This window comes from Pleurodeles waltl, chromosome 7 (assembly GCF_031143425.1).
Source record: "Pleurodeles waltl isolate 20211129_DDA chromosome 7, aPleWal1.hap1.20221129, whole genome shotgun sequence".
Lineage (NCBI taxonomy): Eukaryota > Metazoa > Chordata > Amphibia > Caudata > Salamandridae > Pleurodeles > Pleurodeles waltl.
In genome coordinates, this window is record NC_090446.1 from 1,252,660,759 (window position 1) to 1,252,949,116 (window position 288,358).

General features: G+C 44.1%; 1 protein-coding gene across 1 annotated transcript; it reads right to left on the minus strand.

Annotated features, from left to right (window-relative positions):
- Positions 1-60,785: 60,785 nt before the first annotated feature.
- Positions 60,786-227,868, minus strand: LOC138246138 (myosin-4-like). The gene is made up of 40 exons (XM_069200409.1): positions 227,837-227,868; positions 218,063-218,278; positions 217,828-217,971; positions 212,471-212,627; positions 197,045-197,072; positions 184,613-184,733; positions 184,422-184,514; positions 184,266-184,329; positions 172,330-172,428; positions 169,676-169,779; positions 153,656-153,794; positions 151,705-151,823; positions 150,297-150,446; positions 150,014-150,184; positions 148,730-149,039; positions 145,705-145,772; positions 145,533-145,620; positions 145,329-145,446; positions 144,031-144,154; positions 125,168-125,304; positions 124,091-124,346; positions 122,252-122,494; positions 121,062-121,238; positions 120,349-120,494; positions 119,358-119,448; positions 117,040-117,429; positions 115,992-116,118; positions 111,162-111,280; positions 99,729-99,925; positions 94,157-94,340; positions 93,463-93,628; positions 89,793-89,917; positions 84,921-85,229; positions 83,306-83,509; positions 77,063-77,188; positions 76,776-76,946; positions 68,134-68,238; positions 67,624-67,719; positions 64,519-64,653; positions 60,786-60,904 (listed from the first exon to the last, which is right to left on the minus strand). Exons 2-40 carry the CDS (start codon positions 218,264-218,266, stop codon positions 60,884-60,886), a joined length of 5,826 nt encoding a protein of 1,941 aa, XP_069056510.1. The 5' UTR covers positions 218,267-218,278; positions 227,837-227,868; the 3' UTR covers positions 60,786-60,883.
- Between the last annotated feature and the right edge of the window lie 60,490 nt (positions 227,869-288,358).

Sequence of the window (288,358 nt, forward strand, 5' to 3'; positions counted from 1 at the left end):
CTTAGGCAATTTAAAATAGGCATGTTCTCCACAAGTAAAATAAACTCCAGGTATAACAGGATCATCTCCATCTACGAACAACCTCCAATTTCCTCCTACTTCAAATGTATGATCACATTCACTCCTTCCCACATACACAGTGTCAACTGTAGATTTATCTGTAAGTATACACCTTCCATTTATGCTTCAAATCTAAAGTCAAAGCAGCTAGATTACCTGCTACTTGATGATCAGTTTCCTACTTAGCCCACCTATGATGACTCTTAAGGTCTTTCTCTGTCTTCGACAGACTCCAATCCCTCCTTGTGTCTTCAACTAAATTCAAATATTTCTTATCAGCACATGTCAAGCTGTTAGTCAAATGTGCATAGACAGTGTCTAATGTTGTAGTGGTCTAAAAAAAATCTCACAATTATCCCTATTTCCTATGGAGCAGGACGATGATTCAAATGTTCCAATGTAAGAAACTCTGGAAGAACCAAACCATATTTTGAAAAAAAATATTGAAAATGTCCTGTCCCATAAAACAAGCTTAACAAAAGGCTACACATAACGCTATAAGTCAAGGGAATATGATGGTATGTGATACCTTCTGAGTTCATAGGTCAATATGCTCATAAAGCAATTTGAAATAAACATTTGAAGAAAGATCTCCTCTAGATGCATCCATGTGAAACTCCTTTTCACTAAGTGAATAAAACTGACTATTATCAGCGGGATGTGTAGGAGTGGGCTTAACTTCGGGTTTGTCCTCCACTGCACTAGATGTGGGTGAGTATATCCCTACAAGCAAAACAATTAGTATAACTACTATTAATGTGCCTACCAATCTGTATCTATGTTTATTTGTGTTACTAGTTGCCATGACTTCTCTCAGACCAGACTGTTGCATGGATTATTGTAGCAACAGAGTCTTCTCTGTCGAGTTCTACCTTTGCAAAAGGCAAAACAAAGTCCATGCGATGTGTAATGAGAATAGTTACAGAATCTCTGTGAGACTTCCTTAGCCCTACCCTGTGTTCTTCTAAATTATACCTTTATGCTCTTTCAGCTGCCTCAGGCCTCAGTACTCTTCTTAATTCCCTATCAGAGTTCATCTAAAGTCTCTAATATGTACACGGTTCAGAAATCACAGTAATTACAAATCCAGTCAGGCCATTCAGTGGCAGAGTAATTTCAAAACACATTACAGCCACAAAGTTCAACTCAAGGAGGCTCAATTGTATTTGCACTGTTATTTTCAAAGTTCAAAAATCCACTCTCTCCGGCATTAGTAGCCAAATATGTTTATTCGGGTGAGGAGTACCTGTGACAAAGTATCTTTTATCTTTTTGATCTCCTTAGTGCAGATCCTTCATCCTCACTGCTACTCAAGCCAGAATCCTCAGGAACGGTTTGAGGTACATGTCCCTCTGGCAGACTCAATCTTTCTCTCTCCTGCCTTCTTGGCCAGAGGTCTCCCACTCCCACTCACATTCTCACAACAGTAGGTCCTTCAACAGGGTCTGAATATGACTCCTCCACCAACAAATGACGAGGTTCTCTTGTCTTAGTTTCAGCTGTTGACTCACTCAGACCCCCTCAGACTGAACGTGTGATGTTTCAGGCTCTGCTTGGTCCCCGACAGCTTGACTAACCTGCTCCCTTTGTCTCTCCATCACCACTGGCACTTCTTGGAGAGGTGCTGTCACATCATCAAGGGGGCATTCAACTCTGCCACTATAGGAAGCATAAATCCAGCTGGGAACACCTTCGCATTTAACAGCTGTAGTTATCACCAGGGTAACTTGGAAAGGCTCACGCCAACAAGGTTCCAAGCAGGATTTCCCAACATGCTTTTTCACCAGGAGCCAGCATCTGGGACTGAAGTTGTGGCACTGCTCCTGATGTGGCAGGACTGTGGCTGCTCCGACATGGTGAGACACACAATGCACCACGTCAGCTAGTCCTTTGCAGTAATCAAGAATCATATAATCTGTGATGTTCACAAGCACATTCGCAGGTACAACTGGCAATCTCATGATCTGCTCCTGGAGGGACAGTGCTCATCAGCACAAGGGGCAAAGTATCAGGCCATTTCAAAGAAGTTGAAGCATACACTATAGTCAATCTGGATATCAGTGTGTCATTCACTTTTTCCACGATCCCTAAGCCTCAGGTCGATAGCTGCAATTTAATCTCTGCTCCACCTGCAATGCTGCGCACAACATTTTCAGGACCCCATTGTTGAAGTAGGTCCCTCAGTCTGACTCCAGAGAAATTGGAAAATCAAACCTAGGGATGGGTTTCCTCAACAACAATTTACCTACTGTGAGACTGTCATTTCTTCAGGTCGGTTAAGCTTCAACCCAATGCGAGAAGATGCACATAACTACCAGGAAATATTTTAGCCCAGGGCACACAGGCATTTCACTGAAGTTCAACTGCATCCTATTGAAGGGACCATCTGATCTTCCTATGTGGGTTAATGTCACTGCAGTTATTTTCCCTAAGTTCATCTGCCGAAGCACAACACATCTGTCACACAACACATCCGTCACACAACCCTTCAGCCATGAGTCCAAATCTAAGGTTAAACCAAATCTGCCAAAACAAACAAATCATGGTATCTCTCCCTACATGGGCAGGATCGTTAACATGTCTAGCCATAGCGGACAACAGACTATCTGGCAACACAGGTCTTCCGTCTGCTGAAACGCAAATGTCATGATCCCTTTTGATACATCTTGCTCTGACCAAACTCTGCTGTTCATCCTCTGGTATTTCCTCATGCATTCTCTTATTAGTCTCATCTTTTGTTAAGTTACAGTACTCACCATTGAACGTACAAGCTCTATGTGCACAGTATTTTGCAACTTTGTCTGAGCCTTTGTTACACTACCCAAAGACAGGAGGCCTCAACTACCACTGAGACTGTACAGTCTACATAGGCAGCTCTCAGTTTTCCTCCATGGTCTCTCAGACAAGACCCATCCACAAACAGTATGACATCAGACTCAGGTAGTGGCTCATCTCAAATGTCTGGTCTTGGTTTGGTGCATACTTCAGTGACATCTAGACAGTCATGCTCTGCATCTCCCTCTCCTCCTTCAGTGTCAGGAAGGGGTAACAGTGTAGCAGGATTCAAGGTAGTGCAACGCTTCAAACTCTCACTGTCAGAGACCAAAATAATTTGTTCATAACGTGTTAACCTGCTATTTTTCAAATGTGGGGTGCAGGTATGGGTAAACAACAGCTAAACTGAGAGGGGCACAAACACAGTGAGGGGGTGGTCCATCACCATATTCTCACATTTCTCAATGCTGAAACCTATAACTGCCACTGCTTTAAGGCAGCCTGGCAATGCTGCTGCTACGGGATCAAGAGTAACAAAAAAAAGGCCACATACCTCCATGAATTGTCAGGCAATTCTGTAAGCACAGAGAGAGTACAGCCCTCCCTCTCAAAGCAAAGGAAAGCTAATGACTTGTTACAATCAAGCATACCCAGTGCCGGGCCACAACAGAGACTCTCTCTCAGCTCTAGGAAGGCAAACAAGCAATTGTTACCCCAGGGTACCAGATTAGGTACATCCTTGTGTGTCAGCCTCTCTAAGGACTTGTCCACTAGGGAAAAGTTGAGTATTCGCTGTTGACACTGTTCACAAAAACATTCTGATTTCTCACTGAGTAGTTGGTGGATTCAAGATTGCTGAAACTCTTTCATGTGACACCTTCCTTGCACCTTTTTCAATGTTATGTCCAAGGTACTGGACCTCTTTTGGGCAGTACTGCAGTTTGCTCGGGACACTTTATGTCCATTCTCAGCTAGGTGGTTCAGCAGGGCAATAGTGTTTGCTTACAGGCTTTCTATGTATCTGACGCCCCCAACAGGTCATTGATATGCTGGACTAGAACTTAGTTGCAGGGCTTGATGAGGGATTCCAAATTCTTTTTGAGGATCTGATTAAAAATAGAGGGACTCTCGGTATACCCCTGTGGGACTCAGCACAATTTCAATACATGATTCTGAAACCAGAAGGCAAAGAGGAACTGACTGTCCTCGTGCAATGCTTTGGAAAAGAATGCCTGGCGCAAATCTATAACAGTGAGCTGCTCAGCCTCGCATTGAATCTGGAATGAAATCATAGCTGGATTTGGTACCACAGGACAACATGGGACAACAATAGTGTTTATTTTTACTCACATCTTGGATGTTTCTGTAGTTACCGTTAGGCTTCTGCAAGCCCATAATGGGTGAGTTACATGAGCTTTCAATTATCTTGTTCAAAACGCCTTGCTGTATCATGGGTTCAATCACTGGAGTAATCCCTGAAATCGATTTGGGAGTCAAATTTTACTTTAGTGTTCTTGAAAACTCAACATTAGGTTTTACATTAATGCGGACAGGCAAAACACCTTTGATGAGATCTATGTCCTTTCCTGAAAAGTCTCAAACATAAGACTGCGCCGTATTGCTAGGATCTGGTGCTAACTCATCAATTGTCATCCTGGGAAACAGTGCAACATAAAGACCAGCTTTTGTCATTTTAAAAGCAATGACCTCATCATGAGTCTGCAGTGCAATACCTCTTGTGGTACAATAGATGGCACGGTTCAACCTGCACAAAAGGTCTCTTTCCAAGAGACTCACTGGACTCACATACCACAAATTGGTGATTCTCTTCAAAGGGCCCTATTTTAAAAAGTAGTTCTTCTGTTACTGGGTTTGTCATTTATTTGTTTGTAACTCCTACAACTTGGATTATCTTTCCAGAGAGGGGTTGGTTTGGAACCTCCACTGTTCTAACAGTAGAGTTGGTAGCACCACCATCGACTGGAATAATACGGTGTGGGCACTCACCTCACCATCTACGAATGGACCACTCTGTTCTACCTCTAAGACTGGCCCAAACATGCAACCTTTCTTCCCTCTCAGGCATCGTCACAAGGACAGGTCAGAACCCTAGTCCTCAAACATAGGGAATTGTTGGAACGCACTCTGATTTTGGGTAAAATCTTGGATCAGAATCGGTACCTGATTTGAATTCAACCTGGGACCACGTTTTGTTTGCTATGACATCGGAGCTTGTGGAACTTGCATCACCGGAAACTTAGAGCACATTAAAATTTTGCATTCTCTGTCTTTGTATATTTTGTGACTGTACAGGGTTATTACTCTGGGGTTCTGCAATCCCTGAATTTTCAGGATTTAAACAACATTCCCTCTTCCAATGTCCCAATTTATTGTAATCATTACACAGATTTGTCTTTTTCAAAGTAATAATATCAGTTCCAGTACTCCGATCAATCAGACCACCATGTTCTCCATCTTGCTGTGGAACTCATTTCCACCTTGCATGGTCGGAGTCCCTCGCATAGAACCAACTTTAGCTACAAAGGGTTGACTCTGACTTCCTCTCTGTGCTGCTTTCATCTGTGCCACCATCAACTTTTCCTTCAATTGCTTCTGCTTCATTTCTAATTCATTACTGCAATATTTCGCATATCTCAAGATTTCATTGACTGACCTTTTCTGCCAGAAAATCAAATGATGCTGCATCATCAATCTAATCTCAGGTCTCAAACCCATCACAAACCTAGACACAAATTCCCCATGTCTTTAGGGTCAAGAGTTTCCAATCTAGTATTCTGTTTAAACACCTGCAACAATCTCTCATTACAAAGCATTCTTTGGGCTTGTGTCGTCCTTTCAATCATGATCCAATCCATGTCCGTTGCCGGTACCTTTCCTTTCAAAAAAGGTCATCACTTGTTGATACTTTTTCATCACCAACGGTGAAGGGGCATTGTTTTTCAGATTTCTCTCAGGTTCTTTCACTATAAATTCTGCCCACAAGTCACTTGGTACCCCACTGTCAAGAAAGGTGTACAAGTCCACCCACAAAACTTGTGAAATCTTGACAAATCGTCAGGCTGTTTATACATTCCATAGGTTTTTCTTTTTTCTCTCAATCTGGGGAAATCATTAGTGAATGACGCAAATGCACTTCTGCTCCAAGGTACATGAACATAACTTCCACCAGGCATTTCCCTCAATGGAAACACTGAGATGCCCTCGCCATCCCTTAAGAACTGAGGTGGTTCTCCCTTTGGTTTCTTTTGTTTTCTTCCATCTACTTTCCCATTTGTCCAGCTGACTTAATGTTCCTAATTAATTCTTTCATTTGCATTTTCATTCCTGTTGCTGTCATACTGAAAACGTAATTCTCATCAAAACATACACAATAGCTTTTCTGCAATGCCTCAGTTCGACTTAGATCTATCCTATACATTTGAGCCAATTCAGACAATTTATCATGAGCTTGACCTGCATGTTTAGTGACATCTTTACACATGAATACAAGCTTGTTCTCTCGATAGGTGTCTATTCAGGAAAGATCAAGGTTCCCTGATGTCATCTAATTCTAACTTTAATTTGACCACATACACTGCATTTTCCCCTCACTGGGGTCTGAATTATTCCTCTGCCTGATCCTGAATCATCACCTTCTCTCAGGAATCCATCACAGAACCTTATCAAATTGTCAAGTGCTCAAAGATCAATTTCATTTTGTACAAAGGGGGGTACTGGGAACAACTCTTTCTCCAGGATCACTGGTGGTAGCACCCTGAAGCAGGTTCCAATTAGACATGTAAATGCCTGCGATCTTGGAGTGGACACTCCTACAGGAACAAAGCCTGACTGATTTACAATTGATTTCAGTGATGCAATATGAGGAATTTTTATCTGTGTCGATACTAAAGAAGTTCCTCCCATATGTACTGTCAAAGTAAGTGTTTCAGCTCCCGATGAGTAGGTCTGAATAATGGGACTACAGGACCAATAGTGACTGGAACAGTAATCACATCTGGGGTATTTAGAACAAGAAAGTTTACAGGGGAATTAATCCCTGAACTCTCTATCATCAAATTCTAATGCACTTTCACTAGTGCAGTTGGTATTTCTGAATTTATGCTAATAGCTGCGCCTTCCATTCCTTGAGTTTGGGCCACATATGAAAGTGGACATGTTGATAGCAACGTATCAAATATGTCATCACTAGAATCACAATCATTTTTTCGTCTATGTTCTCTTCATCCTTTGTTTTTTCACCTTTCAATTTCCTTGACTTTCCTTTCTCCTTCTCTGTCAACTTGCACATTAGTGCTGGGCAAAATCTAGTTCCCTCTATCATGTCAGTCTACAACCTTTTTTGTTCTGCATCCCATGTAGCATCTGCACAAGTATGCATTGCCTTTTGGACCCTTCTCTGAAATGTCTCTCTCTGCTTGGCCTGCACTGCACGTTCCCGAGTATTAAGTGCTTTATACTGTGCAGGTCTAGCTTGTGGTTTCACCTCATACAATATTCTCCTCAGATGTTGAAGAATCCTCAAATTGAATGTGCCATAGTGTGGAAATCTCTCCGCACATTCCTTTTCTGTGATTTTATGCCACTGGTTCAGCCAAATATATGTGTGGAGACCCAGCAATATAATGACTTGGAGTATCTACAGGGGTGCCTCTTCCACTACCCGAACAGGTATTTCCATATCTCCGCTCAATAAATCTCATAAAGCCCTAAAACATTTCATTTCACAACAATATTTTTTCAGATGTTACACTTTAAAATCCATTTTGAATTAAAATTAGCTCTTCGCCCCAAGCTCTCACCCAACAGTAACAGCCAATGGCAGCACAACACTTTATGACAAAGACATGTCAACCTCACTCCTTGCAGCATCTCGCCCTCCTTTACAATTTTCATAAATGCACTCTTCACAATACTAAACATGCAGAACAAAATGCAAAGCAAATTCAACAAATAACTTTGTCTGCTCCCCTAAAGAACTTAAAGTAATCAATCACACAAGAAACTGTTTGGAGCGACAATTTTCTACCCACTCTGACTCATACTCGTATGAGACCTCAACCTGCAGGGAATCACCTGGATTGGTCTAGATTCTCCCTGTGCACTAAGAATTCACCACTTCACCCACACCTTATTCGTACGCAAAGATAAATGTCTCTATCTCAATTGTGCCGTCAAATGACATCTCATGAAAAGCACCACCAAACTTAGCAGACAATTGTAATATAGTGTTTTCTATACTTTTTAATATTATCGGGGGATCTTAGGCCACGTCGGACTCAATAACAACTTCTACTTCTCTGCATCAAGCGCCACAATCCCACAACAACTTAAACGCTACTGCATCTCACCACACACTCTCCAAAGACTAGATATGAGCAATTACAACATGTAAACCTAATAATATTAACTCCTCAACTGTTTCAACTCACTCCCGGACTGCTGTAACTCCGTCAGTCCTCTGAATCGAACTATGGGCTTTGCGGTTTGAACTGGGTTTAGTCAAATCTAGAATTGGGCACTCTGACACCCTGCTCCAATAACTAACCATCCAACAATGCTACCATCTGGGATGGTGCACGCGGAAGTGGTTTGTAATGTCCATTTGATTAACCTTGGAGTGTACTGGGAGGCAAGGGAGTTAGTAGCACTTCACATTTTTACATTTGTGAAGCCAATTTTAATCAATGTTGAGGTTAATGATTTTATTACAATTTAGAAATCACTCCACTATAAGTACATATCAAAATCAGATTATAAAAGTACAGAATCAGAACCAGCAGTCTGAAACGCAAGAGTAAGTACAATCTCAAAGGGATAAGGCATAAAAAAATTACAGTCACAGCAATACAGATACTAAGAAACAGAAATTGGCATCCATTATATGAATTCAGATTGCTGCTTTTCAACATAAACAAGTTAGAAGTCATCTAGCTTAGGTTCTAACTAAATAAGATATGATCTCAAGGGTTTGGAAGTAGAGTAAGTTAGGTGTCAGCATCACAAAGACTCTAGTAGAAGTCTTCAGAAATAAAGAATCCAGTGTTTGCATGAAGCTATGCACTGTAAGGGCAAAGCGACCTGAGAATTATGTACCTCTCAAAGTCTAAAAAGATCTGCAACAACTCTAGCAATTTGCTCACTGACATAAAGTGGAAAGTTCAAGGAGCATCTGTATCTTCTGAACACCTTACAGAAAGCCAATTATTTATCTTTTTCAAGGAGCACACTTGCAACATGGAGTGAATCCCCCACACCACAGAACTCTAACAACCAGGTTAGCCTTGAGTTTCTTCTCTTCAGATAAGCAATGGATAGGAGGCTTCTTCTACTCATTAAATGGTCAAGTCCATGCCAAGATCTCCTTTCTCAGTACTTTCCATCTGTAATACACATTGTTCATTTCTCTAACAAAAAAATCACAAATGCACACTTGCAACAGAAAAACATGCAGAGCACGGAAAATTCATTTCACATGTTAAAATGAAGGCCTACTTATGCTAAGTTAGTAAATCATTATCAATATGCACTTTTAACTCTGTTATTAATGCAAGCATAATATCAGAATAGATGCAAAACATGTACAATGAATTCATGATTACAGATGCAATGTGCTTTTAATAAATGCAACATTTCGAAATACAAGTGTGAACGTGAATGAGAACTACAATTTTCCATGTTAAGGCTAAACATTAGAACACACACACACGTACATATGGAAACTCTAGTGTTTACAGTGAATGCACCTTCAAAAATATGTTTTGAGGTTTCACTTTACATTAATAAGGTAAAGGCACATAAAGTATATTATGCTGGTTACACTGTCATGTTACTTCTGTAATGTGTAGGGGTGTAGCCAAAATGATGCTGTTCCAAATGCATGAGTGCAAAGATGAATGAGAGAGTGCATATATGATATCTTATTGAGTGTCTACACCCATCAGTGACTCAAATGCCATTTTCATTCTTAGACCAGACCTATTGGCATTGCCAATGCTTGTTAACTCCTAATGTTAAAAGTTTCAACTCAGGCAGAAAGCAGTCCATGGTCTGAGCTGAGCTGTTTTCACCACAGCTAAATATTGTTTGTTTACAGAAGATTAAAGTGCCCTACAGGGCACACGGGATCTCTTTAGCTTGGAATGTATACTTTTTACTCTTAATTTAAAGGAAGCATCATTCATTTGTGTAGCAATATTAACACAGTTACTTGTGTCTTGTCTTCTCATATTTTTCTGAGGGAACAATAGCTGTAAGCAAAAATCAGTTGCAATCCATTTGTGTTTAACGTGTACTCTGTTAATGTCTTATTGTGAGACTTGTCAGGGAGTTATGAAGACATTATCCTTAAATTAGAAGCTTATTGCTTACTAATTGTAATTACAACCAAAGGAGTAGCGAGAAAATATACCCCCACTTTGAACCAAAGCTCTGATGACATCAAGCAAGCAAAGCAAGTGAGACCAACTCTCCCTAGAAGAGCTCCCTGGTCTCTTCCATCAGAGCATCAATCAAGCCATCCTTTTACCTTTCCGTCCACCTGCTGATAGCAACCAACTGTTTAATTTGTGCTGGTGTTGGCTGGTGCTCTACACCAGCACATTGCTTACAGTCCAACACGTAGTGGTGCTGTCATTCTATTTGTAAGCACTGCAAAGCAGCAGAGCGTTTAAACTACAATCGTACATTAAAATAAAAGAAATAAATTAGACTTTTATGTATAACAGAATAGACCAAATTGACACACTTGTTAGAGTATTGGTTAGTAAACAAAAGTAGTACAGGTATTTGGCAGCACTGGCTGGGGCAGTGGGTGGGTCAGGTTGAAGTTGCGTCCCGTGAACACTTTGGGCTCTGGCACTCGTTGTTTTACAAATTAGGTAATGTATCTACCATTTCACTTTTATATTCTGTCATCCATCCATTATTTTATCCCTCATCCAATCATTCACCATTCCATCCATCATCTATGCACGCATCAGCCTAACATCAGTACATCCCTTAACTTACACATCCATCAATAATGCCTTTCATCCATTAATTGGTCCTTTTTGCAAACCATCCATGCACTATGATTCCCATTTACTGTGCCATCTTTTCACCGTCCATCTATCACCCTCTCGGGTATCCATTTACTCTGCCATCCTTTTACCCGTCCATCCACCTATCCATTCTCCCATCCATGCACCCACTCATTCATCCTATCAAACATCCTACCTGTCTGTCACCCTCCCTTAATTTCACCTTTGCTTCCTTTCAACCTTCCATTCTAATTGACCTTTTCTACCAACCTGTTTCTTTTTTCCTTCTAACATTAATTATGAGCTTTTGTCTGACATGTTGAAGATGAAGGAGGCTCATCAAGAACCCCAACATCGCTGCAGTTGGTAAAGTAAGGTGAGGCCCTGTTGTCAACCATAATTGGCTACAATTAATACACAATATAAGGCACAGATGTCAGTTGATGAGAACCATATTAATGTCAATGAACATTTTATGAATAGTTTACACGTATGGCCCAATTATGAGGTGAAAGGTTTAGAATTTTCGAATGGCCTTCCTCTCCACCCAATCATAAGTGGGCATGTGCTCCCATACTCATATTTCTTAGTTGTGGAAATACCTGACATGATTTTGCCGACCGGGAAATTGCTTGAGTTTTAGGCTTGAGACAGCAACAAAGCCGCTGTTCCTGTTCCTGCTTGTTTTTTTCAGCAAGGTGAGAGCATGTAATGTCCCTCTTGTGCCAGGGCATCTTTTGCCCCTCGCCTTCCTAACCCCATTTTCATCCCAATGACAGCTTTCACTGTTCGGAATTCCAACAGGAAACAAGCATTTGCAATGCTATGGGTCTCACATTTGTTCGAGTTTGAGCTATTAGTGGTGTAAACTGAAAAGCGGACTTTTCTTGCCACATAAACAGAATATGAAAAGTAAAATAGTTTCACCTAAGCGAGCCGACGGGCGCCATGAGCGTGAAGGTGACACACAAAAGAAAACAGAAGTTTGCTCGGAGTCAAACGTATCTGCAAAAGTGCAATGATCCATGTAACAGCGTTGATGTAATGCAAAGCGCTTGACTACTGCCCAGCAAGATTCCGCTGTGTAGGAAATAAAAATAAAAAGTAGTCCAGAAGCCATGTGGAAAACACAGAGCCTGGTATGTTTTCAGTAGCTTACAGGTACTTTCGAGGAGGGCTAAACACCGGAAAACGCATGACTTATGCGTGCCTTTCACTAATGAAATCAAGCAAATTTTAAAAGGCAAGCCCATGAACCAACCAAACTGATGGGCATGACAGGGGTGTGGTGAAAAGCTCAGAGAGATTACAACAGGGGCCACAGCATGCGTACTCGACCCTAAAAACACAGCTGGCTAGTTTCCCACGTTCATGCATGATGTACTTATTCCAGTCCAGACTTTTTCCTTTGAATTTTGGAACTTGTCCTCGTTTTTTTTAATAATTAAATAAAGAAGACTAAAATTCCCAGAAATCACAGAAAAACCCTGGACTGGTGCAGCATATCACAGATGGACCTGGGAAACTTGACAAGGCTGAAAAAACAGACGCGGACATTCATTCACCAATTGCATGGCACTGCAAGTGTTTCTTGGTTTTGTGTGGGGAGTTTGCACCCTGACAGTACTGTGCGACTCACAAACAGGGCCTCTGGTTCGCAAAAAAATATGTAGATTGAGCAGGCATCGACTTCCACCCCATTGGGTTATCTGATCACACTCTGATCACTTTATACTTTATTTCAACTGTAAAGCTACCGGCACCCAAACAACCGACTTTTAAAGGGCACTACTGCATACATACTAGCACTGGGAAAAAAGAAAGAGAGAGATTTTTTTTTTTTTATGATTGTGAAGATTTATTTTCCCCATTGTCTTGTATTAAAAAGGGGACAACCCTAGGCGAGAGACAGCTAAATTCAAGACCTTTTTGGTTTTAAAAATCAAAAGCATCCTGCCTGAATCGAGTCTTTCCGCATGTATTTATTGCGGCATGCATCACCTCTCTTTTTGGGTTTCACAAAGAGACAGCTTTAGCTGCCTGATGAGAGTTATTGCCACTGGCACTTATTTTTCCTTCCTCAAGCATTTACTGCGTGCAAAAGACACATATGGGAAGGACGAAGGAAAAGAAAAATGAAAATTCGTCACAAACGGAGAAAGCAGAAAGCTGCAAGAGAGCGCTGAAGGGGCAAGGAGTGGCTGTAAATGAATCAAAGAGGCCCGAGATGGCTTCGGGATTACGCTATCTCAGTAGCCTGTTCTTCTACATTTAATTGCAGCAGCCGCGTGTTTCGGAGGAGAGCTTTGGGCACCGGCTCGTCTTTATTTACAAATTAAGTACTGGTTATTGTTACTACGAAACACGCACAATATCATACCAAACACATAAGCATGTAAACATATAAGGAAAGGATTATTGTAAACAGCCCCTTGGCTATTGGCTAATATTTTTAGCTGTTTTTTAATGTTAACTCGCACGGCTGTTCAGCGGCGTTTGTGTCAAGCCACGGTAGTTTGAAAACGTAAACATCCAAAAATGTGACCATCTTTTGCCTTCTGTCTCGCACACCAGGTCGGCTACCTGCCGTGCAGTCCCAACGTCGCCAGTCGCAGACTTACTCTCCCGCATTCTTCTTTTTTATTATTATCTTACATTTTGCAACAATCTGGCAGCTGGAAAGTGCTACCCGCAGCCCCTTGCTTCGAGACTACTGAACCTTTTCGACAAATGCTGTTTATGTAGCTGATGCTTTGATACCGAATTTTAAATTTGCGAGACACTGTCCGGGTCATTTAATACCGCCAATATATCGGCCTCCGAAGAGCCTAAAGTGACAAATTCTGCGCCTCCTGAGAATCTGGTGAGTCCTTAGGCGGGGTGGTCTGGTCTTCTGAGAGTCATCAGGGCTTTTACTGCCTTCTCAGCCCTTCATGCCCCCCAAAAGTGCAGCTTTTACACTGCAAATACGCTGCCTCCTGCTACACATCTTTCAATCCACCCTAGGAGGTTGTGCGACCAGTCAGGAAACAAAAACAACAGGAACCAAGCAATGTGCATTGCAGAATCATTGTTTTAAGGCCCCGGCAAATGTTGCTCCTGATGGGGTGCACTTCCTTCCAAGTTTATTCAACTTCTTGAATAACAACAGTGTGCCAAGCGACTCAAGCAGCAGAACACATCAAAATTGCATTTAAATGGGGCGCTCTAACATTTCTGAAGATTGAAAGTAATACAATCCCGTTACCATTGGTTTAAACATGGCCAACACATCTCTTAATTGTAAACCGAGTCTGCCCATGTATGTCAGTTTCAACGCGAGGTGGACTCGTGAGCTGCTGGGATTTGTAGTCCGCATTTATTAACAAAACTAGAACTGTAGGCGTATATGCGAACGATGGGAAACAAGCATCAGCGAACAAATCTGAAAACGCAGTTTAAAAAGTACTGTTTTTAGGTCCACCGTCTGCATTGCCTGGTGGCTGTTTTGACTACTAAAAACTCAATGTCCCAGAAAGCCTTGCTGCTGGCATCCGGCACAGATCTGTTCAAGGTAAGTCTTGCAAGGTCTTCCGAAAACATTCTGACCTCTGTGAACGTTGTTTTATCTTTTCTTACATTTCTAAAGTTTCTAAAATAAAATGAAATCGTTCCGTCTTACAATTTTAAATGAGGTTACGATACCACGCCCGGTCTAACCAATGGTCGAAGTGGGCGGGGCCTGAGGGGCACGACGTGGCCATACTTTTTTTTAATTTAAGAAAGTTCCCCTACCTTTTTTTATGAAAAAGCAACTGACCCGAAATGAATAATATCGAGATCTGAAATGCTTCAACTGAAGTGTAAGGCAGTGAGTCTCCTGTGCTGTGTGAAAAGTGGCACGGAACCCCTCGCACCGCATAACAAAATGACTCGACCACTATGCAGCGCACGGGAACTGCCAGGTCAGCAGCCCCATCTTTGTTTGTCTACTCGGGCTAATGCCCGGTATAGTAGAGCCCGAGTGGCTCCCTACATCTCTCCAGGGCTTTAATTAAAACAACGAAAAGAAATAAGTAGCAACTATCCACCCCTAGGGAGAAGGTGAGAGAGAGAAAGAGAGGGAGAAAGAGAAATCAAAGATTTAACAGAAGAGCGCTCCTGGTCGTCAGACCATCACATCAGGGCATTTCCACATCACTCTCTGGTTATCCCGAGTCTGCTCATCCATGTATTCGGACGCTCTTTAGGCCGATGAATCTTTTAACTAAGTGGAACTCTCTGTACTCCTAATCAGTCAATTTAATCAGATCAATAATCAATATCGAACATAAGCAATACCCTGTTCAACATAACACTTAACAATTAATCCAGAATACATTTTCGGCGAACCCTGACCTTTCAGTCAGGAATAACCACACCAGTTTATTGCAAAGTTAGTAAATTTATTTCCCTATATTAACAAAGCTAGCACAATATAAATGTGTCTCAACACTAAATGATAAACATAAATGAACATTAATAGCTGTCCATAGCGGCGAAACAGGTGCAATCTATGTAGCATTTGAATCACAAGACATTCGATAATAGCAATGCAAATCACTAATACGGTAATCTGTAATGAACTAATTGCATACATTTAGTCAGCATAACAAGGTCTCAAATTGCATCGTGCGACATAAGGAATCCTCGTCTAACCTCAAATTAGCATCGGCATGTGGGACTTCATGCAAAAACAATTTAGCAACATTAATTTAGAAAACTCCTAACTAGGGCTCTTATCAAAATCAGCAGTTGGTTACCTAAAAGAAACACAATGCAATTGTACAATTTCCTTTCATATTTACCAATTACGATCAGCATACAAGGAAGTCTTCGTCTCACAGGTACCGTTTCTCGATCAGCATGGGTACCGTTTCGATCAGCATGGGACGGGGCAAAGGGGCAGGGGTGGACGGGGCAATTGCCTCACGGCGGCAAGGTAAAACTACTACTTCATGCAAAGGGACAAATCAAAGTTAAAGTCTCTAGGGCCAGAATCATTTAAAGTCTCTTTCTCTCGATTAGAGAAAGCATCAGAGTCTCTCAAAATGGCGTCGCAGCAAAGTGGGCCATAATAGCTACGAAGTCTGCAAAATGGCGGGTATCGAGCTGGTAATGGCTACTTTCTTCTCGTGCACCTGGTTTTTATAAACAACAGTTCAAATCCAGTAGGGTCTTCCATTGGAGGGTTCATAGGTTAGCTTCAAATTGTCCAATCAAAAACGACAGTTCTCAAGCTTTTACTTAAGCATACATTATCCTTGGAGATGGGTACGCAAGTTGCAACATTGTATACCAATTAGCTCACTTTCAGAGCCTCCATTGTCCGCACCTGCAAATCGACCTTGGAGTAAAGAGAAAATATGCCAGGCTGGCACGAAACTTTAAGATAAGCATGTGAACGGTCTCAGTGGAAAAGTACAGCTTCAAGCAAAAATACACGTTTAATAGCACATTGGAAAAATACGAGCATCTAAACCGTGAGACCAGGCAACTAGGCCGAAGCCTGCACTAAAGTAATGCTAAGCTAAAGCATTTCAAACAAGCAAATCATAGCACACGTTTATAATTATGTCGGATTAGTGCAATTCTAATACACCACGTTATATAAAGCACGCTTATAAATGTTGGCAAACTACTCTGAGGGCACGTTTTGTCCCCGTACAATCTTTATTAGTTCGGTTAAAGTCACACATGATTATTGCAGCACTACGTTTAAGCGTTAATAAATCAAAACCTTCATTTTCTGCTTCATCAATCCCTCCTCTGATGACTACTAGTCATCACACAAATCATGCCCACAAATTTTATTCCATTAAAATTCTGTCAGTTCTCTTTTCCTTTTGGTTCCCCTAGTTTGCGCTTTGTATTCTTCTGCCATTCTTTTCATAATTTTCTCTTCTTTTCTTCTTTTAATTCTTTCCATAATCACTATTATCCCCCTTTTTATTCCCCAAATTCCAAATACACAAATTATAACTATTAAAATTCCCTCTATTATTTTTAGCAATATTCCATTCCAAATTCCCCCAATCCAATGTCCCACTGAAGCAAGTCCCTTTCCAACCTTCTCCCACACTCCTGGTTCTTTCAATTCCTTCAAATCTGCACTCTCTTTTGTTAGATTAGCAAGCATAGTTTTAATTTTCACACTATTGTCTGGAATATAAGTACAACAGTGTCGTGCACCAAGCATTTTGCAAACGCCACCATCCTTTGCTAAAAGAATGTCTAAAGCAAGCCTATTTTGAAGAGTCATAGCTCTTTCCGCTGCAAGTTCAGCATCTATCAGGATTATAGCACCTGAAAACTTTGTCAACATGTTATCCACTATAGTAGACAACTTTCTTATTTTGATGGAATTCAACACAACTCCCAATGAAGGAATCATGGCTCCAAATATATCTCCTACCACAGCAGCTGTGGTCTCTCTTTTCTGGATACGATGGGATCCAGATGTCTTTTGAATCATCGATAGGTCATCCAGTTGATAAACCTTTGGGAACACTATACCCAAATAACATCTCCCCCACCATCCCTTTGGAAGACGATAATAGGCATTATACCCACAAATGTAATATACACCTGGAATGACAGGGTCAAGTCCGTTCATCATGAATGTCCATTTGGCCTTAAAGATAAACGTATGTTTACACTCACTCGCTCCTACAAAAATGTTGTCATAATAAGATTCACCTCGATATACACAAAATTTCCCTACATGCCAAGCATCTAAAGCTATTCTCCCTTGTGTCTTTATTGCAGCAAAATCATAATTATCTACTGAAGCCCTCTTATGTAGCTCCTTTTCTAATTTCGCATTCATTTGTGCCCTTCTATCATCTGTGCGATCTAAAAAGCTTATCTCTACTGCAGAGAGCGAGCAGGTAAGATTTTCCCTATGAGCGTGAGCCGTTTCAAAAGGTTGCATTGGCTCGAAAAATTCCCTCATTATCTTAGCATCCCAATCTTTAGCAATCTGGCTTAGCTGCGCTATTATAGGAACATAAGCAAAGGTAACATCATAATTTGAGTAAAAATACTGTATGTTAGTTTGACCATAAAACCTAGACATTACTATACTACATGTGATCCCGTATGTAAGAGGCATGTGGTGATATGTCACCCCTTCCTTTACTGATGTCGGTATCTGTGTACACACATAGCAATCTTTTGCATCCATTGTCTCAACATATTCCGTTAGCAAGCGATAGAAAACATTATACGAAAGCTCTTTCTTATCATGCAAGAGTCTCTCATCTATTTCTAGTCTTTTCAATGCGGTTAGTTCAGTGACAGTGACAGGAGCAAAAGTAGAAGCATCAATTTTCTCATTCTCACCCTTCCCATGCATTGCAAGCACTATTGCCATTATTATTAGTACACATGCAATTATCAAGCCTATACACACATATTTACAATATTTCTTTCTACTGTTTTGCGTCATGATCTGTATAGAATCAGAGAGCTAGAAGCACCTATAAAGAAACTATTTAGCACTTCAGTTACGAAGCTGAACGAGCACAATGTTCACACAGTTTTCTTCAAGAGGCCAGTCACTTATCGGTTAGCAGCATTTGTCTCAATTCGGCAATAACTCAGTCTTTATCGGTTTAGCAAGTCTCATCCGGTTTAGCAATGTCTCAGCTGGTTTTAGCACTTTAGATTGTAGCAGGCAATGTCATTTATCACCCTCTCAATCAACACTGTCCATAAAACTTTTCTTTTCTATTGGTATCTCTTCCTCTTCGTTCTCGATGCTTAGAGATACAAATTCATCAGTCCAATCGTCATTGACTACATACGCCCATTCAGGACCGGAATATCTCCTGTTCGGTATCCTTTTCCTTTTCAATTTTGCTTCTCTTTTCAATTCTGCTTCGCTGGTACTTTCCTCTTTTGTTAAGTCTTTTTCGTCACTTGAGGTTGGTACCACGACAGACACTTCCTTTCTTTTCTCTTTCACTTTTGGCCTTTCTCCGTCGTTCAAACCTTCTCCAGTCCTTTGTTTTACTGGTGATATACTTAGTCTCCTCTTTGCACCATGTCCATTTGACGGACCTGCGACCTTTTCTGTAGAAGTTTGAACTGTTTCGCTCTGTTCTGCCTTGTCCCCTCTTTCTGGGGAATCAATCACGTTCTCCTTTTCTTTTTCGGGATCGTCTGCTTCTGGGAAAGCCCTCCTCTGATCAGGCTCTCCTGCTTTTTCACCTTTTTCGAGCCCTTCGTCACCGTTACTTTCGTCAGGCTCTTTATCACTTTCAGCTGCTTCAGGTTCTTTGTCACCCTCAGCTGCTTCGGGCTTTTTGCTACCCTCAGCTGCTTCAGGCTCTTTGTCACCTTCAGCTTCTTCGTTGCTGTCTGAACTTTCTCCTTGGTCTTCCCCAAGTGAGTCGGACTCTTCGCCCTCCAATAATATCTCTCTCTCTCCTGCTTCTGCCTGTTCGCTTTCAGTTCGGTTTTGTTCTGTCTCAGCACTCAGCACTGTTTTGTCAGACACTGGCAGTTTCAGCGCTTCAACTTCCTCATCTGTGGGACACAACACCTTCTTTGTGTGACTGGCGTGAATCCAGTTGGGAACCCCCGCACACTTCACAGCGGTAGTTGTCGTCAGGATCACTTGGAAAGGGCCTTTCCAACGGGGTTCCAGACACGACTTCCTCACGTGCTTCTTTACCACGACCCAGTCACCTGCTTTCAGTGCGTGTCCTGGACCTTGGATCGGTGGCAAGGTGGTCGCTTCCACCTGGTGAGAGAAAGAGCGAACCACGTCAGCCAGACCCTTGCAGTAGTCTAACACCATATCATCTGTAATATTCAAAAGCGCGTTTGCGGGAACTGCAGGAAGTCTCATAGCCCTGCCCATGAGAATTTCGTGCGGAGACAATCCAGTCTTTCTATCAGGGGTGTTTCTCATTGACATTAGCACTAAGGGCAATGCGTCAGGCCATTTCAAATTTGTCGATGCACATATTTTCGCCATTCTTGATTTCAGGGTACCATTCATTTGCTCCACCAGTCCTGAGGCTTCAGGGCGATAGCTACAATGCAGCTTTTGCTCAATGTTCAGCGCTTCGCAGAGTAACTTTATCACCTCATTATTGAAGTGACTTCCCCTATCTGATTCTAAAGAGATCGGGAATCCGAAACGTGGTATCAACTCCCTCAACAATAGCTTTGCAACTGTAAGGCTGTCATTTCTACATGTGGGGTATGCCTCAATCCAGTGACTAAAAATGCACACAATCACCAATACATATTTCAGACCTCCATGCACAGGCATCTCAATGAAGTCCATCTGCATACGACTAAATGGCCCACTGGCCCTGCCAATGTGGCTCGCGTTCACAACTGTTCCCTTTCCTGGGTTCATCTGCTGGCAAATGACACATCGATGGCAAACTGCTTCTGCAGCTTGACGAAATCTGGGGTTAAACCAATCAGTTTTGAACAATCTTATCATGGCATCTCTCCCTAGGTGAGCTTGCCCATGATAGAACCGCGCAAGCTGTGATAAGAGACTGTTTGGCAAAACAAATTTTCCCTCATTTGAAACCCATAACTCATATGGTCTCTTTATACATTGTGATTTAATCCAGGAATCTCTCTCATCCTCCCTGACGTTATTCTGCAATGCTTTTAGTTCCTCTATTGTATCTACGACCTTTAAGGCAAATGCTTCAGCTGGTTCGAGTTCTGGTTCACTTATCAAATTCCATTCATCTCTGAGTAATATACAATTCAAGGCACAAAATCTTGCGACTTGATCCGCATATGCATTTCCCAGAGAAACATAGTCCTGTCCTTTCGTATGAGCACTACACTTTACCACTGCAACTTCGGCTGGCGCTTGAATGGCGTGTAACAATTCCCTTATCCTCTCCCCGTTTTTCACTGGGGATCCTGAAGAAGTCAGGAAACCTCTCTGTGACCATAGTTGTCCAAAATCATGCACAATCCCAAACCCGTATTGACTATCAGTGTAAATGGTGACTTTCATCAATGCAGACAGTTGACATGCTCTGGTAAGGGCTACAAGTTCTGCTACTTGTGCAGAATAGACTCCTTGAAGCCATCCCGCTTCCAAGACACCTGTTACAGTACATACAGCATATCCTGCTTTCAAAACCCCCATCCCGTCTCTTAGACATGAACCATCAACAAAAAGAATCTGGTCATTTTCATCAAGCTTAGTATCCTTAATGTCCGGTCGAGGTTTTGTGCAAAATTCAGTCACCTGAAGGCAGTCATGCTCGACGTCTTCAGCGTTCTCAATTTCAGCATTTTCTCCAGGGAGCAAGGTTGCTGGGTTCAACGTAGTGCACCTTTTCAGCTGCACATTCGGTGAGCCCAGAATTATCGTTTCATACCTTGTGAGTCTTGCTCCGGTCATGTGTTGCGTTCGGGAGCGGGTCAAAAGTATTTCAACTGAGTGAGGGACCATGACTGTTACTGGGTGTCCCATCACTATTCCTTCACTCTGAGTGAGGCTGATACCAACTGCTGCTACGGCGCGCAAACACCCTGGGAGTGCTGCTGCGACCGGATCCAAAGTAGCTGAAAAATACGCTACTGGTCTGTTTACGCCACCATGGGCTTGGGTCAAGACAGACAAAGAACATGCATCACGTTCATGACAAAACAATGTGAAAGGCTTTGTGTAATCAGGCATACCTAAAGCTGGAGCCCTACACATGCATTCTTTCAATTCAACAAAAGCATCCATCTCATCTCCTTTCAGCTCAATTTGATCCAAGGCATCCTTCTGGGTCAGTTTCAGTAAAGGCTTTGCTAGAGTCGAGAAGTTGGGAATCCACTGGCGACAGTAGCCCACCATTCCCAAAAACTTCCTCACCTCCCTCCTTGTCTTGGGTGGACTCATTTGAAGTACGCTTGTTATTCTTTCCTTCATTATTCTCCGTGACCCTTTCTCTATCTGGTGACCCAAGTATTTCACTTTCTTCTGACAGAACTGCAACTTGGAAGGAGACACTTTGTGTCCATTCCTTCCCAAATGGTTCAACAGAGCAATGGTATCGGCTGTGCAGCCACTTTCTGTCTTTGATGCAACCAGTAAGTCATCAATGTACTGTACTAGGGTTGACTCGAACGGCAATTCTAATGCTTCCAAATCTTTCTTTAGAATCTGATTGAAAATTGACGGTGACTCAGAAAACCCTTGAGGAATTCGACACCAACTGTACACTCTGTCTAAGAATTTGAAACAAAAGAGGAATTGGCTGTCCTCATGAAGAGGCACAGAAAAGAATGCTTGTGACAAGTCGATGACTGAGAACCATTCGGCATCGCAAGGGACTTGAAACATTATCACAGCTGGATTTGGTACGACAGGGCAACACTTGACTATGATGTCATTTATTTTCCTCAAGTCCTGCACGAGTCGGACCTTTCCACTTGGCTTTATTAGTCCCATTATTGGTGAATTACATGGACTGCTTAACACTTCTTTCAGTACTCCCTGTTTTACAAATTCGTCAATGAGTTGGGCAACTTTCATGAGGGTGTCTTGTGCCATGTGGTATTGTGGGGTCTGGGGAAAGATTGCATTGGGCTTTACAGTCACTTTCACTGGTTCCACTCCTTTCATCAATCCCACCTCTTTCCCTGTCATGTCCCACACTTCCTTTCCGACTGTCTCCCGTAATTCGGCTGGAATATCTTCTTCAGTTATCATCGGGAAAAGGCAAATCAGAGGATACTCTTCATCGACAGTTTCCATCTCATCCCCCTCTACACTGTCCTCTTCTTCCCCATCACTGCTCGTCTGGATGGTTATTCCCTCGTTCGAACACATGATCGAACAACCCAATTTGCACAATAGGTCTCTCCCTAATAGTGCTATCGGGCTTGAGTCACATACCACAAACTGATGTACCCCTTGATAGTTACCGATGCTGACTGGTACCGGATCTGTTATTGGGTTCGTCAGGTGCCTGTTTGCTACTCCCACCACTTGAACTGTCCTCCCTGAGAGTGGCAAATTTGGTACTTCACTGCTCTTAACAGTTGAACGTGTGGCTCCCGTGTCAACCAAGAATGAGACACGATGACCCATTACTCTTCCCTCTACGTACGGACCCTTTTGATCAACTTCCAAGGATGCTGCAAGCACACAATCTCCTTCTTCTTCTGAGCTCTCACTCTCCCATACATTGTTTATTCCACTCTCACTGTGTAATGGGAACTGTTGTACAGTGCCATTTGTACTCATTACCTGACTCGAGACCTGTGGAGGAACCATCACTTGCTGCTGACTCATTGGTGCCAAGGGTATTTGCATTTGCTGATTAGGTACCATGGGTAACTGCTGTTGCATTGGCTGCATTTGCGTCATCTGCATACGGGGCATCTGCATCTGCTGCGGCTGCATAGGTTGCAATCCCTGCAATTGATTTACGGTCTGAAAATTTGGGCTTGGACCTCTCATTTTCGGTCCCCTCATTGTCTGAAATGCATTGACATCATTGTTTTGCTGACCAACACCTGCACCTGCACCTGCACCTTCCTGCACCACCATCGGGCACTCGCGTTTCCAATGACCGACAATTCCGCACACGTGACACAGCATCACCTTTTTCATTGCCTGCACACCAGTCACAACAGTGTTCAAATCCGGACCATTATTCACAAAACCTCCTCTGCCTCTGCCTCTGGCCTGTGGCTGAAACGCCATGTTTCCCTGCAACTGCGGCTGCGGTTGCGGTACCTGCTGTTGGAACCCTTGCATCCCTTGCAAACCCTGCAGACCTGTCTGAGCTGCTTTAAGTTGCATCATCATCACTTTCTCCTTCAACTTTTTCTGTTTCACTTCAATTTCGTCGCTACAGTATTTCGCATAATTCAGCACCTCATCAATCGGTTTCGACTGCCAACAAATCAAATGCGACTTTATCATCTGACTTATCTCCGGTCTCAGCCCTTCCACAAATCTGAACACAAAATGAAGCATGTCCTTCGCCTCTATTGTCTCTGTGCCACTGTAGTTCTTAAACGCCTTTAACAACCTCTCATAGTAACTATGAATTGACTCTCTAGCCTCTTGGGTCGTTCGATCGATCTTCTGCCAGTCCACATTTTTCGCGGCAACCTTCGTCTTCAAATGCTCAATCACCTTGTAGTACAAGCTCATCACCATAGGTGATGGTGCACCCGTCTCCCTGTCTCTTTCTGGTTCACTTGTCGGCCAACCTACAGCTCTTTTGCAATCCTCCCACAAATCTGCTGGAACCACAATCTCAAACAGAGTGTTCAGATCTTCCCAGAGACATTTTGCAAGCTTCACAAACCTATCAGTCTGTTGATACCATTCAATCGGCTTCTCTCTCAGTTTGGGAAAATCGTCCGTAAAAGACTGAATATCGCTTCTGTGCCATGGTACATGTATTAATTTTCCCCCTGCTGTCTCCCTCATTGGTAACATGGTTACTGTCTCGCTGCTTTGTGGTCTTTTCTCATTATGCTCTGTAGCACTGTCCCTCCTCTTTTCCTTCCTCTTTACCCATCTGCTTTCCCATTTGTCTAAGCACCTCCACACTTGTGCACTCTGCAACAATTCTCTAAGGTGCGCCTTCATGCCTGCTGACCTCATGTGTTCAAAATCTGTGGTCCCAAAATCCAGCCTGTAGCTCCTGCTCAAGTGTTTAATCTTGTCTATATCAACCCCGTTTTTGTCAGCTACCTCCTGCAAGCTTTTGTGTACCTTGTTCACTTCTTTTGTTATCCTGGGACATAGATACCTCAGCTCTTCTTCCGAGTAGGACTCTAACCTATTCACACCCATAGTCCCTTCCACCAATTCTTGTGCTTCCATGTTCAGCCTCATCCTGTTCATATAATCTTCTCCCTTCCCACTATCTGAGCTTTGTGTGGAATTTAGACTGTTGAACCACTGTGTCAGCTGTTGCGCATTCAACCCCATCAGTGTAGCGTTCACATCGACTGCCATTGATGGTTGCGGCAACTTTTCAGTATTCGATGTTAGAGGTATTATCAGTGGGGCACTCGACCTCACCAGTGTCGACTGAGCACATACGGGACTAAACTCCATCAAGGTCCCAGATCCAGTTGGCTGAGCCGCTATCGGAGTTATCCCTGGAGTGTTTTCTATGCACCTCCTTTTTGTCCCATTCTGCAGCATTGATCCCTGACCGCTCATACCTATATTAGGCTGACTGTACAGAGGTACCGGTGGACCTACAGTAATGGGTAGGGATATCGCATCTGGGTTCTGTCCATTTCCCATGTTCTGAGGCATGTTCATTCCCACACCATGGGTCATCATTGCCGGCATGCCCATCTGACTCCCCGTCATTTGAGCATGTGCTGTTCCCCCCTGCATCTGCTTTTGAGGCATCAAAAACTGAGTCGATTCGGCTTGTGTCACTGTTGGGTTGTGACCATCCTGTACTCCCCTTACGGTTTGTTCTAGAATCATTCCTGCACTGTTGTCACTGCTGTAGTACCCTGGCATCTGCGGCTGATAATTTTCTACTGGTTTCAACATGGGCACATCTGGATATATTCTCCTAACCTGCGGTATCTGCGGGGTGAACAGTAAACTCGGGTCCTTAGATCCCGATGATGCTCCTGAACTCGGAGTTTCACTGTTCTGTACCGGTGCCGGAGGGGCAGAACTGGTACTTGGACCTTGTCCACTCTCTGCATAGGGTGGTGGACGGTCGTTCAGCAATTGCATTATTAACTCCTCATCCTCTAACTCCTCTTCTCTTCTCAACTTTTCCTCATCCTCTCTATCCTTGGAACACTTCCTGTCTGTCTTACAGGTAGCTTTCTTACCTGTCTCCTCTTCTTCCTTAGTAATTGCGGGGAACAATTTTATCCCCTGCAATACATCTGACCTCCACACCTTCTGTGCATTATCCCACCTAGCATCCGCTAGTGTCTTTTCTACCTTTCTCATCCTGGTCTCAAACTTCTTCTGCTGTTGATGTCTGGCCATCAGTTCCCAAATCGCTAGAGCCTCAAACTGTGCTGGCCTTGGAGGCACCTTCATGTCGTACATCGTGAATCTCAAATTCTCTAGGATCCTTATATTGAATGTCCCATGTATCGGGAACGCTACGCTCCCATGTTTCTCTGTCAGTTTGTGCCATTGCTTTAGCCAAAGACACGGAGCTACCCCCTTCTCTTCCATTACAATGTAAGCTGGAGTACCCTCGGGCGGCGTCTCCTCTCCTACGCTCGCTTTAATGTAAGACTCCCCCTTCATCGCACTCCTGAATGCTTTGAAGAATTTCATTTTCTCATCTTTTATTTCACAAAATTTGTAATCAATGGGTGACTTTAATTCCCGGAATACTCTTCGCTTGCCTTTCCCCTTCCAACCGAGCCCCACGGACTGCATCCAATCCGTGCGCGACCCTTCCCTACAACCAACCTATCCCAGCGCGGCTCCTAGTGACGTCACACTCACACACACTACGGCTGACAAAGCCTCGCGGCTAGTCCTCCTTCACTCACCTCCTCTCGTAGCAATTTCTTGCATGTATCGCGAGCTACCAAAAAATAAAACAGATCTGTCGGTTTACTACAGGAAGGGTAACACAATCGCTTCAGGACCTTAGGGACCTTTCACTAGCCTCGGCCGCTATTCCGTCTTTCTCGGTCCCCACGTTCGCAAGCAAATCTGACCCGCAGACCTACTCTCAACTTGTCAATGATCTATTCTAGTGCACTTAGAATCTTGTCAAAGCCCGAAGTCGAAGTTTCTTTCACTCCCTTAACACACGTACCGACTCGTTGACCACGCCCGATCAACCTACTAAACCGCCCAGACCACAACATAGATCAACATACTCCGGAGTCTCTTGACCTCGCAGGGCCCGTCTCAACAACAACAACCACGTGGACCTTTTTATGCACAAAGCGCCACACGCACATGAAGTTCGACGACTTCCCTACTCTCACACTCGGAGCTGCACCTCCGCTATTTCTATGAAGTTCGACGACTTCTCTACTTCTACACTCGGAGTCGCACCTCCGCTATCCTTTAAAAAGAAAAATCCTCGCAACCTTTTCCCACACCCTGCGGCAATAAGCTGTGCAAGCGCAAAACCCTAACTTCACTCATACCATCACTAGTACCGCCAACGCCGATTCCACACCTCCATTCTCTCCATTCGCAAGTTCTGAGATCCCGGGAAAGTCGCGGTGGACCTAGCCCATCATCATTCTGTCAATCTGTTTTATCCAAGAAAAATCTAATTCAACTTCTCGAGTGGGGTCTCAAAATGCGTAACCGTTAATTCAACACCATGTACTCTAGGAGTACAGGGTCCCAAAAGATGAAACCGTCCTCTGCTACCATCTACTGATAGAGCGGTCCGTACTAATAATTTGCCTGTATTCGGACGCTCTTTAGGCCGATGAATCTTTTAACTAAGTGGAACTCTCCGTACTCCTAATCAGTCAATTTAATCAGATCAATAATCAATATCGAACATAAGCAATACCCTGTTCAACATAACACTTAACAATTAATCCAGAATACATTTTCGGCGAACCCTGACCTTTCAGTCAGGAATAACCACACCAGTTTATTGCAAAGTTAGTAAATTTATTTCCCTATATTAACAAAGCTAGCACAATATAAATGTGTCTCAACACTAAATGATAAACATAAATGAACATTAATAGCTGTCCATAGCGGCGAAACAGGTGCAATCTATGTAGCATTTGAATCACAAGACATTCGATAATAGCAATGCAAATCACTAATACGGTAATCTGTAATGAACTAATTGCATACATTTAGTCAGCATAACAAGGTCTCAAATTGCATCGTGCGACATAAGGAATCCTCGTCTAACCTCAAATTAGCATCGGCATGTGGGACTTCATGCAAAAACAATTTAGCAACATTAATTTAGAAAACTCCTAACTAGGGCTCTTATCAAAATCAGCAGTTGGTTACCTAAAAGAAACACAATGCAATTGTACAATTTCCTTTCATATTTACCAATTACGATCAGCATACAAGGAAGTCTTCGTCTCACAGGTACCGTTTCTCGATCAGCATGGGTACCGTTTCGATCAGCATGGGACGGGGCAAAGGGGCAGGGGTGGACGGGGCAATTGCCTCACGGCGGCAAGGTAAAACTACTACTTCATGCAAAGGGACAAATCAAAGTTAAAGTCTCTAGGGCCAGAATCATTTAAAGTCTCTTTCTCTCGATTAGAGAAAGCATCAGAGTCTCTCAAAATGGCGTTGCAGCAAAGTGGGCCATAATAGCTACGAAGTCTGCAAAATGGCGGGTATCGAGCTGGTAATGGCTACTTTCTTCTCGTGCACCTGGTTTTTATAAACAACAGTTCAAATCCAGTAGGGTCTTCCATTGGAGGGTTCATAGGTTAGCTTCAAATTGTCCAATCAAAAACGACAGTTCTCAAGCTTTTACTTAAGCATACATTATCCTTGGAGATGGGTACGCAAGTTGCAACATTGTATACCAATTAGCTCACTTTCAGAGCCTCCATTGTCCGCACCTGCAAATCGACCTTGGAGTAAAGAGAAAATATGCCAGGCTGGCACGAAACTTTAAGATAAGCATGTGAACGGTCTCAGTGGAAAAGTACAGCTTCAAGCAAAAATACACGTTTAATAGCACATTGGAAAAATACGAGCATCTAAACCGTGAGACCAGGCAACTAGGCCGAAGCCTGCACTAAAGTAATGCTAAGCTAAAGCATTTCAAACAAGCAAATCATAGCACACGTTTATAATTATGTCGGATTAGTGCAATTCTAATACACCACGTTATATAAAGCACGCTTATAAATGTTGGCAAACTACTCTGAGGGCACGTTTTGTCCCCGTACAATCTTTATTAGTTCGGTTAAAGTCACACATGATTATTGCAGCACTACGTTTAAGCGTTAATAAATCAAAACCTTCATTTTCTGCTTCATCAGTCTCTGTATCTATGGCTGGGTTGGTCCTGAGGTGATACCTCTCACTCCGACCCCTTGACACCACATCACTGACTTCGTCTGCTTGTCGCTCAGGTGTAGGACGTGACACCTCTTGACTACTCAGTCTCTCCTCCGTCTCACACTCTTCTCCGACAGCACCCTCTTCTTTTCCTTCTTCATCTCCGGCCTCCACCGACACACCCGCTCGTTTGAAGTGCGTTGTGTGTCTTGTCACTTGCCTTTCTCTGCGGCAGGCTGTCACCATGGACCCTCTGATTCTCACAACCTTCCACACCTCCGGTTCAAATGGGGTCTGAAACTTCCCTTCGGGACGTCGGTTTCTCACATCTACCCGGTCGCCTACCTGAAGATCTAGACATCGGGTTCTCCTATTGGCAGTTGCCTTGTCATTGGTCCGCATCGGGCGTTGTTGTGTAGCTTCCACGTTTAATTCATGGGGCTCCCACTGAGAGACAGCTGGAATGCAGTCACGTGGAGCCACCTTGAACATCAGAGCAGCTGGTGCACACCCAGTGGTGTAGTGAGGCATTTGTCGATATGCTCTCAAGAACTGTTGCATATTCTCAAAGCTCATTTAAGAGTCTGCATGAATCTTTCTACATCACCATTGGCTGGTGGCCAGTATGGTGTGATTTTGTGGTGGCGTACTGCAAATCCGTCCAGGTAGGTCTTGAAGTCCTGTCCCTGAAATGGTGGACCATTATCTGTTCGGATTTAATCAGGAAGCCCAAATATCGCAAATGTCCTATCCAGCACCGGTCTAACGCTCTCAAAGGAGGTGGATGCTACTACTACCACCACAGGAATTTTTGTGTAGGAGCTAATCAGAACTTTCGTTAGCCTCCCGTCGGGGAAACTTCCAAAATCCATGCTTAATTTCGACAACGGCTTTTGACTGGGAGGTTCGGTGACTACTGGGTAAATGGGCTGTTCAATGGAGGTGATTATGCAGGAGTGGCAGTTTCCCACGAGGGTGTCTACCTTAGAGTCCATAGCTGGAAACCACACCTTTGCTGAGGCGTGCCTTTGTCTTGGCCGCTCCCTGATGGGCTAACTCCACCACACGGTCCCACAAGCCGCGTGGAATCACTATTTTTTGCCCTCTCAGAAGGAGACGTTGCACCCGACTGACAACTCATCTTTCACTTTCTACATGCCTTGCATGGCTGCCCTCTCTTCAGTGTCATAGGTCTTCACCCCCTCTAGGAAGTGTTTCCACTGGCTCCTGCTCAGAATGTCTTTAACACGATTGATGACAGGGTCCCTGTCCGATACATCTGCTATCTCTGACACTGTTAGGGCTACAGGGCAGGCAGACTGTAACACCATGTTGATGAAACTCTCAACTTTTTCCTCTTCATCGTCTTGAGATGTGCCCGGTGGTGTTGTTGGGGATGCCTTGACAGGTAGTCTGCTGGATTATTCGCACCAGTGCGGTAGATAACTTTAAAGTGGTATGGTTGGAGCAGGACAGCCCACCTTTCAATCGTCGGAGAAGCCAGCCGCATGGATCCGGTAAACAATGACACCAGAGGCTTGTGGTCTGTACCAACTTGAAATTAATGGCCCTAGAGGTACAGGTGGAAGTGTTTGAACGCCCACCGAATCGCCAGCGCCTCTCACTCTACCTGAGCGTACCAAGTCTCTACAGCCGATAGGGCCCTGCTGGCATATGCTACTGGGGCCCATTTTTGGTGAATCTGCTTCTGCAATAGAACTGCCCCAGCCCCACATGGCTAGCATCTACCACCACTTCTGTCCGCTTCTCGGGGAGGAAATACGCCATGGTCACCATGTCCTTTTACATCCTGGAAAGCTTTGTCTGCTTCAGGGCTCCATTCCCACTTGCGATTTACGTTTGTGAGCTGTCGAAGTGGTTCCACCATTGTGGCTAGCTGGAGAATGAACCGGCCGCAGTATGTTGCCATTCCCAGGAAACTCCTGACTTCCATCGCACTTCGAGGAGTCGGTGCCTGTTGAATGGCTTCTACCTTCTTTGGGTCTATTTGCAACCCGTCCCTCGAGAAGATGTACCCGAAGAAGTTGCGCGAGGTCTGATAGAATACACATTTTCTCCTGTGAAGGGTGAGGCCCGCGTCAGAGAGTCTCTGCAGCGTTGCTCTCAAACGGCGATGGTGTTCCTCACGAGTCTCTGAGAAGATCAGGATATCGTTGCTCAAGTTGATCACACCTGCCAGGCCTGAGAGCGTTTCTCTGATGGCGTTTTGGAATACTTCCGTAGCTGAAGACACCACAAAACTCAGCAGTCTGTAGCGTCTCAACCGTACATGGGTAGAGAACGTGGTGATATTCCGACTATCAGGGTTCAACTCCAGCTGATGAAAGCCAGAATTTAAGTCTAACTTTGAAAACCATTGGGCTCCATCCAGGTCCGCAATTATATCGCCCATTGTGGGCGTAATGTGCCGTTCTCTCTTAATTGCACGATTGGGTACACTCAAGTCCACACAGAAAGTGGCGAGATCCAGGGTGTAGGTCCATCAACCTTTTCAATCACCCTTTGGCTTTCCAGCATCTGTAGTTTTTTCTCAACTGCTGGCCTCAGATGAAAAGGCACTGTCGGGTGGCTCAGCACCACTGGTGTCACATTCAGATCAATATGCAGTTTAAATTGTTTGTCTTTGAGCTTTCCCAATCCTGTGAACTCACTGAGGAGGGACTCCATGTGCGGCTTGTGCACCTGATGTGCAAAAAACATAAGTTCAAGGTCTTCTGCAGTGTGGCACCCTAGCAGAGTGCCACGGTTTCCTTTGACCACATAGAATTTGGCTTTGGCGGTGTGTTCTTCATTGATACCAGACACTTCTATGGTGCCCTGCAGAGGAAGAGGATTGCGCCCTCCATATGTGTAGATTTTTGTGTGCTGGGTGACAGATGTGGGAGATAGTTGTTGGTACAGTGTGTTGTCCATCACATTGACCGAAGCGCCTGTGTCAATGAGTACAGTGTCAGGGGTGTTTATCATGACTATGCTCATGGAAGGTGGTCGCCGCTTGTGTTGTCTCCATCCTGTGAATGATATAACAAAAATTTCTTCTTCATCGTCCTCGTCGTATGTTGTCATTTTTGTGTCCATTTGCCTTCAGGGTGTACAGTCCTCTTTTTCTGTGTTCTTTACAGTGACCGCCTTCTCTTCTAACTCTCTTTGTTTTCCTCTTCCCCTTCCCATCCAGCACATCTTGGCGAAATGGTTCCCTTTTCCGCATTTGTTGCAGACTTTGCCTCTCGCAGGACATCCTCCCAGTGTCTTGTGTTCGTAGCCACAGCTGCCACATATCCCGTCTCCTTGTTTGGAGGTGCTCGGCTGCCACACAGGGATTTAGCGAGTGTGGATGGCGTCGACCTGCTCCGGTTTTACAGCAGGTTGTCATGGAGCCGTTGTCACTGATATGGCTTGTCCTCTCATGGCGGCCATGGCATCAGCGCGGACAGTGGAGAGTTCATGGGATCATGCCAGAATCAAGATTCCGTTGAGGGAGATACCAGGCTGCCGCATTATAAGTTTCGAAAGCATGTTTGAACGGCATCCTTGGATGATTGGTGCCTGTATTTCTTCGTGTTGGTTGAGGCCTACACACGTGCTGGCAAGTTTTCTCAGTCAGGCGTAGAACATGTCTACGGACTCTACCTCCGTCTGCTGGGCTTGTCGCAGTTTAAACCGTTCATAATCAGGATTTATCTGAGGGTCGAAGTGTTTATTTAGCGCCGCCACCACAGCATTGAAATCTGTTGCGTCACCTGTGTTGGGGAGTGAGTCAAATAGCTCATGAAGTTCCTCGCCACCCATGTGCAGCATCAGCGACCTGCGTACTGCGCCATCTGTTTCCCTGGTTGTGCAGAAATAGTTCTCTAGGCGGCCAAGCCAAAGGAACCACTGTGGTGCTGCTGTGGCAGGGTCTGCTAGTTGGCTTAATGGGGGCAGCACAGCCACTGACGAGTGAGCTCCTGCAGGGGCATGTGTGGGTTGCTGCTCCCGACTTTGCTGCGGTGCACTAATTTTCCCAGTGTCACTTAGTCAATTCCTTTCAAATGAGTATGTTTTATTCTATCTATGAGTCTCTTATGCTTATTTTCTCTTGCTTACTTTGACAATTTCAGGGTAGAGCCTTTCTGTCTTTTTTTTAAATTTGTCTGCCCAGCGCAGCAGTGGTAGTCCATGTTTAATGACTTCAATTTGTGTGGGGTTTATTTATTTATTTATTTTCCTTCTTACTTGGTGTGCGCCACGTGCTTCTGGTCCTGCAGTTCGCTCCACAGGGTTTACTGGGTAGGCACCATAATAGATGCCTTCTTGGGTCCTAGTGGCCGGCCGGCTTGGGTTAAACAGCAGTATCACACGTCTCCTTCCAACCACGGACTCCTGCACTTGACCTGCACCACTCTGCACACGTGCCTCGCCCGACTTAGCGAGCGTGGTTTTCCAGGAGCAGTGAGAGAGACACGCAGGTGGGCCCCTGCAGCCTTTGGCTTCCCGCTTCGGGGGCTGCGCAGCCCATGCACTTCTGGGGTGGCGGGTAGTCGATAGGGCCAGAGGTGGGGTAATGCGGTTAGAGCACTATCTGACTGCTTTTCAGAAATTTTCGACCCCAGCCTTGTCACCAATGTAAAGTGGCACAGAACCCCTCGTACCGCATAACAGAATGACACTACCATTATGTAGGTAGCACGGGAACTGTCGGGTCAGCAGCCCCAACTTTGTTTATCAACTCGGGCTAATGCCCGCCCTCGCACCCTCGTTGGGCAACAAAGTATAGTAGAGGCTGAGTGGCTCTCTACACTGTGAAACCAACGGTGAGGCAGACCGCTAAACCAGTCTTTCTGCCAGGGTATTTCCTTGCCTGAAAGAAATGTAAATGTGCCCAACTGCTTAATCTACAAATGTAAAGCTGGTATTGGCATTCATTGATGGACTCACCTGAGGCTCCTTGATAATAGATTTATTATTTTAAGTTGTTTTGCAAGGATGTTACTAGGTGAGCTGTGAGTGTGGGCTTTTAAAGAACAGTTATACAGATTTCACTGTGTACACTCATCTAGTATATATAGTGCAAGAATAAAATATTGACTTTCATATTCACAGTGCTTTATGTCACAGACTGAGACCTCGTAGCACCAAGAATACACAAATCACTAGTCTCAGCTGCACCAACCAGGCTTAAGTTCCGTGGCTGTTTGACTACAGAGACAGACCTCTGCAGTGCAATGACCAATAGAGGTTTCATACTGTAGTTAATTCATTTCCCACTGATTTACTTAACTTGTATTTATTTTTTATTTAATTTGTGCATCATTTTATATGTAGTTACCTGAAAGTGAATGACCAAAACAAAGTTTCAGAATATTTGTTTTTTTTAGCCACCTCTTTGACCTAGCCTGCAACACTCACTCACCCTGTCCCCATTTGTATGCAGCATCACAGTTCCCATACTTATTTGACTGCACTTCAACCACGGGCTCTAATGAAAGAATTGTGAGTTTTACAGACTTGAACTTTCTTAGTGTTGATTAAGACGTGCCTAATCAAGGACAACCCTCTTGTCCCGTACTGTTTTAAATCCTGTGTAACAACTGATTTCTCATGTAGGAGAACATTTGAATCGAATGTAATAGTATTATGAGAGAATTTGATAATAAAATGTTTCTTGTTGCCAGTTCCTCATAGGTGCATATCCTGGAAGACAAGCACTTGTGTAGTAATGTGTGAAATCCTTTGTCTAAAGTCCTATAAAAGAACCTGGTTTTCCTCTGGCTAACAAAACCCCATTTCCCCTTTTACAGGGCGAATCTATGCTGGAATTACTATTGAACTTCACAGAGTTCTCTGTACTTGTGATCTGTATGCTTTACTGCTAACTCTACAAGTGGTATATTTCATGTATTCTGCTTTGATAATTATTTATGTAAATCCTTAAAACTTTGGCCCATGTCTGTCATTCTTTTTTAGAATGTTACAGTCTTATTTCATTACTGAAACTTACAAATCTTGATGGATCAGTCCAATTTTGAAGCACCAAAGTCCATATAGGGACTACACTGCTCCCAGTCTGAACCATTAACGCCCTCTAGATAAGTTAAGGTATGAAAGATTTGCATGATGACAGATATGAATATACAGACACCTAGCCAGATTAAAACTACACATCATACATTAAGACATTTAGCTGATACATTGTTTCTCTGTAAATCATGTATTTTGTTAAATAAAAACTGCAGATTAAATGCAAATGAAGGGAACATCCTCAGAAAAGAAGCAGAGGAGAGCAGCACTGGATGTCCCCTGTGTCACTCTGTGATAATTGACTATTATCAATGAGGTGGTCATTGGGTGGATGACAAATCCCAGTAAAGAACTACAAGGGTTTCCCTTTATAAACTTAGTATGTTAGAGAGTACCCAGTGTAAGGCTTTTGTTTCTATTATGACTGAGATCTGGACTGGACATAGGCACTCCGCAAATAGCGGAGTTGCGCTATTAGAAGCTCCAACATGAAGAGATTTGTCTACCTAACTGTCATGGAAGTTTCCTTTGTATCCCTTCTGCCCTCGGAACTTCCTTATGGTGATTTTTCCATCGCACTCAGCAAGTTCAACATGACCCAGATGTGGTCATTAACAGGGGACAGGCACTGGCAATGTTAAGCTGTCCGCCCCCTCCCGGGACATCCTCTTTGTCTCATGATCCCCCAAGAATAGCGACACACTACGCTGATTAAAAGAAATCAGATCTGTAGGTCCACCACAAGGGAATTGGTTCTGGGACTTCTGGGGTAGCAAATTACTCCATCTGGAGCGTCTGTATGATTAACTCCAGGCAATTTTCTACATGCATTCATTAACATATGTCGTTCACTTAGGCGTATACCTTATAAAAACAATGAATTCAGCCTTTTACTTTAATCATAATCAAGCAGTCGATTTAAAAAGCATTGTAAAAAACTGGATTATTTTTCGGGGTGGGTGACTAACCACATTGATGAACAACCACAGACCCTTCTCAGCGTGTACCCTCAAAGTCACTAAATTAGCCTGAGCTCAAACCCCCCCTGGTAGCTATGGCACAGGACAGAGAAGCTTAACTTAAAGCAAGGTCTAAAGAATTAATGCAGTACTAAAACAGTAATAAAATCAAAATAGAACAACATAAATATCGCAAATCGAATTAGGAAAAAAGTAAAATTTAATAAACACAATGACACCAAATAACAAATATCCAATAAGGTGATCCCAAAATATGTTTTTTTAAAGTTTTAAGTAAAAATAACACCAAGAAGCACAAAGTGTCAATGATAGTCAATGGTTTCAGTAGCCTGGGACCTAGGTGGAAGTTGATATTGACTGCAATAGAGCGCAGGTCTGATATGCCAACTAGGTTCATCTTGGTCAAAGATTTGACCTTCTGAATTTAGTCCTTTATGCCCCAGTACACCACAGAAGTATACTTCTAAAGCTCCCCAAGACCTCAGGAGAGGTACTTAGGGACTCACAATGAGTCAGGCAGAGGTCAGACAGCAGGGTCCAGTCCAAGACAAATTGTGTAGCTACAGGAAATGCCTTCTTGTAGGTTGCTACATCCTTGAAGCTTTAATAAAAGATCAGCCTTATGACCCGTGGAGTACATTCTTTGTCCTGGGTACAAGATACAGCAGGTCCAGCCCTTTCAGGGCTCTTCTCAATTCTCAGACAGCCACTGTACCCCAATTAACACGGGGACAGAAGAAGGAAAAAACAGTGTTTTCCATCAGACAGACAGTGAATACATAAGAATTGTTTTGGCATCCTGTTCTCCCCTTTGAAGTGCACCCTAAGTGTTGTATGTGAAACCTCAGCAGACCTGTAAATTAATAATAATGATTGGAAAATGGCCATATCTAAAGGGACACCCTAAACTGTTTGACGTCCTCCTCCTCTTTTTCTGACTTTGTTTTTGTTGGCTTTAGGACTCTGGGCACGTTACCACTGATAACCAGTGCTGAAGTGCATATGCTCTATCCCTAAAACATGGCAACATTGGCCGATGCCCAATTGGCATATTTAATTTACTTGTAAGTCCCTAGTAAAACGCATGTGCTCAGGGCCTGTAAAGTAAATGCTACTAGTGGGCCTGCAGCACTGAATATGCCACCCACATAAGCCGCCCCTTAACCATGTCACAGGCCTGCCATTGCAGGGCATAGGTGTGCAGTTTTCTGCCACTTCAACTTGGCAATTTAAACTACTTGCGAAGCCTTAAACTCCCCTTTTCTTACATATGTCACCCCTACAATAGGCCATAGGCAGGCCATAGGGCAGAGTGCTATGTAAGTAAAAGGCAGGACATGTATTTGTAAGCTTTACATGACCTGGTAGTGAAATCTTCCCAGTCATTTTTCACTATTGTAGAGGCTCCTCCTCTCACAAGCTAGTATTGGGAATTTCCTTATATACTTTTAAGTGGTAACTTCTGATCTTAGAGGAGTGGCATTGTCATGTTTGGTATGTTTGGAACGGTATTGAGAAATCCTGCTTACTGGTGAAGTTGGATTTAACATTACTATTTTAGAAATGCCACATTTAGAAAGTAGGCATTTCTCTGCTCTTACTGCTCTCTGTGCCTTACAGCCTGTCTCCAATCCACGTCTGGTCTGTGCTGGTTGACAGTTCCCCTTGTGCATTCCACCCGGACAGCCAAAAACACAAGACACTCAGCTGCATCTGCATTCATCTGCATACTGATGGGTCTTCCTGGGCAGGAAGGGTGGAGGGGCTCTCACTTACACTTCAAAGGCTAGTGGCCTGACCTCACACAAAGGACTGATAACCCCCCAGAGATCTCTTGGCAGACAGGACTGGATTGAAAGGGGAACTGATGCACTTCAAAACCACTCTTTGAAGTTTTCCTCCACTTCAAAGGCACATTTGGGTATATATACAGGGCCTCTGACCTCCTCAAATCAGACACTTCTGGACCTACAACTGGACTTTGTCAGAGAGACAAAGCTTTTCTTGAAGGACTGCTCTCCTGCTTGTTACCCGTCTATCTGCTGCTGTGTGACTCTGCTGGAAGGACTCTGCCTTCCCCTACAAATGCTCTCTAAGGGCTTGGACTGAGCTTGCCTCCTGTTCTGAAGTCTCAGAGCATTGAAAAATCGACTCAGTGCCTGCACAAGTTGACACAGCACCAGCCTCATAGCTGAAAAATTACTGCTTTGCCTACCTGAGTGATGCAGCACCTGCTCCAACCTACCAGTGCATTCTGGATTTTCCACACATCATCCCTGGGCATCAAACTATCCTCTCACTGCAGTGAGGAACTAAGGCTGCACTTACAGAAATCGAAGCATTGCCTTGCCGTATGTAAATATGCATCCCAGGTACTATGTGTTAAAAGGCTACAACCACTGATTCTTGTGGATAAATACTCATTTAAACCTCTAAAAAACTATATCTTGACTTATTGATAAACTAGTGTGGTGTACGTTTTGTGGTGTTTTCACTGTGCTACTGTATGAATTATTGAATAAATACTTTACACATGGTCTAAGTTAAGCCTGCCTGCTCTGTGGCAAGCTACCAGAGGGTGAGCACAGGATAATTTAGGTTTTGTCGTTACTTACCCTGAGTAGGATTGTGGTCCCTACTTGGACAGGGTGCATACCTCTGCCAACTAGAGACCCAATTTCTAACAATAATTTTCTAATGTAACCCAGTGTTTTCCTATGGAACAACCTGCCTTGCTGCAGTGAAAATAGTGTTTGGGGCTTTTTCACTGTAAGGACATGTTTAACATTAAGTTCCTACCTGTACTACTTTTAAATACCATGCACCCTGCCTTATGGGCAATAAGGCCTCCAGAGAGGTGACTTATAAATATTTAAGAGGAAAATCTGCAGTAGCAATGGTAAACCTGCAGTCATGTTTGCACTGTCATTGGTTTGGGTGGTACAATGGATACTTCACTCGATTATTGACGTTTAATTTACAGGCCCTTTGTACACTCCATACCATCTGCTAGGGACGTACAGGTAAGTTAAGAATGCCAGTTAGGTGTACACCAATTTCTACACGTTGAAAGGAGGAGTACAGGCAGTTTATCAGTGGTTAGTAGGAGTAAAGTGCACAGAAGTCCTCAGCTGGCAAAAATATATTGTCCTACAAAATGTAAAATATCTGTTGTGACCCTACAGAAAGGGTTAATTTCTTACACAGCCCTCTGTCTAGCCAAGGGTGAGGGAATAATAATAAATACCTTGATGGACTTCCCTGCTCAGGTGATAAAACAAGGACAATTCACCTCTTCTGTTCTGTGCCCGTCTGAGCCTATCTATACCCCTCTTTCAATTTTCTCCTAGGCCACTGAACTGGCCCACTGGGGAGCCATTTTCTATATCTGCATACCCCATCTATGATGCTCCTAAGTTTTGCTTGCTCACAGATTGTTGGCCTGCCCTCTCTTCAGGGTCACTCCCAAATGTTTTGTCTTTAACCTCCAGTTTTTTGCTCAATTCATTTTTGCTGGCCTTAGGACTCTGTGCTCTTTCCTACTGCTAAGCGGTGCTAAAGTGCTTGTGAACTCTCCTTAAAACATGGTAAAATTGACTTACACCCAATCACTCTATTTAATTTACTTGTAAGTCCCTTCTAAGGTGGTACTGCATGTACCCAGGACCCATAAATGAAATACTACTAGTGGACTTACAACCCACTTAAGTAGCTCTTTAAACATGTCTTAGGTCTGCCATTGCAGAATCTGTGTGCAGTTGTAAACTTGTATTTAATTCTGGCAAAATAAACCTTTTTCTACACCTTTTTCTTCCTTTTTTAATACATATAATTTACTCCTATGGTAGGCCCTAAATAGCCCACAGGGCATGGTGCAATGTATTTGAAAAGTAGGACATATACCTTTACATTTTACATTTTCTGGTAGTGAAAAACTCTACAATTTGGCCTACCTCTCCCACAGGGCATAATCAGAGTTACCTTATTACATTAAGGAAGTGATATTATTCAAATGGGAGCAGGTCACCTGGTCATGTTTGGTATCTTTGGAGTTGTAATGAAAAACCCTCTCTTCTTTTGAAGTCAGACTTTAAGCTACAGTTTTGAAAATGCCACTTTTAGAAAGTTGTCATTTTCTTAGCCATTTAGTGCCTGTGCCCTGTCTCACTGTCACATGTCTTGGTATATCTGAGAGTTGGGCTTTGTTTATTCCTCCTAGACAGCCACACACATTAGAGAGCTTATGTGTGCCTGGATTGGATGTCACTGGCAGGATGGGAACGCGGAGAGGGCACAGAGCTGCTTACACTTGAATTGGCTGTGTCCTGTCTCCACACAAGGGGCTGCATACCCCCTGTAGTTAGTCTGAAGGCAGGGCACCTGTGCACTTTAAAGGCATGCCTCTAGAAGCTTTTCGTCACTTCAGAGGTACAACCAGGTGTAAATACTGGACCTCAGACACCAACTCTTCAGTACACTACTAGACATGTGGATACTCTGCCATGAAGAAGGACTGCTGTGCTGCTGAAATGAATGCCTTCTGCTAGAGTGCTGCCCTATTGGACTATTGCCTTGCTGTGCTGACCTGCTGCACTCTTGCCAGGGTGATAAGAAGTAGACCTGCACCTGTTGAACCCAGGACTCCAAAGTGTATCCAAGGTCTGTTTGGCCAGTCTCTTGACTTGAGCCTCAGGAACAGAAATCTCCAACAACCTTGACCCCAGGACCTGGACTCTGACTTCTGTGAGTCTGCCCTGTCAAGTGGTGCCACTCCAGTCCTGGACCCTTGGAAGTAGGCCTAAAGTGCTCTGTCACCCTCTTTGGATCCAGTGGCACGCATCACCTCTGCAGCGCAACCCCAATTGGAACCAATACATTGCCACAGCTGAATGGACATTCTCGACTGCTGTGACCCGGATCCCATCGCAGCCTGTTGCCTCATCAGAACCACAACTGCCTCACACATCCTCAGCGCTGCAGGTCCTCACATTCCCTCATCGATGGCAGCTTCAACAATGACCCTGGATTTCGCATCAAAGCCTCGCAACTCCTCATAACCAACACTTGGTCTAGACTGAGTGGCACATCGTTGATGCCAGATTTCATATTGCAAGCCCTCTTTGAAGGGATCCTGAATGATGCAAGTCCATGCACCGCAGTCTCACTAAACCTTGGAACTGACGCATCTCTTCGGCTGTGCAACATATCTTCGACGCAGAGCCATGCAATGCTCTGCAGACCAGGATTTAAGTTACTTTGTTCAGTGGACCTAACTGGGTCCCTGTAGCCAGCCATGTTCCATTGCGGTGGGCCTGAACTAGTGACTTTGTCCAAGTCCAGAGCGACAGGATATCCAGCTTTTTAGTGATATTTTCATTGAAAACTTAAAACCTTCTTATCTCTGGTTCTACCGATTTTCAATTTTGTTATTTTGGTGTTGTTTCATTTATTAAAAAATCCTCTATTTTTCTAATCTGCTGTGTCATCATTTCTGTGTGGTGTTTTCACTTTATTCCTTTTTGAAGTGTTGCACAAATACTTTACACATAGCCTCTATGTTAAGCGTAATTGCTCCATGCCAAGCTACTAGAGGGATGAGCACAAGGTAATTTAGGATTGACTTGTGCCTCACCCTGACAGAGATTGTGGTTGCCTCTTGGCCAGGGTTCACACTCCTGTCAACCAACAACCCAGTTTCTTACACAAATGATTCAAAGTATGCAGATAATACCTCCTTGGCCAACAAAGTGATGTGGCCCATTTTACCCCTTGGACCTGACTTCTGCCCTAGCCCTGGGAAAACTCTGACCACAATGCAAAAACAACAGAAACCAGTGACAGCTGTCCATGTCAGGAGCCCAGAATCTGCCCATCCATTGCCAAATGAAGGCTTCAGTCTGGTCCCGTAAACACTCCTCACTTCCACCAAGGAGTTGATAAGGAGTCTCCCATTTTCTCCCAAGATCTTGCTGGTCTTCCAGTTTTCTCAGAGTGGGAGGCTACACCCTCAGGTGATAGATGCCCTCCTTCCACTTCTTCTTCTGCCAGCTCAGGGGTGTTATCCTGCGACTCGCCTTTACATCCAGGGTTTATAACCATGGTCTGCACCCTGATACTGAACAGGTGACTGGCATTCCAGGACTTGTCATAGATATTCAATGGTCAGAGTAGACAGGGACATCAGTGCAATTTGAGGCTGACCTCGAAGGAATGTGGGATGGTCAAAAGTTATACCGTCTGACGTTAGTCCTTTAAGTCCAAATCCATCAGAGGAGTTCACTTCTACAGCTCCCCTCCACTTCCAGGAACTCAGACGAGGTACATAGATGCATTTGAGGCATAGGCCAACAGCAGGGTTCCGTCCTGGTCCAGATGCCACTGGTCATCTGGGCAGTTGCAGATATAGGCCTTTTGTAGCTTGTTGCTTCTCTGTAGCTTTAATAGGTGGTCAAACATATGACCTTTGGAGTTCACTTGTTACTCTTGGGTACAAGTGAGGACACATCCAGTCCTTTCAGGGCTCTTCTTGGATTGCAGATAACAAATTAATTCCTCTTCTGATCTTCCTGAGGTACAGGAGTGCTTTTAAATGGGTGCCTGGAGAGGCCACGTTTATGCATGGCATACGCTAATGGATAGCAATAACTACTAGCATATCCTAACCAATGGGGTGAAAGTTCCCAGGGCCAACTCTAGTCATTGTGGGATTTTCAAGGTGGTGGAAGTCTTCTGCCACACTAAACATGGACTTTAAGGGTTAGGGAAGTGTGTGGAAAGTATACTATGGTAATCCTAGTGTCTTTCCACATCTAACACTAAAATCTAGTTTGATGCATTTACTGTGCCCCCAATAAATTCAGAGACAGAAGTTTGCTAGAACTATGCAGTGGATACACAATAATTGTTTTGATACCCTTTGAAGTGTGCCCCATGCATTATGTGTAAACCCCTAGCAGACCTGTCAATCAGGTTTTGATAGTCCAGGAGGATTTGACACTGTAATGTCAGAAGGGACGCTAACAGCCCTACTCGGCTGGGTTCAGAGGGGTCATCTCTGCCTATTCAGGTCTGCTTATTGTTTGCTTCTGGAGGCATTTCAAACCCATTCACAACTGTTCAAATGCTAATTACATGCTTGCGGAAATAGGAGAGCAAATGCAAATGGGCCTCCAGAGGCTTTAGACAAGGACAAGTTAACTTTCTACAAGTAGCTTTTCTGCAATATTAATCAAAAATCTGACTTCACCACTGAATTGGATTTTTAATAACTATTAAAAATATTCATGTAATTATGTCTAGTTGTTTCCTAACTGAAATTAACATATTGAATGGAATAATGTAAACCAGTGTTTCCCTTTGGGACATTTAGACTTGCTGCAGTGAAAATACGTTTGGGGCTATTTCACTGTAAGGACATGTTTAACATTAAATTCCTCCATGTACTACTTTTAAATACCATGCACCCTGCGGGCCTGCAGCGCTGGTTGTGCCACCCACATAAGTAGCCCTGTGAGCATGTCTTAGACCCGCCACTGCAGAGTCTGTGTGTTCAGTTTTAAACTGCCAATTCGACCTGGCAAGTGTAACCACTTGCCAGGCCTAAACCTTCCCTTTTGCTACATGTAATGCACCCCTAAGGTAGGCCCTAGGTAGCCCCACGGGCAGGGTGCAGTGTATTTAAAAGATAAGGCATGTCCTAACAGTGAAATACTGCCAAATTCGTTTTTCACTGTTGCAGAGCCTTTCTCTCTCATAGGTTAACATGGGGGGGTGCCTTTAAATAACTTTAAAGCACAGATTCCCTTTGAGAGCAGATAGAAATATGGAGTTTGGGGTCTCTGAACTCACAATTTAAAAATACATCTTTTAGTGAAGTTGCTTTTTAGATTGTTAGTTTGAAAATGTCACTTTTAGAAAGCAGGCCTTTTCTTGCTTAATCCATTCTGTGACTCTGCCTGTTTGTGGATTCTCTGACTGGGTTAGTTTGACAGTTGGGCTGTTTACACCTCTCCTCTCCTCTAGATAGTGACACAAAGGGAGCTGGGGTGTAGCCTGCATATCCTGATGAACCATTGTAGGAAAGTACCATCTTGCCTGGCATGTTACCCCCATATTTCACTGTATATATGTTGTTTTAGCCCTTGTGTCTCTGGGATCCTGCCAGGCAGGACCCCAGTCCTCATAGTATGTGCCCTGTATGTGTTCCCTGTGTGGTGCCTAACTGTATCACTGAGGCTCTGCTAACCAGAACCTCAGTGTTTATGCTCTCTCTGCTTTCTAAATTTGTCACTGCAGGCTAGTGACTAAATTTACCTGCAATTGCAAAAACCCTCCTGGTATTTTCGCCAGGGTTGGGTTCCCTAAGAAGGTAGTATCAGACAGGATCAAACTTCACGTCTGCATACTTAAAAAACTTGTGGCAGGAATGTGGGGTGACCTAGAAGTTCACCACCCCATACCATCCACAAACCAATGGGTTGGTTGAAAGGTTTAATCAGACCCTAAAAGGCATGATTGGAGGATTCCCTGAAAAGCTCAGAAGGAGATAGGATGTCCTGCTTCCTTCCCTTATGTTTGCCTACAGGGAAGTGCCACAAAAGGGAGGAGGTTTTTCTCCAATTTAACTTTTGTTTGGACACCCTGTTAGGTGATCGCTAAGTCTTGTTAGGGACGGCTGGGAGAAACCTCTCAAAGAGCCCCAGCAAGATATTGTGGACTATGTGCTTGGCCTATGTTCCAGAATGGTTTAGTACATGGAGAAAGCCAGCAAAAATCTTCATGCCAGCCTGGAGCTTCAAAAGCTCTGGTATGACCAGAAAGCTGCTATGGTGGAGTTCCAACCAGGGCAAAAAGTTTGGGTCTTGGAGCCTGTTGCTTCAAGGTCCCTCCAAGACAAATGGTCTGGGCTCTATCCCATACTTGAGAGAAATGGGGAGGTCACTTATTTAGTTCAGCTAGGCAGATGCAAGAACCCAAAAAGAATATTCCATGTCTACCGCCTAAAACCCTTTTATGACAGAGCTGATGTGACCATGCTCATCCTTACAAATGAGAGGCAGGAGGATGAGAGTGAGCCTCTTTTTGATGTCCGCTCCAGCAATCCACAAAATGGTTCTGTGGATGGGGTGGTCTTATCAGACACCCTCACAGGACAACAGCAAACTGATTGCTGGCAAATCCTCAACCAGTATGCTGAACTGTTCTCTCTGACCCCTGGAAAGACAAAGTGGTGTACCCATGATGTGGACACTGGTGACAGCTTGCCTGTCAGGAACAAGATTTATAGGCAGTCAGACCATGTCAGAGACAGTATAGAAGCAGAAGTTAAAAAGATGCTGGATTTGGGTGTCGTTGAACCCTTTGTGAGTCCCTGGTCTAGCAAAATAGTTTTAGTCCCCAAGCCTCACTCTAAAGGAGAGAAAAAGGAAACAAGGTTATATGTGGACTACAGGGGCCTCAACTCTGACAAAAACAGATGCACACCCAATTCTAAGAGCTGATGAGCTCATAGACCGATTAGGGGCAGGCAGCCAAATATCTGAGCACCTTTGATTTAACATCTGGGTACTGGCAGATTGACCTGACCCCAGGAGCAAAAGAGAGGTCAGCACTTTCTACTCCTAGTGGGCATTATGAGTTCACTGTTATGCCCTTTGGACTAAAGAATGCACCTGCCACCTTCTAGAGGTTGGTGAACCAAGTCCTTGCTGGTCTGGAAACTTTTAGTGCAGCTTACATAGATGACCTAGTTGTCTAATGTTCCACCTGGCAGGATCATCTGATCCACCTAGGGAAGGTCCTTGAGGCTCTGCAAAAGGCAGGCTTCACTATCAAGGCCAGTAAGTGCCAGATAGGGCAGGGGGAAATTGTTTACTTGGGTCACCTGGTTGGTGGAGGCCAAGTGCAACCCCTCCAACCCAAGATTCAGACTATTCTGGCTTGGGAAGCTCCTACCACCCAGACACAAGTCAGGGCACTTCTTGGCCTGACTGGGTATTATAGGAGATTTGTGAAGGGATATGGCACTATAGATGCCCCCCTCACAGAGCTAACATCCAAGAAAATGCCCAAAAAGTTTAACTGGAGAATGAGTTGTCAAAAGGCCTTTGACACTCTGAAGGAAGCTATGTGCTGTGCTCCAGATCTGCAAGCTCCAGACTACTCCAGGGAATTCATAGATGTAGGAAGCTGGCTCTGTCTATACTATATCAAAATGAGATATAGGGCGTTAGTACAACTTTGGAGGAGGTGTAAATCCATCCCAAAAGTGACGGATATACCACCAGCCGTATTACGAGTTCCATAGGATATAATGGACTCATAATACGGCTGGTGGTATATCTGTCACTTTACCGTCACTTTTGGGACGGATTAACACCTCCTCAAAAGTTGTAATAACCCCCATAGTCCGCACAGTGTCAAGGAGTTCCCCAAGAGGCTTTACAGAGGCAATAATAGATAATACGAATGCTCTATTTGTGGTAGTGTGGTCGAGTAGTTAGGCTTATCAGAGGATAGTGTTAAGCATTTGTTGTACACACAAAAGTAGTAAGTGAAAACACACAGTCAATGACTTAGCTCCAGACCAATAGGTTTTTATATAGAAAAATATATTTTGTTAATTTATTTATAGAGCCACAAGGTTCATTTAGCAGATAAGTACATTAAATTAAAGGTACTTTGCATAATAATACTTAGAACTTTGAATGGAATCAACAATGTACACAGTTTTCAATAAAATGGCAAAAAGCTATTTTAAAAGTCGACATTGCAATTTTTAACAGCTCCTGGGGGAGGCAAGTAAAGTACAGTTTTTGAGGTAAGTAACAAACTTACGGGTTCAGTCTCCGGGGCATAGGTAGCCCACCGTTGGGGGTTCAAGATAACCCAAACACCCATCACCAGCAACACAGGACCGGTTAGGTGCAGATGTCAAACAGGAGCCAAAATAACATGGGCGCCTATGGAGACAGGAGGTACTCCGTTTCCGGTCTGCTTGCAGCTAAGTACCCGTGTTGTTGGAGGGCAGACCAGGGGGGTTTGAAGGATCACAGGGGGGACCCAAGTAGGCACAGGAACCACACCCTCAGCAGCACAGGGGCGGCCGGGTGGAGTGTGTGAACAGAGCATCGGGTTCTCAATAGAACTCTATGGAGGAACCCGGGGGTCACTTAGGTGCTGCAGGCAGGGCACAGGGGAGCTTCTCGGGCAAGCCACCAACTGGGCAAGGGTGAGGGCCGCTTGCTGGTCATTGATACACCAGTGGCCGGTGTCTCTCTGGCCTGGGGGCTGCGGTATAGTGCTTCTCCAGGCGACAGATATCTTCGTCCCGGGCAGTCGCGGTCAGGGGGGTCCTCGGGATTCCCTCTGCAGGCGTCGTGGTGTTCTGGAGAGGTCGGCCCCAGGTGGACACGAAGTCGGAATCGCTTGGGGGATCCTCTCTGGGTCGTTGGTTCCTCTGGACATGGGCCAGGGGCGTCGGGTGCAGAGTAATTTGGACTCACGCTTCTGGAGTGAGGTGAGAGTCCCTTTAAAGATGCTTTCTTTGTCTTCTTGTTGGACAGGTCCGCTGTTCACAGGAGTTTCTCGGTCCTTGGTGACGCAGGCAGTCCCCTGAAGGCTTTTCAGAGGTTGCTGGTCCTGCAGGATGCGTAGCTTCTTCTTTTGCAGCTTTTTGAACCAGGAGACAGGCCGGTAGGGCTGGGGCCAAGTCAGTTGTTGTCTCCTTCTCTTCTCTGCTGGGTTTTCAGCTCAGCAGTCATTCTTCTTTCTTGAGATCATCAGGAATCTGAAGAGCAGGGTTCAGGGTTGCCCCTAAATATTACGTTTAGGGGTGCGTTAGGGTCAGGAGGCAGTAGCCAATGGATACTGTCCCTGAGGGTGGCTACACCATCCTTGTGTCCATTCCCTGTTGGGAGGGGGACACATTCCTATCCCTTTTGGTCCTAATCCTCCCAGGCAAGATAGATGATTTCTCAAGGAGGGGGTCACTTCAGCTCTGGACACCTTAGGGGTGGTACTAGCTGAGGGGGTGCCTCCTCCTTGTTTTTCTCATTATCCCTCTGGACTTGCTGCTAAAATGTGGGGGCTCGTCTGGGGGATGGGTATCTTCACTGGTTAGAGTGCCCTGGGGCACTGTAACAGCAGGCCTGAGCCTTTGAGGCTCACCACCAGGTGTTACAGTTCCCCCTGCAGGGGGAGGTGTGAAGCACCTCTACCCAGGACAGGCTTTTCTTCTGACCATAGAGTACACAAAGGCACTTACCCCATGTGGTTAGAAACACATCTGGAAGTGGCAGGTGGGCACAGACTAGTCAGTCTTACACTATCAGTTAGGCTAACATACACGGGGCATCTCTAAGATGCCCTCTGTGTGTATTTTTCATTACCACAATTGTCCAATAACCAATTTATTGTGCTGAGAAGTTTGATACCAAATTTTCCAGTATTCAGTGTAGCCATTATGGAACTGTAGAGTTTGTTTTTGAAAAACTCCCAGACCATCTACTTAACATGGCCACACTGCACTTACAAGACACTGTAGGGGCATAGTGCTCATGCAGCTATGCCCTCACCTGTGGTATAGTGCACCCTACCTTATGGCTGTAAGGCCTGCTAGAGGGGTGACTTACATATGCCACAGGCAGTGGTTGGTGGGAATGGCACTCTGAGGGGAGTGACATGTTGATTTTATCTTTTCTTCCCACTAGCACACACAAACTGCAAGGCAGTGTGCATGTACTGAGTGAGGGGTCCCTGAGGGTGCATAATACATGCTGCAGCCCTTAGGGACCCTCCGTGGCCACAAGGCCCTTAGTACCATGGGTACCTTTTACAAGGGACTTAACTGTGTGCCAAGGCTGTGCCAATTGTGGAAACAAAGGCACAGTTTTAGGGAAAGAACACTGGTGCTGGGGCCTGGTTAGCAGGGTCCCACCACACTTTCAATCAAAGTTGGCATCAACACTGGACAAAAGGTGGGGGGTGACCATGCCAACAGTGGCATTTTCCTACAGTAGTACAAACAGATGCTTCTAAAATGGGGATGGGAGTGGTCCTTTCCCAGAAAAATCATGATGAACATGACCAACCAGTTGCTTTTGTAAGCAAGAAACTACTCACTAGGGAACAAAAATGGAGTGCCATAGAGAGGGAAGCCTTTGCTGTGGCTTGGGCCCTGAAGAAGCTGAGGCTATACCTGTTTGGTTCTCACTTTATAGTTCAGACTGACAACAGGTCTCTCAGATGGTTGCAACAGATGAAGGGTGAAAACCCCAAACTACTTAAGTGGTCCATTTCTCTACAGGGCATGGCCTTTCAAGTGGAACACAGACCTGGGACTGCCCATGCCAATGTAGATGGCCTCTCTAGGTTCTTCCACTTAGATGATGAATACTCACCAGAGAAAGGGTAGTCTCATCCTCTTTCATTTTGGGGGGGGGGAGAGGGGGGCATTGTGTGAGAAAAGGCCTCTTTCTGACATGGTTAGCCCCCACATGTTGCCTGATGTTTGATGTATCCTAGAAGTTGTACTGCCAAGGGCATCTGCTAACCTGGTTCCCTGGGCCAGAGCTCTTTCCCTAAAACTGTAGTGATGCATTGCCACAATTGGATACATTCTTAACTACCACTATAAGTCCCTAGTAAGTGGGTACCTATGTGCTCAGTGCATTGGGTACTAGGGGTAGGCTCCTGAGGGCAGCAGCACTAATTGTTCCACCCTCTAGGGCCATGCATCCAGGTGCACCCAGCACTGCCATTGCAGGCTGAGTGTCCTGGTGCAAACCAAAATCACAAACTCGACATGGCACACTGCCTGTGTGCCCTGTCGACCATAAACTGCATTTACTATGGGTAAGACACTCTCCTGGCTGGCCTTACAGGCCTAAGGCAGGATCCTCCATACTGTTTATGAGGGCATAACTGCATGAGCAATATGCCCCCACTGTGTCCTTGGCAAACCTGGGACATAGTGAGTGAACAGAGCAGCCATTTTAATACATGTGCTAGCTACTGCTCAAACACAACTTCTGCAGCTACATGATGGCCACTCAGATCCCTGGGTTGTTTGGTATCAAACAACTCAGAATGATAAATCCAAACCGGTACCAATATTGTATTTATCCCTAAATGTACCCAGGGGTCACCTTAGTGGTGCCCCTGCAAAAGCTTACTTTCCTGGCATGGTTGCCGACTGGTTCCATCCAGCATGCCACCCCCAGACAGCCAATATACAAACCTTGGGGAGAACTCTGTCTCTCTGATTTGTAAAACAATGCCCTTCCTGGGTGGAGGAGCTAACACCCACTCTGTCAGGATTGTGCACTACCCAGGCGGTGAGCTTCAGAGGGCTTACCACCCAAGAAACACGACCCCCCAGGCCTCCCCCTTTGCAAACCCCCACTTTTGGTGGGAGCATAGGCGGGAAACCACACAAAGGGTAGGAGGAGTGGCCCCACCTAGCATGCTCCACTCCTAAGGCGTTGCCTGCAAGGTAGACCCTACATTTAATTTTCTCCATCTAAGATGGAAGGAAAATAGCCAAGTAGGTTTAGGAAAGTGACCCTTCCCACAGGAAGCAGGCACTATAGTGGGTGTAGCCACCCAAAGGTAAGTGTCCCATCGGACACTACGAGGTTCCCCCTAAATCGGCCACAAAATTCAGTATTTAGTGGGCATCCCTAGACCAAGAAATCAGATTTGAAGGACATAAAGGAGAACAGCACCAAAAAGATCCGAGGCACGAGAACTGTGGACCTGCTGCACCAAGAAAAGGTGCTAAACTCTGGCTGCTTCACCCAGGATCCCACAATCACCGCTGAAAAGAAGATGGACACTGGACTGACCTCAAGAAACCAAGAGTACCTGCAGGCTTCAAAAATCACCCAAGAACTCCCTCCAGAGTCGAGGTACCACTCTGCAACAAACCAAGAACCAGCAACCCAGTGAGGGTCACTTCATTGACTGGCTGATATCTCCCGAATCGGACGTCACAGCCAGAGCAGATGACAAACCGACGACCACAAGGATAAACCCTGAAAGTGTGCCAAGTTTGGTGGCACTGCACCCTCTAGTGGCTGTACTGTACCAATACCCTGGGTACCTGTCATCTGACATCGAACAACAAGAAAATCAACTCACCCAGAGCTGAAAAAGGACCAGGAGGAAGCCCTGGTCAAGGGACTTTAGGAACCACCCGCCAGAGTGCCCCCGTTGTCCTGTAAGGGACCGACAAAGAGACCTAGTTTCAGCTCCAAAGGGCTCCTTTGCACACAGCCTCTGGCTCACCAACTTGTTCTGCACCCGGCCACCCTGTGTCCTGCAACGAAGAACCAGCTGTGCCCCAAAGGTTCCTCACCCCTTGCGACCTTGACACTCTAAGGCAGCCCCCAGGCACCACCTTTAAAACTGCGACAACAAACCTTTTCCAAGTGGTCCTCCTCAGTGTCCCTGCACTAGCTCCAAGAGACTTTCTATCATTGCTCCAGCCGGAACCGGACGGGGAGAATGGAGATGGAGGGTGGAAAAAGTAATTAAATAAATAAACTTACATTGCAGCCATCTCCCACCGTCTCCTGCCTCCTCAATCCTACTCCCTCCAAATGGTGTCCCAGCATTCACTGGGACACCAGCACAGGCTCCCCAGCAGTCCTGGCACTACTTTCATGCTAAACCTAGCATGAAAGAAGTGCCAGAATAACGCTGAGCTGCTCGGACTGGCGCTTAGACACAGCCCTGGAGGCTGTGCAGTTTCTCCAGCCCGGCTGTTAATCCCAGCTGGGCTGGAGAAACCTAAGTGTGTATGTGTGTCTGGCCGGCTTAAGGCGGCCAGCCAAACACACATGTGAACTTAGTGCACTCTCTCTTCCTCCCCCACCCCGCCTTTGATGGCTCAGCCCCACCCCTCCGGCACAGCAGCAGAAAAATAAAAACGACTATGGATTTGTTTTTCTGCTGCCGGCTCAACTGGGGGGGGGGTGAGGGGAGGGGCGGTTGAGCGGGCCCTGCCCATGTGCATGATCCATCTGTGCATGTGTGAATGTTCTGTGGTGGGATAGAGCACAGTGAGATGTCTTGTTTTGCATGCATCTGCCACTGCTGAAGAGTCCAGTGGTTAGATGGTTGACATCGCCGGCTCAGCAATGCGGAAACACACCGTTTTCATAGCTGTTTGTTTCGTGTGAGGCAAACAACATTTAGAGATTTAGGAAGTTCCATTTGGACCTGCGTTGGGATGTACAATGGAAATGGAAAATGTTTATTGGTCAATGTAATGGTACCGCCTGCTTCTGCACAATCAATGAATGAATTATATAAAAATGTTGTATGTATGTTTTTATAGTGAAAATGGAAAAGAGTGTTACTCCACAGGGCTGTTTTTGAAGGTAAATACATTTTTATTATGCTATGTTTGGAACAAGAAAGTAACCAATCAGTGAAGACACTTCTTTTTAATATTATTTTTCAAGATTTAAATGTGTGCCCTTTCCTGCAGATGCGGTAATGGTCCCTTGAATCATTATCCACTTTGGCTACAGAGTAGCGTGCTACTTGCTGAAAAGCATTTGAAAGCCTAATCCTGGGCAGTAAATGCTGCATAAACACAATTACAATTTACCTTTGAATTGACTCCCCATCATGAGGAAGGAGAACAGGTGCATCAGTACAGACAACAGATACATAGAACTTAATGGGATCAAATTTCTCATGGAAATTGACTGTTGATTTTAGTGCATTGTCAATGACAGTCATGCATAATATAGGAAGAATGATGCTGAGGCATTTCTCATAACTACATAGACTAGTGGTTTCCAAACTTTTTAGAACCATGAACCACTGTTTAGAAAGACAAACATTTATGGTTTGCCGGCCTTTACTAGATATGGGGAGGGACGATTTTTGGATATGACTAAATATAGTGTGGTAGCGCATTGTCATTTACAGACAGCGCTTTTTCAGTTGAAATATCCACTAACTTTGCACAGACCGTTTTACTGATAAAACTGTTATGGTACACATAATAATAATGTGTGGAAATCTGGGTTCTGTCAATATTTATCATTTGTGTATCATCAAATAAAGTGTCTTGATATGTTTTCATCATATTAAAATCTTTATTTACAGCACACTTCAGAATTACAAAAAAATGTGCTTGGAGTTTGATTTCCTAACTGCTGAATCTACTGTATACAGTTAGTCTACAGGTATTTACATTTTGCTGTGTGTTACACAAAAAAATCTGCCTTTTCTTTTACATTTCCTGTACTTAAGCAAGATTGTCATATAATTCACTTTCGAAACTCCTCTCACTTTACATTTAGAGAAAGAAAAGCAAACACCAGTTCCCACAGCAGCCTGTCAGAAGACACAGCGTGACATCTGACCTCTGTGTTTGAAGCAGCAGCAAATGTGAGAAGTTAAACACAGGATTTAAAGGAATATTTATTTATTGCGGAGCTTTCCCGACCCACCAAGAATCTGCTAGTGACCCACCGTTTGGGAAACACTGAAGTAGACAATTGTCAAAAAGCATTGGCTAGGCCCAAAGGTCTACACCATGGGTACTCGCAAACATTTTCAAGGGGGCTGCAGAATTTGGTCTTTGATGTGACCGAGGGCCGCACTTATGGCAGCAGGGTGGCAGTCGGGGGTTGGTAGTAAAGTGGGTGTAAGGGACGCAAAACTATACTTCTAGTGTCTGAATAGCACAACCTGAAACCATACACTTGGGAATAATCATGGCTTCTCCACTTAACCAAACTGTGTGATCCTAAGCAAATGTTTTATTTCACTTTCCCTCCTTTTTGTTCATTATCACATATGAGGACCTCGCATGACTTTAGGATGTGTGCTGCACAAAACCTTTTTGTGTTTGATTTAATAAACTATAATGTTTTTGTATAATTGAAATCTAGGCCACCGAAACAGTCCACATAGCTGACTTGCCTCTTAGCTCACCAAAGGCATTGTTGTCAGGTTGGAAGATGGGGGAATGAATGTTTCTAAATTCTGGTTAGAAAATTATCACTTTGAAAAAATATATTTTTTCAATACACTGATATAATCTGGTGAACTAAGGTGAAGTTTCTGCGTGTTAATGAAATACACTTTTTGAATTTTGAGCAGACTTCATCGTGCTTTTACATTTTTGCTTCAAATATGTCTTTAAAAATGAGTGTTTCTGATGTCACATTGTACAGAACCCCCCTCTTATCTCTTTTCTTAACCTTCAACTCACCTTAAATAAATGCTTGCCTGTTTATTTAAATGTTTTTAATGTTAGTGCCTAGTCTAGCTAAGAGCAGCCCAGTGCTGCTGGGCCACATGTAAAGGTCAGGAGGGCAGCATGCGTCCCCCTGGCCGTACTATGAGTATCACTGGTCTACACTGACACCCAAAAGGCGATACATATTCGTTTTGTCAATTCTTGCTCATGTAGGGAACACTCGGAATGTGTTGATTTCTTATGTTTGCCAAACTCTTTAGCCTAAAATAGACTGGAATCCACCACAAGGACAAGCAAATATATTGCACTGCAGCTACATACCCAAACTTCTCATCATCTTCACCTGCTTCACTGACGCAGACCTAGAGCACGCACAATTAAGTTTAACTAAGGAGCCCATACATTTCTAAGTGGTGATACAGAAGTGATCTCCATTTAATCACAAATTACATCCATCAAGAATTTGTATTTGCCAAAGTTCCTCCAGTTGGAGGAAAAGATAGTCTGAAGTCTGTGGTTATCACTAAAAATAATGCATCCCCCACTGCAAATACTTGCAATACAGTATTGTGATGGCAGCCTCCATCAGAATACTACTGAGAGTTTGACATTTTTGCATTTCTACAAATAGTCCTGGCTTAACTTGTCTGGTATAAGCAGGAACCGAGGTATTGCTATTGTTATACCAGCTCACGTCTTGCTCGATGGCTCAGTCCCAGACTTGAGTCTGCTCCTTTTACTACACTCAGGTAATTCGAGATATTGTGCTAGCTGTTCCCAACGGGAAAAATCCTGAAACAGTTTGTATTTCACCAAAACAATTTTATTAGAGAAGGAAAAACCACTACTCTATCAAGAACATGATAACATTTTAAAGGCTACAAGTCCATTGCTTTAATTAGGTTTATATTGAATAAGTGTGATCTATAAAAGGAATATTTTTCCAAAGGGCTCATCGACCAAGTTGAGTTTGGGACAAATTTAAATACTTTTTCTCATGTATAAGCTGAATGCCTGTTTAGTCCCTTAGCTCTTCATTTTTCTCCCTGGCACACATCTACCCACAACAAATATGCAGTTGGCCTCCTTGAATGGCTGAGGCATCCCACACATTTACTGGGGTCATACATCATGGTGTTGAGACAGTATTGGCCCTGGAGGTATGGCTGCTTTCATGGGCATTGATGGCCCAGGCTATGATCTTATTAAATGGGTATTCATCTGCCCCCTTTCATGTCACAAGGCAAGGGTACCCTTTGTCTCCACTACTTTAAGCCTTATACATTAAGCAGTACAATGCTTTCCTTCATTAATCCAATCAAATGCAAGCAGTGAACTGTGGTAGACGTACTCCCAAATTTTTTTCTTTTCCAAATGACGTATCAGCGTGTTCTTCACAAGCCACAACAGCATGGTCGAGTGATTCTCTCTTGCCCCTCAGTTCAATCATTACTCAGGCTATAAAGTAAATGCTAACCAAGCCCAGTTGTTTCAGATTTGGAGCTGACAACTGAAAGAGCTAAGAGGCATTTGCGAGATTCAATATCCTAGAACCACTTTTATGAAAAACTACGCTTATATAGGTTGAGGCAATTATATTACAGTTCTAAGGGGATGTGTTTTTATACTAAAGGGATAAGAGTACACATCCAGAATAATGTACTGTAAATTGATAACGTACCCACAGTTTCACATATCTCCTAAGCCCTTTCAGTGCATGACATTGAGGTTGATAAACATGACCTCTTACTATTTGGAACAAACCATTAAATCTAACCATAGCACAACTGTTGGACCTGGGCTTTTTTCACTCCGTGACCGGTGCCACCCTCAATCACGAGTGGTAATGATCTATTGGGAACGACTCAATCACAACGCCGTAATAGCATCAGTTGGAGCTATTGTGTTTTTAAGTACTTTTATTGGGATTTGATCTTTCAAAATTCATATATTTGCTTCTGTATGTTAGATTATTCTAGTTTTGGTCTTGTTTTACTTGGATAAATATTGGCTATGTTTCTAGACTGGTGTGGTGTCCATTTGTAGTGTTTTCACTGTGTTACTGTGTGTGGGTACAAATACTTAACACATTGCCCCTGAGATCAGCTTGACTGCTAGTGCTAAGCTACCAAGGTGTTGAGCTGGGGTTATCTTAGGTGTAAAGGTCCCTACTTGGACAGGGTGTAAACCGACTTCCAGCTAGAGACTCCATTCCTTACATTGTTGATCAGTAGTGAAGATAGGACTTGTGCTTGTACCTGACATACAGAGGTTGGTGTACACTACTGTCTTATGCCTGACCACCACTATGCAACCGCATGCTGTTTTTCCCTTTTATGTTCTCTGGTGCTGTCCTGGATGTATTGTTGATACCTGGGACTCTGGTTAGGGGTTACTCCTAGTGGGAGGGTGCAGAAGTCCATAGAAAAGGGTCAGGGGTTGCCAGCTCTGAGGACCGAGCACCCCAAGTCTGGTCCTGGTGAGGCCACTTCTGGCCTAGGGGGCCTTCATGCACTGTCAGATGGACGAGGGGCTTGAGACTTGCTCCAGGCAGACTCTTACCCAACACACGAGGAATGTGTTTCCCTTTGGTGGGTAGGGTTATTCCCCCAGAAATCATGGCTTTCCCGGCACAGGCCCATCCTCTGGGTACAGACCTTGGCTGGGGGACCAGTGTCAGGATGCCATCCCTGCATTGATGGGAGAATTGTACAGGACTGCTTCCACAATCATCCTAACACTTCTGGACTCTGGGGGTGCCGCTCCTGGGGGAAGGGTACAGGGCCTCAGAGGGGAGGACCAGTGTCAGGCTGCCATCCCTGACCTGGTGGGAGGGAGAGTGGGCAAAAGGTTCAAGGCCCCTGGGGTGGCCACCACCCACTCTCCGAAGTCACAGTGGTTAGAAAGCCCTAAAAGGCCTAGGGCCTGGCTTTTATCACTGACAACTGTCAGTGGTCACTGGTTTCCTGTCCTGGTGGACAGAGTTGTCCCTGGGGGGGCAGGATTCACAACCCAGGGGTGGAGTGGGCCACCCTATTGTGTTGGCCATGGTGGTACTGTCTTCCCAATGGGATAGATCTGTGAACAAAGTAAGGTTAGGTGCTGCACTGATGGTACCCGCAGGTGAGGAGAGGGGTCCCCCCGGCTTAGCTTAGTAGGCCCTGAGAGTATGGGCAGAGAGGTCCAGCTGGGTTCAGAAAGGTGTAGGGAACGTGCCCCTGCTGTTGCAGGCTAGGGTCTGTGTTCTATTGACAGGTATTGATTGGTCTCTCCTGGCTTTAGGCTGGGGGTGGGGGTGGTTATGCTGGACCTGGCCCTTTTTGCAGTGTCAATCCCCAAACGTTCTGCTCCTTCCTCCTATTTTGTCTGACCTGTTTTTGTTGACTTTAGGACTCTGGGCACTTTACTACTTCTAACCAGTGCTGAAGTGCAAGTGCTCTTAGTGTAAATGATATTGTTAATTGGTTTATCCATGACTGACTTTTTTGATTTACTAGAAAGTCCCTAGTAAAATGCACCAAAGGTGCCCAGGGCCTGTAAATCAAATGCTACTAGTGGGCCTACTGCACTGATTGTGCCACCCACATGAGTAGCCCTGTAAACATGTCTCAGAACTGCCTCTGCAGTGTCTGTGTAGGCAGTGTGGGCTGTTTGAAACCGCCAGTTCGACCTGGCATGTGAACCCACTTGCCAGGCCCAAACCTTCCCTTTTACTACATGTATGTCACCCCTAAGGTAGGCCGAGGCACCCCCTTAGGTAGGGTGCAGTGTATTTGAAAAGTAAGACATGTACTACTGTGTTTTACATGTCCTGATAGTGAAAACCGAATTTAGCAATATTTCACTGTCTCAACACCTATCTTTCCCATAGATTAACATGGGGATCACCTTGAAATATCTTTTAAAGACAGTTTCCCATTGGGAGCAGATATAGATGTGGAGTTTGGTGAAGGTGGGTTTTAGATTGTAAGTTTGAAAACACCACTTTTAGAAAGTGGGTGTTTTCTTGCTTAACCTTTCTGTGCCTCTGCCTGTCTGCTGGAATAATTGTCTGGGTCGGGACAGAAGTTGGGCTGTTTGTGAATTCACTCTAGACAGTCACACAAAGGGAGCTGAGGTGTGCCCTGCATATCCTGATGGGTCTTCCTAGGCTAGAGTGGTGGGAGGAGCTGACACTTGCACCTAAATAGTATTGCCCCTGTCCTTACACAAAGCAGTCTCTAACCCCTGCAGTGTGGCTGGGGTCAGGGCAGGAAAGGCAGGATCTTGTACACTACAAAGACTTTCCTTTAAAGTTTGCCTACTTCAGAGGCAGGAATGAGTACAAGTATTGGACCCAGAACCCCAAACGTTTAGAACACTTCTGGATCAAGAGGAGACTCTGCCAAGGAGGAGAGCTGAAGAGCTGTGAAAAGGAGTACTGCTGTGTATGCTTTGCTGTGTTGGCCTGCAGTTGCTGCTTTTGCTGTGGAGAGGACAAAAACTGGACTTTGCTGTGTTTCCTGCTTGTGAAGTTTCTTCCAAGGGTTTGGACTGAGCTTGCTTCCTGTTAAGAAGTCTCAGGGACATCAACAACTTCACCTGCCAGCCCTTGGGTTCTTTTGCCTAGGACCCTGACTTGCCAAGATGTGCCCACTCCAGTTCCTGGGCTCTTGGGAATGAAATCTGTCATAAAACAAGAAGAAACAAGCACATCGATTCTGGATGACTCCAGAACCGGCGCCCCTGCCCGAATCTGCACCTCTCCCTGCACCCAAAGCCGTGGTCCCTGCTGAAGTAGGATGATAGTGACCAACACCCCAGGCCCTCTAAAGTTCTGCAACAACATGAGTCCCGAGTGCCATGTCTCTGACGTCCGTGACACCCGACTCCACCATGGCGTCTGTGGCCCCCCGGTGTTACCGCAACACTACGAAGTCGCCTTATTGCGTCTTGACCCGCTGGACTCATCGACCCTGCTGGATCGTAAGGAACCGACACCTTGCCACTGACATCGCCTCACCTCAGCTGCCTCTATAAGGAACCGATGCCTCACCTCCTGTGCGTAGTAGTAAGGAACCAACGCTTCACCCCCTGCGTAGCAGTATGGAAGAGATTCTGCACCGGTTCCAGTGATGCCTCACCTCCCCAACTCCATGGCACGTCTTTGACTCTGCCTTGTTTCTTATGTACTGTACCTGGGGTCTGTGCAACACCGTGACCAGTGCTGCCCTCCCTCACAAGTGGCACCAGACTGTTGGGAACGACTCTGTCACAATGCTGTGATTGCACCAGTTAGAGCTATTGTGTTTCTAAGTGTTTTTATTGGGATTTAATCTTTCAAAATTCATATCTTGGCTTGTGTATGTTGGATTTTTGTTGTCTTGGACCACTTTTACTTAGATAAATATTGACTATTTTTTTTAAACTTGGTGTGGTGTCCATTTGTAGTGTTTTCACTGTGTTACTGTGTGTGAGTACAAATACTTAACACATTACCTCTGAGAACAGCCTGACTGCTGGTGCCAAGCTAGGTGGGTGGGCAGGGATTATTTCAGTAGTATGACTCCCTTATCCTGAATAGAGTGAGGGTCCCTACATGAACAGGGTGTAAACTGCCTGCCAACTAGAGACCCCATTTCTAAAACAACATAGTAACAATCTAATCTCTAGTTGTTTCCTCAGCTATTTTATGAAGAGGTGTTTATGTATTTTCCCAACTTGAGTAGATAATTAAACACATCTTCTTCTAATAGGCTATATAATGAAATCCAAACGACCGGTATGGTGAGAGAAACGTATTGCTTAGTACGGGCACACAAGGCCTCTTTTCCACATAAGATATCACTCATCCACGCACAGTTCATTCAAGGTCAGGTGGAGGGGCTGTCAGATCAGGCAGGAAAGTGGTGTAAATGGCTGCAGGCATTAATCCAGCCCGAGGATCTGTCTGACTCATTGTGAATTATCATCATACCACCCACAGTACTAGTAATATATTCCAGCATTATTGTATTCGGTTCATTATTTTTATTATCCCACCAATTGCAGGAAAACCGTGGTCGGAGGGACCTCTTCACAGTTGTCCTTGATGTTGAGAACCTGCCGCTGAAAGTGTTCAAATGCTGGCACTTTGTCCAGCCTGTCGAACTTTTTTAGAAATCCATCTTTGATGACGTATGCACAGTTCATGGTGTTTTTTTCCTATTATACTGTTCGAACAGGTGGATTATTAAGGATGATTTTATATTTTTGGAGATGCTAGTGGACCACTTGATGGTTGTGTGATGCCGGAAGGATGCTTGCCTCACTCTATTGTGATGTGGTCCCAGTAAATCTTGGAAATATATTATGTAGGCAAAGTATTGGCACACATTCAGTCTACATGGCACTTTCACGACGTATTGGAGCATTTCAATGTTGAAAAATGTGTATATGTGTTGATTAGGTCTATGATAGATTAGTCAATGCGCGGCAGGTACCATGACACATTTTTTACCTAACTCGCTCAAGAATTAACTCCTGGCACATTTAACTTAAAATATGTATTTGTTATGCAGCTTAATCGGCCCCACGATCGTGTTAAAGTGTGTAATGCTGACAGATAAAAAATAACATATAAAATGTGTTTCACTTAAAAATGTACTTTAACATAATCGTTTCAGTGAAATTTTGGTAATACAAGAATAATACTGACGACATACCAAACAATATTTCAAACAGTGCATATAAGTTTATTTTGAACAGTACATATTAAAATTAAAAACATGATACATATAATTATGGAGTTCCTCTGTTTATTGTTCTCTGATCAGTTGTCACATTCCTTGCCCTGTTGATAAAAAAAAATGTATTTCAGATGAGATAACGTGGATGATTTATGAGACAATTTATTCACGATCTCCTGCATTCACAAAACGCCGCCCATGATTTTTTTTTATGCAACATGAGCAAAATTCAGCATATTTTCATGAGCGCATCATCATGAGTTTCTATGCCTTCTTTATTATTTTCTGGCTTTCTGCAGTGTTTACTTACGCCCAAGTACTGCAGACACTGACAAAGATCACCACGTTTAGTTTTACCCTGTTAAGAAATCATAAGTAAGTCATCTGTGAACTCCACTCCAAGTCACTTTTGATTATGAGCCTCGTGAAACTGCCATGCCGATGCCATTGTAAAAAAATGAAAATAGGTTTATTTTTTCTTATTTTAATGTTTGTGCCATGCACGTGCCTCTTCTTACTGTGCCGTTTAATAAGCGGACCCCTAATAAACTCTGATTACAGGTCAATTATGAGACTTTCCGGTCCAAGTGCCCGGATTACAAATTCGCTGGTCATTGAATGTCCTCCAGTTTGTGGAGGAAATACTAAAAACGAAGTAGAATCCACTCAATGAATTTCCTCCACCGAACGGAAAGCATAATATAGGAAAATTAGCTGTTGGGTTTCCATATTTAGCATTTCCTCTAGTAATTGGAGGAATTTTAGTTACTACCAAATGTCATTGAGGTCGATAATGTCACCGATGGGTTTCGCCAACTACATGGAGACTATTGTCGTTTTTCTGCGTTACAACCCCCATATTGTCCATTCCATTATTGTGCTATGAGTTCGATTGATATATAGTGATGGCATTAAATATACATTTTATATAAATGGTATTGATTTTGCTATGAATAATATATTGTTCTTCATTTCATTGGCTTCATATGACAGAATGTGACTGTAATGTATTACGAGTGAGTTTCCACTGTCCTTGATACTCACTCAGCCGCATTCTGCTCCTGACTACAGATGGGTTTCTATAATGTTGCTTCGATGGGACGTTGCGCATAGTGCCAGTCAAACAAGCTGTGCCTGGTGCAGAGGTCGGGTTTGTGCTAATCTAGTTAATCTGTGCTGTGTTCGGGAGCAGATACAATAAGCCACATATTTATAATAAAGTTAGGCAGGGCAGAAAGTCACCTTGCTGCGTGACAATTAAAGGGCAGGAATTGACCGTATTTAAAAGAATGCAGCACATTCCTACCTTTATCCCAGCACTGGTGCTGTTCTGGCTGCCTAGCACCTAGTGCTTAGTTTGTAAATAAAAAGGTGCCGCTGCCCAAAGCCCTCCTCTTAAACACCTGGCTCTTGCAATTAAATGTGTGAACATTGAATACTGAGGCGGCGAAATCCTGAAGCCATCTCGGGCCTCTTCAATCCATATAAAGCCACTCCCTGCTCCTTCTGCTCACTCTTGTAGCTTTCTACTTTCTCCCTTTGTGGCGCTTTTTCATTTTTCCCTTCATCCGTCTTTCCCATACGTGTCTTTTGCTCGCAGCAAATGCTTGAGGCCGAAGAATAAGCCCCGACCCTCAAAAATAAGTGCTGGTGCGCAGCACCGGAAACAACAAGCACAAATTAAGCACTGCTAGCACCAATGCAGGCGCAAGGGTGCCTGCGTTGTAAGAAAGATTATTTTTGTGTAGGAAGGTGCACCTTCCAGCGTAAAAACAATCCCTGATGCATTTTCCTCTTACTATCTGTGCTGAAAGGTGCAGCGCACATCGAAAGAGGAAGTAACAAGGGGAAACAAATATATTTATCCTCGTTTTGCCTCACCTGGGAAGGCGTAGCATTTTGGAGCATTCCCAGGTCTACCACTTTTGGTAAATCTGGGAATGCGTCAAAATCCATGGATGTGCGTGGCGCAGAGTAACACAACTAAGCGATTTGTGCTGTGTTGCCTTACTCTGCATTTATCAAGCAGCTCAAGGCCATGCAACTCAGGGCCATGCAAGGCTTGATAAATCACATTTTGGGCTTCCGTGGTGCAAGAGGGACACAACCCCTCTCATAAACATGCCCCCTAAGTGTATAAGTGTGTGCATGTGTTTCCAAGGGCAGGCATGTTCTAACACTGTAGCAGTGTCATCCATCATTTTGATGAAGCCAGGTTCAAGGGTGTCCTGGTTGAATCTAGGCACTAATGTTCCACTAGGGGTTAAAAAAAAAAGTCTGGACGATCTGTTGCCTAGTTTCTTTTTTTTTTTTTTTTTCAACAATGGAAGCGACCCTGGGCATGACATAATGCCTCATTTACAGAAATCACAAATTTCTTTACAAGTTGATGGTAATTGGGCATCAACCAAAATGAGCAGGATACCCGGTCTGAGAGAACAACTCAGTACACCCATCTCACATAGTGGTAGGGGATGCACTGTTTTCAATGGTGGATTCAAACAAAGCCAGATTCACTATCAGAAAAACACTTCATGGAAAAGGCTGACGTGTCAAATGACCCAACCTATTTAGGCTATATCAGTGGAAGCATTGTGAGCTGTTTTAGCCTGTTTGGTACTGTCATACACAGATGGCTGTAATGGACTGGGAAAACACTGTCCCTCACATTGATACTGTACTCTCCAAAGTAAAACTCTTGCTTTGTGGTGACAGGCTGCCATGTCACTGTGATGAACTACTTACACTTTTAGCAACAAAGGCCCTTCCAATTAAGAGCCAACTCAAAATGTGGGAGGTGGGCCTCTGCCACTCCGCCCTCTGGGCTAACTTTAACGAAGGCTCCAAGGGCCAGATGTATCAAGAATTCATTTTGCGATTCTCAAGTAGCGATTTTAAAGAAATCGGTAATTCAGAGTCGCAAAATGGTATGTATCATATTTGCGATTCGGTAGTAGCGATTTCTTAAAAATGGCAAATGCTATTACCGAATCTCAAATAGCGATTCCGACCCCATTCGCACCTATGGGCCTGTAGGCCCATATTTCTGAACTTTTTGCATTTCCCAAATTGCGAATTCCTAACTGGAAACCCCAGGGTGCTGGGGGACTAAGGTCCCCTCTGCTGCACCCCCAAAAAATATTTTAGGAAATATAAGGCGCACACATGCCAAAGGGGCATGTGTGAGTTGCATGTCAATTTTAAAAATGCATTTTTATGCATTTTTTAAATTTGCTCATGGTTACCACCAAATTGTATTTGGTGGTAATTGCGATTCCTTAATGCCCAATTCGCATTAAGGAAAAGCTTGATACCTGTGCTTAAGAAATCGCAAATAAGGATTCCTTATTTGCGATTTCTTATTTAGTGAATCGCAATTTGCCATTCTCTAAATGGGGTCGCAATTTTAAGGAATCACTGTTCCCTTAAAATTGCATAGCGAATGCCTTTTGATACATACTGAAAGGCATTTTTGCATTCGCAAACGGCCGTTCGCACCGTTTGCGAATGTAAAAAGCTTTGATACATCTGGCCCCAAATCCCTTCTACAATGCCAAATTGCACTGGAGGCATCTGGCATCTGAATCAATATGTTTCACTACTTACTTATCAAGCTCAATTGGTGTAACGAGGCTCCACATTGCAACTACATTACTCACATTCTTTATTTGAGATTTTTTTTCGCTCAATCACAGTAACTGTTAGATGTTTTTGTTACCGTTATGCTAAAATCACGAGTCTTTGTTCTGAGTTTGTTAAGTTGCGAATCTACAATGTCAGCGCGTTCTTCAGCCTCATCCAAGTCGTGCTGCATCTTCCGAAGTCTAGAGAAGTGAATGTTTGCTTGTTGTTCCTAAAAGAGATTATTACATTGATGAGTTTTTGAACTTGACAAATAGTTAGTTTTAATTTAATGAATAACCTATCAAAAGAAGGTGAAGTATTTTGTTGCTAGGAAAAAAACAACAGATCAGTTAAAAAGGTAGAAGATTAGAATATTATCAGCTAATAACATCTTTAAGGGCAATCTTTATATTTCATATCAAAAACTGTGTTAAAAAATTAGGCTTGCATTACAAAGTCAGTTTAAGAGGTTCCTAAAGATTAGAACAGTAAGGGCCAGATGTACCAAAGGATTTTACCCATTCTTTGTGTATGGGAAAATGCTTTAGTACATATTGCCCTAAGTCTTTGGCATTAGAACTGTTTCAAATTTCAACGGATTGAAGAGCAGCTCTGGCATTTAGCTCAAGTGATGTTTCCCTTGAAAGTGCAATTTACACTCTTATTTGCATTATACGGTTTTATATAAAGTTTTACATTTCCTCCTCGTTTACAGCTGCTATTCAATATAGTTTATCCTTTCGATTTAAGATAAATGCAAGTACTGATGGAAAAAAGTTTGAGATAATTATGGGTATTCAGAAATTTGTCCTGTTAGAATTACACTCAATAATATCATTGGGAATCCTAGATGATTCCTTATTTACTTGAATGTTTTTTAGAGTGGCATTGTTTCTGCCTGTTTCTCTTCAAATTCTAGACCCAGCATGGTATGTGAAGAAAGTAAGTGTATGCCACAGAGGCATTTGTCCAGGTGCATAGTCCCTCAGCAAGAACTTAAAAGGCAAGTGAGAGATGTACCATTGGTAGAGCGAATGCATCCTCACCATTCAAGATCTAGCTTCGAAATGTCTCCACAGGGAGGTAAGGGAGAAGATATATTTTTATGCACACCACTCAGTCCTGATGAATACATTTGCTAAGATTCAGACTGAAATGTTCACATTGGACCGAAGAATGAGTGTACTCTCTTTTGTTTTTCTCATTTTGTGGGGTTGGAAGGCTATTCTCACATATCTTTAAAGTGCCATCATTTGTACACACCTAATATCTGATATGTATGCCCTCTGAAGAAAGAGAAGAGTATAACATTATTTAAGCAGCACACCAGCATGTTTACCTCTTAATAAGGTTGTTAGAAGCAGAGCAGCAAACAGATTTGAGTCAGCTTATTAATAGGTGGCTGTTCACTAGGTATTTTGATCTAAATGGAAAAATAAAACAGCAATCCATCGTCCCCTATTTTGCTATAGATTAATGGGATACAATGGGATCCAATAATACAATGCAAGCCCTAAGAATCATTAATTGCCTGCTGATGCTTTGACAACATATGGTTAATGATCCATTCCCATTAAATATTGTGTTAGAGATTAGTTTCTCATTCTTCTAGAGCTTCCAAATCAGTGTGTTGCCCACTCTGTGAACATCTAATCATGGAGAGGTTGTGATCCATGTAATGGAATTTTAATATTTTATGTATAATAATGATTAGAAATTGTGTAACTAGTTCTATAGCTCCCACTAACTTTATCTTGTATGACTAAAGATAAAGTATATGGCAGGTCAGATTGGATATTTTACACATAATAAATGGATTACACTTAACTTCAGTAATACCATCTCAACACAGACTTCCACTAAGCTATTAATTTGATGTTCTTAGTTTTACCAGGATACTTTATTTAACAATGATAACATTCTTGCCATTCATTTGTGACAAGCAATATTTGTTTGAACCATCTTTGTATACAAAGGCAGCATTCCCACAATTTGTCAGTTTTTAATTTGGGTATTTTTTATTGTTAATTTTGAATTGTACGTCCTTTGAAATGTTTAAACTTGTTCCTCCATATTTTGAAAAACAATTAATAGAAATGCCAATTTTGTTGAAAAGGGACTTTCTTTTTGTCCACTATCTATGGTACAATAAATAATCATACTCCAGTCACCATTTGATGACACTTTTTGCTAGTCTGTGTTGTCTTCATTGGCATTTTCCTTATCTAACAGCTGTAGATATTTGATAGTTGAAAAGTCATGTATTCTGTCCCATCAGGAAATTAGTACTTAAACATTCCAAACACCTTAGTGTTTTGCAATCCTCAATAATCCTTCGATGATAATTTATGTTTCTTTTACATGTGATGATTGTTGTGATAATTTTTAATAATGCTTTGAGTACTCAACTGTACCACTGGGGCATGGGTACTGTGGATGTGTGTTTCTAGGATTGTGCCCACAAAATAGGGGCATGAGTACTTGCTTCACCTCAAAATCAAAGGTATAATTTCTGTCCACGGGTAATGAATATATGTAAGCATATCCAACCTATAGTTAATTTATCAACATTGTACTAAATTTACCCTCTAAATTTTCTTGTAATTAAATTGAATAGACTTGACATACATCTAGGGCTAACATCTCACTCATAGTAAATGTGCTTCATTGTAGAATCTCAAAACCCTGAACAATAAAGACCATTCATATCTATGCATATTCCAGTATGATAGGAATTTACGCCAGGGTGAATGGGATTGCCATACTTCCAAAGGACACACCTTAATACAACTGAAGGAACACTCGCGGGGCCCTACTGAGGACTTCTTGTTCTGTGTGCATTGCATATTACAGAAGAGCCCTTATGTTTTCTTCTGTAACAGAAAAAATTATTGGAAAGGCTAGAAGCAGCATATTGTGTCATTTGGCTTTCAACACATTTTCTCTAGGTTGGTGCATTGTGGCTTAGTTGATTAAAACCTTTGTTAAATGTACTTAAATGGGGTATAAAGGTGAGCCTTGCAAGTCAGCATGCCTATTTGAATTGATATAGAAGTAGCTGAAAACTTTCCTTGGATTTCTTTTAGGCAGATGTTGCAGTGACCTGCGTTGTTGGCCCCTGTCTCTTGCAGAAATACCTTACATTGGGGTTGGATGTATTATGTATATATACTGGAAGATATGTATCTGATGTACTTACAGACTCTTCTGCCTGTCTCTTGTACGCTTTCACCTTTAGTTGTAGTTTATCAGCCAGATCTTGAAGCATCAAAATATGTTTTTTATCTTCTTCTGACTAAAGAAGGAAACAATACTCAATGTTATATTTGCAGATTACAATTTTACTAAAATATACGCAAATTATACTATTGTTTTAACATTGTTATATGAAGATTTCACTTACCAAATTCTATTACTAGACTTCTCCTTATAGGGTAGATACATATAAGTATGCACCTAAATGCATCTAATGTCACATTTTAAACTTCAAACATTCTGTATTTCGGGGCATTGAGAAATTATAGCTGTTCATTGCTCCTAAGCCCGTTCTGTAGTAAAATTATTTTTTGTACAATCAACATTTTTGTGATAATAATTGAACTATTTTCAAATCCTTTACATCCATGGAAGCTGATGTACTTTAATTTGACCAGAATAAATTAGTTATTGAACCACTTTTTAGGTGGATATCATTGAAATACTACTGTACCTGGTATGTGAGCTCTTTAACTCTTTTTTCAAATTTGCGGAATCCTTTCATGGCATCACTGCTTTGTTTTTGCTCAGCTTCCAGCTCATTTTGAAGTTCATGAATCTAAAAATAAAGAAAATTTAAGAACAGAGCATACCATACCTGAATCATTTGCTTCCATTCTATGATCAAATAATACATTATGTAGTATAGTTGCTAAAACCAACATATATGAATCCTAAACATGTAGTGATGGATCCCTACAGACTAATCATCCAGTCATTTATTTTATATCACAGAAAAGATAATTAATACCATTTTATGTAATTTGGCTTCTTTAATACTGGACTTAAAGAAAAGGACGTGAGTTTGCAAATAATAGCTCATCACTTTATTTGTGTATTGTTGTGTTTAATCAATTAGTTCCACTTTCTTATGTTTTGGTATGTTGGATATGTCTTATAAAGTGCTGTTTACTTTTTTGGGTCTCTTGGTGTTCCTAAAAACTAAACAACAGAAGCACTGTTGGGTAACGAGGGAGCCAGTACAGTGAAGGAATATCCACCTAACCTTATTATTTGACACCTAACAGAATTCCTGTACTTATATGTTAGCATTGCTCTGAGACGTATTAGCATTAAAGAAGTAGAAGTGTGGTTAAGATGAAACTGTGACCGCTCTGAAAAGGGCTTTTAGAACTCTTGGTGACTGAAGTAAGGAACTGTCATTATCACTATCACAGTATCCAAGAGTTTAGTGACCATCCAAAAATTAGGTTCACAACTGCAAGCTACCAGTCTGATATCTAAGTGTTTGGTGAATATGGGAAACCCAGGTCGGAGGTTCCCAGGGCAGTCAGATGTAAGTACTAGGCCCCACATACTGCAGTCCCCCAAATTAGGATCCAAGTGCCCCATTCCAGCACCTGCCTTTAAGGGTAGAAAGGTAGAGCAGCCCAAGGCTTTGTCAGGGGAGGCGCTGCGGGCTGCTCAATTAATGCGTTTTCTTATAGTTAGGAAAATCACTTTTTTGTTACACAAAAAACTAAATACTACACACTAATTAAAAAATATAGACAGAATTATGGGTATATCTAAAGGGTCTTACAACCTGCGGGGATGCGTACTCAAGAAAGATCACACAGGTAACCCCTTAAGTTTAACCCTGGACCCTATGCACAGGAAGCACTTTTAAAGGTCTGCCTACCAGCAAACTTTAACCACTAAAACATAATATCCCACCTCTGCATGTATCATAGGATATGGGGTGTGTTTACAAAAAGGCAGGCCTATTGGCTTTGCTAGGATACCACCATACTAATGACATGCAAAAGATGAACTCTTTAGACATTTTAAGATGATACTATGACATATGCCCTGCATTTGACTTTAGAAATATGGAGCAGTTTTAACTTTTACTGTTACATGTCAACAATAAAAAATGGAACAGTCCAGTGCCAGTCTTCTTTATACATTAATACAGTTGTCTGACAACCTCAGAGGGTCTAACAATAAAGGTCAATGCACCCCAGGCTCTTTGGATTAAACCTCTATCTCCAAGATGACTTAGAAATGGTAGAAACAGCTCCAAGGGCCACTCTTCCCTGATGTAAGAAATTGGGTTATTAGTTGAGAGGGGTGACAAACCCACTTAAGTAATAAACACAGTCCTTGTCAGTTTGAACTATAAAAGTCACAAAATAAACATATGCTTTACGCTCTGGTAGCTTGGCAAAGAAGGAGTTAGGCGTAACTTCGAGGCAGTGTGTAAAGTATTTATGCAACACTCAAACAGTAATAAAGCAAAAGCACCCCACCAAAAAAATTAAATTTAGAATAACAGACTATAAATGACACTAAAATGGCAACAATCTAATCAATAGAAGTGAAGTTAGGATTTTTTTTTAAAGTATCACTTAGTTCACTTTCATTCTAAGTTTAATTGCTAATGGCTTTGTGGAACAGAATGAAAAGGATCTATAATTCACTCAAATTACATGAGCATGGGCCAATGCTACCCTACCAGTGTATTATAAAGGGTTCCTTAAGCTTCCCTATGAGTTAGAGGGGATCTCACTCACCTTCCTTAGTAATAGTAACTAACAAGTTAGGTCGGACCGCCACACTTGCGATGGTGGTTGGGCCACTGCCAAAGTGGCGGTCTGACCTCCTGGAGAAAGTGGAGAAAGTGCCACGGTCAGACCGCCAGCACCCCGACTTTTAGGGCAGCCGATGGCGTGGCGGTGCTGGCAGTCTTAATCCGCCAGGGCAGTGCTGGTAGCAGCACTGCCCTGGGAATTACGACCCCAGTGTCTGCCAGCTTTTGCATGGTGGTTCCACCACCATGCAAAGGCTGGTGGAGATAGGGTGGCGGGGGCCCCATGGACAGCCCCGTTGTGCGTTTTCCACTGCCTGAATTACAGGCAGTGAAAAGCAGGCGAGGTGCTGTTGCACCCGACGCACCGCAACATTGCTGCTGGCTCGATTTCAAGCCGGTGTCAATGTTGTGGTGAGTCTCCTGCTGACCCAGCTGGAAACTCATAATAGGGCCAGTGGGCGGAAAACCGGAGTGGCAGTCTTCTGGCCCAAAGAGTTTGGTGGGCGGCCTCTGCCGCCCGCCAAACTCATAATGATGCCCCGAGTCTTTCAAAGCTACTCACTCCATGAGTCAAACCAATATTTGGGTTTCCCAGAAATCCCTCTGTAGAGACTGTGTATTCAAGCTTGTCAGCAGGAATGAGTTGACTCTGAAAAGATCAGAATGCAGAGGCAGATCCCAAACTGACCAATTACCACCAGTAAGGGTGAGTTATGGTCAGGATGACCCACTATACATTGTCCACTTATTCTATGGATAGAAGCCCAAGGAATGTGGATTTCTTCAGCTTTATACCATATCCAGAGGACTCCTGTATGCTGAAGAGATGGACCTTGGGTAACCTTTAGAATGTATCTGTCAGTGGTGACTTGAACCAGAATAGTGCTTGCCCATCCAGTCAGTGGATATATGAGAATTCTGACCCAACTCCATGGGTAGTCATCCCTCTGCAAGGTCTCCAGAGGAGGAAAAATCATCATACTACCTCCGAATGAGATATGCAGAGTCAGAGCATCACTTCATGAGACATGACTCCTCTGCAACTCCCAACAGACACATCTTTCAGAATATTCCCATACATACATGATCTCATACCAGCAGACTTTTATAGAATCATCGTCTGGCTTTGCATGATTCATTCTAGGCTCTACCTCACTTACCCTACAAATACACCCTCTTTCCTTCTTGCACTTTACTCTGACACCCATGAAAAGCTCACAGGGGCCAAGCATATACAAAAAGCCTGCTGTGGCAACTAGGGACCAGTCACCATGACAAACCTACCTATGTGGGGAAAGGTCCTTACACCTGCAGCATTGTGCAACACTGCAATTAAATGGCAGCCTAATTTCTAGTAAGACTAAATTATGCACAAAAAATAGTTGTTTTTCTGTTATGAATGCTCAATTGTGAGTCACAAAATCAAAGGCCCTCATTATGAAGCTGGTGGTCCATGGAAGGCAGCCCGGCGGTAGCAGCGTTTCAGAATCAACAGCGTTGCCCTGCAGATTATGAGTCCCATTCCGCCTGCCTTTTCCTGGTGGTTTACACAGCCAGTGAAAGGCTGGTGGAATGGGTGACTCAAGGCCCCCATGCACTGCCCCGTTATACATTTCACTGCCCGAATTACGGGCAGTAAAATGCACGATGGGTGCTTCTGCACATTGGCGCCAACTCTGTTTGGAGCCGGCATAAATGTAAAGGCCCTGTTTCCCACTGGGCCGGCGGGCGGAAACATTGTTTCTGCCCGCCGGCCCTGAAGAACATAATTATAAGGCCGGCGGGGGCTACGCTGCGCTGGCCGTCTTCCGTCGACCGTCAGCGCGGCTGTCCGCGGGGTAACCCGCCAAGTTCATATTGAACCCCAAAGTCTGCAGAATTTTCGTGTACAGGCAATTCACCAACTGTAAACCATTCACCAAGTGTCACAGATTTCCACAGATGTAAATGAAACCTATAGATATACTAAGGAAGTGTCTGTGAGCATATTCATAAACATTTACAAATTATTTCCCATGCGTTATCTGCTCTGTCAAACTTGGGTCTAACAAGAACAAACCTAAACTGTGCAGATAGTGTAGGGAAATGTAAGTAAAAGCCAAGTTTTTGCAGAGATGTAGCAGAAGGGGCACCTACATATTAATTCCCATGCGGCAAACAAAAAATAATTATGAAATGCCACAGTACAAATGACCTGTGGCCAAAGATGTTCCCCAATGTGGACAAGCCAGACATTACAATTAAGATTTGTTAATAAACATTGGCAAAGTCAACTCAGTAGAGCTGGCTTTGATGTGCTCACACATGGAAAGACAGGCATACTGTGTACATTCATTTTGCACTTTAAAGGCAGACATATTGGTTTGCCTGGACTGATTTACACCAATCAATCAGTGTTTGTAAAGTGCAGCTACTCACCGGTTAGGGTCTTAAGGCGCTAGGGGGGAGGTGGGAAAGGTAGAATGTAACAGTGCAATGGATTTACATGAAACACTGTATGCTTAGTCTTTTTTATATGCAGCATGCAATCAGTGGGGATGTAGAATTTTTGAATGGCTAAATTTAACTCCTCCTCCCCACAAGTAGACTGTTTCGAGTGCCAGCTATTCTGGCATATTGCAAGTAGCAGCTATATCTTATCACCCTATAGTACCGTTCCAGATCTAAATGCAGCTTGGGGTTGCACCCAAAAGCTCATACCGAGAAGACAACGGTGGTGGAGTATTTCTCCAGTACAGCCTATACAGCTCTCTGCTGCATCTTAGCTAGATTTGAACTACAGAAATACCATATAGCTACAGACAAGCAAACCAGAAACATAGCTTGTATAACATTGTCCCATGATTGAAAGGTAAATATCTATAGTTTAAGCAGTAACTGTCTTTGGAGCACCATCATTATCCATTGTGTAATGTCACTGCTGTGGCTCAGCAGCACACCAAGATAGGACTAAAAAGATATCTAGCTGCCATGAGACAATTGATGGTCATCCTAGACCTGGTACATTGTAAAGTTATGTGAAAGTGCTACCACACCCAGGGGCTGCCAGACTATTTTGCCACAAAAGAGGAGAGAGACTAGAAGAAGGGATAGGCTAATGACACTCTACCTACTCGGGCCTCTCATTAATAAAAGGATGGTGCCTCTAGTGGGCTGTAATAATTACAATGTTGCAAATGATTTCTTGTTATTCAGTGGCAGCAGATGACATCCAATGGCAGAGAGTGACAGAGTGACAACAAGAAAGATCTAAGCCATCTTAGAAAATTGTTTTTTTCTAGTGAAGCCAGTACAATTCATATGATAAAAGTACTTACCTGAAGTATGAGCTACAAATTTGTGTAAATTTAATAAATCCTTGCAAGTACTATTTAAAAAAAATATATATTTATTTTGCATTTTGGCTGTAGCATTGTTTTGCACACAAGCATAATTAAAAACAAACTGCAAAATGTTTACATATTTATTAACATTATAAAATAAATAAGAATTTGTTTATCATGAATAATGTGTTGCTTTTAGTGGGAGAAGCCATTTTCAGTCTTGGCTACACACAGCCTCAGCTATCTGCAGACAGGCCATTGTTTCTAGTTAGGGTGACCAGGCATCACGGATTTGCCGGGACAGTCCCGGTTTCTCACCAGCTGTCCCAGCAGATTTCTGGAAATTCAGCTCATGTCCCTATTTTTAAAAAGGATCGCCTGAAAATGGTGGGAGGTGTTTTTTTCATTTTCCATGAAAGAGATACTTAGCAGGTGTTATCAGAAAGCAAATGATTTAACAGGTATTATAATGTCTTTAAAAATTGCATTTTATTTATGCTGTTAATGCCTCTCAATTCTATGCTGATGAGCGCTGTCATCCTGTGTACTTGGTTGAAATAAAACTGTAGTCCTTCTTCTATTGTTGTGAAATGCCCCAGTTTTTGGCTTTAAAATTCTGGTCACTCTATGTCTAGTACATAATCTGTCCTTAGAGTAGGTTTTGGATCACACCCCCACTTGCTCATGAATGGATGGCCCTTTTGTTTTTCTGAGTTGTCTATACTTTATGCAGTGGCTTTGCTCCCTATGCTTGCATAGCTGTTCTGACTGATGAGTTGTATCCTTCCACTTTACATTTGAAGGAACTCTTTTTTATTTTGTTTTAGGCACTCCATGGAAATGCAAGTGTTTACTTGTTCTTTCCTTCCATTTTTCATCTTCTTTCTGATCTGTGCAGTCTCTTCACCCTCAGCTCCCCATGCTTCTCATCCTGCTGCTATGCCTCTTTTCACCCTGTTCTCCCTATGCAAATTTTTTAAACATGTTTTATGAAGGCTGCTTATCTTCCCCTGTGTATTCCTGTCATGAAGGTATTTTAATAAGCTTTTATGGGCCGTAGTCAAACAACTTGCGCCTTTAGCCAAGTGACAATTCATTTTTATTTTGTTTTATTTTTCTGAGCAGAAGCTTCGTTCTGTAGTGATGTTTTTTTTTCCTTTATCTTATCACTTTTAGGCCAGAAACTTTTTTCATTCTTTTTAGTCTGACATTCCTGCTCTGTGTTTTGCTCAAGACTGTACCCGATATTGTTGTCAGTACAAAGTGGAACACCTGTTTTATTATAAAGCATCTCTCTGCCCCCTATATGTTAGAAGAAGAGTTCCAGAAAGAAAAATTCCACTGCATACTATTGCTTCATTTCAGCTGTCTGCTGAGACTTGATGTTTTTTCTGCCTACCTCGGAGAGGTCTCTCAGTAAACTAGCAGCCCTCTTTGCTACTACCAAATCCAGGTATAGAGGATGGTGTCTTTGTAGGGATCCTGAAGGGCAGATTAGTGCTAACACTGTTGTGATCTAGTAGAATTTCAGTGGCGTAGGTAGGAATTCCAACACTTAGCATTCTGACACTATGGTGAGACTTTTGATATATTTCATTTTCTTTGTCACTGCATTGCTATTATTATGTTTTATTATCCTAATCATTGCAGTACATGCCATTGTATCTAAAACACAGTTGATTCAATAAAATATATTGAACCAATTCCCAATTCTGTTTGTCTTTGCATGTGTGAGACGACTGTAACTGAGAGAAAAGGATGAGATCTGTTGCGTCATGATTTCCCCTGAGAAATCAGCCATGGCTACCACAAATCACCACCACTTTCAGGCGCTGGTGAGGTACTGTTAACTGGCCGAAAGGGTTAGTCTGACAGTTGTCACACAGTGAGGAATTGGACTCAGTTCCCCACAACCCGGTGGTGCTGCTGCTTGCATCCAGCAGGCTCATTGGTACAATGAGAGCCAACACGGTACTCTCTGTTCATTCACCTATCCTGCTACCTGGTGCACCCCACCTCACTCATGTTACTACTTCTCACCCTGCTCCTTGTGTTTTTGTTTCTTTCTTATGTATTTTACATGGGGGCAGCTGCAAAGTGCTGCCAGCACACGTGTTTTCTTTATTTGTGCATCACATCCAAGTTTCCCTTTTTTAACAATTTGATTTCCAGTTCTAACTTGGCTGTCCACCATATTAGAATGGTAAATTAAAACAAAAAAAAGGTTACCTTGCACTTAAATACATGCACACACATGCCCACATTTGTGTGCCTCTTAACTAGGGCTTCCGACGTGGAGGCATTTATTTTTACATATCCATTTTTATTTATATATATTATTTTTTTTACTAACTTTATATGTATATATCTATATTTATTTTGAGTTTTGTAAAAAAATGAATCTGAAGCTAGTATATTTCCGCATTTATTCAACCAATAAATGGGCAGTCATACTCAAATGCCTGACAAGTTTCAATGATATGAACACCCACAAATGATGAATCAATGCGCTTACATGAAAATCTGCCAATTTTAGTATTACCCTTGTGCATAACTACTGCTGTTTAAACCTCTCGCTAAAATTCATTTAGTTATTTATCCCCCTACCTTTGAATCTGCACAGTTATTTTCCAGGCAGTCATGACTGACAGCACATAGAATCACTCAAACACAACCCCAATTCTATTTTTATCCCCATATTAAAAATAAATACAGATTAGAAAATAAATGGCTTTCTGTCTGTATTTATGGTAAAAATCATTGAAAACAGAATACAGAAAGCCTTACTCATAAAGCATGTGTGCACCTCACTGGGAAATAAAAAGCCATCATCAAGCTTGTTGGCCATGCATGTGCTTGCCTTTTGAGAATGCTTATGGTATAGCATTGTAAACAAACATTAATAAAGCAAATAGTTCAGTCTTTCAGAGCCAAGAGCTATTTGCTTTTCCCTTGTTTGTGTGAAGATGACTTCAACAATGAAACAAGTAGTCCCCGCTTCTGAGAACAATGCACGTAATGAAGAGAAATAAAATGCTCATTGTGAGCTGCAAGAGGCTGTTCCTAAAAACAGTGATTGAAAAGGGCAATAATAATTCTGGTTGGATAACTGTGCTCTTTAACACAGAACTAAAAAGTAACATAAACTTGTTGGTGGTGAAAATAGTTGTAATCTTTTTATTCAGTTACTCGGTTAAAGATATGTTGACAAATCTTTACCAATGTAGATTATTTTCTTACCCTGCTTTCCAGTTTCTGAAGCTGCTTCTTGCCACTCTTCATTGCAACCTGCTCAGCGTCCTCCAGTTGGTGCTGAAGGTCCTTTACTGTCTGTTCAAGGTTCTTCTTCATCCTTTCCAGGTGGGCACTTTGGTCTTGTTCCTTCTTAAGCTCCTCAGCCATCATGGCTGCCTAAGTATAGGAAGGAAAGGGGTATTCAATGGAAGAGAACACAGAGTAAGAAATAGAAAAATTTGATCTTTTAGTTACGGTAAATACAAGAATGTAAACATTTAGCTGAAACATACATCGGTGATGGCTTTTTTTGCTTTTTCTTCTGCATTTTTAACTTCATGGATACTTTCTTCCACTTCAGAATGTAGGTGGGTAATATCACTTTCCAACTTCTTTTTGGCATTAATCAGACCTGTATTCTAAAACACAGAACAGAATACATGAAAACATATTTTCTCATTAAAAGGCTTTTTATTAACAGTGCATTAGTTACTTTTAAAGTTTTAGTCTACAATGCAGAAAAGTAACTTTTCTGATTGTGAAAATCAATTAAAACAATGCACATTATCTATGGACATTCCAATTTTCCAAGGATAGTGAGGGTAGCAAAACTGTGATACTCCTCTCATTAGAGATAGTAGGATTGTACTGAAAATCTCTGAATAAAACCCATTGTTCAGATGCTATGTCATGTAATGCTATATTAAAAATAATGTGTAAGCCATGCAGTATTGCATCAGAGAGGCTACTTCACAGCGGAGGCTTTTCAACCCTACACTAGTCTACACTTTTGCAAAAGAAAATTTCATTAGAACATAAGGTGCCTTTGTAAATTTACTCTTGTGCCAATGTGCAGACTGCATTTTTTAAGCATTGCATTTTCTGTGTGAGTTATCATTTACTTGGCTGTTCTTGTGCATGTGTGTGTGAGATAGTATGTATATGTATATGTTTATATATGTGTGTACACAAATTATTGTTTTTATGATCAGAACTACTGAAGAAAATCATTTTCCTACTTTTTGGAAAACATTTTGTAGGCTTCACATCAATCATGCATCTTACCCTTATTTGAATAGTCTGTGTTTGGCTAATGCAATTTTGTATGTGCAGATTGTGTCACTTACTGTCTCTTACACTACTAACATTTGGGCAGAATTCCCATGACTGCCATGATTCATACTAACAGATTTCACATTACATTGCATATTATGGACTGGAGTTTTGAAAAAACAAAATGGAGAACTTCAGAGACCTACCATAAATAAAGTCGACTTTTTATGAAAATACCACAAATTTGTTCTATAAAATCCTACATACATATTGCACTTTTCATTTAAATAATGGGGATGTGGAATTACAGTTTAGATGGGATAGACCTTGAACAGGTCGTCTTCATTAGTGCAACAGCAAGGAGACATAAAAAGAATAGTTTTGGGTCAATCTATGATTTTTCAGAAAGAGCTGTAGCCTTGAATGAAAGGAATGGGCCATGAAGAGAAAACGCCACATCATTGGCAGACTGTTAAATAAATACCTACTAAGAGGTTGTAAGAGTAAAATGTTTGAATTACAACACATCACTGATATTGCGACATTTGGGGCCTGATTTATACTTTTTTAGCACCACATTTGTGTCATTTTTTGACACAAAAGCGGCGCAAACGTGCAAAATATATTAGAATTTTGTAAGTTTGCACGACTTTTGTGTCAAAAAATGACACAAATGCGGCACTAAAAAAGTATGAATCAGGTCCTTGATATAGTTTGCGTTACAGGAAGGTGATATGAAGAGATTAAGAGGATAGACATTTATAACAGATACAGGCAAGCATCAGCAATTCACTGTTTTGATGGTGATTCATGCTAGTAGAATCCATGGTCTCCAACTCTCCTTTTATTGTTTAACAATGTATTTACTATAGTGTCTCATCTTCATGAGTGTTGATGGATGGCAAAATGATCAAAGTGCCTCCAAATGGTTTGGCACCTTGATATTTGAAAAGTTTTAGAGTGGAATGCCACTCTTAAGCATTTCAAAGTACTTAGGTTTTAAGCCTCTGTTGTTGCTGAATCAGATCTATGAAGACTTGATGGAGAAGGCTTTGACATAGAAAGCAACTCCATTTTAAAATTATTAAGACTTTTGTCTGTATGATTGTGAGCAGACTGGGGTCCAGAGTTAAGACTTTTGTGGTCAGATGTACGAAGGGAGTTTGCGGTCTCAAAGGCTCTGATTCCCCAAATCGTAGCCTTTAATTCTGCAAAATGATCTTCTATGATGTAGAAAACTTAACATGTCACTGAACCGCAATTTGGGTTTGCAAGTACATACCAATCAGTATTTATAAGGAGTGTGTTTAGGGCATCCCTTCCAAATAGTGATTCTCAATGGGATATATTAATGTTGTTTTACGAGCAAAATATATTCTCAAAATATTATTATTTTATTGACATGACCAAAGCGGTAACACATTCACAAAAGGCAAAGGGTCCCCAAAGGACCCCATCCCCTTTGTGACTGTTGACAAAAATATTTTTTAGGAAGGGCCACTGCCTAGTCTCAAAAAAAGTTTGTAAAAGTGTTTTCATTTTTTTTAATTGCATTTGGTTTTCCTGGAAGGAAAATGGGGTTCAATTTAATAAAAAAAAGACTGCTTTATTGAAAGGCAGACACAGTCATCGGCAAGGCACCATCCTTGTGATGGCAGCAAATTATAGTGGGACATAGTTTGTGACCTACATTATTAATATACATTAGGTAGTTCAATTGCGACCTACTACAATTCTGTATTCTATGAATTGACCTATTATCACTAAAAGTCAGTGTGCAAATTATTGACCACTTTCAGCTAATACAATGTGCATACAACTGGCCCTTAGAGATTCAGCTACAGTAGTTGAAATGTTTTTATTTTCTTTTGGAAAAACTAGTGTAGACACTAGGTACATCACCATTGTCAATATAGCATATTAGTAGCACAATCATTGTATTCCACTATGGCTCGAGGTGGCAAATGCCATGTTCAGGCATAACTTACTCTCTGCCATTTGTTTAATTGATAGATTCATTGTTTTAAGAGGGCTTTGAAGTTCTGTTTTCCAGTGTGTGGTGGTGGTGCCTGTTTTTTTGTGTCTTATGTTCCATAATGAGATTTTTTCACTCTGTTTTTATTTTTGTATTTGTTTTTTGTTATATGGCTTGTACGCCTGCTTAAAGTTAGGAGGAATCTTGGTGTTTGCAGGCAGTTTAAATATTTATCTGCAGGGTGAAAATGGGGAGGCAGTCACCCACAAGTTTTATGGCGTGTTAGTGGAAGTGATTTTTACTCTAAGAATGCTATTTTCCAAATTGAAAAAAATCAGAAAATAGTACAGTGCAAATGCAGTTTTCCACCTAACTCAAACAGGCATATCTTCTGAAGTCTCAATTCCTCTTGACATAGGTTTCGAGTTTCTAAATGTACTCCCTGAAATCTGTGAGAGAAATGTATTTCCAGGATTTATGTCTGCAAACAAAAGTTACCATTCACATGAAATTCAAAATCAAATGTTAGGATAGACTTATTTCTACTCACTTAAATTTGCAACTTTTTTATGACTCGGACTTCATGTGTTTATGTGGTTGGTTGTTATAATGACTATATTTTTTGGGGTAAATAAGATTAAATAGAGCCACTGAGAAACAAAACTGGCATTCCATAGGCTTAGCCCCATTCCCCATTGCACTTTGGCAATGCCATTTGGTCTCATTTACCTTTACATACAAACAAGATCGATTGGCATTGCTAATGCTTTTATATAGTAGTCTTAACTGTCTGTCAAGATCTATGTCAGTGGTTCCCAACCTGTGGTCCGGGAAGCCTCCTCAGGGGGTCCGCAACTGCTTAGAAAATTAAATATAATTAACATATTAGGTCCCCAGCTTTCAGTAATGATTCAATGAGGGTCCCTGGGTTCAAGTAATCATAAAGTGGGGGTCCTCAGAAGTCAAAAGGTTGGGAACCACTGATCTCTGTTGTATCTTTCACACTTCTGCTGCAGTGTTTACAGTGACCACTAGATGGCACTGCAATGCAGCAAACTGGTGTTGTTTAAACCTGGCTCTGTATCAAAGATGCAGTGGTTTGTTCAGTGCAGATCAAATGACAAATCTATCATCTGTGAGCCAGTCAAACACAGACAGGGAGGACAGCAACAAATAAGAGTAAGGCATCTGAGAACATGAAAGTCATCCAATCTTGAGCAAGAAGTGGCTCTGTGGAGCAGTGGTGTTAAAAGGGCCTCACAGCCCCAGCGGTGCGGGGGGGGGCTGAGCTACGGATCCCCCCAGCACCGTACCTGGGCCCGAGAGCTCCCGAACAGGTCTAGAGGGGTGGGCCTCAACGTCTTTTGCATGGGGGCTCCCTCAAGTTCCGTTACGCCACTGCTGTGGAGTATTGCATGTGGTGCTGTCTCCCGACAGATAGCTTTGACAGTAGAGTTTTGCCATCACAAGGTACTTAAAGAAAAATGTGCTTGGTCTCCTATGTGTACTCCCCAGATATTGTTGCTTTTTTGAGTCTGGATTTACTAGTATATTTTCATTATGGGCAATGGGAGATTGCTACACATCTTCCAGTGCTTGTGCTGTGCCCCTTAAACTCTGTAACAAATGACTAATTTCATTAGTCATTTTTGAGTCTTTAAAAGGGCCAGAGTAATATGGTGCAGATTATGTACCTTTGGGACTATCACTTGTAATCTGCAGTTTGGCTTTACAGGACCCACAAGAGTGACTTCAAATAAATGGCACCAGGGTTGCCTCACCAAGCTTGATATAATGAAAGCTGCAGCCAGCACATGCCAAAGTAAATCATGTTTGACATGTTGAAAACTCTACCTTTTGTCATGAATTATGCAACTGCCTATGTAAATCATTGGAGGGTATTGGAGGGTATTGGTGCATGATGTATAAATGTGATCTATGCAAAATAAGGAATGGCCATGCCTCTGCAGTAATAAGATCCAAAGAGCTATTTCCTGTCTACAGCTGATTGCATCATTTCCATTTTACCAAGAACTGCTTTATCATTAAACATCATACTTTCGTAAATTGGCTTAGGAAAGGCCCATAAAAATTACATTTGTCGTATGGTAAATTAAGTTGGGATTATGAATGTTTAATAAATCTGCCCTAAAGATGTTTTTATAAGAGTTGTTCATCTCTGTCGGAAGTCTAGCCAGTTCTCAAAGTGGATCTGTAACTGCATCTGCAAGAGGATCAGCACTGCAATGGTGACAGTAATTACATTTCCACAGTTCAGCTGAAAGATGTGAAGAATGTGGACACAAAAGGTCTTTAAGCAGATGGCCTGTGGTCAGATCCCTGTCATAAAAAACTGTGGAAGGGTAATAATAGGAACATTCACCCCCAGTTATGTAATAAGTTAGGGAACTGAAAATAACTGATTACTTGCAAGCACTGGTCAGGAAACCAACAATATCTTTACACAAAAGGTGGCTGTGATCAGAGTTCACCTTGGGAGTTGGTATTCCCCTTTACCATGGTTCCTGTCTCTCCATGAAGTTTCCTACATCCAGAGCAAGAGTAAAAGAGCTTGCTGCTGCTGTTACATGAAAGCCTCTGAATTCAAATTGCCAGGGCCTTGAAGTTAAGGGAAGGGAAGAGTCTGGCATTTACAACACCACATGAATAGGTTTTCTGACACGGTTTTAAGGTGAAGTACAGGAACAAAGGCTGCATCGCCAATGACTACCAAGTAGCTACAATAAGAAAGATTCCCACCCCAAAGACTACACATCATATCAGGGACGAGAGATGAACAAAAGGGGGAGGACCTGCTGCTGTTTAGTTTGGAAGAGGATACACCTGGGCCTGTTCTCCCTTGTACTTTAAAAGTGTCCCTCAAAGTCAGATCAGCAGGCTCCTTAGTTCCAGGGCAATTAAGGACAAAGAAGGGCATTGTAATGGAAGAACCAGATCAGTGGGAACAAGGAAATGTGCTAGAGCCCTTGATAGTAAAGCAGCAGAAGCTGTCTCCCACTGAAAACTGTGCCCTTTATCCTGGAAACTGCCCCCTTAGGTTTTTGAAAGTTTGAGCGACCAGAAGGAAGATATTTAGCAACCTGGAAAGATGGAACCTTTTGATAGACACTGGTTCTTGAGAATGCGTGAGCTTGTTTTCCACTGTATCCAGGAAGCTGTCCCTTGAGTGTATTACTTTACGAGTGACAAGGAGAGACGAATTCAGTCTCCTGAAGAATTGGGACCAAACCTTCTGGCTGTGGCCAGGAAGCAGTATTAGAAACGTCTGTTTGCCCTTCACATTCAGGGAATGGGACTCCTCATGAGAGCTCCTTGAAGTCAGGAGAATGTCAGTGCACCAGCCTGTAAGGTAACTGCTAGCGCCCTGTCCATCCAGCCTTTGGAAAGAGCAGAGGTCACTTTCATTATGTTCTGGAAAGAAGTTGGTACTACACTCACAGCACTGCCATTTTAACAAGTGGAACTTTAATGTATTGCAGTCTTGTACCTGACTATGCAGCAGCTGCACACGTTCGCTGACTTCCATGAGTTCATGTTCAGTGAGCCTGTGGGATCTTTCTGTCTGTTCAAGACAAGTCCTCAGTTCTTCAATTTCCGACTGCTGCTGCTGGTTCCTGCGCTCTACATTTCCCAGGGTTTCCTTTAGATCTTCATTTGCTCTGAGAACCTCATCAAGTTGCAGTTGAGCATCCTTTGTTAAAAACAAAATGGGAACACTGTGTAGTTAAATGTCACAGTTCATCACAGAAGATGGCAAAGATTAGTTGGTGTTTTATACTGGAAAGTACAACAATGCGTGTTGTTAGTGCAAGACATGAACAGCGTGTCATGACTATAACTAATAGGAAAGTCAAAATAAAATCTCATGATCGGTCTGAGACACAGCATTGGAAGAATCGGGTTCAAGAAGAGAATTTACTAGTTTTTTCCATACTCTATAATGAGACGTTGAAGGACAGTTGGCCTGTGGGCTAAGAGACAGTTCCAAGAAGTGGTTGCAAATTGGGCATTGGCTTTTTGTGATCTCTTTCTGGGTTTTTGATGCAACCCATGTACTAAAAGGCTGAGTCACAAAATCTTTAGTCACAAGGGGTAAAATAATAACCTTTCAAATAGATATTGATTAAGCAGGTTGTTTTTTCACAACCCCTCCTGCTGCTTCTGTCACTTTTACCTGAGATTAACTGCAGCAGTCTTAGGGAGGATTCCAGTGGGGTAGAGAGGAGGAAGATAGAGAACGGTGATTAAAGAGGGAGAAGAAAGAGAGGATAGAAAGAGAGAGGGAGAACAAAAGGAATGGAAAAGAGAGGTAGTGTGAGGAGATGAAGGGAGCAGGGCTCGTGTGAACATCTTTGCCAGGGCTGCTTTTGGTTTACCTGTCAGGCACTGCTTGGTAAACGAAAGCATTCAGCATTAAAATAAATTAAGGTACCCCTCCACCCCCCAGAAATTTGTAGCACCTTTTAACTTTGTGAAGAGGATGGCGCCATACAAATGTACTGTTCTAAAACTCTTGCATTTTCTCTACCCGATGCTAAATTAAGCCCAAAGTACCACTCTTGCCTTTTTCTACGTACTACATTTGCAACATTCACGGGGCAGTGCTGCCATGCATTGAAAACTGTTTTTAACATGTAGCTGAATATCATCTTACTATGAGGTTGCCCCTGACACATTGGGAGTAACATGCTCGAATTGTTACCCCGCTGACTTCCCACGCCCTTCGCCGTTTGCAGGTAAGTTTCAACCTAGGCTGCTTTTAGCAGATTAATTATATTTGTAAAAACTTTAAAGATGTGGCATTGGTATGCTGAATAAATGTTCCCTAAGAGCTTTCACTGCTTGCTCAATTATTACAAGTCTGTATAAAAGCCTGAAAAAATATCCAGATACATAGAAATGGTTATTATAATAACAACAACAATAACACAACAGCCATAGTAATGTATTACGTTCCACAATTAACATTAAGCAAATCCATATTTATAAAGATGATACAATAACAAATAAAAGTGCAAATAGGGGAAAGGCTTAAATAATACTAACATGGTATTACAAAGCTCTAATAAGGTAATGTAGTACAATTTGTTAACTGCACATACCTTCATCTGTGCCTGAATGTTTCTAAGCTGCTTTTGACTCTCTAAGGCATGCCGGTTGGCGTGATTCAGTTGGACCTCTAACTCGTTTAAATCTCCTTCCATCTTCTTTTTAACTCTAAGGAGTTCATTCTTGCTCCTGATTTCAGCTTCCAGTGTGAGCTGCATAGCTTCCACAACCCGCTGGCTGTTTCTTTTAATAGACTCCAGCTCTTCTTCTTTTTCTCCTAGCTTTTTGTCCACCTCTGATTTTACTTGGTTTAGCTCCAGCTGGATCCGAACCACTTTAGTCTCTTCTTGTTCTAGGTTTCCCTGGAAGGCAGATTTAAACATTAAATGAAAATATTTTTTGGCAAATTACAATGAAAACTTTAGGTGAAATTAAAAGTTAAGAGTTTTGAAGCGCACAAGAACGTTCACCTTTTCTAAACTCTGATATTCACAAAGTAACAAATGGGTGATTTTAGCTGCCATGAGCGCCCTTAGTTCACGCTGACTCTCTGCAATTGAAACATTTATTCAACACTTATCGTGCACACAATCAAAAGCTAGGCCTGTAGTCATAAATGGGACCCACACATCTAATGGGAGCTGATAGGCCGAGCATGTGTGGTATCACCAGGCCACCTACTCAAAAGGACTTCTTGTTACATCTAGGGCAGTCCATCGTTTTTATTAAACAGAGGAAGTCAAGCATAGATGCCAATTTCTAATCTATCTTTAGTTTTAAAATCACTTTTCTCCAATTTTTTTGACAGATTCGTACAAATAAACCTTGATCATTTTGAATGTGAGTGCACAACCTTCTTTGCTTTTTCTCGCTCTCTAATTCACCAGCAATTTGCATGTGAGTACTTTCCTATCAAGTTTTTTCTTTCAAAGAGTCCAAATTCATGTCTGCAATAACTCACAAACATTTCGTATTTGCAAGTATAGCAATAGTGCAGAAATGAAAAGACAAGGAGAAATCCTTCTCCTGTTATGCACTAAAAATGTATAACTCTGTACCCATCCAAATTTGGCAAGTTCTGTCTCTCCTAAGCCCTCAAGAGGAACTAAGGGCCAGATGTAGCAAAGGGTTTTTCCCATTCTGTGTCAATGGGAAAATGTGTTCGTACATATGGCCCTAAGAGTCAAATCTTCAAGCAGCACGTCATTTATGAGCAACCATCATTTTCAGAATTCCCACTGAAGTAGCTCCCTCCAACACTTGTGAATCACTGCCCATCTATAGTCAACATAATCTCTTCCATCTTCTTCTTCATACCACGTTGCCTCTTACTCATTCTTCTCTTTAGTACCCCTTTCTCTCTGCCATCAGCTAAGGTCTACCCTCAATCAATCAATCAGTTTTTTTAAGTGTGGCTACTCAGCTGTGAGGGTCTCAAGGCGCTGGGGGTAAAGGGAGGCACCTCATCTGAAGAGCCACGTCTTGAGATTCTTCCTGAATTTAGTGAGCGATGGGCTTTGTCTGAGGTGCAGGGGGAGGTTGTACCAGCTCTTTGCTGCGATGTGGGTGAAGGATCGTCCTCCAGCAGTGGTTTTACGAGTGCGAGGGATGGTGGCCAGGGCCATCTGGGCAGAGATGAGGGATCTGGTGGGGGTGTGGAAGGAGACGCGGTGGTTCTGGTAGGCTGGTCCTGCGTTGTGTATTGCCTTGTACGTCTGGGTGAGTAGCTTGAAGATGATTTGTTTCTCGCCCGGGAGCCAGTGGAGGGTCCTCAGGTGTTGGGAGATGTGTTCCTGGCGTGGGAGGTCCAGAATGAGTCTGGCGGTGGCGTTCTGGATGAACTGTACTTTTTTGATGTTTCTAGTGGAGGTGCCGGCGTAGAAGGAGTTGACGTAGTCGAGCTTGCTTGTGGCTAAGGCGTGGGTGACTGTACTGCAACAGTCTGCTGGGATCCACCTGAAGATCCTCTGAAGTTTACGGAGTGTGTGCCTACAGGAGGAGGTGACTGAGTTTACCTTGCGGGTCATGGATAGAGAGGAGTCGAGGATGATGTCTAGTTTGCAGGAGTGCTCGTTTGGTGCAGGGGGGCTGAGGGAGTTGAACTTGAGGCAGCTTTCTCTCATCCAGATGGTGAAGGCTTCCATTCCTGAGTGGAAGTTCCTTTTGGCCGTGTCGGTGTCTTCAGTGAGGGAAATTATGAGTTGTGTGTCATCGGCATATGACACGATGTTCATACCGTGGCTTCTGACGATGGCTGCAAGAGGGGCCATGTATACGTTGAACAGTGTGGGACTCAGTGAGGATCATTGGGGGACTCCGTAGATGACTCCTGTGGGTCTGGATGTGTAGGGTGGGAGTTTGACCCTCTGGGTCCTCCTGGAGAGGAAGAAGTCTATCCATTCCAGGGCTCTTCTGGGGATTCCTATGTCGTGGATTCTGGTGCGTAAAGTGCTGTGAGAGACCGTGTTTAAGGCTGCTAAGAGGTTGAGGAGTATGAATGCTTCAGTGTGGCCACAGACTAGGAGTAATCAGATGTCGTTGGTGGGTAGGTTAGCAGCGAGGGCCAGTAATTCTTCAGTTCCGGTGGGTTGGCCAAAGGTTCCTATAGGAGAGGGCATATTACGGCATGTTTCCAGTCCTCGGGGAAGGTGCCAGTGTTGATGGAGCATTTCATTGTGTTTCGCAGCTCAGGGTGATGGATGTGCAGGCTCTGATATATATGTGGTGTGGGCAGGGGTCTGTTTGGGCTCCGGAGTGGGTGCTGTTCATGATGCTGACTGTTTCCTCCGTGGTGAACGTGGACCAGCTATGGATGGTCTGGGTGAGTTCTAGGGGATGGGTCCGTCATAGGTGCCGGTGCCAGGATTTTCGGGAGGAAGCTGTTGTAGATGTACTGGATCGTGCAGTGGAAAAAGGTGGCAAGTTTGTCGCAGAGGTCCTGTGATGGGGGGATGCTGGTGGCTTCGGAGGGGGGATTTGTGAATTCGTTGATGACTGAGAAAAGTTCCTTAGAGTTGTGAGTTGAGGAGTTGATGCGATCCCGGAGTGCGTCTATCCTTGCATTCTTGATGTTTCGGTGGTGGGCGCTAGTTGCGGCTCTGATTGACCCTAGGTCTTCGCTAGTTTGGGTGTTCTCCATTTTTTATCTAAACATCTACGGGTACTTGGAGTACGGTGGTGAACCAGCTGGCTTTCTTAGGTATGCGTTTGGCTGATGTCAGCCGGAGAGGGGCTAGAATGTCAGTGCATTCATTGATCCATGTGTTGAGATTGTGCACTGCTGTGTTGGCATCATCTGAGGGAGGAATTTGGTGAGAGATGAGGTAAGTTGCTCTTTGGTGATTTTGTTCCATTTCCTGTGGGGGTCCTGGGGATGCAGGTGCAGCTGCTGGGTGTGATGATTGTGAGGTGTATGCAGCGGTTTTCGGTCCAGTCTGGGGCGGAGATGGTCTCGATGGTGATCTGGTTGCTTGAGGTGAAGATGTGGTCCAGTGTGTGTCCTGTGCTGTGTGTGGGTGCAGGTACCAGCTGTGTGAGGCTGAGGGTGGCGAGGTTGTTGAGTAGAGCGGTGGTGTTTGGGTCAGCGCGGTCCTCAAAGTGGAAATACATGTCGCCGAGGAGGAGGTAGCCGTCTGGTGCCAGGGCCTGGGGGGTAGCACTGTCTGCAATGACATCTATGAATGCTGGGTGGGGGCCATGTGTCCAGTACACCAGGGTGCCACTGATGGAGAAGTTGTGGTTGGAGTGGACCAGAAAGTGAAGTTGTTATATGGTGGTGCATTGTTCTTCTGGGACGGCCTTGACACATATTGAGGACTTGAGTACTATGGCGAATGTTCCACCCAGGGGGGAGGGCCAGTCCCTCCTTAGGATGCTGTATCCATCAGGAATGGCAATGGCGATGTCTGGTGCCGAGGTGAGGTTGGTCCAGGTCTCAGTAAGGAAGGCGATATCCGGTCGAGCCGTGTCATTCAAATCCCAGAATATGGTGGTGTGTTTGTGGAGGGAGTGGATGTTCAGGGGCAGGCAGTTGATGGGGTTGTGGAGGTTGTTGGTATCTCTGTGTGTGGAGAGTACCTTTAGTTCCTGCAGGTGAAAGGTCCATTAGTGTCGTTGGGAGAGATGGTGCAGCAGTTGCTGAGACATCCAGTGCTGAGGCGGAGGAGGGTCTTGGTGCCATTACTTAGGCTAGCAAGTGGGAGGTTTAATGGAGATATTGTAAAATATACTGAGAGGTCTCAGTGACAACTTAAACCTCTGTTAGTTGGAGCTACTTTGAGAGGACAAGATTATGCTGTGTTTAGAAAGCCCCCCACTCGTACAATTTCTAGCAGGTTTCAAGCCACAGCAGAAGTAAAACACCCAGGGGAGCAATGGAAAAAACAAGTGGAAACCCACAAAACAATATGGAGTTTCTTACGTTTAGTTTTAGTGTAAGGTTACGAATTAAGATTAAGGATAGGTTAGTATTCAGGCTGGGGCCAGGGTTAGGTGTAGGGTTAGAGTGAGGTTTAGGGTACTAAAGGGGAGAGGCTAGGGTAGGGGTAACAGTTAGGGTGCGTTTGTGTGAAGGTTGTTGAAATGTATTTACTCCAAAAAGTAAATTCATTTGTTATTGCAGAATATCAAAGGCGATTTGAAAGTTACATTACTAGTCAACATTACATGCGTAAGGACGTGGTATTCTTTGATATTTCCATTTACTTTTACTAAGGTGTGTGCGTTTTTTTCGGAAACACACTTTATTTTATTACAAAATACAAATGCCAAAGTTATGGACATGCAATAATGTAATTAAGAAAAGAACCCATTTCCACTGGGCACACCAGCTGTTGTATTGGTAAATAGCAATGGCTGTTTAGAACTGTAGTTTTCTACCATTAATTGAGAAAAGTAATCTGTTTATTTAAGAATATATAAAATACCTCTGCTTCTTCCAAGGCGCTCAACAATTCTGACTTTTCCTGTTCGGTCTGTTTTCTTTGTTTTTCAAGCTCATTCATGCTCTTTCCATAAGATCCAAGCTGATCTGTGAGGTCTGATATTTCATCTAAACACACAAAAAAAAGCAAGACAAATATATTTAGAAAAGATTAAGTTAGGAAACATGCCATATTTACTTCAGATTTTACTTTTACCAACTAAAGTGGTAAATTCAGGTTGCACCTGAATTTACAATCTCTAGAGAGTATTTAAAACTTCATTTCATAAGTTCATTTTATTTTAGCCTTCAATAGAAATATGTGTCACTAGGACTTTGCATAAAATACTGAATTTGACATACTGATTGAAGTTCTAAAACCATTGGCAATATCTGTTGTAGTTGATCTCAATCCTAAGCAGGCACCTGATGCATAAGAGATAGCAGGCACGTTTCCATGCATATGCTGAGTGAAAATAGGGGAACTGGTGCTAATACCCTACTCCTCGTATGGTATTGACCATTCACAGCTGTTTGTGTTTCAATCAGCATTTTAAATCATTATCTTTGGTGTGAACTCTTGATAATGAGCAGAGAAATGAACATTTATAGACATAGGGGGTGATTCTAACTTTGGCGGGCGCAAAGTTCCCCCAACAGAATACCGCTACGCGGTCAGAAGACCGCCGCGGTTATTCTGTGTTTCCCGCTGGGCTGGCGGGCGACCGCCAGAAGGCCGCCCGCCAACCCAGCGGGAAACCCCTTCCCACGAGGAAGCGGCTCCGAATGGAGCCGGCGGAGTGGGAAGGGTGCGACGGGTGCAGTAGCACCCGTCGCGATTTTCAGTGTCTGCATGGCAGACACTGAAAATCTTTTAGGGGCCCTCTTACGGGGGCCCCTGCAGTGCCCATGCCATTGGCATGGGCACTGCAGGGGCCCCCAGGGGCCCCAGGACACCCCTCACCGCCATCCTGTTCCTGGCGGTCACGACCGCCAGGAACAGGATGGCGATGAGGGGGTCGGAATCCCCATGGCGACGCAGCAAGCTGCGCCGCCATGGAGGATTCCTCAGGGCAGCGGAAATCCGGCGGGAGACCGCCGGTTTTCCGTTTCTGACCGCGGCCATACCGCCGCGGTCAGAATGCCCTTGGGAGCACCGCCAGCCTGTTGGCGGTGCTCCCGCGGTCGTCAGAATGACCCCCATAATCTGTAGAAAGTATTGTCAATATCAAAGACCCAAACAGCCGGCAGTAAGGCTTAGGTTTCCAGTTCTAATATGATGCTAAAAGACAAATCAGTTTGTGATAAAAGCTGCACACATTGAACACCAATACTATAAACAATACATTCAATTTGTAAAGACGAAATAAAAGGATACATTTTCACTAAAAATATCAATTCAGCACCTCTGTAATATACATGCAACCAAAGTTGTTTGAAAATATGTTTTCAATTTGTTCAGATGACACGCTTTTGGGATTCTTGCAAAAGGTAACTTCATTTTTTGTTTTGTATGGGTCAGAATTAAGCCGGGTGTGGTGCTTCTTTGGTCTTCCTTGATGAACTGTATTTTATGCATATGTCAAGATTTACAGTTTTGGAATCACTGCTTGTATCTTTAAAAGTTAGGGGAGAATTTATGAAGGAGAAATCCAAATTTATGAGTCTTTTTATTCCGGACAAAACCCTAACTTTGTCCATTTCCTTTTTTTCAATGTATAAAGTGTTGTACAATTGTTTGAAACATCTCTAAGATTAGTTATTGAAAATGCGTACACAGGTTACACACCATACATCAATAAAACACCAATTAATTAATTTATAAAATATTTATGGACAAAGCAATAAAAAGTATCATGTTATACATGGCAGGTAGGTTGTCGAACAGAAATTTTACTATCAATGCCGCCATCTGTGACCACACTCGAGCCCAATGTACATCTCTAGTTGTTCTAAGAATGCATACTAACAATTGCATGTACCTAACACATGCTTATTCTATGCATGTGTGCATAGGATACACAATACACAACTAAACTAAACTTTATTGAAACTGCTTTGTATGGTACAAATGAGGCATACCAATGGGGGCTGTCTCTTGAAATGCATACACCCACTATTTAGGATAGGTGCTGGGTGTTATAGCCGTGTAATGGAGATAATTATCAGTATTAGTTCACTATTTGGAGTCCCTGGCAAATTCTTACATTTACAAACCAATTGCTAAATTTTTGGTAAATTGACTGATTCCTAAGTTACAAATGCAACTTGCATGAGTAAGTGTGGGCAACTGTGAAGGAATTACTGTCAAACCCGTTTTTACAGAGTGGGTGTTGGGGATAAAGGTATCTGTTGAAATATATTTTGGGTTCAGATGGCCATGTTTACTAGTCTGCGTTATTAATGGGATGCGTTAAACCACTGCTCATGTACTGTCAATTGCCTGGTTTCATGTATTGCAGGATGACGTATAACTTAAGAAATGATGAAGATGTTGCGCCAAATTTGTAAATCAGTTTATGTACATTTTTCAGACGAGGCAATCTTTAATTTGATGTCTTGCATGAATGTGATCTATCCGTAACTGCATATACATCTATACCAGGGTTCTGCAAAGTCGGTCCTGGAAAGCCGGGTCCATACCAGCTTTTTAGCATATCCACATTTAGAAAAATGTAGATTTCTGAAAAAAAAATTCTAAAAGTGGATATGCTAAAAACCTGGCATGGACCGGGCTCTCCAGGACCGACTTTGCAGAACCCTGATCTATACTATCTACTTCAATATTTGAGTAACAGTTCAGCAAAATATCTTCGGAGCTCCTGTCTATTTTATTATCAGGGACTGTTCCATAGTTTATGACTTTAGTTAGGTTCGGTCATTCATTTATTTGCAAATTAAAATGTTGTTTACACCTTTGCGACGTTTAGTACTGTCAACGCAGGGAAGAATAACAATGAAGTGTAATGTTGCGACTAGCACCTAAAACATTCCTTACTCCAGACTCCCCCAGTCAATAATGCAGCAGAAAACATCAGGACGGCTGCTTTTGGCCTGTAAAAATGAAGTGCTCTGTGCCCACTTCGAGAATGTTAGTGTTAATAGAATACAAAATGGCCATATTTAAGTCAGATAAATGTGACATTTTTCATTATTATATATGTATGGTGACAATTTTGTACTGTGTATCGACAGCAGCTAGTTAGGCTTTATTACTTTTTGCACATGATGTTGGCAGCTCTGCTGTTTCTGAAGAGAACAAGTTGAATGTTTATTCTCATTATTCTGAATCGCATTACTCCGATCAGATATCAAGCACAATGAACATTTGGAATGAAGTAAATTAAAAAAATGGTTCACTAAGTGGACAAAAATTGGTTCTAGGTGCTTTTGCTCTCCTGACAACTATGAGGTCAGACTCAGAGAGTATTGCGCTAATCTTAGACTACAAAATAAATCGATTTATGCATTAATTATGAAATGTGTGTGCTGATATGTCCTTGAAAATATAGCAATATATTGATAAGAAGAAATAATAAAGAAGTCTGTGGTTTCAACATTGTTACTGAAAAAGCATAATATGCAAATCAATACAGTCAGTCGAAGACATTTACTTGCATGACTTTTTCTCTTTTATCAATTATATGTGTCTAGTTATATAAAAAGTCCCTTACGCTGTAAATTTTTGTTTTCATGTTTAATGGTTTCCAAATGGTCCAGCGCCTCTTCGTAAGAATTTTTTAGCTTGAAAAGCTCTGTGCTCAAGGAGCGGGATTCTTTGTGAGAGGCCTCCAACTCTGCTTGACTCTCTTCATACTTCTGCTTCCATTCTGCCACGAGCTTCACGTGAGATTTGTAGAAGGAAAGACAAAAATGTATTTAAATATTGAAATATATATTCAGCATTGATTTCACACATTCTGCGTGCTTGCAGATAGATGATAAACATGGTAATCGGTTAGTAAGCAATTTCCTGATAGCCATTTGCAGTGCATGTTGTTACTTAACTAATGCCATCTTTCTGGACTTTTAAACTGGACATCATGAATATACATAATGCATGTCATTGGGATGTTCTTAGCCTTTTAGAAAGCATCAATCCTGTATCCAATTTTAAAAACGTGTTTTTTAAAATATCAAATCACAAAATGCTACTTTGCATGTAACCCTCTTTAGAAAATAATTTCAATCCCTATAGAGTTTTATCTGAGTTCTTCACATTTGCAGTAGAAGATCCAAGATTATCAGTCAAATAAGTGCACATCCATAGTATACTGGTAATTTATTCAAAGAAAACCCTTCATGTCCTATACGTTTCCCAACAAATAATAGCATGTTTAAGGAATCTTAAAAGTCTCTTTCCCATACCTTGTCGAATGTCCTCTGCTTCTTATCCAGAATGGCTGCAGCAGCATTGGCCCGTTCTAGATCCTGCATCAAGTCATCAACTTCGCCTTGTAATCGTTGTTTTGTTTTTTCAAGGGATGAACACTTCGAGTTTGCCGCTTCCACTTGTTCTTCAGCTTCTTGGAGGCGCTGAGCAATTTTTCTCCTGTGAGTTAGACGGCACTGTTTATAAATGTTGTTATTCTTGTTTATTGCATTACTTCCAAAAAGTGCATATGGTTAAATGGAACCTTTCATGATATGACAGCATAATGACTTGCTTAAAGTAGGTGTGGTTACTGTAGCTGTTGCCCATACATGAATCACCAAGCTTTTTCAGTTTTTATATGTTCCCTATTTTTAACCTCCAGTCAGGCCAAAAGCTTAGATTTCTCCCTCAGTCTTCATTTGCCTCTTCTTTTTTTTCATTTAACTCCTGCAAAATCACACAAGTAATATTCCTGCAGCGTCTTTAAACCAGGCCTGCTTGTTTGTCCATGGGATTACCATTATATTTAAAGCTGTATCTAAGAATGTTTTTTTGTCACCCTGCATATTCAGGACTTCTCCGTGGTATTGACAGCACACGTGAAGCACAACTGCTTTTAGGCCATGTGTTGGATAAAATAAAGATTCAACTATAATACGATTTTAAACTGTTTGTGCTGATGACAGCTTTCGTTTGAACCATGTTTTCTGCCACGGGATACAAATATCACCGTAAATCCGCTAGCCCAGTGCATTCTGTATGTCTTGGAGTGCCTTGGCTAGGCGTATCAAAAAAAACATAAGCTACGCAGCCGTGATATGGAATAACATTCAATCTCTGATCGTTATCACTCATTCAGTCAGGAAATAGCTGAAAGGCATTCTTCTACTTATCAGGGATCTTCCTGTTCCTTATATCCATTTGTCCATTCACTGATAGAACTCCCTTATTATCCACTCTAGCCTTGTCCCTTTATTTAGACATGTTTTCTTCCTTCCCACTTACTGCATACAGTTATAGGTTGTGCCCCACTTAGACTCATGCTTTCTTAGTTAATATTGATATATACATGTATTGTACTGTATGTATGTGCTCATGCATATAAATATTTATTCCAGGAGTGAGTTTTGTCCAACACAGCAAACATTCTCTTGGCATCACTATTCTGAAGTGTACTGCAATCACTGATGAGCGAGATGTATGAGTTATTTTGTCTTTACATCTCTATTACTCCTTGGACATTCAGGTCCTATAGATGATGCTGAGTAGTGGTTCTGATAGCATATAGTGGATATTGCATTAGTATTAAGCCTCGACACTCATGATAACCTTTGCTGAGCATTTCTCAGTGGAAATGAAACACAGATTTAAACCTATGGCCATCTTAATTGGCCATAGAGGGAGAATGTTTATTCAGTATTCTCCATGCCGCAATGACACTTTTCAGGTCAAGCGTAAGCGATCAACCTCATGTATACTTTTAGTATACTTCTTGTGGCTTAAAGCGATTTCATTTGTTGGTTGCAGTGTCCTTTAAAAATTATTTCGCGCTAGTGGTCAGTTCTGCCTTTTTCTTCCTCCTTTTTCCATTTCAGAGCAGTGACTAACTACTGTTTTATTCCACTTTGATTTCTTTATCTGTTTCTGTGACAGACTACTTTTGTTATTTATTTGTTGCTCCCTTTTTACTGTGGGTTTTTTAGGCTGGTAGCTGCATTTTATTGCAGTATTCCATTCCTCCCACCTCCTCCCATGTCGCTGACATTTGTTTTGGCTTTATTCCAGTGCTGTCCTTGTTTGCCTCTGGCTCCTGGAACATCTGCTCCACGATTAAATCTTTAATAAAAGGTAACTCCCAGGCTTCATTTTTTTAATGTTGTTTTACCACTGCCCAGCGTTTGTTGATTAATTTTCCTCTGTACAGCCTAGCGGACGTCCTTTTATTTAATCTTGAAGAAAACTTATTGTTTCAAGAGAAATTCTTTGGTGCTTAAGCATGTTAATTCCTTTGTAGGCGTTTGCATGTTTATCTAACATTAAAATAAGCTTATTTTACAAAAGAAACACCTGGTGCCTAAACGTTTAGCTCACTGCTCATGAAAGCCACAACATGCCCTTGTCGTAGAATGTAGCTTAAACTAAAAGCAATGATGTGAAAATTGCAGAGCCTCACATCTGGAGTTTCTCTCTCCAGGGACGCTCCCTGCCAGCCCTCATGATATCCTCACATAGGGCATTCCTTATCTCCTTTATTGAGGTCTAAAATCTACTAAAGCTGCTCTGCTATTGTTATCTTCATTAAACCTTTTTTGAAATGTGAGGCAAGAATGCGTGCAAGACTTTTCATTCTGGTAACGTAAAAAGAAAATAATTTTCCAGCCTTATTTTCCAATTTCTGTTGAGACGTTTACACAACTCGAGGTAGTGGAGCCATCTTCCCATCTCTCCTCAAGAGCTTGTTCTTTCTGTTGCTATATTGACACGTTCATCATTAAGGCCTGGGAATGCAAGTCTGCACCTTTCAAGTAGAGCACCTTTATCCTGGCGCAATGAAATATCCAACGAAGGAAGAACATTTTTCGCAGTTCTAAAGAAATACCATTTTTTCTGCATTTCTCATAGATATTTGTGGAGTTCCCTTTAAAATTTTAAAACAATGGTTTCGGGATGTAATTGAATATGCAAGTATTCCAGATTAGTAACATTTGTGAAAGCTTTATAGATTTGATAAAGTGAGCAATTTCTTTGTAACTGGATTTTAGATGTGAAACTAGAGTAAGTCAAAGCACAGACCTACATTAGAAAACATAAATTAAGGAGATTTTAATTTGACTCTACAGTGAAGCTTATGCATTGTCACGACATTTTTTCAGAAGTGTACTGGCAAGTAGTGCATTTTAAGATTTTAATAAGATCTAGGTAAGTTACTGTGCTTAAAAGCACAGGATCCAAAGACTACATCACTGAAGGGTGTGGAGGTTCTTCTCAAAGGAATATATTTTTGGGAAATGTAGTAGTAAAAATGTGTGGCAGGAAAGTATACTTCAAATCCGCTTTCTGTCGTTTGTATCATGCAAAGCAGGCAATTTAAAATGTTATGCTTTCTACCAAATGAAGAACATAGACTCTTTACGGACAGTGGGTACTTTGGTCCGGTCTAGAAACTCTGTGCAGCATGCTCTGCCTTAAATTAAAGCTTCATTCACATACTCACAATATATGTTCATTTATTGCCAAACACCCTCGATCAAATATTCTAACACTCCCTCATTTACTATGTTATTTATTCACACATCTGCTTACTGAGATCTATATTCCCTCCTCTAGTCACTTCGGTAGATGTTATTGATCCAGTGTTATGTGACACATTTATACAGTTTTTGTTTGTTAGCCAGGAGCCCCCCTTCATTTTTTAGCCCTATAGCTTACATTTCTCCACTGTACTTATGGGCCACCATCTGTTAGTGTCCCAAGGGATTTTGGCAAAAAGCAGTGCCAGGAGAGAGGTGTTCTACATCACTTGTACATAGGTTAGCTGCCAGCGCACTCCAATGTACATAGGCTAAACCCCAAATGTACACTCACACATCCACATGCTCACTCTTGTATGAACTCATCTACACAACCACTCTTACTTTCCTGACAGGACAGCTGCACAGGAGACATCAGTGGTAAAGCCTACGCATCAGACCATGATAAACTAAAGCTTAAGATAAGATTTACTGTAGAGGAGTCGTAGAATGGGAGCTATAGGTGTAGGGAGCAAGACTTTCATTCACACAGTCAGGATGAAAGCACTGTTTCCCACCAAGTTATGCTGCACACCTCTAGGGAGGTGTATCAACAAACACAAGGATTTCCATTCCTACCAAGGCATATTTTGCAGTCAGAGAATCCATCAAAGACCCTGGGCCAGATGTACGACCCTCAGTATTTGTGATTATATAGAAGCATATCCCAGCCTTTAGGACAGAGTTAGTAATGAGTTTTGCATATTTGATTGTAGAGGTAAAGGATCACATTCTGCATTTTGAGTGCAGGAAAGTGCTGCCTCTGCAAGTGGACTGTTTAATACTTGGGGGCAATTGTCATTCCACTTTATGCATTTCCAGTATCCATGTATTTTGAAGATGAGAAAATAGGGACATGGTTAGAAAGCCAGCCTAAAACTGGCAGATGGTAACATTTTTAAGATGGCAATGGTCCAATTTGTTCCATGACTCCTCATATAACCTGACACATTGTGAAAAACGTAAACCTGAAGGCACCTTATACATCAAATCAAATAACTTTCATAATTTCATAAATTTAATTTTAAATGGCAACATTTTCATTTTTTGCTGCAGATAGAGGCAGAAGGTAGATGAAAGTGCTTCAGTTATATGCAGGGGCACTGGAATTATATGGCAGAAAAAGACAAAATTATGTGCCAAGGAAAGTCCAGTTATGAGTTTACAATGCCAATAGCTCAACTCAACGGTTCCCAACCTATGTTCTGGGGACCCCTTGGGGTCCGTAAAGCCTCCCCAGGGGGTCTGTGACTGCTTAGAAAATGTAATAATATTAACAGATAAGTTCCTAGCTTTCAGTAATGACTCATTGGGAGGCCCCCGGATTCCAGTAATGATTAAGTGGGGGTCCCCAGTTTCCAGTACTGATCAAGTGGGGGTCCACAGCAGTCAAAAGGTTGGAAACCACTGTTCTAACTCAAGCAAATGTAAGAGCTATTGCATTAAAAATGCTTGTTTGTTTACTATCATGACACTTCAGTGACACATGCATATCCCACACCTATATGTTGGATGATTAATTTCTAAAACACATAACGCACCCTGGTCAGGACCATAGTTTAGCATGTAAGCCACTGTAAGTCAGACCAGTCTAACCACATTCAGTATACAGAGATTGAATAGTCCATGCAGGTAGCCGGAATGGAATGGATAAAAGGAAACTGAAGTTTACCTTCCAATTCGCATCACTGCGGGAGTGGATTACTCTGATACATATTTCCACAACCAACATGAAAAGTAACATTTTTTAGTATTAAACAGTGGCTATGTGGTGTAATTATGTGATATGCACAAAATATTCTGGCACGCCAGAAGCATCCAGGATCACTTAAAATATGTTACCAGGTAGATATTTTGTAACTGATTCCTAGGCTAATCAACAGTTATACACTGGAGACAAATGTATTCTTATGTAACTCCACACAACAATACAGTAAAATTGCAAACCACAGGTTATTAATTAAACAGTACTTTAGTGCCTTATAACATGATTTTAGCTGTCAAATTCACTAATTACTAATTAATAAACATTTATTGAAATATTCACATGTATTAAAATAAAATACAAACAAACCACATTTGTCAGCGTCACTTTAAGGATTTTGGGTGCCCAAAACAAAACGTACCTTAGGATGTGTCATGCTTCAGAAATGACTACCCGTAAATTAAAACGTGTACTTTCTGTGGTAGATGCAGTGTTTAGATATGTGCTCAAAGGACAGTCAGAAATGATGGATGAGCCTCAAACTTGTTTGTACTTAAATATGGCACTTACTTGGCTTCTTCAAGTTCGTCCATGCGCTGGATAGCATCAGTCTCATACTTGGATCTCCACTGACCAACTTCACAATTGGCTTTCGACATAGCTCGTTGGAGTTCAGACTTGGCTTCTAGCTCCTCTTCATACTGCTCACGTAGTAGTTCACATTCATGACGGGCACACTGCAGTGCATGTGCAAGAGCATTCTTAGCCTATGCAAATGAGAAAGAGGTCAAATTTAATTCAGAATGGCGAATGATGGAGTTACGGAGCAATGTGGTATGAATGTCAGATATTTTAATGAGTTATGTTAGACTTTTCATCCTTGGGACATCTCCCTTAACTTTTTGTCTCTGTTTCCCAGGTTGTTGATGTATGCTGGACTCTGATTTTGCTGTTTTTGCTACTCTGGGCACTTTACCACACAGTGCTAAAGTGCAAGTGCTCCTTTACAAAATGTTTATGTAATTGGCTTATCAATGATTGGCATATATGATTTATTAGTAAGACCCTAGTACAGTGCACTAGAGGTGCTAAGGGCCTGTAAATCAAATGCTACTAGTGGGCCTGCAGCACTGGTTGTGCCACCCACATAAGTAGCTCTGTAATCATGTCTCAGACCTGCCACTGCAGTGTCTGTGTATGCAGTTTTTAACTGTATATTCGACTTGGCAAGTGTACCCACTTGCCAGGCCTAAACCTTCCCATTTTCTTACAGGTAAGGCGGCCCTAGGTAGCCCCCAGGGCAGGGTGCAGTGTATGGTTAAGGTAGGACATATAGTAATGTGTTTTATATGTCCTAACAGTGAAATAGTGCTAGATTAGTTTTTCACTGTTGCAAGGCCTGTCCCTCTCATAGGTTAACATGGGGGCTACCTTTAAATCTGATTAAAGTGTAGATTCCCTTTGGGAGCGGATGGACATGTGGAGTCTGGGGTCTACGAACTCACAATTTAAAAACACATCTTTTAGTAAAGTTGATTTTAAGATTGTGTGTTTGAAAATGCCACTTTTAGAAAGTGAGCATTTTCTTGCTTATACCATTTCTGTGACTCTGCCTGTTTGTGGATTCCCTGTCTGGGTCAGTTTGACAGTTGGGCTGGTTGCTCCTCACACTAGACAGTGACACAAAGGGAGCTGGGGTGTAGTCTGCATTTCCTGATGAGCCATCTGTGCTAGGAGGGAGGGCAGGAGTGGTCACTCACACCTGAAAGAGCTGTGCCTGCCCTCACACAATGCAGTTTCCAACCCGCTGGTGAGTGTCTGGGGCCTAGCCTGGGCAAGGCAGGATTTCACATTCAAGAGAGACTTTGCTTTGAAATAGGCCTTCTTCAAAGGAGAAATTGGGCATTAGAAGGGCACCCAAAACCACAGACTTTAGAACACTTCTGGAAACCAAGAGGAACCTCTGCCTGGAGAAGAGCTGAAGTGCTGAGGAAGAAGAGCTGCCCTATCTGTGACTGTGCTCTTTGGAGCTATCTTGCAGTTGCTGCTTCTGACAGAGTAAGAGGGCAAAGACTGGACTTTGTGTGCCTTCCATCTGGTGAAGATCTCAAAGGGCTTGATTTAGAGCATCCCTCCTGTTGTTGGAAGTCTCAGGGACAGCAAAGACTTCTCTTTGCCAGCACCTGGAGTCTCTGGAGAGATTCCTACTCTGCCAAGTGGTGCCCATCCAGTTCCTGGGAACCTGAAAGGAGAAGCTGGCAGCCTAAGAGGAAGAAATCTACACACAGAATGCCGTGTGGGGAAAAGATCGACGCAACTCCGATCTGTGGCTGAAAAATTAACATGCCGCTGCCTTTGAGGCTGAAAATCGACGCTCGCCTGCAACGCGACCTGAAGATCGATGCAGGGAACTGCGGAAAAGACACGCAGCATCACTGATGGAGGCTGGGAGATCACAACCCGCGCTGTGTGGTTTTCGGATCACCGTGCGGCTGGATTTCTGACGCAAGTACCTCTGGGCGTGTAAAAACAACGCAAGGCCTGCCCGGACCCAAGAGTGCTGACCAGATTGAACCATTGCTCTTCTGCGGAGAGAAGAAACAGCGTGCCCGACCCGATGAAAGGAGAAACGACGCAAGGTCTCGTGAGTGAGTGAAATCAACGCATCGCAAGCCCTTTTTGATGCACACTTGCCTGTGCGGGGTTATTTTTGACGCACTCAAGGTACATTCTCACGCAAACAGTGTTAGTGTGTGTTTAAAACTACATGAAGACTCTTTTTGCTTTTTAATTGATAACTTCACTTGTGTATTGTGGATTTTTGTCGTTTTGGTCTTGTTTTGTTTAGATAAATATTCTCTATTTTTCTAAATCTGTGTTGTGGCATTTTGTAGTGTTTTCATTAAGTTACTTTGTGAGTTGGTACAAATACTTTACACCTAGCACTCTGAAGTTAAGCCTACTGCTCGTGCCAAGCTACCAAGGGGGTAAGCTGAGGGTGATTCTTTTTTACCCTGACTATAGTGAGGGTCCTTGCTTGGACAGGGGGTAACCTGACTGCCAACCAAAGACCCCATTTCTAGCATTGGTGATCAGCGGTTGGGATTGGACTTGTATTTGTACTTGACATACAGTGATTAAGTGTACACTACTGTTTTGAGTGCAGACCACTACATGACCACATACTACTTGTCTTGTGATTTTTGATTTTTCCCTACATCCATTTTTATGGTAATCTTTGATTGACTTCTGAACTTCATTTGGGAACTTGTTTTCTGCCTTTTGGAACTTTGCACTTTTGTTGACTTTTCATCATGTCGCAATCTGGAGATGCATCAGTTGGAGTTGCTTTTGACCTAGAGAAATTGGATAGATATACCAAGGCTCAGTTAAAGCAGTTCTGTAAAAGTTTTGACTGTCCCATTAAAAGCTCATCCAAGAAGGAGGAGCTGCAAAAGGCACTGGGGGATGGGTGACAGCCAAGAGCACTGAAGGGCACACAGAGAAGGAGGAGGAAGAGCATTCCTTACACAATGGTATTGTGGGTGGGCCTGTTATACCCAGGGAGAGAGTCTCCAGGGCAGGTAGCAGTGTCTCATGTAAGTGTCTGACCCCTGAGGAATTGCAGAGAGCAAAGGCAGAGAGAGAGCACCGGAGGGAGTTGGAGAAAATGAGGATGGCCATAGAAGAGAAAAAGATTTTGTTGGCTCATGAGCGTAGCTTGAGAGAGCTGGATTAGAGGAGCCAGTCTAGTAGGGGATGGTGGCAGCCACATCACAGTGCAGCCTGAAAGGAGTGTGCACATTCCTAAAGATCTTGTGAAGGATTATAAAAGGGAGGACAACCCATACATGTGGTTTAAGGGGTATGAGTCTGCTATCCATTTGAATCTGGTCCCTGAAGCTCATTGGGGGGGTGGGTCTGTGGAAGCACTTTGAGGCTGATGGGAGGGATACACTGACAGCCTTAGGGGATGCTCAGAATCTCACCTACACTATCATGAAGGATGCCCTACTCACCAGGTATGGTCTCACCCCTGAGCAGTATAAGGATAAGTTTAGGTCCTACATGAAGAAGGAATCCCAAACATGTTTGGAATGTGTTGATTCTTATTTCAGGTCACTTGATGGTTGGGTGAAGGGCAGTAAGGTAACTACCTATGAGGGGCTTTACAATCTGATTGCTTGGGAGCACTTGTACAGTTTGTTTTCCAGAGCTGCGCCAGCACCTGATTGACAGCAAGCTGACTCATCCCATGAAGCTTGCGCATGAAGCGGACCGCTGGGAGAGCACCAAGGTCCTAAAGAGGTATTGGGTAGACATGCCAAGGTTTCCAAAAGAAAGGGGGGTAGGGTAAACAGGGTGAGTTCTCGAAAGGGCCCCCAAACTGATTCCCAGGGTAAGGAGTCACAACCCCCCAGTGAGAAGAAGCCATGGTTCTCCAAAGGAAAGCCAGTGTCAGGTGGTCCTCCACGTAAGTGCTATGCATGTGACCAGGTGGGTTATGTGAGGTGGGACCCCAAATGCCCCAAAAGTACACCGGAACGCATTGGTGCACTGTCTCAGGGTTTGGCCAATGTAGTGCTTGGGGAGGAGTTGGTTCCAGGTGGGTGGGAGCCAGCTGAGATGACCCTTGTCTCACTAGGGGACAGTGAGATGGTCCAGAGAACCCTTGTTCCTGAGTACACTAAGAAATACAGGCAGTGGGTGACCATTAATGGACAGAGGGTGGAGGCTCTGAGAGAGATAGGAGCCAGTGTGACTACAGTGAGTAGTCACCTGGTGTCTGAAGAGCAGATTGATCCCTGGGTACTTCACCAAGTAGTTGCAGTGGACAACTCAGAGCACCTGTGCAGAGTGGCACCAGTTCCCTTTGATCGGGGGGAGGTCCCAGGTTCCTTGAAGGTAGCTGTGAGTCCAACCATGCCTGTTGATTGTTTGCTAGGCAGTGACCTGGAGGATTCTCCTTGGAAGGAGGTGGAACACAGGTCTCACTTGGAGATGTTGGGTCTGCCTGGGTGGGTATGCATATCTACCCGGGCAATGGCAGCCCATCAGAGTGGTCAAGAGCCCCTGGAGGCTAAAACAGTGGCCCAGGGGCCCGCCAAGAGGAGGAAGGGCAGGGGTGCGGGAAACAGGCCCCAGAAGTACCCACGGTCCGGGAGGAGGCAGAGCCTGAGAGTAACGCCCCGGAGCCTCCAGGGGAACAGGTGACTGAACTGGGGGAGGTCCCTGAGCTGTCACAGTGGCAGCAGGAAGGGGGACCGACCAGGGAAGCATTCTGAGAGGAACAGAAAAATTACCCTACTCTAGGGGGACTGCGGCAGCAGGCTGCAGCCCAGGCGGCTGTCGAGGAGCCCAGTATTCACTTGGTCTATTGGGAGGATGGCCTCCTGTACAGTGAGCCTAAGGTTCCTGAGCCTGGGTCAGCTTGTATGCTGGTGGTACCCCAGTGCTTCAGGGCCTTCCTACTGGGGTTGGCTCATGATGTGCCTATGGCAGGGCATCTGGGGCAGGACAAGAACTATAAGAGGCTTGTCTCCCACTTCTGTTGGCCCCAGATGCACAAGCATTCTGCTGCATACTGTAGGTCTTGCCCAACTTGTCAGGCAAGTAGCAAGAGTGGGGGGAAATATAAGGCTCCCCTCCAACTTTTATCTGTGGTTAGTACTCCCTTTGAGAGGGTAGGCATTGACATTGTGGAGTCTCTGGACCCCAAGACAACCTTGGGCAACAGGTTCATCCTGGTCTTGGTGGACCATGCCACCCGGTACCCAGAAGCCATTCCTCTGAGGTCAGTCATTTCCCCTGTGGTGGGTCGTGCACTGATGGGGGTTTTTACCCGCATGGGGTTCCCCAAGGAAGTGATATCTGATAGGCGTACCAACTTCATATCCACGTATATGAAATCTCTGTGGAAAGTGTGTGGGGTGACCTACAAGTTCACCACACCTTACCACCCACAAAGTAATGGTCTGGTTGAGCGATTCAACCACACCTTGAAAGGTGTGATTCAGGGCCTGTCAGAGCCCTCGAGGCGGAAGTGGGAAGTCCTCTTGACATGCCTTCTGTTCACTTACCGGGAGGTGCCTCAAAAGGTACTTGGGTTTGGTCCTTTTGAGCTCATCTATGGCCGCCTTGTGAGGGGACCTTTGAGACTGGTGAAGGAGGCTTTGGAGAAAGCTACTAGTAAACCCCCCCCAGGATGTATTTAGCTACATGCTGGCTTTGAGAAACCAGACTGCACGCTTCAGGAGTCTCGCACAGGAGGACCTGGAAGCAAGCCAGGAGGATATGAAACGGTGGTCCAACCGGAATGCCACTCTGGTCGAGTTTCAGCCTGGTCAGAAAGTGTGGGTGATGGTGCCAGTAGAGCCTAGGGCACTCCAGGATAAGTAGACTGGGTCATTTGAGGTGGTGGAGTGCAAGAGTGAAGTCACCTACCTGGTGGACTTGCAGTCTCCAAGGAACCCATTAAGGGTCCTGCATGTCAACTGCCTCAAACCTCACTTTGAGCGGACTGAACTGTCCATGCTCCTTGCAACAGATGATGGGGTGGAGGAGGGTGACCCTCTTCCTGACCTCCTGTCTGCAGGATAAAAAGATGGGTCTGTGGAGGGAGTGATCCTCTCCCCCTCCCTGACTGAGGAGCAGCAGGGTGACTGTCGCCATGTGTTGGGACAGTTTGCCTCACTGTTTTCCCTGATCCCAGGAGTCACACACTTGTGCAGACATGATGTGGACACTGGAGACAGTACACCTACTAAACAAAATGTTTACAAGGTGACTGACAGGGTCAGGGCATGCATTAAGGATGAAATATCCAAAATGCTTACCCTAAGGATTATTGGGCATTCCAGCAGTTCTTGGGCCAGCCCAGTGCTATTGGTCCCAAAGGCTGCTGCACCTGGTGCCACCCCAGAACTCAGGTTCTGTGTGGACTAACGGGGACTCAGTGCGGTCAGCAAGACTGACGCACACCCCATCCCCGAGCTGATGAGCTCATTGACCAGTTAGGAGCTGCCAAGTACCTCAGTACGTTTGACTTAACATCTGGGTACTGGCAGATTGCCTTAACTGAAGGGGGCAAGGAGAGGTCAGCATTCTCTACCCCAGATGGACACTTTCAATTTAAAGTGATGCCATTTGGGATGAAGAATGTCCCTGCCACCTTTCAGAGGTTGGTCAACCAGGTGTTGGCTGGGCCGGATGAGTTCAGTGCCGCCTACCAGGATGACATTGCTGTTTTCAGTTCCACGTGGGATGAACACCTGCAACACCTCTGGAGAGTGTTGGAGGCCCTGCAGAAGGCAGGCCTCACTATTAAGGTGAGCAAGTGCCAAATAGGGCAGGGTTCTGTGGTGTACTTGGGACACCAGGTAGGGAGTGGCCAGGTGGCACCCCTACAGCCAAAACTTGATACAATTCTGACTTGGGAGCCTCCCAAGACCCAGGCTGTGGTCTGGGCGCTGAAGAAGCTAAGACCCTACTTGTTTGTGACTCACTTCCGAGTTCAGACAGACCACAGGCCCCTCAGATGGTTAATGCAGATGAGGGGTGAGAATCCAAAACTGTTGAGGTGGTCCATTTCCTTACAGGGGATGGACTTTATGGTGGAAAGCCATCCTGGTACAGAGCAAGCCAATACTGATGGTCTGTCCAGGTTCTTCCGCATTAGTGGTGAGAACTCCCATGAGGTTGGGTAGTTGCTCCCCACTTTCAGCTGGGGGGGACACGTGTTAGACTTTTCATCCTTGGCGTGGTCTCCCTTAACCTTTTGCCTCTGTTTCCTAGGTTGTTGATGTATGCTGGACTCTGATTTCCTGTTTTTGTTACTCTGGGCACTTTACCACTCCTCACCAGTGGTAAAGTGCAAGTGCTCCTTTACTAAATGTGTATGTAATTGGCTTATCCATGATTGGCATATTTGATTTATTAGTAAGTTCCTAGTACAGTGCACTAGAGGTGCCCAGGCCTCTAAATCAAATGCCACTAGTGGGCCTGCAGCACTGGTTGTGCCACCCACATAAGTAGCTCTGTAATCATGTCTCAGACCTGCCACTGCAATGTCTGTGTATGCAGTTTTTAACTGTAAGTTCGACTTGGCAAGTGTACACACTTGCCAGGCCTAAACTTTCCCTTTTCTTACGTGTAAGGCACCCCTAAGGTAGGCCCTAGGTAGCCCCAAGGGCAGGGTGCAGTGTATGGTTAAGGTAGGACAGATAGTAATGTGTTTTATATGTCCTGACAGTGAAATATTGCTAAATTCGTTTTTCATTGTTGCAAGGCCTGTCCCTCTCATAGGTTAACATGGGGGCTACCTTTAAATATGATTAAAGTGTAGATTCCATTTGGGAGAGGATGGACATGTGGAGTTTGTGGTCTCTGAGCTCACAATTTAAAAATACATCTTTTAGTAAAGTTGATTTTAAGATTGTGTGTTTGAAAATGTCACTTTTAGAAAGTGAGCATTTTCTTGCTTATACCATTTCTGTGAGTCTGCCTGTTTGTGGATTCCCTATCCGGGTCAGTTTGACAGTTGGGCTGGTTGCACCTCACACTAGACAGTGACACAAAGTGAGCTGGGGTGTAGTCTGCATTTCCTGATGAGCCATATGTGCTAGGAGGGAGGGCAGGAGTGGTCACTTATACCTGAAAGGGCTGTGCCTGCCCTTACACAGTGCAGTCTCCAACCCCCTGGTGAGTGTCTTGGGGCTGGCCTGGGCAAGGCAGGATTTCACATTCAAAAGAGACTTTGCTTTGAAGTAGGCCTACTTCAGAGGAGAAATTTGGTTTAAGAAGGGCACCCAAAACCACAGACTTTAGAACACTTCTGGAAACCAAGAGGAACCTGTGCTTGGAGAAGAGCTGAAGAGCTGAGGAAGAAGAGCTGCCTTGCCTGTGACTGTGCTTTTTGGAGCTATCCTGCAGTTGCTGCTTCTGCCAGAGTAAGAGGGAAAAGACTGGACTTTGTGTGCCTTCCATCTTGTGAAGATCTCCAAGGGCTTGATTTAGAGCTTGCCTCCTGTTGTTTAAAGTCTCAGGGACAGCAAAGACTTCTCTCTGCCAGCACCTGGAGTCTCTGGAGATACTCCTACTCTGCCAAGTGGTGCCCATCTATTTCCTAGGACCCTGAAAGGAGAAGCTGTCAGCCTACGAGGAAGAAATCCATGCACAGAACGTTGTGCGGGGAAAAGATCAACGCGTCTCCGATCTGCAGCTGAAAAAATTACGCGCCACCGGCTTCGTGGCAGAAAATCGACACTCGCCTGCAACCCAACCGGAAGATCGACACACAGAGCTGGGGAAATGACGGGCAGCATCGCTGACGGAGGCTGGGAGATCACAACCCGCGCTGTGTGGTTTTCGGATCATCATGCGGGTGGATTTCCAACGCAAGTACCCCTGGGCATGTAAAAATAACGCAGGGCCTGCCGGGATCGAGAGTGCTGAATGGATCGACGCATCGCTCTCCTGTGGAGAGAAGAAACGACACGCCCCAACCCGACGAAAGGAGAAACGACGCAAGGTCTCACTCGTGAGTGAAATTGACGCATCGCAAGCCCTTTTTGACACACACTCACGAGTGCAGGGTTATTTTTGATGCACCCAAGGTACATTCTCACGCTAACAGTGTTAGTGTGTGTTTAAAACTACATGAAGACTCTTTTTGCTTTTTAATTGATAACTTTACTTATGTATTGTGGATTTTTGTCGTTTTGGTTTTGTTTTGTTTATAGAAATATTCTCTATTTTTCTAAACCTGTGTTGTGTCATTTTGTAGTGTTTTCATTACGTTACTTTTGTGTGTTGGTACAAATACTTTACAGCTAGCACTCTGAAGTTAAGCCTACTGCTCATGCCAAGCTACCAGGGGTTAGCTGAGGGTGATTCTTTTTTACCCTGACTAGAGTGAGGGTCCTTGTTTGGACAGGGGGTAACCTGATTGCCAACCAAAGACCCCATTTCTAACAAGTTACATGTGAGGTGAGGCATTTAGTCACTGGAGTTGTTTGTTCTATTTTGTTTTTGTGTTTATAGTGAAGTCGAGGAGGGTGTGTGTGGTACATATGTGGGGGAGGACACCTTCCAGATCTTAGCGGCGAGGTAGGAGAAGGAGCGCCCTCCACATCAGTGCAAAAATGGCTGGGTTCCACTAATAATCTGGACTCTGCTCTGACTATACTTGAGAGTGCCACATCACATGGGAGGTCATTCCGACTATGGCGGTAACTGAACTGCCATGCCAGCGGCGGTCTTTTGACTGCTGCCAGGGTGGCGTGCAGACCACCATATAACAAGTGTGGTAGTTTGGCCTATGCCAAACCACCATTTCCCCGTTCCTATTGCCAGGGCGGTTGGATCCAGTGGGCTGGAGTCGAGCATCTCTGACTCGGCGGGCCTCCCAATACCGCTGCCAGTATTCCGAGTCCCCTTCCTGCAAGGGATTCCGTGGCAGTAGTACCGCCACGAAATCCCTGGCGGAAAGGCTCCCGGCAACAGGAATTTGCATTCCTGTTGCTGGTAGATGACTCCCCCCCAACCTCCACTCCCAGTAGTAACCCTCCCTGATCCCTGTACTGAACCCCACCCCCTTGCATACAGGCACAGACAGACACGCACACCCTGACACACACTCGCTCATATTCACAACACCCACAAACACACGCATCACCGCAATTACACACAGACACACACGCACACGCACACACAAACACTCTCCTCCAACTCCACCATTCATGAAATGCATACACACAGTCACACACACCGATTCACACACCCACCCCTCTCCCCTTGCGGAGGGCACTTACCTCATCCAACGAGGTGCTCCTCCCTGAGGGGACAGGACCCAGCTCTCCCACCACCGGCCCCGCCACGCCATCAGGACACCACCAGGCCATATTACAGGTCATAATACGGCTGTCAGAGTCCTTTTGGTGAGGTGGGGTCGGCGGTGGAACCACCTCTGCTCCGCCAACCGCAGCACGACTACTGGAGGATTTCCGCCCAAACTGAGGTGGAAATCCTTCAGTACTCGGAATATGGCGGTCAGAGGAACGCCAGCACTGGTGTCCTCCAGTGCCTGCAACTTCGGAGGTCTAAGCAAAAGACCGCCGAAGTCGGATTGAGCCCCTTGGTGTTATTCTCGATAACAGAATCAATTTTACAGACACATCAGTACCAAATCAAATAATGCAAAGGTTAATCAAGAGAATCAAACCTTACCATACTCACCTAAAAGAAGCAACTCAAGTCTTGGTCCGATACAGATTAGATTACAGAAACTCTTTCCAATCTCTCATTCCTAAAATACAGCTTTCCCTACTCAAGGATCCCATGCATACATCTGCCCGATCCCAGAAGATGAACATTCTGAGCACATTGTCCTCCACTCATTGAGTTGACTTCCTGTTGAACATAGCTCCACCTGTTATGTAGCGGTTTAACAAGCTCATTCTTGCTCACCAATATAAATATTTGGTCAAGAAATTAAAGAAGTCTGTTGAATCCCAGCACCTCTGTAGTTCTGGTTTTCTACTTCTAGAAACAGTGCAAAATGTATTTGAAATGTCATGGAACTTCAAAAAAGCTAAATTGTGCCAAATCCCACGCAAACATTTAAGCTACATCCTTTGTCTTTGATCTGAAATCCAAATTACCCCCATCCAGAACACTTATTCACAAAGAATATGTAGCTATTGTGGATCATCTGCTATTACGAAAACAAGTGTCTGAAAGAAGATGTTCTCCTTAATTGTATTCCAATCCCTCCATGCATGTGGCTTAGTGAAACAACACACAAATGTATAAAAAAAGGATACATTTACACAAATGAATTTCCGCTTATTAGAAGACCTTTGAATTACATTGTCCTGTTTCCATTTATTTTATGTATTTCCCTTTGTAGCAGAACAAATGCAGTGCACTGCAAAATATTGAATACACAAATAAAATTTACAGTGAAGGTGATGTAGATCTTCAACATGATGATATTGGTATTACCTTACTTTCTTCGTCAAGCTGCCTCTTTAGATCCTCAGTCTGTTGAGCGTAGGCTAATTTTCCTCTGCTCAGAAGAGATACTAAAGTTTCTTTCTCTTCCAGAAAATGAGATATTTCCCCTAAAACACACACAAGAAGCAAACTGTAATTGTCTAAAAGCATGGACTAAACAATGTATTCCTCTGTGAAGCAAAAGCAGAAAATACAGAACTCGTCGTTAGGGATCATTGATAGAAAATGTGAAAGTTTCCATAATGTGAAAGAAAATGGAAAGGTGCACCACAATTAACAAGCACAGATTGAACATATATTGAGATGGAGTAATTTGATGTCTGGAGTTGGACGCCTGTTTGGTCTCTATCTTTTTTTGCTTTAGCCTTCATCTAAATTTGTTTAAATTGAAGACCATGGTCATGGAAACTGGTGTGGAAAGCAACTACTATATTTGTGGATATAGTCCATGAGTAAGACAAAAACAGCTAGATTCACAAAGTGTCTTTCCCCTTAAAACATTGATCTTCCACATTTGCAAATTAAAAAGGTCTATTTCAGAAGGAAAACCTATGCTCCCAATGAGCAATTTGTGTTCTCATGATGGACTTGATGGTGTGACAGCATAAGGACAAAAGTACATGGCAGATGTATTCAGCTCCTTATTAAAGTGTTTCCCTATATCCTTCAAACCACCCTGCATTTTTGCTGTTGGTATGCTTCTGGAAGCTGCTTCTTCAGGGAATCACCTAAGCATCGAGGCTCATCTATGAAATTCTTGATGCCCCTGGCGTAGAGGAGATAGAATACATTTCATCGAACATGTGCCTTCTGGGGGACCTACTCTACCCCTTATTGCTGGATCCTGACTGATGCAAGAGTTACAGATAGTTGTGACAAGAAAGGCAGCTGTACCCAAGGCTTCCCATTCAAAATAAGACAAGAGACCATCTCTTTTGTACTGGATACTCCTTGTCAAAACAGTGATGTCAAACACGAGTATGATTGCAAAGAGCAGTGTAATCACAAACAGCTGAAACATTGAATGTGTATGTTGCCAAACAGATGATGACTATTGCCAGCAGGGAAAAACAAGGTCAGCCTATCCCATACTTCTACATCTGTTCTCAGATCAGCACTTCTTTAGATCAATGATACCTACTAGTGTGCCCCTTGTACCAATGATGCTTTGCTCTCCTTAGTAGAACACAGGTTCTCACTAGCCTCTTGGATGGATGCTAGAAATGTTTTGCGCCGCACCTGAAGGTTTCCAGCCTCCCTGACTGTGCTGTAGACTTCAGCTTGTTTTTCATGAGCAATAGCTGGATTCTAAGATTGTGAGCTGCAGATTGTAAGCTGCCATTTAAACTGTAGCAGGCAACAGCTGAGCACTTCCCCTCCATTCTTGAGTGCCCACTGTATTTAAAGATCCTTCCAAGTCTGGTAAGGATACATGTGACTAAAGTACATCTGATGTTACTGCACATTTATCACTGCCAAGGACAAGAAGCCTATCATATTATTTTTCCTTTTTCCCGAAACAGACTGCCAAAGAGGTTTTTTTTTATGGAAAAGAAAAACATGATGGCCCTAAGACACAGGGAGTTTTCTCCCAGTGCATGGGGGCCATAGCAGGTTTTCTCTGCCAGGATCCACCATGCCTAACATAACCGATCCCTGCAGGAAATGTGAGCAATTATTCCACCACTCCCCACCCTGAAGAGGGTGAGAGACAATCACTCTAACTGTGCAGCCCAGTGACAAATGGGCTGTCAGTTCGGTGGTGGCCACCTTCATGGTTGGTGGAGCAGGCATCCACCATTCTTTGACAGATGCTCCATACATATCAACTTCTCAAAAATGCCAGACATCTCCTTATGCACACTTTATCACTTATTACCAACAAATATTCCAGTGCTCAGAGTACTCATGGCTAATTTCATACGCAGGTTAGCCTCCAGAGCTATTGTTACACTACATTCAATATTGCTATTCTAAACACATTGGAGGCCCTTACTATAAACTAAGACACAACTCTGCACTCCGTGAGCACTTCACTGTTGGGAATTCCAGACTATGATTAGGGGGTCAAGACATAAACCTGTTTTAAATTTTGGGCCACCAAACCCAGGCACTGATTAAACAGTGTGCAGCAAACTAGGGCTAGTAAGATTGCACCCGATTTTACCGTTACTGGTTAGTAAAATCATCTGTGGACCTGGAAAAATCAATACATTTCCACATCACTTTGGAACGATTTTACTATATGTGCTTTTTACCACCCAGTAAAATTGCACGAGGACTGCACATAAGCAAAACACCCTGTCTACAGGAAATGACATAAAAAAGAGGTAGATGCAATTTCCAGTGCAGAAGATGGAGTTTTCTTTGAGGTTTACTAACAGATCCATGTTCCTGATAGCCATCTTTCAACTTTAATCATCTGGCATCTAATTTGTGGACGATGAATCCATTTTAACACACAATTTAATCATCTACTTTTTTCAGATTCTATTAGTCATCATGGGTCCCGAGGCGATCAGAAAGTACAAATTCAGTGAGGCAGAACTGCAAGTGCTTGAGAAGCAGATGGTAAAAGAGGAGACATGCCTAATGTGGCATTTGGTGTCCAAAACTAGATTGAAATTGTGGCAACAAATCAATATTTGTATGCATTTTCCATATTTGTTTTTAATAGATGTAATCAAAAAACAGAATAGTGTGTTATGAAGTGCAAGGACATAACTATGATTTTGAGATTTAGAATCAGTGTAACTTAATTCTGAAGTGCAAATGTAATTCAAGAATGATTGGTGTGTTCATCAAGTATACACAACATAAATAAATGTACTGAGACAAAAGGCCTGTAGCAACTGCTTAAAGAAAAGGGGCTGTGGCAGCACCACAGCCTGCCCAACACCAATCATCAGATGCATTCCTGAGGAAGCCTATAGTGCTGTACTGTATACTCTAGCCACTGCCCTCACCTCATACCACAACCACATCCACTAAGTCTCCAGCCCCCACCACCCACAACGTATATCCAACATTTTGTGAAATAGCATACATACTGAGTTATTTTCATTAGATAACTTAGACTTCATGCAAAGAAATACATCTTTATTGCTGGTTCAAGACAGGTATATTAACTAACACAGACCAGTCATATAATATTGTTGTACTAACTGTGCTAAATTAAGCCACATTCATGGATTCAGAGTTGCTACTGCCCCTAACCCAAAATCATAGGCAATGATAATCATGTTGTAAAATGATATGTATTACTTTTTAAAGATTGTCTTATAGGATAAATTAAACAATGTGTTAACAATGTCCTAACAGAACACACAGAGGAATAGATACACAGGACAGTGCTCTACAGGTTGCAAACCACCCCCTACAAAGAGACCGAAAACAAAGTGTGCAAAAGCAACAAGGTGGGGTATTGCTACAACTGAATAAACATGATTTCAATTTAACAGACCACAGCCCAATCTGTACCTATAAGGATAATCACACCAAAACAGCTTGTTTCAGCAATATGACCTTTGCAAGAATTATATCACAGAGTAGTACGACAACTACAGTGCCCATAATTGTTGTTACCTCCTTTTCCCCAAAGTGTTGTGATTGGGCCTATGGCTGAGGGAGAAGAGGAAGGAAAGATGAGCCTATCACAGAAACACATGAAAGCGTTTACATAGAGTGGAGCCCATCAGGGGAGCAAAAGCTGCAGACATGCAACCACCTGTGACTTCAGTTGAAGACACGTTAGCCCATATATGACAGGGATTTTACATCACGGAGGAACCACATTCTGCTTTCAGCAGTTTTAGTAGGAATACAGAATTGATATTACTGCACTACGCAACAGGATGGAGGCTCTTTGTGATAAATGGTCAGATTGTAGCAACAACAGAATAGGCAACAACTTGCCATAGGTTATAGTTGCGACATGACATGAGGTCTGCTCAACAACAGACCTTTTTAGAACTTATTGACCAAAGGGGCAATCAATGTGTCATCTATCACAACACGTGCAGTTAGACAAATCACAAATGAAGGACATCACCTGCTTTATTTATGAGATACACATGCACATGCCCTTCAGGAGGGACATTGAGACAATTGCCAGGAAGGCAAATCTGTCCGCCCACTGTGTGTCCGAATAAGATTAAAAGTGTGAGGCTCTGCCAGCCTTCTTCTCCCCGACCTCTCCTCCAACTTTGATTTTGTGGATGATTCCATTTTAATACAACAGGAAGGCAATGGTTTGTCTGCAGGATGTATCTCTGTCCTGCTTTTTTTCATATCTCTTTGGGCAAGACAGTGTCTGGCTCCTTCAGCTTTCTTTTCCATGTGTGGAGCAGCAGAACACAGCTGACACTGGCAGCACCTCTTTCCTACATTCTCCCATCTTATTGTGGCCAATCCACATTAGCACAGAAAGAAGGGGCAGCAAGTAAATGCTAGGGCAGGAGTCATTCTTGCAGACTGACCTTCTAGTCGGCCAAAGATCCCACTTGTGAATTGGCTCCTCATGACAATTCTACCCCCTCCACCTCCAAATGCACAGGACATTGATTTACATTTTGGAATTGCTGAAGGTGATTAATAATGCACCAATTGTCTTCCAAATGAACTACAGCCTGAGTTCTTCATAATGATTTGGAGAGCTGATAGATGAATGACAGTGTGTTCATTTTAGAAGAATTGAGAAGCCATCTGCAATATTGGTACTTTCCACGGTGTTTGGGTAGGGTCAACAGAAGCAATACATTCATATATAATATTCAGAAACAATCAGCCTGCACAGCGCTTAACCGGGTTCATGCTCACCTGTTTTAGTCTCAAGCTGTGCCTTTTGCGTGGTTAAGTCAGAGACAAGACGTTGATTTTCATCATTTCGGATGTTTGCTTCAGCAAGCTGGTCCTCTAGTGTTCGAACCATTCTTTCTAGATTAATCTGCAAATAGAAAGTAATAGCAAAATTAAGGGACGTCACTTTAGTATGTGCACAGTACACCTTATCTCAGAGTCGTTTTCCCTCAAAGAATCCACAGTTTGACAAGTATTATTTCTACTCTTTAATAAAAGGAAAAGCAAGAATTCTAAAATAAAACATTGTTTCAGTGTCGTCAGCATGTGGGCACACAAAACTCTAGACTCCAGGTGCACAATGGCTTTACTCCACCTCTCTCCTAACTCCTATACAATGTCTGAATTCTGTTTATGTGTTGTCCAACACTTTGGCATGCTCTGCCCTCTCATTGAGCAATACACTACTTTCATGGTTCTGAGTGTTGGGCCGAATGGATTTACAGTATGCAACTACTCTTCAGTGGCGCTCGTGACAAGAGAGGTCCAGAGGCCCAGTTCTGTCCCATGTTATTGGAGTACCACTCGCGCTCCAAAGGAATGCATGTGGGATACATAATAGTGTGATTTTCACTTGTGTGTCACCTCAATACCAGGGCGGGCTCTTTCATTAGTAAAAACTGTAGTACACACACAACTCGAAAATATAGACTAGCAATGGGTAGTCCTCTGTTCGGTGTCAATCCACCTCTTAGCTAGGCTGGAAGAGCTAGTGGACATATCAAGCTCTCCCAAACAGTCACACAGATTCACATGGGACACAGACCCACACACGAGGAAAGAATGTATTAAAACGTGCATGCACCCATGAAATAATAGGGCACTGCTCTGCTGCTCAGTTGTTGACAAGGGCTTTAGAAATACTTTCGATTAAAGGAGATATGCTAGTTGTCTTGTATAGCTGTTGAGGACATTTTTTAGAGTGGATTCTTTATTGATATTTCCTTTTTTGAGCCACATTGAATCGCCATGCAACACAGATGTTAGTACTTGGCATCACATATCTTACCTTTGATTTGTTAGCTGACTCCATACTACTTGAGAGATCGTCAATTTCCATTTTATATTCACTCTTCTCTTTCTCCAGTTTCTGTTTGATGCGCTGGAGAGTGTCAACTTGCTGGCCAAGTTCTGCGATGCTGTCAGCATGCTTCTTACGAATGCTTGCTAATGATGCTTCATGTTGCAAAGTCAACTCTTCAAGATCTCGGCGCATTTTTTGGAATTCAGCCTCTCGCTTTTTGTTCATTTCGATCTGGGCTGCAGTTGCACCTCCAGCTTCATCTAACTTTCCACTAATATCTTCCAGCTCTCTGGAGAGATCTATTTTCTGTTTCTCTATTTTAGCACGGTTTGTGCGCTCAGCTTCAATTATTTCCTCCATTTCTTCAACATGAGCCTTGTACAAGTTGAGAAAGTGTTTAAAACACAAACATGGTCAAATGGCAGCCAAACAATTATGTGGGTTATAGAATAAGTCATTTTACATGAAGTTTGTCATTAACACTTTGTTTTTATCCCTTAACTTTATTTTTACCACATTATTATTATGTTGCATTACCTATTTTTTCTGTCCTTGGTGCCCTAATCCATCTACACACCTCTTTATTGACTCAGTCACATCAAAGACATACCCCTGTCTTGTAAATTCTCATGTGCTTTTCTCTCCTAATGAAAACTTCTCCCAACGATGCCCTTTCCATCTGACTGCAAATTACATCATCATCCAGTAACACGCTTTTGCAATTCCTTCAATTAATATCCTGTCTTTAGCTCGTATTTAAATCAGTACCACCATTACTGTCTCCGTTCTCTTGCAACAAAAACTAACTCACCACCCTCCATCCTCTAGTTCCCCCATCCTCTCGGATCCTCTGACCCATCTCCCTGGTGCCTACTTGAATGGCAGGTCAGCACCTAAATGTATATTGACTATAGACAAAGAATAGCCTAAAACGCCACCGAGTGTCTTCATCATTGTTTAAATATGTTTGTGCTTCTTAAATTATGCCAACCGTCCTAAACTTTCCCTGCCCTGCCAGCATATGGGATGTATTATTGGAACAATGTATTGCACAACCATGCTCTGCTAGAAAGGGGGCAACCCACATTTTCTTCCTTTTTTAGCTTAACTGGAAACAATATATTTCTACCCAGTTCGAATATGAACCTCAAGCAAGGAACATTCAACCTCTGGCTAAAAATATCCCTCCATTCCATTAATCACTGAGCTCTTCACCACTGTAGCAAAACCTAGGGGCATACGTACAAGCCCCTTGCACCACAATAAAATCATTTCTTTTACACTAATGTGGCTTTAAGGAGGCAATTTCACCAGGCCAAATTTACAAAGTGGTGCTAGGCATGCATGGCACCACTTTTTAAACCCTTGCGCCACATTATGCATGCGCCAGGCATAATGAATGGAAAGGGGGCGTTCCTACGCAGGGAGGACCAAAAATCTGCAGAAGTGAAATTTATTAGATTTCACTGGGCCATTTTTAGTGATGCACCCATAATCTCCTATGGGCCTCCATTTGCTTTGATGGACAAGCGTCAACATTTTTGGCACTTGTGCAGCAAAGTGCCACTATATCGCCAAAAATGTTGACGCTGTTGTGGCATTGTGCACCATGGTGCCCTGTATTATAAATACAGCGCTTCTATGGTGCTGTTAGTGGGGTGCAGGGGGGCACAAGAAAAGTGGCGCATTAATGCTGATGCGCCACTTAGTTTACAATTTGTCCCAGATGAGCTACACACAGATCACAACATTTGCTTTATGTTTGTTTTCACCGGATCCCGATTTGGCTCCAATGGCCAGTGCACTGTTGGTGCCACATTGTCATCTATTATAACTAATCTTGAAAAACGTACATCTTCCTAATAACACCAAATATTTAGAGCACCCAGTGTCCTCACTCATTTTCCAAGTTTGAAAAACCCATCTGCTAATCATTTCCTGGCACCTTCATTATTCTATCAGCACTACATCCCTACCTGCACCTGGCAAGCAATCATGTGCCATTCCACAGGAAATTAGCCCTGCATGGTATTTTGCGCTTTACCATCAAATGAATAAGGAAATAAAAAGTACACTCCAGCATTCACAAGTGAATGTTCATCAGTACAGAGAATGTGTTTCACACTCGCTATCCTACTGTTAAACATCAGTGTTTTCAAATGTTTCAAATAACCATTTTATAGATATGCATTATTAAGTTTGTAGACCGATTACAAAAAATGCACCCACATACTAAATTTGCTAGTATTTAATATTTTGAAGTAATGAAATCATATCGATATGAAAGCAAATGTGTTTCTAACCTGTAGCTCCTTAATCTTTTTCTGTAGTTGAGTACTCAGACATTGCTCCTCTTCAATTTTTCTTTGCACTTCAATCAACTGAAGATCCTTCCTATTAGATGCAATACAATAATTCTTAAAATCCCGATAGAATGAACATAAAGCTGTGCAAACTTTATAGTTAAATATATATTTGGTAAATCTTCTATTCAAAATCACTATTTTGTATTTACATAATAATATTAGTGAGCAACTAGTGAACAAAGTGCTTTGGACATATGTGACTTCACTTAGAGTTTGGAAGATGAGTTAGTCATATGGACATCCCATCTGCCTTATTACAAGTGCACTATATGCTACGGCACTTGTTATAAGGCGGACGCAATATGTGCCAAGTTTGTGAAAAAGTAACCCATTTGCCAAACTCTAAATCTGGCCCTCAGACTTTTAATAAAATAATATATTTAAAACATAACACACTATTTATAATAGTATTCAACATATAACAATATTTTGACACTTATGGTTTGACTAACATTTTTTGTCAGAAAATCAGCTCACCTTAGGTTGTACTGCAAGTGTTCTTAAAAAGACATACACCGATGTTTGAGTCCAAAGTATGTTTCAATGCATGCACCTAACGCGTATCTTCGTTATAAATCCATTAGTATGGAGAATTATAGAGAAGAGCATCAGTGATTGATTTGATTGGTAATGTGTCTGAGCTAGTTGCAGCACACATATTTTTGCATTTTTTAGTATACGTCTCTGAACATTGTGTGCATATCAGACATGCCAAAGACTCTCTCCATAATTCACATTGATGTTTGGGTAGATCTATAACAGATTTACTTAAGTAACCTATGTTTTATGCTGGCATACTATACCTTTGATTATTAAAGATCTCTGCGCATGACTGTAAAATTTAACAACACAATGTTGAACTTCTTTGATGAAGGGTGCATTTTAATCCACATTGGTTTTATTGTAATGCCTTTTGTAAGGCCCTTACTTTTTACATTTCTCCTCCATTAGTTGGTTGACATTTTCTAAATCTATGACAGATTCTGCAGTTATTTTAAGATCCCCTTCCAATTTTCTCTTTGTTCTTTCAAGGTCCATTCTTAGTTTCTTTTCCTGCTCAAGACTTCCTTCCAGCTACGAAAAGATGGCAGATAAACAAATGCTAATATGAAAGCTAAACCTGGCCATTATCATGAAGAATAAATAGAACAGTACATTTGATATTCATGCATGGCTGCAAAAAGCCTCATTACAAAGTAGATCTTATCTATACAATATTACAGCTACCATAAACAGCTGATGAACTGAGATTCTCAAGAACGTTTCTAGCACTTATCTGAAACACAACCTAATCAGGATAGCCAGCATTGTCATAACTGGGCCATTATTGGATTATGTCTATGCCCTAAATGATACAGTGTAAGGGGCAAGCAATCTCCCTTTTCCTAAAAGGGACTTTTAATTAACACAAACTATCGGAGTGGCTAGCAAAGAAGAGTGAATTATGTTTTTTACATAAAAAGTTCAATTGATTTCATGAAAATATCAAAGTTTCGCGATTGGGAATTGAATATGTTACAAAAACTTTGAGACATGCTAGGGTAAAACTTGCACTATTACTAAGCATTCAGTTTCCGTGTTTTTATAATATTGGTTCAGCTTTACACTACTCAGAATAGCTAATGTGAATAATAAACGTACATCATCCACTTGCTGTTCCAGTTTGAACTTCATCTTAGAGAGAGCATTAACTTTGTCTTCTTCAGCCTGTAGATCATCCAAAGCCTGTTGATGAGCCTCTTGATAGACCTTTTTCTCTCTGGTCAACTTTGAAATAATTTCATCCAGTGCAGCCATCTCCTCTGTTAGATTTTTGACCTAGGAAAAAGATGACAACAGTTATTGTAACAACTTTATAGGTGCTTAGCTAAACCACAAAGTTCTGTCAACTATTAGCAAGGTTTTGGCTTCAATCTGGATCAAATCTACCTCATGTCATGCATTATTCTCATTATATACATCTGCACTTCAATTAATATATAAAGTAGTCAATTATGTTACTATACAACAGTAACATTGCACTCGATTCCATTGTTGAGAATCCACCTCACTCCCAAAGTTTAAACTCTGAAGACCAACATTCTAAGTCTTGAAAACACAGTTAGCTCATCCTCCTATCCTTCCTCCTTCATGACCCTTAGATACCTACGCTGCTGATCGCCTAATATAAATATGTGCATCATGTAAATGTACTCAAAGTATACTTGGTTCATCATGTTTATGTCCCTCTATTCACAATATCATCATCTCCAACTTACAACACTGCTAATAATTTTGTTTTTGTATTTTTCTTCTCTCCTTCCTGCACTACATCCTTTTGTAGAGAAAGTGAAAATCGTGGAATGAAATTCTGTTAGACTGTTTTATTATGTCTTCTAAACAGTTGATATAATTAGTGTTGCAATGTTTTAAGGATTGTTTTTTAAAAGTTATGTGTAAACAGAATATAGCTGCATTATATAAAGAACTACACAATGTGCTACAGTTTGGAAGTCAGTTTATTGTAGACAGTCCGTTATGTACACTGTCTCCATCTAATGAAAGAAAATACATGGTGAAGAGTCAGGATTTGACCATCATATAAACAAACAAGGATTTTGTTGTATCTTTTCTTTAGTCATCCTCTACCTACATGCATTTTCCTTTAATTATCACCTAAATTAACCACTCCCCAACTATTATAAATGTATTTCACTCTATCTGTCACTGACGCCATTCTAATTATTGATCCAATACACAGTCATGTTATTTTCCAGTTGCTAATGTCAATCCACCGGATTTCAAAATAGAGGCCATTTATATTTTTAATGCCCTAACTGAATTATGCTTACCTTGTTTTCAGTTGCATGTTTTTCCTTCTCAACTTTACTAAGAGTAAGTTCCAAGTCATCAATGTCCTTCTTCAGTTCGGCACAGGCATCCTCAAACTTCCTCTTTTTTGAAGTTAGTTCTGCATTTATTTCTTCTTCATCTTCCAGGCGTTCAGCCAGCTCCTTCATCTTCGATTCCATCATAATCTTACTTTTGATGAGCACTTCACACCTCTCTTCAGCATCCGATAAGTTCTGTCTTTCCTGAAGTTGGGACCAAAAGATATTTAGAATTACGTATTGTAAGAGGTTGTGATTGGGACATATTACACACAGAAATGCAGCATTTTGTTGATTCTACCCATGGCAGAATTGATCAGTTTATTTGGTTATGAATTCTGCCATCTTTATATGGTTAGTGTGGCTTCAAAGTTAAAAATCCCAAAATAATAGCCAATTTGGTTAATGATCTTATTATTGGCACACTGACGAGTATACCATAATAATTTGTAGTTGTGTCTTCACTGACAAAACAAAAACTTTTTACTGATAACATATTAATTGATAGTCCCTCAATGGTGGTTGTTTTATATCCCTCAAAAAGATGAAGGTTAAGATGACCTCATAGAATTCAAACCTATGACCGCACGGTTGAAGACAGATCCTCGCACTGGATGGATTAACTGACTGAGCCACCAATCAGTCACATAAAATATTTCTCATTGAGGGCCTGACTTAGAGTTTGGCAGACAGAGTTTACTTCACTGGGATGACAGAGGACATTAACTTAACCATCCCAAGGGGCCTATGCTTATCAAATTTAGAGCTGCCAGCTAGTCCTATGGACACCTCTCTACATGGCAGAACCCGCCATTATGGCAGCTGCAGTCAATATAGAAAATGTTTGATTGCTGATACCATCTGATGTGATAGCCAGATATAAAACTTTTCAAAAATGTTCTGATTTTCAAAAACAAGTTTCTAATGTAGGAGTTTTGTTTTTTGAAAAACAAAAAGAAAAAACTAATGGCACCCAAAACTCCCAGGATCTTGCAATTGCTTTAGGTTGTTGCTTATCCCTCGCTGCCAGGTGTAACTCCCTTCCTCTCATAGCCCCTACTCTGTTAGGCTTAAGGTCCACCCATTTCTAAATGAGGTGCGAGGACTGAGGGTTTGGCAGGCAGGGTATTCAGTCATATTTGTGATGGAGTGCCCAATCTGCCAAAATCCAAATTGGGCCCTGTATACCATTATGAAGTCTGCAGCAAGGTTTTAAAGCAGCACAAAATAAGTTATTTGTTGGTATTTTTCTACAACCTTGGATCAAAAATATTAGTAATGTCCCAGGTGCATAACAATGAGGTAGGTAGGAGACTGTTACGAAAAAATGTATCCCGTAGCTTTACCTTTATGGAGACAGATGCACTCATAGACATTCTAGAATGGGCTCAAGATAGTCATTGTTTTCCAGTGACTGATGTTATAATACATCTACCCCAGTCAATGCGTGTTACAATATAACAATGATTAGTGAAATACTCCAGTATCTATTAAAATTATAATTATATACTGGATGCTGAATGGCCCCAAAGATTGACACACAGCAGATAACATATTGCATACAAAAAACTAATAAAGATTCTAGTTTTTCCCAACACTATTCACATTTCATATGTAAATAATTTTGAAAATACATTTTCTCACCCCAAAATATTTCTGTTCTCCTTTCCGTTTTAGCAGTGTTCACCACATACACTTTATGATTTGTTAAACATACTCTATTGGATGATTGTTGATGTGTAAACATGACAGAATCTGCTGGTAATAATTAATGATTAGATTGTTAAGTATGTCACTTACAGAGTTTACTTGAAGGAGAAGGTCATTCTTTTCTTTCATCAGAGACACCATGGTTTCTTCTATTTCCTTACGTCTCACTTCTGATTTGGCTAGTTGTTTCTGCACTTTCTCCAACTCTTCTTTGAGGTTCTGCAGTTCCTTCTCTGTTTCTGCACTTTTCAACAGAGGCTTGATCTTGAAGAACAGTTTCATCCATGGCCAGTGTTTAACATTCATGAACGAGCGCAAATTGTACTTAATGGTGACAATCGCATCTCTGTGAGAAAGGTTTGTATTCATTTAGTATGTTGCGAAATTTGTAAAGCATTTGGTATGACAAATAGTTTTCTTAATTGAAAGAGTTTAACTTTCAATCAAAACTAGACTCAGTACTGTCAGGCAAACTGTGAGAAATGTGCCCTAATTTTAAAATTTAGAATATCTTCATACTAACATATCAATTTCCATGATTACATGTTGTCACAAAAGCAGTGCCTCGCATATCTTGAGCATTGCAGCTTGGAGATGAGTGACACATGTAGCCTTACACCTTAATGAAGTTAATACAAGCATCGATTTTACCGAAGTACCTCCTGTTAATTTATATCATGCAAAGGAAAAACAAAGAGACTGCCACTGATATTTTATCTTGCCAGTCCCACAAGACTTAATGTGGGTCGATATCATGAAGGGTCACCAAAGGTATATGTAATGTACTTGGGCACTCTGAGCAACACTACCTGACAACACAATTATTAGAGCTAATATAGGTCTGATGTCAGGGAATGGCGAATAGATAATGGGTTAGCAGAAAGACTGCAATGCATCTCTTAAAGATGTTTTACACATCTGCATAACTGTATTGATCCCAGTCAAATTTAAAATGGATTAAAGGGGCAAAAACAAATGGGAAAGGTATGTGATGGGGCAAGAGGCTTTTATCACGGAGCAAAACTCTTGGGTTATAATACATATTTCTAATGTTGATGTAAACTACTGAAGCACAACCTTATAGTTTTAACTTCAGTGTCATACAGATTTGTTGAACAAGTCATTCTCATATTTTTACTCATCACTATGTCACAGTTTTAGACTTACCTTCTTTGGACCATCTTTTTGAATTCTTCTCTCGCAAGGAAGCCTCGGCCAAATGCCTGAGTATGAGATATTAGTTGAGACACCCGATCATCTCTCATTTCTTCAAGGAGGCCAAGAAGACCAGCTTTAAAGAACACCTGAAAATAAATCAGCCACTTTGAGCATTGAACCTACTGATTATAAAATACACGAATGTTTATTTATTTGTATACCTCTACTGCACAATGATCGCAGTCTATTTGTCCTACTCTCAAAAACGTTGAGTCCCCTCTGATAGAAATAGTCTCTCCTGCACGAGTTAGTGAAAAGCCGTCTAGCCATATGAATGAATATGGAGTTTTTGAAGTCTGTTTACACAGCAAAATATGTCAAGCAAAATCGTATTTGCTGAAATACACCACAAAACCAATAAATATTGCTGAAGTATTATGCAATTAATGTATTCCAACAAGTAGTCCGTGAAATCTTCTAAGGGTGAAATAACTGCTTGCATTTACTTTATAAAACATCTAGCAATGAACCTAATCCAAATAGATCCATCTTGCGATTACTTTCCGACTCTTTTTTCACTCAATGATGATGATTTTAACGGGATAGAGTCGCACAAATAATATAATAATCTCACCAATTAATTTGCACAATACAGAAAGCCTAGTAGAAAATTCTGCTGGGCTAACATTCTTCATCGATGATGATAAAAAACAAAATCAGAAGTGCAAAGAAACTCGAAACCTCACCTGCGCAACTATTTTTGAGAATCATGAAAGCCGTGTGTAGAACCCTCAGCATCATTGCCGGAGCATTAACACCGCATTCAATAAAATTAGGCGACCAAACGTGATGGCAGAATGGTTGCAAAGGAAAAGCTATGAAAGACACCTATCCTAAAAAACGGAGGTACTCAAAGTGATAAATTCTATCTGAATGGATGGTAAGATGAAACTCGTTAAAGGCGCTCTTGAATGTCCATCACAAGAGCAGGGTAATGCACACTGCAACTCAGGTGAAAAAGCAATGATGTGTGTCACAACACCTAGGGCCAGATGTACAATCTCCAAATTTTGTGACTTCGCCATGTGACTTTTTGTGACTCGCAATTAGGAAATCATGAACTGCGATGTACTGATATGCCTCAGACACATATAGCGATTCTCAGTGGGTCGCAAATGGACCTGCCTCATCAATATTCCTGAGGCAGGTCGCAATCTGTGACCCATTGTGCATGGACAAAATCACATGGATGGTGGCCTACTGGGGTGAGCAGACCACCATGCCTGTGATTGTTTTTTCAATACAGCATTTTTTTGTATTGCAGCCCGTTTTCCTTATAGGAAAATGGGATGCATTTCAAAAACAAAAATGAATAGTTTTATTTTTATTTTTTCGGTTGAGCCTAGGCAGTGCGCAGCCCTGTTTGCAAGACATGCTGTATTCAGTCTCTGGGCTTTAACCACACCCGCTCTTGCTATGCATCCTTTCTTGTGCTTGTCTTAAATGTTTCTTTTTTATTGGTGCATGTTTCTCAATGTCCCTCCTTTGTGTTCCTAGTTTCCTCCCAGGAGATTTCACTGAGAGAACATTTTTGCTGACCATCACACTTTCTCCTGTTACAGGGTGTGATGGCCCTGTCTCCCTCCTTTTGTCTTTAATCCCAGCCGTGAACATTTTTGTTTGCCATCACACTACATCACCTTCCTCCTGTTACAGCGTGTGATGGCCCCTCCTAGCTCCTTCTGTCAGGTTTGATGTGGCAATCTTATTTTTTTATTTATTGCATATGTCTAATACGTTTTGCGGAACCTGATCACAAGGGTGTGTTGGGAGAAATAGAGTTCTTTTGGCAGTGGGATATGTCTTTAAAGGTAAGCAATTTAAAAAGCTCCTACCCAGCCAGTTCTTAAAGTGACCAGCATGCTCCCATCTGTAGTATGTTCAAAATGTGCTAAGACTGTTACTACTTGTGCTGTTTTGCAATTACATTTACATAGCGATTCATACCCCCGCTGAGATGCTTTTGGTTGTCAGGTTACTACTTAGTTATTCAGTACCTTTTGGGCAATGAATGAAAACTCACTGATATAAATATGGACTTTCATCATCTGCCCCGGTCTGGAAAAAAATGGCACGATGGGCACCCACTTAACCCACCCAGTTTGAGCACCTCATCTAAGGAGAAATTTGATGTAATAGTTTTTGGTGCACTTGTAAAGCTTCCAATCAGCTTTTCAAGCATAATGCAAAAGGTGTGTTAGGCAGGCCCTAGCCATTCATTTGTCTTTCTTTAATCGTTCTTTTCTGAAAAACTAATCATCTCGCTTTAGTTCTGGCTACTGCTTACATTAGATAGACGACTATAGTGCTGGCATGGGGCTGGGGTCTGCATGCTATGTGCTATCCACACATAATGCACTTTCCCCAAGTATCCTAGGGATGGAGTTTGAATAGCAACTTTACCTTCTCAGATCCCTCAAACCTTGCCTTAAGGGTGCAGGGGAAGGCCCCCAGGACAGATACAGCTAGTGAGCCAGGCAACACCAATATCGACATGAGCAGACACCTACATACACAGCACTGGCTGATCAGCGTGTTCACATCTATTTGCACAGCTAAGCCTAACAGAATCCTATTTTCCAAACTCTCATACAGGCTGCAAAATTTGCTTGCTTTTGGAGAATCTTGACTTCTTTCCAAAGCATTAAAAAATACAGTAGAGTTTTGCTAGAAACCTCAACATAATTGATAATTTTCTGTTACAGAATAACCAGTCAATTTAAAGTGCTTCACAGGCATGTGTATATGGAACATTTGCGAGTCTATGTAGCATTAAGCAGTGCACACGTCACTCAAATGTTAGCTGGCCCAACCCGTAGGAATGCAGATTGCAATAAACCCATGTGGACACAGTTCTCTGGAGACTCCTGAGGCAGTTATTCACCACCGTTCTTAGTTTTTACTGATAGTTGAAAGTTGAACTCAGGACATGTACTATCTGGTTTTATGACAATATCTGCTTTTATAGGTTGAAGATGAAATTAAAGAGCTTTAGGGTTAGGGATCAGCGCCCTCTTGTTACTGTGCTGCATGGTTAAACACTCAACCATGCGCCCAATGTGCTGCATGGTCCAACACTTATAAGACGCCAAAGGTAAGACCTGTTGGTTATGCCAATGCTTGTTTAAGAGTACGCAGTGGTCCCTGGGACCGCTGCCTGCTCTTAAAAAATGTTTACGCCCGCATTAAAAAAGGGGAAGGGGGTCTTGGGGACCACTTCCCATTTGCGAAACTTGAAGTTGGTGGTATAATGCAGATGTTTTGTGACCACATTCCTGTCGCAAAACCTTCATACATCCCCCATACCTTGCTATTAGGAAGAGACACTCTTATCATGCCCCTTCCTGATACTGACTCGCAAACCTGTTTTACGATTTAGTAACAGGTTACTGAATCGCAAAATAGAGTTAGTACATGTTAAAAGGCTATTTAGAGGTCACAAGTGGACTGATTCTCCATTTGCGACTGCTAAAACCTTTTGTACATGTGGCCCCTAGTACAGTGCTTAATGTATGCTTGTTGCTTCTGGCACGGAGCACTGGCTCTTATTTTTGAGGGCCGGTGCTTATTTTTCTGCCTCAAGCATTTACCTCGAGAAAAAGACACATATAGAAAAGACGGAGGAAGAGAAAAACAAAAAAAGCGTCACAATGGGAAAAAACAGCAGAAATCCGCAAGAGTGAGGAAAAGGGGCAGGGAGAGGGTGTTAAAGGATTAATGAAGCCCAGCATTACTTCAGGATTATGCTGCCTTGGTATTCTGTGTTTGCATATTTAATTGCAGCAGCCGCATGTTTAGGAGTGGGGCTTTGGGTGCCAGCACGTTTTTTTTTTACAAATTAAGCTCTGCCCTAGTACCAAAACAACAAGGTGGCCATGTGCGCTATCACCAAGAAGTCAAACCTGCCTGCCCGTAAAAGCTATCGGCTTTTACCTACAGTAAAATTAACATCTTAAAAAGACCACCCACGAAAGGGCTGAGTTGACAAAAGTAAATGAGGAAGACATTGAACCGGAAGCGCATAAGTTTGAAGGGCCTATTCCGATGCCGACATCACAAAAACTAAATGAAACTAACTCAACAGTGCCTTGACTTATCAGAGTCAGCTATAAATACGAACCTGAAAGTCTTGCTGTTAGAAATGGGGTTTCCGGTTGGCTAGGGTATGCACCTAAGCCAGGCAGAACCCACCCACTCGAGTCAGGGCAAGGGAGTTACATGTCCAAGATAACCCCTGCTCACCCCCTTGGTAGCTTGGCACGAGCAGTCAGGCATAATCCAGAGGCAATGTGTAAAGCGTTTGTACAACACACACAACACACGTGATGCAAAATGTACACCACAAAGTAAACACAACACTGAGCTATGTAAAAATAAACTGTATTGCACAAAACATAATTAGACCAATATTACACATTAGTAATACCCTGCTACCTTAGCAGTTGTCAGAACATTACACAAGTTACTAATACTCTGCAAGAATACACAGTTGTCACATTAGAACACGTAGGTACTCAGGATTCTGCAACATAAGCAGTAGTCAGGAATTACAGTAAGAATTCTATGCACTTGTTATGAATACCCAGTAAATACCCATAAAAGGAACATTAGAGAATACATCACAAGTCATAAAAAATACACATCAGCATGCCTTGCCCATAAAAGGAACATCAGCACATATATGTAATGTCACAAAAGCAGGTAGGAAACATATAAACCCCCCAAGGTCCATACTAGGCTCATTGAGCCAATATCTCCTAAAAAGTACCTGTTTTCATGAAGAAGAGGCACTCCTCATGCCTAGAAGAGGAGCATGGATGGCTCCAAGTGCTCCTATGCGCAAAACGGGGGCCACGCGGCTCTCCTGGGGGAGAGGGGCAGTTGGCACCCCCTCCATCTGGTAAATGGGCCCCTCCTGGGGCCTGGGATCGTGGTGGGGGCCTCCCTCAGTCTCCACACACCCTGTAGGCAGGGTGGGGGCCAGGCAAGGCCCAACAAGCAGTTATGGGCCGAGAGGAAGGGGGCCTCCATCGAGGTCTCCCTTTCCCGTTTCTAAAGAAAATGTGCCCAGTTTAAAAAGAAAGGAGCGTCCTGCTCCTACGGCAGAGACTGGGGGAAGGTGATGTTCCCCTCGCCTTCCCCCGAGTCCTGCTGTTCCGATTTGGAGATCGGACCACTCCTGGGGCCCATGAAGACACTCACCTGCACCCGATACTGTGCGCAAGAGTTTTTAACTGGTTCCCGGGCTGCCACATTGATCCAGTGAAAGTAGAGGGCGGCTGGTGCCCCGGGAGCACACCAAGGAGCGGACCGTGCCCCATTGGCGCCAATAGGAGCACGCTTGCTCTGCTTTCCTTTTTCTCATGCCCCGAGGGCACTAGGAGATGCGCGATCCTCGCACTTTGTGTGTAGAGGATGCCCGGGATGCGGCGGTGATTTGGGGGCATCCAAAGAGTGCTTTTCAAAGCGATGCAACCAGATCTGCAGCCCGGGTGACAGCGGTGATTTTCCTTGGCATAAAGAGCGCTCCAAACAGTGCTTCTTCAGCACAGCAGCACTCCTTGGGCCGCGATACGTTTTTACAGAGGTCAGGGGCCACAGCACCCTGCCTCTGGAGACAAACAAAATATGAGGCACAGGGCTGGTGAACCCAGCTAGAGGCCAGCACACTAGGGGATGTCAGCAGTGGCAGTTTCTCCTAGTGCCCAAGCAGGTCACAGGTCAGCACAGCAGCAGCAGTCCAAGGTGGTCCTGGTGCATCCTCTCAACAGCGTCCTGTCCAGCTCCAGGTATGGTTCCTGGAGTCCCAGGAATGTCCAAAATGATGTCTAAATTGTGGGGAAAACTCCCCTGTACTTATACTAAGTTTACAGTGTGTTTTGCAATGGGGAGGAGAGGGGGTTCCAACCAGTTACAACTGGTTCTGGGAGTGCCTTTTCTCTCCTCCAGCACAGGCTCCAAACATCAGTGGGGGGTAAATGACCCTATTGTGTGAGGTCAGGGCACAGCCTTTACAGATGCAGGTGTGCCCCGCCTCTCCCTTCTCTCAGCCCAGGAAGGCTATACAATATGTAGATGCACATCTGTGACACCTCCACCCTGTGTGTGTTCAGGCTGTCTGAAAAGTGTGCCCAAAGCCCCAACTGTCAGTCTGCCCAGACGTGGATTGGAGGCAAGCTGCAAAAACACCAGAGTCATAAGCACAGATAAATGCACACTTTCTAGAAGTGGCATTTCTGTGATAATAATAAAAAATACACCCACACCAGTAAGCAGCATTTCTTATCACTATCACAACCATACCAAACATGCCTACGCTACCCCTCATAAATCAGACAATACCCCTCACACATAAGGCAGGGCATTTCTAATGCAATCCTATGAGAAGGCAGCACTCACAGCAGTGAGAAACCAAGTTAGGCAGTTTGTCACTACCAGGACAGGCCACGCAACCTGGCACATGTCCTGCCTTCTACATACACGGCACCCTGCCCATAGGGCTATCTAGGGCGTACCTTAGGGGTGACTTACATGTAGTAAAAGGGGAGTTCTGGGCCTGGCAAGTAAATTTAGATGCCAGGTACGTGTGACAGAAAACTGCGCACACAGGCCCTGCACTAGCAGGCCTGAGATAGGTTTGACAGGCTACTTCAGTGGGTGGCACAAGCAACGCTGCAGGCCCACTAGTAGCATTTAATTTACATGCCCTGGGTATAGGGATACCACTTCACAAGGGACTTATAGGTAAATTAAATATGCCAATTAGGTATAAGCCAATCATACCAATTTTACAAGGAAGAGAACATGCACTTTTAGCACTGGTTACCAGTGAAAAAGTGCTCAGAGTCATAACGTCAGCCAACAAAGGTCAGAAAAAAATAAGAAAGTAAAAGGCAAAAAGTCTGGGGAATGACCCTGTAAAAGGGCCAACACTGGCCATGCCAGTCCGGTTACCAGCTGAACCGCACATTCCATTTATCAATACCAACTTAGGCCTTTTGTACATTTAGCTGTGCACAATCCGTACACATTAAATGTGGGCCAATGGTTTATAGGGTGCCTTGGCCAGGTGAAACTGTAGCCTGGGCCGGGGAGAGGGGAGGGCAGAGCAATCAACTGTGACTGACAATGAAATTGTTAGTAGCCCGCAAGTACCCTCAGCATTGCAGCGCTGCCTTTTCACCCTATTGGTGGTGCTATCATACCATCAAATAAAGAGGATGCCTTCAATAGTTGGGATAGGATCGACTCTGAGACCATCCGGAGCTCGGCCTTGAGACAGCTGCCACCACCAAAAAGAATATAGGGAATGAAAAAACTTAAGAGAGACCCAGAGTGTTCTCCCTCCAGAATCCAAGTACATGGATGCCAGATGTTACTACAGGGGTCATTGTCCCCTGTAACAGAATCAACAGGGTCAACGTGACACAGAATGACAACTTAGAAACTCCCTTTATTCTGCTCAACAAAAACCTTCACTAGACAACCACACTGCACCAAAAACTTATGGGCCCCTTAGGACTACGGAATCTTGACTTCACTGCAGAAAGGCGTTTCCATGAATCTCATGTCTTGTGACAATATAGTGCTTTTAAAGCGCAGCCCAGGTACAGCAGTATAGTGCATCCCGGTGTCATCTTGCCTGCAACCTGTGTGGGTGGTGTAAATGCACACTGCAGCACAAATACTGCTTTACCTTCCATGCCAAGGAGGCATTTACTGGGGCATCTAGAATAGCATTCATGGAACGTTAAATGAACCAAATAAGAGTCCATAAAATTGCAAACAATCAAAGGTGACCACACAAAGCCGAATTTCCTCCAGTTTCACTTTATAAAATAGTGTAGCGGGTTGTCTTACTATGGAAAATATTCATTTCTAGCGTTCTCAGTCAGGCACATGCCATCAAAAAACTCACCCCATACCAAAACAAGTAATTTATTTCCTAATTAACACTTTGGTAAAAATCCACTTGGCCACTGTAAGATCTGCGTTCTATATTACCTTTAAGCGTCTAAAATTGTCCACGCAGCAAATATAAATGCTTGTACGATTTACTTAATTATTAAAATATAGATGTCAACATTTACCTAGCTAGGTACTGGGCCTATTAGAGAGACCTCAGTATTTGGTTGTCTGAAGAACGTGGAGTATTAAGAAATTAAACATTTTTTTACTACTATTCAACTGAAACATTTTGAAGCTTACAATCACTATTTCTGTTTCTTTATTGTTTATTTATTGTGTATTTATTGTTTCTTTATTGTTTATGAGAAATAATAGTGTCTTTTAAATTAGACACTATTGAGTCATGAGTCTTTTAAATTCAAGCGTAACCGGGTTTTTAAACTCAAGACCGGAATTCGTAAGAACCAGAGAATGGCTAACGGATGGATGGTACCCACAATAGGGAATGGCAAGGAAGAACAGGAGAGAAGAGTACCGAACAGGGTGTAAAGATGGGGCAGAGTAGGAGGGGGTGGGAGAAGAGGGCAGTCATTATAGGGTAAGAAAATAATGGAAGAGCAGGCAGGATTGACATGACAAAAGTGGACCAATAGCCAATGGCACCCTGCAAGAAGTGATGCTAGAGTAGTGGAATGAGAGAAATGGCTAGGAAAGTTTTGAAGTGCAGTGAAAACAAGAGGGAAGCAGATGAGTAGATGAGAAAAGAGATGAGTAGCAGTGGGAAGAGAGATGCGATCTAAATAGTAAAAGGAACAGCGGGAGCGTCAACATTTGGAGAGATTATGCAGGAGCAGGAACAAAAGTGGAAACAGAACGAGGCTAATGGAGCTATCTGGGATGTTTGTAGTTGTAAAATAGTTATCTACGTTAATGCAAGAAGACGAATGAAAGCAGAAGGATGCAGCAAAACAGCAAATAGCATAATGTGAGAGGGCAATACTGCACTGGGCTGTGCTAAGATGTGATTGACAAAGTTTCTGGTCGAAGGCTGAATGTGACTACTGAAAAAAGTAGTTTAAAGGGGTGGACTCAAAGCCCACTGTGAGAAATTGGGTTATCGGTTGACTGGGAAATGATCCCTGGTCAAGCAGCAGCCATAATCCTAGTCAGAGTTAGGCACAAGCCAACCCCTTAAACAAACCTGTGCTCAACTCCCTAACTTAGAAAAAATGAGTGAAGTATTTGAGCAGCACATCAAACAGTAAAATATTGAAAACACCACACAAAAGGATCCCATACCAGGTTAGAAAAATAGAGCACAATTTAATAAATAAAACAAGACCAAACTGACAAAAATCTAATCAGTAGAAATGGGGTTATGAGTTTGTGAAGAATAAATTAAAAAATAGTGCCTAAAAACATAAAGCGCCAACGGGGGATATGTGGTCATGCTGGGCGAGGTTAAAGTCAAAAGTTCAGGCCAACTGCAATGGAGCGCAAGTTGGATACAGTCCCAAATGAATCCCGCTTTAGTTTTACCTCCTCATGTTTTGTGCCAAGATTCCCATTTGTGTTGGAAAGGGCTGCAGAAAGCAAGAAGGGCATCATAGGCAGTGGTCAGCATGGCGCGAAGAGCAGGCCAGGCGTCGTGGACGGTGGGCTGGAGCTTTGGGTTGGCAGTCCTCAGCAGGCGATAGGTGCTTGGTGTGTGAACAAGTGGGCTGGTAGTGGCTCTTGCTGAACTTCGGTATGAGTGGCACGATCTTGATGTGAACAGGCCCATTTGCCGTTCTGAAGAGCTCATAAACTCGATTTAAAGAGCCTGTCAGACACAGCAAGGGTCCGGGACCTGAGAGGCACCACGTGGGGTCAGGAACTTGCTGCAGCTGGGTCCAGGAACTGTGCAGGGAAGTCTTTTATCTCCATGATGCTCAGATCAGGAGGCCAGACTAGACTTTGGAGTCTCTCTGGGGTCCTGGGTCCAAGATGAAGTTGAGGTCCAGTTCTTCTTCCCCAAGCAAGAGGGCAGCAGGAAACAGGACAGCACAGCAGGGAACCAGTTACTTTAGGGCAGTAGTCCAGCAGAGTAGAAGTCTCTGTAGAAGCGCAGTGGTCCTTCTTTCTTGTAGAGCATCCACATGTCCAGAAGTTTACTGATGGGTTGGTGGCTGAGGTCCTACATTTATACACTGGTGCCCTGGTTCTGGAAGGTGGGAGAAGCTTCTAGACAGTACTTTTGAAGTGCAATGAATTTCTTGCCTCCCCTGTCCTAGCTCCAAGCCGGCTGAAGTATATACAGAATATAGAGTAAACCACAGCACATTACAATACGCACAACTATAAAGCAAAACTGTTAAAATCACACAAAAATATATCATAGGGCAAAAAGAAGGTTTATATTGTAGAGTTGAAAAAAGAAAAAGGCAATCAGCTGTAAAAGTACCTGGATCTGGTGCTGTGTTCGAAAGTGCATTAAGACATATATGGAAGATTAAGACTTGCAAATATAGACTGTAAACAATTTGCCAGCCATATTTCTTAACCTGCCCGAGGCCAAAATATATTTATGAACCACTCAATAAACTGTTTCAGTTTGTAAAAGTTGTAAGTACAGCAGCGCCTATCTACATTGATGAGTATAAAGAGTCTCCAGTAAGAGTAATATTTTATTTTTCCTTGGGACTGTATAAAGTTTGCAGAAATTCACAAAATGAAACAATGACTGTGGCATAACAGACTCGCGAGGACAGAGTATCAGATCTGATTCTCTAAACACTGCTTTAGGGGAAGAAACTAAAAAATGAGCTAGATTAAAATAAAATCTGACCAGGAAAAAGTGGAAATGAAAAGTAGTAGGGAGAGAAGTGAGATAGGGTTCCATATGATCTGTGGTTGATAGAAGCTGATCCTCTGTTTACTGCATTCTGCCACCTCTCTGCTACTTTTTAGCAAAGCAAGATATCTGAATATGACAGTCACTTTTCAAGAAGAGTTGATACTCTGTAGATTGTCAAAAGGTTTTATGCTCCCTATTAGAGCAAGCTGACCGTTGATGTGCATCAGCCATGGAGAATTGTTGACTTTTTCATGACATAGAAAATCTAGAATTACAGAACGACTAAGCAATATTTCAGGCTTAGCCTATACAAAGAGCAACAGAGGACTAACTATGGCCCAGTTTAGCAGCAAACCTAAATATTACTGCTATAGAATGTTCCAACTGAGCTTTCCTAAATCTCATTATGTGAGACCAGGTGCCTTTGTCATCAAAAGTGATTCTTAAGTATGCGAAGGTGAATAAATGTAACAATCCAAAGGCATTAACATGGAGAAATTAAATTTTAAGAGACTGACAACCGCATATCATGATTTGGAGGCCTTAATTGACAAGTCCAGGGTATTCATAAAAGTACAAAGTTATTGAAAAACCTCTGTAGGCCTACCACAGTTCTTGCCATTCAATTAAAACACAGTTGTCTGAATACATCAGAACATGGAGATGTATGGTCCCACCTTGGGAACATCAGCCACAATGTTCTGCAAGGCGGATAGAGGCTCATAATTATAAATAAAAAAAAGGAGCAATGACACATACTTGCCTGACACCAGTTCTATATCAAACGGGTATGCGAACTCTCTGCTGAACATGTTTACTAGAAGAAGGGCCCAGAGCTTGATATTGTCCTTAAATACACAACAGGAATCCATCCGGGCCTTAAGCTTTATACCTCGGACTTTGATTAATGGCATTAATTACCTCAGTCAGGGTGAACATGGAAAATCAGGAAACTTTAGACCAATATCCCATGGGACACCGTATTTCATAGTATATGCATCAGGTTTAAAATAAAGCTTTGAGAAATAATCTAACCACTGGTGGAGGCAATGACGTTATCCACAATAGTGCTGTGACCATCTAAAACATAAAGGACATTAATGTTTCCCAGATGAGGGGTGTATCCTTCCTGCTGACCTTGCTTAGGTGTGCCCAGACAGCCTGCCTAACTGTTTCTTTTCTAGATTTAATTGCCTGTTTACCCTAGCTCTGCATAGTTTTACTTTAGTTGCCACCGGAGGAATATCCTTAAGAGCCTAGAGTCAGTCACAGTGAGCATGTGAACACTCACCATCAAAGCACTTTTTGCCTTGAAATGGATAATAGATTATAAACTGTTCCACAGATGAAATCATAAGAGCACAATAAGTCAGCTGGATCAGGCTCGGTCCCTAGGAAGATTTGAAGGTTAGGCCACTTTTTTTGTCACCAGATTATATAATAAAGATTTTGAGTTAATACTGATCCATTTTCTTATAACACTACTTTTAGTGTGTATCTCCAGTGCAGGTAAAATCTGAAAATGTTGTAAAAACACATCATCCACTGTTAAAATAAGGGGCAAAGGACTGTGATCACTGAAAGCATTAAACAAAAGGGAAAAATATTTAACCAAATCTACCGAAGATCTTGAAATGATGATAACAGGATCTTATTAAAAACATCACAGCGGAATAAAGTGCAAATAATCTATTCTATCAGTGCCCCCAAAAGTGCCACATACTGTTTCATGCGAAATGGCACATGGCCTAGTATTAAAATCTCCACCTAAATTACAAAAGCGTCCCCGTCTAGATTATAAAGTGCATTGCTAAGAGCATTATCTAAAAACCTTGGAAATTCATTATTCAACTGATTACAATTATTGTGGTAGAAATTAACCACAAAATCAATTGCTGGGGAGAAATGTTAATGATTAGAATCTGGAAGTGAGGAGAATCATTTTCGATTTTAGTAATCTTATCAGTTAGAGAGACAGATATAAAGGTTAACTGTCCTCCCTTGGGGATGGCAAGGATGCCAAAAGAGACCTACCCATTTATATACGTGGTTGCAAGGGCCTGGGTCTCCCGGAAACACATGATTTTACATTCATTTATCATATTGAGCCATGAAGAGTCAGATAGTTCCCTATTAACTCCACCTACGTTCCAAGACATTAGTTTGCAATCGTGGGAGGTGGGATTCAGGGAAGTAACAAAGGAAAAGTTATTAGAATCAAGGGAAATAGAATCTGTCTCGGTAATCAGGCAAGGTGAGTTAGAAATCACTGAGCTGCACAGGGGCCGCCATTTGTAATCCCCTTGTAAGCTGGAGCAGCCAGGTAAAGACAATAGTCAGGAGTGTTAGGGCAGATGCCATCTGCAGATTCTATGGTTAGAAGACCATCTAGCTTCTCCAGAAACTCCAGGGGAATGAACCTGTTGTGAGTTTTAACAAAAGGTAACCATGTGTTTGGACCATAATGAGATGGTGTCCAGGGTTACATGATTAGAAGATTTGTAAGAATATCCTAGAGGGGTCGCTGTTAGAGAGCTACTCACAAAGGCAGCATAATTCAATCTATGTAACCAAAAACCAACCACTTTGGGATCCTTAAAATTAACAACAGTGCAGTCCCCATTCTTCTTTTTTTGTGTTATTCCCCACCCAGGAGACCCTTCTCACAATAATGATATCATTATAGAATCTTCTGGTATGACTAAGTCTGGGAGCTTTTCCTATCCAATGTGTAACTTTATTTTTAAGCTGCATGTCGTCATCAGTCAGGTAAGGTTACAAGGGGGGGCAGATTTTTAAATACAATCACCAGTGATGCAGCCTCCGGTGGTAAGTGCAGGGTTTTTTAGTCTACCCATTGTATGGGATTAGGGTTAATGCAAGGTGTAATAACGTTAACAGATGGTTAATGGTACCCCAAATAAGGCCTGCCTAGAGCACCCCTAGGGACAAAAGAGCAAGAGGCTGCTGAAATATCTATGACAGAGTGTCCAGGAGAAGTAGAGCTGTTATGTTCTCACCCCAACCATGGTTCAGTGGAGTTGTTATTGAGTACCTTCCTTTGAGAAGCAGAAAGAACAGTATTCTGCAATTCCTTATTGACCAAATTGACAAGGGAGGCTTCAGAGGACTTGAGGGAGAGTTGAATGGGTTCTCGTAAAGATTAAATGACCCCCCCTCAAGAGACTTAGCAAGATTATTTACTAAGTAGTCATTATCAAGCACTTTTACAGTGTGAGGGCCCAAAGACATCCCTAATCGAGAATAAGATCTTTGGAGCAGAACTTAAAATTTTGTCATGATTATTACAGCTCTAGTGTGTTCCTCTTTTCTTTTTGGGAAAAGAGGCCTGCTGGGTAGAGAACTAGGTGAAGTAGTTTCAGCAGTAATTGGTAAGGATTGGATTATTTTACCGCTAGGTCGCTGTGTGATACTTACAGCAGTGAAGGAGTGCTCAAGGGTAAAGTCAAAGTTTTCTGAACGGCCGCCAGTCTTTCCTCCACACATTCTATTTCAGAATTTATTGCTCGCATGGTGCTGCTAAAAAATATGGCAATTAGTGAAGTGGAGGAACGGTCCTTACCCAGCTTGGACGAGGGCATCACTTTCCTCTTCCCCATAGGTTTTATAGCTCAGATGCTTCGATGAGCAGCCAGAAAAACAAGGACCCAAGGAAGTGGGGGTCAAGAGGGGTGGCCCAGCCCAGCTTTGGCCAGCTGTGGACTGGTTAAAACAGGCCTGCTCTTGGACTTGTCTTCACCTAGGCACGTGTCCGAGCACATCTTGTGCTGCAGGGAGCAGTAATTACATCAATAGCGCTCACCAGTGCTGACAAAGTCCTTCCACCCTCAGGTGACTCTGGGTGCGTAGTCCAAGTCTTTGAGCCCCTCTCTCCTGGAAGGAAGCACTATGTCTAACTATCAGTTACACCCAGTCATGTGACAGACCAGGCTATAGGCACAAAAGGGCTAAGAGCAGTAAAATGCCAAGTTTCTGAAAGTGGCAATTTTATAATTGTGATCAAAAACTCAGTCACCATTAAATAGGGCTCTTCCCCACAGTTGCAAATACACCACACAAGACATTACAATTGGAAATTACAGCTTATTGAATGCAATAAGAAATCCCCAGTATTATCCTATGGGAGGGGAAGACCTCACAGTAGTGAAAAACTAATTTAGGACTAGGATACAAAAAAACATAGAAGTACATTTCTAACCTTTGATTACACAGCACCCTGCACTATGGGCTACCCAGGGTCTATCTTAAGGGTGCCTTATATGTAATAAAAGGGGAGTTTAAGTCATGGCAAGTGGGTTTTAATTTCAAGTCGACATGGCAGTTTAAAACTGCATTCAGGCTGCAATGACAGGCCTGGGACCTGTTTTAAGGTGCTACTTAAGTGGATGGCACAATCAGTGCTGCAGGCCCACTAGTAGCATTTATTCTACAGGCGATTGGTACATGTAGTAACACTCTACAAGGGGCTTATAAGTAAATTCAATATGCCAATTAGGTATGAGCCAAATTAACCATGTTTTAGGGGAGTGAGCACAATTACTTTAGCAATAGTTAGCAGTCCTAAGGCCAACAAAAATAAAGTCATCAAAAATGGAGGAGGTGAGGCAATAAGCTTGGGTGAAAACCGCTCTAAGGCTGACAGGTCGAACACCCATGCTAAGTCATTTTTTTTCTTTTTTAGAGACAAATAGTCTGTCAAAATCCAGACCTAAAAATGTTAGAGTCACAAATTTCCACCAATGCCACAAATGACTTTCACACCATGCGGTAGAACTGCACCTATGAAAGGAGATGAGCCCCTAGATTAGGAGAAGCGAAGTGAAAAGTAACCCTAATCAAAGATGAGCAGGTCCACTGAGTTTTGTAATGAGGCTTCCTGTACCCAACGTCAGGACGCATTGTGTCCTGCGAGACCTGAGGTAAGTCACCACACATATGGGCCTCTATAATCAAGTTTGTGAATGAAATTTTCCTTTATGTGAGGCCCTTATTTTTAGTAAATTACTCAACCTCTCTCGAGGGTGCTCTGTATGACTTCTCCCTTGGGTGGCTGAATGAGGTGCCACCAGAAGAGTGGAGGCCCCCTTCACCGCATGTGTTTCAGGGCTCTGTGCTACACCCCTCCTGTAGGCATAATTTCTGTAGACCCTAACTCAGCAGTGAAGTTACCTCCTTGCTAAAGTACGTCTCCTAGAAAAGAGGGTCCCCTGCAGCCTCTCATCAGTGAGACCTCCTTTCTACTTGACATATGTCAAATGCTCCTGATGTTTGTTTCACAGCAATGAACCCCACAATAACCGCTCCTATCAGTGAGACCCACTGTACTCGCTGTAGCCTTTATAGCAGCAGTGTAAGTGGCTATACAGTCCATCAGTCCTTTTTAAATGGGTGAGGATCCTCACAGCATCTCCTAGCACTGAGCCGTTTTTAATTCCTTTGATCCAGTTCCGTTTTAGCATCATGTCCTCTATACTCCCATCGGTGAAGCTCCTCTATCACCATTGAATACCCTGCAGTTCTCCTTGCTGCAGTAGCACTTTCATCAATGAGCTCCTGCTCTCTGCAATTCTCCCCCAACTATTTGTGGCCTCTGCTGCCAAGCCCTTTGCCGGTGCAAATGTACTACAGCCTCTCTCACGCCTGTGTGGGAGTCTTGTAAGCCTTTCTCTTACTGTCATCGATTCACACCCACTTACTTCTGTGAAGAGTGCCCTGCAGTTGCTCTTCTATGGGAAGAGAAACACCAATCCATATTTTAGGAAACAGAAATCATGCGCTGATTCTTCATGTGTTGTACCTGTTCCTCAGTGTGGCAAATACTGGTATTGCTGCATGCTAGACCTGACAGCTTTAGAGTGGTCATCCCCCAACGTTTTGCCTGCCTCCCTCCACTATTCTTACACTGTTTTTGCTGGTCTTAGGACTCTGCACACTTTACCACTGCTAATCAATGCTAAAGTGAATTTGCTCTCTCCCCAAAACATGGCAACATTGGCTCATACCCAATTGGCATATTTAATTTACTTGTAAGTCCCTAGTAAAGTGCACTACATGTGCCAAGGGCCTGTAAATTGAATGCTACTAGTGGGCCTGGAGCACTGGTTGTGCCACCCACATAGGTAGCGCCTTAGCCACGTCTCAGGCCTGCCATTGCAAGGCCCGTGTGTGCAGTTCTATTGCCACTTCGACTTGGCATTCAAACGTACTTGTCAAGCCTTAAACCCTCTTTTTCTACACATAAGTCAACCCTAAGGTAGGCCCTAGGTTACCCAGAGAGCAGGGTGCTATGTAGGTAGAAAGCAGGACATATACAGGTGTGTTTTATATGTCCTGGTAGTGGAAAACCCCTAAATTCGTTCTCCACTACTGCGAGGCCTGCTCCTTTAATAGAATGGCATTAGGGCTACCCTCATATATTGTTTGAGTGGTGGATTCAGATCAGAAAGGGGTAACAAAGTCATATTTAGTATGGCCAGAATGGTAATACAAAATCCTGCTTATTAGTGAAGTTGGATTTTATACTACTATTTTAGAAATGCCACTTTTAGAAAGTGAGCTTTTCTCTGCACTTAAAATCCATCTGTGCCTTACAGCCTGTCTCTAATCCACGTCTGGCTGGGCTGGTTGACAGGTCCCTTGTGCATTTCACCCAGACAACCACAAACACAGGCTACTCAGTCACACATGCACTCATCTGCATACTGAATGAGTCTTCCTGGGCTGGGAGCGTGGAGGGCCTGACACTTACATACCGACTGGTACCCTGGCAGACAGACCTGTACTGAAAGGGGAACTTGTGCATTTCAAAACTACTCTTTGAAGTCTCCCACATTTCAAAGGCATTTTGGGGTATATAAACTGGGTCTCTGACCCCACCAAATCAGACACTTCTGGACCAGATCCTGCAACCAGTCATAAAGGAACTACCTGGCTGCCCAAAGGACTCGCTTGGACTGCTTTGTTGTGAAGGACTGCTGCTTTGCTGTTGCCCTGTTGCCTTGCTGGCCTCTGACTTTGCTGAGAAGTGCTCTCAAATGTCTTGGATTGAGATTGCATCCTGTTTTCTCAAGTCTCAGGGCCAGAAAAACTTCATCTCTTCAATGAAACTCCTTTTGTGCCAAAAGTCAACACACAGCCTGTCGGAAACGATGCACAGCCTGCCCTGTGATGAGAAAATCACCACACAGCCAAACCGGAATGATGCAGCCCAACTTCCCGAGCGCAGATTGACGCCGTGCCTACGTAGCGACCGGAAATTCAACACACTGCCCTTACCGGATCTACGCACAGCCGAACCAGAACGTCGCCGTCTGACTTCCTTAGTGAACAATCAACACAGCGCCTGCCGTGCGACAGAAAATTTTACTCATTGCCTACTGGATCAACGCAGCACCTGTGACTTCTTCCTGCACACCCAGGATTTTTCCCTGCACCGTCCCTGGGCGTCAAAAGAACCCTGCATCGCAGTGAGGACCTTCTTAGTTAAGCCTGAGTGCTCAGGGCCAAGCTACCAGAGGGTGGGCAGAGGATAATTTGGATTGTGTGTGACTTACCCTGACTAGGATTGTGGTTCCTTTTTGGACAGAGGTGAATACCTCTGCCAACTAGAGACTCCATTTCTAACGCTGCATTTATACTGTTCTTGTTGCGTATGCTCGTTAAATCGCTGCTGGGAGCACAGCTTCTCTATCGGCTGTGCCAGCTCTGTGTGTTAGTAGGTTGCTTGGGCTCACGGCTTCATTTAATAAACATTCTCACTGCATATTGAGGCTGCATATAGTGCAACTTAACAGAAAAATCTGCAATGCTTGCCTTATGATTGACCACGCAGTCCGTGCGTGTTGGGGGTGACAGAGAAAACTGTCAAATCAGGTTCACTACACAAAAGTAAAAATGTTGTTAAATGGGTTTTTAAATAATGCAATTTATCTTGGTCGCGCGCTAGAAAATGATTAAATAAATAAACTTTATGGTTTTAAACTATGAAATCAAAAGCCATGCAAAGTAAACTGCTGACCAGAAAATCGGCATCATAGGTAACACTTGCCTTTGTATGGCCAAATTTATACTGAGTGTGGTCGATGTCAATGGATCTCAGGAGCTTTTCACACGCCTTCCTGCTGTCAATAAACTTTCCATCAGGGATGGCAGTTGCGTTTAACACTTTGTACCTGTTATATTCAAGTTTAAGATGCAGAAGTGTTATTGTTCAGTGAAATCAATTACAATCCATTTAAAAACTAGATATTTACAATCAGTGCATCAGTAAATAAAATGCATGTATTATATTTTTTATATTAACGTTTTGCCTTTTCGGATTATGATTAAAAGAGAATCCTTTTTCCGTCTGACCATTTGGGGTAGTAATTTCATATCTTTACCATTATTTTGATATGTGCTGTATAGCAATTGTTCAAATAATTGTGACTTTCATTGCCAGTTTAGCTACCCCTGTGAATGGTTACGCTGCCAAGAGGACATCAAAACTGAGGAAGAATGGGGCAGTGTAAGCAACACTTTACACAAGTGTACAGTCAAGCAAAATGACACAAACCAAAGCAAAGTCTTGATAAGGTATATACTTTCCAATGCAAAGCTCCTAAGTGAAAGTGTTTTGCACTACTTTGCATCAAGAGGGTGTCCCATGGGCGTACCTGGGTTTTCCCATGTTACCACGCATGGTATTTGACGCAAAGCCCTACCTACTAAAAAAATTTAACAACACTTTGCACTAAGATAATGCTTACTTGAGAAAGATGAATAGGAGAAATAATTTATTTTCTCTTAACTTTTCATGCATCGCAAGTGTGTTGCACGGTCCGACACATATCTAATGTGTGAAAAGTTTTACATTTAATTTAAGCATGTTTCATATAGGGTATGCTTCCAGTACAAAGCATTACTAGCTATCACACACACTTTTGCACTATGTGCAAAGATGTTTGAGTGGCACTAGGAAGTCTGTTTGTGCACCAGCACTGGGGGAAAAAAGTCCCTATCTTAGTGTAAATGGATCTGTGCTGCTCTCTCCCCAATACAAAGCAGCTCAGTTACTTTGGCTATGTTAATGTGCTGCGTTGCTGTTTTTTAAGTAAATCTGCCCCATGGTCTCAAGGTGGACAAATTATACAAATGGTAAGCACAACAGGTCCCAAGTTTAGAACATGGAATAAAAAGATAGACTGGTGCATGGCTTTTGAGAAAATGATCTGTGAGGGTGTTGGTTGCATTTGTAATTAATAGCCTACTTTGTTTGTTGCAGGGAGCTCTTTTGTTCGTAATGCACTATCTATTTCTTATTAAAAACAGAAGAAAAAAAATTACACAGCCCACAAGAACTTGTACCTTTGTTTGAAATCTCCATAGAGGATTCTGCTAGGGAATCCCTTTCGGCATATTCTGATGCCTTCCAAAACGCCATTGCACCGTAATTGGTGCATCACAAGATGGTTGTCCATGGCTCCTAAAAATGTCATATGTTACATGAATTAAATGCTAAATATAAGAATTCTAAAAACACAAAATTCAAGCACTTCTAGATTGTTTTACCTGGGGTTTTGGTCTCGTTGGGAATCAGGCAGCGAACAAAATGGGGATGAGTTATTCTCAAATTGCTCATCAACTTGTTCAGGTTTTCCTAAAATTATGAAGGTATAAGTACATGGCAAAACAATACAACTATAGACCAAAAGTGAAGCAAATATTTAGCATGGATAGTTACCCTAAAAAGTGCAGACACTGTCTGGAATGAAGATCCTTTCTTCTTCCCATTTAGTCTACCCGCATTTCCTGTGTTTAAGTGGAAAAGGGAAGTTTTTTGAGAATGCTGGCAAATTATACTAACTTCTACATTAACTAAATATTTAGGCAGGATACATCAATGCATGAATCTCGAATATAATATGCTTCTAAGTACCACTGTGATCACATGAAAACTTAACAGATGTGGTCTTATTGATTTGTAGTGAGCCTGGCCTTGTAATTAGGTAGCCTTCAAGGGGTTTCTTAGGAGAAGTGTTAATGGGGTTTTGCTGTCAGGAGACATCCATTGGTGTTCAAGAAACTCCTACAGCCCTGGTATATGGACCTGAGCCAAAATGTATGATGTGTGATTCCTGCTGTTCTGCTTATCTCCCTTGAGAACACAGGTCCAGGGCGAGCTTTTCCTTGGAATTTCAGGCCCCTCCTGTGTCAGAATGTGACATGCTCTTTCTCGGAAGACTGATGAGTTCCCAGGAGACCACTTAAAAAACTACTCTTTATGACAATATTGTGAATGTAACTAGAATGAGAATATAGACATGTACACTCTGTCCCTTGTCTTAATTATTTGATTCTTATGCTCACTTTCAATGTATGTACAAGCGTTTGATGCATTCAAGTAGTAGGTCAACTTTTCTAGCAAAGTTGAAAGTAAGAAGAAAACAATTATTTTTTTCCATTGTATTATTGTTTCTGTGTTTTAGTTTTTGAAGGGAAAAATAACCTTTCATTAGGCCACAATTATACTAGTCGTGCCCATCCCATCAGTGATCTAAAGTTAGAAATCTAACTCAAGGCAAGCCAATAGATAGATTAAAATAAAACAAATAGTTTTACCATAGCTGACTGTGGAGCTAAGAGAAATATTTTTTAAGACATTATTTTGATAATCAGTGTATATACCGGGACTGACTTTCTCAGGAGGAGAACAATTGAGACGCTGACTGGAGTATAAGCTGCAACAATATTGTTACCTGATGAGCTGGATGATGAGGACATTGCAAGAGAAGCCAATCAGCGACATGTGAACGGAGTAGTGGTAGAATTCATAGGTGTGAAGTTTTTTATTGAACAAAGTGTGAACATGTGATCCCTTGACCAATAGGGACTTGGGAAGTAGTTTCAGGGAATATAACTTAACAGGACTGCACTGAGAAGAAGCCAGAATTGCGCGTTTTGCCATTGTGCATAAGCATTCTCTCTACTATTCTTGAGGGTTTACCTCTACTCTTTCAAGTTCCTTAAAGACTTTGGGCCTGATTACAACTTTGGAGGAGGTGTTAATCCGTCCCAAATGTGACGGATATACCACCAGCCGTATTACGAGTTCCATAGGATATAATGGACTTGTAACACGGCTGGTGGTATATCTGTCACATTTGGGACGTTTTAACACCTTCCTCCAAAGTTGTAATCAGGCCCTTTGTGTTTTCTGAACGTTGATGCTGAATCCTGATGTCTTGCTGACCGAACTGATGTCCTACTGACGAAGACTTTCTTAGCTTGCCGATCCAGAATGAGGAGAGGTATATGACTTCTAAATGTGACTTGCAATGTATGTTTGCTTTTTCTTTCCACAGTTTTGATAGTGCCATAGCTAGATGTTTTCCAAATTTGTGTTTACTAAATTGTTTTGCATGAAGCCCAACATGCTGATGCTAATCTGGTGTTAGTTAAGGATGGATTCTCACTAATGAAAGTCTGCGATAGGGAATAAAGTTTGATGCTTTTCTTTGCTGAATCTAAATGTATGTGATATAGTTTGCGCAATTGTTCCTGTTATTGATTTGGACTGTAACCTTATAGTGTATAATAGTACAAGCTTTGATTAGATTGCGTTTCTTTCGGCGCTTTGGACAGCCAGTGTTGTTTCTGTACATGTATCATTTGATTTTGAGATTAATTTACGTGACATTAGCATTGTTAATATAGGGAAATAAACATTCTAACTTTTACCAAATGTGTGGTTATTCATGACTGAAAAGTCATGGTGTGTGACTGTTACTGACTCCATTGATTATTAATGCTATTATGATTGATTATTGATGATATTGATTAATTATTGATTATTAATCTGCATGTACTGGAGTTATGGTGGGAACATTTTAATTTGAAGTCAAAAGGTTCATCAACCTATTTGCGTCCCCTTGTAAGTTTACTTATCACGGTCAGACGCGCTAACAAGTATTCAGTCAGATTTCACCTAGGATTTTTACATGTACACAATGACTAAATCACACACAGTCTCTCTCTCCTCTGTGTTTTGAAGGCCTTAGACAAAATGTTGATTAGTTTGAAAAATATTGTGTTTTAAATGTAACCCCTATCAGTCCATACTCCGTCTTTCTGCTGCTCCTTAAGTCCCGTTCATGTCCAGCTTATCATAATGTGTTTTGACAAGATGTCCCAGCATGATTGTTGGGAAATGTGAAGCTCACGCCTCCCAAATCATACTGACCATGCTACACCCCTGGATGTATGATTTCATAGCCTCAAAGCCTTAACTTTTATAACTAGTGCAGTTACTGAGGATATAAACACTTTTGGAACTAGTAGCTCACTACAGGACTGTAAGCAGGGAATTAGCAGCAATATTTTCTGGCAATCTACTTTACTACATATAGCAGTCTTGACTATGGTGTTTATAAAGAAGGGAACAACCGTGAATCAGGAATTCTGAAAAGTATACACCTATGTTTGGTTCCATAATTGTTAATTTTAGTGTGCCTTGTGTGTCTCAGCAGAACCAGTTCCTTGACTTCCATCATTAGTAGCCATGTGAAAATTCATTTTAGATGTGGTGGCCTAGGTTGAAATAGGTGCGCTATTACTCAGAGATTAAAAACTCAGTCATGCCAATGTGTATGGGGAGATAGCATAAACAAAAATCACCAACTGGATAATATACAGTGTGCATATGTTTTTTCAATGTTTAATTGAAATATAGCTTTTAGAAATTAACTGATTTGCTATTTTACTCTTACCTGCATCTGTTGCAGGGAATGTGGAGAACAGAGAGGCCAAAAGTTTCATTGATGATTTCTGGTACAACCCCACCACAGTCTCATTTAGTGGGTCCTTGTTCTTTTCCAGCCAACCTGTGACATTATAATCTACAGTTCCCGCATAGTGAAGGAGTGAAAAATGAGATTCAGCCTTTCCTTTTCCAGCTTTTGGTTTCTGGAAATTGGGTGATTTGCCAAGATGCTGGTCAAATAGCTTGTTCTTGAAGGTTGTATCTGATGCTTTTGGGAACATACATTCTTCTTCAAGAATTGAGAATATCCCCAGTGGCTGAAAATATAAGGTCAAATAAATACAGTTTTAGAAAGTGTTTTCAGTGCTACTCAAGATGTAGAAATCAAATGTTATTTCTTACTCTGGATCACAGAGCTGTAATGATTATTTAGAAGGATTGTAACTATTGAACAGTAAGAAGGTTTTGGCATCTTCTTAACTTTTGATTATTTGGTAGGATTGTATTAAGGAAATTAACATATTGGTTCAAAATAAATAAAAGCTGATTGTATATAAAATACAATAGGAATTTCATGGAATTGCAGTATTTTCAAAATAGGTAATCCTGCAAAGGTATTCTACAAAGTCATTCATCAGTAAATTATTATTTATACAGCCACCATGTAAGAGCTTGTTCTGCAATAAAAATGTTCCTTATAGACAAAGCAGCAAACAAATAGCAGATGCACCAGCAACCAATCCTGCTGTTCTCCATCACATTTGGAGGTCGGGGAAACCCTGGATTTTTACTGGAGAAGCCTCAGCCAGCTCCACCAGTGAAAACCCTTCACCTTGCAGCCAGTTAGTAACTTGCAAGCTAGGCCACGTTGATTGTTGCCTCACCCTTTTTAGGGCAGTTGAATGTCACTGAATTTGCTTTTGAGGCTTGCATTTCTGGCAAGGAAATCAATCAATGGCCCTGATTTGGGAATTTGTTTTACAAAACAGAAGACCATTGTTGATCTCCTTACTTGATTTTGATGTATAAACTTGTGCAAAGCCTCTTGATCTCATAATAACACACACATTTCTTTGAAGTACAGCTAAGAATGGCTACCCATGCATTCTTTTAATATTTTCTATACGTTTAGAGTCTGGTAGGCTTGTTTTAGTTAAATTATCTTACTAACCATTCACATAAGTCATAATACACATCTATAATTTGATGTAACGGTATCTATATTATACTGTTAAATAAATTGAAATTAATCCAAAAACTATGTCAACATAGATTTTGACAAACAGTTTACCTTTTCTATAAGCTGAATGCAGGCTGCCAGGTCCATCCCAAAGTCTATGAACTCCCACTCGATCCCTTCCTTCTTGTACTCCTCTTGCTCCAGGACGAACATGTGGTGGTTGAAGAACTGTTGCAGTTTTTCATTTGTGAAGTTGATGCACAGCTGTTCAAACGTGTTGAACTGAATATAAATTAAATTAAATAAGAAAAAGTTTTAGTCAAGGACTGGGTAAACCACCCATAGATCTGCGCTCATATGTAACATTGCAACTCAGCATGCTAGCAACCCTTACATCAAAGATTTCAAATCCAGCAATGTCCAGCACTCCAATGAAGTATTGCCTTGACTGCCTTGTATCCAGTTGCTGATTTATACGGGTCACCAGCCATGAAAATAATTTTTCATATACCGTTCTTCCTAATGCACCAACAGCATTTTGAACCTGAAAAAATGAAATACAGCAGTGTTCTATTGACTGTGCTCAGATGTATGTATGTTTATGCCATACCAGCGAAAGAATTGTTGTACAATAGCACATTATTTTTGTCCATTGCACTAACAAATAAATATTCACACACATATTATCATTGTGAAATGGTCAAATGACATGGTTATTACCACAGTACAGATTAAATAACTTGAGAAAACACTTCTAATAAAGTCTTAGAGCCCACCGTAGCGGGCTATACTGGCCATTAAAGGCCTGCCCAGTGTTGAAGGCCGAAGCCGAAGCAGAATGTTCTAATAAATAAAACAAAGTTCTCACAGAACCAGAGGGGATTAAAAACACCTCGGGCTCTGTGAGGCCTTTGTTCATAGCTGATGCTGTGAACAAAGAACATTGGAATGTAGATACTCAGGCTTTTACCAGCCAGTAAAAGCCGAGAGCACTCCTTTGCCTCCAATGGAGCTCCAACCATTCCAATGTTCTAATATAGGCTTGGAACAACAAGGGAGTGGGCCTTTAATAGCCGGTAGAGCCCGCTACAGCGGGTTCTAAGGCTATTAGAACATTCTGCCACTCAGGGCAGAATGTTCTATTAAATAAAACAAATTCCTCACGGAGCCCGTGGGGATTAAAATACCCTCGGGCTCCGTGAGGCTTTGTTCACAACTCTTGCTGTGAACAAAGAGAACATTGGAATGTTGGCGCTGCGGGCATTTAGCGGCCAGTAATAGCCCGGAGCACTCCATTGTTTTCAATGGAGCTGCCAACGTTCCAATGTTCTAATTGAGCCATAGACGGAATTCCAGAACCCCTTTACAAAAGAAAACAACCTTTAGTTGCTTTGATTTTATCTCACTGCACTGAGCCCCTTTGTGCTCTGCCTAGAGTTAAATATCTTTGTTTCCATTTGCTCAACTTAAGCACAGCATGGCATACATAATGCATGAGGATTCAATAAGTGTGATGTGGTATTCATTACTATTCTTGAGGGTGGTGATGGGCATCATGATCTAATCAAGGTTTTACATCTCATGAGTCATGGTTGCTCCATATTGTTCAGTGTGGAAGAGACCACGACTCACAAAAAAAGATGGATGAATCGATGCACAGATGGATGGACAGAATATAGGTAGATAAACGCTTGGAAACTACGACAGTGAGACAGCGAATAAATACATTTTGTTAACAGAGTGGGAAAAGCTTCCCAAAGGCAATTCATAATTAAAAGCAACAGATTCTGGCAGTATATTACCTGCTGAACACTTTGACTTCTTGTTACATATTCATTCCCAACTTTCACTCTGGGGTAACACAAGGACTTTACTAGGTCAGCTGAATTCAGGCCCATCAAATAGGCTACTTTGTCTGCATCTGTGAATATTAAATCATATTTGTGTTCAGTAAGGTTACTTTCACACATATCTGGCCCCACTGTAGTACTGGAGTCTGCAACGTTGTGAAGTTTTGTCTCTGTAATTCACCATTATTATCACATTGAAAACGTTTGTATAATTAAACAAAAAAGCGCGAGAAGGGCATATAAATACTACCACCTCTACTATCCCAAAATAAGTCAAAGCATAGAGCTCAAATACACTTCTTGCCAGTCTGACTGAGCGACTGCAGCACAGCTCCGAACCCATTAGCAACATAAGCAAAGATTTGACAGTGAGTGTCTTTCTGGCCATTTTCCTTGAAAAATCAAAAGATCTATCACCTCGTGATATTAAAAATAGTTCTAGAACACTAACCTCTGCGCATGACAGTGGAACAAGTCGCATTAAAAGCAAAGAAGGTGCAAGAGAACTATTAAAATGGAGCACCTTTATTTATACGCTTGAAAATAAGCCATTTTGTTCTTTTTTGGTGGAGAACAGAGTTATATCGGAGCACAGTTGTAATGTGCACAGGAGGAAAGTGTTCGGGCTCCACGAAGGAAACTAGAAGTTCAGTTTAAACAGGAAAATACGTCCCATTTGTGTGCAGTCTACATTGTATATGTGCACATCAGGGTCCTACTGGCTTAATTTAAGCCGGATATTGACCTCGAACAAAACAGAGAAAAGCAAAAAAAAGGGGGAAGAGAAAGACAGTAAAACGGGCATAAATAGACACAGCAAGAACGTGCAAGATTGAAATAAAAGGGCAAGAGTGTGTGGTAGCCGAGTAATGAGACCTGTGGTGAATTCAAGATTATGTAGCCAGGGTATGCGGGACAGCTTTGGGCCCCGGCACTCGTTCCTTTATAAATTAAGCACTGGGCTTGCAGATAGGGATATCTGGAAGTGCCCAAAAAGCTAGACTGACAGGCCAGTGCATACGCTGTTTTTGGCAGATTTTGGGCCTGGTTTATGGTTTGCTGTACCGGTTTTTATTGCTGATTTTCCGATTTAATTACAAGCATTGCCTGCGGCAAACACAAATTCATGCAGTCATGTATAACAGTTACACAGTCTGTCTTTACGAGCTTAAAACTGCCCTAACTTTCAAATGTGGTTCCCTTTTGTAACTATTTAATTCTAATAATGGGGGGCACTTTTCATTTAGTAACAATGCATCTTTTCTGTCCCAGTCTAACCCTGGTGCCTATTACCTAACTGTAAATTACAAATAGGTGAACAAATTGGGAATACCACGAGTAGGTCTGGAGGAAGTGACAGAGTATACAATACAAGCACATGGTGTGCACTCCCACAGACCGCAGCAGATTTACGGAATCATACATCTGTAGAAACTTTGCTCCTCCATTCTTTATCAGTAAAGCAAGAATTTCACCTCGGTAATTCCGAGCAATATAAAGTGACTTCATCAGCATTTTTATTACCTCAAAGAGGAGTACGCCCAGCATATAAAATATGCTCTTTTGAAAGTGCATGGAAAATATTCCCAATTTTGTTTGGGCCATATGTAAGCATTTTGCTCACGTATTGCGTACACTATTTGCAATTTTCAGACTATTTGTGAATCACACCCATAAATTGAAGAGCATTGGCCAAAATGTTCTTCTGAAAAGGGTGGTATTAATATATTTGCAGGATTCACACAGACAAAATAATGGGAAATTAAAACTGACAGTAAGGCACGAGAGGAAAGTAAAACATAACTAGAATAATTAGTGAATTAAGTCAAATACGGTTACATTGCCCCAAGGCAAATTTACTCTTATATTCTTAAAACACTATTGCCTTCTGGAAGAATACTACCTTCAGTGCCATCTGGCTCAGCCTGCTCTTCTCTTGGTTTCTGCTTGAACCTCATGTTTCCCTGGTGCATCACAGCCCCTGTAAGTTTGTAGATCCCTACTTTTTCCTCGTGGTTGAACCCCAATATATCAATTGCTTCCTGTGAAGGAAAATCAATTTTCATGAAAGTATCCACAGGACAAAAGAGTTGTATGGCCGTTGTAGATGCTATACAACTTTAAAACACATGAAATAATGTTTTAATAACGTACCTATAAACTTTGTAAAGTGTTATGTGTTTATTAGCAGTGTTGGTAGCAGTTTCTGTATCGGAAACAATACCCACCTCCGAGTGCTTTCCAAAAAGGGAACAAGAGGAGCATTGCTTTTGTCACTGTCAGATTTGTTTACTTATATTATCAAAGAAGTAGGTGTTCATTAGTACTAGGTTCGAAATGTGTACCCATATCACAAGCACTGACAGAAAGCTGAAAAAGGTATCATTATTTGTCAAATTAGCATCATGTTTATAGAGTACCATTTGATCAAGCACAGATTGATGCTGGGCTTCGTTTTATTACTTTTAAAATGAACATTATAATGGGTGTGTAAATTAATAATTAGAGGTGTTAGTTAACATTAACAAAATAGTATATTTTAATTCAATTGCATTTATTTGAAGACGTTTAAATAATGTATTTCTGTAAATCAACACAATCATATTGTATTTGACTAAACAAATATAGTGTGAAATAAAACAATCATATTCTATTTGACTAAACAAATATAGTGTGAAATAATACTGTGTTTCATCTGCAGACTGTCACATTATTTACATAAGTGCTTGTCGTTTTGTTTACACAGTGGCACATTAATGGAAGAGTTCGAGGTCACAGCAAGCAGAAATATATCCATTCTTTTCCATTTGGTTTGCAACAGCTAATAACTTCAGCATTTGTTGAGAGGGTATTTTTGTTTCGTGACAGCTTGCACTAACGTAGGTTCTATTAAGGATGCACAAATAAAAGATGAACAAATTAATCTTATGTCTTTAAGATAGTGTTGGAAAATGGGTTATTGATAGGGCAGGTAGGTACCTACACCTAGCAACAAGCCACAAACCTCCACAAAAGTACAGTTAGGTCTCAGTAAATTAATCCCAGCTCTACCCTTGGTAGCTTAGCATCGAGCGTCAAGGCTTAACTTAGGAGACAAAGTGTAAAGCATTCAAATATCACAAAACAGTAATTAAATAAAACACAGGAAACAGTTTAAAAATCCAAAACCAATTTATAAAAATAGCTTATATTTTTATCTTTAAAATGACACAAAAACGATTAAAATCGGTTCAGGGGAACCGGAGATATGAATTTTTAAAGTATTATTATTTTCTAGCGCTCAGAAACGAAAAGCGCCAATCGGGTCATCTGGTTGCACCAGGACCGGGGCAAAGTCAAACTTTCAGGCCGACCGCGATGGAGCCCTGCTCGGCTACAAGTCGCGGGAGGCCTCGGTCAAAAAGTTACCTTCTGACTTAGTCTCTTTTTCGATGTTTTTCTTCCCCGGGACGAACCTGCCAGTTGGATCAGACCTCCTGGAGCCCTTGTCCGGATACGCGAAGTCGGTTTCCTCGGTGGTGATTTTTACCTTCGGACTTAGTCGTTTTTTCGAGATGAAAATCCTTCGACCGGGGTAAACCTGGATCTTGATCCGACGTCCGTGGAGCCCTTCTCGGATACGATGGCTGGAAGGTCCCGGTCAACTTTTTACGTTCGGACTTAGTCTTTTTTTCGGATGGTTTTCTTGACCGGGACGAACCACGAAGTCAGGCCGGGTCGCGGTTGAGGCAAGCCGGCTAGAATTTCCGCGTCGAGTCGGTCACTTTATGGAGCTTTTTTCTAAAATTTCTCCAATCTTTTCCAAACTTCTGGGGCTTCACCCAGATGTTCTTTTAAGGTTCTTTTGGGGTCCACAGCTCACCCCAAGGGTCCAGAAGTTCTGTGATGGTCCTTGGGAAGTGCGGACTTCAACTCCCAGAGTGCACCTGGCGCAAACTCCTTTTTGGCCACTGGACAGTGGTCAGCTGGTCACTTTTTCAGGAGTTGGTGCAGGGGACTCTGGTTAGCAATTTTTCACCTGTAGCAAACAGGGAGTCCCTCCTTGAACCAGTGGAAGCCAGGCAAAGTCCTTCTTGTGGTGAAGCCCAAGTGTGCAGCTGGTGCAGTCTTTCTGAGTGCAGGGTCCAGGTGCAGGCCAGGGGTCCAGCAGGGCAGTCCTTCTTCTCCTTGTAGTTCTTTCTTCTTGAAATTTGGTGGGGATCTGAGGCGTGGGTGCAGGTCTGCCAGTTTTATCCTTGCTCCTGGGTGAAAAGCAGGGGGGCCCTGGTCCTCCAATCAGGGACAGGGTCGTCCCCCTGTGATGACCACTTCCTGGGAAGTGTGGCAAAAATCCATCCCAGAAGGCAATAGTCTCTAAAAATCCAAAATGGATGAATCTGATTTTTAGAGGAGAGATCTGGCTGAGCCCACCCACTGGTGTGGCTAAAAATCATAAACACACCCCTCTCCTGCCCTCTCCTAATCTAATCAAGGGGGCACCTAGCTGTCTGGGGTTGCAGGATGTGGGGGTGTTGCTGGGTGCTCCAGATGTCCTTCTCTGCCTTTGAAGACCAGTTTGGCAGCCCTCCCCCTTCCTGCTTCCCCATCTGCTGAGGGGAGATTCTCTCCCCCAAGCACATTCCTTTGTGTAAAGCCAGGCCACTTCACACCTCATAAAAGTGGCCTGGCAGAAGCTGCTGCAGGCTGGCCAATCAGAGCACAGCAGCAAAAACAATGCAGAGCTGAAATTGGCAACTTTTTAGGTAAAGTCTAAACTTTTTACCTGCACTAGTTATATTAAATCCAACAACTGGAAGTTGTGGGATTTATTATAACAATCAATTTGATACCAAATTCTTGGTATGTAACATTTAAGGAGACTTTAAAATTTAAAATAAAGTCTGCCCATTCTAGCCTATGAAGGCCATTTACTTCAATGAGGGAAAAACGAATTTGGCTGTTTTTACCTCACCAGGGCTTATAAATCTATTTTTATAAAGTCCCTGCTTATAGTTACATGGCACCCAGCCCTAGGGGCACATAGGGCACACCTTAGGGGTGACTTATATGTAAAAATAAGGTAGTTTAAGACTTTGGAAGTACCTTTAATTCCAAAGTCGAATTTGCATATAACTTTAATTTAAAAGCAGCCAGCAAGGCAGGCTTGCTTTTAAAATGACACTGGGCACCTCAGCAATGCACCTAGGTGTGCACCACCTATGCTGTGGTCCCTAAACCTACATGCCCTACCATATACTAAGGACTTATAGGTAGGTTTACTTAGCCAATTATAATTAGCCTAATTTGCATATCCATTTTACACAGAGCACAGGCCCTGGGACTGGTTAGCAGTACCCAGGGCACCATCAGAGTCAGGAAAACACCAGCATAAAGTGGAAAATGGGGGCAAAAAGTTATGGGGCCTCTGCAATCAGCCCCAGTTTCTCACACAACCCCCCCCCAGCCCACACGCCCAGGAGACTCAGCCCAACCCTGGGAGAGTCTTCCTGGCTTGTTAGGCGAGGAAGACAGTGAAGAAAACTGGCTGTCCCTTTGCAGGGCCTACTCTGCCTTACATCCCCCTGTCAGGGTCACTCCCTCTGGGTAGTGAAGCCATCCCATCAGTAAAAGGACCCAACTCAAACTGAAACTTCCCTCTAGGGGGGTCTTCCTCCTCTCTCTCTGCTAACTTGGGTAGTGAGGTGCCCACCTCCCCTACTCCAAACTTTGCTAGGGCAACACCTAGCTTACCCAAAGAGGTCACCCAACACTTGAGCAACCCCACCATGACCAATAGGGTCAGGGGGCCTACTTTGCTATTGGCTCTGGGGTCTGCCTCCCAGGCCAAGTACAGTGCTGCCAGGAAGGCTAGCACCCAGCAGAGGCTACTGACAGCTGTCAGTACCCAGAACCACACCCTAAGCTCTCCACTGACAGGTGGCTGAGCTGCTTTAGGGGCATCTTTGGGGTCCTGGCACCCCTCTTGTTGTCTAGAGTGGGGGGCTACCACCTCCTGTGGCAGACACCCTCCTTCCACTCTCCCTTCTGTCAGCGCAGGGGCACCACCTTGCATCTGGACAGCTGCCTGACTACTCAGGACTTCCTTGGGGTCAGGTGAGGCCTCACCAGTGCCAACTCTGGGCTCCCCCCCTACTGGGGCAGAAGGCCTTTGGCTCCCTGGAACTCTCTTTAAGAGTGGCCTACCCTTCCTTTTCTTCTTTCCTTTTCTTGGGGACCCCTGTCTCCTAACTGTAGGGACTGACTCCCCAGGACTTTGGGTTGGGGGGGCGCCCTGGGCGACCACCCCATCTGTGACCAGACTCACCTCTGGGAGGTCATTGCCCAGGATACAATCTAGGGGAAGGTCCGCACTGACTACCACCCTAATCCAGTCAAGGATACCCTCCCTCTCTAAGGGCACTATGGCTATAGGTTTGGAGGTGACCTCCCCTGTGGCTATCCTGACTTTCTTTGTCTTTCCTGGGACATACATGTCTGGGGTCACTAACCGGTCACTCACTACAGTGTGACTGGCACAGGTGTCTCTCAGGCCAGTGGTAGGGATCCCATTCACTTGAATGTGGTGGAAGTGCCTACTCCCACCCTCAGGGATCACCAGCTTACCATCTGGTCCTGTCTCCCAGCACAATGCTAGGAGGACTTCATCATCTAAGGAATCCTCCTCTATGGCTACACTGGACAGCCCAGTGCTAACCACCTTCTTTGGACAGGCTGCATCTCCTCTGAAGTGACCTGTCTGCTGACAGTCAAAGCAAGCCCTACTGTCCAAGAGCTTTTTTAACCCTGGGTCTCCCTGTCTCTGCATGTCAGAGTGGGAGTGGGATTTACTCTCCTCCTTCTTAGGGTTCTGGGGTACAGAGGGAGTCTCTGTGGTGGGCTTACCACCTCCCTCCTTAGGTTTTTGGGGACCTGTCCCCCCCTTCTTGGAGTCTCCCCCCTGGGATTTGACAACCACCCTGGTTCTCAACCACTCATCAGCTGCCTCCCCTAGCTCTCTAGGGTTGGTCAGCTTAGAGTCCACTAGATGCTGGCGTAACCTTTCTTGGATACAATTGGTCAAGATGTGCTCTCTCATGATCAGATTGTATAACCCCTCATAAGTATTTACTTTGTTGCCAATAATCCAGCCCTCTAGTGCCTTTAGTGAGGTGTCCACAAAGTCAACCCAAGACTGGGTACTGACCTTCTGGGTGTCCCTGAACTTCATTCTATATTGCTCTGGGGTCAGACCAAACTTCTTGACTAAGCACCTCTTCATACTAGGGTATGAATCTGCCTCCTCCCCCGTTAAGGTCAGAAGCCTATCCCTCCCTGAGTTGGGGACCAACTCCCACAAAAGGGAACCCCAGTATTGAGGCCTAACCCTTCTCATTTGGAGTGCCCTCTCAAAGGCCCCTAGCCACTTATCTATGTCATCCCCCTCTACATAAGCAGGAACCACCCCCTTGGGTAATCTGGGGCAAACTCCCCCACCCATGGACACCTCAGCTTCTTTATCGCTGCTTCCATCTCTTTTCTCTTTGTATGCCCACTTTTTCTTTTCTAGGGCCAGCTTCTCTGCTTCCAAAGCTATGTAGGCTAGCTGGGCTTCCAGCTCTCTTTCCCTGATGGATGGGTTCTCTCCTCCTGAAAGGACCCTCTTCCTACCACTAGCTTTGGGTCTGCCCCTAGTGACTGTATCCATTGAGGACCGTTCCTCCTCTTCCTCACTTGGGGTCTGATGCCTTCCCTCCCCTGAGTGGTTAGAGTTAGCATCTTCCTCTTTTTCTTCCTCCTCTGGAGCTTCCTCTGTCTCTACCTCTTGTGCCTCAGCCCATGCTGTCAGGGATTTAATCAGGATTTGCTTCCTGAGATCAGGGGTTGCAGGCAACCCCCTCTCAATACACAACCCCCTAAGCTGGACTACTGTCAGTGTGGGTAGGCTAGCCAGATCAAGCTCCATGGTTCCCTAGTTTTGTGTCAACAAAAACTTTTTGCAAAAATTGGAAACAAGAATTTAGAAAAAATTACAAAAATTCAATAATTGAAATTAATCCAAATTAAAAATTAAAAACAATTTTTGCACTAGGACAATTTAAAGGATTTTTAATTTGTTTTACCTAAAACTGTAACGTGATATTGAACACAAGTACAGGATCCCGTCGCTGCTTCCAATTATGTTGGAAAATGGGTTATTGATAGGGCAGGTAGGTACCTACACCTAGCAACAAGCCACAAACCTCCACAAAAGTACAGTTAGGTCTCAGTAAATTAATCCCAGCTCTACCCTTGGTAGCTTAGCATCGAGCGTCAAGGCTTAACTTAGGAGACAAAGTGTAAAGCATTCAAATATCACAAAACAGTAATTAAATAAAACACAGGAAACAGTTTAAAAATCCAAAACCAATTTATAAAAATAGCTTATATTTTTATCTTTAAAATGACACAAAAACGATTAAAATCGGTTCAGGGGAACCGGAGATATGAATTTTTAAAGTATTATTATTTTCTAGCGCTCAGAAACGAAAAGCGCCAATCGGGTCATCTGGTTGCACCAGGACCGGGGCAAAGTCAAACTTTCAGGCCGACCGCGATGGAGCCCTGCTCGGCTACAAGTCGCGGGAGGCCTCGGTCAAAAAGTTACCTTCTGACTTAGTCTCTTTTTCGATGTTTTTCTTCCCCGGGACGAACCTGCCAGTTGGATCCGACCTCCTGGAGCCCTTGTCCGGATACGCGAAGTCGGTTTCCTCGGTGGTGATTTTTACCTTCGGACTTAGTCGTTTTTTCGAGATGAAAATCCTTCGACCGGGGTAAACCTGGATCTTGATCCGACGTCCGTGGAGCCCTTCTCGGATACGATGGCTGGAAGGTCCCGGTCAACTTTTTACGTTCGGACTTAGTCTTTTTTTCGGATGTTTTTCTTGACCGGGACGAACCACGAAGTCAGGCCGGGTCGCGGTTGAGGCAAGCCGGCTAGAATTTCCGCGTCGAGTCGGTCACTTTATGGAGCTTTTTTCTAAAATTTCTCCAATCTTTTCCAAACTTCTGGGGCTTCACCCAGATGTTCTTTTAAGGTTCTTTTGGGGTCCACAGCTCACCCCAAGGGTCCAGAAGTTCTGTGATGGTCCTTGGGAAGTGCGGACTTCAACTCCCAGAGTGCACCTGGCGCAAACTCCTTTTTGGCCACTGGACAGTGGTCAGCTGGTCACTTTTTCAGGAGTTGGTGCAGGGGACTCTGGTTAGCAATTTTTCACCTGTAGCAAACAGGGAGTCCCTCCTTGAACCAGTGGAAGCCAGGCAAAGTCCTTCTTGTGGTGAAGCCCAAGTGTGCAGCTGGTGCAGTCTTTCTGAGTGCAGGGTCCAGGTGCAGGCCAGGGGTCCAGCAGGGCAGTCCTTCTTCTCCTTGTAGTTCTTTCTTCTTGAAATTTGGTGGGGATCTGAGGCGTGGGTGCAGGTCTGCCAGTTTTATCCTTGCTCCTGGGTGAAAAGCAGGGGGGCCCTGGTCCTCCAATCAGGGACAGGGTCGTCCCCCTGTGATGACCACTTCCTGGGAAGTGTGGCAAAAATCCATCCCAGAAGGCAATAGTCTCTAAAAATCCAAAATGGATGAATCTGATTTTTAGAGGAGAGATCTGGCTGAGCCCACCCACTGGTGTGGCTAAAAATCATAAACACACCCCTCTCCTGCCCTCTCCTAATCTAATCAAGGGGGCACCTAGCTGTCTGGGGTTGCAGGATGTGGGGGTGTTGCTGGGTGCTCCAGATGTCCTTCTCTGCCTTTGAAGACCAGTTTGGCAGCCCTCCCCCTTCCTGCTTCCCCATCTGCTGAGGGGAGATTCTCTCCCCCAAGCACATTCCTTTGTGTAAAGCCAGGCCACTTCACACCTCATAAAAGTGGCCTGGCAGAAGCTGCTGCAGGCTGGCCAATCAGAGCACAGCAGCAAAAACAATGCAGAGCTGAAATTGGCAACTTTTTAGGTAAAGTCTAAACTTTTTACCTGCACTAGTTATATTAAATCCAACAACTGGAAGTTGTGGGATTTATTATAACAATCAATTTGATACCAAATTCTTGGTATGTAACATTTAAGGAGACTTTAAAATTTAAAATAAAGTCTGCCCATTCTAGCCTATGAAGGCCATTTACTTCAATGAGGGAAAAACGAATTTGGCTGTTTTTACCTCACCAGGGCTTATAAATCTATTTTTATAAAGTCCCTGCTTATAGTTACATGGCACCCAGCCCTAGGGGCACATAGGGCACACCTTAGGGGTGACTTATATGTAAAAATAAGGTAGTTTAAGACTTTGGAAGTACCTTTAATTCCAAAGTCGAATTTGCATATAACTTTAATTTAAAAGCAGCCAGCAAGGCAGGCTTGCTTTTAAAATGACACTGGGCACCTCAGCAATGCACCTAGGTGTGCACCACCTATGCTGTGGTCCCTAAACCTACATGCCCTACCATATACTAAGGACTTATAGGTAGGTTTACTTAGCCAATTATAATTAGCCTAATTTGCATATCCATTTTACACAGAGCACAGGCCCTGGGACTGGTTAGCAGTACCCAGGGCACCATCAGAGTCAGGAAAACACCAGCATAAAGTGGAAAATGGGGGCAAAAAGTTATGGGGCCTCTGCAATCAGCCCCAGTTTCTCACAGATAGCATTTTAAATTAGGAAGCTATCATTACATAAATAAATTTTAGGGGTCATTACGACTTCGGGGGACGGTTTCACCAGTGGGGCAGCCTTCCCAGCGGTCCCATTAAGAGTTCCCCTCTGGGTCAGTGGGCAGATATCGGGGAACGGCCTACAGCATTGACACTAGCTCATAATAGAGCCAGCAGCAATGCTGTAGTTCTTAGGGTGTGCCAGCAAAGCAGACAGTGAATATCGCCATGGGGCTAGCCGGGGGGGCCCTGCACTTCCCATGCCAAGTGCATGGGCAGTGCAGGGCCCTCTCTGGGGCACCCTGCACCCCTTCTCCGCCAGCCTTTACATGGCGGTGCGACCGCCATGTAAAAGCTGGTGGAGAGGGGGGCCGTAATCTCCAGGGTGGCGCTGCTTGCAGCGCTGCCCTGGCAGATTTGGACGGCCAGGCCCTCCTGTGGAGGGAAACTGGCGGGGCCTGTGGTCTGACCGCAGCACGACCACTGGAGTCATAATGTGGCAGTCAGACCACCGCCAAAGCGATTGGACCACCGCTCTGGCAGTGGTTGGACTGCCACAGTGACGCTGGCGGTCTGAAGACCGCCAGGGTTTTAATCAGGCCCTTTATGTCATGTTATGTGTTTTTACTGTGTTTAGCAGGTATCTTCTAGACACTTCATATGGAGAGACCTATGTTTGCAAATTGGGACCTTTCCAAATGTAGGGCCTTTTCAGGATGTGATTGGGAAGGGTCTACGGGTCTTACCTACCAAGGGTCTTCGGTTCAAACCTAGCAAGGGTGATTGTGAGTGATGGGGGTTTGAAGGGTGAGAATTTTTGCTGTGGGAGTGTTCTTTGGGGAAGTGAAATAGATTGTGGCAAACACGTGAAGGAAACGTATGTAGTAGTTTGTCTTTGTGAGGTGTTTTACAGTACAAGTTTCGGTCTTAATGCCCTACAACCAACACTAATCATTTACTGTTAGAAATGGGATCTTTGGTTGGCAGTCAGTTTGCCCCCTTTCCAAGCAAGGACCCTCACTCTACTCAGGGCAAAGGAGAACACACCTTGTTATTCCACGCTCACCCCCTTGGTAGCTTGGCACAAGCAGAAAGGCTTCACCCAGAAGCAATATGTACAATATCTGTACCAACACACACAGTAATACAGTGAAACACTACAAAATGGACACCACACAGGTTTGAAAAAAAACAAGACCAAATACAATAAAAATCCACAATCCACAGTAAAAAATATGATTTTAGTGATTGAAAACACAAAAATAGTACCTGGAAGCACCAATGCTGCAATTTGATGTTAAGCGGCATCAGGACAGTCTCATTTACCACAATGCCATGCCACTGGCTCCATTTATGGAGCCACACAGACCACCAGGTACAGTACCTTAGCAAAAGTGTGGAAAACAGCCGGTGCATGGAGTTGGGGATCGTGGCGTTGCTGGATTTGATGCGGTGTTGGTTCCAATGCTACGGAGCGGAGGCGTCACAAGAAGATGTCGGGTCCTTGCTGCAGAGCGGTGGAGGTGAGGCGGCGGTGGCATGAAGCGCTAGATCCAGGCAGTTCGGCAGGGTCAATATCCGGCAGTAGCAGCGTGTGTGGTGAAGTCAGATGTCACGGAATTCGGTGACACTGCACTTCAGGGCTGCTGCGGCATCAGACCTCTAGGGTCATCGCACTCCAACGAGGACCACGGTTTCAGGTGAAGCTGGCGTCACGGAATCTGGAAGCAGCTTCAGTCTGGGGTTGCCTGAAGTCGGTACACTTGGGCCCTTATTTATGCTTTTTTAGCGCTGCGTTTGCGCCGCTTTTTGACGCAAAAACGGCGCAAACTTACAAAATACAATTGTATTTTGTAAGTTTGCGCCGTTTTTGTGTCAAAAAGCGGCGCAAATGCGGCGCTAAAGAAGTATAAATATGGGCCTTGGTTTTTCTTGATTTTTCCACCAGCTTCTCCTTTCAAGGTCCCAGGAACTGGATCAGGCACCACTTGGCAGGCCAGAAGTCTCAGCAGAGAGTCCAGGTGCTGGCAGAAGAAGTCTTTGATGGCCCTGAGGCTTCAGAAGTGGAGGCAAGCTCAGTCCAGGCCTTTGGAGATTCTTCTCAAGCAGGAATATACCACAAAGTCCAGTCTTTGTCCCCTTTCACAGGCAGAAGCAGCAACCACAGGATAGCCCAACAAAGCACAGTCACAGGCAGGGGCAGCACTTCTCCTCATATATTCAGCACTTCTCCTTGGCAGAGGTTCCTCTTGAATCCAGAAGTGATCTAGAGTCTGGGGTTTTGGGTCCAATACTTCTTATACCCCTTTCTGCCTTTGAAGTTACCCAACCTCAAAGAAAAGTCTCTGTTGTTTGCAGTATATTGCCTTCCCCAGGCCAGGCCCCAGACAAATACCAGGGGGTTGGAGAGTGCATTGTGTGAGGGCAGGCATAGCCCATTCAGGTGTAAGTGACTGCTTCCCCCCTCCACTCTAGCCCAGATATGCTGAGGATATGAAGGCTACTCCCCAGCTCCCTTTGTGCCACTGTCTAAAGGAGATTCACAAACAGCCCAATTGTCAGTCTGACCCAGACAGGGAATCCACAAACAGGCAGAGTCACAGAATGGTTTAAGTAAGAAAATGCCTGCTTTCTAAAAGTGGCATTTTCAAACTAACAATCTAAAAATCAACTTCACTAAAATATGTATTTTTAAATTGTGAGTTCAGAGACCTCGACTCCACATTTCTATCTGCTCTCAAATGGAACCTGCACTTTAAGGATATTTAAAGGCAGCCCCCAAGTTAACCTATGAGAGAGATAGGCCTTGCAACAGTGAAACCAGAATTTGGCAGTATTTCACTGTTAGGACATGTAAAAACACACAATTACATGTCCTACCTTTAACATACACTGCACCCTGCGCATGTGCCTACCTAGGGCCTACCTTAGGGGTGCCTTACATTTACAAAAAGGGGAAGATTTGGGCCAGGCAAGTGGGTACACTTACCAAGTCAAATTGGCAGTGCAAGACTACACACACAGACACTGCAGTGGCAGGTCTGAGCCATGCTTACAGGGCTAATCATGTAGGTGGCACAACCAGTGCTGAGGCCAACTAGTAGCATTTGATTTACAGGCCCTGGGCACCTCTAGTGCACTTTACTAGGGACTTACTAGTAAATCAAATATGCCAATCAGGGAAAAAACAATTTTCACATACAATTAGGGAACACTTACACTTTAGCTCTGGTCAGCAGTGGTAAAGTACCCAGAGTAACAAAAAGATCAAAAACAGAGTCCAGCACACAGCAGCAACCTGGGAAGTAGAGGCAAAAGGTTAGGGGAGACCACACCAAGGATTCCCGGTCTAATATTTACAATGATGATATCTGCTATTTGTGAGGCCTCTATAGTGGACTCAGGACTGGTGTTCTTTCATATGGTTCCTGTGGGTGCACATCAATGAGTTTAAACATGGTTTTTAGAGCTATGCTGTATTTGTGCTAGGTGTCTCATTCCCGACCTATGATATGAAGGGCCACAACTGTTCTAACTGCCTGCTCATGTCACACTTAACTCAGTTTTTCAAAATGAATGGGTTTTCCTGTCCCCATATGCCTTAGTCTCTGTGGCCTAATGTTTTTCCATTCCCAGCTACTAGACTTTAACTCTTCCATTCACAATGCTCAGCCTCCTATTTATTCAAGTTGCTGTCTTCTGAAAATCTCTGTCCTCTTGGTTCTCGCTCTGTGGTTTAAGCCTCAGCAAATTGTTTGCTGTGGACCCTGGCATTTGAATTTGTTTTGGAGCAGTGCAGCCCTGCAAGCCTTCTTGCTGCGTTGCCCTGTATCAAAAGAAAAGGACGGGAATGTGCTGTATCTACAAGACATGGTACATTCCTATCCTTTTCCCATTTTCTGGCCCACAAAATGCTGCCATGTGCCAACTGGCAGCGGGGATAATTGTTTTTGTGGCGGAAGGGACATCTTTCTGCACAAAAACTATAACGAGAGGTGTTTTCCTCTTTATACTTGTGCTGCAAAATGGAACACACATGGGAAGAGTTAAAAATGGGGAAAAATAAAGATATTTCTCCCCGTTGTGCCACTCTTACGTCACCCCTGTGGTGACGTAGGCTTTTGACATATTTCCAGGTTTACAAAACCTTGTAAATCTGAGAATGCATCAAAATCCATGGGTGTTGCGTGGGATCACCGACTGCAACAACCATGGAGCGCCTCTTTGATGCAAAGTAAGGCAACACAGCAACTTACACTGCGTTGCCTTACTCCATATCTACAAGGCCATGAAAAGCCATGCAAAATGGCTTTGCGTTGCCTTGTAGATATAGCTCCACAGCCTGCGCCATTGGGTAGTCACAAAAGTGACACACTTGTGGAACAAACCACTTGTAAATAAGCCCCCCAATGTTTAGATGCTACTATCTTTTGAAATAATCACAAATGTTGCCCACTTGCAGATCAGCTAAGGCAGAGTCAGGACAATGCCAGCTCTCCATATTGAACAAGATAGAGAATTGTCAATCTACCTCTGACTATCGGCAACTACTACAGCCAGTATTGGGTACCTGTGAGCTCTGCGACCAGACACATTGTAGGCCGAGCATTTCCATTGTCAGATTATTTCTTCCAACCCGTCCACCTCTGGACACTCTAACGCTAGAACTACTTTATCCCTAAGATGATCTCTGCCAATGAATTTCCTTCTGGCAGTACAAACAGTTTTAAGTAGTTGAATGTCAATAGGTGTTGTAAAATAAAATAATCATAATGGTAAATAGGGCTACTGATGAAGGGACAAGAATAGAGTGCCAGTAAATGGCAGACAGAGAAGCATGTCATCGAGGATAGAGGCTGGGACAAAAATAGGTGTGGTAGGCCCACGTGGTTTAATATGATGCAGAGCTGGGTGGTGTGTGGTATAGTGTGGTTCACTTCAAATAGTGTTGTGGGTGGTGCATTGTGAAAGATTTCTTATTGTGATATGAGTTAGTTGTTGCTCCCAGTATTGCAATTGTGTAGGATTATAGTGTGCTATGGTGGCATTTGCTGTTTAGGGGGCTTGTCACGGTGAGAAGGTGTGGAGACGTTTATGTGATGCATTCTTGTGTTAGATGGATGAGGCTTTGTGATTTATTTGTGTTGTGGTGTGTGGTGCATTATAATCATACAATGTGTGGTGCAGGATTTGACATTTGTTGTCCTGTGGAAGATATTATTTAGTTTGGTGTGTGGTGCAAAATGATAATATTGATAATATTGGCATTAGGAATATTGGAAGAAAATTGGTCAGTGGTGCTGTGATTTATAGGTGATTGCAGCATGTGTAGTGGTGGAGACACTGAGTTGGACAATGTGTTGCAAGGTAATTCTTGGTCTTATTTGTAGTTATATGTTTAATGTGTTATGGTTGGAGATGCAGGTATTTACTGGTTACCCCGTTTAATGTGGTGTTTTGTGCATTGCAATTTGTGGAATGGTTTTGCACAGTTGGTGTGTTATGGTTGGGTAGGATGCCACCAAGCAACTTGTGGTTGATGGTGCTATGGCTTGTTGGTGGCATGGTGACATTTGAGGATGTATGAGATATTGTATGCAACAGTTTATCACATCATGACATTTAATCATAGCTCTGGGTTGGTATATAATTTGTCAAGGTCTGAGCAGTTTTAATGCTAGTGTCAATATTATAAGGTTTTTAAGAAGGATCATGCTCTCTTGTTAAGGCACCGTTGGCAATATTTGGTGTTTAGCAATTTTTACATTTTGTAGGGTACTTATTTTGAGAAGAGATGTTTTCATCCGGTGCTCTGTTGAAAAGGTTAAAATCTGTGCAGTGCTTTAGTACAGGGTGTTGTCATGTGGTATAAACCGTTACAACAAAGTGGAGTGGAATGTTAAGGGTAGTTTCCTTTTAAAAGGTGCTGCTCCGTTTGGTGTGGTGGGTAAAGATAGTAAAGAGGAATCTGTAGTAGAAATTTACATTGTCTGTGGTGCTGAAGTTGATGGATTGCAAAACAAGGCTTTGTGGCTAATGAAACAGTAGAATAGTGTGTTTAGTCATGTTTTTTGAACATATAAGTGTTCATTTAAGTGGTGATGCAAGTTTGCACTGATGATTATTAATAATGTATCTGGACCCTTCTTACTGTTAATCTCTGGGCTTCCCTTTGATGAAAATGTTGCTTGATAATGGTAAGGGCTTTATTACGAGTATGGTGGCCCATGGACCATCGTACCCACGGTGGCAGTCGGAATGCTGCAACCTTGGCAGTCCGTCCTCCACATTACGATGCTGGTGGTTGGACCAGCAGCACACTGGTGCCACTGCCAGGATTAGAGATCTGATGGGTTGGCGGTGGTGCAAGTCATGGTCAGCCATGATGGTGCCGAGTTTAGCACTGCCATGCTGATTACGACTTGCCTTTCCGCCGGCCTTTCCATGGCGGGGACCCCGTCATGGAGAGCCCGTGGGAAAGGCAGACACAGGGCCACGGGGGGCCTGCACTGCCCAGGCCCATTGCATGGGCAGTGCAGGGCCCCCCTTATCAGCACCCATCGGAATTCGCACAGTCTGCCATGGCCGGCAGTGTGCATTCCGAAAGTGTCAGAATGTGCACTGTCTGCCATGGCTGGCAGTGCGCATTCCGAAAGTGTTGGGGGCACCGTCTGTGCAATGGCATTGGCCTCGGCTCTCCCTGGGATTAGCAGAAACCATAAAGGCATGATGGTACGGTGTGATAAGGAGATGGATAGTGTGTGAATAGGACATGTGTGAAATATGTGTTGTGTTATTCAGTATGTTATGATTACGTGTACTATTTTGTGACATAACGTGGCATGGCATTGTTTTATAGTGATGTAGGAAATCATGCATGAGAGGTGAACTGTGGTGGAAAATTGTGAGGGCGGTGTGCTGTTGATTTTTATGATATGGAGTTGTACAATCTGTATTTGGTGCTATAATGTAGGATTCTTTTGTGGGCATGTGATACATGTGGTTTAGTGAGGGAGGGGCTGCCATGTGGTTGGGGAATAATGCCTTGTGTGTGTGATATTGTATGGTGTGGTGCAGAATCAAATGAAATGGTGCGGGATTGGGTAGTATGCTGTAGCGTGTTATAATATGCTTTGGTATGTGGAATGGGGGGGCGTATGATGGAGACAGGCATAGTGAAGTGTTGATCAGTATGATGAAATATGATGCATTTTATTGGTTGATGGTGTGCTATGTATAGTCTGATCTACAGTGCTGAAAATACTTACATCTGTTGCCATTAACTCTTCTGCATCATCAATGCTTTTCACGGATATTTCCCCCTGACTAGTAAATTGGTAGTCATACGGACTGGTGGTTATGAGAAGCATTTCTGAAAAGAAATTCAGATAACAACTTGTATGAATCAATATTGCCAAACAATAAGATTGCAATACATTAAGGCTGTTAATTGTATGTGTACTGACTTGCACTATTGTTCCCCCAAGAAACAAAACACAAATCCTGATGTTCAGTACCTCTTCCTACTTTCTTTATAAATTACACGTAAGTTTCACACTATATATATTTGTTGCAATAGGGGTATTACCATGCTGCCCATAAAAATATACTATACCATACAGTCACCCTTGCTTCGTCCTTGTGATCCTTTATTAATCATTGATTGTTTCCTATTGTTTCTATACATATCCTTGTCTTCGTACATGCTCCAGGGATTGGTTTCATTATGTGCCATTACCTGATAGATTTCCCATGCATTTTTTCTTTAATTAAAAACAAACATTAAGAAATTCAGAGCCTGACTTAGAATTCAGCTGGCGGGTTACTCTGTCACAAATGTGATGGATATCACGCCCCCCATATTACAAGTGTATTATATCCAACAGCACTTGTAATGGATGGGATATCCATCACATTTGTGATAAAGTAACCCGTCTGCCGATCTTTACATCAGGCCCTAATCTGTGTGAATTCATTATAAAATGATTGGTGTTTTCATAGCCTAAACTTGAGGATTTGGGTGTACTGTATGATAATGCTGTGGGGCCTTATCGTGCAGTACACTCACAAATACTGTCTTGGGTCTAGTCAGGCTTGTTTATTTAACCTCAAGCTCAACCCTGGGTAGCTGTGGATGGGATAAGTAAAACTTAGCAAAGGAACTATGTTCAAAGCTTTTAACAGCACCAATCAGCAAAAAAGAAAGCAACAACGCACAAAAGAAAGACACCAATTTATAAAAATAGATTATATTTTATTAATTTTTAGAGACTTTGATGAACAACATCCACCTGAGGGTTCCAGAAATACAGATTTCAGAAGATATTATCACTTTTAAATACAACCGCAAACAAGCACTGGTCAACAAAAACTTTGAAAACTTATAAAAAGGTTAAAGCAGTTAGGGCCTGATTTATACTTTTTTAGCACCGCATTTGCGTCATTTTTTGACTATATACTACACTGTGCATTTGAACATATATAACATATGGTTATTACCCACTCCCTTTTAAGAGGGCTTCATGCTTACGGGCAGACTTAGAGCAACAGAGAAGTAGTACCCTCTCTGCCAAACAAGGCCCCGTCACCTCATTTAGAGTCGGGTGGAGCTTCATTATTTTGAAGGCGATTACACACCTCCACCTTTGACATAAACCTCCAAAGGGCCATTGGAAGTTTGGTCATGTGTCCGCCCACCGGATTTAAAGTGTGCAAACACATGGACAGTTTTCACTGTCAGTCACTGACAGGTAAAATCTGGCATTAAGGCATTAAGGGGCAGTTAAAACTGTAAAATCCCCCCTCTCATCATTGGGTAAAACTCCCATGACGAAGGGGTCTTTTTTTTATTTATTTTTAAACAAAATCCCACTTTGAGCTATTGTTTTGTAAAACAAAATAGAATTGTAAGTCTGTAATGCGGCTCCGTCATGTTGACTGGACCGTCCATCAAACTTCCGGTGTAGTGATAGGAACCAAAGTGATAATGGTTCATGTCAGTGCTACATATATATTCTGTGCCTCTGGATAGCTCTAATTTAGCACTAGGAGACTCTGTCAGGGTGGTAAATCCATGTATGCCAAACTCTAAATCTTTTTAGTCAACTGAAAAAGTAACCGTCATCCACTTGTTAAAGAAGCCTAACCTAGCGCACGACGCTGTTCAGCCAAACGTTTTGCCTATCTCCATCTTGTTAATTTAATGAGAGATGAATTACAAAAGACACCTTACTTTAAGGGAGCTTCGGTAGATCATCCTCGTTAGATCTGCTCTTTTGCTAATCAGCTGGTGGGAGCCCAACAGACAGAAGGCCATTTGCAGACCTCCATTTCTGATGTCTCTTCCCCTTGTGTCGTATAGATCCACTTTTGAGGCTTCCGTTGGTGTCAACAGGCAGGCAGACCTCCTGCAGAGCAGAGCCCTCTAATTACAATAATGCATTTGCTTCCACATTTGTCTGTGATACATCCTTTGGGTATTTTCACTGTGTGAAAGTGTGGCCAGTAGGAAGCCCAGCTGTATAACTCAGGTGCAGAGGCCACTGTGAATGGGCACTTTATTTGCAAGAGAAGGATGGTGATCCTGAGATTCATGGAGAGCTGGTAAATTGTGACTATATGTAGGACTAATGTGTTGTGACAGCACAAAAAAGTCACTTTGTTTTTCACTGTTGTGATTATCTGGTTTTCTAAATGTGTTTGCATGAATGGCAGTAAATGGTAATTATATATAAGTGGTTTGTCTCAGTGAGAATTGCGAAACCATTACATACCTTAGCAGTACAACACACAGTAGCACTGACATTCAGTTGAGAGATGACGAAGGTGAATAGAAAAAGTAAAATACATGTAAAATACACAAAATTTGAACTTTCTAATGTGACTACTTTTACCACCTGCAGTGTAAGAAAGGTTTACTTACCAACAATGTCAGGTTTCTTATTTGATTGAATTTGATAAAAGATATGATAGTTTCTTTCAGTTGGGAGCTGAAAGGTTACTCTGGACTTTTCTAATAGGTCTGCAGTAGAAAAGGAAAAAAAAACTTAGACATGTCTGGACATATGCTTTCTGTTTTTTAAGAATTATGCATAGTTGAATATAATTTATCTGCTTGTGGTCCAAGCTACTTGTGGTAAATCATTGTGTGATACAAAATTCTATTTTCTCACAAATTGTGTTGTTTGCCAGAGCTGATGCTTTGTCCACTAACGTAATATGTGCACTGTTGTCAACTGGAAGAAGCATTTGGTAGCCAACTGCATAGACATCTAGTATCAAACGTTAATGTGCTGTCCCCTCTCCCTGAGAAAGGTCAGAAATAATTTTAGGAAACATAAAGGAAATCTCTTGGGGAGACCATCCAAAACTCAATGCAGTCTATATTTTAGAACACCAGAAAGCTGATTTTTGAGCTAAGGGGATTAGCATAAATACAGTGGACACTCTAAAATGTACTGATAAACACATAGGCCCATATTTATAGTTTTTTAGTGCCGGATCTGCATCATTTTTTAATGGAAAAGCAGTGCAAACGTACAAAATATAATTGTATTTTGCGCGTTTGCACCGCTTTTGTGTCAGAAAATGGCGCAAATGCGGTGCTAAAAAAGTATAAATATGGGCCTATGTGTTTATCAGTACATTTTAGAGTGTCCACTGTATTTATGCCATAGAGTTCAGCAGCATGGGAAAAATATACCCTGATGAAGGTCTGATGGCAACACAAAACATGTTCACTAAGCTATAGAAGTTACTTGTGATGTACTCCTTCAATAATACATCAACAGAACAGAAGAAACGTTGTCCTAATTGTTATTCCAAAACAGGGTACAGAACCCAAATGTTGAAGAGAATTATTTTAACATAGACTATTCTCATGTGAGAATGTAACTACAGGTGTGCTTATTCCTGTAAGAAAGTGTTTACTCGTTGAGAGGGTTGAAACACTACTCAAGCAGCAACCACAATTCTCTGTTAGTTGAAGTCACAAGCAAACCCTAAGTTAACCTGTCCTCAACCCTCTGATAGCTTGACACAGAGCAGTCAGATTTAACTAGGAGTCAATGTGTTAAGTACGTATGCAGCACTCAGACAGTAATAAAGTGAAAACACAGCACAAAAGATCCCAAACCAGTTTAGAATAATAGAGACAATTTTAATAGATAAAATGACACCAAAAATGACATAAATCCAATAAGTAGAACCATCATATGAATATTTACATTTTTCAGTATAAATAGCACCTAAAAGCACAAAGTAACAATTGAACCAAAGATACACAATTTTAAAGATGTATGATAAAATAGAAGCAAAAAGCACAAAGTGCCAACTGTGGTTATCTGGTAGTGCTAGACTTGGAAAAAGTCACAAGTTCAAGCAGATCACAATGGAGTGTGGGGAGGCTAAAGGGACCTAGTTAGGCCTGCTGAACAGGAGTACCTTAAATCCTGGTTGTGGAGCAATGCAAGATCGTATGTCGAGCTAATGTGAGGTTCTGGTGGGGAGATGAGTCGTGCAGCAGGAGATATGAGGAGTTGTAAGGCCACAATGCAAGGTCCTACATCGTCGTTGAGGATGCAGTGGAGGAGGGGCCTGTGATGCAAAGACCAGTGTGGAGGATGTGTTGGATAGCAGAGGTTCCTCTGAGGCTGTGGGCTACGGTGTATGAGTCGGGTTGCATCTCACAGCAGACAGGGTGCATAGTTCAGGGGATCCGATGTGGAGTTTATTTGGGGGGGCTTCACACTGCATCAGTCCTGCTGGGACTTCAGCTGGACTGGCAGAGCACCTTCAGACCCACTTACAAGGGTCCAGGACTGGGGTGGCACGACTTGGGAGGGCAGGACTCACAGCTGGCAGAATCCAGCTGCTGGGTTCAAGATGAAGGAAGCCTATTCTGTCCCAGAGGCTGCTGATCAGGAGGCCAGCCGGTTAGCCCTTAGAGCTACTGTGGTGGTCCTTGGCTAAAGATGCAGGTCCAGTCCTTCCCTAGGGCAGCAGCAGAGCAGCAGCTTGGCAGTACTTCTTGCAGCAATGCAGTACAGCAGCCCTTCTACTGAGTCTTCCACAGGTTCAGATGTGTACTGATGAGCTAGGACTGATGGTCCATTATTTATACCTGCTGCCCACCTCGAGATAGGAGAAGGTTCTGGAGATTTTCACCCCGAGGTGTCAGGCATCCCCTTCCTCCCTGTCTGGGCTAGCTTTTCTAGGGACACAAAAACTAATGACAGACGCTTTGTGAGTGTGTTCTGGCAGGGCCGTTATGAAATGCAATTATGGTAGGTGACAGCCCTGCCTCTTCATTAAGTCATAGTGGCCATCCTTCCAACACCTATCTTCGCTTTGTCTCACTGTCTGGGAGCAATACAGAAGGATCAACTGCTAGCTAGTCATGTGACCCAGGGACAGACTGGAAGCACTAAGGCCCGTATTTATACTTTTTGACGCTAAACTGCACTAACGCAGTTTAGCGTCAAAACGTTTTGCGCCGGCTAACGCCATTCTGAAGCACCATGCGGGCGCCGTATTTATTGAATGGCCTTAGCCGGCGCAAGCAGACCGGCGCTGCCTGGTGTGCGTGGAAAAAAACCACGTACACCAGGCAGCGCCGGCGTTGGGAAAAATGGCGCTAGGGCGTCTTAAAAATGGTGCAAGTCAGGTTGACGCAAAAAATCGCCTCCACCCGATTTGCGCCATTTTTAACGACGCCCAGATGCCATTTACATGACTCCTGTCTTAGTAAAGACAGGAGTCATGCCCCCTTGCCCAATGGCCATGCCCAGGGGACTTATGTCCCCTGGGCATGGTCATTGGGCATTGATGCATGTAGGGGGGCACAAATCAGGCCCCCCTATGCCAAAAAAAAATATTAAAAAAAAAAAAAATTATACTTACCTGAACTTACCTGAATGTCCCTGGGGTGGGTCCCTCCAGCCTTGGGTGTCCTCCTGGGGTGGGCAAGGGTGGCAGGGGGGGTCCCTGGGGGCATGGGAGGGCAGCTGTGGGCTCATTTTGAGCCCACAGGTCCCTTAACGCCTGCCCTGACCCAGGCGCTAAAATCCGGCGCAAATGAGGGGTTTTTTGCCCCGCCCACTCCCGGGCGTCATTTTTGCCCGGGAGTATAAATACGACGCATTTGCGGCGCAGTAATTTTTTTAGACGGGAACGCCTACCTTGCATCTCATTAACGCAAGGAAGGCGTTCACGCAAAAAAATGACGCTCTTTCCTCATACTTTGGCGCTAGACGCGTCTAACGCCAAAGTATAAATATGGCGTTAGTTTTGCGCCGAATTTGCGTCGAAAAAAACGACGCTAATTCGGCGCAAACGGAGTATAAATATGCCCCTAAATGTTTAGGACAATATATTACCAACTTTCTGAAATTGTCATTTTCAGAATTGTAATCGAAAGTCCTATTTTACCATTAAAGAGGGCTTCTAATTACAATTTGTTAAAAGCCAAAATCGATCCGTCTACCTGCTCCCACTTGAAAGTTATCAGTTATTGTAGGGAAGTTTTCCCCTGATCACCCTTATTTTTGGACTGCTGCTGGTGGTTACTGACTCAGAAAGTGCCTCGGGCTCTGCTAACCATGTCAGGGCCAGTGTTCTGTCCTATAAAGTTCTAAGGTAATTGATGTAATTCTAATTGGCAAAGACAACTTATCTGTAAGTCCCTAGTATATGGTAGGGCATGTAGGTCTATAGACCCCATTGGACTGAATGCAATTAAATAAGCACTGCCATGGCGTCTGGTGTCATTTTCAAAGACACAAAAGACCCCAACTGGCTATGAATCAATTCTTATCTAAAGTTGTACAAAATATGCACATGAGTCCTGTGTTGAGATCAATTCTGTATTATTTGATATTTATTTGTTCATTTATATCACTACCTCATACAAAAATCCTCATCTTATAGGAAAATAAAGGTTTCAAAAACAAATATTTAACTGAAAAAACTTTCAAACCTAACCCCCCTAAACAGTATGAATGCATGGGACAGTAAATTATTGCTTAAAATTTTAAAAACAGGAATTTCAACACTGATCCCCTTAGACAATATAACACAACATTTGTATTGTCAGATAATGAACATATAAATTACAACAATAATTAATTAAAGAGAAATGTTCCACATGCAGTCCAGGCAAACAGGGGTAATTCCTTAAATAGATCCAAGGATGAACTCATATTCCAATGTTTTCGGATTACTCTCTTAACATCAGATGTGTATGAATTAAAAGCTGTGACACACACCAATAGGTTCAATTATTTTTTATATGTAGGATCCAAAATAATTTCCCTTGGAGTATACCATATCTTCTTCATTGCTCTTTTCAGCAGTTTTGTATAGATAATTGTGATCTTTGAGCTTCATATATTTATTTTCTTCTGGTTTTATAAATCCTGTTTCCTTTTTACTCTAGTGTCTAGACCAGAGGTCTTCAAACTGGGGGGCGGGCCCCCATTGGGTGGCCTCAAGTGATCCTTGGGGGGCGCCAACCTCTGGCCAAAATAAATATTATACAGATAACATGCCTTTGTTTTAAGCAGAAGCATGTTACTGCAGTTTTAAAAAGATAACAGTACTTTTCTGCAATGTTTAAATAGGTTTAGACATATTTAAACATTGCCATCTTTCTAAAATAATTGTGAAAAATTCTGAGGGGGGCCCAATGATTTTTATTTTTCAACTGGGGGGGCGCGGAATTAAAAAGTTTGAAGACCACTGGTCTAGACTAACAAGTAGTTAGTGATATGCCCTGATGATGACCTCCCATAAGGTGTTAGCCCCTCATTATTATTGAGGTCAAAACACATCTGCAATTTATAAGAAATGTGGAGGAGACAGTTCTGTACCTACAAATAAAACCAAATAACAATCTGTTGGATAAATTCAATGAATAACTGGAGGATTGATACTCATAGTGGAAATGGGACTGTGTATATATAATTCTCTCTCCTCATTTTAGAGTATTGGACTTCAATGAGTGCTTAAGCATGCGCAAAAAAGCTTTTTCATGTTTTTTTTTTTTTTTGTATTTCATGGTTCTGGATCACGTATGAAACTTTTGTCTAATGTACATTTTATGTTAAATATTGTTGTAATTAAGTTGTTCATGACCTGACAAAACAAATATTGTGTTGTATTGTCTAAGGGGATTAGTATAAAACTCTTGTTTATTAAAACAACAAACTACTGTGTCATGCATTCATATTGTTTAAGGGGATTAGGTTTGAACATTATTTTGAATTACATATTTTTGTTTTTGAAACCTTTATTTGTCTATAACATGAGGCTGTCTGTGTGAGGAACCGATATCAATGAGAAATAAATATCAAATAATACAGTATTTATGCCAACACACAAGATTCATGTGCGTGTTGTGTAAGATTTTGAATAAGAATTGATTCATAGCCAGTGGTGTTCTTTTGTGTCTCTTGCATATGTATTGATCCCACCCCCATTAAAGCTTTATAAGCTCAACCCCTATTATAATAATTATGTCATTTTAAAGCAAGCCTGCCTTCCATGCTGTTTTTATACAAATATGCCCAAATTGAACTTTGGAATTCAAAGTACTTCCAAAGTCCAAAACTACTATTTTATTGCTAATCACTAGGGTCTGACCTAGGTGACCCAAGTTTAGAGTGCATTGTTATAAAAAGAAGGGACACTATAGAAAATATTTTACATGGACTGGTAAGGAAAAAACAGCCAAAGTTGTTTTCGCTATAATAGTGCTGTGAGCCCCATAGGCTAACATTGGAAGGCTTTATTAAACTTAATAAAGTTAACAAAGTCTAACTTTTTATTGGAACTATCTAGACATACCATTCAAGGTATCAAACTAATGGTCACAGTATATCCAGCAACTTGCCAAAATTAGATTTATTTTAACCATTACATGAATGTTGTTTTAGAACTTAGGCCCATATTTATACTTTCTTAGCACCGCATTTGCGTCATTTTGTTATGCAAAAGCGGCACAAACTTACAAAATACCATTATATTTTGTACGTTTGCGCTGCTTTTGTGTCACAAAATGACGCAAATGCGGCGCCAAAAAAGTATAAATATGGGCCTTACTCTCCTAAAGTTACATAAAGGAGCCCTGAAGCAGCCTCTTCAGAGTGGTCAGCCTTTGATAGCTTGAGCCTAGCTGGTCCCCGAGTAGATGTTAGGAGGCCTGGGCCTGTAAAAATATAGTGCTTTCTGGGTCAAAAATAAACCACACTTCGCAGGAAGTGGTCATAGCAGGGGAGGAAGCTTTATTCCCAATGGACTGGACTAGGGTGTTCCTGCTCCTGCAAGCCCAGAATGGAGGTTAAATATGGCAGTGCTGCAGGAGCTCATCAAAACACTGCCTGGAACATCAGAAGAAGAAGGACTGCCCTGCTCAACCCACGGACTGCACCACAGAAGGCCTAAACTCTGAAAGACTGCACCTGCTGCACTCACACAGCTCCACGAAGAAAGGGCTGTTCCTGACTCAAAGGAGAAGGAGTAGACTCCCTGATCAGCAACAGGTACAAAAGTGGTGGAAGAAATCACCTGCAAAAGTCAAATAGAGGACTACCCCAGTTGACTAGTTGCAACTGGATTTTTCTTGACTGCACAGGTGCAATGTGGGAAATTTAGTCTGAGCCCCAAGAGGCAGTCCAGGGTCTCTGAACCCTTGGCCAGAGCTAGGGGACCCTTGAGTTTCCCCAAGGAACCCTCCACAAGGAAGATCGGTGGAAAAATAAACTTTCTGCAAAGTTTTGCAGAAAAGCTCCAAGAAGAGACCAGCTCGACATTGAAAGTCACACCGCAGTCATTGACTCGCGAATTGTCCCGCCCGTGCTGGTTTGTTCCTCTAAAAGCTCCTTGTTGTCAACTTCCAGAGTCTTACCAAGTCATTGCCCTGCGGTGGGTCGCCGTTGTCAAATCAAACTCAAGATCTGAGGAACATGAGGACTTGTCGTTGAGAGAAAAGCTAAAAAAAAAAAAGACTAAGTCCAAAGGTAAACTTTTGGTCGAGACCTAGGCATCAGTCTGTCCAGCCTGAGCTCCATCACGGTTGGCCTAAAACTTTGATTTTGTCCTGGTATGGCTTTCTGGTGCTAAAATGCACAATTTTTGACTTAATTTAAGAATTAATTTCTCTGGTTCCTTACATTAGATTTTTGATGTTTTGGTGTCATTTTAAAGATACAATTATTCTCTATTGTTATCTATCAGTGTAGGATTTATATTTTGTTGTGTCTTTCACTTATTTACTATTTTGGTGATATCTCCTAAGTTAAGCTTGACTGCTTGTTTGCCAGGCTACCAAGGGTTGAGCAAAGGTTAACTTATTCAGACTTGACTGGACCTATTTAGTGATTGTGGTATTATTACTAGTTGAGGGTAAATACCCCCACCTATTAAAAACCAACTTACCTACATTTATTAAATGTAACAAGGAACCCCAATGTTATCCTATGAGAGAGGTATCTTTTGCAGTAGTGAAAAACAAATGTAAGCATTTTTCACTATCAGGACATGTACAACTTAAACATATATATTCATCTTTTTCAATACATTGCACCCTACCCTCTCGCCTGTTCAGGGTCTGCCCTAGGGGTGACTTATGCATATTAACAATGAAGGTTTGGGCCTAGCAAAAGGTTACGTTTGTAAAGTTGAACTGACAAATTAAAATTGTGCACGTAGGCTGCAATGGCAGGCTTCAGATGCTTTAAGGGCTACCTAAGTGGATGGCACAATAAGTGCTGCAGGCCCACTAGTAGCATTTAATTTACAGGCCATGGGTATATGCTAATCTACTCCACAAAAGACATATAAGTGAGTGAAATGTGTGAATAATGTGTATGCCTACTTTACCATTTTTAAAGGAGAAAGCACAGGCACTTTAGCTCTGGTTAGTAGTAGTAAAGTACTAAAGCCAACAAAAAATGTTTTTTGGGCAAAAAGTTGAGGGTAAAGTCAAAACGTTTTGGGGTGACCCTGCAGAAAGGGCAACATTCAACACAAACCCCCTCCAGTCTTAATCTAGGCTTGACTAATCAATATCTTGATGGGCTTCCCTGCTCAGGCAATAGAATATGAACAATGGTCCTCTACTGTAGAGGCACTTGCAATTTCTATGCCCTTCTGAATTCAGTCGGATCTCCCTGTTTATACTTTCCTGGCCCACTGAATTGACCCATGGGAAACCCTTCTTCTTACCTGTGGACTTAATCTGTGCAGCACATAACCTTAATTTGCTCACAGATGCATCCCCGTAGGCAGACAGTCCCACCATGACCAACAAAGCTCTTCCATCATTGGGGGCAACTCATTCTCCAGAGTACAGTCAATGGGCATTTGGGGACTAACTATGACCTTTCTCTGGGTCACCTCCCCACCCCATTCCAGGGATACCAGGGCCATGCTTTGGGGAAACCAACCTTTCCACTATCAGGGTCTGGATGACCCCCGGTGTACCTCAGAGAAGTGACAGAGACCCCATTCACCTTGACCTGGCGGAATGGGGATGACTCCTAACCTCTGGGATCACAATTCTACCCTTTGACTTCAACTTCCAACTATGGGAGATTAGAGCATGGTGTACCTCCTGCCCCTAGGGACTACTTGCCTTTAAGGCCATATTGCCCACACCTGTATAGGTCACACCCGTGGGTGGTCTCTTAGGACAGAGAGAGTCCTCCCACTAGTGTCCTAGCTGAGAGCAAAGCAGCAGGGTTGGACATGGGGTGCCCTGGACCACCGCTCACCAGAGCCTCCCTCTTTTCTCTTAGAAGCAGCGTAGGAACCCTTCAACCCCCCCCCCCACACACACACCTTGTTCTGAGACCTAACTGTGTCTTCCGTGACCTCCCCCTCACTCTGCTGAGGAAAACCTGAACCAGTCTTTTTGGGGTCACCCCAGAGTTTGACACACTAGTAGTGATCCAGAGGTCCACCTCCTCAACAAACTTCCTAAATTAGTCAGCTTGCTATTCCCTAGATGCTGGTGTAGCTCTGTAAAACACATGTTGAGTATTTGCTCCCTCAAAATCAAGTTATTCAGCCCAACATAATCATTACCCTTGTTGTCCCTCAACCAACCATTCAGTGCCTTGCTGGAGTCATGAAGAAATCCCGCCAAGACTGGTTTTGGAGTTTATAGCTGTCCCTGAACCTCTAACTGTACTTCTCAAGTTTAAGGCTAAAATTGACAACAAGTATAGCCTTCATGGGGGCATACTTCGTCTAGTCACCCACCTCAAGTGTGAGAAGTGTGTTCCTTTCCACTGTAGGCATGTGCTTACATAAGCTACCCCCCACACCCACCCCAGGTACTCCTCTGGAATCCTATGTACCCTCCAAGCTATCTCATAGGTAGATAACAAAATATAAATTCTGCACCAGATCTTTAAGGATGAAGATTTTCTTGTCTCTGTCAAACATTGCAAGTATGCATCCACTATTGACACTGGACTCTGAGGCATGTCTAGCTTTGAACTCCAGCTCCTTTGGTATTCTCTCATGCTCCAGCAGCATTTTCTTTTCTTCAAAGGCCCTCTCAATGTTATTTTTTTCTGCCTCCAGTTTCATTTCATGAGCTCCTTTTTTAATTTTGTGTCTTCAGCTCCACTGGGAAGAGGCCCTTTGAAGACATAATACTTTCTACCCTTACTCTGGGCTCTCTTTCAGCAGGCTGATGGTCTCCCTCTTCTGTAAGTTCCCAATCAGGGCCCACATCCATGGCCTCCTGCACTTCTAAATCAATTTGGGCATCATCGGGATCTCCCTTATTAAGATCCTCTTGATCAGACTGCCAAGGATTAGGTTGCATCCTTGAGGCCTTCTCATAGGCACAGAAGGCTATCAGAAGGCCCAAATTTGTGTGATTCTTTCCTGCATGCAGTCCCTTCTCATTGTAGAGTTTTTGCAGCTTGGCCCTGCTACGACTGTCGACATTGAGCATCTTCATGGTACAAGACAAAAAGGTAGGGATCTTAGATTTAGAAAAAAGGAAAAACAGCCAATCAGAAAACTAGGGAAAATTTAAAAAGGATTTAATTGGTTCCAGATTACTCATCTGGGATTGTCAGTGTAACACAAAATCACTGTATAGCACTGCAGAAACACAAGTTCTAATCCTCACCACTGAACACCAGTGTATGAAATTGGGTTACTGGTTGGAGTGGGTGAAACCTTACTCAAGCAGCAACCACAATTCTCTGTTAGGATGAAGTCACAAGCAAACGCTAAATTGATCTGTGCTCAACCCGCTGGTAGCTTGGCACAGAGGCATTAGGTTTAACTTAGTAGCAATGTGTAAAGTATTTATGCAGCACTCAAACAGTAATAAAGTGAAAACAACACAAAAAAATCCCAAACCAATTAAGCATAATAGAGACAATTTTAATGAATAAAATGCCACCTAACTGACAACAATCCACCAAGTAGAACTAGCATATACATTTTTACATTTTTCAGTAGAAATAGCACCTAAAAGCACTAAGCACCAATTGCAGTTATCTGGTCGCGCAGAGCCTGGTCAAAGTCAAAAGTTAATTCCAACCACTATGGAACCCTGGCAGATACAGGGACCAGGTCTGTCTCAGTGGAAAGTCTGCCTTTTAACTCAGACCCGTTTCAAACAAGAAGTTCTTGATGAGGTTGCTGGTGGTCAGGCCGCCGACTGGATCTGGAGATGGGCTCATTGACCGTGGGTTGATGAATTTATATTCCTTGGTCGAAACTTTACAGTGGCAGGAGGCACCGTACGGTTCTTTGTTTCAAACTAATAGTACCATATTTGTAATTCCATTTGTTTGAAAATAATTTGAAACGAAAATTCCAGTGTTTTATTTGTTAAAAAACGTAGGTGGCAGGGCGCTCATTATGAGGCATCAGCAGCTTGTTCCACCCATTGCCCCATGCCAGCATGGCCAATGATAGTACCAACACAAAGCAAACGCACATATAAACCTGTGCTTCTTGACACATATGAATGCATTTCCAGCAATTATGCAATGCATTTTCCATCATTTTCTATGGGCATACATGTACTGAGCTGAATACGCACATGCAAGTGATGCATGTGTGCGAAAGCATAGCGACTCGTGATAGGTATTCGTATTTTATCATTCTAAAATGGCAGGTTGCCAATTTAGAACGGAAAAATTATTTTTTTTGTTTAAAAATTATAAGACATAGTACGCATGAGTGCTTTGGCAGAAAGGGAGCAGCCCAGTAGCACTTGACAGGAAGTTCAATGGGGAGCATCAGGGACCTGAGCAGGGGAGTTAAAAGAGAGAGGGCAGGGAAAAGGGTCGGCACAGGAACAGCAAAACGAATTAAATAAAAATGGGATGCTGGATTGGAAGTGGCGGAGGTGAAGGAGCAGAAAAGGAAAGGGGCTTGCATGGGGCACAGGAACAAGCAGGGAAGAGAGCAAGCAAACACAAACATACACACACTACCATGGAGGGCTGAATGCAAAATTAAAAAAGATAACTATCAGTCAGCAGTGGAATTTACAACTTATCCAGTCATAAAACTGAGACTGACATGCTTCTGAGTTGGACCAATAGAGGAATATAGCAAGCAAACCATTGAATCAAGGTCAGACCTATGAGATAGACAACAAAGCCATCCAATCACGAGTAAGGGGCAGACCCAAGACCTACTCTAAGTATATGTTATACGCTATAAACAGTAGATCTTCCAATGCTAAAGAATAGGGGCCTTCACACCCAATACGGAAGTAGGTCTTGGCTAGTAACAATGCGTGTTCTGCATTAACATTCTGCTTTAAAAGAGGCATCGTACAAAAGAAGCAAACTATTTCCATAAAATCAACATACTTACAGGTTTCAATATCCGCCGAGGCCAGCTTCCCCGTGGTGCCAAAATGAATTCTAATAAACTTCCCCTATTTACACAAAAGAAATGTCACCCACCAATGTCAGCAATGCGTGCATTCAAAGGCAATTTAAGAATTGAGGTTCCAAAATTTTGACTTACAAAGCGTGACGAGTTGTCATTTCGGACGGTCTTGGCATTGCCGAAGGCTTCCAGCAATGGATTGGCCTGAATTATTTGGTCTTCTAGGGTGCCCTGAAGTGGTTAAATAGAACGATTTAGAGGACATAAGTGACTAAGGCATTTAAATAGCATCTAAAAACGTCCATTAGTTGTTAAACACCATTTCTAACCTGCATTTTACTTCCTGAAGATCCTTCCTTGATTTTGCCCATATCACCAGCAGCAGCGATGGTTGCAAAGTATTGGATGACACGTTTTGTATTCACAGTCTTTCCAGCACCAGATTCTCCCCTATAAGTAAAACACGTAAATCTTCAGAAGACTTGTCTAAAGGCAATGAGTTGCAGCCAACATTATTAAAAGCACAATTTCTGTGCATGGTTTTCAAATAGGGCGTGCTTTAGACTAACCACAATGAAGTAGACTTTTCATTAGTAAGCTAAGCTTTCTTTTTCGCTGCATCTACCAACCCACTGCCATCTTGCAGAACATGAAACTGAATAGAAATTAGCTGAACATCATTGCATCTCATACGTTGTCATTTATAAACCACTTTGTTTTTTTCCTCTGTGCTCTGCTACATTTGCATTACTGTACAAAAAATATCAAAATAGAGTATCTTGTGGGAACAGTGCAAGTTATCACCAGGAATATACAAATATATTTTCTACTAGTTGACCTTCGAAAATAGAGTGTCAATTCTATTTGCCTGTGAAAGAGACACTTACACGCATAAATAGCCTTATTTCGCATTCATTTCTAATTCGGAAAATTGTGATCTTTGTGTGAGTACACCTATGAGCTGAGGAGTAGACTGGCGGAGAACGCCCTGTAAATTTGTGGAACTCACAAACACAAGATTGTCGGTGTTCACAAACGTGTCTGTTACTCTTTCCTACACTGGAAAAGGTTTGATATTTACTTGTGTTAAGGGCAGGAGTAAATCCTTTTTTTAGGGTCAAGCCTGCGGTAGCATGTGCTTACGCATGCGTATCGCTTGCGAGACGCTGTAGTAGTTAGAAAAGGGCTCGGAGCTCCGTCCATGTTACGTTAGTGTCTTTCATTGGTTCGTGGGCTTGCCTTTTAAAATCTGCTTGCTTTCATTAGTGGAAGGCATGCATACATCATGCCTTTTCCGGTGGTTAGCCCTCCTCGAGCGCAGCGACCAAATACTGAAAACATACGAGCTCGTTGTTTTCCATCTGGTTTCTGGACTACATTTTCTCTTTTTTCGCAGCGCGATCTCGCTTGGCAGAAGTCGAGCGCTTTGTATGACATCAACCCTGTTACACAGTTAATTGCACTTTTGCCGGTTACGTAGATAATTGCACTTTTGCTGATAGGTTTCACTACAAGTGAACTGTAGCAGCGTGATCACGCTAGTTTTTTCCATTTAATGAGGAAAGAAAAGTCCGGTTGAGAGTTTACAACTACTAATAGCTCTAACTCGGGGAAACGGGAGACCTGTTGCTTTGCAAATGCCTGTTCAGTGTGGGAACAAGAATGGATAATCCACAGACCTGTTTGGAATTCATGTTAAGGATTTTACGTAGAAAAAAATGTTTTCCCTCAGGGAAAAAAATGTCATCAGGTACATATACAATGGCACTGTTATTTTACTTGCGTGTATATTTTTGCATGAGAAATTACAATTCAAATAGTTGAAGTGAAAAAAAGAAAAGTGTAGAGTAGAGATAGCTTGACAAGAATCAGTAGACATCTTGAAGCCGAGTGACAGCAGGATGGCTGACCTGGGCTTCTCCAAACTAAATCACTGACTATTTGCATATGTCACAATGGAATGACAATCATGCCTTACTGGCTAAAAAAATGATTGTATTTAAAAATGATGTGAAATGACTGGAAATGAAGTTGGTTTATGGATGTGAAAATCCTGTTGATTACTTTTGTGGCTCTTGTTTTGTTCTGCTGTGTCTCGAAGACCCCAAAATGAGTTAGATCACTGCAATACACCTTGCAAATGTGGTTCGAAGCACCAAAAGGAGTCTAGCTTACTCTAGTACACTTTGCGAATAGTTTCTGAGCTGCAAATTCCAGTGCCCAATTTTTTAATATGTCTGTAGACAGCTGGAGTAAGGAACTCCCAGCAACATGTGCAGCATGTGTAAACGCATGTACGGGTGACAGCTGAGCCAGAAAGTCTGTTCTCAGACTCACTCTGCTATCTGCTCACTTCTGTATGGCTTAATGCACAGTGATGCAAATACCTTATATTTCATTTGAGTACCCGTTGGATTAATTGTATGATCTCTGGCATTTCACAATTTTGCACTTTATGTTTAAAGATATTATAAGCTGCCTTCAATTGCCAGGTGGTGCAAGGGCCCCAATAATCCCTTGTGTATATGTTGCTGGGTCAGAAATTCACCCCTTAAATCTGTTTTACCCCAGATGTATTCTTTCCTTAACCTGTAGGCATTTGTTAGTACCCCACTAATTAAATTCACGCTTGGCTTGCATGTCTGAGTGGGGCTTATTGTTATGGTCACTAGCTGGCAGATCAAAGGTCAGATCGAACTACAGACCCATTCCAGGGAACATTATATTTTCCTACTAGGAAAAGTATAGAGGTTGTGGATTTCATTAGCTGTAGCTGTGTAATAAGTATAAAAGGGGAAATTCCCAAATTGAACAAAAGGTTAAAGGGCACACTTATTTATTCAGTGTTCATCAAGTTGCTCTTTGACGTTTAGAGAGGAAAGGGGAAGACATGCAAAGGGGGAGACAGAGAGCTGATGTCTGACTTTTTGATGATTGAGCACCTTGCATCTTTCCCAATATGCTGTGCAAATGTGGGATATGCAGTTAACCGGTTCCTGTTAGTGTCAATTAACGTTGGATGATTCACATGGCAGCTCTAGATTGTGTGGGTGTTCCACAAATGGTAGCATTTGCCACCTCCCTTTAGAAGCCCCTTCATGGACAGAATGAGCTGAGAAGTAGTTTCGAAAAGATCAACCTTCCTATTCAAATGTGAATTTTAACTTCCTGGATGACAAACTAGGATGTCACCTTCAACACCAAACCTAATCTACACGGACAGTCTCTGATATGGCTAATGGCTATGATACCAACTTAGGTTGCCTTGGGGGTTCAAAGTTTGTTCTTGCAGTTTGGCAAGTGGCTTACTCTGTCATAACTTGATGGATATCTCATCCGTCTTATTACAAGTGAATTAAGTTCTAATTCACTTGTAATAAGACAGACAGGATATCCATCATATTTGTGATTGAGGACCTATCTGCCAAACTCTACCGCAGGCCCAAGGCTTAAAGACATTACCATAGACACTTGTGCTTTCTAGTCGCTTGTTCTTTCTAGATGGGATTATGGGAATTAATTTCTCACTCTTACCAAAAGTTCACAAAGCCCCCCTCTTTACCTCTGTGCTACACTTGGCCACTTGTTTATTTCTGTTTGCAAGAGATTTGATCACATATCCCTATGCTTTTAACACTACAATGTTTCCCATTGAAGCAAGATCACAACTAAATATGGCACCATCACTCATCAAGTCCTTCTCACATGTTCTGCATCCTTTTTGAATACGAAACTGCAAATATCTGGTTGTCAATGTGGTTTAAGAAATAAAGAACCCCCTTCTTTGAGCCTCTCCCTTTAAAAAGAGTGATATATGAGAAAATCCCTTTCTGGCAGTGCCACAAGAATTTGGAATTCACCTCATCCACTCTATGTACCAATATCTGTTGTGCATATTCCTAAGGTAATTTGATTGAGTCTGAACATATCTACTCTTCTAATATCTTACGTCTATTGTCTATTCCACAGATTGGCCATATCTGATACCACTCCATCACATTGCTGGTCGAATCATCTGACTGTTCTCTGTTTCCATCTTTCTCTGTATTGTTTCCGAGTGGTTCTATTTTTTCACTCTTCCTGGTTCTTTCTATTGTCTTACTGTCACTTTAATGATAGTGGTAACCTTTTCTGCCTTTCTTCAATTTTTGTGGTTATTTTTTACCCTGTGTGTGTTGGAACATGTCAATTTTGTTCATAATTTTCCATAACTTATTTTCCTCTGTAAAGTGCTTTAATGCCCTTAGACCATGTTTGTGCTATAGGAAAAGGCCTGTATAAATAACATATGTATACTGTTACCAAATAGGTAACCGTGTATATACATGTAGGCCTGGTCTATTACCAGTGTGAGTGATACATAAAGGAAGAGTTAGCTATTGAACTGATATGCCTGAGAGCTGAGAGAGATGTGTACACATATTAATAAGTCACTCCTATATAGGCCTGGTCACTCACATGGAGAGGAGCATGATATTTAAAAGTAGGAGATGTAGAAATGCAATGTTTACATTTCCTTACAGTGACTAGCACCAAAAGCTATTTTTCACTGTGGCAGGCCTAGCAGTCCTATGTAGACAACCAGAGTTGAGATTAAAATCTTCATACTGTCTTTCAGGAGTGGGACTATAGAAATGAAATTAAACAAACATATTTAATAGTAATTAAAAAGGAGTAATAGTTATTGAAATCATATTCAATGATGAAGTCAGATATTTTAAATATTAGGTAAAATTAACTTTTAGAAGGTTAATTTTTCCCTGCCTAACATTACTGGAAGATCATTTGCATCATCTTTCAACATTTCCCAACCACTGATTAGCATTTAAATAGATGTGAAAAGGGTGTGCAATGCCTCCTGGGAGCAAACAATTAGCTGGCCTGAATGGGCAGATTTGATCTTTCTGAACTTCCCAGACTACACAATGTGGGTGCTATGAACATCTTTTTTTACATTTGTTAGACCTGGCATCTTTTGGCATGTTTCCCCTGTCTTTTTGCCTTCTGACCTCCTGTTTTTATGGTGTGCTTGCCTCTGTTTTTGCTGGTTTATTGTCTCTGCTCACCGTACCACTGCTGATCAGTGCTAAAGTGCAAGTGTTCCCTGTGTAAATGGTATTGGTGATTGGTTTTCCATGAATGACATATTTGATTTACTATTAAGTCCCTATTAAAGTACACCATGTGTGCCCAGAGCCTGCAAATAAAGTGCTACTAGTGGGCCTGCAGCACTGGTTGTGTCACCCACATGAGTAGCCCTGTAAACATGTCTTAGACCTGCCACTGTAGTGTCTGTGTTTGCAGTCTTGTGCTGCCAAATCGACCTGGCAAGTGTACCCACATGCCAGGCTCAAACCTTCCTTTTACTACATGTGTGTCACCCCTAAGGTAGGCCATAGATACTCCCATGGGCAGAGTGCAGTGTATTTAAAAGGTGGGAAATGTACAGGTGGGTTTTACATGTACTGATAGTGAAATACTGCCAAATTCGGTTTTCATTATAGTAAGGGCTATCTCTCCCATAGTTTAATGTGGAGACTGCCTTTAAATATCTTTTAGGCGTGGTTTCCCATTGTGAGTAGATAGCAAAATGGAGTTTGGGGTCTCTGAACTCACAATTTAAAAATACATCTTTTAGTAGAATTGTTTTTTAGATCGTCTGTTTGAAAATGCCACTTTTAGAAAATGGGCATTTTCTTGCTTAACCATTCTGTGCCTCTGCCTGCCTGTGGAATCAACGTCTGGGTCAGACTGACAGTTGGGCTGTTTGTGAATTCCCTCTAGACAGTGACACAAAGGGAGCTGGGGTGTAGCCTGCATATCCTGATGAGTCTCCTGGGCCAGAGTGGGGAGGGAGGAGCTGACACCTGCTCCTGAAAGGGCTGTGCCTGTCCTCACACAATGCAGTCTCCAACCCCCTGGTGTGTGTCTGGGACCAGGCCTGGGCAAGGCAGGATTTTGGCAACAACAGAGACTTTTCTTTGAAGTTTGCCTACTTCAAAGGCAGAAATGGGTGTAAGTAGTGGACCCAAAACCCCAGACTTTTAGAACACTTCTGGATCAAGATGAATGTCTGCCAAGGAGAAGAGCTGAAGAGCTGGAGGAGAAATACTGCCCCTTTTATGTGTGTGCTTTGTTGGGCTGGCCTGCAGTTTCTCCAAGGGCTTGGAGTTGAGATTGGCTTCCGTTGGAAGTCTCATGGATATCAAAGACTTTAGCTTTGTCTGCTTATAGCACTGGGAACTGTGTGTTTTGTGGTGCAACAGAAGAAAAACCACTGTGACGCTGTCAATGACACCGTTGCCTGCACAATGACCTGATGACGGTGCACAGTGTCTTGCCCCACTTTGCGCCGGAACCCTGGTCTCACCACCGACGCCACCCGAGGCCGTCATGGAGCTGCTATTTGCACCATGACCTGTGGGCTCCACGCTCCGCATCACCTTGCTCACACCGCAGCTTTGGCATCCCCGATGACACCACTCCACGCTGACACCAATGTCGTGGCCTGCACCATGGCCTGAGGACACCGCTCGTGAGGTACACAAAGCACTGTCCCGTCCCGCACCGCAGCCCCGGTTCACCAACGCCAGCGCCATTGACTCCAGCATCGTCAACAGGCGCCCCTGTCTGCACCACGATCTGTGGATGCTGCAAGGAGCCTGCCCCATGTTGTACCGTAACCTTGGCCTACCAACGGCAGGGCTTCAGCAACAACACCACCACTATCTGCACTGTGACCTGGAAAAACCTCAAGTCGCACTGCCCCACTTCACACCGCAACCATGGTCTCACTGACACCGCAGGACACCGTTACTGAGCCGCTGCCTGCACCGTGACCTGTGGACACCACACGTCGCATTATCCCACTTCGCACCACAGCCCCGACGCCATCAACGCTAGCGCTCCTGACTTCATCATGAGCCCGGAGTTAGATCTGCAACGCGTGTGACTTCAAGGATCCAACGACCCTTGCACGCCCGCTGATGCCCACAATGCCAGTAACGCTGCACTCCGGATCTCACTGCGAGGAGCATGATGTCCTGCATTTCCAAGGTACTGTTTGCAGGTCTTCCTGACCCTGTAGCTGGCCTGTGACACCACTGCCGGCCTGAACTGTTGGATTTGTTGTTCATGACGCATCGATAGCCCCAGACAGAGCTATCAACTTCAAGGAACTGTATTTTTAAGTTAATTCTTGCAAACTTCATATCTTTATTACTGTATGTTGGATTTTTCTCATTTTTGTCTTGTTTCACATAGATAAATATTGCCTTTCTGTCTAAAAAAACTGGTGTGGTGTTCTTTTGGGGTGGTTTTACTGTATTTCTGTGTGTTGTGTGCAAATGCTTTACACATTGCTTCTGAGATAAGCCTAACTGCTCGTACCAAGCTAATAAGGGGGTGAGCAGGGGTTATCTGAGCTGGGTATCTCCCTTATCCTGACTGCAGTGAGGGTCCCTACTTGTACAGGTTGCAAACCGACTGCCAACTAAAGACTGCATTTCTAACTTCATTACAGTGTCAACTCCTGCTTGAATGTCAAAGCCTACTTGACCGGTCTGCTTGGTTTACATATTAGGCTTTGGGGCACACTTAAAAGACAGAGAATTTGATGCAAAGATAATTCTTGTGTACCCACTGTTTAGTTACTGAAGGACCTGCTGTGCCACAACAGAGGTCTATTTCTGGGTTTAACATATACCACTTGAGCTGCACTTGAAAGGAAGGGAAACAGGATGCCAAAACAATTCTTGTGTATCCACTGTCTGATTGCAGGAAAACCCTACTTTTGTTCAACGAACATCTCTCTATGGGTTTATTGTACATCCAGTGGCTCTACAGTGTCTGCCTTAAACTGAATTTTAGTGTTAGATGCAGGAAGAAAGTAGGATTACCATAGTACCCTCCCCACACCCCCACGTTTAGTGTGACTGAAGACCTTCACCATCTTGAAAATGCCCAAAGTGTGTAGGGGTGGATCCAGGAACTTTAACCTTATTAGTTACAGCAACCCCAGGAGTCATTCCCATCCACTAGCTCATGCCAGAAATAAATGTGGCATCTCCAGCTACCCACTTCAGAACACTCATGGACCAGAGTAAGATGATAAGAGAACGTAACCTGCCATCTGCGACTTAGGAAGACCCTTGAAGGACTAGAACTGCTCTCTCCCTTGTACCCAGCATAGAGAAGTGCACTCTAAAGGGTCATAAGGCAGACCTCTTGTTCAAGTTACAGTAACACAACAAGCTACAAGAGGCCTTTCCTGCAACCATCCAGCTACCCAGTGTCAACTGGACCTGGATTAGACCCTGCTGCGGACTTCTGCGTGACACCCCATGAGTTTGTAAGTACCTCTCCTGAGGCTCGGGATGGGGGAGGCATTAGAATTGCGGTCCTGTGGTGTGGTCCTTTGGGACTTAAAGCACTAAAGTAAGAAGGTAAAACATTTGACCACGACAAACCTGATTGGTGTGTCTAACCTGTGCTCTATCACAGTCAGCATCAAACTGCGCCTAGGTCCCAGCTTTCCTTGACAATTTACTTTCATTAGCACTTTATGGTTCTAGGTAGTACTCCTATTTAAAACATCTCTGGTTACCCCTTGTTGGATTTTTTTCATTTGGTGTAATGGTTGTTAATTAAATGTTACTCTATTTTCAAATCCAGTTTGGGATTTTAATTGTTTTTAATTTTAGTTGTATTACTGGTTTGGTACTACATAAATATTTTACACATAGCCTGTCGGCTCTATGCCAGAGCTACCAGGGGGCTGAGTTCATGTTAATTTAATAAGCTTGAGGGTTCAACCTGACAAAGTTTCTGATCGTTCCTTGAGATGGGTAGCCCTCCTCCGGAAAATAAATAATCCAATTTCCTACAGTACTGATTCCTAGTCAATCTAAGGGAAAAACTGTACGAGAGGGAGGCTGACATGAATCTCCAGTACATGGGAACTCAGTGCAGCATCTGAATAAAACATGTTGGCCCAAATGTAAGACGAACTTGTGCCACATTAGTGTAATTTTTATTGCGCTAATGTGGTTCAACGAGGCCAAATTTGCCATGCCAGATTTACAAGGGGGCGCAATCCATGCATTTTGTCACTTTGTAACCCCTTGTGCAACATTACGCCTGCACCAGACATAGGCCCTCATTCTGACCCTGGCGGTTCTCTACCGCCAGGGCCAACGGGGGCGGGAGCACCGCCGACAGGCCGGCGGTGCTCCCTTGGTCATTCTGACCGCGGCGCTTTGGCCGCGGTCAGAACGGGAAAACCGGCGGTCTCCCGCCGGTTTTCCACTGACCTTAGAATCCTCCAAGGCGGCGCAGCTCGCTGCGCCGCCGAGGGGATTCTGACCCCCCCTACCGCCATCCTGTTCATGGAGGGAAAGCCGCCATGAACAGGATGGCGGTAGGGGGGGTCGCGGGGCCCCTGGGGGCCCCTGCCGTGCCCATGCCAATGGCATGGGCACGGCAGGGGCCCCCGTAAGAGGGCCCCGCAAAGTATTTCAGTGTCTGCCTTGCAGACACTGAAATACGCGACGGGTGCCACTGCACCCGTCGCACCTTCCCACTCCGCCGGCTCGATTACGAGCCGGCATCCTCGTGGGAAGGGAGTTTTTCCCTGGGCTGGCGGGCCGTCTTTTGGAGACCGCCCGCCAGCCCAGGGAAAAACTCATAATACCCTCCGCGGTCTTCAGACCGCGGAGCGGTATAATGGAGGGCGGGATCCTGGCGGGCGGCCTCCGCCGCCCGCCAGGGTCATAATGAGGCCCATAATGTGCGCAAGAGGGCATGCCCCTGTTAGGGGAACCACAAAAAATGGTGCAGTGCAAACTCTGAGATTCCACTGTGCCATTTTTTGCTGCATTTTTTAATGCCCGCACAGAGCAGACGTTAAAAGGAGAGACACCATTATTTATAATGGGCCTCCATATACTTTGCATGAGTAGCGCCAAACTTTTTGGCACTAATCCTGCAAAGTACAACAGTAGTGTAAAAAATGTTGACACTATAGTCCCTAACCTGCTTCATGGTGCACCGTATGCTTAATACAGCGCACACATCGTTGTACTAGGGGGGCGCTAAGGGGCACAAGAAAAATGGCGCTGCATATTATGCAGCACCACTTTTCTTAAATTGGGCCCATTGTTCAGTAACTGTGGAAACATATTTAAAGTGTATTTCCTCATTTCTATGCAATACATTAAAAGGGAAATGTGAGTGACACTGTACCCGATGTGATACCTATGACATTCTATACACTGAGGCCATAAACAATGAGGCTACTAGTACCTAGATCACAGAACAAATTACTACAGTTTACCCCCCTACAACCACTGAATTAGAAAATGTTTTCTCTAAAAGTATGTCCGGCTCCCCTGGATCCCCTGCCCTCCTAGATCATGAGACTGGTAGGGAGCAGCCTAACCCCTACCTACCAGGAGCTCTTTGCAACTTCCCTGCATTTTGGGATAGTACCCCCTGCCTGGAAAAAGGCTAATGTCAGACCCTTGTTAAAAAATTTAATGAGGACCCAAAAATACTCTCTTACTACAGACCTACATCTTTGCTCTCTGGGGTCTCAGAAATTATCGAATATATTGTTAACACCCAGTTTACGTATTTTCTGGAAACCTCTAAACTCCTCCACCCATTTCAGTCCGGTTTTAGGGCCCAATGCAGTATGGAAACAGCACTTATAGAGATTACAGACTCCATTAACTTTGCACTGCATGATGGTCAAAACAATAATCTTGTTAGACCTCTCTGTGGCTTTTGACATGATCTCGCATGAGAGCCTGCTAAATATCGTCTTGCACATATCAGGGTGGAGGGGAAGGTGTTGGCTTGGTTAGGTTCTTTTTTATAACATAGTGAACAAGCTGTTTGGCTTAAGTCTTTTTTTCTGCAGCTAAATTTATTATGTATAGAATGCCTTGGAGCCCAGCCACCGAGCCCCACACTTTTTAACATACATTTAACCCCATTGGCGTATCTCATTGAATACTTTGTCATCCAGGTGGTCTCCTAAGCAGACAACGTGCAACTACTGCTGACCTATAACAACAAAGAGCCTGAGGCCAAAAATAAATTTACAGCTTGTCTGACAGCAGTTGTGGGATGGGTCAAAACTAACTCCCTGCAATGCAATCCAGGAACAACAGAGATCCTGCCATTTGGGGTCTATCTGGGTGGTTAGGGGCATGGCCAGCCAGAGGTACTACACCCCCCTTCTCTACTGAGTTGGCCAGGAATTTAGGGGTTCTTATGGACACTCGCCTATTGCTTCAATTTCAGATTGCAACTGTGATTAAGTCTGCGTGGTGAATCTTAAGAATGCTGTGGAACTTAATCAAACTCCTGCCGTGGTAGGCTCAGAAAACGGTGGTACAGGCACTAATCCTGTCAAGACTGGACTATGCAAAAGCCCTATATACAGGACTTCCAGAGCACATTATCCATAGATTGCAATAGATTCCTAATATGGCAGTCCATCTTCTATTCAATCTTCAAAATATGCCTCAATCGCTCTGTACCGCAACCAGCTACACTTGTTACCAGTAAAGAAAAGGATCCTCTTTAAGGCTCTAACTAGCACATTTGCCGTTCTACAAAACTGGCCCCTCATATTTGCATAAATTAGAAACCATGCATTGCCCACAAAGATCCCTACGCTCCCAGTCCGTCCGTTTTCTATCCATCCCTATGACCAAAATGAAGAAATGGAGTGGCTCAGTCTGCTCGTTACTAGCAGCCAAATACTGGAATAACCCTCTTCCCCTCAGATGCATTCCAGAATAAAAGACAGTTTCACAACAATTGAAAACCGACTTGTTTAAGAAGTAATCCAATGCCGTTCCTCCTTTTGGCCTTCATCCGCCCAGCGCCAGAACACACTAGCAGTAGGTGTGCACTTCACAAGACACTTAATTCAATCATATGACTATGCAGGGCATCCCACTACACTAGTATAACAATGGTTCGTTCACCAGAACACGCGGCCAGATACAGTTTATTTTTGTTTAATTATCGTGCAGTGTTATGTAGCGCAAACTCGACCCCAAGGTATTGGAGCGCTTTCCATGAACCCCAGTTACATTACACAAGGTCACATGTATTTGTATTTTTTTTTTTGCAGGCATATGGAGATTACCAATTTGCCCGGAATCACAGGATGTTAAACCCACGCTGAAACTCGAACCAAGTTCCCCAGTTCCATAATAGGCACTCTGGCTGTAGATCCAAGTCCTCTCCCATTGAGGTTCCTGGAACAGCAAGGTTTTCCTCCACAAAAGTGAGTTAAATATAATGAGCCAGGGGTCCGTTTGTACAAGCACCGCGGAGGGTAACACCAAATATTCCGGGGGTTCTACTAGATTAGAGTATAAATATCTCTTGCCTGGGGTGTGGACAGCAACATTTTTAGCCACGTCCACTTTCATGTCGGTATGGCCCAAAGCCATACAATGCATTATAAACAGCTGCTGTCCTCTGTAGTTACGTGCCATGGAAGACGGCAATTGACTGAAGCATCGGCATCCGGCATTGCTGCCATTGCTCTGGCTTTTCACTACTCTGGATTGCGTTTTGTTGGCTAGGCCAAAGCTGAATGGCATACTTTGGAATAATGAAAACAGTTGGCAACAAAATAGACCTCTCAATTGTTTTTTTTTTCGTTTACTGCTGACCACTGCAATCACTCAACACCATTAGATGATAGTGGCATTACAAATTAGAGTTTATTTTCTTACGTAATTAGGATGGACTGGTTTTCACGACCTGAAAGAAGAAAAAAAAAGAGAGATCAGCTTCCTGTGTCCGTAAATAACAAATACAAGACTTTACGCATTATTTTCTCCAGAATAAACAAAGACTTGCAATCTACCCACGACCACCACTGTCTGCACATTACAATAGTGTGCGCGTGACTCACTGGAAGCCTTTTCTATGGGTTTTTTTGACATGGAAAGACCAGGCAGCGAGCACAGAAACTATAGCTGCGACAACTATAGAGCAAATTTTAGACCAATTTTTGGTGTCTTTTTGTGCTATGGCAAATCAACTGTATTTGCTGTAAATACTTTCGCTACAGAGATGCGGTTTTCGTTCGGTTGTCATCTGTTCACTGAATCAGAGCCTTCTGAATGATGCGTTTGGACCGTGTGTGTGTCCACTTCACAGTGCACAGAGAAGTCCCCGACAAAGCTGCGTGTGTTGCCTCTGCAGTCACATACTGAATTCGTACACACACGCAAAAACTGCGCATGAAAAAAGTGAACTGAACTGAAAGACACTGGCACCCTGTCCTGGAAATCACCACTCGACAGCACGTGAACTTGGGCACTAAGTGGCTCTGCTGCCTCTCTTCACCCCTCCGTGGACCCCCTGGGGACGCGGCTCCTGCTAATGACCTCTGTTCGGGGCTCGTGGAGCGAGGAAATGGTGTTTGGCCCAGAGCTCCGTGAATCAAGGAAATGGATTTGGGTCTGTGGCTGGTGCAGTGTCTAGCACTGTGAAACTGATGCGGCTGAAGACTGAAGAGCTGGGAAGAGTGAGTTATTCTATAGCCCTTCCTGCCTTTCAGAGACAATGACATTTCCGAGGTAAAAAAGAAACATTTGATGTAATCACAAAACACGTTGCTCCATTGCGCCGGTAAATGCATTTAATTGTTGTGCTTTAATGTACACAGAAAGTGCTCAGAGAGTAATTAAGCTAGAAACATGGATAATGAAGCACACTCAAAAAGTATTAATAATAAAAAACGAAACTGTTAGAAATGGGGTTTCTGGTTGGCCAGCAGATGCACCTAAGCCAGGCAGAACCCTCCATTCTAGTCAGGACAAGTAAGTTACACACCAAAGATAACCTGTGCTCACCCTCTGGTAGCTTGGCGCCGGGCAGTCAAGATTATCATCAGAGGCAATGTGTAAAGTTTTTACGCAACACCCTCATCCAGCAACACAATAAGTACACCAAAAAATAAAATCCATGCCAGGCTTATATTAAAAATGTGTATTATATTATACCTAAACTCTGCCCACAACTTGAATCATAAATACTGTGTAAATAATGCAATATGTTAGAGGCACTCATCTGTAAGGCAATTACTTTGCAAACACCAACATACATTATATGAGTAGCGTAGGAACTGCCAAGTTTGCGACGATCTCATACTTTGTACGACAATCGCAATGATTGTATTAGGGAGAAGTCATAGGGCACAGGAGTGCCTCTAAATGTAGGCCACAGCGAGGAGTTAGAAGTCTCCTTGTCTCTCAGCACTACGTTCACTAAAGCACATGGAACACCTCGCATCCACAGAGATTGGGTAAAGTCACCAAGCTAGTGCCTGCACCGGGATCCCTATCGGGGTCACCACGATTAGGTCTGGAAAAAAGGGAAGAAGGCAAAATACACCACAGGGCCTCCCAACGGGAAATCAGGATGGCTCCAGGGAGATCCTGGAGGTCCAATGTCTGGTTGCCAGAGTGGCAGTGAAGCAGGTGGGCCATGCTGGGCTGTCCTAACGTGGTTAAGACAGCCTGGACAGCCCACAGGCAGGCACTAGGCTCATCTTCCCACACCTTGGATGCCGACACAGCGGCGGCTATCCCTCTCCCAGCCGACTCCTCCTTCGGGTGAAAACCTTCCTTGGCCCGGCAGCATGTGAGCCCTGCTCTCTGCATCTCTTGTGGCAGAGGGTCCTCACTAGGGGGGATTTCAATCACCAGCAATAAGGTGGTGTGCAGAGAGATGGTGCTTGGATTTATCTTGCTTGTGGGGGGGGCACAATTGCATGGCTCACCTTGGTGCTGCAGCAACACACACAGCTTACAGGGAATTCGAAGCGCTTAATATGCCATGGGGTAAAACAAAGGAGGGCTTCAGCAAGCATTGAATTTTCGGGGGGCCAAGTGCTCCCCATACCCATCCCCGCATCCACTTGTTACTTGGAAATATTTGGATGGCCGGACTTGTGAGTCCCACAGTCACTTGTGATGAGTTCCAATGAAATCCTTCTGAATTCTTGAAAAGCCCCACCAGAGCAGGGAGGGGGAAAGCCCACCCTTCCCTGAAGAGCACTGGCAGGGTGCTAGAGCAGAGGGCAGGCCACAGGCCAGCATATAAGGGCAGTTTGCAAAGCGGCAGTCCCTCCTGCAGCCCAGCAAAGCAAGGGGTCCAAATGGTAGTTTCTCCTGGCAGCACAGCAGTCCACTGGCAATATGCAGTGTCTAAAATCATGGGGTCAGAGCCCCTGTACATGTACTCAAAATGTCTTTGATCTAGGGGATGACTTCAAAGGAACCCTTTCAAGTGCACTCAAACCCTTTCAACCCAGCTCTGGCTCCAGACATTCAGTGGGGGGTAAATCAGCCCTTTGTGTGAGGACTGGACACAACCTATAAAGAAATCGCCTTGGGTGGGGCAGGGCCAGGTGTGGTTGGCATACTCATTTTTTTTAAATATGGGGAGGTGGCTGTGCCTATATCTCTGAGCCACTTATTGGCATGGCGACACTATCCTCTTGGGCCTGTCACCATTTTTTTAAAATAATTTGGGGAGGGGAGCCTGTGTATGGCACCCCTTCCTGAGCCACATATTGATCCTGGAGGCCTCATCCTCTGGGGCCATCAACCAATATTTCTTCCACATCTTGGGGGGAGTGAAAAGGCATCTGCCGGGTAGGAGCAGAGAACAACATCCTTGCTCACGAGAGTGCGGGCATAGAACAGGGAATATTCTCCTGAAGCAGGAGCAGAAATTAAGCTTCTGCTGGGTGGATTCAGATCTGCTGTTGTCTGCTTCCACCTGCACCCGGGATGGGTGCTGGCTGGTGAGCCGGTGGGTCTGCGTGGGCCTTGAGTCTTCACCACGACCTCCAACATCGTGTAAAGTTGTGGGTGCCCCAGGTGAGATCAGAGCACCAACCAAACAAAGAAAAATGGGAATCAATGACACAACACTGTGGGAATGGGCTCCATGCACTGCCATTAAAAGAACATTAGGCTGTGGGTGGCCTTTGTGGGATCGGGGCACCGAGAATGTAAAAGAAAAAATTGTTGCAGCTTCGTTCACTCCTGACAGTCCACCATAATGCCCTGCATAGGCTTTATTTTTAAATACTGTTATTTACATGGTGCCCAAAGGATCGACAGGGGCACCTCCAAAAAATGTATAAAAGTGTTGTGAGGGACTGCAAGGACAGTGTTGTGAGGGACTGCAAGGACCACGCCAAACCCCAGGAAAGTTTTTAAAAAATTGTACATCAACCGGGTTATTGTACACTTATCCGCAAGAGAGCTTACCATCAGTTTTTAAGTTCTAAGCACCCTGTGCTGGAGCTGTATACTCTTCAAATGGAGGGTCAGAACTCCTTGTGATTGGATCTATGGATGCATTTTATGGACTCAAGAATGTTTAAAATAAAAATGCTTTATTTAAAATGTTTTTGTGATTATTATTATGAATTGCTTCTGCTTGTGTTTATAAGGAATACTTTGGAATATAGTTATTTCTAAATTACTGTGGCAACTTTTGGACAAACCAGCAGGTCTGCCTATATAGGTTAATGTGCTGAGCCCCTGTGAAAGCCAACAGTCCAGCCTTTCAGTGGTAGTGGTTTCATGAGTCTGCAAGTGGGTGTGTGAATGTGTGAGTGGTTGAATGGGTAGCTGTGTGGGTCTGTGAGTGGGTGTGTGGGTGTGTGAGTGGTTTGTGGGTCTGTGAGTGGGTGTGTGTGAGTGGCTGTATGGGTGTGGGTGGGTGGGTGTGTGAGTAGTTGTGTATGTGTGTAAGTACTTGAGCGACTGTATGAGTGGGTGTTCTATTGGCTGTGTGGAACTGTGACTGGGTCTGGTAGTGGTTTTCTGGGTTTGTGAGTGGGTATATGAGTGTGCGAGTGGCTGAGTGAGTGTGTGTATGAGTGGCTATGTGGGTCTGTGAGTAGGTGTGCCAGTGTTCTTGTGGCCCGTGAGTGGCTGTGTTGGTGTGAGTCTGTGAGTGGTTGTGTGAGTAGTTTTAGGAGTCTGTGAGTGGGTGTGTGAGTGACTTTATGGGTGTGAGTGGGTGAGTGAGTGGTTGTGAGGATGTGTAAGTGGATATGTGAGTGGGTGTGTGAGTGGTTGTGTGAGTCTGTGACTGGGTGTCGTATTGGTTTTGTGGGTATGTGAATGGATCTGTGAGTGACTTTCTGGATGTGTAATTGGGTGTGCGAGTGGCTGTGTGGGTCTGTGAGTGATGTGTGAGTTGTTTTGTGGGTTTGTGAGTGGGTTTGTGAGTGGTTGTGTGAGTGTGTAAGTATGAGTGGCCATGTGGGTCTGTGACTGGGTGTGGGAGTGGTTTTGTGGGTCTGTGAGTGAATGTGTGAGTATGTAAGTGGGTGTGTGACAGGGTTTATGAGTGGCTGAATGGGTCTATTTATGGATTTATGAGTGGTTTTGTGGGTCTCTGACTGGCTATGTGAGTGGCTGTATGGTGTGTGAGTGGTTGTGTGAGTGTGTGAATAGTTGTGTGAGTGACTGTGTAGGTCTGTGAGCGGGTTATTTTTTAAATTGGGGTCTGGATCACCGGATCTGTAGCGAATTCTCACAGGGGGTGTGCTGAGCACTGTAGACAATCCTCAGATCCTTGGGCACCCCCAAAAAACATTTTAGGCAATTTCCTGCCCTTGAGGGATCCCTCAGAGATCCCTCTATCAGTCCCATGGGGTCAAGATACCTCTATCCTGACCCTTGGTGCGTAGATCTGCAAACCCACTATGGTGGATCCACACCCCTAAATATACATAACTCTTTGTTCTTTAATAACTCAAAACTACTGAACACATTTACACCAAATTACAAAGAGATCTCTCTCGACCAAGATCTAGCTTTCTGCCAAATTTGGTGTAATTCCCTCCAGTGGTTCAGGGTGTAGTCATCTCAAAACTCCCTATAGGAAATTGCATTGGGAAAATGTGTTTTGGGACTCATCCTTTTTCTTGGCCCCTGGTTGACAAATCACCCCAAAACATCCCAGACAGCAGCTTAAGTGAGTGGCAAACTAGGTTGAAAATTTTGGGAAGAATTGTCAATCGGCACCAAAGTTATCAGCAAAACAAAAAATGCTTTTTTCAATGGAAACTAGGTCCTAACTATAACTACCTCCTGACCTGTCATTGACAAGAATTCTGGATACTCTCACGGGTGATTAGCTGCACTATATAAATCCAGATTGATTGATTGATTACGTTAAAAACGTAACAATTCATAAAATTGTTACTTTTCACAGGTATAGGAATTTCTCATTATTTTTGTTGCTTATAATTTTGGCCTCATTTGCCGAACCTCCACTAAACTTTCCAGACTTATGCCTTTTTCTACATTGGTGGAGGATGGAAAGTTTTGCAGTAATTGATCAAGGAGGTGCAAAGATGAAAGGTGGTCCCAATACATTGTTTTCCACCAATGCAGAATTACACATCATGGTGCACATATGATCGTTTTGGGTAGTAAAGTTAAGTAGGGTTAAGGTTACCTTAGTGATATCTATTGTTGCAGTACTTTAGGAAAATGTCATAGTATTTCGCAGTATTTTTATGGAAGAACAGCGGTACATAATGACAATCCTAGTCAGAGTAAGTCAGATAAACACTTTAAATGAACCTCTGGTAGCTTGACATAGAGCACGCAACACATACACACAGTAACACAATGTGTGGTTGCTTCAGAACTGGCAGATGTCTGATAGGTGTATTTAAAAAGACTGGAAGGCCTGTATCTGACCCCTTACTACCTCAGACTGATATCTGCAAAACACTGTTGGGCAGCGTCACATTCACATGTTAAGCCTATGTCAATGAAAGCATATTTTAGTTGATGTTTAGAGCAAGATAAAAATGACACCTTGATTCTAAAATAGCTAACCAGTTTTTGCTGAGTACATAAATTTCAGCTATGGTGCGTAAATAGACACATAAAGCTCTTTAGATGTGCTTGTTACATGTATCAGCACATGGAGATGAAAGAGCTTATGGGCAACAAGAATACATAGAGCATCAGTTATAGTTTGGCAGACAGGGTAATCTGTCAAAACACAACAGATATCCTGTCTACTGTATCTATAGTGATATTGACTATAATGGACTTGTAATATACTAAATGGAACATTAACAGCATCTTGATTGCGTACCCTATCCGCTAAACTCTAAATAAGGAATTGTTAGACCTGTCAGCTTTAGGGTGGTTTTACTCCAAACGTTTTGCCTTCCTCCTCCATTTTTACTGAACTCATTTTTGCTAGCCTTAGGACTCTGAGCACTTTACAACTGCTAACCAGTGCTAAAGTGCATGTGCTCTCTCCACTAAACATGGTAATATTGGTTTAGTCCCATTTGGCCCATTTAATTTACTTATAAGTTTCTAGTAAAGTGGTAGTATGTGTACCCAGGGCCTGCAATTTAAATGCTACTGGTGGGCATGCAGCATTGATAGTGCCACCCACTAAACTAACCCTTTAAGCATGTCTCACGCTTGCCATTGTGGAGCCTGTGTGTGCAGTTCAGACTGCCATGTTAACCTGGCTAAATAAACCATTTGCCAGGCCTAAACTGTCCTTTTTTCATACATATAAATCATCCCTAGACCAGGCCCTGGACAGCCCGGAGGGCAGGGTGCAATGTTTTTCAAAATTAGGAAATGTACCTTTTTGTTTTATATGTCCTGGTAGTGAAAAACCCTTACATTTGCTTTTCACTACATGTCTCTCCCATAGGATGACATTGGAGTTACCTTTTTATGTTTTCTAAGAGTTATTTCTTCAGGGGAAGAGATAACCAGTTCATGTTTGGTATCTTTAGAATTGTGGTGAAGAGCCCTATTTTATGGTAGAATTGGGTTTTTGATCACAATTATAGAACTTCCACTTTTAGAAAGTTGGCATTTTACTGCCCTTAGCCCTTTTTGTGCCTGTAGCCTAGCCAGACGTGGGTCACATGTACACTGTGTCAATGGAACCAAGCTGTACCTGGCTGATGAGTCCATAACTAGGGTGAAACCGGTCCTAAGTTGCTTGTGTTGCTTTTCAGGGTGGACCTGGCTTTGCAATTCAGGCTGGACTGTTCCTATTGGAGCAGAGTCAAGACTGACGTACATATAGCTGAGTCCAAACAGAAGTGGCATGGTGTGCAAAATAAAGATGGATTGAGATGCAGCCCGAGTGATTACCAGTGGCTGAGATTAATTCAATAATTCCATCTATCAGTGTTTTGTGTATTTACTGTGTCACCCTAAGTGGGACCGGTATGCCCAGACATTGGTCCTGGGCACACTTTGCCAATGGAACCAAGTTGTTCCTGGCTGATGGGACCATAATTAAGGCAAACACAGTCCTAGGTTGCTTGTGCTATGATTCAGGGAGGACCTGGCTTGGGAATTCTTGCTGGTAGTACCTATTGGAGCAGGGACAAGGCTGATTAGCATATAGCTTGGTCCAAACTCATTTGGCATGGTGAGCACGATAATAATGGATTGGCATGCAGCCGAGTGATTTTCAGTGGCTGAGATTAATTCAAGTGTTCCATCCATCACTATTTTGTGTATTTATTGTTCTGCTGTAAATGGGCTGGGCATGCCCTGACGTGGGTCCCATATACACTGTGTCAGTGGAACCAATTGTACCCGACTGGTGAGCCCATAACTAGGGTGAAACCAACTCTGAGTTTCTTGTGTTCTGGTGCAGGGAGGACTTGGCTTGACAGTTCAGCCTGGAATGTTCCTTTTGAGGCTGGGTCAAGACTGATTTTCATATTCCTGGGTCCAAACTGAGGTGGCCTGGTGTGCAAAATAACAATGAATTGGGATGCTGCCCCAATTAATTACCAGTGGCTGAGATTAATTCAAGCATTCCATCTGTCACTGTTCACTTTAGGTGGGATGGGTAGGTGCAGGCATGGGTCCCGTGCACTCTGTGTCACTGGAACCAAGCTATATCTGGCTGATGAGCCTATAACTAGGACAAAGCCAGTCCTGGGTTGCTTGTGTTCTAGTTCCGGCAGCACCTGGCTTGGCAGTTTGGGCTGGACTGTCCCTATTGGAGCAGGGTCAAGACTTCTTTGCATAAATCTGGGTCAAAAAGTGAGGTGATATGTGTGCAAAATCATGATGGATTGGGATGTGGCCTTGAGGGATTACCAGTGACTGAGATTAATTCAAGCATTCCATCTGTCACTGTTTTGTGTACTTATTATATAGCCAGGCCTGGGCCACGTGATTGGGCGTAACTGACAGTTCCTGAATTCCTCCCCGACAGTCACAGAGTAGATGGTTAGGTATGCCTGGATGAGCCATCTTCTGGCTGGATGGGGGCAGAGCTGAGCACAGCCCTACTTACTCCTGAGTAGACTGTGTCTTGTCTCCACATTAAGGGCCTAACGACCTTGCATTGTCACTCCAGCCAGCTTGGCGCCAGGGCAGGGGAGGCAGGAAATGTCATGCACTTCTCCCACCTTCCAGAACCAGGGCACCAGAGTATAAAAGATGGACCTCATAGACCACCACTTCAGTGCTCCTCTGGACCTGTGGATACTCTGTCAGGAAGAAGGACTGCTGTGCTGCTGAAGGACTACCAGTCTGCTGGACTGCAGTCTACTAGACTCCTGCTTTGTTGTGCTGACCTGCTGACCTCCTGTCAGGGTGAGATGGACTAGACCTGTGTCTCTTGAACCCAGACCCAGAGTGACTCTAAAAGCTAGTTGGCTGGTCTGCTGATCTGAAGCCTCAGGAACATAACAGGCTTCCAACAACCTTGCTTCTGTACCTGGACTCTGTCATCTGTAAGGCTACCCTGCCATGTGGTGCTACTCCAGCCCTGGAGCCTTGGGAGTAGGCCTAAAGTGCTCTTCCAGCTTGTGAATCCAGCAGAACCGATGCATCTTTTCTGCTGTGCAGCACAAACCCAAGCAGAACCAATGCATTGCCGCAGCTGCATGGACTGGACCTGCTGCAAAGACCCACATCACATTTCAGACTTTCACTGTATTGGAACCTTCAATGTCTGATGCATCCTCAGTGCAGCCCCTTGCATCCCTAGTCAATGGCAGCCTCAACGATGATGCTGAACTCCACATCACCTTGGCTGAGTGACACATCTTTGACACAGATCCACAAAATGTTCCCCAAACCAGGATTGAAGGTACAGTGTGCAGCAGGCCTAACTGGGCTCCTGTGGACAGCCCACACTCAAGCATGGCTGGCTTGAATTTATGACTTTGTCCATGTCTGGTGCAACCAGAGTTTCACAGTTGATGTGTTAAACCTTTTGGTGCTATTTTTACTAAAAACGTTAAATTTGAATATTTCTAGTTATACTGATTGACTATTTGTCATTTTGGTCATGCTTTATTTATTACAATCAGCTTTATTTTTCTAACCTGGTGTGGGACCTTTTTAATGTGGTGTTTTTACTGTTTTACTGTTTGAAGTGTTACAGAAGTACTTTATAAATTGCCTCATGTTAGACTTGACATCCTTGGCGTGGTCTCCCCTAACTTTTTGCCTCTGTTTCCCAGATTGTTGATGTATGTTGGACGTTGTTTTTGCTGTTTTTGTCATTCTGGTCACTTTACCATCCAGTGCTAAAGTGCAAGTGCTCCTGTGTAAAATGTATGTGCAATTGGTTTTCTATGATTGGCATATTTGATTTACTAGTAAGTCCCTAGTACAGTGCACTAGAGGTGCCCAGGGCCTGTAAATCAAATGCTACTAATGGGCGTGCAGCACTGGTTGTGCCACCCACATTAGTAGCCCAGTAAACATGGCTCAGACCTGCCACTGCAGTGTCTGTGAGTGTAGTTTTAAACTGCCAATTCAACGTGGCAAGTGTACCCACTTGCCAGGCCTAAACCTTCCCTTTTCTTTACATGTAAGGGACCCCTAAGATAGGCCCTAGATAGCCCCATGGGCAGGGTACAGTGTATGTAAAAGGTGTGACATGTATTTATGTGTTTTAAATGTCCTAACAGTGAAATACTGCCAAAGTAGGATTTTCACTGTTGCAAGGCCTATCTCTCTCAGAGGTTACCATGGTGGCTGCCTTTAAATTAAATATTACTAAAGTGGAAATTCCCTTAGGGAGCAGATTGAAATATGGAGTTTAGGGTCTCTGAACTCACAATTGAAAAATACATATTTTAGTGAAGTTGGTTTTTAGATTGTGTGTTTGAAAATACCACTTTTAGAAAGTAGGCATTTTCTTGCTTAAACCATTCTGTGGCTCTGCCGGTTGTTGGATTCCCTGTCTGGGTCAGTTTTACAGTTGGGTTGTTTTTCACCTCTCTCTAGGAAGTGACACAAAGGGAGCTGGGGTGTAGCCTGTGTATCCTGATGACCCATCTGTGCTGGGGGGGAGGGAGTGGTCACTTACACCTGAAAAGGCTGTGTCTTCCCTCACTCAATGCAGTTTCAGGCCACCTTGTGTGTACCTAGGGCTGGCCTGGGCAAGGCACGATCTTACAAACAAGAGAGACCTCTGGAATCAAGAGGAATCTCTGCCAAGGAGAAGAGCTGAAGAGCTGAGGAGAAGAGCTGCCCTGCCTGTGCTTTGTGGAGCTATCCTGCAGTTGCTGCTTCTGACTGTGAAAGGGGACAAAGACTGGACTTTGTGGTATATTCCTGCTTGAGAAGAATCTCCAAGGGCTTGGACTGAGCTTGCCTCCTGATCTGAAGTCTCAGGGCCATCAAAGACTTCCGCCACCAGCACCTGGACTCTCTGCTGAGACTCCTGCCCTGACAAATTGTGTCCTATTCAGTCCCTGGGCCGTTGAAAGGAGAAACTGGTAAAAACTCAAGAAAACCAACTTCAGACGACTCCGGGCCAACGCCGCTGCCAAATCTCGGGACACTGCCTGCACCCGACTCGTGGTCCTCGCTGGAGTGCGACGACCCTCGCAGGCCCACTCCCGCTGCAGCCCGCCAAAGTCCGTGACTCCGTGGAAGTTGCCGCAGTACATTGTGACTGCCAGATTTCGACTCCGCCCAAAGTCCGCAGATTCACGCTTTGCACCGACACCGCCTCACTTCCACTGCTCCACAGAAGGAACCCGACGTCTTTTTGTGACGCCTCAGCTCCGTCGCCCCTGCAGCACCGGAACCTATGCCAATTTGGATCCAGCGATGCTGCGATCCCCGACTTCGCACACCGGCTTGTTTTCACACTTTACTAAGGTACTGTACCTGGAGGTCTGCGTGACTCCAAGCCCGGCGCCGTGGATTGTTGGTAATGACTCCATCACGATGCTGTGTTAACACCTCATCAAAGCAGTTTGTGTTTCTAAGCTCTTTTTTTAAGTTTAATTTTTAAAAATTCATACCTTGACTTGTGTATGTCCGATTTTTGTCATTTTATTCTTGTTTGTTTAGATAAATAGTGGCTATTTTTCTAAACCTGTGTTGAGTCATTTTGTGGTGTTTTTACTATATTACTGTGTGTGTTGGTACAAATACTTTACACCTTGTCTCTGAAGTTAAGCCTACCTGCTCGTGCCAAGCTACCAAGGGAGTGAGCGGGGGTTAACTGAGTGTCATTCTCCTTTACTCTGACTAGAGTGAGGGTCGTTGCTTGGACAGGGGGTAACCTGACTGCAAACCAAAAACTCAATTTCTAACACCTTAGAGTTAAGCCTGACTGGCCTTGTGCATATCCTAGGTTTTTAGTTTGCCTAGTGTTGGGCCAAGGTGGTTTTTAAGCCCAGTCACTGGGTATGTCTTCTTGGTTGTTTCTAGGGCTGCATCTGTGGCTCACCTTTGGCTGGGCAAGGTGGTCCTTTGGCTGCCCATGGGCCTTGCTTCAGGTCAGTTTTACTTAGGGACCTCAACATTGTATCCTACATCATTATTGTCCATCTCCAATGTGTTACTTCTTTTTGGTTTCTCTCCCTTGACTGGCCAGCACTTTTGTGCTGCTAATGAGGAATTTTTCCTCGTCGTTGTTTACTGACACAGTGGATATCCATGGATGTGGGTTGGTGTCTACTTTTTCACACTGTGCTTGATGTGCATGGGAGTCCAGTTCCTTCAGTCTAGCCTTCTGGTATGGTGCTCTTATGTTTCTTTTTTCACTACCTGTTGTGGTCTCAACAGTCCGTATGTGCTGTGCTAAAGCTCCTCCTTTCTTGTTGGCTGCTGAGTGTGTGTGGGGTTGCATTTTAGGGATGTTTGTAGGGACCTGTTGTTTATTGCTACCTTGCCCTGTGCTGGCTTGTGGCAGTGTCCCTCATTATGTTCTGCAGCCATCTCTTGGGATTTTGCTTATCCTTTAGGAGTCCTTACTTGACTTTTCCTCCTGGCTCTCCCATGCCAAGGACTTTGCGATGTATTAAGCATTTCTCTGTATGCTATTGATGTTAACCTGCTGCATGGTTTCTCCTTGCTTTGCTGGGGTATGAGAGGCATGCACTGCCTGTAGCATTACTTCCCTTTACTGAGATAGTCTGCTCCATCGCTGTATTTACTGGGGGTGGACTAGGCCTCAGCTTGCAACAATCTGGGCTCATGTGCTGTCCAGTTCCTTTTCTTAGGTCCTAGTCTGTACCATTGAATCCTTTCTTGCTTGGCATGGGGCTGTGTGGTGCCCATGATCTCACTTGTCCTAATTGTCCTGGGCTCCCTGCTAGGCTTGTGGTTGTTCTTTGACTGTTGTCATCTGGCTGGGTGTGGCAACTTTGGCCGTGGTTCACGGTCCCATTTACTAAGTGCATTGGACGCCCCTTGCTTGTTGTTGGGGGCAGCCATGCCCTTCCCTCTGTGCTCTTGTTTGGCCTTAGAACTTCTAGGACTGTTGCCTTGTCTTCCTTGATTGTTGCTCTTGCTGCTTTTCGCAGTGAATTGTCTGGCCTGCTCTCTTCCTCGTAGTGGCATGGATGGGGTTTCTGTGAGTGGTTGCCCAATGTTCCTGCCATTCTTCACTTGCTCTGGCCTCCCAGTGCTCAGTCTGGTGGGCAGGTTTTGCTCCCTTGCTAGTATTGTGGTACACATGGGTTTTGATATTCTGTACTCCGAAAGTGCCTAATGATGAGATAAGCCTGCTCCATTGGGTTTTCTCCTGGCCTTTGGTGTCTTGATCTTTTCTTTTGTTAGTTTGTCTTCACCATTGGGTTTTTTCTTGCTGGGTTATGGTGTGCTTCCCTTTGTTGGTCAGACTCTTCTTCTACTCTAGCAAGGGGGGTCTCCATTGCACCTCAGGGGCTTTAATGTTTCCTTCAATACACTTTTGTGTTTTGTTCCATTGGGCTCATTTGGCCTCCATGGTGCTGTCTCTGCTTTTCCTGGCCTCCAGGCTGGACTCTGGATCATTATGTAGAGGTGTATTGACATCTGTGTTGCAGTCTTCTTGGCTCTTAGGAATTTTCAATGGACCTACATTTCCTGGCAGTGCTGCTCTGGTCAGTTATCTCTCCACCCTGGTTCTCTCCCTATAGGTTTCCAGGAACCTGTTCTATGGGGATACGTGATATGGCTCTTTGTTATTTGGGAGTTTGTCTCCTTCTAGAATGTGGATGTTATCACCTATTCTGACCATGATTTCTCTTTCACTTTTGTTTATATGTGTCTGGCTAGGCAGCTAGGTATATGGAGGGAATGGTGCAGGTACCTGGTGCTTTAGGCATTTGGACTATAGTTGTGCCTATTATGGACCAGAACGTTTTGCAATGGAAGGCACAGACAGAATTCTCTAGCAAATGGCAGGTCACAACAAGTCCTTGTCTTCTGTCCTTAACTCTGTGCCTACCACAATGGACTTTTTTCAGAGGAGTTTATATTCATAGTAGGGAGGCATTGCATGTCGTCCTGGAAGCTACCATTGTGTCATTTCACAACAGTAACACTAGGTATGTCACTTCAGCAGCTTCCAAGCTTGCAGTTTAATTGTACCTTAGCATAGAGAGTATTATCATTTCCAGGGGCAGCTCCTCCACTTTGGCGGAGGAGCGTCATCCCCCTGCCAGCAGCTGCAAACCTTTTACAATAGAGCCATAATAAAGCATGTTTATTATGTTTTTTTATGGCTTTATTGTAAAAAGGGCAGGGCCACTGGCGATCGCAGGGACGTGTATGTTTGGCTGGCACTGTGTTGCCGGTTTGGAGAGAGCAGGTAGAGGCTACCACTCTGCCTCTGCTAGCAGCAGGAAAGCAGTCAGGATTGGCCGCAGGGCAGGCTGGGAGCCAATGCCTGCAAGCACTGGAGCCAGAGGAGCGGCGTCGAGGCGCGAGGCAAGGAAGGTACATTTAAAAAAAAAAAAAAATTGTCCCCCCTCCACACGCTGGTCCGCCCCTTCCCCCCATGAGCCGCACTGATCGTGCCGCCCTAATGAAAACCGACTCTTAACAAGAAAAACTAATATCTTACTAAGCAATAAAGAGCTTTATTCCTCAGAAAACGGACATGGTATAGTGAAACAAATTATATGATTTTTTAATGAAATTTCAAAACCTGAAAAGAATTGATGAATATTGTGAAAAACGTGGATTTCATGATTTATAGATTTTTGGGAGAAATGTGTAAATATTATGACCTTATAAACGACAATCCTAATGCTACTGTAGCGAAACTCGATTTGGCATTTTACGATTTGATCATTAATAAAAATAAACTATTTTCGTTAACTCGATGGATCTTTAAGTCTCAAATATGTATGCCATATATACGTAAATACCCAATACCTACGATAGTGTTGTGAGTCAAGGTTAGGCAGCGAGAAAGCAGAAGTAGACCCCAGCGAGAGTAGGGGAAGAATAGGTCTGTAACTACTCACGTGGCGTTTCATGGGGAAGTGCAATGACATGGTACCAGCACTGATAGACAGGCGTCTTTGCCAATGGATAAAGCCAGCTGAACCGCGGTAGCCAATGGTTGAATGTAAAAAAGTCCCTGATGTTGTATATGTCTGAATATATATGTGTTTTGTGTAACGCCAATAGCTCTCACGTTACAGCTAGAGCTGGTTTTAGGCGAGACCATAAAAGTTTGGCATGTACTCTAACAGATGTTTTTTCAGATCACATTAGCTGTGTACCGTGTGTTCGCTAATGTAAGATTTGCTCTTTAGCTTTGTATATGGATTAGGTCAGATGTGCCATTCAGTGGTCAGATATGTTGTGTGAATTCCGCACAGTTTTAACAAGATAAAGATGTATTCTTACCGTTTAGCATAGATTGATAGGCATTATCAGAAATGGAGAAGATGTGTGGTGGGGCCTCTTGGCGCTTCTTCCCTCGGTAAGCAGTCACCACCTCCGGGTTGTAGACTGGCAGCCACTTGTAGGGGTTGACGGTTACACAGAAAAGGCCTGAGTAGGTCTGTGAAATAAGCAGGACAAATCACTGCTGCATTCTGCATCTTCAAAAGCATTAGAGTACATCTATGTATTAATTATTGGTGCAAAAAACATTGCTGTATAGGAAAATATTAGTTTTAGTGGCACACGATAATGAATTAACATATTGGAATGTTATGGCAAAGACAATTTTTCATTAAGAAGGAATACATGCAAGTTTTCATGTAATGCTTGAAGTAACAACAAGGCAGCAGGCTGTTGATTACAAATCTTTAAATTATATAAAATGAATAAGGCACATGAGCTGCATTAGCATTGACGTACACAGCTATAAAAAATAGAAAGGGATGTTCCAACAGGGCAGTTTCATTAGATTTTTAGAAGCTTTTATGGTGTGGGGACAGACTGGGACATGTGTGGGTGAATGAGGAACAGGAGCAGTGCATGCTTTGAGTCACAGCTCCTTGTAGTGCATTCTGTGGGTCACAGCTTAGCCTTCTTCAGTATGACTTGCTATTGGACTTGGTCCTCTCTGCAGGCTTACCCCCAAACTGTTTGATTTCAGCAGTCCTATTTTCTGAACTTGTTGTTTTGACTTTTAGACTTTGTTCACTTTATCACTGATTGTTCTGCAGGCTCATCCCCAAACTGTTTGCCTTCGGCTTTCTTATTTTCGAAACTTGTTTTTTTTTTTTTGCTTTTAGGACTCTGTTCACTTTATCACTGCTAAGGTGCTTGTGCCCTCTTCTCTAAGCACGGTAGAATTAGCACATCTAACTGCCTTATAAGTCCCTAGTAAAGTGGTACTACATGTACCTGTAGCCTGGAAATTAAATGCTAGTAGTGGGCTTGCAGTACTTATAGTGCCACCCACATAAGCAGCCACTTTAAATATGTCTCAGGCCTGCCTTTGAAGCCTGTGTGCTGTTTTAGGCATCCATTTTGACCTGGTATAAAAACGCCTTTTGCCAGGCCTAAACCTTCCTTTTTAAAGTCACCTATTGTAGGTCATATAAATCACTCCTTGGGTAGCCCATAAACAGCCTGTGGGGCAGGGTGCAGTGTATGTAAAACGTTGGGCATGTACTGCTAGTGAAAAACTTTAAAATTAATTTTTCACTACTGCAAGGCATACCTCTCTAATGAGATAAATTGGGTTGTCAAATTATATTTAATAAGTGATGACTTTTGCTTGGGAACAGGTAGAAATATCATGTTTACACTCAAATGAATTGTGATTTAAACCACTCTTTATTGGCCAAGTTAGCTTTTAAGTCACAATTCTGAAAATGCCACTTTTGGAACATTGTAATTTCTTGTGCTAACCATTTGGTACCTGCAGCCTGTGTCCTAGGTCCCATGACTCACTGTAGTTGCAGTTGGCCTTTGTGTAATCCTCCCACTTAGTGTTACAAAGGGGGGCTGTGTGTTGGCAGGATGGGCCATCCTGACCTGATGGGAGGGGTGAAACTGTCACCTATCAAATTTGAAGTTCAAAGGGGCTGCCTCAGCACACTCATAAAGGAATTTACCCAGTCTATTGTCACTCCAGACCTGTTGAAGCCAGGGCAGGGGAAAGGAGGAAATTCCAGAACCGGATGTAGGGGAAGTCTAGACGTTTCTCCCACTTCAAAGCTGGCATCAGGTACAAATATTGGACCTTCAAACCAGGTCCTGTGGAAGACTCAGAGAAAGGACTGCTGTGCTGCCCTACAGCTTGAAGGAGTGCCTTTCTATCTTTCTGCAAGGAGGACTGACCTGCTGCCTGAGGAAGAGAGACTGGGCCTGCTCCTTGAACCCAGAATCTGCAGTGACTCCATAGGCTAGCTGACTGGTCTCTTGTTCTGAGACCTGCCTTGCATCTGCCTAATTGCCACGACTCAGCCGGACCTGCCTGTGCTTGGCTGCTGGCCTCTATCTGAGTCAGTTCTGATCCCCAAGAGGTGTCCCCCTGGTCCTAGACCCTTGGCTGGCATCGGAGTTTACCATTTCTGCCCCAAAGGTGAGTTCTCTCAGAACTGACGCAGGTTCATACAACCTGACGTAATGTGATTCAGGACATCACATCACAGCACCTCCCAGCGCCTCATCGGAACCAATGCAGCAGGACGAATCTCAGCGCAGCACCTCACAGCTCCTTACACAACTCAACGCAGAGAGACATAGGACCTCGCATCTCAGTCCAAGTGCATGCAGGTACATTACCAGCGGGCCGAACTCAGCCCTGCACCGGTCTTTTCTCCATTGTGGTCGACTTGAACTTGTAACTTTGTCTCAGTCCATGTGACCTGATAAGCCCATTTGACGCTTTGTGCTTTTTGGTGCTACTTTTACCTAAGACTTTGAAATTGCACATCTCCAGTTCTAATAATTGTATTTTTGTAATTCTCATATAATTTTATTTAGTCAATTTTAATCTATTTTTCTAAATTGGTGTGGGATATTTCTTGCGTTGTGTTTTTACTTCATTGCTGTTTGTATGCTCCATAACTACTTTACACATTGCCTCTAATTTCAAACTGACTGCTTTTTGCCAAGCTACCAGAGAGTTAGGACAGGTTAATTTAGTGAGTTTTCTTGGTTCACCCTGACAAGGGTTGTGGTTGTTGTTCACCCCTTCAACCAATAACCCAATTTCTCACAAGAACTTTACCATCTGTGTGTTTTTTAGCTCTCCCAGCATAGTTTGATTATGGTTATCTCACTAACACCACGGTGTTAGTGCTATGCTATCTTGTTCAGCTGTCCTGCTCGCTCCTCTGCTCAGTGCTTACTCCATCCATTGCCCTAGCCTGGATATAGAACTGAGATACCCACATTATGGCCCAAGCCCCAACACAACACAAATGAGGCACCAACAGAACTGAACAGAGATTGCAAAATTGGTAGGACAGTTTTATTACAAGCAACTACAGTATACTTCAGTTGGATAACTATGACATATTGTGAAGAATTAGGTACCCATGAGAAGAAAAAACATCACACTATATAAATTACTAAATCATGATTGATGAACACAGGAACACCAACAACCCCAGAGACCTTCCGCAATTCCAAACGCCATTGGACCACACAGGTGTAACCACGTGCATCAGTGAGGGGCAGGCCCTGTCTCACTGGACCCATGTCCTCATTCCAGGACACTGCCTCCTAAAAACCAAGCAGCCTGAGGGGTTGTGATTAGGGTGCAAGAAATGCAGTCTTGTGCCCACCCAAGGTCATCTGTGTGCCCTAGCCCCCAAACTGGTGTATACATCCTCTGGTTGGCTAAGGATGGCTGAACCTTACCCTTGGTGCTGTTCTGGAGAGTCTGCATTGGAGGACCCCTCTGCTGACTAGGGTTAAATTTAGGATTAGAGGTCCCATGCCAAAACATAGGGTTGGGTGGGTGGCGAGGTTCGCTGTTGGTGCACCCACTGCGATGCTCTGCTTCAGATAGGCAGAGGCCAGGGTTAAAGTAAACCAATACACCCCTGCCATTGCTGCGGCAGTTGGCTGGAGTGATGGCTACCTACCGTGACCTTTACACTTCCTGTCACCACCACCCCGCATCTCACGAGGTGTGGCAACAGAGCGTCATCACATGCCCAGGCCAAGTGGTCACTGGCCCTAAATGCCACACTCCAACTATGGGCAGGGCACTCTGTCCAATCTGAAAAGCTCCTTTCAGACAGAGTCCCCTACCATAAATTGTTTGTGAAGGTTGAGACCCATGAGCCTTTACAACAGGGTACCTATGGCCTTAATCCTATATTAGATATTGTAGGCTCTTGTGGCTTGTAAAACATTTAGTTGAATATATTTGATTGCAGGAAAATTACATTTCCATATAGAATTTAGCATCATGTTGGGTTATCTTGCATGATAAACCATTAAAAACAATTGTTTTTGTTTAAGTGACTCCCATGACAAAAGGCCCACCTGATGTCTTAAGAGGGGACCTTTAATAAATACACTCAAATATAATTATTTTATGTCTCCTTTATGTATTTGATTGACATTTTAATTAGCAGATTGATTATTTCATGTGCTGGCATATACTATACTACTTGAAGGGAGAGCAGTAGCGTTGTGCTAGAACAGGGAGATATTTAGACCCATATTTATACTTCAATTGCGCCGAATGTTCGTATTTTTTGTGCAAATTCGGCACAAACCTAACTCCATATTCATATTTTGACGTTAGACACGTCTAATGTCAAAATATAGGAGTTTGCACCATTTTTTGGATGTGTGCACCTAACTTGCGTCAATGAAATGCAAGGTATATATTCTCATCTAAAAATGGTGCTATCCCCATAGCCCCATATTTATCCCCCCCATGCTAAAATGACGCACGGGTGGGAGGAGGGGCTAAATAATGGAGCAAAGCCTGCTTTGCACCATTATTTAACACCTGGATCAGACCAGGTGTTAGGGGAGCTGTGGACCCATTTCCATGGTTAAACACCATGGAATGGGTCCACAGGTGCCCTCCCCAAGCCACAGGAACACCCCCACCGCCACCAGAGGTACACCGGAGGATGGGGACCCCATCCCAGGTAAGTCTGGGTAAGTATTTTTTTATTTTATTTTTTTGCTATTGGGGGCCCTAACTTGGGGCCTCCTGCATGGCACAGGGCGCAAAGGCCATGCCCAGGGGACACTTGTCCCTTGTTCTGGCCATTGGGGTGGTGCGCATGACTCTTGTCTTTTCTAAGACAGGAGTCATGTTTTTGGTGGCTGTGCAACAGGAAATGGCACTACTCTGGTCAGAGGCATTTTTTTTTACTCTAACTGGACTGAAATTTTTTGACGCATAACCCCTTCCTTCCCTACCGCCACCCCCACCCCCACCCGGCTAGTGTATTTTTTAAAGACGCTAGCCCAAGTTTGCGCTTGCTAGTGCCATTCCTTTAATATGGCGCCCAGCTGGTGCTGTGGAATGGCACAAGCCGGCGCTATACTTTTTGCCGCAAAACTGCGTTTGCGCAGTTTTGCTGCAAAAAGTATGAATCTGGGTCTTAGGCTCTTGTGGACATGATGATGCGTGATCTACTTGCGTGCCGCATACGATTGATTAGGCATTATTCATTGGTTAGGTATTAAAAGCGACACAATTATTTAACTGAAGAGAATCCATGTTTATTTTACAAAAAATGGCATGGGTGATATTTTGACTTAAATCTGGCTCTTGGCCAGGTCCCGAATCATAGGTGTGGATTTCGGCCCAAAACACTTACATAGATCATCCAGGCGGCGTAGCGTTGCTTAAGGTTGTAGAGGACAGCAGGCTCGTTCAGGTGCGTCAACATGACCATATCTTCAACTTTGTCAAACTTAGGTGGGTTCATGGCGAAGATATCGTCCTCAGTAACCGTTACAACCTTAAAAAGTAAGGAACATTTAATTTGAAATGTTATGTTCGCGAAATGTAATATTCCTTCACTTGTGGGGAAGAATACGTTTTCCACTTACTTTCCCACTTGCGGTTTTCACTATCACTTTCTTTCCTTCTCTACTTTGGATAGCGCCAGGAGCGTAAAGTTGTTCGTCTTCAGAGACGTAGCAGAACGTTTTGGCATCGAAGGGTTGGTTCTGAGCTTCATGGCGCTCTCTTTCCGTTTTCCGTAAATACGGAGCTGCCTCTCCAAAGATAATCATTTCTCTGTCTCCACTCATGATTGCTGTTTGCTGAAAAAGCGAAAATACCATTTAGTATCCGCAAATCGACCCACATGTGCATCTTCAGTTATCGATATAACAATGTTACATCTACTTTCAAGACCGCTACTGAGAAGCTCGGAAATTACTTTTTGTATTTCTTGTCAGGCATTTGTGTTTAAGAAGGTGTTTTAAAGAATCCGTCTCCATCTACGACATTCTACAGATTATAACATGTACTGCGCGAACATTGCATCATCCTAATTAATGTTCAACTGTTTCCACAAAGTAATGCATTTAGTCCAATGATGTATAACTTTATCATTGCCTTAAAAGGATGAGTCTGCCCTGCTCACCACAGATTCAGTTCGAGGTCAAGGACCCCAGATCAAATTGCTGTACTGGGTACCAGAAGCACAATAATACTGCTTCCTGATTGGTTAATGTGTTTCTGCAGTAGCCACGACGACGTGCTCTCTGTCAGATTTGTACCAAAAAATAGCAAGAGGTGGGGCATGCTGAAGACTATGCTAGTCTGACATTTACGAATCCATACTTTTAAGTTTCAAAATCAGAAAACAAGCTTTAATGTCTCTAAGAAAATGTTTTTCTCCCATTCTGAGGTTATACTCAGTGTAATTTCCTTCTCCCTTTTTACGCAAATTAGCCTTCCCCCTTTGTATGCCCAAGCCCATTTGCTAGAAAAGGTTGGTCTGAAAACGTGCCGAATAATAGGCAGAGCCCTCGAGGAATGGGGCAAAGATATTTGGCATACAGAAAAATTAGACCACTTTCAGTTGAGGTTTTAGGTCTTTAAGTAGAATTGTGTTCCGAAAATGAATTACATATAAAATTCCATATTGCTTGTTATTTTTTGGGGGCTCCTGGCAAAAAGGGAATGTGTGAGGCATCTTTAATATACATACACATGACATCACAGGAAATCACAATATGTGCCGTCAATTGACTATCAGTAGTCTGGCATCGTTAAAGCGACTTTGCAAGAAGCATCTTTCCTCGTGATGATATCACTAAATCAATAAAAACTTAAATAACCCGAATATAGTGAGTTCATATATTTTACAGTTCTGTTAAGTTCAAATGCAGTATAGTGGTCACACTGGGTGGAAAGTTTGGTGTAGGTTTCTCCAAAACCTACAAAGTTAATCAAATGTTAACACATTGTTTTCAAATTAGTGGATTATTTATGTATTATGTGGTATTTACATAGTGCAAAGCAAGGAAAAGGGCAGTGGAGAGCTGTTTAGGGTCAAAGCCAAAGACAGAGTCAACATGTAATGGAGGGGAATAGCCGGTTTGTGGTATGTTAATGCATCATGATGTAGTGTTTTTTCCATAGTTTTCATAAAGTGCAAACTTGTCCAGGGGGCAGGATATTAAAGTGATTTACATGAGCACCACATTACATTACAGGGTCAGATTCGTTTTCTTTTACAGGTAGGGGTGATTATATGATTTGATCAGAATCACAGGATATTGAGCCAATGCTGAGACTCCAACTTTGTTCCCCAGCTTCAAAGTTGGCAGCTCTGGCTGTTAGGCCACAGCTCTCTCTTTAGGCCACATCTCCCCATGTTCTTTAAAGAAGTGTGTGTTAGCTTCTCCTACATTTTAGCTGGGTTGGGGCTGCCTGGATAGGTAAGGGAACATTGTTACATATTCATTGGTGTATAGACTGGAAAAGCCTTTTGCCTTGATTATTTTGTTTATCTTTTGCACCTGTCATCTTTTGTCTGAAGGTGACCTTACTGTGGATTTGGAGAGAACCACTGGGGATGATGAGATTGTCATCCAAGTAGTCAGGAGTGCAGTTATGATGGTTTTGTAAGTGAAACATCTGGTTTTGAAGGAGGTGTGTGCTCTCAAAGGGAGTCTATGGTATCCCATCAAGGTGGTGTGATGCGGTCATATTTCTCTAGGTCCTACTGAGATATGCTGCAGCATGAAGAATGCCCTTAAGAGAAGCCAGTGTGGAATATAATTCCAATATGGTTTTTCTGATACATATGCAAGATAAAGTATGGGGCGAAGACGTTTTTTATGCAAGAAAGGTCTTAAATGTGCTATCTCAGAACAGCATTACTTCTAATAACGGAATCATGCTGATCACTGTAAAATACCAGAAACTACAGAATACGATATGTAGGCTAAAGGGAATTAATGGCATATGTCTTGAGCTATGGCTGCAAAACATTTATCAATGCCTTTCACAGCCTTTAAATGTTCTGATACCACCTAGGCAGTTCTAGACTAAATTTCCCTTTGTAAATTAGCATGATGACGTTTCAATTCACAATGTTAAGCTATATCTGCTTTCACCTGCATGTGATAATTTTGGCCCAATCATATAGCATACCAGGAAACCACATGTCCAAATGCAATTAAATGATGGTGCAAGGTTTGCTGACTAGCCAGCCCATTTCCTTGGGCTTCACAGTGCTGACGTTTGACTGCAAGGCCCAGGGGAGAAAGTGCAGGCCTCTGTGGTTGCCACCTGACAAGCATTTAACTGGCGTGGCTAGTATTTTCATGTCTAAACCAAAAGGTAAGTGTGATAAAGGGACAAAAGCTGGTATTTTTTTTTTTAAGTTTTCTGCAGGAGAAGCAGGGGTGATTTGCACATGGTTGGTCCCTCTCTGGAACAAACTAGTCAAAGCATTGATAGCTTGGAATGTTTACTACAGCCATTACAAGGGCTTAATTTAATTCAAGCATTATACCTCTACCTTTTCCTTCTTCTCAATGAACCACACTGAATACTACAGAGATGCTTAGATGTAGGCTCCATGGGTCACTGGGCCATAGGATGCAATCTGTACATCTCTGAGGAGGCCTGATAAGGCTGAAACCAGTCTGGGTTCTCTGTGTTCCCAATGGGAGTCTAAATGGCATGGCATGCCTGGACTGTTCCTACCTGAGCATAATCATGACTGATTTTCATGAGTTTGGCCCCTTGACCATAGTACACAAAAAATAATAAAACATGGGCTAGACTTTCTGTTCAAGTAATTGTGAACAATTTTGACAAAATTACACAAAATTAAGTGAAACGCAACTCTATAATTTCATGCTATGTTTTAGAGTGAAATGCATCTTCGAGTCAGTTTTTGATGACACATTTTTTGCTTAAAAAATGCAAAAAGCAAAAGCACAGTGAACAACAGCCACTTGCATTCTTTTGTTCCTATACATTTGCAGTAAATTATTGCTGAGAATAGCAAGTTCACAATTAATTTTTATTGTGAATGGTACGTTATTACGTGAAGTGGCGTAATGGCGTAATTTTAGGAATCTCGCTCAACAAGTGTACCATGTATTCATGTGAATTTATGCTGGCGTAATTTAAATTTTGCCCAGACCTAGTCAATTGTGCAATGGGCTCTGGTGCAAGCAAGGTAAATTTTTCCTCCCCTTCAACTGAGTGGAGAGTAAAATGCCTCCATAGTTTAACTTATTGAGCCCATAACCCTAAATGGCCACAGAGCTACTGCAATTGTTACACTATTGAAAGCTATGACTGTCAGAGGGCCTCTTCTCCTGGGTCCTGCACTCATGGGCCAGTGCTGCAAGGCCCTGGGAAGGAGGTTCCCTTTGGACCATAGCTACAGCCCATGGGAAGAGGCCTTAACCATGGTACCACTGCACCAGCTGCACAAGTAAGAGCCACATCCATGAGAGATGCCCCATCACCAAGTATTTCTCTTACAGATCATAAAAGGCTGAAGGAGTGAAAGTTGGTTATCCTTTGAGAGGGTTAAAAGTGGCGCTGGCAAATTGCAGAACAACAGCTGTCCCCAGTTCCTTTCTGCTGTCAGCAGTACAAGATCCATATATGCAGAATAAACCTGCAGAATGTGTCTGTGCAATTTGGCCGAGGTGGGGACACCTTGTTCTCAAAGGCATGGGAAGGGACACAAGAGGATCAATATTGAGAGGGATAAATGTGGGAAGCCTTAGCCTGGCAGTGCCCCCATGTTGATGTACTGAGTGTGTGGCCCTGCTACCATGCATAACGCTGGGCCTGGCAATGTGGACAGATCTTGCTGGTTTGACTGCCATCAAGGTTATGCAGGCTGCTGCACCCATGAATGTTTGTAGAGCAGGGGCAGTGGGAGAGCCAGGAAATGCCCTTCATACTGTGGGCCAGATAGGGCTCAGAGAGGATAAGGAGTTGGGGCCAGAGTTGCCAACTTTGGAACTGGGGAACCAGGTTTGTGTCTCAGCTTTGGTTCATCATCCTGTGATTCTGGGCCAATCACTTAACTTCTCCCTGCTTATATATTTTTTAAAAATGCGATGTTGTGTAATGTAACTGGTGCTCATGTAATATGTAATGTACCCCAATACCTTTGGGTCGAGTTTGCACTATATAAACCTGAAAATGGGCCACAGGAAATGGCTTCCAAGCAGCTTCTTCCCAGCCGATGCCCTCCGTGTCTCTTGTGCTGAAATTGTCTCTCCTTCTGACCTTTTGAGTCTCGAGGATTCTCAAATCAACACAACCTTGTTAAAATCCCACTATGGTTAGAAGCTAATTAGGGTAAGGCGAGCAGCGGTGGTTCCTCCGTGGGAGTGGAGGAGCATCACCCTCCCCCGACACTGCTGTGCAGAAAGCATCAAAAATAAAATGGTAATAAACCTATTTTATTACCATCTTATTTTTGCCACTTTCTGCCAGCAAACCGAGTGCGAGGGCAGGACGGGGCCAGTGCATCACTGCTGCCAATGATTGGCAGCAGTGAGGAGTGGCCACTTCAGTTTGAAATCTGCATGTTGATTTGGCCGGCTACCTGATACGGCCAAACCGACATACGCAATTTAAACCTCTCCAAGCCAGCTGTCTTCGACAGCTGGCATGGAGAGGAGGCACAGGCTTACTGTGCGTTTTGGGGCGTGGAGCTGGCACACTCCAGCTGCTGAACACCATGAAAACAGCGTCTTCATTGGATGAGGTAGTTGGCTGTGGGCTTCCCGCTTGGAGGACGTGCTCCAATGGGAACGTGCTGCAGAACATCAGTGAGGTAAGTTATTGTTTTTATATATTTATATTGGTGTGCATGTGTAATTATATTAGTCTTTTATGTGTTCTGTAGTGTTTGGCATATGTGTTATATTGTTGTATATGTGTAATTATATTAGTCTTTTATGTGTTGTGTAGTGTTTGGCGTATGTGTTTTTTGCCCCTCCTTTGTAATTTGCCACCAACCTCCACTGAAGTCGAGTCACTATGAGTGGCATGGCAGCCCAATGGCACCCTGCTCAGCCCCTTCCCTGATTGTTGCTCTAATAAGAGTCCACATCTGCTTACGTGTGCCCATACCATGCCCCCTGAGGAGGCACCAAAGAATACAAGCAGGAGCGGCAACGGCGACCTGTCCATGAAACCTGGCTGCGACTGAGGTTATAAACAGGGATATGGCTGTTTTTCTATCAAACAGTAATTTTCTCCGGGTCAGTAAAAGAGATTTACATTTTACAGATAGGAAGTTAAATTTTAAATATTTTACACGACCACAAAGTGTGTTTGTTGAGGCAATAGTTGAATACTTCAAATCAGTGCTTAATTTGTAAATAAAAAGGTGCTGGTGCCCAAAGCCCTCCTCTTAAAGATGCGGCTGCTGCAATTAAATGTGTGAACACGGAATACTGAGGCAGGGTAATCCGGAAGCCATCTCGGGCCTCTTCACTCCATTTACAGCCACTCCCCAACCTGTCAGCACATTCGTGCAGCTTTCTACTTTCTCCCTTTGTGACGCTTTTTCGTTGTTCCCTTCCTCCGTTTTTCCCATATGCTCGTGGCAAATGCTTGAGGCAGAGGAAGCAGCCCCGGCCCTCAAAAATAAGTGCCGGTGCTCAGCACAGGAAACAACAAGCACAAATTAAGCACTGCTTCAAATGTATGTATTAAGGTGTTCTTTCAGTCTTGGGCATTCACTAAGGTAGCTTCCGGCGGAAGTTGAGAGCCGTATACAGCACGGCAGCTCATGGGCTCAGCTGCGCAGGAGGTGCAGTGCCACTGGGGCCCAGAGGCCTGACGGGCTCACTAAACCCCGAGTATTGCTGGGTTTCACTTTTCTAAGAGCGGTCAGTGGGTCAATTTCCTTCCTTGCACTATGGTCCAGTGGCTATTCCACCCACTGCGATAGATGAGTAGCGTGACGATAGGAAGGGCGTGCAAGTCACTAGAGTGTGAAGTCTAAAATACTCTAGGAATAATATTTATTCAACCCGGGGAGAGCTGGAGCGACACCTGCTAGCCCAGCTGACGTATTTCCCTCATTGCAAGCAATCTCTGTGTGTGAGCACCCACGAACCATCTGGCGGCACTCTCATGACGTCACCGTGTTACACTCACACAATGCAATCCAGCTGGCTACTTTACACACACACAGTCCCACCTGTTTACGAGGTACAAAACGTCACTAACACGAATCCACGTGTTGACTAGTTAGAACGTGTTTGGTTTACACTAAGGAGGGCAGGGATTGTGAGGATTAACGCCGTTACACCGCTCCCTAAACGGATCATGCACATTTTGCCCACATTTCGGGAGAAAATGACAAATGCCTCCAAATTTTTGTGCGCACTTCTCTGCCAGAGTTCTTCGCGGAGGGACGCCCGTTAAAGAGGAGAGGTGCAGTCAGTGGGGTGTGCTAGACACTTTAATAATTTGACATCAGACGACACATATCCCAGTGTAATCTCGGTATGTCTTCAGCAGGTGGTAGAGATTTTGGACGAGAGATCAGATCCACCAGATCAAAATATATTTCACATACTACAAATAGCTTTCTAGTTGGCGCGCCGTAGGCTTATTGGTCAAGGCAGGGTCTCGATGCCAGTTATAGTGCACTCGTCTCCCCAGCTGAGTACACTCATCCTTCCCGCTTATATCGGGTGCAATTACCATCCCATTTCAGCTGGGATACAATTGCTTTCCAGTTGACGTAAACTTTCCAACTGGGGTACGGTTACTCTCCAGTTACTAACCCCAAATGCTTCATAGTTGACACAGAGTCAGTTTGGGTACAGTTGCCTTATCAGGTGGCAAATAATTAACTTCCCACTTGGAGTATCATCTCGTTCTTAGGGTTCGATTGACTTCCCAGTTGGAGCAAAATTATTTTCAAGTTGGTGCAGTTACCTTCCAAGTTAGAGCATAATGACTTTCCTAGCTGGCATCTAGTTACCATCCCAGCTGACGTATCAACACCCTCCCTGCTGAGAATTGATGCCCTCCCCAAGTAGGAGTATGTACTCTTACCTTCCCAGCTGGAGTATACTAACCTTCCCAGTTGAAGTATATTCACTTTCCCAGATGGGATAGTTACCTTCCTAGGTGTTATACAGTCCATTTCCTTTCGGGATACATATACCTTTCCAGTTTAAGTATCTTTGCTTGTCAGTTGGAATATGATGCTCTTTCAAACAGAAGTTATAGTTACTTTTCCAGATGGGATAACGTTACCTTCCTAGCTGGAGCATATTCGCCTTGCTATTTGATAAATGTTGTCCTCCTGACAGAAGTTACTGTTACATTCCCAGTAGACGTATCGTAACCTTCCCAGCTGGAGTATAATCACCTTCTCATTTCGACTACACTAACCTTCCCATTGGAATATAATCACCTTCCAAGAGAGATCCGGGTACCTTCACAGCTGGGATATACTAACCTTCCCAATTGATATATAATCACCTTCCAATTGGGATACCAGTACCTCCCCAGCTGGAGTATACCAACCTTCCTCATTGGAATACAATCACCTTCCCAGTGGGATACGGATACCATCCCAACTGTATACCAACCTTTCCTATTGGAATATAATCACCTTCCCAGTGGGATAGGGACACTTTCCCTGCTCCAGTATACTAACCTTCCCAGCTGGAGTAAACTAACTTAGCTGGAGTATACTAACCTGCCCCACTGGAATAAAATCATCTTCCCAGTTGGGACATAATGCCCTTCCCAGCAGTTTAGTTTCCTTCCCGGGTGGACGTGGGTGGCAGTCATTTCTTCCAGGCACGGATTCAAAGATGTGCAGCCAAAGCCGAAAGGCGGGTGCTGCAGCACCAGGTCACACTCACCTCCCTCGACCAATGGGGTAACACGAACAGCAGCTTCAAACTCCTCTCACAATTTACAGCCGTCTGCATGGGGCATATTCTACACTGACGTTTTTAGTCGATGTTTTTGGAATAGTTCATCTTATCGGATGTATTTATTAAATCAAAATCGATGATTTTGTACATACCGTGCAATACTTTTCCCTTCCATAGCGAAATCACAGTTGCAGGCTGCTTTATCTTTCAACTCAATATGAGGTTGTCTGATAAACAGAACAGCTGATTTTATCGTGTTAAAATGATAGGGCATTTATACCTGCCCTAAAGACACAAGCTTTCAACAGTGGACCGAATACACTGGCCCTATTTCATTTTCAAATGCACCAAGTCATACCCGGGTAACAACCACACCGCCCCGAAAAAAGGAGGGACTACAATGGTACGTTTCAATGCAACCTTCCATGTTTATTTTTATGCTTCTTCTCAGGGGAAAACTAAAGACTGCATATTCTTCTGATTTAGTAACGTCAGTTTGTTTGTGGAGAGTCACTAGCAGTACACGTCATTCTTCTATCTGCCTGTCTGCCCATCAATCTACCAACACAAGTAGAGTTTTATTAGTATTATATGGGATTATCATTAGAAAATATCCTATGGGGACCAGTGTGGAGCCGTGTTTGAGCGTGGGCGGTCTGATTCAAGTCTGGCTCAGCTTCTGCCTCTCGGTGTGATCTGTGACACATTTGTAACCCAAAAGACATCTAGATCATCTGTCTGCCGTAATTAAAGGGCTGTCAACACTTGCCGCAACGAACCCATAATCCTAGTTTGGCAGACACAAAATAGCCCCTCTGCCCAGGTTCGTTCCTCAAAAGCAGACCTAACAGCAGCTCTTGATGCCTCAATGGTCTATAGTTTGAAATCGTATGAATGATTCAATTTTATGAAGTTGTCGGTCTGAAATCACTGACATCTAACCGTATAAGAAAGTCATTCGTAGGCAGTAATTATAGTACTAAAACATATATATATATATATATATATATATATATATATATATATTTATATATATATATATATATATTCACACTACTAACTAGCAAAACATAAAAAACAAATAACTTCATAAATATCAACCGCATTGTATGACTGAGAAGTATACATTTACACTTATTAACAGACGTAATGAATTAAACAAAATACTTGGCCTCAAACATTCTAAGTCCAGTGAAGGAATAAAAAATATATATCTTCAGGCATTCTAATTGTAATGAAGACTTCAAAAAATCACATTTTAGACGCTAACTCTAGGGAACACTTAAAAACTACACGAATTCTCAAAGTGGCCAATTAAAGTTATACTTTCACACATAGCAAGTGGAAGGAAGAAGTCCCATTTTATCATTACACTCTTAATGATGGAGCGTCTCTTGGATATTGCCTCCGTAAAGATACTTTACAGAGTAAGGGTAGAGCATTCCTAGCTGAAGGCAAGGCACATACCTCTGTAGCGCGGCCTGTCGGTCCCCTGTGCCCAGGCGCTGCCCAGCCTGCATTTATAGACAATGGGCTGAGCCACACACGAGGCGCGCTCTATATTTGGACAGCTCAGGGCCTCTCCTCAACTGTTCTCCCGAGGGTCGAGATAAGGTCCCCCACCCCCGTTAACCTGCTGAGCATCAATCTGTTCCGCTGAACTAACTGTCAGGCTCCATGAGGCTGTAGAATACTTAGTACCAAGTGCTTTTCATTTTGGGGGTCTTTCGTGGGCCACTGGTTCTACTCAGATGAAAGATTTATTCTGTCCGCCCTACAATAAATAAATGCCTTTGATATTATTCAATGCCAGTTAACGTCGCGCGAAATCTTAGCTATATATTTGCTGTTTATAGCTCAGACTTGATCCATATGGGTATCAGTGTGCTTCGCATAGTTTTATTTAACTAAGGTATACAGTGACACGATGAAGCATACGGTGAAAAATTTCATTAGTGGGGAACTGGTGGAAAGGGAGGAGTTCATCCAGGAGGAGAATGTCATAGGTATAACAGGAGAAACGTAGGTCAAAGGGTCATTTTATGTTGGAGCATAGTGTCAGCAAAGTCACGTGTCCCATTGAAATCATTCTTATATTCAACCTGAATTATTGATCTGCTTCCCTAGATTACATCCTCGGAGTATTCAAATAGAAGTTTTTTTTTTTGTTTTTTTTACAAAACCTTCGTTTGAGAGTTGTCAATAGTCTCGAGGACCACTGCCAACTTTCCAACAAAGTTTTTACAATCACAAAGGTGAATGAGTCGCCATGGGACACCTTCCCTCCGTGTTTTACCATCCCATTCTGAGATTCGGTAATTTTGTTATGTTTTGCGACCGGATTGTGGTCACAAAATGCTGGCACATGTCATATTGAATTACTATTTGGAAGGGGTCCCTTCTAAATAGCAATTCAGTACAGGGTCGCAAAGCCATTTTAGCAGTCGGTAATCTCCTAATTTACAGCCTCCTCAAATGGCTTTAGTTCACTGTAAAAAAGTGTTTGCAGTCCTAAAAAGTAAAAGCGTTTAATACATCTGCCATTAAGGTGATTCTTAAAGAGGTGCTGGGATTTTAACGTCTGGTCATCTAAACTTTACAGTGAAAGTCAGAAAACTTCGGAACAAAACCATTTTAGGTGCACGTCATCAATAATGTGTGAAAAATATGTATTTGTATAGCGCGAATCAGACCCAACTGGGTATAGCACTTCACAATTATCAGGATCAAGGTACAAAAAAGGGAGAGCACTAAGAGCTAGAAAATAACAAGAGTAACAGGGGGGCATGCAGGGATATTAACTTGGTTATAAACGGAGGGATATATCGATGCAGCAAGAGAATTCAGTGGCACATCAAGACAAGGAGGAAACCCACAGGCACCCATTGTTCAGGGAGGTGACTTGGCGAGGCATCACCTGAGCAGATCCATTTAGAAATGGCACTGGAACAGGAGGAGTTAGAGTTCATTCTTGGAAACACGTATGAAGAGAGGAGGGAAACGCCCTTTACAACGCAGCCGGATCCACGTAGGCCGAAAGCACGCAAGCATTACCATGCTTGCCCCGAACCATGCATGTGCCTGAAACAGGCAAAGGGAGAGAGGTTGGGCTAGTTTTTTAGGACAGGGCAGGGTAGTTTTTAGGACAGACAAGGTAGCTTTTAGGGTCTACCGTGGGGTCAGGGTAGTTTTAATAGCAGGGTATTTTAGGGTTTAGGGCAGGGGTGGAGGGGTCGGGTAGTTTTCAGGACAGGGTGGGGGAGTTTTTAAGACAGGTTAGGTTTTAGGGTTTAGGGCGGGGTAGTTTTTAGAGCAGGGTAGGTTTTAGGGTTTAGGGCGGGGACAGGGGGGTCGAGGTAGTTTTTAGGACAGGGTGGGGTATGTTTTAGGGTTCAGGGTAGGGGGTCGGGGTAGTTTGTAGGACATGGTGGGGTAGGTTTGAGGACAGGGCAGTTTAGCTTTTAGGGTTTAGAGAGGAGGCAGGGTAGTTTTTAGGACAGGGCAGGGAAGGTTTTAGGGTTTAGAGTGGGTGGGTGGGTCTGGTAGTTTTTAGGACAAGGTGGGGTAGTTTTTAGGACAGGGTAGTTTTTATGGTTTAGGGTGGGGGCAGGGTGGTTTTTAGGGCAGGGAAGGTTTTAGGGTTTAGGGCGGGGTGGGGGTTAGGGTTCGCCTCCCAGGGAACATCCACCAACCTCCCTTCACGAGGCCTTCACACACACCACTCCATGCATTCATGCCCCATGCATCTTGCTCACAGTGTACTCACCTGTTGGTCTGGAGGCCCATACAGCAGTCCGTACTGGGGTAGGATCCCATCCACCAGTCGCTCCAGCTCCACTGAGGTGAAGGCGGGGCCCTTTTCCCAGTCACACGAGCCATGGTAGGTTCCAGACACAGGTCACACCTGTACATGCAGTGTTGGTCCTCTCCAGGTGGAGGTCAGGTAGCAAGGGAGTGATCAGATAGAAAATGGCGGTCATGTCCACGCGGAGCATACAGTCACCGCTGGTGTAGACCCCATTGGCCACTGTACCCCATAGGGCCCAATGTTAACCAATGAGGAGTTGCACAGCGGTTCCCGACCACCTCCTGCAACGGCACACAACGTCAGCGGAATTACCTCACTTCCACCTGCCCCTCCACACAGGACAGGCGGACACCATTTCAGGGAGGGGGGCAGCCGCTGGATAATAACTGCGTCACAGTTCAAAATTGGCCATAAAGGACAAATGCTACTTATACATTAACAATTAACATCATGCATTGTACAGTTGTGGCTACAATGTACATTTTGTGACCGGTTCCTCTTTCTTTTGTCCCTTAGACTGCAACCGCTACGGATGAATAGGAGATGGAGACATACCCCTGTGTAGAGACCCCTGGTGGACTTGGCAACAATGGTGGACAGGCACATTATCTTCACCTATATACTTGACAGGGCCACAATCACAGAGCTGTGTTCCCAATTGGAGCCTGACCTTATATCTACTATCCGTCACCCCACTGGGATCCCTCCTCTTGTGCAAGTCCTATCTGTGCTCCATTTCTTGGCAACAGGTTCTTTCTGAGTGACAGTGGCCTTGGGAGCAGGAATGTCACAGCCAATGTTCTCAATAGTGCTTACCAGAGTGTTGTCTGCACTGATTAAACACATGTGCAGCTACATTGTTTTCCTCAAGGTGGAGGATTTGGCCACAGTGAAAGCTGACTTCTATGCAATGGGACATATCCCCAACATCATTGAGGCAATTCATGGTACACATATTGCATTTGTCCCCCCAGTCCACCCTCCCCCGGCAAAATGAACAGGTGTTCAGAAATCGAAAGAGTTTTCACTCCATGAATGTCCAGATGGTGTGCTTGGCGGATCAGTACATCTCCCATGTCAATGCTAAGTATCCTGGGTCGGTGCATGATGCCTTTATCCTGAGGAATAGCAGCATCCCAAATGTGATGGCCCAACTACAGAGGCACAGGATGTGGCTAATAGGTGAGCCCTGGCACCCACCCAGTATATGTTGGTGTATGGGTATGGTGTGGGCCATATGGGATAGTGTGTGGCTAAATGTTGTCCCTCGATATTTGCAGGTGACTCTGGTTACCCAAACCTATCACAGCTACTGACCCCTGTGAGGAATCCTAGGACAAGGACAGAAGAATGTTACAATGAGGCACATGGGCGAACAAGAAGGATTATCGAACGTACCTTTGGCCTCCTGAAGGCCAGGTTTCGGTGCCTCCATCTAACAGGTGGATCCCTGTGCTACTCACTCAAGAAGGTCTGCCAGATAATAATGGCATGCTGCATGTTGCACAACCTTGCCTTGAGACGCCATGTGCCTTTTCTGCAGAAGTAGGAGGCTGGAGATGGCCGTGTGGCAGCAGTGGACCCTGTGGACAGTGAGGATGAGGAGGCAGAGGATAAGGATGAGGACAACAGAACAGCAGTGATTCGGCAGTACTTTCATTGACACACAGGTAAGACAGTGGTACTTCATATTTCATTGTAATTTCTTGGTTTACCTTTGTCACTGGCATGCTGGTATTTCCCGCTTTTATGTCCACTCACTGTACCCTTTGGCAATTCATTTTGCAGAGGTTGGTGCCCCACTATCTCTCCTGGTGTGATCACTGCAGCCAACTACAGGTCTTTCTTATGTTAACATTACTGTACAGTTGAATTGCAATGTTTGAACCTGGTTAAAGTAATACATACTTAAATCATTTGACATACTCCAAACTTGTATTTATTCAAAGGGTATTATTTGAAGTGCTAAGAAGGAGAGGGGCAAGTGCATTGGGATGAGGTGATGATGGAGGAAAGTCCAGGCTATTGTTCCAGTCTATTTGTAGCACAGGTGCATTGTCCATGGGGACATAGGAAGGGGAGCAATGGCAGTTAAAGGTGGACAGGGTGACAGAGTGGGATACAAGGGTGACAATCAGGAGAGTCTCATTTCCTGGCGGGGGTATTGTTAACAGTCTCTGGCTTCTGCCTAGATTGCAGGGAACATTTGCATGGTGGTTCTCCTTCTGCAGGGGGAGGGGTGCTGGTGGCCTGTTGGTTCTGTGGTGGGGCCTCCTGATCACTAGCAGCAGCGGAGGTGGGAGGCAGTTCAGATGTCTGGTTAGTGGCAGGGGCCCACTTTGTAAGACTGCCTCCCTCATAATTTTGGTCATGTCTGCCAGCACCCCTGCTATGGAGACCAGGGTGTTATTAATGGCCTGCAAGTCCTCCCTGATCCCCTGGTACTGTCCCTCCCGCAGCCGCCTGTTCTCCTGCACGTTGGCTAGGATCTGGCCCAGCGTGTCCTGGGAATGTTGGTATGCTCCAGGGATCTCGGTGAGTGCCTCCTGGAGAGTCAGTTCCCTGGGCCTGTCCTCCCCCTGGCGCTCAGCAGTCCTTCCAGTGTCCCTGTTGTCCTGTGCCTATGTCCCCTGAACCATGTGCCCACTGCCACTGACCCCAGGTCTATGATTGTCTTGGGGGCGAGATGTGCCCTGGGGTCCCTGTCGAGGTGGACACACTGCTGATTGACTTGTCCTGGGGACAGAGGTATGGATACGCTGGGTGGGTGCTGTGGTGGTGTTTCTAGATGTGGGAGGCTCTGTGGTGGTGTGTGACTGTACCTGGTTAACTGACTGTCCGGAGGTCCCTGATGGGCCAGGTTGGTCAACCAGATCCAGGTGACCATAGTTTTTGTCATCACTGTGGGCCTCTTCTGTTAGGGCTAGCACCTCTCCGCCTCTGACATTGGCTGGGATACCTGTGGGGATGTAAATGCAGTGTTATTGTTTCTGTGTGTGACATATTGTGCATCAGTGGGTTGCCCTCTTTGGTTGTATTTGCCCTGGCAGCTTTCACTTGTGTACATTGGTGTATGGTGAGATGCATAGTTCTCTCTAGTTTGCATGCTTTAGTGATAGGTGTCCATTCAGGGCTGTGAGTGGTGTCCGTGCATTGGTATGGCATGCAGGGCTTGGCATTGGGATGAGTGATATGTGATGGTGGGGTGTGTGGGAGGTGGCGGTATGTGATGGCATGCAGGTAGGGGGGTGACAGTAATAGAGAGTTGACTGACCAGAGTCCAGTCCTCCTTCTACTCCTGCCAGGCCCTCCGCATGCATGATTGCCTAGACTTGGTCCTCCCATGTTGTTAGTTGTGGGGGAAGAGGTGGTGGTCCACTGTCAGTCCTCTGTACAGTGAGTTGGTGTCTTGCTGCAATGGAACATACCTTTCCCCGTGGGTTGTTCTACCTCTTTCTGATGTCATCCCTGGTTCTGGGGTGCTGTCCCACAGCATTGACCCTGTCCACGATCCTCCGCCCTAGCGCCATCTTCCTAGCAATGGCTATCTGCTGCACCTGTGCTCCAAATAGCTGTGGCTCTACCCTGATGATTTCCTCCACCATGACCCTTAGCTCCTCCTCTGAGAATCAGGGGTGTCTTTGTGGTGCCTTGGGTGTTGTGTGAGTTGTGTGCGTGAGGGTGTGTAGGGTGATGTGTTGGGATGTGTTGGGATGTGTCATGTGGGGTGCGTGGGTGGTGTATAGGTGATGGTGTTGTGTGGCTCTGGTCTTGTCTGTGGTCGTAGTGTCTGTCTCGTGCCAGTGGTTTGTAATCGTAAAGGGCTGTGGGTAATGTGGGTGTGTGTTTTATAGTGGTGTGGGTGTGGTGTGTATATAGGTGTCAGGTGTGTGTTATTTAAATTGACCAATGTGGTGTTGTTTTGTCTGTGTGTGTATTTTGAGCGCTGCAGTATGTACCGTCAATGTTTTACCACCATAGAATGTCCGCCGTGCTGATTCGTGGGTCATAATGTGGTGGGCGTTATTCTGTTGGCGTAACGGTGTGGGTTTTGACACTGGCAGTTTATCACTGACCTTTGGTGTGGCGGAAATGTGTATGTGGCTGAAAAGTGATGGATTGGTGTGTGTGTGTGTCATAATATGGTGAACGGATGACCGCTGCAGCGGTAAGTGGGATTTACCACCAATTTCATAATGAGGGCCATAATGTTGAAGTTGGATCTCCTCAAGACACTACTAATAGCTACGATACTCAAATTCAAAATTGTGCAGACAGATTTACTAATGTAATTTTTATTGTTGATAATGATCAGTCACATATTAGTATTAAGGGACCTATTTGTCAAGCACTGATTGATGGCAAATCTCTATCAGTCATGGCAGAAATTAATCCCAAAGCCTTTGGTGACAAAGAGATTGAATTGCTTGGCTATTTTTATTCATGCTTGCAAATACTTGGTAGAAGTCCTTGGACTAAAATTTATGTGGTTGTCAGTGGGAGAAACATTGTAGGTTGGATGGATTTGGCCAAGTTGGGAATTCATCTAAAAACCGGACAAGTTGATCCTATTGTATTGGGAGAGATACCTGTGTTATCTGTTGAAACACATGCTGATGTTCTACCTTCTATGATTTCTAAATTCCCAGGTGTTTTCAAATCTGAGATTGGAACAGTTTTAGGTTTTGAACACAAAATCAAGCTGAAACCTAATGCCAAGCCAATTTCTCACAAAGTGAGACCAGTGCCTATCAGTGTTCCGAACGATTTGAAAACACTACTAGAAATTTTGGAACAAGAAGGAATCATAACTCCCACTGAGTCTTCTGAATGAGTCTCTCCCATCGTTCTAGCCAAGAAAAGTCAGGAGAGCTTTGTTTATGTGTAGACCTTAGGTCACTTAATAATAACATTCTTGTAGATTGTAATTCTCTACCTCGGATACATGAATTGTTAGCCAATATAGGATAATCAAAATATTTTTCTGTTATTGATTTACATGCTGCCTATCATCAAATAACCTTGAGTGCTGAGTCACAAGAACTTACTACTTTTATTACACCTTTTGGAGCGTACAAGTATCTGAGGTTACCTTTTGGGCTCACCTCAGCAGCGAGTGTCTTTCAGCGAGTAATGGATATTTTATTTAGAGATTTAAAAATTGTTATTGAGGATGCCAACATGAAGGGTCAGGAAGCTGTATTGGATCAGAAAGTTAATGGCAAGAAAACCACTACTGCTTTTGCATTAAAAAGCTTCACAGAGTCTGAGAAGAATTACAGCACAATTGAAAGGGAAGCTCCAGCCTGTGTCTGGGTGGTTCAGAAATTTAAGACATACTTATGGGGCAATTCTTTTGAGCTATGCACAGATCATAAACCTCTAGTGTATTTACTCCAGGGTGATGGTTTAGGCAAGGCATCTGCTCGCCTTGTACGCTTACTTTCTAAGATGCAATAATATGATTTCACCGTTCATTACATACAAGATGGAAAGAATTTTAGTGCAGATTGTCTTTCAAGTTTATCACTGCCTGTCAGTTATGATGTCAGTGAAGAAAATTAATGTTTTGTTGATACCATGGATGCAGTGTCAGAGCTCCACGGTGCTGTATCTGAAAGAGAGTGGCTGGAAGCCACGTCTCAAGATTATATTTTACTGAAAGTTTTGACATTCACACAAAAAGGTGGCCACCTATTCGTAATCTTGAAAATGTTATGAGTCTGTATGCTCAAATTTCAGAAGAGCTGTCTTGTGAGAATGGCATTTGCACTAGAGGTGGGTGCTTTATTCCTCCTACTAGATTAAAGGGGAAAATTAATTACCTTAGCGCATGAGGGTCATTTAGGTATTACTGCTACTTGCAAGAAAATCACAGAACACTATTGGTGGCCTGGCATTAACAGCCAAGTTACTTCATCTGTTAATTTGTGTCCACTGTGCATAGTTTCCGACAAACACTGGAAGACAGTCGAGAAGCCTCTTCATCCTGTTTCATTGCCGGATCAACCCTGGAAGAAAGTGGCGTTGGACTTCATGGGTCCATTTGGTCTACTTTCATCTAGTAAAAGGTTTCTGATTGTACTTGTTGACTACTTTTCAAAATGGATTTACTATTCCTTTGTAGAGTCAGCAAATACTAAATCTGTTATTCATTTTCTTGAAAATGTTTTTTCCAAGGAGTGAGTTCCTAAATAAATAGTAACAGATAATGGTAATCATTTTATTTCCAGTGAAATTAGATCTTTTCTCGCTAAACATGACATTAAACATCTTCAAGTAGCCTTATATATCCTTTCTGCAAATGGTTTAGTAAAGAGAGTAAATCGTTTTCTCAAAGAAGGCATTCAGTCTGCTCTTTCTTCTGGTATAGAAGTGATGAGCTTTCTGAGAAACAAAATTATTGCTTATCACTCTACTCCTCATTCCACAACAGGTGTGTCTCCTTTCGAGTTGCTGAAGGGGAGGAAATGTGTGTCAAAGGTTTTTCCCAATTGGTTAGATCGTATACATAAATGCCTTGAGCTTGTTCAACCGTCGGTTCAGGAAAGGGTGCAGATTAAACAGGCTCAACAAAAACAATATTTTGATTCTCATTAACACGTGAATGAGAGACGTTTTAATGTGGAACAATGGGTACTTATCAAAAAACCTTACAGAGTTAGTAAAAGGATGTCTCAGTTCTCTTCTCCATTGAGAATTGAGTGTGTTTCCAACAGTGCAGTCCTTCTGACTGGTAAGGGTTGGTGGAATAAAAGTAGGTTAGTACACATTTCTGATGCACAAAGGGATATTTATAACAAAATGTGTACAATACCAAAGGACGATTCCATCATCTTGGAAGCAGAGAATCAAAGAAATGATGAAAAGCATCTAGTTCCTGATTCAGCTAGGTTTTCTAGTGTGTTTGGTTCAGAATCATCTGAAGCGTTAGAGAACAGTTTTGCTAACAATGATGTAAATGTTGATAATTCTTCTTTTCTATTTCCACAGGATTCTGCTGCTACAGAAAGAGTTTCCAAATTGCCCATAAAACTGTTACATTATGATCTTAGTTAATTTGTTTAAAGGAGGGAGATGATGTAGTGTACAGGTTTGTGAAGTGTTCTAGTATGTTTGTATTTCTATAATCTGTAGTGGAATGAGGTTGCATCGTGGGATTCTTATGTCATGATGCAATCCCATTCCAATTCTATTTTAAGAATGTTGTCTTTTGTTACCAGGTGAGAGGCAGTTACTGAGAACCTCTCATCTGGATGGCAGTGTGGCCGTGGTCCTTATTTGTTCCTGTATTCTTTTTGAAGAAATAAACTTCCACGTTATTTATTTACTCTACATGGGACACACTTCATTTGCTTTGGCGCCCGCACTACATTAAGGTAAATGCTTCTGCGTGTTAATGAAATACACTTTTTGGAATATTGAAGACACCCTATTACATTCTAACAGAAGCATTTCACCTTAGTGTGTCATATTCCATCTCTCCATTATGAAGTATTCATAAAGTGAGAGTTATTAAACTTGAACTGAGAAACGTTCTGCATCTGCTCCTGCCCCGCCAAAGATGGTACTAAACAAAAGCATTTGAAGTGGAAACCACTGCACTTTTTAAAACTCGCAGACTGTGAGGTGTCAAATTAACTTGGTAGCTTCCTGCACCCATTACAAGCACACCGGATCCCCTGTCAGCCTTTCTATAATTTAGAGAACATGGCTCACACAAGAAACAAAACTGCCATCCATTCAGACACATCATTCAAGAAGGGCACTACCTGCTGCTAACATGCTATCAACCTCTGTCCCTCCAGGCAGAATCCAGAACCAAAACAGTCACTCAGCCACAGAGCCTTCACTGCTGCAGTCACAGGGTACAGCCATAATACATTTTAAACTGTAAGACATTTATTTTATGAAACGTTCCACAAGAGATCTGCTTTCATATTCACAGCCTGCACTGGTTCATAATATACCTTCTACTGGCCATTAAAGGCCCGCTCCAGCATTGAACAAAAAGCAAATTGGAATTCTGATGCTTCGGGCTTTTACCAGCCTGTAAAAAGCCGAGAGCACTCCTTTTCTGCAATGGAGATCCCAACATTCCAATGTTCTAAATCACTTTATACATCTGAAAAGAGCGACTTGGCTTCACCAAGCGCTGCTGGGTTGTAATGTGGTACATGTCGACTATCGGGCTCTTGCTTGATTCGTGTAGTGGTTGGCTTCCCTTAAGTCAATGCCTCACTCTTTGTTGCTGTAAAAGCGCTACGGAATGTGCAACAAAATCTCAAAAAGCGCCTCAGCAGTGAACACTGAACACTGTACACTGTACACTTGCTAGTGCAAGATGAATGAAAACAAATTAAGAGCAGGAGTGGACACCTATGTGTCCCAGGCACACAGCTCTGCACTCTGAGAAATTCCAGAGGCAGGAGCAGTAAGGGCTCAGGGCACAGGATTGGGGATGTATGAGAAACATCAACGTCCCCTGTTGCCAGGTCCTTCATTCTGCTTCAGAGTGGATTCATCATGCAGACTAGGACTTTATGAAAAGTCCAGAGACCCAAACGTGGACAAAGATGAGTGTATGTTATTGGGCACGAGGGGAAAATAAAGGTGGGGGCTTACCATGCATGGCCCGGTGTAATTTTGCCCTGCTACAGCCCTTGCTATAGTAAACAGATTCCTGGAAAACAGACACAAGGGAATCACAAGCAGCTTCCTGTTACCCCACCTTTCCCAGGTCGTCAGATTGTGGGGTAGGGTTTGTGGTGCTTGCTGACCCCACTCCACTCTGTGACAATCTGGTGAAGGGTGAGGTGGTGATGCAGCCTCAGCAATGACTGACAGGCAGCCTGGAAAATACAGGACTTATGCCCTGTACGGCTATTCTGCTTCTAAAATATGACACTGCTGTGGATCATTATTGGGTGGTCCCTGTGATCCCCCTATTACAGCAGACCTGGGCTGGCGCTAGGTCAGCCCTACATAGCCCAAAGAAAAAGAAAACATTGCCTGGCACATGCGCACAAGCCCATATGCCACACAAAAAATTGGCCAGGCTGCCTGACCCTCGAGTGAGTGAGGACGATAGAAAGAAAGGCACAGAGGAACAGAGTTGTTTTGTTAGGCATGTAGATGGTAATTGCTTTTGCTTTTAGCAATTAACATCCACATGCCTCTCAAAATTACAGAGGGCCGAGCTCAGTGCTCATTTATAAGCCCGATGACCTGTAACCTGTATGTCCAGTCTCTAGCTCGACTCATTTAGTCCTTTGGCCTATGACCAATGAGTTATCCAGATTATACTCAAATTGTGTTCTCCTTGGATTATGATACACATTATGGATGCACAATTTTCAGGAACTCCATTACTCAAGTAGTGGACTGAATGTTGTGGAATTCTTTACAATCATCCATGACAACAATGCTCCTTTATTCCTGGCTAGAATTATTCTAGCTGCTTGTCTATCAACCTCTGGCCTTCTCACCTAGGTTCTGTTTCTACACCGTTGTTCTCAGCTCGTACTTTGTCCACGATCTCTCCTGAACTACTCAGGTCAATAGGCTAGCAGCCACGTGCTTTTTGAGGCTGCATATTTTGAACAAAATCATTAATTATCTTCCTCGTTCAACTCATTCATGCTGTGTTCCAGGTAATAATTTTAAGCTGCCTAAACTACTGCAAATCTCTCTTCTCCTCTGCCCCTAACTATATTATCAAATGCCTTTAGCATCTGCAGAGCACTTGTTTAAGTTTGATCCCACCATCACGATGCTCTGAGACCAAAGCGGTGAAAACCTTGCACTGGCTCCACGCACGGCATCAAATACCTTTGTTTGTTCTTCAAAGCCATCCATGCTCGAGGCTCTGTATACTTATACAATAGATTCCAGTTCTATTCTCTATCTTGATCCTCCTCGGTTAGACTTTTGGTCATCCCAGTTTTTGAGTTGGTGGGTGTCCCTTTTATGTTATTTCAGTTAAACTTTTGAATTCCCTCACCTTCCTTGTTAGAGCTGAAACTCTTTTTCAACCATTTCGTAACAAACTGTAAACAGGACTATTTCCCAAATGTAAATTTTCATCAGTATGTACACTGTGTGTGTCAGCTTCAATGCTCGGACACCTTATAGGTTATTGCATGCTCTAGAAAACCCAAATACAAATACAAATATACTATTTCTTGTAGTTATTTCATCGTCCTGGACCAGCTTCTCCATCCCCAGAAGCCATCCTTCATTTATTTACCCACACATTTTATGATTATTTTTTTTTTTTTACATGTTCAGGTTTTCACTTCTGAACAACTCTGTTTTATGTTGTGTTTTCAGGCACGTTTATCTGTTCTTTGGCTGGTTTTTATGATCTTGCTTTTATTTTATCATAGTTATAATTAACCTTTCTATAAATTATTTTGAATTTTTAACATCTACATTGACCAGTACTGTGACAACAACATTCCAGTTTATTTGAGCAGCACCTTAATTTCGACAGTTCCATTAAATATTTTGTTAATAATAGGATATATGCATTAAGCATCCTTGAGTAGGATGGCAATATCCTATAATCAGCAATTCTGATATTATTGTTATATTGCACAGGATATTTCAATTTGCTTTCAACTGGCAAAAAAGCTGTAAAAATCATTTCTCCTGATAAAGTACTTAAATGACAATTCTTCTGGTATATAATTTATAATGGTATACGATCTAAAATGGAAGTCTTTATCAGATAGTTTACAGCTTTCCCTGTGGTACAAATATTTATCTGTAGTGAATTTGGTGAGTCTTTTGAACACACAATTTCCAAATCGGCACGTATTCATTTAGGTATAAAACATGCGTGATACTGACACATTGCATATCAGTTTTATACCAGTTAATGTGGTGAGTTAGCGGTTTTGATCATTTCACATAGCCTACCTGTCATATATTCTGAATGAAAATCTTTTTGGAATGAACAAGTTGAGAAAAAGGGAAAGTTTCACAGTCTGAGACAGCAGAGTTACTCTCATTTTAGAAAATTATAGAATACCTAATCAGCAGATCCACCTCAAATGTTAAGGTGATTTTGCAGGTTCAGACAAAATGATTATACCTTAAAGCAAGGGGGTAGCCATAATAAAATACCCCCCACTTTGAACCAAAGCTTTTATGGCACCAACCAAGTGAAACAATTCATTGTAACCCACCACAGAAGAGCCTGCATGTCTCTTCAATCCAAGCATCTATTCATTCATTCTTCCATCCACCGGCTGAGATCCACCATTTCTCCTTTATATTCAGTCATCCATTCATCTCATTCATACCTTGGTGACATTGAAGTTTGATTTTGAGAACAGTCTGCACTTGGGCTTATCACAGTACCAATCCATCGTTTACAGATTATTCAGAATGTGGTTGCCCGGTTATGAAGATTCCAACCTGTGTCTCGGCTACATCTTCTCTACGGAGTCTTCACTGGCTACCTGTTGGTAGTGGTATCAAATTTAAAGTTCTCACCTTTGCCTTCAGAGCCTGTGAACAGACCGGTCTGGGCTACCTGAGGATGCAACTGTTGCCTTATTGCCAGGAGAGGTCACTTCATTCCACTGGACAAAAACGTAGTCTTTTATCTAGGATCTACAGGGTTAGAGGAGGCGGTTGCTCATTTTCTTACTGGACAGCCAAACTGTGGAATTTCTTGTCTTCTTATCTCCTCCTTGCTCCTTGTGAGCGTGCCTTGCAGAAACTCTTGAAGACCTACCTGTTTGATAACTAGGAAATCTGGTGACATCATATTTTTCTGTGTGTGGTAGGGCTGCTAGAGTGGGGACGGTTCTATGCACCCTTCCATCCTTCATCCATCCATCCTTTCACTCACTCACCCTCCCACTCTTTCACGTTAAGTATGAGCTTTTGTCTCCCGAGCTTCATGCAGAAGAGACCCATCAAGGACCCTACGCCTGCTGTGGCTGCTAAAGCGGGGGTAGGGTAGGGGAGGGTTGAGGATACCCCTTCCTTAAAGTCTACCAGTGTAACCCTCTCAGGTCTCAGACAGCCCTTTTATTTAGTGAACATAATGTCATACAAGTAGATCAATGTAGATAGTGAAAAGCATCCACAAGTTTCCAGATACAACCGTTCAGCAGCAAGGACGAACCTGCAGTAAGAAGCTAAGGAAACCGTGTAATCAGCAACATGTGTTCCCAACTCAGCACTTTCACTCAAAGGTTCGCTTTATATACTTTGGGAAACGCGCTAATTTTGACCCACGAACACCACTCCCTCATTTCCAAAATACTCTAAGCATGCAGCCGAAGGTCATTTTTTCATTTTTGGTAAACGCTTTTATATCCTTCAAATCTTAAATTTACCATATTCTAAATAATACTCTAATTTTGCACAAATACATGTCTGCTTTCGGTCATGTCAGCTCTAAATATGATGTTGTTCTTTTCTAATAACATATAATTCCACAACCAAACGCCACTGTTCATTGTTAATAAACGTTCATATTTCCGAAACAGAAGCCAGTCATTTTCAGAAAATGCCATCAAATGCCATTTCTAGATTTGTCACCGAGAGTGGTGTATTCTATGGAAAGCATTCGAATTATCAACTGTGACATTCTGAATTGCCGCTTTTGCATTCACTAGCTCCAGTTTTTTAGTTTTTTTCCACAGAATTTTCAATTATCATTTGGTACGTTTGTGATGTTTTTGTAATCTTGCTCTTATTTATGAGCCTTGAAGTTCGATTTATTTGGCATTGGTGCACTATAAAATAACAAACATGTTGGCGCACTCTGCAATGAATGGGCAGGGCCCGAGTACAACTAGCAGGGCCAGGTGTATGACAAGATGGATAGGCGAGACAGGGGTTTATCAGACACCTCTCCGGCACCAGGAGGAAGTTTGTCGTAGTAAAATATCGACTTCAAAATAAATATTTGTTTTAGTGCTTGAATTGTAAAAGACGGCACGCCAACCAAAAATAGATTTTTAATGAAAGGGCCTGTCTTTGCCTGGCCTTCACAATTGAATCTGGACATGTCTTGGGGAAGCTCAGAAAACTCATAAATTCAGGACCTCAACTGACCACCACACTGATTTGGGACTCGAAGGTGCTCATTTTGTCTCTCAATAAATCAAAGGTGATCACCCATTGATTTGGGACTCGAAGGTGCTCATTTTGTCTCTCAATAAAAGGTGATCACTCATTGCATGGATTAAACAATGTTAACATAGCAAGTGTGCAAAAAGGTTACTCGACTGCTGGAGATTTTCTTAAAAATGCAGAACCTCAATCTTGAGGCTGTCAACTTCAGGACGGTGGAGTAAATTCTGTATTGCCCTCAAGCACTTAGAAGTGGTTGAGTCAGTCGAAGCCCTCGTTTCTTCGAGCTATATCAGTAGCTAAATAACTAAACCCATGGGGACTATCATATCATGTAATTGCCATACGCGTAATAAATCGGAGGGTGAAAATGCAAAGAACCCTCATAGGGCAAAAGCATATCAGGATACATGAAGGAGAACACCCTTAGCCCCTCGTGGCTTTGGATGAAAGGGAGAATAGCCGCCGAAGGGCTAATCCTGAAATACCAGCATTAACTTGGAGTCTAGCCAAGAGGATCTTAAGGTTGTCAGTGTCAAATGCCACCTAGAAATCCATGAGAATCAAACCACATAACTAATGCAGGACAGGATAATGTGACATCTAGAAGTTAAAGAAGTGCCTGACATAGATGTTAATACCCTTTTTCTGTGTAACACGTTTTCGGGGATCATAGACCATCTTATTAGGGATACAATCTAAAGTATGAGAAATGGGTCATTGTAACACCTGTTTCAATCTTCTTTTTGGAAATTGGGATTTCCACAGCCTGAGATGTGTGGTACATCGAGTATACACTGAAAAAGGTGCCTCAAATGCAGTGACATCAGTGGTGTAAATAACACACTGGTGAAGGTGAGTGCACAGTGTAAGAAACAGGAGAAAGGGATGGGATATGGAAAACAGTACATCACAACGAGGCAAGGTGGATGCTGGAAGGAGAAGGTGACCCCAGACACATCCATTCTGCTGGACATGGTATCTGTTCTGTGGGGATGCTCTTGGGGTGATGAAGGGGACGGCAGCTTCCAAACCAGCCATCGAATGGGTGACAAACATGGCACTGAATATGCTAATGGTTACTGCAATGTGTCTATATTAATTGCCTTGTTATATTTTTAAGTTGGGGGGAGTTTTTTATTATATATATATTGTTTATGTTGTATATAATTTGCATAAACTAAAAATACTTTATAGCTTAGTATTAAATATGGTGTCTTTTGTTTCCTTTTTTTACTGTATGAAATATCTTTGAAACTGTTTCTTTCAACAGGCTTACATCCATAATTTTCCTGCAAAAAATTCTCACCCTGTTAAAACTCTTAAAATCCTACATGGAAAATTGGACATCCATGATGTTTTTTAAAATCGCCCTCTGCTTATTTCTACCTTCTGTCTCCTTCTTCTGTATACAAGTAACTCTAAAAATCTCATGCCTAACTGCCTTAAAGCTCTTTGGAAACCATAACAATATCTATTAATTCCAGCTAAAAATTGTGTCTCACCTAACCCCCCTCTAATGATCACATCTATGTCGACAATTACCACAGAAACCTGGCATGAATGAGCATGCAAAACTATCCCCAATAGCCAGTTGACTGACCACTAATTTGGCTCCCGAGTAGTGTGCTACTTGCTGTAAAGTGCTTCAACGCAATGCCAAGGGTAGAAATCGCTATACAAATACAATTTATAACAATTTTTAACCTACTTCCATGCCAAGATACTATTAGATCACCAGCGTATTGCAGTAAATTAGGGTTGCCTTAAATACTGAATACATTTTAAAAATATTCTTAACCAATATAGTTCAATCTAATACAGTTTTTACACTTCCGGTACTCCTGATGAAGTCTCACACCGTGATTGTGTTGTCTTCTCTAGTTTTATAAATTATGTGGTAAACCACCAGAGGTTATGCAAATAGCTCCATTAGGTCAGCAAAACGGAATCGTTGGAATTTAACAGCACCAGGCTTATGAACTTGCTGAGTTCTCTCTGCCTCATCGTGTTTTTTAAAAGTTTAAAAAAAAGTTTTTTAAAGGCTTTGTCATTAAAGTCATCCATTCCCTTTTAAATATAACTAAAGCTCCTGGATATTCATTTACATTTGTATGCAGAAAGGACATATGGTTGCACATGCTCTATCCAATAATTCATAATATTTTAGTTTGGAAAACCAGTTTAGGCACGGAAAGATATTAAAGTTGTTAGAAAATAGTAACCCGTGTATAGCTGATTTGGAGGCATGGATTCAGTATCCAGTCCTACCCACAGAATGCACATGTGTTTTGAACCTAAATGGATTTCCAGTTCAATAGGAACTCGTACTTGACTATGTGTGAAATCGATGGGTGGATGTACCCAACATCTTTGTGACTAATGGCACAATGACAAACGTCACCGTTTTTGGAACTGAAGAAAATATTCCTACTTGTTCTATAGCTGGTCCTCTCCCCTCTTTCATAAAGTTCAAGTCAGATGTGAACACTGAAAACACACCTGCATCTTAAGCTAAATAAATCCTTTTCATAAGGTCACAGGAGTATTTTGTAACAAAAATATTTTCATTCGCTTTTTTGTGTTATCCACTTGATGATCCTTAAAGAACGGAGTGGTTTTAAATGCTGATCTTCTGTTTTCTGATTAATGGGAATAACATATGCATGTCAGCAATGTAAAAAGATCCTGGAAAAATGGGCAGGTGCATAGAGCACTTGAATATATATTGACCCCAGATAAACACATCGTAATCATTTTTATGTGTTGCTCACGCCAATCTTCGTTGGTATGTGGTTGGAGAATCAAATACTGAGGTCTCTGCCTCCAGTATAAATGTCTCCAATCATACTTACCTTCAAAACCTACTCAAAGATACATAACTTCTAGTGTCTTTCATTCTTCAGAATTAGGACCTGATTTAGATCTTGGCTGTAATGGTCCTGCTGTCACTTTTTGGCAGATTTCCCATCCTTCTACTTGGCGGTCCGCCCGTTCTATTTAGATACTGAAAGTTCGACAGATGAAAGACTGTCGGAGTGCCGCCGACTCCATCATGTATGTTCACCCCCATTAATGGTGCCATAGGCAAAAGGGACTGTTGGAGGGAGGACTGACAGTTTGTCCGCCGGGCCTATCATGATGTGCCTTCTCACAAACGTCACTGTGGTGGGGGAACCTCCACATCTCAGTTGGCCATTTCAAATGTATATAAGGCACAAACTCACTACTTCTCACTTTCCCACTTCCGTTTACGCTATGGACCCAATCTTCCAAGTACTGCCTCTGCTGCTGTTGCTTGATGACAAACAAAATAAGCACCACTGCGGCAAAAATCAATGGCAAGCTCCACTTTTACATGTCACCTTTTGACTTGTCTGTTAACATTTGCAATGGACTTGTGCAATTTTTATTCTCTCCTACAAGCAATGGCATACTAATGTGCAATGCATATGTGTGTCATGTTGACGTTTAAGAAATTTAAAGAAACATACCTGCATGATTACATTGTGTTTCTAAATTTGGCACAAGCTGTCTTAAAAAAATGGACACTTACACAAAAAAAGACTATCAATCAAAAAATCAAAAATTCACCATACAGGTGTTTAAATACATTTTGAAAATTGTCAGATTAAAAACATATTCATTACACATTACTGGTATAAGTGCAGAGTAACATGATGTAGAATTTGCACCAGACAACGTGCAATCTTTAACTTATTAATTACCTGTTAAACATATATCAGTCCCAAATTTGAACCACTCAACATATTCATCCATGCAACATTTCCCCTTGTCTAGCGCAAGTCCTGTGGTGTATCCAAATTCAATAGTCTCATTGCTTTTTAAGGTGTAATCCATATGTGTTTATTCTAATCAGTAATCAAGGTGAAATAAACACACCTGTAGTAACACTTGAGAAATTATTTCAAACGTCTATTTGTTGCTGCAAGTGTCCATTATCATGATGAATGGCTGCACCTAAATACAAATTACCATCACAAACTATTTTAACCAGTGTATGCACTTGACAAAATAAACATCAACAAGTGTTTGTTTTCTTGCCATAATGGTAAATAAAAATATGTACTTCACATTTTAGTCAGAAACATTGCTGGGAATTAAACAATTACCAAGGAAAATTAAGGTCAGGACAAACTTGTTGAAATCAAAATAGTGGTTTATTAAACCAATGAAATAAGTTTCTCACATTAAAAATATAAATAAATATCTCTTCAATTGGTATGACTGTCCAGTGCACTCTTATTCTGTAGCAAGCACTAAGCTTGCCTCCTTCACAAATAACAAGGGAAATCTCCTGAGGAAGGGGCATAGAGCAGGCACCACAATGATCTTTCCTGGGGGGTGGGGGTTTTCATTTTGGGAGGGGTCTTCTTGATTTTGGGAGGGTTGGTTTTTGATTTGGGATGGCTAGTAGTGGCTTTGGGAGGGGTGGTTTTGGGTATGGGATGGGTGATGCAGGATTTGCAAGTGGTGGCTTTGCGTGTGAGAGGTGTGGTTTGGGGTTTGGAAGGAGTCAAGGCAAAGGCAAATAACACATCTTCACAAGGAAAACGGGTAGGATGGTCGGTAGCGAGTTGGATTTGGGAGGTGTATGTTATTCGGGTGAGTGTGGGTGTTTGTGTTTTGTGGATGTTGTATCTAGTGTGTGTGTGTGTGTGTGTGTGTGGATGGGAGTGCTGTTGAGGTGCTTGGTGTGGTTGAGGAGTGTGGATTTGGTGGTGCCTGTGGGTGTGGTGGTGGTGGTAGTTGTGTATGTGGGTGTAGTGGGGGTCTGTTGGTGTGTTAGTGGTGGCTATTCATGTGGGTGTGCTGATTGGGGTGTCTGTTGGTATGCTGGTGGTGGTTGTTCGCGTGGGTGTCGCAGTGGTGGGGTGTCTATGGGTTTGCTGATGGTGGCAGTGGTAGAGGGTGTGGGTATGCTGTCTGTATGTTGTTTGTTTGTGCACCTGTGTTTTTTAGTGTGTTTGTGTTTTATGTGTGGGGGTGCTGCTTGTTGTGTTGGAGTGGGTGCATGCAAAGGTGTGAGTGTGCTTGGGACAGGGCTGGCAATAGGGAATTTGGATGGGAATGAGCAGGAGCTGGGGTACAAGGTTGAGATGGTTGGGGGCTGGGGTCAGTGAGGAGGCTAGACCTTGTAATGACCTCTGTAGGCCAGACATAGCACTGTGAAAGCCTCCCAGGTGTGCTACCATTTGTTGCATATGGCAACTAAGCCCCTGGATGGCATTCAGAAGTGCAATCTTAGCTTAGTTCACTAGCCTCCTCACTCAGCACAGCCGGGGGACAGTGGAAGGGGTGAGGGGCCTGCAGCAAAGGAGATGCCACCCCTTTTAAGGGGGTGGGTTTGGCCAATTTGGGGGGAAAGAGGGACAGTGGACATGGTAATATGAGTGTCGGACAAGGATGTGGATGATAAATGTCCTGTCATGTCCGCCACCACTACAGACTGGTGTTCTGTGGAAGTCTCCGAAGCAGATGTAGAGCTGATGGCCTCCGTGCCACTTCCCTCACCCTCCGTGCCACTGTGTCCGTCCGTGCCTGATGTCTCCCGAAACAGAACAGCCAGCTGCTTCCCCACCTTCATGGCCAAGGTCTCCTTCACTTGTTCCTGATGATGCTGAAAAGACACAGACAATATATTTAGTATATCTGTTCAAATAACCATTTTCTTGAGGTTCAATAGGAAAACATGTCACACTCCTATTGCTTCACCTGCTGCAAGGTGTTAGAACTTAGGTGTACTTCACCATTACCTCATGGATATTGTGAACACATCATGGACCTATTTGCTCACAGTTTTGCAAATCACCATCATTACCCCCATCTCATTTTAGATAAATTCACTTAGACCCTTCACATTTCACAGGGAATTGTACATTACCTCTGAAAGGATCAGATAGGTTGTTTTGAAAAGTGAACTCATGTCACAAAATTAAAGAGCAAGCAAGAAAGCCTTGTAACATGTGTGTTGTCCATCTGCAGAAGTCCCCTTCAAGAGACCCTGTCCTTCAATGTTGATTCATCATGAGGGCATAACAAAGGACACAACAAGTTTGTTTGGGGTACGGGTAACTCTGTCACCAATGTGTACACATTCCTGTCTGTTTCAATTTAGAATGTTTGCCTACTAAATTCATGTTTGTTGAAACAGATTAGCCTACATGAACATTTGTGAAGGAGTAAGGCTTCATGCCAGTCGGCTACTGTCAACATGAACAGACTTGAATCTTGCAATGAAAAGATATTTATCAGATGTCTTTGCTAAGAAATGTTGTCATTTTACACATGTTCCTAGTGATTTTTGACCAGATGCTCAATATTGTTTGGTCATAATAACTCACCAATGTGAAGTCAGAAACATTCACTGTATCATAAGTGCGTTGTATGCCATGTCACCTGTAATAGGGCCAACATTACCTACTCACAATTGTGAAGGAGCATGCCACCTTGCAGAATCCTCAATTGGGGCCTGTGTGGTACAACTGTCCCTCTTAACATAGACAAAAATGAGGTTCCTTTTTGTTCCTAGACAGTTCCTAAACTGTGTCTGCTCAAAACAGTGCTTTGGTTGTGATAAGGAATCTAGTGGCATCCTTTAAACAAATCAATACAGAAAACACATCATCATACATCTTACGTAAAATACACACCTTCCAGATATCTTCTTGTGCCTTGGATGTGTGTCAGCCTTTATGTTGATCCCATAAGTCACTGTTATAACACAAAATAGTTAAGTGACAATAAGAACTCAATAAACTAACTTACCCCTTGATGTTGCTGTTGGGCTCTCAACTGCCCTTCAAGGTCCAAATAGGCCAACGCATGAATGCAGGCCATTAGGGGGGTCAGGGCGCAGTGCACACATTTCCCATGTTGGGACGACTGGCCGAGCTGGATTTCAGTTGATTTGCGGGCCCAGTGTCATAGGTTCTCCCACCACTTGCACTGAATGTAGACTCCCAGAGTCTGCACCTTCCTGGTGATGGCTTTCCAGATCTCCTTCTTCTGAAGGGCATTCACTTGTATGGATATGAACAAATGACAAATATATATGTTTTGTGAGGTTTAGTTTGTCTGTATTGCTGAGACACAATTTTGCAATATCTCTCACAGGCATTTCTAAAAGGTTAGTAAAGATTGTTTACCAACATTATAATTTTCCTAGGCTATAGTAATTTGTAAGGACCTGCTGAGTACCCTTAACACTTTCAATGGCCTCATATTACAAATCCATGCCAGAAATATCATCTAGGCCAGGGGTCTGAAAGATTTCCTGTAGCGGGAGCTACTTCTGAGCAGTACAATACATTGCGAGTTACTGAAGACTAAACAACTTGTGCATTATTAGCACCCCCCCCATGCATGGCTACATTGGCTTAATGCCTAATGTTTTTAGAAACAGATACTATGCTTTGAACCACATACAATGACTAAGGGCAGTATGGAAGGGCTGCCATGTGTGTCAGTGATAGCATATTTGTTGGTGATGTAAGAACAAGTGTGTGTAGGAAAGGAACATACTTATATGGGTAATTGAGAGCCTGTGTCATATGTACTTGCAGCAGAGGATCTCATTTTCCCCATATGTGGCACCATTTCATGGGTAGAACATACAGATACTCGTTTTTCAGATAATGGGATTAAATAAAGCAAAAAAATAGTCCATAACTTGAAATTATTTTCTTGCACTTTACATTTCTCTCATGTTAACATATGTCTGTGTTTTTCACTTATACTTATGGTACAGTGTCTACTGGTCACTGGAAGTAAGAGGCACGCAGTTTGTAAATTGAAATCTTGATTTGTAAGTAAATAGAACTGAAAGTCACCTTATTCTATCACGTGGCTTTTCATTTCAATTTACAGACATTTCAAACATTACTAAACATCATTATGTTCCCCAACAAATTACTGAGTTGACTACCCTGCAATCACAACACTTCACACAGGAACTAAAATGGACAAATTAGCCTGTGTATTTTAAAAAAGAGAGTAACTTAGAAATAATTTTCCATTCAAATGTGTACCTGTTCCTCTGGGTTCCCATACAGCTGTCTGTACAGGGAGAGGACCTCCTTGGCGAGGAGTTCCTCATGGAAGAAGTTAGGGTCTCTGTCACCTACTTTGCCCGGTCTCCTGGCCCACAGAGGTCCATAACAGCAGCAAAAGTGGAGGAGGATGTGTTAGCTGCAATGTAAGGATGTAAGTGAGCTTTTTTCCTAACTCTGCATACATGAGTCGCCGATGGAGACAGACACAGCCATTGGCTTCTGTGCATTGCCGTTGCACACTTTAGCCTATGGCTGTATCCGTCAAGGAGTGTGTAATATATTGTACGATCACACAGAGGCACTGGTTTCATCTACTAAGTGTTTATTCCAAGAATAAGTCATAGAGAAGACCCCTACCACCAACTCTCAGCAACCGTCACCTTCTTCTCTGTCCTCTCTCACACATTCCTTTCTAGAACCTAGAAGAGGTTCTAGAACACGTATATCTAGACACCACACCACCTCCCTCACTTCATCACAAGAACACTATATACATTTCTTAAAAACTGAACCTAACATCTCAAGTGATAAAACAAACATAACATTACAATAAAATACATATAATATTGTAGAGAGGTATACAAAAGTATACCCATCATCACACCTATGCCTTCATACCTTTATGAGACTTAATTCTTCATAAAAGCAGGACTTTACCTTACTCGTTGAGGTCTACTTCCTTGTACAGAATCATACCTTGACATCTTCTCACTCTCTCCACTTTCACTCACCGGATCAAATTTTGCAACTCTATTAAGGTTCCACACTCTGTGATCATCCAGCTTCACCACATTTCTAAACACTTTAATCACCTTAAAAGGTTGACTGAATTTAGAAATGCCCATTTTACTAAGTGATTTTATCTTCACCCAATCCCCAACCCTCACCACTGTCTCTTTCACAGCCTTCCTCTCATCATACAACATCTTTCTACACACCATTGTTTCTCTCTCTCTTTCTTTCCAATCCCCACTTTCTTCAACCTGGCTGTCTACCATTAATCTTTTCTCTGATACCCACAATGTCAGAATTTGAGTGTTAGGCTTCCTTCTTCTGAATAACTGAAAAGGAGAGATCCCAGTAGAGGGATGTGGAGGAAAACGATACTCCCTCACTTTTCCCTTAACAGCAACCTCCCAATTACCACATGAAGATAGAGCCAACTGCACACTTTCTTTCAAGACTTTAATGAGTCTCTCCACAACACCACTGCTCTCAAGATGGTAAAGAGCAGCCCTTTGATGTCTTAAACCTCTTTCCTGCATAAACGCCCCCACCTCTTTTGAAGTAAATTGTACATCATTGTCTGAAAGAAAAGACGCAGGAAATCCTTCCCTTTCAAATAAACCTTCCAAAAATTCAGTGACCACCCTGGACTCCACAGAACTCACAATTTACACCTCTGGCCCCCGTGAATACATGTCAAGACAAACTAATACATACCGATCAAAAGAATTGACTCTTATAGGCCCCAAAATATCAATCGCTATGTCCGACCATGGACCGCTTGCTTGCTCCCTCAAAACCATAGGTTGCGTCCTGCACTTCAAACCATTATCACACTCAGAACATTCAGTACAATTCCTAACCATCCTTTCAATCTCTACATCCATAGCAGGCCACCAATACCCTTCTCTCATTCTTTCCTTCGTCTTGACTATACCCATATGACTAACATTGGCATGTCTCATCAACACTTCCCTTATACCTACAGGAGGAATCACTTTCATACCCCTCATGAGTAACCCATCCATTACAGACTTGCCAAAACCCTTTCATCTCTCCCTCACACCTACTGCTCTCACACCAACCATTATGTACCATAGAGATGACTTTCGTTAAAACCTCATCCTTCTTCAATTCATCTCTCCATCTTTCTTTAGACACAATCCCTTCAGAAATCTCACAAACTTTGACCTCCTCTTTTGAATCCTCAACACCCTCACCAGTAGGGTCGAAAGACAATCTGCTAATATATTATCAACACCTGGAATAGAAACCACCTCAAAATTATATTCTTGCAGTGCCACAGCCCATTTTCATGTCCTGTGTGAGACCAAGTCAATTCCCTTTTTGCAGAATACCTCTTTAAGCGGTTTGTGGTCAGTTTTAACTAGAAATTTCCTTCCCTACAAACACTTTCTCAACTTACGTACTGACCAATACACCGCAAGAGCTTCTTTCTCCACCACAGAGTAATTACACTCTGCACCCCTCAATGCATGAGACACAAACAATACCGTCCGCTCAACACCATTTTTTCTCTGCATAAGCACTGCTCCCAATCCTTTGGAGCTCACATCTGTTAAAACCCAGGTCTCATCCCTTGTATCAAAACTAACAATATTGGGCGCAGCATTCAAACATTGTTTCAACAAACAAAACTCTTCTTCACATCTTTCTGACCACAGAAATTCTTTCCGTAATAGTTCCCTCATAGCAGTAGTGTTTTGAGTCATATTAGGTATGAATTTACTATAAAACTCAGCCATGCCCAAAAATGTCAACACCTCGTCCTTACTCTGAGGAGTCTTCAGCCTGCTAATTGTATTGACCATTTCACCTTTAGGTTGAATACCTGTTCCACTTACATCATGACCCAAATACTCAATCTCTTCTACATCAAATTTACATTTCTCTGCCTTCAGTGTCAAACCCACATCTCTCAGCCTTGACATCACATCACACAGATGATCATGTTCTTTCCCATCGGATCCCACAATCAATACATCGTCCTGATACACTCTAACACCTTCCAAGCCTTCAAGAATGTGTTCCATAACCCTTAAAAGACTGCAGCAGCAGAGATCAAACCAAATGGCATTCTCACATACTTAAATGTACCAAAAGGTGTGACAAAAGCAGTTAAGTCTTGGCAGTCTGGATGCAGCATTATTTGATGATACGCTGATGCTAGATCTAAGGACAAGAAGTGTTTAGCATTATTAAGGGAACATAATAACTCACAAATATGAGGAAGTGGATAGTGATCCACAATTAGCATTTTGTTGAGCTCTCTCAAGTCCACACACAATCTCACCCCTCCATTAGCCTTACACGCCGTAACCATTGGAGACAACCACTCTGTAGCGTCCACCTCCTTTATAATTCCCTCACGAACCATTCTGTCCAGTTCCATCTTCATGTTATTCCGTACTAATAACAGTACCCCCCTTACTTTAGCTACTTTTGGACTTGCAATAGATTTCAATCTTATGAGGTGAGAATAATTCTTAAGACAGCCAATCTTTCCAGTAAACAATTCCGGAAACTCTTTTGCCCATTTCACATACTTTTCTAAACCAGTAACTGACCCCTCTTCTCTTTGTATGGTGAAAGGACCATCACACACATTTCTAACAGAATCCCTTCTATTGCACACTGGAGGATCATCATTTTGATCTAAATATACATTGAGATCACGTTGGAATAACCAGCTTATCAACGAATCACCCTTCATGGAAACATATATTTTCCCTGGTACAATCATGTCACCGAACTCATTGGTGCCCCGAAAATATCCCAAAAGTCATATTGGAACACCCCAAAACCTCTTGGCTTGATGTTTGGTTTACATAGTTGAACACGCCCAGCCAATTTCTGCTCATAAAATACTTCCGGAATAAGAGTTATCTTAGCTTGAGAGTCAAAAGGCATCTTGACCACACATCCATTCACTTTGACCTGTTCCAAAGGTCCATTTGAAGAAAACCCTATGTATATAATTCTTCTCTTCCGAGTCGTCTTCATTTTCACAAAAATCTATTTCTTGCACCTTCTTTAAATCTTTCACCCACCTGCAACGCTTCGTTAAATGACCTTTTCTTCCACAGGATTTACACATAGCCTTCCATCCAGGACATCCTTTATTATTTGCAAAGTGACCTTCATTGCCACATCTAAAGCACTTTCCTTGCAAAGACTTCAAGTTGGATTTATTAGCATCAACCCCTTTGTTACAGATCTCAGATTTATGTACAATTTGTACAAAATCTCCTCTCTTACTTTCTAGACTATTAGTAACTATAGGTGTCCCCTTCTTTAAGACCTCAGCACAAGCTTTAGAATGTTCAAAGTTCTTTGCGGCAACTAACACCTCTTGTAATGACGGATTATCCTTGTTCCACATGCCCTCCCAGGCCTTCCCAGTAGCACTTCCCAGCATCAACTGATCTCTTAACCTTTCCTATAAGGAGGCCCCAAAATTACATGTGGAGGCCAATTTGTGCAACTCAGTAATATACTTTTCAACTGACTCTCCTGAACGTTGTGTACTTTGTCCAAAACGAAACCTTTCAAGCACCATACTGACTTTCGGAAGATAGTGTGTGTCCAATTTCTTTATGCAAATTTAATATTTATTCAAGTTTGTGGCTTCTTGATCTGGAAGATCTGGAAGATGTTCAAATACCTCTTGTCCTTCTGATCTCAAACCATGCATTAAGAGCAAGGGTTTCCTCTCTGCACTTAATGATGTACCACAAACCCTAGCATAATGTGAGAAAACCTTCTTCCACTTCATCCAGGGAATGGGCGGATTTCCCGGAGAAGATAAAAAGAATGCTGGTGCTGGTTCATTCTGCATCTTGAATAAAAGAAATCAACAAAATCTGCCAAAAGAGAAAAGAGGAGAAAAATACATACAAAATAGGAATAATAATAAAAAAAAAACATGTATTTTTGTAAACTCCTCTTTCCAAACCAAAAGGAGTTTCACACCTCCAACATGGTTCCCAAATATGACCAGATTAGGACACACAGGGGGTCATTCTGACCTCAGCGGTAAAAGCCGCTTACCGCCGGTCAGAAGGCCGCCACAATACCGCCGCGGCCGCGGTCAGCCGCCACGGACATTCTGACCCACAACTGCAAAACCTCCAAAAATCCGCCCTCCACTGCAGTCCGCCACATCAGCGGCCAGCGGTAAACTGGAGAAGACCAAACCTCCACCGCCACGCCAACAGAAATACGCCCATCCCATTATGACCGGCAAATCGACGCGGCGGTCATTCAACCGCGGTATTCCATTGGCGGTACACACCGCCGCGGTCAAAATACACACACCTTTACAAACCCCTACCACATTGGACAATTTGAAAGGAACACACCTGAAACACATACACACACCACTCCCACACATCCAATACCATATAAAACACACACCCACATCACCCACAAACCCCTACCAACAAAAACCAGAGACGAAGGAGAGAGAGACACATCAGAGAATAGATAGCCAGACACACAGAGGCACACCGCAACATCACAAACACCACATAGAAGCACAAAGCACCACACACCAACACACACATCATCACATACACCACCCCACACCTCATACACACCACCCCATGGCACCACAAAGGCACCCACGCTTTTCGGACCAAGAACTCCGGGTCATGGTGGAGGAGATCATAAGAGTGGAACCCCAGCTCTTCGGCTCACAGGTCCAGCACACCACCATAGCAAGGAAGGCGGAGCTCTGGCAGCGGATCGTGGACAGGGTCAACGCGGTGGGACAGCATCCCAGAAATCGAGAGGACATCCGCAAACGATGGAACGACCTGCGGGGGAAGGTGCGCTCGATGGACTCGCGACACAACATCGCAGTGCAGAAGACTGGCGGGGGACCCCCACCCACTCCACCCGAATTCACAACATGGGAGCAAGAGGTACTCAACATCCTGCATCCTGATGGCCTCGCTGGAGTACACGGAGGAATGGACTCTGGTAAGTACAAGGCCAACCACTTCACCCCCCCCCAGCATGCTAACCCCCACCCTCACCCCCAACCCCCCAGCACACATCCTCCCTGAGAATGTCTCCCCAGCACAACCCACCCAACACCAACCCCTGCATGCCACCCCCAAACTATGGACACCCATCACCTAAGCATGACCACTGCACATACCCATCACCCCCCCCCCACAAAACACCCTCACAACACCTCCCCCAAGGGAATGCCAGCACTGGGGGACAAGGGCACCCATAAAACGCAAGCTAATGCACACACAGAAACAATAACCATACCCTCTTACCCCATGCAGGACCCGAACGACAACACACCGGTCAGGAGGGACCAGAAATGTCCATCCCACCCCCGGAACAGGCCACTAGTGATGACAGCAGCTCTGTCGACCTGGAACCTGACGACCAGCCCGGACCATCGGGGACCTCTGGGCAGTCGGTTCCCCTCACCCAGACACAGGCCACTGCAGACCCAACCCCCTCTGGGAACAACAGCACAGCTCCCACCCAGCGGGCCCATGCCTCTGTCTCTAGGACAGGTCAAGCAGCGGTGTGTCTACCACTACAGGGCCCCCAGGGTAACCCACCAACACAACAACAACAGGGACCTGGGGGCAGTGGGAGTGGGCACACCGTCCAGGGGACAGAGGCCCAGGGAAACAGGGCAACTCGGAGGGCTGCTGTGCGACAGGGGGGGGAGGAGAGGCCCAGGGAACCCACTCTCCAAGAGGCCCTCACCACCATCATGGCTGCCTACCACCACTCACAAGAGACGATGGCGACGGTACTGGCCAGGTTCCAGGAGATCCAGGCACAGCAGGAGCAACGCTACATGGGGTTCAGCGACCAACTCAGCAACATCTCAACCGCTATGGGGAGCATAGTCCAGGCCCTGAACCGCATAGAGGACACGTTTCGGGACCATGTGGCATCACACAGGGCCCCTGTCACTAGCCAGGAACAGGAACAACCTACCACCTCCTCCGGCGCTAGTGGACAGGAGGCCCCACCACAACGACAGCCCACCAGAACCCCACCTCCTGCATAACAACAACCGCCCCGCAAAAGGAGCCTGAGATAAAAAAAAACGACAGAGTAGGATGTCAAGTCATGTACCAATATCTATGCACTAATAATAAATCACACATTGCACTGAAATCAATCAGGACTCAGCCTGTCTTATTTACAAATGTATGACACATTACATATCAATTACGTATTGTGAACATTGTGAATTACACATACCGAGGTAACTTAGCATTAGTCCATGGGCCAACCAAGCCGAGGTCACGCAGTGGCTCATACAGCACAGAAAAGGGAAGGGAAAATCAAACATCATGTTCATAGGTCTGGGGGGAAACCGACAAAGTTGAGATGCAGGAGGCTTTCAGGAAATGTAAAATGGCATGGGTGATTATTACCTGTGTGCTACTGGAAATACCGTTCTATTACTCTGTCCCTGTTGTCTGTGTCGTCCTCTGAGTCTTCCTCCTCTTCACTCTCCGCAGGCTCCACAGCTACTTCAACACCACCATCTGCACCATCCTCCTGCAGGAAAGGAACCTGACGTCGCAATGCCAGATTGTGAAGCATACAGCAGGCCACGATGATGTGGCACACCTTCTTTGGTGAGTACATCAGGGATCCCCCAGTCATATGCAGGCACCTAAACCTGGCATTCAGGAGGCCAAAGGTCCTTTCGATGATCCTCCTAGTTCGCCCATGGGCCTCATTGTACCGTTCCTCTGCCCTGGTCCGGGGATTCCTTACTGGGGTCAGTAGCCAAGGCAGGTTGGGGTAACCAGAGTCACCTATTAGCCACACACGTTGTCTCTGTAGCTGCTCCATCACATAGGGGATGCTGCTATTTCGCATCACATACGCGTCATGCACTGACCCTGGGAACTTGGCATTTACATGGGAGATGTACTGGTCAGCCAAACAGACCACCTGGACATTCATCAAATGATAACTTTTTCTGTTTCGGTACACCTGCTCATCGTCTTTTGGGGGTACCAAAGCCACATGGGTCCCATCAATGGCACCAATGATGTTGGGGATATGTCCAAGGGCATAGAAATCACCCTTCACTGTAGGCAAGTCACCCTCCTCTGGGAAAATGATGTAGCTCCGCATGAGTTTCATCAGGGCAGACAACACTCTACTCAAAATCTTTGAAAACATAGGCTGAGACATTCCAGATGACATGGCCACTGTGGTCTGGAATGACCCACTTGCCAAAAAATGGAGGACTGACAAAACCTGCACCAGAGGGGGAATCCCTGTGGGTTGGCGGATGGGGGACATCAGGGCTGGCTCCAGCTGGGCACACAGTTCATGGATAGTGGCACGGTCAAGTCTGTATCGAAGTATTATATGGCGTTCTTCCATTGTCGACAGGTCCACCAGCGGTCGGTACACGCGAGGATTCCTCCTTCTCATCCCAAGTCCCAGCGGACGGTGCCTAGGAAGGACAACATGGAGCACAGAGTCAGCCAAACCACAGGTACGTACAGACAGCTTGCACAGTTAAAGAATGGCAATGGGTTGAAAGGTGTGTATGGGTGGCAATGCAAGGCCTAGGCCTGTGTGTCGCAGTCAAAATTAATCCATGTAGGCCCTTGAAATGGCGGCTGCCTGACCTGTGAAGTGGGACAATGGGATGTGAGGTCAATGCGCTGGCGGGGCACACCGTGGCGGTAGGCGGTCGAAGACCGCGGCGCAAAGCCGCATTGGTTAACATTGAAGCCTATGGGTTTCAGGAGCCAATGACGAAGTGCGCCGGCGGTCGCGGTACGCACCGCCGCGGGCGTGACTGCCATTTTCTATCTGCTTAATCACTCGAGACCTGATCATCCACAGGAGAGGACCTATACTGCAAGTGCTGCTGTGACCTCGGTCTGGAAGATACAATGGCTGCTGCGACTGGGGAAAGGGCCCCTGCCTTCACGTCTGAAGAGTTGGAGAAGCTCGTGGATGGGGTCCTCCCCCAGTATGCGCTACTCTACGGTCCTCCAGACCAACAAGTGAGTACACCGGGTGCACATGGAATGGGCTATGCCTGTGTGGATTGGGGTGGATGTAAGTTGGTGGGGTGGGGGGCGAATGAGGAGTGCAACGCCCGACAGATGAGAGCATGTGCCATATGGCAAAGTTGGTGGGGGGGGCCAATCACATCTAACATGCAGGTCATTGATGATTTCCTCCTTTCCACCCTGTACATGTCAAATAGGTCAGCGCCCATCAGAAGATCGAGATTTGGCGTGCCATCGCCAAGGAAGTCCGGAACTTGGGGGTCCACAACAGACGGGGCACCCACTGCCGCAAGAGGTGGGAGGACATCCGCCGCGGAACAAGGAAGACCGCAGAAACACTGCTGGGGATGGCCTCCCAACCTAGGAGGGGTGCCAGTCGCACCATGACCCCCCTGATGTCCCGGATCCTGGCGGTGGCCTACCCAGAATTGGATGGGCGCTTTAAGACATCACAGCAGACACAAGGGGGTGAGTATCAGCACATTCTCCTATCTTTCTGCGCAGTGGAGGCGTCTGGGTGGGGGAGGAGGGCTGTGGGTCACATTAGGCCAGGGCGCTTTCTGTAGTGTAGTCCTCTCCCTTAGGCAGGGCCCTGTGCCCCCAGCCCCCACCTCGGTAGGGTGACAAGTACAGCCATTGAAGGTCCAGCATCTCCCATGTGCGCGTTTGACGTCTCTTGGCCTGTTGTCCTAGTCAGTAGTACTGAGTAGTGTACCCCGAATGCGCGGCTTAGTGCATTAGGCTCCTGTGTCTGTCCTCTCCGCCAACGGTGTTGACATTGCATGCACTCAACCTGGTCTTCTTTTTTCTCCCCCCACCCTTTCTCTTCATCTTCTTGTGCATGTGTGCATTAGCATCATCAGGCGGAGGAGATTTGGCATCGGAGCACGAGGGAGCTGCAGGACACAAGGCCCCGGTGGGCCCAGGAACAGACACCGAGGGCACCAGTGATCCGGAGGGCGAGGGGAGCACCACGACGGGGACCGCTGGTGAGAGCAGCGAAAGCGACACGTCCTCGGATGGGAGCTCCCTAGCGGTGGCGGCAACATCCGTGCCCCCCGCCTCTACAGGTACAGCCGCCACCCAGCGCACCAGCCCCGCCCTCCCAGCAGCCCCTCAGTCTTCGCTCCGTGGCCGTTTGCCCAGGAAGGCGCGCGTCTCCTTCGCCCCAGGCACCTCAGCCCCTGCCCCTGTTGCCCCTGCTGCCCTCAGTGCGGAGCTCATTGACCTGGTAAGGACGCTCATTGTTGGGCAGACGACCCTTTTGAATGCCATCCAGGGTGTGCAAAGGGAGGTGCAACAGAGCAATGCGTACCTGGAGGGCATTCATTCGGGTCAGGCTGCCCATCAACGAGCGTTCACTGCTCTGGCCTCAGCACTGACGGCAGCCATTGTCCCTGTTTCCAGCCTCCCTCTTCTTACTGCCTCCAGCCTTTCTCTGTCTCCTGTTCCTCAGCCTATCCCATCCACACCATCAGACCAGCCTGCACACACCTCAACACCCAAGAGCAGCTCATCCAAACACAAGCACCACAGATCCCACAAACACTCACCCAAGCAACACCCAGATGCAGACATGCCAACAGCCACTGCCACCCCTGTGTCCCCCTCCTCCTCGTCTCCCTCCTCCCTCCCTGTGACGTCTACACTCACACCTGCATGCACCCCAACATCAGCCAGTGCTTCCATCACCACCTCACCCTCCAGTACAGTCCACACTCGTGCAGTCACCACCCCCACTGCCATTTACACGTCCCCTGTGTCCTCTCCCACTGTGTCTGTCACCCCCTCTTCCAAGACACACAAACGCAGGCAGCCACCCACCCAACAGCCATCCACCTCACGACAGCCTACAGCACCAGCACCTTCACCCAATGACAGCACACCTGACTCTCCTACAACCACCTCCTCTACCTCCACTTCCATCTCCACTTCTCCTACCCTTTACCTTGGCCCTAAAAAACTTTTCATGGCTAACCTTGACCTCTTTCCCCCCGATGAGCTCCCCCATCCATCTTCAAAGAGTCCCAAGAGCACCGCAGCCACCACCAGCCCAGCTTCGGGTGTCACTGTTGTGCATGGGTTCTGGAGCCCACCCTTTGCCAGCAGTGACACATCGATCAGCAGCAAGGACACGTCCAGCCCCCCCCCCAGCAAGAGGACCCGCAAAAACAAGGGCCGCCGTGCGAGGACCGACAGGGCTGCCCCCAAGGAGCAATGTGCGGCCACTTCACCACCCACACCATCTAGGGGAGGCAAGGGCCCGAGAGCCCCATCAAAGGAGCGGAAGGGCAGCAGGAGCGCGGAGAAGGTGGACCCCACATGCCACATACCAGCTGGGAAGGAGGACACTAAGGAGGCCAGGAGTCCGTCCCCGAAGGGTCCAGAAACGTCACGGTCCGAGGGCGACTGAGCAGGGAGTCCAGGCCAGGTCTGGCTCCCTTGACCTGCTGGATGAGCACCGCTGAACAGGGCCCGCGGGGCAGAAGAGCACCGCTGAACAGGGCCCGCCGTGGAGAAGAGCACCGCTGAACAGGGCCCTCGGTGAAGAAGAGCACCGCTGAACAGGGCCCGCCGTGGAGAAGAGCACCGCTGAACAGGGCCCGCGGTGAAGAAGAGCACCGCTGAACAGGGCCCGCCGTGGAGAAGAGCACCGCTGAACAGGGCCTGCCGTGGAGAAGAGCACCGCTGAACAGGGCCCGCCGTGAAGATAGGCACCGCTGAACAGGGCCCGCGGGGCAGAAGAGCACCGCTGAACAGGGCCCGCCGTGGAGAAAGGCACCGCTGAACAGGGCCCGCGGTGAAGAAGAGCACCGCTGAACAGGGCCCGCCGTGGAGAAGAGCACCGCTGAACAGGGCCCGCGGTGAAGAAGAGCACCGCTGAACAGGGCCCGCGGTGAAGAAGAGCACCGCTGAACAGGGCCCGCCGTGGAGAAGAGCACCGCTGAACAGGGCCCGCCGTGGAGAAGAGCACCGCTGAACAGGGCCCGCCGTGGAGAAGAGCACCGCTGAACAGGGCCCCGCCGTGCAGAAGAGCACCGCTGAACAGGGCCCGCCGTGTAGATAGGCACCGCTGAACAGGGCCCGCCGTGAAGATAGGCACCGCTGAACAGGGCCCCGCCGTGCAGAAGAGCACCGCTGAACAGGGCCCGCCGTGAAGATAGGCACCGCTGAACAGGGCCCGCCGTGAAGATAGGCACCGCTGAACAGGGCCCGCCGTGAAGATAGGCACCGCTGAACAGGGCCCCGCCGTGCAGAAGAGCACCGCTGAACAGGGCCCGCCGTGAAGATAGGCACCGCTGAACAGGGCCCCGCCGTGCAGAAGAGCACCGCTGAACAGGGCCCGCTGTGAAGATAGGCACCGCTGAACAGGGCCCGCGGTGCAGAAGAGCACCGCTGAACAGGGCCCCGCCGTCTCAAGCACCGCTCCGCTGGGCCCTTCTTCTCAAGCACCGCTCCGCTGGGCCCTTCTTCTCAAGCACCGCTCCGCTGGGCACCGCCGTCTCAAACACCGCTCCGCTGGGCCCTTCATCTCAAGCACCGCTCCGCTGGGCACCGCTGTCTCTCCACCTCTCCGCTGGGCCCTTCCTCTCAAGCACCGCTCCGCTGGGCCCTTCTTCTCAAGCACCGCTCCGCTGGGCCCTTCCTCTCAAGCACCGCTCCGCTGGGCCCTTCTTCTCAAGCACCGCTCCGCTGGGCACCGCCGTCTCAAGCAACGCTCCGCTGGGCCCTTCATCTCAAGCACCGCTCCGCTGGGCACCGCCATCTCAAGCAACGCTCCGCTGGGCCCTTCCTCTCAAGCACCGCTCCGCTGGGCCCTTCTTCTCAAGCACCGCTCCGCTGGGCACCGCCGTCTCAAGCACCGCTCCGCTGGGCCCTTCATCTCAAGCACCGCTCCGCTGGGCACCGCTGTCTCTCCAACTCTCCGCTGGGCCCTTCCTCTCAAGCACCGCTCCGCTGGGCCCTTCTTCTCAAGCACCGCTCCGCTGGGCCCTTCCTCTCAAGCACCGCTCCGCTGGGCCCTTCTTCTCAAGCACCGCTCCGCTGGGCACCGCCGTCTCAAGCACTGCTCCGCTGGGCCCTTCATCTCAAGCACCGCTCTGCTGGGCCCCGCTGTCTCTCCACCTCTCCGCTGGGCCCTTCCTGTCAAGCACCGCTCCGCTGGGCCCTTCCTGTCAAGCACCGCTCCGCTGGGCACCGCCGTCTCAATCACTGTTTATGGTTCACTGTGCCCACCATGCCTCCTCCTTGACCAGTGGAGACTGTCATCCACCTGATGGACTGTGGCTTTGCACTCCCCAGGATGGTACAGTGGGCAGCCCACCCACTGTAGAGACATTGAGAGACTGTGGCTTTGCACTCCCCAGGATGGTACAGTGGGCAGCCCACCCACTGTAGTGACATTGAGGGACTGTGGCTTTGCACTCCCCAGGATGGTACAGTGGGCAGCCCACCCACTGTAGAGACATTGAGAGACTGTGGCTTTGCACTCCCCAGGATGGTACAGTGGGCAGCCCACCCACTGTAGTGACATTGAGGGACTGTGGCTTTGCACTCCCCAGGATGGTACAGTGGGCAGCCCACCCACTGTAGAGACATTGAGAGACTGTGGCTTTGCACTCCCCAGGATGGTACAGTGGGCAGCCCACCCACTGTAGAGACATTGAGAGACTGTGGCTTTGCACTCCCCAGGATGGTACAGTGGGCAGCCCACCCACTGTAGAGACATTGAGAGACTGTGGCTTTGCACTCCCCAGGATGGTACAGTGGGCATGGTGGCTCCTCGTGGATCTGGCGTCGTGGACTCATGTGGCTGTGGTGCCCCCCCCTTCCCTTCCCCCTGAGGTGCCTGTAGTTTTTACATCTGATGCCCCTGCAGTGTTCTCTCCAAAGGACTCAGGTCTCCTTTGTGGGCTTTGCCCTTGTTTCTCAAAACTTTGGCCCACGGACATGATGAATTCGTAGGATGTGCAGGACTTGTTACTTCAGTTATACACTGATGTTTATGTCATTAGTTTTCTTGTGAATATCTTTCATGGTTGTACGATAATTTTCAGGAGCTTTTTGGTACATAAATATTTATTCCAAATTTGATTATGTCCTAGCATTTTTCTGGGGTGTTTGGGTGGTGTCACTGTGACTTGTTGCTCTGCATTGGTGTGTACATAGTTGGGGGGGGGGGTCGCATATGTGTGTGCCTGTAACCTTTCGTCCTCCCCCCTCCCGTGTGTCGTAGGTGCAGTACTCACCGTAGTCGTCTGCGCCGGACTTCGTACTCGTGGTAGATGAGAAGGTAGACGAGAGCAGGTAGGATGTTTAATTCGGGTTCCATGCTGTCCTCCTTCCTCCTGGAGTGCGTAGTGGTGAGCGTTTTCCCGTCCGTAGTCTGTTTCCGCCGTGTTTTTATCGGCGGTGCTCCCGCCCCGGAAAAGGTGGCGGATTGGTGAGTTGTGATAGTGTGGGCGGTACATTGTCTGCCGCCTGGCTGTTGGCGGTGACCGCCGCGCTGTTTGTTTGTACCGCCGTGGCGGTCGGAGTGTTAAAGTGGCTGTCTGTGTTGGCGGTTCCCGCCAGGGTCAGAATCCCATATTTTTTACCGCAAGCCTGTTGGCGGGTTGGCCGCCGCTTTAACACCGACCGCCAGGGTTAAAATCACCCCCATAATGTGTACTCGCTGCTTCAGTGTCCAAATGAGTTCATACTCTATTTTAACAACCTGTAAAGTTTGTGCAGTTGTAACTTACAAGAGATTTCCAATATGGCCGACAAATATCCAGACACGCACACACACAGTGTACCAGCAGCTTGAGTGTACATTTATAAAGTCCGTCATTGATTTCTGCATGCCACGCACACAACAACGTGCACCATCTGACCAGGATCGGCAGCACGCTGCACACCCAGCAACGTGTACCGTCGCACGAGGATCAGCCGTACAGACTTTCTCGTGCTTCCCCACAGCTCCGGTAACCTGGTGAATTGTATGCTGAGCGGGAGCCTCCCTCGAGCAGACTGGGAGAACGCGGCTGGGAAGAACACATGAGACGGCGTTCAAACAAAACAGTAACGTTTACACTTCCATTTACATTCCTCTTCTCCTCCTTGTCTTTGTTTTTTCATGTTAGAAAAAACAAATAAAAATATAGTCACTCACTGCCCTGAAGGTATGAAGGGGAAGCGCAACAGCTCCAATGTACAACTTTCTGGTGTTAGGGTCTTTTCTCCCTAAACAGACCCTTGTAATAATGGATCCGTTTCAGAGTCCGTCACTCTCTCGTCGCCACATGTAATATGTCGTAGGATCACACGGATGCACCGGTTTCATCTACTAAGCGTTTATTCCAAGAATAAGTCATAGAGAAGACCCCAACCACCAAATCTCAGCAACCGCCACCTTCTTCTCTGTCCTCTCTCACACATTGCTTTCTAGAACCTAGAACAGGTTCCAGAACACATATATCTAGACACCACAGAGTGTTACACTTACAACTTCTGCCGACGGCCATTGGATTGCCAATGTCCTGGCGGCAAGGTCAGGTGGCTGCCATTTTAGCATGTGAACCAGCGTATTTTTAAATGTGAAGGGCATCACCACCACTCAGAATGGTGGCTAGTTTGTTTACCAATGTCAAATATGTACAGCACTGTTTTCTAAAAATGTAACACATCATAATGTAATGCACTGCTGGTTTTAAAATCGATAGCAATGAGCTTTATTTTATACATCCGTTGACAGAATTTTTGAAAAAAGGAATAGTGTAAATAATACATTTTTAATGTATTTTTTACACATTATTTAAAAAAAATATCAGACATGCAAAGAATTGTAATTCTAAGTTGCAACATCAAAAAATGTATGGATACATATATGTCACAAACACCTATGTAATTTCACAGTGACATGAGATGTGTGTTCATTATCGAAGTTTTATATGACCATTTTAAGTGATAATTTATTTCTCTTAGATGCAGATTTATGAACCCAGGGAGAGGTAGAAGGCGATAGCCTGAAGTGCTCAGATCTTTTCCAGACCATGCCTCCACGGAAGAAAAGGACATTGTAAAAAAATTCAGATTAAATAGTCAAACAATCCTCATCAGCTGGAGCCAGATCTTCTCACAATAGGAATCCCACAGCAATAACACTATTAGTGAAACTCATGGCAGTACTCCATTTTGTGGCCACAAAATCCTTCTAATGCACTTTGGCAGTATCTGGGGGCATGTCACAACCAACCTTTAATGGTGTGCTACAAGAAGACCTTTCCTAAATGATGAAACACATCAACAGCTTCATCTAGTTTCACGACATGTGGATTTTGCAAATGTGAAGAGAGATTTGTATGCATTGTTTGGCATACCACATGTAGTTGGATTAATTGATGGCACACATGTTGCCTTGGTGCCACCACAAGCCAGGGAACAGGTCTACCACAATTGGAAGAACTTCCAACAGTCAATGTGCAAGTTGTCTGCTTACCTGATTTGTACATTTCAACCATGTGTGCCCGTTTCCCAGGGTCAAAACATGATTCCTGTGTATGATGGAACAGCAGCACAACACTGCAAATGCCACAACTTGGACCTGAGAGGGCTTGACTTCTTGGTAAGTACAATATGACAATAGGAGCATTATTTGTCATTTAGGACTGTTCAATGGGATAATGATTTATTGCTCAATATATTTTTTAGTTTCATATAGGAGACTCAGATTATTCCAACTGACCATGGTTGTTAGCACTGCTGAGGGATCCAAAAACATGAGGGGAAGTCCACTTCATTGAGGCCCATGTAAGAACAACAGGGCAGTGGAGCGGGCTTTTGGTCTCCTGAAGGCCAGATTTTGCTGTCTGGTCAAGACAGGTGGAACTCTCCTCTATTCACTCAAGAAGGTGTGTCAAATCACAGTTGCCTGCTGCATGTTGCACAACATAGCCCTGCAACAGAACATCCCATACATTGCAGAGAATGGAGACCATGAAGAACCATTGGCTGAGGATTGTGAAATGGCAAATGAAAATGACAGCGGTGAAGAGGAAGGAATGGACATATGTCAAAATGTCATTAACCACTTCTTCACATGAGTGTACGTATACATTTACATAATGTTAGATTCACTGTCAGAACAACTTGTAATGAGATGAGCATATCAGTCTGTGCTGGAATTCATTTAGGAATGGGTAGGTCTCGAATATTCCTGGGCAAAGATGTTTGTTGAACAAAGGTTTGACACATTGACTACTGTGTTCACGTACATTGATTATATTTGATCGATCTACATGATTGTGTCCTCACAGATTATTATTTGTAAGGTGTCTATTTTGTCAGGAAAATAAATTAATTAATTTCTTCTTGCTCTTATGTTTTGGGAGTCTTCACCATGTCACCTTCATGTGGACATTTCAAAGTTGTGACATTTGCTGTTAAATACTGCTGTTGCCAAGTTCAATAGTAACGTGTTGATCATGTGAAACACACACACTTTGGATGTACAAATCTTGTACAAAGACAACTTGCACATTGATTATATAGGAGGTTTTGGTATTGCATTAGACTTGTTTTCTGTTTCACTTGCTCTAACCACATGTGTGATTTGAACCATAGCATACTCATCTCCTTTCACATTTGCTAAATCCTCATTTTGTGTTAAGCGTATGAGGCTACTGATGTGCCTCATCATTGTAGGGTGAACTTTTTGCAGCACATCACTTTAAGTTGGTTGTGACATTTCAACAGAAACTGCCACCGTGTATTGGATTGATCATGTGTCCACAAAAGGTAGTTCTGCCATGATTTTGACTGTTGGTGTTATTGATGTGGGATTCCTCTTGTGAGTTAGGATTTCTGGATCCAGCTGATGACATGAATCAAGATTAATTTGCCTAGTGCATCTTTTTGTTCTATCAAATTCCTTTCTTCCATTGTGCCAAGGTCTGGAACTGTACTTGTGATGGTGGCACAGACGACTTAGTTCATGCCAAATTTGTACTTTATTATACTTTAGTGAGACCAACAATTTGTTTGGGGAAATGAATGTAACTTACTGTATACATCAAGATTTGCGCTGATAATTATTATGTTATGTGTTGGGAAATGGGAGAAACATTACCTAAATGTAGCAATTTGTTTCAAACTATCTTTTTGTTTTCTGATTTTTTTACAAACAATATTAAAATAAGTCAAATTAAAACAATTATACAACAAGATAAACAACACCAGCCTTTAAATTTGTGTGTTTTATTTTTAAAAATACACGTCAACTCAAGCAAGATAAAAACAATATACAAATGAAAACCAAAAACAAAACAGTTAGTCAAGGTGAATGAAACTATTTTCGAAGTGGCACAATTGTTTGAAGTCCTGTGTACAGAATACAACTTTCCTCAAAAAGATACATTTGTCCAGAAATAGTCCACAGAATGAATGGTAGTCACACACTGCAGGAAATTAGGTTCTGCATCTTCTGGTGGTGGACATCTTGCCATGTTCTCCTGTTAGTCAGGATGAACAAGTCCGGCTGGGAGGGGGGGAATCCTCAATTGCAGGGACTGAGGTGGTTGTAGGTGTTTCTACATGTGGCAGGGCCTTCCTTTCTGTGGCTAGGGGGGCGTAGTGGGGCCTGATGCTTTAGGGCTAAAGAAAAGGGAAGATGATGCTGGGAAATCCCTCCACATATGATGGTAAATGTCAAACTTCACCCAAGTTAGGATGCTCAAATTAGAGTAAATATTCTGCACTTCTGCATTGTGTTCCCCCTGCAACTACTCCGTGTCCCAGACCTCAATAAGGAACTTGCCTATCATGTCTTGAGACTGATGCATGTCTCCCATGACATACTCATTGTTTGTGTTATACTCTAACTACGTGTGGGTGTATTGTACAGGGAGAAAACTAGGCGCTCTGGGTAGCGAGGTGAATATCAACGAAGAATGTTGAATCTCAAAATGGTGCACTCTTTTAAAGACCAGACCCAAAAGGTCTTGATAGATGCTAAAAGCACTATTGCAAATATAAAGTACAAGAGGCACTCATTATAACATGAAAAATAATAGTACTCATGAGTCAGTATACATAGGCAATGTTTTGTCATATATTTCTGAAAATTAATAGGATTATTTCCAACATAATCCCCAATTACAGTATCACTGTCCAAATCCAAATAGTAGAATTAATTGATCTGTTCTTCCAAGATTGCTATGATCCAAAGTCCAAGTCCAGATTTCTCTAATCAAAGTTTAATCATATTCTTCAAAAGATGATATAGCTTATTATTTAAACTTTAGCAGCCGCATCCAAATTGATAGCCAGTCCAGATTTTCTCAAATCAAGGTTCAATCATATTCTTCAAAGGATGATATAGCTTATTATTTAAATTTTAGCAGCCGCATCCAAATTGATAGCCAACACGTGTTTCGTCCGGGAGTTTCCCAATGACTTCATCAGGGCTGTAAATTATATAGGTACCTATTATTATATGTGTATCCATATTTCCTAATTAAAAAGGAGATACCTCCACCAGTGTATGGACATGAAAAAATATAGGAGAAAATGTAAAAAAGGGGTGAAGAAAATATATGAAAGGAATATAAAAGTTAATGGAAAAGTTGTGGAATAAAATGTGAACACAATGGTGGGATGCAGACATATGTTAGTTCTCAGTGCACCTTAATTCCCAAAATGTGAGAATATCATACCCTTAGGTATCAAACATCATATATTATTATTAGATACTATGTCACCCATTCATGAGTGAAAGGTGAGCATGGTGTTAGGATATAAGAATTAGTGAATAAGTATCAAAAAAATGAAACTTATTTAAATCTCTCTTATTTACTGAATATGAGCTGACCCCGTACCCTAGTGATGTCCCTTGCTACTAAAAAACACGTGCAAATGAACCATGCTCTTACCTAAACATATATGTAGATGCGTCCTATATCATAAGTATTCCTTACAAGCGAATCCCAGAATAATTCCGTTAAGCAACTTATCTGCTATGTAAAAAGATTTAAATATAACTATCAAACACGTCCAACCAAACCAATATCAAGAAACAAATCAGAACCATAGTGAACCCTAAAATCCCATCTTTATCAAATCAGAGTTCTTATCAAAATTAACATACCCTATTAAATAAATTCCTCCAATATAAATAAAATAGGCCAAGTATATAAGTATATTGTAATCATATCTCTCTCCTGAGTCCCATAGCAATCTTGGAACAACAGATCAATTAATTCTACTATTTGGATTTGGACAGTGATACTGTAATTGGGGATTATGTTGGAAATAATCCTATTAATTTTCAGAAATATATGACAAAACATTGCCTATGTATACTGACTCATGAGCACTATTATTTTTCATGTTATAATGAGTGCCTCTTGTACTTTACTCATTGTTTGTGGCAATTTCCAAACACATTACTAATTACACTCATGTTAACTTAAAAAAACACTACATCTAAAGACCTGAAAAGTAATACTTACTTAGGAAAGGTATGTGTGATGTAACACACAGTCAATTCAACTCAGTAGAGAGGAGAAATGTGAAGGAAATCATTCCAAGGTCTAGCATGCTAATAATCAGACTGTCATACGACTTGGTAGGATTTCTGGCATTAGTCATCATATCAACTTTGCTAGGTACATTTAATTTAATTACAATACTTTGATTTGTGAGACCAATTGCATCAATTTAATGTACTGACACGCAAGCGACAACATACAATATTGAAAATCATGCTATTTTTATTTGTTGCATCAAATGGGATTTGTCTAATACTTGAGTTTTTAACACGTGCATATAAGTTCGAAAAGAGGGGATGAGAAACATCACAGTGCAACCAGGTTTTTCAGATACAGAAACAACGCATCATGGTATCATGGTAGGTGTAGTTATTTCAACTTAACGTGACCAACACTTTTAAAAATATTATTTGTACATTGATAGTGAAATATATGCTATGTAGATGTACACACATATAAAAAAGAATATCATTTGTGAAATATGTTGACAACAGAAGAAACACAATCACCATACTTTCTTGTTTTGATAGATGGAGTTTGGAACCTGTTACTCTAAGTAGAACAAAATACATTCAAACAAACAAACAAACAGTAAACTTTAAAAATGTATCAATGAAGAACAACACACATTTGAACTCCCATATTGCACAGTAGTGAAATGAGAGATAGTACCATACTGCCACTATTTTGATGATGATATTATATTTATGTTTTTTTTAATTTGAGTTTATATGTTGTACAAAGGTGGAACATACATTCTCTACAGCTAACTTTAAGAGCAAAAACCACATTACTAATTAGTGAGACATAGTTAAGTCTGACTTACCAGTGTCCACTCCACCAGGGATTCTTGTCAAGCCTTCAGGATGTAAGATCTGCAAGACCTTTTACTCCCAGGGAAGCAGTTGTAATGGGGGACTGCGACAACCACCACCAGTCCTCTGGGTCCAGTTGGAGGCCAGGGAACACACTCTCCCCCACAGGTAGTTCCACCTCTTCCTAATTTCCTCCTGTGTGCGCAGGTTGTTTGAAACAGCATTCACTCTGTCATCTATTCTGGCCCGCATTTGCCTTTTCTGAGACTTGGTTGTATTTTGTGTTTGGGCTCCAAACAATTATGGCTCTACTCTAATAATTTCATCCACTATGACTGACAATTCTCCCTCTGTAAAACATGTATTCCTCTTCCTTAACATAGTGAGAAACTAGAAATGAATGAAATAGTGACCCACAAGTTGATAATTTGTTTCAGTATGACCCAAATGAGAAATGAACAGAGGGGTTGGGGGGAATAGAAATAACCTGTCTCCTGAGTGGCAAATTCAGCAGCAAAATGGTGTTGTGCAGTGGAATGGCAAAGGATCGTGGTCTGAAATGGAGTGTGTTTTGTAGTGTGGTTTGCAGGTGTTCACAATTGGTCAATGTACATCATGCGTGTGCTGCTAGCATTCATCCACTAGCCATAGCCATAGTACAGTGTTGAGTGGGTCCCACAATGGGCTTTCGCCGTCAGGTATCTGCTGTTAGTACAACACAAGCACAAGTCTAAAATTCATATTGATCTGATACTGAGTAAGATTGGAAGAAATCTGGCCTTGTGATTAAAGTACTGGCCGCAATCAGGGAAGAACTGATTTGAATGTTCTTGTGAAAGAGAATAACAGACTATAAAAGTCTTAGATGTTATAAAAGTAGTGTATGAAACTTTATCCATATTGGAATAGGTTAAGCTGATTTTATTCATGTTTGTAATAAACAATATATTAATATCATTTTTAGATTGTAAGGAGCACTTATTGTGTCTTTCATGAGGCCTAGACACATGAATTCAGTTAAAATGTATTGCTCCCTGTTAGAAATGGGGTTTTTGGTTGGCAGTCAGGTTACCCTCTGTCCAAGCAAAAGCCCTCACTCTAGTCAGGGTAAGTCACACACTATCCAAGATTATCCTGTGCCCACCCTCTGGTAGCTTGGCACAAGCAGTCAGGCTTAACTCAGAAGGCAATGTGTAAAGTATTTGTGCAATAAATCATACAATACCACCATATAGCACCACAAAAATACACCACACAGTGTTTAGAAAAATATATAATATTTATCAGGATAATTGTAGGTCAAAAAGAAATAAAGTTGCAATGGAAAATTGTAGAAATATCACAGGGAGGTGATATAAAGTGTCTTAAGTCTTTAGAATATAAACAAAGTCTCTTTCAAGCACAAGTACCTGGTTGGGAGTGGAAAAATCTCCTCAGAGGGCCACAAGCGAAGAGGTGCGTGGAAAAAGGGTGTGTGCGTCGATTTCTCCCCAGCACACACGGACTGGCGTCGTTATTTTCCACGCGGGGAAGTCGGCGTCGTTTTCCGGCGCGCGGACAGTCTCTTTCTGTGGATCGCGGGGATTACCAGATGTCCCGGGTCTGTGCGTGGATTTTCCTGCTTGTTCTCCGGCTGCGCGTCGGTCTGCGGGGCTGCGCGTCGAAATTACGATCTCACGGCAGGCATCGCGTCGATTTCTCCTCTAGACTTCGATCTGCGGGGCTGCGCGTTGAAATTACGATCTCACGGCAGGCGTCGCGTCGATTTCTCCTCTAGAGGTCGGGCGGCGTTGTCCTTGCGAGGCCGTGCGTCGGATCTTCGATCGTCCCAAGAGCGTCGCGTCGATCAGCGTCGGAGTGCGGCGTTTTTCTCGCCGCGAAACAAGCTGTGCGTCGAAATTTTAGGCACACGGAGCGTCCAAGTAAAAGAGGGAAGTCTTTTTGGTCCTGAGACTTCAAGGAACAGGAGGCAAGCTCTATCCAAGCCCTTGGAGAGCACTTTCACAGCCAGACAAGAGTTCAGCAAGGCAGCAGGGCAACAGCAAGGCAGCAGTCCTTTGTAGAAAGCAGGCAGGTGAGTCCTTTGAGCAGCCAGGCAGTTCTTCTTGGCAGGATGTAGGTTCTGGTTCAGGTTTCTTCTCCAGCAAGTGTCTGATGAGGTAGGGCAGAGGCCCTGTTTTAAACCCAGATGTGCCTTTGAAGTGGGGGAGACTTCAAAGAGTGGCTAAGAAGTGCACCAGGTCCCCTTTCAGTTCAATCCTGTCTGCCAGGGTCCCAGTAGGGGGTGTGGCAGTCCTTTGTGTGAGAGCAGGCCCTCCACCCTCCCAGCCCAGGAAGACCCATTCAAAATGCAGATGTATGCAAGTGAGGCTGAGTACCCTGTGTTTGGGGTGTGTCTGAGTGAATGCACAAGGAGCTGTCAACCAAGCCCAGCCAGACGTGGATTGTAAGGCACAGAAGGATTTAAGTGCAAAGAAATGCTCACTTTCTAAAAGTGGCATTTCTAGAATAGTAATATTAAATCCGACTTCACCAGTCAGTAGGACTTTGTATTACCATTCTGGCCATACTAAATATGACCTTCCTGCTCCTTTCAGATCAGCAGCTGCCACTTTAACAGTGTATGAGGGCAGCCCCAATGTTAGCCTATGAAGGGAGCAGGCCTCACAGTAGTGTGAAAACGAATTTAGGAGTTTTACACTACCAGGACATATAACTACACAGGTACATGTCCTGCCTTTTACCTACACAGCACCCTGCCCTAGGGGTTACCTAGGGCACACATTAAGGGTGTCCTTTATGTAGAAAAAGGGGAGTTCTAGGCTTGGCAAGAACTTTTAAATGCCAAGTCGATGTGGCAGTGAAACTGCACACACAGGCCTTGCAAAGGCAAGCCTGAGACAAGGAGAAGGGGCTACTTAAGTGGGTGGCACAACCAGTGCTGCTGGCCCACTAGTAGCATTTAATTTACCAGCCCTATGCACATAGAGTGCACCTTACTAGGGACTTATAGGTAAACTAATAGTCCAATCAGGTATGATTCCAGGTTACCATGTTTTAGGTGAGAGAGCATATGCACTTTAGCCCTGGTTAGCAGAGGTAAAGTGCGCAGAGTCTATAAACCAGCAAAAACAGTGTCCAAAAAGCGGAGGGAGGCAGGCAAAAAGTTAGGGGTGACTACCCTAAGGCTGTCAGGTCTAACATGTGTCCCCCCCAGCTGAAAGTGGGGAGAGCTACCCGACCTCCTGGGAGCTCTCATCGCTAAGGCGGAAGTACCTGGAGAGACCATCAGCATTGGCGTGGTCAACCCCTGGGCGATGTTCCACCGTAAAGTCCATCCCCTGTAGGGAAATGGACCACCTCAAGAGTTTTGGATTCTCACCCCTCATCTGCATGAGCCATCTGAGGGGCCTGTGGTCTGTCTGAACCCGGAAGTGAGTCCCAAACAGGTAGGGTCTTAGCTTCTTTAGTGCCCAGACCACAGCAAAAGCTTCTCTCTCAATAGCACTCCACCTCTGTTCCCGTGGTAATAGCCTTCTGCTAATAAAGACTACCGGTTGATCTCTGCCCTCCTCATTCAGCTGTGCTAGGACTGCCCCTATGCCATGCTCTGAAGCGTCTGTCTGCACGATAAATTCCTGGGAGTAGTCAGGGGCCATGAGTACGGGGGCCGTGCACATGGCTTCCTTCAGGGCGTCAAAGGCTTTCTGACAAGCCTCTGTCCAATTCACCAACCTAGGTTGTTTCTTGGAAGTGAGTTCTGTCAAGGGTGTTACAATGGTACCATAGCCCTTGACAAATCTGCGGTAGTATCCTGTGAGGCCTAGAAAGGCTCTCACCTCAGTCTGCGTTCGCGGTGGTTGCCAGGCCTTGATAGTTTCAATCTTGGCCTGGAGTGGCTGCACCTTGCCACCACCCACTAGGTGTCCCAAGTACACCACGGAACCCTGCCCAATCTGGCACTTACTGGCCTTGATGGTCAGGCCTGCCTGTTGCAGGGCCTGAAGCACCTCCTTGAGGTGAAGCAGGTGTTCCTCCCAGCTGGAACTGTAGACAGCTATGTCATCCAGGTAGGCTGCACAGAAGGCATCCTTGCCAGCTAGGACCCCGTTAACCAACCGTTGGAAGGTAGCGGGGGCATTTTTCAACCCAAACGGCATCACCCGGAACTGGTAATGGCCATCCGGGGTTGAAAATGCAGATCTTTCCTTGGCCCCCTCAGTTAGGGCGATCTGCCAGTACCCTGAAGTAAGATCAAACGTACTCAGGAACTTGGCAGCGCCTAGCCTGTCCACGAGCTCATCAGCTCGGGGAATGGGGTGAGCATCAGTCCGTGTGACTGAGTTGAGACCCCGGTAGTCCACACAGAACCGGAGTTCTGGCTTCGCACCTGGGGCAGTAGCCTTAGGGACCAACACCACTGGGCTGGCCCAGGGACTACTGGATTTCTCAATAACCCCTAGAGTCAACATCTTGGAGACCTCCTCCTTGATGCTGGCCTTCACCTTATCCGACAACCTGTAAATTTTGTTTTTCACAGGGAGACTGTCACCAGTGTCAATATCATGAACACAGAGGTGGGTCAGTCCAGGAGTAAGGGAGAACAGGGGGGAGAACTGCTCCAACAGCTCATAGCAGTCTCCTTTCTGATTTAGAGTCAGGGAGTCAGACAGAATGACCCCGCTTACTGACCCATCACCTTCTTGGGCAGAGAGGAGGTCGGGGAGAGGTTCACTCTCCTCTTCCGTTCCTTCATCTGTGACCAGAAGCATGTTGATCTCCGACCTCTCAAAATGAGCTTTTAGTCGGTTCACATGGAGCACCCTTAGGGGATTCCTAGGGGTTTGGAGGTCCACTAGGTAAGTGGCCTCCCCTTTCCGCTCCTTTATTTCAAATGGGCCAGACCAGCGGTCCTGGAGAGCTCTGGGTTCTACTGGCTCCATTACCCACACTTTGTCTCCAGGTTGAAACTCTACCAGGGTGGCCTTCTGGTCATACCATTGTTTCATCACCTCTTGACTGGCCTCAAGGTTATCTTGGGCTTCTTTCCAGAAGCGGGTCATCTGGTTGCGGAGGGCCAACATATAGCTGACCACATCCTGAGGGGGTGTCTTTGGAGCTTTCTCCAATCCCTCCTGGACAATGCTTAAGGGTCCCCTGACAGGGTACCCGTAGAGAAGTTCAAAGGGACTGAACCCTACCCCCCTCTGGGGGACCTCTCTGTAAGGAAAGAGAAGGCATGGTAAGAGGACGTCCCACTTACGCCTCATGGCCTCAGGGAGGCCACCAATCATGCCTTTCAGGGTCTTGTTGAATCTCTCCACAAGACCATTAGACTGGGGGTGATAGGGTGTGGTGAACTTGTAAGTTGCACCACACGCATCCCACAGCGACTTCATGTATGCAGACATGAAGTTAGTGCCTCTGTCAGACACTATTTCCTTGGGGAATCCCACATGGGTAAATATCCCCATCAGGGTTCTGGCCACCACCTGTGCAGTTACGGTCCTCAGAGGGATTGCCTCTGGTAACGGGTGGCATGGTCCACCAAAACCAGGATGAACCTGTTGCCTAAGGCAGTTTTGGGGTCCAAGGGACCAACAATGTCGATGCCCACCCTTTCAAAGGGGGTGCCAACGACAGGAAGTGGAATCAGGGGGGTTTTAACCCTTTTTCCTGCTTTACCACTGGCCTGGCAGGTAGGACAGGATCTGCAGAACTTATCTGAGTGTGTCCTCATTTTGGGCCAATAAAAGTGGGTGACAAGCCTGTTAAAGGTCTTGCCCTGCCCCAAATGTCCTGCCAGGGGAATGTCGTGAGCCAGACCCAGTAGGAAGGTTCGGTAACATTGGGGGACCACCAGCATACGTGCTGCCCCAAAGCCCGGAACCTTGGGCTCACTGTAGAGGAGATCATTCTCCCAATATAGGTGGTGATCGCCAGAGGCGTCGCCTGCTGCCTGGTTTGAGGCTTGTTTCCTCAAACCTTCCAGAGTGGGACATTCTTTCTGCGCCTTGCAGAATTCCTCCCTGGTGGGTCCACCTTCAACTTACCAGCCAGCAAGCTCAGGTAAGTCACCTAGGGCGGCAATGTCTTCCCCAGTTGGCTCGGGAGCCTCCTCCTCAGGAGCCCCGTCAGCCACTGTGGGAACTTCTGGGGCCGGTTTCCCGCACCCCTGGTCCCTCCTCCTGGCAGCTCTCTGGGCCATCGTTCCAGGCTCCAGATGCCCTTGACTTCCCTCTCGGTCAGCCATGGACCGTGTGGTCATGCAGACCCACTCAGGTAACCCTAACATCTCCAGGTGAGACCTGAGCTCCACATCTTTCCAAGCAGTGTGCTCAAGATCATTGCCTAACAGACAATCTACAGGCATGGCAGGACTCACAGCTACTCTCAGAGCACCAGAGACCCCCCCCCACTCAAAGGGAACCAGAGCCACCGGTAGGTGACTCTCGCGATTGTCAGCGACTCTGACCTGGTGGAATGTATTAGGTACTATCTGCTCTGTTGACACCAGCTGACTCTTGATAGTAGTCATACTGGCTCCTGTGTCAGGCAGAGCCTCCACCTTCTGCCCATCAATGGTGACCCACTGCCGGTACTTGGAAGTGTTTCTGGGCATGTGGGCCTTGGGCACCATTTCTCCTTCTCCCAGGGACACTAGGGAAATCTCTACCTGCTCCCCAAAGCTATTTGGGTCCATCTCCCCCCCGAGCTCTACACTAGTCAACCCAGGTGCCTGTCCGGTAGTGGACGGTGCCCTCTTGGGGCACTGTGGACCGCCTTTGTAGTGACCATACTGGTAACACTCCATGCATTTGGGGCTAGATTTCCTTGACTTGTCATATGTCCCTGGCTTTTTCCCAAATTTGGAAAAGGAAGGGTTGCCACCCCCTCCCTGGGAATTCTTTTGGGGGCCTTTAGAGTGTTCCTTATCTGCAAGTTTATCTCCCCCCTCTTTCTTCTGTTGGGAACCCTGACCACCTTTGTGGGAGTCCCCCCCAGGTACCTTCTTGGACACTCTGGTGCTAACCCAGAGGTCCGCCTCCTCAGCAAGCTTCCTGGGATCAGTCAGCTTACTATCCACTAGGTGCTGGCGCAAATCTGTATAAGTAACATTAAGTATATGCTCTCTCAGAATCAAGTCATATAAACCTTTATAATCTGCTACTTTGTTGCCCCGCACCCATCCATTCAGTGCCTTACTGGAGAAATCAAAGAAATCTACCCATGTTTGTGTGGTTTGTTTGGTGCTGTCCCTGAACCTCTGACGGTATCCCTCAGGGGTCAGCCCAAACTTGGCAAGTAAAATGGCTTTCTGAAGTGGGTATGTGTTTTGATCAGGTTGATCCAATGTGAGAAGTGTGTCCCTCCCCAATGGCGGCACATAACCCCACTTAGCTACCCCCCATTGCCCTTCAGGAACCTCATGAGCCCTTAGTGCAACTTCATAAGCAGCTAACCATTTATCTATGTCATCTCCCACCACAAAACTGGGCACCACATTTTTGGGTATACGAACCTTCTTTTCTCCAGTAGGTCCTGTCTGTATGCTGCCACCATTATTGCTGGATTCAGACTGTCTCGCCTTGATCTCCAGCTCCTTGAGACTCAGTTCATGAGCCAACAATAGTTTCTTTTCAGCCAAAGCTCTTTCAGCTTCCACTTGTTTGGCTGCTCTTTCAGCTTCCGCTTGTTTGGCTGCCCTTTCAGCTTCAATCTGTTTGGCTGCTCTTTCAGCCTCAGCTTGTTTGGCTTCTCTCTCTGCCCTCTTCTCCTCCTGTTGAGCCTCAATTTTCAGTTTTGCCATTTGCAATTGTACTCCCTTTCCTCTCTCCTTTCCTCTGCGGTCAGGCTTTGCATAGAGACACTGCTCCCTGGTCTGGAAGGGGGCACAATTGCATTGGTAACACCATCCATAGATAGTGAAAATTCCTCTTAGGGGCCATGTTCTGGCTCCTCTTCCTCATCATCCTCTAAATGGGCTTCTGCCCAGGCCCTCAGCGCCACTTGAAAGTCCTCCTTTCTGGAGGCCCCTTGGGTGGGTACCCTCAATGCCCTGCAGAATCCTCTTAGTTGTTTGACTGTATATGCATCCAACTGGACTAGGTCAAAGTCTCCTGTCTGAGACCCAGTCAGAGACATGTTGAGTGAGGATTTAGTTTTTGAAAATTGTCAGGAAAAAAATCAGGTTTTCAAAAAGAGATAAAAAACAAGTTGACCTTCAACTGTGGGTAGGTAGTGAAATACTTAGCTACTGTATGTCACTGCACAAATACAAGTCCTATCCTCACCGCTGATCACCAATGTTAGAAATGGGGTTTTTGGTTGGCAGTCAGGTTACCCTCTGTCCAAGCAAAAGCCCTCACTCTAGTCAGGGTAAGTCACACACTATCCAAGATTATCCTGTGCCCACCCTCTGGTAGCTTGGCACGAGCAGTCAGGCTTAACTCAGAAGGCAATGTGTAAAGTATTTGTGCAATAAATCATACAATACCACCATAGAGCACCACAAAAATACACCACACAGTGTTTAGAAAAATATATAATATTTATCAGGATAATTGTAGGTCAAAAAGAAATAAAGTTACAATGGAAAATTGTAGAAATATCACAGGGAGGTGATATAAAGTGTCTTAAGTCTTTAGAATATAAACAAAGTCTCTTTCAAGCACAAGTACCTGGTTGGGAGTGGAAAAATCTCCTCAGAGGGCCACAAGCGAAGAGGTGCGTGGAAAAAGGGTGTGTGTGTCGATTTCTCCCCAGCACACACGGACTTGCGTCGTTATTTTCCACGCGGGGAAGTCGGCGTCGTTTTCCGGCGCGCGGACAGTCTCTTTCTGTGGATCGCGGGGATTACCAGATGTCCCGGGTCTGTGCGTGGATTTTCCTGCTTGTTCTCCGGCTGCGCGTCGGTCTGCGGGGCTGCGCGTCGAAATTACGATCTCACGGCAGGCGTCGCGTCGATTTCTCCTCTAGACTTCGATCTGCGGGGCTGCGCGTTGAAATTACGATCTCACGGCAGGCATTGCGTCGATTTCTCCTCTAGAGGTCGGGCGGCGTTGTCCTTGCGAGGCCGTGCGTCGGATCTTCGATCGTCCCAAGAGCGTCGCGTCGATCAGCGTCGGAGTGCGGCGTTTTTCTCGCCGCGAAACAAGCTGTGCGTCGAAATTTTCGGCGCACGGAGCGTCCAAGTAAAAGAGGGAAGTCTTTTTGGTCCTGAGACTTCAAGGAACAGGAGGCAAGCTCTATCCAAGCCCTTTGAGAGCACTTTCACAGCCAGACAAGAGTTCAGCAAGGCAGCAGGGCAACAGCAAGGCAGCAGTCCTTTGTAGAAAGCAGGCAGGTGAGTCCTTTGAGCAGCCAGGCAGTTCTTCTTGGCAGGATGTAGGTTCTGGTTTCTTCTCCAGCACGTGTCTGATGAGGTAGGGCAGAGGCCCTGTTTTATACCCAGATGTGCCTTTGAAGTGGGGGAGACTTCAAAGAGTGGCTAAGAAGTGCACCAGGTCCCCTTTCAGTTCAATCCTGTTTGCCAGGGTCCCAGTAGGGGGTGTGGCAGTCCTTTGTGTGAGAGCAGGCCCTCCACCCTCCCAGCCCAGGAAGACCCATTCAAAATGCAGATGTATGCAAGTGAGGCTGAGTACCCTGTGTTTGGGGTGTGTCTGAGTGAATGCACAAGGAGCTGTCAACCAAGCCCAGCCAGACGTGGATTGTAAGGCACAGAAGGATTTAAGTGCAAAGAAATGCTCACTTTCTAAAAGTGGCATTTCTAGAATAGTAATATTAAATCCGACTTCACCAGTCAGTAGGACTTTGTATTACCATTCTGGCCATACTAAATATGACCTTCCTGCTCCTTTCAGATCAGCAGCTGCCACTTCAACAGTGTATGAGGGCAGCCCCAATGTTAGCCTATGAAGGGAGCAGGCCTCACAGTAGTGTGAAAACGAATTTAGGAGTTTTACACTACCAGGACATATAACTACACAGGTACATGTCCTGCCTTTTACCTACACAGCACCCTGCCCTAGGGGTTACCTAGGGCACACATTAAGGGTGTCCTATATGTAGAAAAAGGGGAGTTCTAGGCTTGGCAAGAACTTTTAAATGCCAAGTCGATGTGGCAGTGAAACTGCACACACAGGCCTTGCAATGGCAAGCCTGAGACAAGGAGAAGGGGCTACTTAAGTGGGTGGCACAACCAGTGCTGCTGGCCCACTAGTAGCATTTAATTTACCAGCCCTATGCACATAGAGTGCACCTTACTAGGGACTTATAGGTAAACTAATAGTCCAATCAGGTATGATTCCAGGTTACCATGTTTTAGGTGAGAGAGCATATGCACTTTAGCCCTGGTTAGCAGAGGTAAAGTGCGCAGAGTCTATAAACCAGCAAAAACAGTGTCCAAAAAGCGGAGGGAGGCAGGCAAAAAGTTAGGGGTGACTACCCTAAGGCTGTCAGGTCTAACACTCCCCTTTCTGTGTAATGATTTTTAAGCAAACATTATGGGGGTGATTCTAACCCTGGCGGTCGGTGTTAAAGCGGCGGCCAACCCGCCAACAGGCTGGCGGTAAAAAAAATGGGATTCTGAGCCTGGCGGGAACCGCCAACACAGACAGCCACCTTAACACTCCGACCGCCACGGCGGTACAAACAAACAGCGCGGCGGTCACCGCCAATAGACAGGCGGCAGACAATGTACCGCCCACACTATTACAACTCACCAATACGCCACCTTTTCCGGGGCGGGAGCACCGCCGATAAAAACACGGCGGAAACAGACTACGGACGGGAAAACGCTCACCACTACGCACTCCAGGAGGAAGGAGGACAGCATGGAACCCGAATTAAACATCCTACCTGCTCTCGTCTACCTTCTCATCTACCACGAGTACGAAGTCCGGCGCAGACGACAACGGTGAGTACTGCACCTACGACACACGGGAGGGGGAGGACGAAAGGTTACGGGCACACACATATGCGACCCCCCCCCCCCCAACTATGTACTCACCAATGCAGAGCACCAAGTCACAGTGACACCACCCAAACACCCCTGAAAAATGCTAGGACATAATCATATTTGGAATAAATATTTATGTACCAAAAAGCTCCAGAAAATTAGCGTACAACCATGAAAGATATCCACAACAAAACTAATGACATACACATCAGTGTATAACTGAAGTACCAAGTCCTGCACATCCTACAAATTCAGCATGTCCGTGGGCCAAAGTCTTGAAAAACAAGGGCAAAGCCCACACAGGAGACCTGAGTCCTTTGGAGAGAACACTGCAGGGGCATCAGATGTAAAAACTACAGGCACCTCAGGGGGAAGGGAAGGGGGGGGCACCACAGCCACATGAGTCCACGACGCCAGATCCACGAGGAGCCACCATGCCCACTGGACCATCCTGGGGAGTGCAAAGCCACAGTCTCTCAATGTCTCTACAGTGGGTGGGCTGCCCACTGGACCATCCTGGGGAGTGCAAAGCCACAGTCTCTCAATGTCTCTACAGTGGGTGGGCTGCCCACTGGACCATCCTGGGGAGTGCAAAGCCACAGTCCATCAGGTGGATGACAGTCTCCACTGGTCAAGGAGGAGGCATGGTGGGCACAGTGAACCATAAACGGTGCTTGAGACGGCGGTGCCCAGCGGAGCGGTGCTTGAGACGGCGGTGCCCAGCGGAGCGGTGCTTGAGAGGAAGGGCCCAGCGGAGCGGTGCCTCAGAGGAAGGGCCCAGCGTAGCGGTGCCTCAGAGGAAGGGCCCAGCGGAGCGGTGCTTGAGAGGAAGGGCCCAGCGGAGCAGTGCTTGAGACGGCGGTGCCCAGCGGAGCGGTGCTTGAGAGGAAGGGCCCAGCCGAGCGGTGCCTCAGAGGAAGGGCCCAGCGGAGCGGTGCTTGAGACGGCGGGGCCCAGCGGAGCAGTGCTTGAGACGGCGGTGCCCAGCGGAGCGGTGCTTGAGAGGAAGGGCCCAGCGGAGCGGTGCTTGAGAGGAAGGGCCCAGCGGAGCGGTGCTTGAGAGGAAGGGCCCAGCGGAGCGGTGCCTGAGAGGAAGGGCCCAGCGGAGCGGTGCCTGAGAGGAAGGGCCCAGCGGAGCGGTGCTTGAGAGGAAGGGCCCAGCGGAGCGGTGCTTGAGAGGAAGGGCCCAGCGGACCGGTGCTTGAGACGGCGGTGCCCAGCGGAGCGGTGCTTGAGAGGAAGGGCCCAGCGGAGCGGTGCTTGAGAGGAAGGGCCCAGCGGAGCGGTGCTTGAGACGGCGGGGCCCAGCGGAGCGGTGCTTGAGACGGCGGGGCCCAGCGGAGCGGTGCTTGAGAGGAAGGGCCCAGCGGAGCGGTGCTTGAGACGGCGGGGCCCAGCGGAGCGGTGCTTGAGACGGCGGGGCCCTGTTCAGCGGTGCTCTTCTCCACGGCGGGGCCCGGTTCAGCGGTGCCTATCTCCACGGCGGGGCCCTGTTCAGCGGTGCTCTTCTGCACCGCGGGCCCTGTTCAGCGGTGCTCTTCTCCACGGCGGGGCCCTGTTCAGCGGTGCTCTTCTCCACGGCGGGGCCCGGTTCAGCGGTGCCTATCTCCACGGCGGGGCCCTGTTCAGCGGTGCTCTTCTGCACCGCGGGCCCTGTTCAGCGGTGCCTATCTCCACGCCGGGGCCCTGTTCAGCGGTGCTCTTCTGCACCGCGGGCCCTGTTCAGCGGTGCTCTTCTCCACGGCGGGGCCCTGTTCAGCGGTGCTCTTCTGCACCGCGGGCCCTGTTCAGCGGTGCTCTTCTCCACGGCGGGGCCCTGTTCAGCGGTGTTCTTCTGCACCGCGGGCCCTGTTCAGCGGTGCCTATCTCCACGCCGGGGCCCTGTTCAGCGGTGCTCTTCTCCACGGCGGGGCCCGGTTCAGCGGTGCTCTTCTCCACGGCGGGGCCCTGTTCAGCGGTGCTCTTCTCCACGGCGGGGCCCTGTTCAGCGGTGCTCTTCTGCACCGCGGGCCCTGTTCAGCGGTGCTCATCCAGCAGGTCAAGGGAGCCAGACCTGGCCTCGACTCCCTGCTCAGTCGCCCTCGGACCGTGACGTTTCTGGACCCTTCGGGGACGGACTCCTGGCCTCCTTAGTGTCCTCCTTCCCAGCTGGGATGTGGCATGTGGGGTCCACCTTCTCCGCGCTCCTGCTGCCCTTCCGCTCCTTTGATGGGGCTCTCGGGCCCTTGCCTCCCCTAGATGGTGTGGGTGGTGAAGTGGCCGCACATTGCTCCTTGGGGGCAGCCCTGTTGGTCCTCGCACGGCGGTCCTTGTTTTTGCGGGTCCTCTTGCCGGGGGGGGGGCTGGACGTGTCCTTGCTGCTGATCGATGTGTCACTGCTGGCAAAGGGTGGGCTCCAGAACCCAGGCACAACAGTGACACCCGAAGCTGGGCTGGTGGTGGCTGCGGTGCTCTTGGGACTCTTTGAAGATGGATGGGGGAGGTCATCGGGGGGAAAGAGGTTAAGGTTAGCCAGGAAAAGTTTTTTAGGGCCAAGGTAAAGGGTAGGAGAAGTGGAGATGGAAGTGGAGGTAGAGGAGGTGGTTGTAGGAGAGTCAGGTGTGCTGTCATTGGGTGAAGGTGCTGGTGCTGTAGGCTGTCGTGAGGTGGATGGCTGTTGGGTGGGTGGCTGCCTGCGTTTGTCTGTCTTGGAAGAGGGGGTGACAGACACAGTGGGAGAGGACACAGGGGACGTGTACATGGCAGTGGGGGTGGTGACTGCACGAGTGTGGACTGTACTGGAGGGTGAGGTGGTGATGGAAGCACTGGCTGATGTTGGGGTGCATGCAGGTGTGAGTGTAGACGTCACAGGGAGGGAGGAGGGAGACGAGGAGGAGGGGGACACAGGGGTGGCAGTGGCTGTTGGCATGTCTGCATCTGGGTGTTGCTCGGGTGAGTGTTTGTGGGATCTGTGGTGCTTGTGTTTGGATGAGCTGCTCTTGGGTGTTGAGGTGTGTGCAGGCTGGTCTGATGGTGTGGATGGGATAGGCTGAGGAACAGGAGACAGAGACAGGCTGGAGGCAGTCAGAAGAGGGAGGCTGGAAACAGGGACAATGGCTGCCGTCAGTGCTGAGGCCAGAGCAGTGAACGCTCGTTGATGGGCAGCCTGACCCGAATGAATGCCCTCCAGGTACGCATTGCTCTGTTGCACCTCCCTTTGCACACCCTGGATGGCATTCAAAAGGGTCGTCTGCCCAACAATGAGCGTCCTTACCAGGTCAATGAGCTCCGCACTGAGGGCAGCAGGGGCAACAGGGGCAGGGGCTGAGGTGCCTGGGGCGAAGGAGACGCGCGCCTTCCTGGGCGAACCGGCACGGAGCGAAGACTGAGGGGCTGCTGGGAGGGCGGGGCTGGTGCGCTGGGTGGCGGCTGTACCTGTAGAGGCGGGGGGCACGGATGTTGCCGCCACCCCTAGGGAGCTCCCATCCGAGGACGTGTCGCTTTTGCTGCTCTCACCAGCGGTCCCCGTCGTGGTGCTCCCCTCGCCCTCCGGATCACTGGTGCCCTCGGTGTCTGTTCCTGGGCCCACCGGGGGCTTGTGTCCTGCAGCTCCCTCGTGCTCCGATGCCATATCTCCTCCGCCTGATGATGCTAATGCACACATGCACAAGAAGATGAAGAGAAAGGGTGGGGGGAGAAAAAAGAAGACCAGGTTGAGTGCATGCAATGTCAACACCGTTGGCGGAGAGGACAGACACAGGTGCCTAATGCACTAAGCCGCGCATTCGGGGTACACTACTCAGTACTACTGACTAAGACAACAGGCCAAGAGACGTCAAACGCGCACATGGGAGATGCTGGACCTTCAATGGCTGTACTTGTCACCCTACAGAGGTGGGGGCCGGGGGCACAGGGCCATGCCTAAGGGAGAGGACTACACTACAGAAAGCGCCCTGGCCTAATGTCACCCACAGCCCTCCTCCCCCACCCAGACGCCTCCACTGCGCAGAAAGATAGGAGAATGTGCTGATACTCACCCCCTTGTGTCTGCTGTGATGTCTTAAAGCGCCCATCCAATTCAGGGTAGGCCACCGCCAGGATCCAGGACATCAGGGGGGTCATGGTGCGACTGGCACCCCTCCTACGTTGGGAGGCCATCCCCAGCAGTGTTTCTGCGGTCTTCCTTGTTCCGCGGCGGATGTCCTCCCACCTCTTGCGGCAGTGGGTGCCCCGTCTGTTGTGGACCCCCAAGGTCCGGACTTCCTTGGCGATGGCACGCCAAATCTCGATCTTCTGATGGGCGCTGACCTATTAGACATGTACAGGGTGGAAAGGAGGAAATCATCAATGACCTGCATGTTAGATGTAATTGGCCCCCCCCACCCACTTTGCCATATGGCACATGCTCTCATCTGTCGGGCGTTGCACTCCTCATTCGCCCCCCACCCCACCAACTTACATCCACCCCAATCCACACAGGCATAGCCCATTCCATTAGCACCCGGTGTACTCACTTGTTGGTCTGGAGGACCGTAGAGTAGCGCATACTGGGGGAGGACCCCATCCACGAGCTTCTCCAACTCTTCAGACGTGAAGGCAGGGGCCCTTTCCCCAGTCGCAGCAGCCATTGTATCTTCCAGACCGAGGTCACAGCAGCACTTGCAGTATAGGTCCTCTCCTGTGGATGATCAGGTCTCGAGTGATTAAGCAGATAGAAAATAGCGGTCACGCCCGCGGCGGTGCGTACCGCGGCGGTGCGTACCGCGACCGCCGGCGCACTTCGTCATTGGCTCCTGAAACCCATAGGCTTCAATGTTAACCAATGCGGCTTTGCGCCGCGGTCTTCGACCGCCTACCGCCACGGTGTGCCCCGCCAGCGCATTGACCTCACATCCCATTGTCCCACTTCACAGGTCAGGCAGCCGCCATTTCAAGGGCCCACA

Excerpts from the sequence above, each read along its gene's own strand:
- LOC138246138 (XM_069200409.1), bottom strand. The coding sequence starts at position 218,266 with ATGAGTGGAGACAGAGAAATGATTATCTTTGGAGAGGCAGCTCCGTAT. Across the intron at positions 144,155-145,328 it reads TATGGAGATTTCAAACAAAG|GTACAAAGTGTTAAACGCAA; the intron begins GTACAAGTTCTT and ends TGAATATAACAG. Across the intron at positions 119,449-120,348 it reads ATGGAGGAGAAATGTAAAAA|GAAGGATCTTCAGTTGATTG; the intron begins GTAAGGGCCTTA and ends TGCATCTAATAG.